General features: G+C 45.1%; 5 protein-coding genes across 16 annotated transcripts; 4 read left to right on the forward strand and 1 right to left on the reverse strand.

Moving 5' to 3' along the window:
• The first annotated feature begins 889 nt into the window (after positions 1-889).
• On the forward strand, positions 890-70,382 carry ACE (angiotensin I converting enzyme). Its single transcript, XM_083709052.1, has 25 exons — positions 890-1,855; positions 19,401-19,568; positions 25,835-25,928; positions 27,107-27,250; positions 28,644-28,835; positions 31,517-31,614; positions 32,473-32,645; positions 34,096-34,319; positions 36,371-36,515; positions 40,627-40,725; positions 42,064-42,186; positions 43,297-43,508; positions 50,301-50,437; positions 52,324-52,482; positions 53,387-53,474; positions 56,771-56,914; positions 57,703-57,894; positions 60,697-60,794; positions 62,456-62,628; positions 63,674-63,897; positions 64,757-64,901; positions 66,150-66,248; positions 67,277-67,399; positions 68,843-69,030; positions 69,345-70,382. Exons 1-25 carry the CDS (start codon positions 1,622-1,624, stop codon positions 69,530-69,532), a joined length of 3,864 nt encoding a protein of 1,287 aa, XP_083565178.1. The 5' UTR covers positions 890-1,621; the 3' UTR covers positions 69,533-70,382.
• Positions 70,383-82,933: 12,551 nt separating this feature from the next.
• On the forward strand, positions 82,934-207,133 carry KCNH6 (potassium voltage-gated channel subfamily H member 6). Of its 5 annotated transcripts, none has more exons than XM_083709064.1 (16): positions 82,934-83,533; positions 103,186-103,416; positions 140,231-140,386; positions 150,265-150,374; positions 159,459-159,777; positions 161,140-161,348; positions 181,568-181,993; positions 186,068-186,467; positions 187,582-187,781; positions 194,406-194,658; positions 195,835-196,028; positions 196,915-197,014; positions 198,280-198,567; positions 201,332-201,512; positions 203,529-203,718; positions 205,188-207,133. In XM_083709064.1, the coding sequence occupies exons 1-16, from the start codon at positions 83,458-83,460 to the stop codon at positions 205,470-205,472; spliced, it is 3,618 nt and encodes a 1,205-aa protein (XP_083565190.1). In that variant the 5' UTR covers positions 82,934-83,457; the 3' UTR covers positions 205,473-207,133. The 5 variants fall into 5 exon arrangements, with proteins under 5 accessions (XP_083565190.1, XP_083565194.1, XP_083565192.1 ...); XM_083709066.1 differs by lacking the exon at positions 82,934-83,533 and adding an exon at positions 102,377-102,439; XM_083709065.1 differs by lacking the exon at positions 82,934-83,533 and adding an exon at positions 102,468-102,571.
• A 2,269-nt stretch (positions 207,134-209,402) lies between these two features.
• On the forward strand, positions 209,403-220,403 carry DCAF7 (DDB1 and CUL4 associated factor 7). Its single transcript, XM_083709792.1, has 7 exons — positions 209,403-209,764; positions 211,885-212,043; positions 213,224-213,335; positions 215,218-215,336; positions 215,791-216,000; positions 216,799-216,916; positions 217,766-220,403. Exons 1-7 carry the CDS (start codon positions 209,627-209,629, stop codon positions 217,936-217,938), a joined length of 1,029 nt encoding a protein of 342 aa, XP_083565918.1. The 5' UTR covers positions 209,403-209,626; the 3' UTR covers positions 217,939-220,403.
• Positions 220,404-221,793: 1,390 nt separating this feature from the next.
• Positions 221,794-260,001, forward strand: MAP3K3 (mitogen-activated protein kinase kinase kinase 3). Its single transcript, XM_083709383.1, has 17 exons — positions 221,794-222,295; positions 234,790-234,911; positions 236,567-236,641; positions 237,930-237,970; positions 241,321-241,420; positions 242,760-242,873; positions 243,263-243,383; positions 246,860-246,993; positions 247,298-247,371; positions 251,060-251,127; positions 251,801-251,893; positions 252,368-252,559; positions 252,901-253,049; positions 253,688-253,819; positions 253,943-254,072; positions 254,243-254,420; positions 255,389-260,001. Exons 1-17 carry the CDS (start codon positions 222,292-222,294, stop codon positions 255,615-255,617), a joined length of 1,956 nt encoding a protein of 651 aa, XP_083565509.1. The 5' UTR covers positions 221,794-222,291; the 3' UTR covers positions 255,618-260,001.
• Positions 260,002-260,572: 571 nt separating this feature from the next.
• LIMD2 (LIM domain containing 2) lies at positions 260,573-282,296 on the reverse strand. Of its 8 annotated transcripts, XM_083709998.1 has the most exons (6): positions 267,963-268,357; positions 267,429-267,502; positions 267,204-267,339; positions 264,891-264,935; positions 262,854-262,993; positions 260,573-261,942 (listed from the first exon to the last, which is right to left on the reverse strand). In XM_083709998.1, the coding sequence occupies exons 3-6, from the start codon at positions 267,243-267,245 to the stop codon at positions 261,783-261,785; spliced, it is 387 nt and encodes a 128-aa protein (XP_083566124.1). In that variant the 5' UTR covers positions 267,246-267,339; positions 267,429-267,502; positions 267,963-268,357; the 3' UTR covers positions 260,573-261,782. The 8 variants fall into 8 exon arrangements, with proteins under 8 accessions (XP_083566124.1, XP_083566123.1, XP_083566120.1 ...); XM_083709997.1 differs by lacking the exons at positions 267,429-267,502; positions 267,963-268,357 and adding an exon at positions 282,273-282,296; XM_083709994.1 differs by lacking the exons at positions 267,429-267,502; positions 267,963-268,357 and adding an exon at positions 281,608-281,715.
• Positions 282,297-288,358: the final 6,062 nt, after the last annotated feature.

Below are 288,358 nucleotides of genomic sequence, written 5' to 3' on the forward strand. Positions count from 1 at the left end.
GTGCCTCCCGGCTCAGCTGGCCACTTCGTGCCACGGTGGCCATGGCAGACGGAGGCTCTGGGTGCGGTGCTGCTTCGGCACAGCATGACAGAGGCAGGCGAGGGTGGTGAGCTGATGCCAGGAGACACCGCGTCCAGCCTCTGCCTGGTGCCCTCCAGAACTTGGCGCCCTGGCACCCCGCGCCACTAGCCTCTATGGGTAAGATGCCCCTGGTTCTTGAATATGGGATGGTGCCTCAGATGAAACCCTGGAGGGAGGAAAGTGCTCTCCCAAGGAGAGAGGTGAAGGGGAAATGATTGTGAGAGACAGGTAACTGAGGCACCGACAACGCTGGTTGAACAACATCTAGGTGCACACATGGTGACCGTACTTCCTTCCAGCAAGGATGGGAAAACCTGTGGCCTTCTGGATGTTAGTGGACCAGAATTCTCTTCAGCCTCAGTCACAGGAGCCCAACTCCTAGGAACTGAGGTCCCTTTCCCCCCTCCATAAAATATTTGACCCCCCCAAGTTAACGGACACTGCCATTCAAATGCTGTCCATGCACCATGTCTAGCGATCAATTGTGTGGGGTGGGACTTACCTCCCTCTTCCAATATCTTATTCAAGTTGGCACCCCTGGCCTCAGCCATCGCTTAAAGTCCTGGAACTCAAGTGCCAGGGGGACCACCACAAAATGGCTGCTGGTACTGGATCCTGTCACAAAAGAAGCCCTGGTCCCAGCCAACATGGCCAGTGCTGGTGATGGCTGTCGTTCTGGGGCAACACCTGGAGGGGCCACACAGGTTCCCCACATCACCTTTTCCCCCTCTGACCCAATCTGTGGACGATTCCATGCGGTGCAGGGGGGGGGGAGGCAAGGGTACCTCAGTTCACTCCTTCCTGTCCCTGGACCCTTGTGGCTTTCTGAGGAGAAAGCGCCTCCCCCCCCCCCCCCGTTGCTCCTTTGGTGCCTGCCTCGCCTCAGGATGTTTTGGTGTGCGTGTGTGTATTTCCCGCCCTCTGGCGTCGCCCCCCAGGAGCGGGGTCTCGCGGTGCCGCGAGGGAAACCCCGAGCTCGGGCGAGAGGCCGGAGCCCAGACCTGGCGGCGACTTGGAGGCCAATTGGCGAGGCGAGGAAGGCAGCGCTCGTTCGCTCGCTCGCTCGCTCCACTGGAATGCTTTCCTCTGAGGAGAGCAGGCTCGCCGCCACTCTACTGCGGCCGGAGAGCAGCGGGCTCTTCGAGGCACCTCTTCCCGCCCTGAAGTCCCTTCTCTTCCTCCGGACTCCCACCCCACCCCGCCGACTTCCCATCTCCCGGCCATTCCTGAGGACAGGCGCCCAAGCTTCTCCTCCAGCTCTCCGCGCCTCGCGCTCTCTCTCGCGCGCCCTCTTCGCCTGGGCGCGCGTTTGTTTTGCCCGTGACGGCGGCGAGGCACCGGAGCGGACTTTGGCAAGGCGAGGGGCCGCCCTTGCGGCGGGCGGGCGGGCGGGCAGCGGCGGCGAGCCCCCGAGGGCAGCCTTGGCGCTTATCTGCTCCGAGGAGCGAGGCAGGCGCGGCCGTGGGCAGGGTCTCCGGGGAGCCGGCGGCAGCTTTATAAGCCGGCGCTCTTCGCGGGGACGGCCTCGTCTGGCGCCAAGATGCCTCCTGTCACCACCTTCCTGCTGCTGCTCTTCCTCGGCGGCGGCGGCGGCGGCGGAGGGGCGCTCGCCCTGGAGGACCCTCTCATGCCCGGAGAATACAACCACACCGAGGAGGGAGCCGTGCAGTTCGCCCAGGACTACAACAGCACCGGCGAGACGGTCTTCTTCGAGAGCGTCGCCGCCAGCTGGAATTACAACACCAACCTGACAGACTTCAACTCCCAGCAGCAGGTAAGCTCCGGCCGCCCAAGCAGACACCTGAGGCGAAGCCCCTGCCCAGCCTCAGCCGCAGCAACCAGACTTTTCTTTTGGGTGCCTCTTTCTCACTTTTCTGCGTCTTCCTTTGGCCCTCCTGTAACTTTGACACTTGAGCCAAGCTGAAAGGTCACAGCACCAGCCTGGGCAAACAGGGGTGCCAACTTGAACAAAATATTGTGGGACCCCCCCCCAGGTAAGCATAGGCAACCACATGACACAGTGCACACTATTTGAATGGCAACGCCCATCAATTTTGTGGGGGTCAGCCAGCCCCCTCAAATGTTTTATTGTGGGGGGAACAGAAGCCCCCACAGCCCTTAGGAGTTGGCTCCTATGGGGCAAAATATCCACCTTCACTTGGGCCTAAAGTTCTTCTTCTGCCCCATAGGAGACAAATCCTAGGGGCCGAGGCCCCTTTGGTCACCCCCCAATAAAATATTTGAGGGGGTCGCCTCTCCAAAGTTGATGGGTGTTGCTGTTCAAATGGTACACATGCGCCATGTCATGTGATCAGTTCTCCGGGCAGAGCTTACCTGTGTGTGTCCCCCAGCCCCAATATTTTATTCAAGTTGACATCCCTGCTCTACCCTGCCACAGTGAACGCAACAGTTTATCTCATCAGTTGCCTCTGATGCCAAGGTGCCAACATATGTGTGTGTAAACTAAATATAATTTACAGTATATTATTATCACGGAATAATATCTGTTGCTTCTAACTTCAGGACCCTGGAGCAAATTCTGGATCTTGAGCAAAGCCTAGACTAGCCTGGGGTTTCCCTGTCTTGATGCTTTTCCCCGTTGCCGCCCGATCTGACCCTGTCTTGTTCATCTTAACATAGAGTCAGATGTTTCCTGCAGTGGGTTTTTCTGGTAGCCTTTTATATCCTGTATACAGTACCTGTCGGGAGTACTGCCATGACATTAAAGATAATCAGCTGTGGTAGTCAACATTTATTTTTGTATGCCCTGCCTTTGTATGCCATTTCTCCTCCTTGTGATGCTGTTGGTGTTCCATTTTGCAGATGGAGAAACTGAGAAAGGTTTCCCTGAGGATGCTTGTTGTTGTTGTTTAGTCGTTTAGTGATGTCTGACTCTTCGTGACCCCATGGACCAGAGCACGCCAGGCACTTCTGTCTTCCACTGCCTCCTGCAGATTGGTCAAACTCATGCTGGTTCGAAAACACTATCCAACCATTTTGTCCTCTGTCGTCCCCTTCTCCTTGGGCCCTCCATCTTTCCCAACATCAGGGTCTTTTCCAGGGAGTCTTCTCTTCTCATGAGGTGGCCAAAGTATTGGAGCCTCAGCTTCACGATGTCCTTCCAGTGAGCACTCAGGGCTGATTTCCTTAATGACCCCCAAACTGAGAAGTCAGAAAACGCAGCGATAGAGAGCTGTGGACACAGTTAAACCTTCAAAGCTCATGGTTTCCCTCAAAGAATTATGGGAGCTGTAGTTTCTCCCTCACAGAGTTACAATTCCCAGCAGTGCTTAACAAACTACAGCGCCCAGAATTATTTGAGGGGGTGGCTGTACTTCAAGCACCGTTTAACGGTATCGTGTGTTCTTGGTGTTCAGCTATTGTTCCCCCCACTCGCTGCCTGAAGTCCCACGCAGAACCTGATTCCTCTTACTGAGGCATTGATCTCTTGTGGCTTCTTCTGTTCCTAGGCTGAGCCAGCATTGGAATGAGGTGGTGAGGGATTGTGGGGAAGAGTGTAAAAACCAGTAAGCCAGGTAATTTGGCTAGAATACCTCTCTATCCAATGGAGAACTAATTACTGATATTCATTACTATAAAATAATGTTGAGAGGGGAGGATGTCCCACAAGTTTAGATAGAAGTTTGGGTGCTGAGGGGAGATGATAAGGGCTGGTGGTTAAATGGACCCTGCATGAACTGGGGTGTGCTCTGGTCCATGGGGTCACGAAGAGTTGGTGCTGTGGGTTAAACCACAGAGCCTAGGACATGCCGATCAGAAGGTTGGCGGTTCAAATCCCCGCGACGGGGTGAGCTCCCGTTGCTTGGTCCCTGCTCCTGCCAACCTAGCAGTTCGAAAGCATGTCAAAGTGCAAGTAGATAAATAGGTACCGCTCCGGCAGGAAGGTAAAAGGCGTTTCCCTGCGCGGCTTAGTCCTGCTGGCCACATGACCTGGAAATCTGTCTGTGGAGAAACGCCGGTTCCCTCAGCCAGTAAAGCGAGATGAGCGCCACAACCCCAGAGTCGGTCACAACTGAACCTAATGACCAGGGGTCCCTTTACCTTTACTTAAACGTCTAAACAACAACAATCCTTGTTCATCCTGCCGCATCTCAAAAAAGGACATTGTAGGGCTGGAAAAGGTGCAGAAAAGAGGAACCAGAATGATTGGTTGCGGTTCACTTCTCCAATGAAGAAAGGTTGCAAGAGTGGTCACTTCCTTCCGATTAGGAAGCAGGCAATTTAAGGATGGGCATATACAGAGGGTTCGATAAGTCTGCATGGTGTGGAGAAAATGGACGGAGATAGGATTTCCTCCCTCTCTCATAATGCCAGAACAGTCCAGTGAAGCTGCATGGTGGGAGATTTAAGAGAAAGAAGAGGAGTCTGCCTAGGTGAACTGCGGAACTCACTGCCACAGGATGTGTTGGCTGTCAGCTTTAGGTGGCTTTAAAAGGGGGTTAGACAAAATCAAGGGTGATAAGGCTATCTATGACTGCCTCCTGCAGGGCCATAATTTGTATCTTGGCACCTGGAGCAAACAATGTGAAATACTTATTTATTACATTTCTATCCAGTGTTTCCTCCAAGGAGCTCAAGATGGTGTACATAATTCTCCTCCCCATTTTCTCCTTACAACAACCCTGTGAGGTAGGTTAGGCTGAGAGTGAGTGAGTGGCCCAAGGTCATTCAATGACCTTCATGGCTTGGGGTGGGTGCATGCAGATTTGAAACCTGGTGTTCCAGGTCCTAGTCTGATGCTTTAACTCAGGCATGTCCAAAGTCCGTCTCAGGGGCCTAATCCAGCTCGCCAGTTGGTTTAATCTGGCCCCTGTGGCAGTTTGTTTTCTGTGGTAAAATCCTAAAAAAAAACCTCAACAACATCAAGCCTAAAAAAAGGTCAACCCACGGCCATTCACTTCATCAAATCTGGCCCTCTTTGGAAAAAGTTTGGACATCACTGCTTTAACTGCTACATTATACCAGCTCTTCTGTCCCTAAGCCAACCGCATATTTTACGACATAAAAAATTAACAGCAGCTGCGACAAAATGATAAACAATTAAATCCATGTAATGTAGATTATTTAATAATATATGACAGTATTGCTAGAATAAATCCAAAAATGGAAAATGGAAGGTATGCTTATTAAATCTCACAGAACACTAAAAAGAATATGGAAAAAAATCACAATATTATACAGATTTATTTAGGATGTAACCCTCCAAGGTTTAGTTGTAGAAAAAAAATGTTTGATCACTTGGTTGAAATTTATTTGTTATGTAATTTCATGTTCAACTGAAAGGATTGTCATATTTGATATAAGGTAAAGGGACCCCTGACCATTAGGTCCAGTCGCGGACGACTCTGGGGTTGCTGCACTCATCTCACTTTATTGGCCGAGGGAGCCGGCATACAGCTTCCGGGTCATGTGGCCAGTATGACTAAGCCGCTTCTGGCGAACCAGAACAGCGCATGGAAACTCTGTTTACCTTCCCGCCGGAGCGGTACCTATTTATCTACTTGCACTTTGTGCTTTCGAATAGCTAGGTTGGCAGGAGCAGGGACCAAGCAACGGGAGCTCACCCTGTTGTGGAGATTCGAACTGCCGACCTTCTGATCGGCAAGCCCTAGGCTCTGCAGCTTAACCCACAGCGCCACTTGCGTCCCTTTGATCCCGGGTAGGTTTTAATTAATTCTCCCTTGCTGAAGCTCCATTCACAGAATGCTACCATAATGTTTACACAGCTGCCACTAACTTGAGTGGTACAGATTATTATTTTCCTTGCAGCGACATCTCACCCCCAACCACAATAATATTTAGTACTGCCCATTACCAATGATTTCGACTAACACATTATTAAAAGAAACAAATTCTGTTTTTGTTAACGTATGTGTGTACGCTGTTGAATTACTTCGCAGAGTTAGCACACCTTTTATTTGTATTATAAAATTTATGTACTGCTTGATTGTAAGGGAAAAAGAAAAAAACTAAAGACCTCAGAGCAGTTTATAAAAAAAGAAAAGCTGGCTGCGTATGAAATAGTTGTTGGCTTAATTCAAAGCAACCACACTCAGACTTTAAGACTGAAAGATAATAAAGTTTATTATAAGTAATACATAATTGGATAATGAAGACTTCCTGTTCTAACTAAGTTGGAGATGCAGAGGAGCCGTGCTTGCCCTTTGACCTCTGCAGGAGAAAGTGTTCCTTCACACAGCACACAGTTCAGCTCAACTCCCACGGGAGACAACGATTGCCACCAACCTGGGCAGCTTTGAAAGAGAACTGGAGAAGAGGAAGAAGAAGAAGAGTTTGGATTTGATATCCCGCTTTATCACTACCCTAAGGAGTCTCAAAGCGGCTAACAATCTCCTTTCCCTTCCTCCCCCACAACAAACACTCTGTGAGCTGAGTGGGGCTGAGAGACTTCAGAGAAGTGTGACTGGCCCAAGGTCACCCAGCAGCTGCATGTGGAGGAGCAGGGAAGCGAACCCGGTTCCCCAGATTACGAGACTACCACTCTTAACCACTACACCACACTGGCTATCAGTTGGTGCTAGCTTTGGCAGCTATGCCGTGCGTCCACAGTCAAAGGTAGTATGCTTCAGAAATGAACGCCAGTTGCTAGAAACCGCACAAAGGGAAAGTGCTCTTGTGCTCTTGGTTTCCCACAGGCATGTGTTTGGCCACTGTGAGAACAGGATGTTGTGGTCTTTGGGCTCATCCAGCAGGCTCGTCTTAGGTTCTTATGAGAGAGGCACAAGAAGATATCTTCTCCTCTTTCTTGACTTCAGAAGTACGAGCGGGGAAGCAAGAAGTTAGGGCAGCAACCCTAAAAACACCAGTCTAGGATCAAAAGAGAGGTCAGCACTGGCAAAGGGCAGTGAGCTCAAAGGTCTAGGGAGCTGGGAGGTACACCGAAAAGAGACGGCAGCCATGAATGCTAGCAGCCCAGGAGAATCTGAGAAACGCTGATTTGTTAATATACTTCTGTAATAAAGACTAATAAATAAACACACAAATGACTGGTGTGTTTGCATGGATCTAAATCACCGGGAAGCAACAGTCCGCTGTGTTTACTCTGCATGTCGTGGCGGAGCGAAGGATCGGCGCAGCTTGAGGGAAACATGCCGGACCCGGAGATCGCTGTAAGCTGGGCTAATTCGGGTCGTAAACCAATTAGCGACGTCACGCCAGTTATCCAACACACCCCTCTATCTCCTTTCTCCCCATGCAAACCCCACCAGCATTAGGTACAAGCTGAGTTGCATCCCAACCGTTTCAACATAGACACCTTACAGTTATCATAGTTATGGTGCCCCCATGAATCAAGGGCCACATTCACCCCATCTTTTTCTTCCAAACCTGCAAAACAGAACGTGATTCTGGGGTGGTGTTACTTCTCGGAATGGACCCTGATTCCAAATACAAGCTTCTGGAAAACAACAGCAGGAAGAAGGTGTTCCTCTTGTGTCCTGTTTGGGGGCTTCCCGTAGGCATCTGCTTGGCCACCTAGTAGAAGGAACAAGTTGGGTGAGATCAAGAAGGGCTCTTGTTATGCACTCTAGTGTGCTGTTTTTGGGCTGCCTAGACAGATCTGTCTGACCACTGTGGAATAAGGTAAAGGTAAAGGGACCCCTGACCAATTAGGTCCGGTCATGGCTGACTCGGGTTGCGGTGCTCATCTCACTTTATTGGCCGAGGGAGCCGGCGTACAGCTTCCAAGTCATGTGGCCAGCATGACTAAGCCGCTTCTGGTGAACCAGAGCAGTGCATAGAAACACCGTTTACCTTCCCGCCGGAGTGGTACCTATTTATCTACTTGCAATTTGACGTGCTTTCGAACTGCTAGGTTGGCAGGAGCAGGGACCGAGCAACGGGAGCTCACCCCGTAGCAGGGATTCGAACCGCCGACCTTCTGATCGGCAAGTCCTAGGCTCTGTGGTTTAACCCACAGCGCCACCCGCGTCCCTTTCACCACTGTATTTCACCACTGTGGAATACAAGATGCTAAATTAGAAGGACTCTTACATTTGGTCTGCAAGGTTTAGCCCTATGTTCTTACTCAAGTGAGCATGCCAACCAGGCAAGCTGGTGCAAGCAAAGGGCATGTAGTGTGAAGTCAAATGGTATGGAATCACTGGGCTGTATTTTCCACCCTGTGCTTCTTCTCCAGGCTGTGGCTGGAAGGTCTGTGTCCAAGGGGAGCAGGTCATGAGTGAAGAGGAAGTTTTGCCACATACTAAAAGCAGATTTCTGTTTTTGATATCTTAGCCTTCTGTTCCAGGTTAAGTAATCCAGAGTGCCCCCACAAGTCAAATTTAGTTCTCATGGTTGGTAATGCAGATTTGAAAGTGCACTCTGTGCAAAAAGCAAAGATGTCCTCAGAAAAGATTAAACATTAAACAGCAGCAGCAGCAGCCTGCTTTGTGGGCCGTTGCAGTTGATTGCCAGCATGGAGGTGGCAGTCTGAGAATTGCTGCAAATGTCTGGCTCCTAGCCTACGTCTTCTGAACTCTTTGCAGCCTCCTCTTTTGATTTCCAAGCACAGGAAGGGAACTTCCTTCAATGTTAGCGCTCACAATGAAGAACGAACTGTTTCCAGCTTACATACAGGATTCTAGGAGCTAACGGAGGAAGAGAGTGTTTAATTGTGTGTTTTAACGGGACAGCAAAGTGACATGGCTTGCCAAAGAACAAATAGAAGTGAGGGCTGGTGGCGTATACATTTTCCAGGCATGCCCTTCCAACAAGTCTAGGTAGTCTAGAGCTGTTTCTTGCACAGTGACTGCACTTCCAGTGCTGGGCTTTTAATTCACGTTCCCACAATGATATTCAAAGTGCATATGTATTCTGTTCTTTGTTGTAAGGTACTACTGTTTGATGCGTAGTTTGTTGTTTCTCAAAGCAGCTTCGTCCTGTCTGCAGTCCATAAGCCATTCCTAATTTGTCTCTTGGATACGGGTGGTGCTGTGGGTTAAATCACAGAGCCTAGGACTTGCCGATCAGACAGTTGGCGGTTCGAATCCCCGTGACGGGATGAGCTCCCATCGCTCGGTCCCTGCTCCTGCCAACCTAGCAGTTTGAAAGCACATCAAAGTGCAAGTAGATAAATAGGCAGGAAGGTAAACGGCGTTTCCGTGCGCTGCTGTGGTTCACCAGAAGCGGCTTAGTCATGCTGGCCACATGACCCGGAAGCTGTACGCCGGCTCCCTCAGCCAATAAAGCAAGATGAGCACTGCAACCCCAGAGTTGGTCATGACTGGACCTAATGGTCAGGGGTCCCTTTACCTTTACCTTTTCTCTAGCCAAGATGTGAACAACTTTGTACAGGGCAAAGACATCCCTGCACATCAACACCCCTCGGTGTGTTCACTGTGCTCTAAAGTTGTAATGTGAACACATGCCTTTTGACTGCTTTGTGCAGTGGGCAGAAGATGAGGTGGACTTTTCCTTCCCTGTATGTCTTTTGGGGATATTTTCTTCTCACACAAAGGGCAAAGGAATTGATGTTGCAGGGGAGCTAGGAGAAGCCAGGTGGCATGCAAAGGGGCTAGCCAAGAAGAGAGAGAGGCTAAGCAAGAATGGAAGGTGTTGGAAACATGGAGGAGGTTTAAATGTCGAATCCTGGTACAGTAGAGTATTGTCAATAGTGTTAGCTGGGAAACTGACATGCCAACCCAAAACTGCCAGAGGAAACACTAGTCCCTTATTATTTTATAATAATTTTGTAAAGAAACAAGAAAGTGACTGTTATGTACTGAAGTTCTCACCCTGAGCCAGCAGCGGGATATTGTAGATAGTTTTCACTCAGGTCCACATATGCAAATAAGGGATTGAAAGTGACATTCAGTGATTGGATAGTTACAGAAAGTGGTGACTGTTGCGTTGTAGTGGAGCTCTATATAAGCAGACTGGCTGAACCCTTCAGTTCAGTTCTGTTCTGGCCTGTGAATAAACAAGAGCTGTTTGAAGAATCGCTGTGTCGTCTGATATGTTCACCCACAACTTAACAGTGACAGAAATCTCCCTCAGCGTATATAAGAATGTGACAAGACCTTTTGGAATTATTTTTTCAAATGTTTATCACAAGATATTGTACATGCTGGTACACTGATCAGAATGTGTGATTTGTTGTTATATGAGTTCCTTAGTTTATTCTTCTTTTATTTGAAAAATAAGGGGGGAAACCCCTAATTTAAAAAGAAGAGAGATGCTAGAAGACTTGAGGATTTGGGATGGGGCCAGGGGTATTAGTAGTGCTATTTTGCTAGAAAAAGAAGTGCCAGAACTCATCACCAGAACGCCTGCCTTGTTCTCTTTTAATGGCAATGGCGCCCACCTGAGAGGTGCTGGAACTGAGTTCCGGCGAGTTCCAGCTGAAAAAAAGCCCTGGGTATTTGTCTATGAAAAGGTTGTCATGGACCCCAGCAGAGGCTGACGGCCAGTGTGGATGTGTGGTGGAGTTCAATGACAAGACTGTGTGTGTGTGTGTGTGTGTGTGTGTGTGTGTGACTGAGCATCAGTTTTTTGTCTTGCTCTTCTTGCGGGATATTGGAGACAGGCACAACAAGAAGTAGTGCAGAAAAGAGACCCCTCAGATTTTTGAGATGACGTTTCATATTTGAGGTCAGGAACTAGTTTCCTCCCCAGACGGGATAAATATTTTGCCACCCCACCCCAACCCTCAGCTTTTATCTGTGGCACTTATGAGCCACACACAGGACACAGCACTCTCAGCTAAAGCTGCACAGATTTCTGTGATAGGAAAATTTCTCATTGAAATCAGTGAAACCTGAAAGTAACTAACAACAGGTGCGTTGTGACAGATGAGGTTAAATAGCATCCTCTTCTCCCTCCCTCTGTCTGGCAGGACACCTGTATTATACACTAAACAATCTGCAGTCAGATGGGGCCAAAATACTTCTGACCATTGTGTGACCTTCCACCATCTTGCTCAACAAAGTACTAAGTGCCCCAATAAACATCTTTATGTGGCTTTTGTGAACTTTAGCTATGGCATGGGATTCAGCTGATAGAAATCACTTATGGTGCAAGTTAGGTAACGCTAATACAGTATAGATAACCGCCTATTGGCAGAAGCCTGGATAGTTATATGTCAAGAGTGGAAAAAGCCAGATTCCTCGCTATCACGAGACTCTTGGAGAGACAAAGATATGGAACGCTGATTTATTTAAATATTTATAAGCCACACCTTCATGAAAGAACAGCAAAAAAAATCAATAAATGCTGGTTGGTTAAAAAAAGGGGGCGGCGAATTCACATTGTGATGGTTAATCTAAGATTACCAGACGTCCCCGTATCCCAGATTTTCAAATCAGTCCCCATACAAAATCTATTGAAGTTGAAAAGTGTCCCCAGATTCATTGAAAAAAATCTGGTACCCTTAAGTTAATCATAGCTCATATGGTTAAACGAACTAATATAATAAGGGTCAGAGAAGGCAGGCAACAGAATAATAATTTTGTTCATTTTATTCTGGAATAACAAAATACAGGATGCATTTAACGCACACACCTTGAAATATAGATTAACTTACTTCAAACTTAGCAAGTTACACACAATTTTTTTTGGGAGGGGTATGTTTGATGTGATTTTAGTAGAATCATTTTGTATAACTAATTTATAACTGTTATGCAAATTTGGGGAAGTAATGAAAATTTCAGTATATCACTTCCAGCCTTTAATGGAACTTAATGGAAAAAATATAGATGGAAGCAAAATAAACGGTTCAGGTTTTGTTTGGGGCAGGAAAATGGGCCGGGATGATTTTTTGCATATTATGAATTTGGAATCTCTACAGAATTTTTTTTTAACACAGTTTCCTCTCTTAGTCCTTCATCAACTCTTATTTATGCAGAAGTTGCACTTTAACTGTGGTCCAAGTCCAGAATGCTATAATTAACTCTTTTTTAAATTCTGAAACTCTTCCAATAGATACCTTTCTAAATGTTATCTTCAGACACAATAAGAGACTTGCTCTATTTCCACAAAGTCTTTGGTCACCCTTAATGTAGATGTTAAACTCAAAGATAAAATTTCTTTTTAAAGAAAGCACGTTGTCTGTTAGAGCAATAATTTCAAGTTCAGAAATTTCCTGGTGACTTTTGATGTATATAAATGACGATATTTGTTTCATATTTGTTTCATCTTTTCCTATTTTTTATAATAATTTTTATTAGTTTTCAATTACAGTGGTACCTTGGTTTTCGAACAGAATGCGTTTTGGGAGCCTGTTCATCTCCTGGAACCGTTTGAAAACCAAAGCATGGCTTCTGATTGGCTGCAGGAGCATCCTGCAGCAAATTGGAAGCCGCGCTGGACGTTCGGCTTCTGGAAATCGTTCGAAAACTGGAACACTCACTTCCAGGTTTTGATCGTTCAGGAGCTGATTTGTTTGAGAACCAAGGCATTCGGCTTCCAAGGTACAACTGTACAGTCCAATAACAGCCTAATTATAACAATACCAATTTATAATACAATTATTAATACCAATTCAGAGCTAAAGAGCAGAGTTTCCCTAGGAAAGGAGCAGAGCAAGGGGAAAACCACTTGGATCTGGGCCTAGAAAGCATGAGTCAAACGCAAACCGCTTGGACTCACGCTTTCTAGGCGTGGGTCAAGCGAAAGTGTAGGTGAGCTCTAGTCTTGACTTCCAATTGCAGGACGTGGCTTGACTCATTTTATGGAGACATCTGAAGCTGTTTGTCTGCAATCTGCTTTCTGCTGGGTTCATGCTCTCTGCTTATGGTGAATTGTGGTGTGGATTGCCAGTAAGCAAATCTGTGGGGTGGATGAGCTGTTCAGATCTGGTGCTGCCCCCCAAGACCTCTCCAGCCCTGCCAGTCAACTCTAGATCACCTATTTATGAATCCAGATTTCTCTCCTCAGTTTAAGTGGCTACAGTTTGTGACTGTGATCATGTTTTATTTATTTTGCTCTCAGGCACCGAACACAGTTTACATTGATTGGGGATTTAGACTGTTTTGAGGAAGTGTAGCCAGTTTTATACTAACTACAGAGCGAGCTGATGGCCTCATGCTGTACCAGTGCTCCCATTGGGGATTAAAATAAGACAAGGTGGCCCTGTCAGAGATTGGTGGAGAAGCTGTAAATAAAGGCTAATGAGGTATAAGATTAGGCATCGCCATTGTGAAGTCTATATTTCTAGCCCATCAACTGGTTTCAGGCAAAGTAACTCTACAGATAACAAAGGCAACTGAGATTGGCTTTATTAAATATATTTCAAGACAAGAGTCTGGATGAATAAAGAATTAATAAACCATTTATTATAAGACGTGAGATACAACACAACCAGAAACGGGGAAGTCCTTTCTGGCAAAAGGATAGGCCAGTCTGGGAAACTGCCGTCCTTGAGAGAATAACAAAGAAGCTATGGTTGACACATAGATCAAGAAAGATCTATGTGTGGGTTAATTTCACAACATATGCCAGTACTTCAGGAAATGAACAATCCACGCATCAGTGTTTTGCTCAACATGGTTGATCTACATTTATATTCAAACATATATATGGTGTTGTTCTACTAATGAACACAGGAAGTGGGTTCAAAGTGAAGATTAATTTATCTTCACCTTGAACCCACTTCCTGTATTCGTTAGTAGAACAACACTTTATATTGCTTCATTGGTAACCTAATAGGAAAAATGACTATTACTCATACTTAACGTAAGCACAACCATAAGGGCTCCTGATGAGGCATTCAGCTACGCGATGTTGAATGTTATCTGTTAACTCTGTTAACTCCTGCTTCCCCTTTGTTTTGTTTTTTGTTTAAACCAAATCACGAACCAAAAACTTCTGTGTTGGCCACTGAAGATGAACCATATGTTGTAGATATTACTGACATTTTATTGTGCTGTTTTTGCAATACGCAGACGACGTGAGAGGACTTGGGACTATTGAGGGGGTATACAGTTGCAGGCACAATCTTGATAAAGGCCGCAACCAGGAGCAAAGGGCTAAAGCCCTCTACCTTACACGCTAGGGTCCTAATCCAGATTATCTTGGACCATTTGTGTCCTAGGACCCAAAAAATAAATATATTTTTAAGGCACAGCTACATGGCCCAGATACAGTGGTACCTCGGATTAAGTACTTAATTCGTGCCGGAGGTCCATACTTAACCTGAAACTGTTCTTAACCTGAAGCATCACTTTAGCTAATGGGGCCTCCTGCCGCTGCCGCCGCGCTGCTGGAGCACGATTTCTGTTCTCATCCTGAAGCAAAGTTCTTAACCTGAAGCACTATTTCTGGGTTAGCAGAGTCTGTAACCTGAAGCGTATGTAACCTGAAGCTTATGTAACCCGAGGTACCACTGTAATGTGTGCTCTATGGACTGTTGGCTGGCTTTGGCTGGGAATAAAAAAATTTCAGGGGTGGAGGTCTGGCTGGGAAAGACGGCAAGTTGACAACAGGATTGTTTAGGTTTATGAAACAAGCTGAAATATGAAATATGAAATATGGCTGTTAATTCCACCCCCAGCTGATTTTGTTTGTTATTGTTTAGTCGTTTAGTCGTGTCCGACTCTTCGTCACCCCATGGACCAGAGCACGCCAGGCACTCCTGTCTTCCACTGCCTCCCGCAGTTTGGTCAATCTCATGTTCGTAGCTTCGAGAACACTGTCCATCCATCCCGTCCCCTTCTCCTTGCGCCCTCAGTCATTCCCAACATCAGGGTCTTTTCCAGGGAGTCTACTCTTCTCATGAGGTGGGCCAAAGTAGATTTTAATATTGTGTTATTTTTATTTTGTGTAACACACCCTGGGACCTTATGGGAAAAGGGCAGGTTAGAAATGCGATGGAACAAATAAATAGATGGAAATGTGGTCATAGGCTCAGTAATTAGTGTGGTTGCAGACTGCAGCTCTGCCACAAATCCCTATTTTCTTGGAATCCTTCAGTTCTGTCACCCTAGCCTTTCAAAGCTCTGGTGGAGGAGGGAACACTCTTATCTTAAGCAAAAAATGATGTACTGGAACTGATGGATTTCAGCATGCAAATAGGCTTGGTACACAGGATTTCCTTTCTATTTATTTTTGGCACAGTTTGCCCATATTTCTGCTCAGGCTTTCTGTTTGTTGTTTCGTAACTCTCAATTACCTGCTACATTGGGAGTTTGTTTTCCCTACGAAGTGGCATGTTATTTTTGGAAATTGCCTCCTAATCTGCAAGGAAGCACATTTCCTGGTTACAAAGTTAGCATCCATCCACCACCTTCTGATTTGGTAGCTATATTTTTCCTGGACTTCAGTTTACTCTAGCATGCAGTTTTTGTATGAGATTGGGAAACTCTTACACTTGTGGACTTCTTGTTACATTTTGAGGACCTATTCTTTCATATCCTTGAGGTATCCAGACCTAGAGGTTACAGCTGATTTGATTCCCTTTCTGTTGTCAGCTAGAAGTGGAATTTAAAACGGTGATCCTTTTATCCTGTTTACTCAGAAGTAGGGATGGGTGAAATTGGCAATTCTGGGTTCTCTCTATTTTTCATTGTTCCAACCTTAAGCTCACATTTCCACATTAGTTTGCCATTCAAACAAACAAAACCTCATGAAAATTCATCCACATTTTAGTGCAAATCTCTCCAAATTTACATATTTTGTATGTAATTTTGTCTAATATACATATTTTTGCAGACCATTTTTTCTTAATATAATGGGTTGTTGTATGTAATTTTCACTAATATATGCCTTTTTGTACACGTTACTTGACCGGAGATTTCAAAGGACGGCTGTGGTTTGTTTTCTCTTCCTGTTTTGGAAAATGCAATTCATCTTTAAAAGCAGATTGAATCAAATTTCTACACCATCCCTAGTCAAAAGCAAATAGCATTCAGCAGCACCCTGCAACTTTGATTAAACACTTCCTCCTTGCAGCTTTTGCCTCCAATTGCTTCCTGTTAAAGTGGCATGGCATTAGTGATGAGCTGTCCTTTAATTAGTAAGATCTCATTCCTTGGGGTGGGGGTGGGGAGCTTCAAACAGTCTTTCCCTCTCATTGTTTTTTCCTTTTTTTATTTTATGGTGAAATACTGTCATTTCACACTTTAATAAAGGAAAAGGAAAACCTCAGTAAATCAAGCCACTCTCTTGCAGGGAACAGGAACTAACCAGTTAATGGTCAACGGCACTAATGCAACGCCGTCCTGAACAGGAAGCAATTAGAGACAGAAGTACCGTATTTTTCGCTCTATAAGACACACCAGACCACAAGATGCACCTAGTTTTTGGAGGAGGAAAACAAGAAAAAAAAGATTCTGAATCTCAGAAGCCAGAACAGCAAGAGGGATCGCTGCGCAGTGAAAGCAGCAATCCCTCTTGGTGTTCTGGCTTCTGGGACAGCTGCGCAGCCTGCATTCGCTCCATAAGACGCACACACATTTCCCCTTACTTTTTAGGAGGGAAAAAGTGAGTCTTGTGGAGCAAAAAATTACGCTATATAAAAACTCCAATACAAGCTGGCGCCGCAGTTGCATTGGCGGGAGGAGGGGGGGAGAGGCAGGTAGGAATCATCACCATAGGCCTGAAAATGATGGGAGGAGAACAGCAGCCACAGCAATTTAAATGCAGCAGGTTGGCCGTAACATTGCCTGGATTCCACATAACAAGCAAGTGGTTGCAGACTAAATCACTAGTGTGGAATAAACTAGGAAGCTACAATGGTAGTACAGTAGTACCTTGGGTTACATACACTTCAGGTTGCATACGCTTCAGGTTACAGACTCCACTAACCCAGAAATAGTGCTTCAGGTTAAGAACTTTGCTTCAGGATGAGAACAGAAATCGTGCAGCAGCGGTGCAGCGGCAGCGGGAGGCCGCATTAGCTAAAGTGGTGCTTCAGGTTAAGAACAGTTTCAGGTTAAGAACGGACCTCGGGAACAAATTAAGCATGTAACCAAAGGTACCACTGTATAGGGGAACTCTTGAGGTGTTTTGTAGCAGGAGGGTCTAGGACAGAGTCCTGGATCAAAGTGATAATCCAAAAGGCTTACAGTGGTACCTGAAGTGTCTGTAACCTGAGGTACCACTACTATAAATAGAGCCCTCATTTATTCATTTCAGGGGGTGGGGAGTGGGAAGCTGTCCACATTTCTGCCTTGGCTCATACATATCTTCAGATGGAGTGAAATGTGCATTTAGAACCGAGTGTACAATAATTTTTTTTAATGTGTTTGCATCTGTACAATTCACCCACACCACCTGTTTTGATCTGATCTACTTCTTTTATGATAAGGGCTTCCTCCAGCTGTAGGTTTTGGGTTATTCTGGGCAGTCCCTGGGGACGTGGGGGCACTTCTGATCTTCCTACTCCCTAACTCCTTGATCTGTGATGAGAACTATATCTGGCAGATTATGCTGCTACTGCTCTCTTTTCGGCTTCTTAAAAATATATATTTAAAAGTATTACAGGGGGAAAGAAGGGAGGATTCTGGTGATAACAGATTCACCCCTTATTATAAAAAAATAAAAATAACAACCGTTTTGCTGTTATATTTCAAAATTTCAGAAAAGATACTGACAGAAGGGTATAGTCTCTGTTAAATGTGAGAAAGCTTTTACTTATTACATTGTAAATTATTGGTTATTGTTGGATGGAAAGGCCTTCTTGCAAAATTTGAAAACGTAATGTTGATAATAAATAAATATTGTGGAAGATCCATGTCTAAAAAGTGTGCTGTTGGTTTAAACCTGAAACTGCAATAATAATGGAGAGAATGAAATTCCCCAGCTTCACTGCCAGCACCCATAGGTGCTTCAAAGCCAGCCAAAACTAAACATTTACTGTATTTTTCGTCCCATAGGATGCACCTAGTTTTTTTGGGGGGAAATAAAGGAAAAAAAATTCCCCTTTATTTCCCCCCCAAAAGCAGGTCGGGGAAACCAAACCAGGTCGAGGAACAGCGGGATGGCGGCGCTGCACCTCCCTGCTGTCCCCCGAGCTTGTGGGGCTGGCCGATGTCTGTCCGGCACGCGGGGCGCTCTGCTTCAGGGTGCCCCGCGCGCCGGGCGGCAGGCTGCTATCTGCAGCGTGGGGGGCCCTGTGGGGAACTCCTGCAGGGCTCCCCATGCTGCGGATGTATGCCCGGCGTGAGGGGCGCTCTGCTTCAAGGCAGGCTGCTATCCACAGCGTGGGGAGCCCTGCGGGGAACTCCCGCAGTGCTGCCTAGGCTGTGGATGTGTTCCCGAAGTGCCGGTCGCTCTGCTTTCAGGGCGCCCGACGCTCTGGGAAGCAGGCTGCGGATGTCTTCCTGAAGCCTGGAGGGCAAGAGGGGTCAGTGCGCACCGACCCCTCTCGCTCTCCAAGCTTCAGCGAAAGCCTGCATTCGCCCCATAGGACGCACCCAGATTTCCCCTTCATTCTTGGAGGGGAAAAAGTGCGTCCTATAGGGCGAAAAATACTGTAGCTCTGTTGGTTACAGTGTGGTGCTGATAACACCAAGGTTGCAGGTTCGAATCCCTGCATGGAACAGCTGCATATTCCTGCATTGCAGGGGGTTGGACTAGATGATCCTCAGGGTCCCTTCCAACTCTACAGTTCTATGATTCTGTCACTGTGCTTTTGCTATCCTCAGGAAAGAGCACAATGGAGCTACCACAATCTCCTTTCCTGATTTTTAAGGGCTGAAAAATGCAGTAATGGCAGGCAGTGGTGTGCTGAACACACACACACACACACACACACACAGTTATTTAATGAGACAATAAATTGCAATTAAAATTTTTCAGAAGGGGGAGAATATTTTAGTGAAATTCTCATGAGCCAGGTGCAGGGTTTTTGTTGCACTTACTTTACTTTTGGGGTGGCAAAGCGGTGCTCTGGAGCACCCTTTCGCCCACCCTACAAATCAGCTTGCCAGTGGTCTGCACCCTGCAGCCCTCCCAGGTGCACATACTGCATGAGATCATTCCTTCCCATGTGGCATTTTCAGATGAGAACGTGTGGGCAGCCAGGGAAGCGGCGGAGGAAAAATGCACCTGCCACGCTTGACCTCCTTGAAATAATAATACGGTACACTCAAAACCCTGCTTCTATCAGAAGTCTGAAGAAATTCTAAAATGTATTGAGGATGAGACCAAAACAACCCCCAAAAAGGAAATGGCTGCTTTGCAAGACCTTTCAGAAACTGCAGGGCAGATTTCAGCACAGCACTAGTGTGAAGGTTTTGGTGGCTGCCAGTCTGTCTGGGACCAACCAAGATGGACTGTTGAAGGTGCCCAGAACTATGTGCTTACCTGTATCTATGTATTCCACCACCACCCCTTTGCAGGTAGCAGCCTCTTTGAAGGAGCAAGAATTCACAGAGATTTGGGGGAAGAAAGCAAAGGAGAGCTTCGGCAACATCTGGCAGAACTTCACTGATCCTCAGCTGAAGGAAATCGTCAGATCCATCCAGACCCTGGGACCCTCCAACCTACCCATGGATAAACGGCAACGGGTAAGGACACAACTCCAGACAAAGGGAGTCTACGCCTGCGCGGTGGGTATGGATGATTCAGGCTTACATACTAAGCAGTATATGTAAGGTAAAGGGGCCCCTGATCATTAGGTCCAGTCGCGGACGACTCTGGGGTTGCGGCGCTCATCTCGCTTTATTGGCCGAGGGAGCCGGCGTACAGCTTCTGGGTCATGTGGCCAGCATGACTAAGCCGCTTCTGGCGAACCAGAGCAGCGCACGGAAACGCCGTTTACCTTTCCTACCTATTTATCTACTTGCACTTTGACGTGCTTTCGAACTGCTAGGTTGGCAGGAGCTGGGACTGAGCAAAGGGAGCTCACGCCATTGCCGGGATTCGAACCGCCGACCTACTGTTTGGCAAGTCCTAGGCTCTGTGGTTTAACCCACAGCACCACCAGCGTCCCTTAAGCAGTATATACTTTGTTAAAATAAATGAACTACAAATACATAAATAAATTCCTAGTGACGTCTCTGAGGAAGCTGATTATCTGCTGGGGTAAGGTAAAGTATGTTCCAGCTCCAGCCTTTTGGGACTCCACAAACTACATTAACAGTGCAATTTTAGATAGGTCTACTCAGAAGTCCCATTAGGCTCAACAGGGCTTAACTCCAAAGTCAGGGGATATAGCATTTGCAGCCTGGTGTTGAAGTCTCCGCCTAAAGAGCCATTTGTGTTATTCTTCATCTCAGTTCATATGCAGCATCTAAAAGTCATGGTAAGGTTGGAGGGAGAGACCGAATAATGTATGTAAGCTACTGCAGGGCTGCCCTTGAGGACTAGCGTCTTGTGTTGGAGAGACTGGCCAGGGAGGCTAAATTCCTGCTAGGTTTCCCAAATATGCCATGGAGATAAGTGAAGCATTTAGCAGCAAATTCTGCCAAGCCAAAGAAGGAGAGAGCGAGAGCTCAAAGGAGTTCTTATCCCCTCCTGCTAGTAATCCATCCTCTTTGCCTCTTCTTAGTGTTCTGCAGCTAATTCTTTCCAACTAGTCTAGTGGAGCATGTAAAGCAATTTCACAGTGATGTTGCTTCAAACTGGAGAGTCCCTCAGTCCTTTTTTTGAGTTCTGTGGATAGAATGATCTGACCATCATCCCTGACCTGTACAGAAATCCCTGTTGTTTTAATCCAAGGTCAAACTAGGTGGTCCCTCATTTCTAAATTTTAGCAATTGTGGCAGCATAGCAGTGGTTAACAGTTCTCCCCAATGGGCAAACAGCAGCTTTGAGTTGTGATTTTCAGTGGGAAAATAGCTGCGGCGTTTATGCATCATTTCCTCAGCCTCAGGGTCCCGATCCAAATGGGATGCTGTTGCCGTAAATTTATCGGTATGTATCAGCAGAATATGGGAACATAAAACGGACTGGATTTCTTTTCCTTAAAAAAATAAATCATTTTTATTAAACGAAAAAAGAAAGCTTTTTTTAAAAAGCATGTTATTATTAACTGTTTGGTTCGTTGCAAAATCCCCAACTGCTAAATAAAAGTTTGAAAGTTTGAAAAATGTAATTTATAACAGGAAAGAAAAGAGAGAAGAAAAAAGGGGCATTATCTTTTGCATGCCAACATGTTAAGCTAAAGGTAAAGGTACCCCTGCCCGTACAGGCCAGTCTTGACAGACTCTAGGGTTGTGCACTCATCTCACTCAAGAGGCCGGGAGCCAGCGCTGTCCGCAGACACTTCTGGGTCACGTGGCCAGCGTGACGAAGCTGCTCCGGCGAACTGGCACCAGAGCAGCACACGGAACGCCGTTTACCTTCCCGCTAGAAAGCGGTACCTATTCATCTACTTGCACTTAATTGTGCTTTCGAACTGCTAGGTGGGCAGGAACTGGGACCGAATGACGGAAGCTCACCCCGCCGTGGGGATTCGAAACGCCGACCATGCGATCGGCAAGTCCTAGGCGCTGAGGTTTTACCCACAGCGCCACCCATGTCCCTTCAATTTATAACAGGAAAGAAAAGAGAGAAGAAAAAAGGGGCATTATCTTTTGCATGCCAACATGTTATAGATGCCTAGAAAGGTAGAGGTAAAGGACCCCTGACAGTTAAGCCCAGTCGCGAACGACTCTGGGGTTGCGGTGCTCATCTCGCTTTATTGGCCGAGGGAGCCGGTGTACAGCTTCCGGGTCATGTGGCCAGCATGACTAAGCCGCTTCTGGTGAACTAGAGCAGTGCGCGGAAACGCCGTTTACCTTCCCGCTGCAGCGGTACCTATTTATCTACTTGCACTTTGACGTGCTTTCGAACTGCTAGGTTGGCAGGAGCAGGGACCGAGCAACAGGAGCTCACCCCGTCACGGGGATTCGAACCGCCAACCTTCTGATCGGCAAGCCTAGGCTCAGTGGTTTAGATCACAGCACTACCCGCGTCCCTACTTTCCCATAAATCCACCAGTCTACATTCCTAAGATACATGTTGTATTATCAAGGTGATCCTACACACAGCCTGAGGGCCACATTCCACCCGCAAGGCCTTTTCCTGGTGGCCCCGGGCAACATTTGATGGCCCCTTCAAGCCCTTGCGCTGCCTTCCCAAGCCGTGAGGCTTTGACAGGTCCTAGAGTCCACCCGTCTCCTTCCCAAAGCCTAGATAGTGCTTTCCAAGCTTTGGGAAGGAGGTGGGAGGCCTCTAGGGCCCTGCAGAGCTTCGTGCCTCCTTCCCAAAGCCCAGGTTCCCACTTCTCCAGCTTTGGGATGGCAGAGCAAGGGCTGGGGGGCATCAGATATCAGCCTTGCTCCCCCCTCTCCCACATTTCTGTATGCATAATAACTACAAAGCAATGCAAGCTTAAATAAGGGAGCAAACAGTGTGTGAAGATAGCACATTCTATCATACGTTAAAGGAAAGCATATTATTATTCCTCTTTTTTATATCTTTACCTAGAAAAACTTTCATTATAAGGTTTTTTTGGGGGGGGAGGATGGAAAAGAATTGTCAGCTATTCTAGTTACGACTAGCATACTTCACGGGGGCTGTTATTATTGATGTTGTTTTTATTTTCAAACAAGATAAAGCTCTGCCATTTATTCGAAAAGGGCTGGATTTGAATATTATCTTCCTGCTGTTCCTATATGGGCACAGCTAAGATGGCTTAGTTGTAGCCAAGAAAGAACAAATTACCCCCCCCCCCAAAAAAAAACCCTACTCCTCATTCTCCTGCTTGATAAGGAAGAATCCGTGAGCTTAATTTACTCCTGCCAGTCTTGTTCCCATGGCAAGAAGCCAGTTTGTGGAATTGATTTTTTTAAAAAAGACAAAAACTAAACTAAAAAAACATGGGAACTGTAGCTGAGACTGTAGTTGCAATGATGACAAATATTTCATTTTGCCTCCCCCCCCCCCAAAGAAACTGTCATAAAGTTGTTCCTTGTACTTTCAGGGTAAACATATCCCAACCCATCCAAAGCTTGTTTTGTGAATGGAAAACCAATCTGAACTTTGTTTATTTTTGAGTTGATATAAGGAAAGATTAAAAATAAAATAAACAGCTGCATAGCAGAGTACATCTGCAAGCTAGGAATTCTACCAAAGTGGCTTTTGTTTGGTGTCTTTTATATAAATAGTCTTTTACTAACTTTAACTCACGGGGACGCAGGTGGCGCTGTGGGTTAAAGCCTCAGCGCCTAGGACTTGCCGATCGAAAGGTCGGCGGTTCGAATCCCTGCGGCGGGGTGCGCTCCCGCTGCTCGGTCCCAGCGCCTGCCAACCTAGCAGTTCGAAAGCACCTCCGGGTGCAAGTAGATAAATAGGGACCGCTTACCAGCGGGAAGGTAAACGGCGTTTCCGTGTGCGGCTCTGGCTCGCCAGATGCAGCTTTGTCACGCTGGCCACGTGACCCGGAAGTGTCTCCGGACAGCGCTGGCCCCCGGCCTCTTGAGTGAGATGGGCGCACCAACCCCAGAGTCTGTCAAGACTGGCCCGTACGGGCAGGGGTACCTTTACCTTTAACTTTAACTCAGTGGTAGAGGAGCATTGGAAGATGCCTTTAAAGTGAGTCGGACCACTGAGCTACACATTGTTGGTGTTGAATGGCAGCAGTCTTCCAGGGGTTCAAGGAGAATTCCTTCCCAGCCGTAATTGGGGATCTCAGGGGTTGAACTTGCAACCTTCTGCATGCAAAGCTTTGCTGCCAAGCTTTTCTGGGGACTAGCTCAGCTTTGTTAGCACACCATCAGCCAGTGGTACCAAATATGCATTCTGGCCATCTGGGATTCTGCACTGAAAAGGCACAAAGAGTGTGGCAGAATGGGAGCTCACAGCCCCAGATCCTGGCGAGTTGGCCCTTCACTACTTATTAATGAAAGACACAGCCAACAAGAAGGCCCACATGTCCCAGATGATTGGCTGCAATGCACCTTATGAACCCTTCTGCTCTAATTGACCTCTTTTCCGAGCACAATGCAAAGTGTTGGTGCTGACCTTTAAAGCCCTAAATGGCCTCGGTCCAGTATACCTGAAGGAGCATCTCCACCCCATCGTTCTGAACGGACACTGAGGTCCAGTGCTGAGGGCCTTCTGGCGGTTCCCTCGCTGTGAGAAGCCAAGTTACAGGGAACCAGGCAGAAGGCCTTCTTGGTAGTGGCACCCGCCCTATGGAACGCCCTCCCACCAAAGAGAAAAACAACTACCAGACTTTTAGAAGACATCTGAAAGCAGCCCTGTTTAGGGAAGCTTTTAATGTTTAATAGGTCATTGTATTTTAGTGTTTTGTTGGAAGCCGCCCAGAGTGGCTGGGAAAGCCTATTATACCTACTGGAGATGGTTAGCTAACATCAAAGCACTTGTTAACTCCTTTTGCTCTCTTTCACATTCACATGTGCCCTGAATGCAGGCACGCTTCACAATCTCTTCTTCCAGCAATCAGCCCTCATCCTAACACAATTCCATTCCCCCTCCACTGTGCCATATTTTTTTTCCAGAGCTCCTTTCTTCTCTTATATAAAGGCAAAGGTACCCCTGACCATTAGGTCCAGTTGCGGATGACTCTGGGGTTGCGTGCTCATCTCGCTCTATAGGCCGAGGGAGCCAGCGTTTGTCCACAAACAGCTTCCGGGTCATGTGGCCAGCAGACTAAGCCGCTTCTGGTGAACCAGAGCAGCACACGGAAATGCCATTTACCTTTCCGCCGGAGTGGTACCTATTTATCTACTTGCACTTTGACGTGCTTTCGAATTGCTAGGTTGGCAGGATCTGGGACCGAACAACAGGAGCTCACCCCATCACGGGGATTTGAACCGCCGAGCTTCCGATTTGCAAGCCCTAGGCTCTGTGGTTTATTCCATAGCGCAACCCACATCCCTTATATACCTTCTCTTATATACCTCTTACATATATACCTCTTCTCTCTCTCTCTCTCTCTCTCTATATATATATATATACCTTACCCTAAACAGAGGCGGACTTTGACCTTTCAGATTTCAGAGACTCCAAAACTGAGCACCCCCTATGCCTCTTGTCTTCCATTCTGCTCAATTCACTATGTCTTAGTTGCAGCGCCCAGTGTGGTGGAAGTGTCGCACTGCCCAAAATCCACCTCTGCCCTAAAGGCCAATGCAATGCTGGCCTCCTCCTTTCCAAATTCCGCCATTATCTGTCCTTGCTCGGCACCCTCCCCTCCCATCGCTTTTTAAACTGTGAAGGGTTGATTCTGTACACTTCTACTGCCCCCTGCCACCCACTTTGCATTTCCCATTTTCTCCCAGCCCACTTTGAATTTCAGGCCTGCCTCCTCTTGTTCCTTTGACCTGCCTTGGCCAGGTGGTAAAAACACCAGAGTCCTGACTTTCGCTCCATGGTGTGTAGCGTGGCCTGATCAGGGTCTTGATGGTGCAGGCAGCATCGCCACATCAAAGTCATGTGAGAACAGCAGGCTTTTATGCTGAAACTAAAGGGACTCGCTCAATAGTTTTGTACTTTCAATAATGCGAGATTACAGGGGAAATGAAGGTGTTTTTGGTCCCCTTCCTGACTTGGCTGGCTACAGACACCTAAGTTTCAAGTTCATCATAAAATAAATAATTTTGAACACTACTCAGGAAGCCTGTGTTTGAGGCAGCCTCCCTGGGTGTCCTTGCTATTACCAGCAGGCAGCCATTCTTTGTTGAAACTGTAATAGATTATAGGGTGCAAAGCAGACCTGAGGTGTGGAACGGGTGACACTGTGGCTGGGCTGAAAAGGAGTAACTAGAACTAGCAGGTATGGAACTATCACACTAACCTGGACTATTTCTCTTTCCTTTCTAAGTATAACACTATTCTGAGTGAGATGGACAATATCTACTCCACTTCCAAAGTATGTCTGCCAAATCAGAATTCCAACTGTTGGGCTTTAGAACCAGGTGTGTATCTTCCTGTTCTCATGAGCGTGACCCTCCCACACCCCAATCTACGTGATTGCTTTCAACACAGGAGCACCTCAAGGGGGAGGTGATTTGTTGAGATCTGAGGGCTGTGTCAGAAATACCACAAATCCCATGGTCACAGGTAACTGTGACATTGTAGTGGCATAAAATCTCACATGATTGCTTTGATGTTTATGTGGTGCTTATCATGCCACAGATTGTCTTGGTTCATATTCTACAGCACTTGTGGAACATGTGGCCATCGAGTTGTTGTTGTTGTTGTTGTATTATTATTCCAACTCCTAGCCACTCTAGGAAGCTAACACAGCCAACAGTGAGGGATAGTGTGAGCTGTGGTCCTAAAACACTCAGAGACCCACAAGTTCTCAACTCCTGTTCAACAGTATGCTTATTTTTCAAGTGTAAGACCATTTTGCCCCCACAACTCTTGACACTGCAAGAGTTGAAGAGCCTGATTGATTTGGAGCCCTTAAAAATGATGTCTTCCTTTAATGTGTTTCAGCCATTTACTTTGCCACCAAATGTATCATTGTACATTGATAAGGGCTAGAATAGAAATTATGTGTAGCAGCTGTGTCCAAAGATTTACATACAGTGGTACCTTGGGTTAAGTACTTAATTCGTTCCGGAGGTCTGTTCTTAACCTGAAACTGTTCTTAACCTGAAGCACCACTTTAGCTAATGGGGCCTCCTGCTGCTGCCACGCCGCCGGAGCACGATTTCTGTTCTCATCCTGAAGCAAAGTTCTTAACCTGAGGTAATATTTCTGGGTTAGAGGAGTCTGTAACCTGAAGCGTATGTAACCTGAAGTGTATGCAACCCGAGGTACCACTGCATTTCAAAAACTAGGGCACTTTTGAGAGAAGTTACAAGCGCTCAGCTGCCAGCAAACCCAGAATTAGTGTTTCCCAATTTGAAAGACAGAAACTAGTGCTGTTGAGATGCTTCTCAATCTACCACTGAATCAAAAATAGCCCCAAACTGGAGGGGAGGGGACTCCTTTGTCCATGAACAATAATACTGAATAAATAGCACTGCCCTTACGATGAGGCACATCACCCACAAAATGGGTTCTTTTCAACCTATGACCATTGTCTGTGTTTGTTTTTTTTGTTTTTTTGTTTCTGGTCTCTTCTCCCGCACTCACTTCTCAGAGATAACGGACATCATGGCCACCTCTCGCAATTACAGGAAACTTCTCTATGCCTGGGAAGGGTGGCACAACGCAGCTGGCAATCCTCAGCGGCCCAAGTATGAGGAATTTGTTGTACTAAGCAACGAGGCCTACAAAATGGATGGTGAGATGCTTTTAATAATAATAATAATAATAATAATAATAATAATAATAATAAATTTTATTTACAGTATATCCCGCCCTCCCCAGCCGAAGCTGGGCTCAGGGCGGCTAACAACAATCAAAATAGTCCAACATTCTAAAAACATTCATTATAAAATTAAATTAAAATCAAATTAATGGCAACCATCAAGCAAAATTCTGTGCAGATTGCCAGAGGAGGGGGTCAGGCTGCGCCCTGACCAAAGCTCTGTCTTGCAGGCCCTGCAGAAAGATGTCAAGTCCCGCAGGGCCCTAGTCTCTTGTGACAGAGTGTTCCACCAGATTGGAGCCACGGCCGAGAAAGCCCTGGCTCTAGTTGAGGCCAGTCTAACCTCTCTGTGGCCTGGGATCTTTAGGATGTTTTTATTTGCAGACCGTAAATTTCTCTGTGGGACATACCAGGAGAGGCGGTCCCGTAGGTACGAGGGTCCTAGGCCGTATAGGGCTTTAAAGGTTAAAACCAGCACCTTAAACCTGATCCTGTACTCCACCGGGAGCCAGTGCAGCTGGTATAGTACCAATATGGATTGGGGGGGGTGGAAATAGGAAATGGGCCACTCATGGGATCGAAAGACCACCTTACGAAGAAAGCTGCAAGCAGCTGGGGCATTTTACCTTAGGCAAAAAAGGTGATTGAAAGCTTCAGAGAAAGCTTGAATATTGTAGCTCTCCCTATTGCCCTCCTTTCAAAAATGTATTCCCCATGTTTCCGAAGAGAAGACCCATTTGGAGAATGGGTCTGCAATGCCAGAATGAAGCCACTGTGATCTGATGATTTATGGTGTGTTACCTCAGCACACACATTCTCAACTGATTTCCATCCCATTTTGAAAATATTTGAGGGAATGGTGAGCATGTGTCAACGTGGTTAGGAGAGGGTCATCACTGCAACGATGAATTTTGACTTACCCCGCCACACAACTGTTATGTACTGAAGTTCTCACCCTGGGCCAGCAGGGGGATACTGTAGATAGTTATGCAAATAAGGGATTGAAAGTGACGTTCAGTGATTGGATAGTTACAGAAAGTGGTTACTGTTGCATTCTAGTGGAGCTCTATATAAGCAGGCTGGCTGAACCCTTCAGTTCAGTTCTGTTCTGGCCTGTGAATAAACAAGAGCTGTCTGAAGAACCGCTGTGTCGTCTGATATGTTCACCCACAACTTAACAGCAACCATGCCAAAAATGATCATGTGAATTGGCTTTCAGTTTGTGGTTGTGTGCTCTGTGCCTTAAGAACAGATAGACATTGAACAACATGGGTATATGATGTGGTGGGGGAATGATTCTCCAACCTTGTGTTGAGATTATGCATATGTGACTTCTTTTGGGTTCTGTGCTCTTGTTGGCGTCCAGGCTTCAAGGATACCGGTGACTATTGGCGTTCCTGGTATGATTCACCAACTTTCGAGGATGACCTGGAGCAACTCTATCATCAGCTGGAGCCCCTTTACCTAAACCTGCATGCTTTTGTCAGGAGGAAACTGTATGAGCGCTACGGCCCTACGTACGTCAACCTGAAAGGCCCCATTCCAGCTCACTTACTGGGTAAGATGGCAATAAAAAGGGGATGAAGTGGAGGTCATGCTAGAGAAAATAACGATGGCTCATTTCTGAAGGCATGAAGTGTCCTGCCACACTCTACACAGGCTGACCAGTTGGGTTGCTTGAAGCTGCCATGCCTAAGAGTGAACAGGGTCCATTTCAATTGAGTCTCATCAGTGCTAGAGATGATGATGATGATCTAGTCACTTTTCTCACAAATGTGACCCAAAGCGATTTACAGTGGTGCCCCGCAAGACGAACGCCTCGCAAGACGGAAAACCCGCTAGTTGAAAGGGTTTTCCGTTTTGGAGGCGCTTCGCAAAACGAATTTCCCTATGGGGTTGCTTCGCAAGACGAAAACATCTTGCAAGTCCCCGCGGGTTTTTTCCCGCTTTTCCCGCCCTTTTCCTAAGCCGCTAGGCCGCTTAACAGCTGATCCGCTGATAAGCCGCTTAACAGCTGATCGCTAGAAGCCGCTAGACCGCTGTAGCGCTAATCCGCTAATCCGTCAATGGGCTTGCTTCGCAAGACAAAAAAACCGCTAGACGAAGAGAATCGCGGAACGGATTCTTTTCGTCTTGCGAGGCACCACTGTACAGTGGACGCTCGGGTTGCGAACGTGATCCATGCGGGAGGCACGTTCGCAACCCGCAGCACTGCGTCTGCACACGCGCGGGTTGCGATTCAGCGCTTCTGCACATGCGCAAGGAACGATTTAGTTTTCCTGCACATGCGTGAGCGCCGAAACCCGGAAGTAACCCGTTCCGGTACTTCTGAGTTTGGCGTGGTGCGTAATCTGAAAACACGCAACATGAAGCGTATGTAACCCGAGGTATCACTGTTCAAACACAACTGAAATAGAAAAAAACCAATTGCAACAAACAATACCAATAAAAACCTTAAAAACCAACATCTATAGCAATAAAAGTGTGGTCTTAAAGATCCTATTCCACTACAAGAAGCCACAAATGCTTTTAAAAAACAACAATACACCATCACATCAAGGGCTAAAAGTCCAGGTAAAAAGGGGGTGGGGAAATGCACCTAAAAACAGGTAAAGATTATGGGATCATAGCTCAGTCAGTAGTCAGCAGAGCCCTCCGTATGGGGAGAACATTCCACAAGGGGAGAGCCAACACTGAAAAGGCCTATTCTCACATTGCCACCCTCCAGACCTGTGCACACAGATGATGATCAAAGGGTTGGACTTGTATGAGGAGATGTGGTCCTTGATGTATTGGGGTCCTGCACAGCTCCCCTGCACTTTGAATGGAGCCTGGAAACTAATTCGTAGCCAGTGCAGTTGTGGAAGAATTGGTGTAAGTTTTGCCTGTCCTGGTCAACAATCTGGACAGCAAATTCTACACCTGCTGCAGTTTCTGAACCATCTTCAAAGGTAGCCCCATTTATAATGTGTTGCAATAACACAACCTAGAGGTTGCCAGAGCCTAGGCCAGAGGCTTCCCACCTTTTTGAGTCCACCGCTCTCTTGACCCAACTACATTATTTCTGTGGCACCCCTATGAGTTTGAGGCAGTGCTTCCAAAATGCATCTTCCAAAGGGTGGGAGAACAATGTTCACAAGAATCATAATCTCTCACTCTCATAAAAGCCTTGGAGTAGGTGCTGCCAGTCTTTCTGGATCTTTGGGCAGCCTGGGTTTCTTAGTTGTTTAGAGCAGTGTTCCCCAACCTTGGGCCTCCAGCTGTTTTTGGACTACAATTCCCATCATCCTTGACCACTGGTCTTGCTAGCGAGGGATGATGGGAGTTGTAGTCCAAAAACAGCTGGAGGCCCAAGGTTGGGGAACACTGGTTTAGAGCATGGTGCTGATAGTGCCAAGGTTGCAGGTTCGATCCCCATAAGGGGCTGCTGCATATTTCTGCATTGCAGGGGGTTGGACTAGATCAGGCTTCCTCAAATATGGCCCTCCAGATGTTTTTGGCCTACAACTCCCATGATCCCTAGTTAGCAGGACCAGTGGTCAGGGATTATGGGAATTGTAGTCTCAAAACATCTGGAGGGCCGAGTTTGAGGAAGCCTGGACTACATGATCCTTGGGGTCCCTTCTAATTCTACAATTCTATGATCTGCAAACCAGGGAAACTATCATGGTTGCCCCATAGTCCTGAAGCTGTTCAGACTACCCACCCTCAGCTACTAATAACATACCGTATTTTTTGCTCTATAAGACGTACCAGACCACAAGACACACCTGGTTTTTGGAGGAGGAAAACAAGAAAAAAATAAATTCTGAATCTCAGAAGCCAGAACAGCAAGAGGGATCACTGCGCAGTGAAAGCAGCAATCCCTCTTGCTGTTCTGGCTTCTGGGATAGCTGCGCAGCCTGCATTCGTTCCATAAGACGCCCACACATTTCCCCTTACTTTTTAGGAGGGGAAAAGTGAGTCTTATAGAGCAAAAAATACGGTAACTAAAAAAGTGCACACTGCTTGCCTCCACATAATTAATGTGATATCGTCAATGGCCCTATGGGGTCTAACAAGACTTGGGAAGAAAACCACAGTTGTTATTTTTTTCCTTCCATGCCCCAAATGTGGAAAATTGACAAATATAACTTCCCGGTGATATTGCATCATAAGCTTCTTCTTCTTGCTATTATTCCTTATGGTAGGAAAAGGCTGTTTGTCTCAAGCTAAGCTGTGCTGCTTTGCCCCCTGCAGGTAACATGTGGGCCCAGCAATGGAACAACATTTACGATATGATGATTCCTTACCCAAATAAGCCCAACCTTGATGTCACCAATACTATGAGGCAGCAAGTAAGGTCACCCGTGTTGTTATTACATACGATTTTCTTCTTACACTTTTGCTGCTTTGACTGCAGCCTTCATATAGACAGTAGGGATTGCGAGTGAAAACAGCTACCATATCTTTTGCTCTATAAGACGCACCAGACCACAAGACGCACCTAGTTTTTGGAGGAGAAAAACAAGAAAAAAAATATTCTGAATCTCAGAAGCCAGAACAGCAAGAGGGATCGCTGCGCAGTGAAAGCAGCAATCCCTCTTGCTGTTCTGGTTTCTGGGATAGCTGCGCAGCCTGCATTCACTCCATAAGACGCACACACATTTCCCTTTACTTTTTAGTAGGGAAAAAGTGAGTCTTATACAGCAAAAAATACGGTACATACCTAAACATCACTGAGGGTGGGGTGGTATTGCTGCCATTCTGCAGTGAGATGCTGCAGAATAAGTGCACACATTAGGGGAACAATGAGTACTCGCAACAAGAGAACGCCTGTATTGTTATCTATTACGGGTTGAATCTCAACTTACCATGCTTAGAATAGTAGATCCATTGAAATCAGTGGGGCTTGAATTAGCAGCAGCTGAAGCCCCTGATGTTGGGAAAGACTGAGGGTGCAAGGGGAAGGGGACGACAGAGGACAAGATGGTTGGATAGTGTTCTCGAAGCTACTAACATGAGTTTGACCAAACTGCGGGAGGCAGTGGAAGACAGGAGTGCCTGGCGTGCTCTGGTCCAGGGGGTCACGAAGAGTTGGACACAACTAAACGACTAAACAAAAACTTAAGCCCTGCTGATTTCATTAAGCATGGCTATGTCTGGATCCAAGAAAATGCATGCTATCTCATTCTGTGGGGTGGGTTCTTTCCTAGAATTGGAACGTAATGCGCATGTTCCAGGAAGCGGACGCATTCTTCACCTCACTTGGCATGATTGAGATGCCACCTGAATTCTGGAAGGATTCTATGCTGGAGAAGCCAACAGATGGCCGAGAGGTGGTGTGCCATGCGTCGGCCTGGGACTTCTACAACCGCAAAGATTTCAGGTGCCTACTGCATGTGAAAGGGCCTTGTCTTGGAAAGGGGGAACCAAATGCCTTCTTGGAAGAGAACCACAGAATGCGTTTATGCAGGTCCTTTTAAAGAAACATAGGTCTTGGGAAAAATATCAATGTCCAGTTTTAGTAACAACATGTGGTTCAATTTAAGCGGTATAGAAATGAAATGAATAATGATAATAGGTACTAGTTTCCTCCTCTCAGAGCTACAGATCTCAGTACCCTTAACAAACTGCAGTTGACAGGAGTCTTAGGAGGAAGTCATGTGTCTTCTATGTGCTTTAAATTTATAGCGTGTATCAGTGATAAATCTACTAAATGTATAAACCAGTTCTGAAAACCTTTTCTGTTTGCTAAATCTTTCCTGGAAACCCTGGGAACTATAGTGTGTGGGAACACTTAATATGTTAAGTCGTTTTTGAATCCCTTGCAAAGCTACCAAGAAGGACTGGTGTTCCAAGGATTACATCTGTGAGAGCTTTAAACAATTTAAATTCTATATTGACAAGAGGGCAAGGGCAGACCTTGGTAATAAGGTGCCCTGAGTGAGGACAAATACTTCTTATTCTCACAATACAGTGGTACCTCTGGATATGAACAGGATCCGTTCTGGAGCCCCATTCGCATCCTGAAGTAAACGCAACCTGCATCTGCGCATGCGTGGGTTGCAATTCGCCGCTTCAGTGCATGCGTGTTACATCATTTTGACCATATGCGTATGCGCAAGCAGTGAAACCCGGAAGTAACGCGTTCTGTTACTTCCGGATCGCTGCGGAGCGCAACCCGAAAGCACTCAACCTGAAGCAACTTCAACCCAAGGTATGACTGTATTTCCTTTTGGTGCAGTTGCTACAGTGGTGCCCTGCAAGACGAACGCCTCGCAAGACAGAAAACCCCCTAGACGAAAGGGTTTTCCGTTTTGGAGGCGCTTCGCAAAACGAATTTCCCTATGGGCTTGCTTCGCAAGACGAAATGTCTTGCGAGTTCCTGCGGGGTTTCCCCCCCCCTTTCCCCCCTTTTCCTAAGCCGATAAGCCGCTTAACAGCTGATCCGCTAAAAGCCGCTAAACCGCTAATAGCGCTAATCCGCTAAGCTGTCAATGGGCTTGCTTCGCAAGACGAAAAAACCGCTATACGAAGAGCCTCACGGAACGGATTAATTTCGTCTTGCGAGGCACCACTGTATTTTTAATGGATATTCTAAATAGGTACCTGTATGAATATAGGGTGATGATGATAGCTTAGCACCCCCTTGGCTCAGTGCCCTGTGCAGGGAAACTGAAGAGGGACTTCCTTTTCAACTCTTCTGAGGACTCCGTGTATAAAAGGGAAGCAGGAACAACCCTTCCAGTCTGTCAAGCAGGTGCCCTATTAGCTCAACTGGTGCGTTTTAACAGAACCAATGTTGCATCCTCACCTTTCTGCTCCATACGTTGCAGGATAAAGCAGTGCACAACCGTCACCATGGAGCAGCTCTTCACAGTACACCATGAGATGGGGCATATTGAATACTACCTGCAGTACAAGGACCAACCCATCTCCTTCCGCAGTGGGGCCAACCCTGGCTTTCATGAAGCCATTGGCGATGTCATGGGCTTGTCCGTCTCCACCCCCACCCACCTCAAGAAAATTGGGCTGCTTGACGAAGCCACTGAGGATATAGGTAACCATTGAGCACTGTGGGTGATGTAGGAGAACTGTGGTGAATAAGTAATTGATAGAGTTGATGGGACATTTCTCAAGGGTCAGGTTTCCAGCTGAGATTAGTTGCTTTTGGGACGTGGAGCCAGACTTGTATCACTCCAGGGCTTCCCAGCTGCTGAAGAAGAAAGAGAAGATCCTAGACCAGGCATGGCCAAACTTGCCCTCCAGATGTTTTTTGGGACTACAACTCCCATCATCCCTAGCTAACAGGACCAGTGATCAGGGATGATGGGAATTGTAGTCCCAGGGAGTGGATTAAGTTAAAGGACACTGATGTGTTAGATCTGGAGGGAGTAGGCACTCAATTTAGATGGCATGCATACCTAATAGATGAAAAGGTGAGAGTCCACAAGGGTTTTATGGACCATATTATAAGGAATTCATTGTATAAAATATGGATGAAATATAAAGGGATCCTAGGACCCAAAACACCTTGGTGGACCTCACCCTTAGAAATCATGACTGTAAAGAGAAAGAATACGAATAACAATTGGGCAACATATAAGGTATAAGGAATATAAGGAAGTTAAAAAATATTTGAACGATTGGCTGCAATATTTTCAAATTAATCAGAGATTGCCAAAAGATAAAAAGGATTTGAAAAAGAAATTTCAAGACTGGATGAGTACTTAATCCAATCTAAAAGTAAACATAGTTCCAAATTATATGTTTTGCTCCTAGAATGGGAGGTAAAGGAGGAGCAAGTGAAGACAGTGGTGGTAAGGTGGGCCCAGGATTTAGGAGAAAATATTATGATGAGCCAATGGGAATGGCTGTGGAAAAGAGATATCAAATTTACAGCATGCTATAATTTAAGAGAGAATGTAATGAAAATGCAATACAGATGGTACCTGACCCCGGTCAGACTGGCAAAAATGTATAAAAACTGTAGTGATGTCTGTTGGAGATGCAACAACAGGACAGGAACCTTTCTACATATGTGGTGGGAGTGCAAAGAGATAGTGGGATTCTGGGAAAATATAACGAACTGAAAAAGATGTTTAGATTTTCATTTGGAAAAAACCCCAGAATCCTTTCTCCTAGGTATCATGTCAGAGGAAATAAAAAGAACGGCCAGACCAATATTTATGTATGCAACTACGGCAGCAAGGTTATTGACTGCCCAAAATTGGAAAAGCAGCAGCGTCCCAACTAAAGCAGACTGGTTATCCAAAATGATGGAATACTTCCATATTGCCGAACTAACAGGGAGGATAAGAGGAGATATGGTACAAAAAGTGAATAAGGAGTGGGCTATCTTTAAGGAATACATCAAAATTTATGTGGAAAAAGTAGAATTTCTGGCAAATTATTGAGTGAATCCAGAAAACGATTAGAGTGAAAGGAGAGTTAAAGTCAAGAGAGAAGAAGAGATTACAGAAATAATTAAATGTGTTTAAGCTAGTTGGAAAAATAAAGTAGCGTGACAAGAACAGCTGGAAGTCAAGTCACTTGGTGGGTGTCCGTGTGGGGTATGTGTGTAGGTATGTTGATATGTACAGTATAGGTAGGTATTATATAGAGTAATGTAGGTATGTTTTATATTATGAAAATAAGGTAGTGTGTTGTGTATATGTATTGTGTAAATGTATATGTATGTGTTTTATATGTTAATAAAATTTAAATAGAAAAAAGGGAATTGTAGTCCCAAAACATCTGGAGGGCCAAGTTCGGCCATGCCAGACCTAGACTGAAACCCAAAATTTGCTCTCCACTCTTTATTGCTGTTAGGGATTGGGGAGCCCTTCATATCCACACCTGTTCCCCTTGGGCAACCCAGAGGGCAGCTTTGTGCATGCTCAAGGTCTGACTGCTGCCATCCGTTGGGTTGGAAAGGAATTTCCTATAAAGTCAGGTAGGTCTTTGTGCCCCAAGGCTTGTGGGTCACTTGCCCAGGTCATCTCAAGCTGCTTACTCTGCTCTTGACTTGTGGCACAAGATCTACAGAGTACTTATTCTGCTCTTATTCCAGCTCTGAGTCTTATTTCCCCTTTCCCTTCTTCTTTGCAGAGAGCGACATCAACTACCTATTAAAAATGGCCCTGGAGAAGATCGCCTTCCTGCCCTTTGGCTACTTGATAGACCAGTGGCGATGGAATGTCTTCAGTGGGCGCACCCCTCCCAACCGCTACAACTATGACTGGTGGTACTTGAGGTAAAGCCCCCCCCCCTTAGCAATGCAACTGTGGCGGGTGGAGAGCTGCCATAATGTCTGAGCAAGGGAAGCCATTGTTTCAAGAAACTGTGTGAGGGGAGCTGATTTCGGGTGATAGGACTGAATTTCAAAATTGGGAAGGAGGAAGTCCATGTTTGCTTGAGGGACCCATATATCTTCTCAACAACTCTGTGTGTGTGTGTGTGTGTGTGTGAGAGAGAGAGAGAGAGACAGACAGACAGACAGACAGACAGACAGACAGAGACAGGAGAGGGAAAGAGAAAGAAATGTATGAGTTTGTGTGAGTATACGCAAAGTTAAGAAGGAAAAATATTCAGGAATTTATTCAGTTAAAGCTAAAGGTAAAGGGATCCCTGACCGTTAGGTCCAGTCGTGACCGACTCTGGGGTTGCGGCGCTCATCTCGCTTTATTGGCCAAGGGAGCCATCAGTTATATTGCTTATACAGTGGTACCTCGGGTTACATACGCTTCAGGTTACAGATTCCGCTAACCCAGAAATAGTGCTTCAGGTTGAGAACTTTGCTTCAGGATGAGAACAGAAATCGTGCTCTGGCGGCGCAGCAGCAGGAGGAGGCCCCATTAGCTAAAGTGGTGCTTCAGGTTAAGAACAGTTTCAGGTTAAGTACGGACCTTCGGAACGAATTAAGTACTTAACCTGAGGTACCACTTTATAACCCCGAGAGGTTTTCAAAGCAGTTTCCCAAAGAATCCTCAAACCTACAGAGGTTGGTAAAGGTAAAGGACCCCTGGACAGTTGAGTCCAGTCATCTTGACTATGGGGTGCGGCGCTCATCTCACTTCAGGCCGAGGGAGCCGGCGTTTGTGTGCAGACAGCTTTCCGGGTCATGTGGCCAGCATGACTAAACCACTTCTGGCACAACAGGACACCGTGATGAGTGCCACAGCGCATGGAAACGCTGTTTGCCTTCCCTCCGCAGTGGTACCTATTTATCCACTTGCGCTGGCGTGCTTTCGAACTGCTAGGTTGGCAGGAGCTGGGACAGAGCAATGGGCGCTCACCCCATCGTGCAGACGCGAACTGCTGACCTTCCGATCGGCAAGCCCAGGAGACTCAGTGGTTTAGACCACAGCGCCACCCGCTCCCTATAAAAGTCATATTCAAGTCAGGAACAGACTACTAGGCAGCAGTCCACTGATGATCTCTTGAGGCAAGGAAGTGGGGCTGAGCAGCTGGATCTTGCTCAGCCCATGATGGAGTGAGGTCCTCTCTCACTAGCAGATAGGAAGATGGTCTGAGAAAAATATAAATTATTGGAGGAGGAGAGAAATGCACGCACCTGTATACATGTTGATCGGACATTGATTGACATGAGTTTCAGTTCATAAACTGCGGTGCTTAGTAAGGAAAATGGGTGGCTTGATGTCATCACATCAGGCACTCCCAAACAGGCAACGATGTGGGGTGGAGGCGGAGTAATCCATGATGCGGTGACAGAGGAAGAAGGGGCAAGGTATTCAAATATACCTTCCAGAAGAAACCAGAGGCCTTTCTCCTGGGCATGGTCGGCCAGTTGGTGCCAAAGAAGGATAGAACATTTTTCAAGGTATTCAAATATACCTTCCAGAAGAAACCAGAGGCCTTTCTCCTGGGCATGGTCGGCCAGTTGGTGCCAAAGAAGGATAGAACATTTTTCATGTATGCAACAACAGCAGCAAGAATACTCATCGTGAAGTATTGGAAGACACAAGATTTACCCACCCAGGAAGAATGGCAGATGAAGTTGATGGACTATATGGAACTGGCGGAAATGACTGGCAGAATCCGAGACCAGGGAGAAGAGTCGGTGGAAGAAGATTGGGAAAAAAATTAAAGATTATTTACAGAAATATTGTAAAATGAATGAGCTTTAGAAAAATGGTGGAATGAAGTTATATGGCTTTGGCAGAAATGTTATAAGGAACTAGGTACAGATAGATTGTTAATGTATTAAAGGGGGAAAAACAAGGTTAGAATATGTTAAGATAATTATAGGATTGAAAACAGAGGGAGATGGAAAGGAATTGCTGAAACAATTAACAGAAGTGGAATACAAAAAGGGAGGTGTGAGGAGGTCGCGGAAATAAGTGAATGAGGGATAGGATGCTGAAATTGTTTGATGTGTTTCGAATTGTTTTTGTTTTGTTTTGTTAGTTTGATGTGTTGGTGTTGTGTGGTGTTTTTGTATTGTATTGTATTGTTCTTTTTTTTTGTAGTGTTTAAATTGTTGGAAAAGTAATAAATATATTTTAGGGGGGGAAAGAAAAGAAGGGGCGCAAGGCAACTGGGTGTAAGGCAAGAGAGCCAAGTGCGGCATAATGGTTAGACAAGAGCTTTCCAAACTTTACAAGTTGGTGACACACTTTTTGCACATACATCATTTTGCGACACAGTTACAGTGGTACCTCTGGTTGCAAACGGGATCCGTTCCAGAGGCCCGTTTGCAACATGAAAAGAGCGCAACCCGCAGTGGCGTCTCTGCGCACACGCAGGTTGCAGTTCGCCACTTCTGCGCATGCGCGTTGCGTCATTTTGCACTTCTGCGCATGCGTGAGCGGCGAAACCCGGAAGTAACCCTTTCTGGTACTTCCAGGTCGCCGCGGGAGGTAACCTGAACGAACGAAACATGAAGTGGACGTAACATGAGATATGATTGTAATTCAGTTTTGCATCATTTTGCGACACGGTAATTCAGTTTGACTAGCAAGCTGGAGGTTAAGCTAACCCTTTCTAGCCTCAGGAGGAGCATGGGGAGCATTCGCGTGACAGAGCTACACACTGTAGCCGACACACTAACATGTCGCAACACACAGTTCAGAAAACTCTGGGTTAGAGTGTTGGACTATGACCAGGGAAGGCAGGGTTCGAATCCCCACTCAGCCATGAGGTCACTCAGGTCAGGTCCCTCACTCAGGTCACTGGGTGACCTTGGGCCAATCGCCATCTCTTTGTTAGGATTTTTATCCATCCGTGCTTCTCCAGCAGTAATACTATGTTTGTTTATATCATGTTAGTGTCTGAGAGAGCGTGAGACAGGAAGTCTCAGTACTGCTGGAAGTTACTTTAACTTCTGATTGTGATGCAGGTGCTCAAAGAGCACAGACATGCTGACGGATTCTCTGTATATAGACTGTAAAATAAAATACTGTATTTTTTGCTCTATAGGACACAATTTTCCCCCTTCAAAAATGAAGGGGAAATGTGTGTGCATCCTATGGAGCGAATGCAGGCTCCTTGGCTTCAGCGATAGCAACACGAAGCTTCCGAAGCACAGAGGGAGTGCCCCCTCCACGCTCCGGAGGCTTCGCGTTGCTTTCGCTGAAGCCTGGAGAGCGAGAGGGGTCGGTGCGCACCAACCCCTCTCACTCTCCAGGCTTCAGGGATAGCCGCCTGAAGCCTTTGGAGTGCAGTGGGAACTTGCACTGTGCTCCGAAGGCTTCGGGTTCCTTTTGCTGAAGCCGGGAGAGCAAGACTCTCCTGGCTTCAGGAGAAAGGGAGAGCTGTGCAGTGCCTCTTTAGCAAAGTGGGAGGAGAAATGGAAGGGGCGCTGTTTCTCCTGCCGCTTCGCTGAAGGGGCGCTGAGCAGAGAGGGGGATCCTTTTCCCCCCTTGTTCTCCCCCTGTAAAACAAGGTGCGTCCTATGGTCAGGTGCGTCCTATAGAGCAAAAAGTACAGTAGTTTAGAACTACAATTGACTCTTCTGCTATCATATGCAAGAAGTAAAGTGTGCTCCTCTCAGGAGGCAGGGGTCGCTTATCCCGGTCTCTCTGGACTGAAGGAGATTTATAGGCAGGGAGGACCACCGGGGAGAGGCCCCAGAGTCTTGGGAAGTTGGCAGCCTTCCCACAAGGTTGTTGTGAGGATGAAATGGGGTGGGGGGGGGAGAACCAAATACACCACCTTGAGCTCCTTGGAAGATAAACGTGGTATATACATGCGACGAATAAATAAATATAAATAATAAACGGCATACCCATGATCAGCATCAAATCTAGATTAAGAACAAACAAGCTGGAATCTTCTTCATTTCTAGAGACTTGTGCTAATGCTGTTCCGTTTCTTCTCTGCCCACATGGCTGACTTTTCTCCAGAACAAAATACCAGGGAATTTGCCCTCCTATTGCAAGAGATGAAACCAACTTCGACCCTGGTGCTAAATATCATATACCTGGCAACACACCTTATATCAGGTACTGGGAGCTGAAAGAGTTGGGGAATGTGGAATGTGTAAATGAAACATGGTGAGCTTCACTGATGTTCTTGAGTGAGGCTGGTGTATATGCCTTCATTAATCATGGAACGTCGAGTATGTTGCAATGTTCTACAGTGTTGAACTACCTGAAGGTTCTGATCTAAGGTGGTAGAGAAGGACGTGTTGAATTTTTCAACTTTCGAATTCCCAAAATGGGTGGGGCTAAAAAGTTGTAATATGACATGGGAATTCAATATATATATTGGTTAAATTAATATAATTTAGTTTTGCCTGGAAAGTAAAACGTGTGTAAAATTGCATGGAGAGCATTAAAATTTTGCAAAGTACTTGCAGTTATATTATTATTAGTAGTAATCATTATCTGACATTTTCAGAAGGTAAAATTGAAACTCTTTGGTTTTCCAAAAGCAGTTGATGTGCTTTTCCATCAAACCTAGACATACCAAGCTAAATGTTGCTCAATCACAAAAAATAAATAGCAGATTTGAATTCCTCACACCCAAAAACATATTTTCAAGACTCCACACTGAAGAAATTTGCAGAAATTAAGTTTCACCCCCTAAAATGACACACCCTAGTGGCAGAGGAAGGCTACATGGAGTTAGGTCCCCCCAAATCAATTCTGAACTCCATACTCTTTAGTATAGGAACGAGGAGCCTTTGACCCTCCAGTTCCTGTTGGGCTTCTGCTTCCCCCAAGACAGAATGACCCGCAGCTGAGGATCATGGGAGTTGGAGTCCAATAACATTTGTAGATCCAAAGACGACTACTCGCTCAGCTGCTTTAGAAATGCAGAACTTGCAGAGAGTTCTTGACTAGCATATTCTTTTTAAGGCTGGGCAAGAAATTGTATGAAGTTGTCCACATTTAAAGGTGGCTATCAAATTCATACTTTCTGAAACAATATCAGAAACTAAGCAAGGTCTTCCTTTGAAATTTACACTTATCTGAATTTTGTGGTGCAAACTTTGTTTGCAGAACTGCTTATATTAGTTGGAATTGCTCGTGGAATTGTGCATATTTAGGAGAAATTTGCCCTAAAACGTTGATAATCCTACAAGAGAACTTTAAAAAAAAATCACCAATTTGCTGCAGAAAATTGAAAAATGAAAAACTAAGAACCAAACTGGCAGATCCTTCCGTGCTTCTTATTTTTTAACGTTATGCCTTCAAAAATTGACTCTTGTTCAGTATGACAGAATTTGCTGTGATATTAGTAGTAGTAGTAGTAGTATTTGGGTGGTGGGGGTGGGTGTCCTACTGAAGAACTGATGGGTACCAGAAGTATATGGATTTTTGTTTTGTCTGGGGCAGGTACTTTGTCAGTTTCATCCTGCAGTTCCAGTTCCACAAGGCGCTCTGCCAAGCTGCCAACCACACTGGCAATCTTCATACCTGTGACATCTATCAATCCAAAGAAGCCGGACAGAAGCTCAGGTGACAGCAGGGAGAGATGGGGAAACAGCAAGGCGTGGTCTCCTACCTAAACGGCGTTAGAAGGGGGTGGGAAGACCTAGGCTAACAATTCTCTGCTTGGGGGCATTTCCCCCTTCCTGGCACCCTGATGTAGCAAGAAGGGGTCCAGCTGTGTTGGAAAAAGCAAGGAGGCTGTGACATGCAGACCTGAGGACTGCGATCACACAGGTGTGACCAAACTCAGGTTGCAGAAGTGATCCCCTGGCGTAATCTTGGCATAGCTTGAATGCCACTGGGCACTTACCCATTAGCGGGAACCAGATGTTCAAATACCCTGGGAAAGGTGACTGTACAAGCATGCAGTGTTGGAGAGAGACCTTAAGAATAGCATCACCAACGCTCTTCAGTGGAAGGGTACCTCCCACACCTATCATGCTTGTGGGGTGGCCACCTAGGCAGCTAGGGAAGCAGATTCCATGAGTTCCAAGGGCTGAACTCACCCCTACCACTCTCACTGACCATATAATGCAAAGCACCTTGCAAGCAAAGAGCAGCAGGAATTGAAGTGCTTGCAGAGCAAGGAGTTGCAAAAGTCTGCAGGACATAAAAGTTCAACTATTCATGGCTGGTCACCATGTGGGGAGGGCCTGGGCAAAGCAGACCCTGGCCAGCTTACCTGGCAGTGGTGATGCTCCAAGCAACACTGGGTGGCTAGGACCTGCCATTTTATTTTCCCAAAATGTCCCAGTCATGCTTCTTCTGGGAGCGTAGTGGGAAATTTAAATGCTAATGGGACCCAGCCATCCAGGGCACCAGGCAAAACAAACACAAAAACTCACACTTTTAAAATACAATAAAAAAGAGGGGGTGTTGGGGCACTGGCAGCTGCCCAAAGATGCTGGCACTGGCTTCAGTTTGCCCTGCCTGGTTGCTGGCTGCTTCAGAAGATGTGGAAAGAAAATAAACCCAAACTGCAAGGTCTCCTCAAATCCCTTGTGTGGTGGAGAAGTCCACAGCAGGCGGAGACTGGAGTCGCCTGGTCTTGTAGGTCTTCCACAGTGGCTATCAACATGTGTACGGTAGCTGCTTCTACATCACTACCCATTCCTCTCTTTGTTTTCTTCGCTGCAGCGAGGCGCTAAGGGTTGGCTCTTCCCAGCCCTGGCAGAATATTCTCCAACAACTCACTGGCACAAATAAGATGGATGCGTCAGCACTGCTGGAGTATTTCAGTCCCGTGACTCAGTGGCTAGAAGAACAGAATAAGCGAACCAATGAAACGCTGGGCTGGCCGGACTTTGAGTGGCGTCCCCCTGTCCCAGAGGGCTACCCAGAAGGGCTTGGTAAAGTTCATGGAACTTTGAAGCGTCAGGCATAGCTCTAATGGCTTTAGCCCAAACGTAGAAGAGTTTTCCTGCACAGCGAAGAAGCTAGTTGAGGTGGAAATGACTAGTCAGCTAGACTCAGAATAACTATTTACAGGTTTTATTAAAAGGAAAAAGAAACCAGCAGAGTCTCTGCATACAAAACAAAGTAAAATAAATCCTTTCTCTCTCTCTCTCTCTCTCTCTCTCTCTCTCTCTCTCTCTCTCTCTCTCTCTCTTAACCAGACACAGCACTCCTACTCCTAACACACCTAACACAAACTGTGCTAGCATTCCTAGATAACAGAGTTGAGTGCTGGTCGTTAACCAATCGGAGTAAGTAGTTTCTAGGTCAAGCAGACCTTGGCTTTCTGCCAAGAGTAAATTATCACTGCCTTGAGTTAATTGTGTGAAGCCAGAATCTGTAAGTTTTCATGAGAATCAATTAACAGAAACTGAAACCCCCTCACAGATTCTGCTGGACAATTAACATCAAATAACACCTATGTAGGAGATTATTTTTCCAGCAAACCTAAACCCTTGCACATTTGCTTGTTTTTTATCTTTGCCAATGGTTTAGTTAATACATCTGCTACATTTTCTTCACTTGATACATAAGTACATGTGATTATATTGTCTTGTACACAGCAACGTACATTTTGGTATTTTACAGAGATATGTTTGGAACATGATTTGAAACCCTCTGTTTTACTTAAGGTTATACAAGCTTGATTATCAATGTAAACTCGTACTGGTTCTCCACAATTTACATTTAAATCTGCTAACAAATGCTTGAAATAAATCACCTCGTTGCACAATTCACTCAATGCGGCGTACTCGGATTCCGTTGATGACACACTTACAACGTCTTGCTGATTAAAGCTCCACTGACCATTATGACTAGTCCTGTGACAGATTTTCTATCTGGCAAATTTCCCCAGTCACTATCACAGAAGCAACTCAACATTTCATCCTCTGAAAAATTTAATTGTAACATATAGCCAATTGTCTGTTTGAGGTATCTCAGAACTTGTTTTACCCCTTTCCAGGCATTTAGTGTGGGTTTTGAGACCAATCTACTCAATATGCCTACTGCGTAGCTAATATCAGGTCTGGACCATTGTGCTAGATACAATAAACTTCCAATTACAGAATGATATATATCAGGATGTTCAAATTCAGGACTCTCATCTATATGAAGTGTTTTTATGAAACCTGGATCCATAGGCACCACTGCCCCTTTGCAATCCTGCATCCTGTATGTAGTCAGTAGTTGTTTAACTTTGTTCTGCTGACTAATTATTAATTGAGAGCCAGTGTGGTGTAGTGGTTAAGAGCGGTAGTCTTGTAATCTGGGGAATCGGGTTCGAGTCTCCGCTCCTCCGCATGCAGCTGCTGGGTGACCTTGGGCCAGTGACACTTCTTTGAAGTCTCTCAGCCCTACTCACCTCACAGAGTGTTTGTTGTGGGGGAGGAAGGGAAAGGAGAATGTTAGCCGCTTTGAGACTCCTGATGGGGAGTGAAAGGCGGGATATCAAATCCAAACTTTTCTTCTTCTTCTTAATTAGGCAGCTGCCATCTTGGGCCCAGCACACTTCCAACCCTAGATATGTCCTAACCGGGCCTAAGTCCTTCATTTTGAACTTACTGGACAATTGCTTGGCAAACCTTTTAGTTTGTTTATCTGTTTTGCAAGCATACAATACATCATCTACACAAATCAGACATAACTCTTGATCACTGCCTGTACCACATACATAAACACAATTGTCAACTGTACGCTGCTTGAAACCAAATGACACTAAGGCCTCATGGAAACATTTGTTCCAAGATCTTGCCGCCTGTTTGAGACCATATAGAGCTTTGTTTAATTTCAACACTCTATTGGAACCTGTCTCATAACCAGGCGGTTCGGCTAGATACAGGTCTTCTGATATTGATGCATGTAAATATGCAGTCTGGATATCAAAATGGTTAAACAGGAGTTTTCTCTTTGCTCCAAGCGTTAGAATCAGCCTTACACTGTCCCCCTTAGCAGTAGGGGAAAAAGTCTCGTCATAATCTTTTCCAGACCTCTGAGAGTATCCTTGAGCCACTAAACGAGCTTTGTATTTGTACTTTCCTGTCACCCGAGGTTTAAGTTTGTACACCCACCTACAGCCTACAGTCTTTGCCCCCTCAGGCGCTGCTACTGGTTTAAAGACCCTGTGCTCATTCAGAGAGGACATCTCTTCTTCCATTGCCTGTTTCCAGAGCTCTGTCTCCTCTTTTGGTAACTTTAACACCTCCTGAAAACTCTTGGGCTCTGCAATTACACTAAACACATTTGCAGTATCTGGAGAAAAACGCACCGGAGGCACTCCTTTGTTTTGTCTTTTAGATCTTCTGGGAGAAAATTTTTCTTCTGACCCACTTTCCTCCTCAGAACTACGACCTCTCTTTTGTTGCTTAGCAACTGGTCTCTGGCTAATTCCACTTTCTTGAGAGCTCTTATCTGAACTTTCCTCCCCCTCAGACTCTGATTCTCTATGTTTACCTTCAGAGTCATGAAGCTCCTGGGAAGGTTCAAACCAAACCTCAGTATTGGCATGTAGTCTCTCCCAGCCACTATGTTCACAAAAATTGGCATTCCTGGAGATCGCAATGGCATTTGTCCCTTCAGCAAAGCGGAAACCTTTTCCCAGCTCCTGGTAACCCACAAACACTAACTGTTTGGTCTTAGGATCTCCCTTCTTTCTCATTTGTTTTGGAATTAATAACCAGGCTTTTGATCCAAACACATGCAAATGGTCAATTTTGGGTTATTTCTGAAACAATTTAAAGTACGGAGTTGTACCTATTGTTTGATGAAAGAGCCTATTTTGGAGATAACAAACGGTGAGCATGCTCTCCCCCCAATAAGACATGGGCAAATCAGCATCATCAAGCATGGCAAACATCATATTTTGTAAAGATCTGTGTTTTCACTCTGCAACGCCATTCTCCTCTTGGGAAAAAGCGTTCGTTTTTCTATGCCCAATGCCACGCTTTTGTAACCAATCTCTAAAAGCATTTGACATAAATTCGCCACCTCTGTCCGTCTGAATCCTTCTGAGTTTAATGGACAGAAATCTTTCCACGGATGCCACCCAGCCTTTAAACTTAGTGAACACGTCACCCTTATTCTTCATGGGGAAAACCCAAGAGTAACGCGTGGCGTCATCCACAATTGTTAATGAAAAACGCGATCCACCCCTGCTTACAGCAAATGGACCAATTACGTCCATGTGAACCAGCTGTAGCGATGACTCACTAACTCTGTCACTTCTGGGGTAAGAGACTCTTTGGGTTTTAACCTTTTTACAAACATTACAATCAAGGTACTTGTTACAACTCTTTAAATTACCCCCATCAGCCAATTCAGACATTTTTAGTACACTTTTCCAGCCAGCATGCCTCATTTTCCTATGCAATAAGTGCACACAGTTGTCATGTATAGCTTTGTTATTCACTGCAGGCTGAGATTTACTGACTACTGCTGCAACTTGAGATCCTGCTTTAAGCCAAAACAAGCCTCCCTCTGACTTAGCAGTGCCTAAAATCTCACCAGCCTTCTTAATAATGCAACTGTCTCCTTCAAAATACACTTTAAACCCAGCTTTTAGCAAACAATCTACAGACATCAGATTGCTCCTTAATGAAGGCACACAAAGTACATTTTGCAGGCATTCACGAAAACAAGGAACAAAAACTGCACCCCCCGAAATCACTTCGGAAGTATTTCCGTCTGCTAGGGCCACCTGGCTGCGCTGTGCTGAGTTCTTGGAAATAAACAATTCATCTGAATTTACAATGTGCCGAGACGCTCCCGAATCGACCACCCAGACAGCTTGTTTCTCATCAGCAATCTTGACCTCGGCGGTCACCAGCTGAGCCGACTGTTTTGGTTTGAAGAATTTCTTTTTACGCTGCTGCTGCTGCTGATCTCGTCTCTGCTCTTGCACCGGCCACTGAGACTTGACCAACTCCGGACATTGTCGCTTTAGATGCGCTGAAGACCCACATCGGAAACAATGCCTAACAGCAAACGCTGACTCCTCACTGGTACGCTGCTTTTGCTTCACCTCTGGCACGGCATGAGAACTCCTTCCAAACCGCCCGCCTGTAGAAGCCTCTGCAGCAAACGACCTTTCTTGCCTCTTCTGCCATTCTTCAATCAAACGCCCAGTAACATAACTGACTGATAAATAATGCTCCTGTATGCCTTCTAGAGACAAAACTAAATTATCCCAGCTTTCCGGGAGAGAACTCAAAATAATAGCCACCTTCTCCTGCTGGTCTAACGCACAGTCTCTTTCCTGTAGCGCAGCAAACTTTAACTGTAAACTGTGTAGGTGTTCCTGCATTGTAACCCCAGGCTGTAACATTGCCTTGTACAATGCCTTGCGAATGAACAGCTTGGAAACCGCTGTCTCACGCACATGAAGTTATTTAAGTGCTTGCCACACACCTCTAGCTGTCTTGATTCCCCTCACATACGGCAACTGGGAATCTTCCAGCCCCAAAACAATTGTGGCCCTTGCTCTTTGGTCTTTATCGAGGTCTTCATCATCAGGCTTCTCAGGAAACTTACTCACCACTTGCCAGAGCCGATCCCTCTGCAGCACTGCCTGCATGCATTCCGACCACAGCAAGTAATTGGAGTCATTCAGACGCTCAAAAGCCATCTGAACTGGTTGTGAGGCCATCTTGAGAGCAATGACCCTGGAACCTGGAACCAGCTACTCACGACCACCGAGAGAGAAAACAGGAACCACAGCACCCAGCACTCACAGGCTGCAGCTGTTGTCCTTGTGTCCACTGCGTCACCAGCTCACAACAGTCAGGAACCAGCCAGTGTCCATCTGCTGCACCAACAGGAACAACAACTTCCAGAACTACTGGAACCAACACCGTTGATGCTGACACCACCACAACTCAGGCTGGCAGCACAATACCCATAACCTCATGGAACTTTGAAGTGTCAGGCATAGCTCTAATGGCTTTAGCCCAAACGTAGAAGAGTTTTCCTGCACAGCGAAGAAGCTAGTTGAGGTGGAAATGACTAGTCAGCTAGACTCAGAATAACTATTTACAGGATTTATTAAAAGGAAAAAGAAACCAGCAGAGTCTCTGCATACAAAACAAAGTAAAATAAATCCTTTCTCTTTCTCTCTCTCTCTCTCTCTCTCTCTCTCTCTCTCTCTCTTAACCATACACAGCACTCCTACTCCTAACACACCTAACACAAACTGTGCTAGCATTCCTAGATAACAGAGTTGAGTGCTGGTCGTTAACCAATCAGAGTAAGTAGTTTCTAGGTCAAGCAGACCTTGGCTTTCTGCCAAGAGTAAATTGACACTGCCTTGAGTTAATTGTGTGAAGCCAGAATCTGTAAGTTTTCATGAGAATCAATTAACAGAAACTGAACAAAAGTTTCCAAGGCACAAAGTCACGGGGGGGGGGGGGAGGCCTGCAGGAGGGTGGTTTCACTATGACCCTGGTGCTTGGGCATAATGGTAGCAGGTGTCCAAAGAAAAAAGGTGGTACTAGATGACCACCTCATTGCTTGGCTTTGCCATTGGACCAAGGCAATTATAATCCACAAGGGGGCACTCAGCTTGTTTTATATTTTGCAGCGGAACATAGGAATGGAAGTGGCAATCTCTTACATAAACAGGGGGACAACACAGGACATCTGACTGGGAAGAAATGGCTGATGCAACTGAAATACGGAGTGGTTTTTGTCTTGTTTGTCTATGGGGGAGGAGGAGGACTGTGAGAGCCCTGGTGAACAACTGACCTCACTGCAGGATGGCTTTTAGGGAGACCAGGAATAGGGAGATAGCAGGCTGTACTTTCCTTCTAGCATTGATAAACCACAAGTATTGATCCTTAAAGCACGTGCTGTTTTGCCTCTGGGCTGGCACTTGGTAAGGCAGGAGCCAGGCAGCAGCCTTTTTGAGGCTGAGATTTGGCTAGCGAACTGCTGACTTGACTTTTGCTGTTAAGGGGTATCGACCCCCTTCGTCAAGACCGGGTGGTACGTCTACTGATAAGGGGGAGTGCAGCCCTTATCAAAGTAGTGGGAGGCCAGCTGTTATTTCTCTCTGCTGATGAGGAGTGCAACTCTTGTCAGCATCGTGAGATGGCTCTCCAACCAATGGAGTTCCATGCTCCTGATGTAACAGATGAATTGGAAGGTGGGATGAGTTGCTACCTGGTGAATTGGCTGAGCAGCGGATTCTAGAATGTGGGCATCTCCATCTGTGTGCTCATTTTAACTTCCCAATGAGCAAAGGTAGATGCTCAGCTAGTACTTACCTACCACTCACCTGCTGGCTTCTCCTAACATTTCTCTTTAAGGGGACGGGAACGCCAGGGAATGAAAATGCCTCAGGTGGGTCTGCAAAGTTACCAGGTCTCAGTCCTGGAGTGTGTTTTAAGTGATAGGGTTTTGTCCTAGAAGTTCGAACTATAATATTGAGAAGGATAGGTCCCCTGAGCATGTTCAGAATGTCTTGTCTTCATCCATTAGTAACCACAGCCAATAATTGCACATCATAGGTAGGGAAAGGAGTTCTGATTCCATCAGAGAATGTAAAATTTCTGCAGGAACCTGGGACTTGTCTCTTTAGAAATGAGGTACTGGGAGTTAACATGCTAGACTAAAAGAAAGACAGGGAGGTGAGTTAATTTCCCTACTTTTTCCAGCTTTTTGTTTCTCCCTCCCCACCCTTTAACCTTTTCCAGATAAAATAACTGATGAAAACGAGGCTAAAACATTCTTGGCGGACTACAACAGCACAGCCGAAGTGGTATGGAATTCTTACACAGAGGCTTCTTGGACATACAACACCAACATCACGGAGCCCAACAGACAGATGATGGTAGGAAAACCAGCAGAGTGTGGTAGGGTCGGTGGTGGTGGTGTTGGGGAACTCAGTTCAATTCACATTTAAAGGGGAAGCTACCCAATGTCCTGTATACCTGAAGGAGCGTCTCCACCCCCATCGTTCAGCCCGGACACTGAGATCCAGCGCCAAGGGCCTTCTGGCGGTTCCCTCATTGCAAGACGTGAGGTTACAGGGAACCAGACAGAGGGCCTTCTTGGTAGTGGCACCCGCCCTGTGGAACGCCCTCCCTTCAAATGTGAAAGAAATAAGAAGCTATCTTCTCTTTAAAAGACATCCCTGTTTAGGGAAGTTTTTAATGTTTGATGCTGTATTGTTTTTAACACTCGATTGGAAGCCGCCCAGAGTGGCTGGGGAAACTCAGCTAGATGGGCGGGGTATAATTAATAAATTATTATTATTATTATTATTATTACTATTATTATGGGACGCGGGTGGCGCTGTGGGTAAAAGCCTCAGCGCCTAGGGCTTGCCGATCGAAAGGTCGGCGGTTCGAATCCCCGCGGCGGGGTGCGCTCCCGTTGCTCGGTCCCAGCGCCTGCCAACCTAGCAGTTCGAAAGCACCCCCGGGTGCAAATAGATAAATAGGGACCGCTTACTAGCGGGAAGGTAAACGGTGTTTCCGTGTGCGGCTCTGGCTCGCCAGAGCAGCGATGTCACGCTGGCCACGTGACCCGGAAGTGTCTCCGGACAGCGCTGGCCCCTGGCCTCTTAAGTGAGATGGGCGCACAACCCCAGAGTCTGTGAAGACTGGCCCGTATGGGCAGGGGTACCTTTACCTTTACCTTACTATTATTATTATTATATATTATTAATTCACGCTTTCTGAAATAATGTGTGAACCGAAACACAGCCACCTTTCGAAATGCAGCCACCTCCGAATTTTGCAAGAGAGTTCTGCAGCTAAGTAATATGCATTATGTGCGAATGAAGATGCATATAAATTAGTGAAATGGCTTTGAAAGACATGTATGTGTTAGGGGAAATTGCATACAATTTATCCTGTTTATAACAGGATAAATTTGAACAAAAATGCTGATGAGTTTTCATGAGGACTTCTTTTCTAATAAAAAATAAAACATCAGAAACGGATGTGGAAATATAGAGAAATAAACAGAAACTGACAGATCTGTGAAACCCTAAATTGTGAGGTTAGTGTTGTTGTTTGCCCTGAGCCCAAGGGAATGCTGCCTTGGGTTCCTTCACGAGGAAGGGTGGGAAATAAATTTTATCATCATCAATAATCCAGAATGCGGCAGCTAGACTGGTGACTGGAGGCAGCCACAGAGACTGTATAACACCGGTCCTGAAAGACCTACATTGGCTCCCAGTACGTTTCTGAGCACAATTCAAAGTGCTGGTGCTGACCTTGAAAGCCCTAAATGGCCTCGGCCCAGTATACCAGAAGGAGCATCTCCACCTCCATTGTTCTACCCCAACACTGAGGTCCAATGCCAAGGGCCTTCTTGTGCTTCTCTCACTGCGAGAAGCAAAGCTAAAGGGAACCAGGCAGAGGACCTTTTCAGTAGCGGCGCCCGCCCTGTGGAACACCCTCCCATCAGATGTTAAAGACATAAACAACCACCTGACATTTAGAAGACATCTGAAGGCAGCCCTGTTCAGGGAAGTTTTTAATGTGTGACATTTTAATGTATTTTTAATCTTTGTTGGAAGCCGCCCAGAGTGACTGGGGAAGCCCAGCCAGATGGGCGGTGTACAAATAATAAATTGTTGTTGTTAATAGAGGCAACTAGACAGTTGTGGGAGTGCTGGAGTTAGAGAATGAGCTTGTCCTTTTCCCCTCTGTGATACAAGTGTGCTGGCTAATGCCCCTCCCTCTCTCTCCCATATGTGCCTTGCAGTTGCAAAAGAACATGGAAATGTCAAACCACACCCTGCAGTATGGCCTTCGGGCTCGGATGTTTGACCCCACTGATTTCCAAGACCCCACTATAAAACGTATCCTGAAGAAACTGAGTGACATAGAGAGGGCAGCCCTACCTGACGCACAGCTGAGGGAGGTGAGAGCAAACCATAGAGTTGTAGAATTGCAGAGTTGGAAGGGGCCCCATGGATCATCTGGTCCAACCCCCCGCAATGCAGGAATCTCAGCTCGACAGATGACCGCTCAACCTCTGCTTTAAAACCTTCATTCCATCCTTGTTCCTGATGTAGATCTTCACTCACCCCTTCTTCCCTGGCGGGGAGATAGGGGTGCCAGCCATCTTGTGGTTCACACCAGGTGCCAAAATGTATTGGGCCCAGGACATAGCAGATCAGTTATGGAGCTTCCTGTCTCCATGGAGACCTACAGAATTGCCCTGTTCTTCGCTTTCAGGGAAGCTGTTGGGGGTTTCCATCTGGTAGAGGTTTAAGGTGGAGGGAGTGATGTTATTATCCTGACTTGGGTGCTGTTCATGTATTTTCTTAATGATGATAAGAAATTTATGGTTGTTGTTTTTTTAATTGCAGGCTGTTTGGGGACTTGTTGAAAACAGAACTTGAAAACCTGGAATAAATAAATAATGTGTAGTTAAGTCCCCAAGGGACAGTTCTGTAATGAGGCCCTAGATCCTTGGAATTGAATGTGCTGAAAATTAAGCTGGAGACATAAATAAAGAGCATTCTGAGAGGCAGGCAAGCACAGGGCACCAGAATATGAGCACACTTGTGTTTCATTGCTTGCACAAATTCAGCATAGCAGGGCTCATCCAGCATGTTGACACAATTATTTGTCTGGCAAATGAAAGCAGGAAGCAGATGCCTGATCAAGCCATAACAATAAAATATTTCTGTTCAATTCAAATGCATATAATAATACAGTTTCCGCCAATAGTCCTTGGATCTCGTTGTCAGGCAAATGATGGCGAGGAGACGAGCCCATATTTTACCTCCTAAGCAAATGAATCCTTTTTCTTCTTTCAGTATAATCAGCTCCTCTCAGACATGGAGACAATTTACAGCGTAGCCAAAGCCTGCACTGGAAACACAAGTTGCAAGTCCCTGGATCCTGGTAAGTCATTTATACATCTCCTGGCTGATAGGAATCATCATCATCGATCTTTATTACGGTCCAGAGACCCAACAAATCATTACAAAACAATACACAATTCATACAGCCTACCTCCAGGTTAAACAAGCATTTTGTTCAGAATATAGGGCTCATTTGATCTTGCAACCACCTATAAAAACTTTGCCACCGCTAATGTTCTAACATTTGTGCAGTCTTCCAGTAGGAACCTGACATAGTGAGCCTCTGATTTTCCCGGGATAGGTACCAGCAAGGGTAATATCAGTTCAGCCCTGGCTTGCTCATATTTTGCACAATGCAACAAAACATGTTTTATGGAATCGATGTCTTGAGCACACGAGCAAAGTCTGTCCTGGTAGGGAACTCCTCTCAACCTGCCATCCAACACTGCAGAAGGAAAGACATTTAGTCTGGCTTTGGTGAAAAGCCTTCGGTAGTTTGGTACTGTCAGGTTTTTAATGTAAGATGTTAACTTAAAGACATGCACATATTGAACTCCTACTGCTAGCGGACTACAGACTGCACGTGATCGTGATTGCAAGTCACTGTGTGCATTATTCCATAATCTTTGCTTTAGCATCTTTTGGGCACCTTCATAACCCAGGTAATACAGTTGGGAGGGAGACAGACCAATAGAGGTGGCTTTTTCAGCCATAGGAACCATTTCCCACCACATTTCCTAGCGGCCATGAAAACATACCGGACAAGATAACTTTGTCAGCCTGAGAAGTAGTGCTGGGCAAATTGCGTGGCAAGTCCCCTCCCCCATGTGAAATGAAGACACTGGACACATTATTTAAGGTTAATGGGCATAAAAAGGCCACAACTTTATTGATTACAGAATTGAAAGGTATTGGCCTTAGGCATTGGCTCCTATCGACTACCCGGCATGGAGACCGAGAAGGGTTATCCACAAGCCATGGGAGTCCTGTTGAAGTACGCCAACTAGGATCCCACGGGTGTCACCGCTCGGGGGCGTGCCGGAGGCCCTTACCTCCCTAGGTTTCGGACAAGGCAACGCCCCCCGGAGTCCTCTACCGGACTACCCTTTTCATTGGGGGAAGGTGATGGCGCTTCCTTCCCCCCATTCATTTGCATAACAATTAACCCCAGCCAATGCCTAACCGCCAATACCGCGGAAGTTGTGACGTTTGCTACGAGGTAGGCGAAAAAACCAAAAGGCTAGAAGTGCGCCAAATTGGAAAAATTCCTACCAGGCCCCTTGCGGCGACCAACCAAAGTCCATAGCAAGGTCATAGCTAGCTAAACCTAAAGGGTGGGTGGGATGGGAAAACCGCTCAGCTGGAAAGGGGAAAGAGGGCGGTCCCCGGGCGTGCCTGGCCTTAAATAGGCTAGGCCCTGCCTCCCCGGCCCGCTGATTGGCGGGCAGGGTCAAAGACACGCCTGGGGATTCCCTGTTCACGCGGGGGCAAAAGGCCAGCCCCCGCGTGTGTGGGAGGGGTTAGCCCGCAACCCCCTCTCCTCCCAGGTCGGAAATGGCTTTGTATCAGGACTTACCGGTAGTTTTTGTGGAAAAATAAGAAGAAGGTGCTTTTGAGTATGCACTGAGTGGCTTTCCCACACCATCGTGTAATCAACAACCAACCTCCACATATCTGGGGGGAAGTATGTTGCAACTTCTGAGTAGTTTTGATAGCCCCATAATGTTTTGACGTAGAAGTCAATCCCTACTAAGAAGTCATAAGGATGCAAGAGGAACCATGCTGGATCAGATTCAGGGTCCGTCTAGCCTAGCATCCTGTTCCCACGGTGGCCAACTAGGTGCCTATGAGAAACCCACAAGGAGGACATGACCACAACAGCACTCCTCACTTCCTGATTCCGGGTAACTAGTATGAAATATACTCAGAGTCGAGTGTGAATTTCATGCTCTTTATTCAGCTCATAGCAGCAATGAATGAAACTTTCCCCAAAACGTCTAGCTATATATACATTATTTACACAATGGGCCTTGCGTGACTGGCTAATTCCGGGCTGCTCCTGTAGGCCAGTCAGGTTGTGGATTCACCTCCTCCAGAAGCCTGATTGACTGCTCCTGCAGGCCAATCTGGTTGCTGATTCACTTAATCCAGGAGCCTGATTGGCTGCTCCTGCAGCCAATCAGGTCACTGAGTCACTTCTACCTGGAGCTGGGTTGGGTGGCTCCTGTTGACCAATCAGACTGCTGCATTCTGGGTCCTATTATTCTAGGATTTAGCTCAGTACATAACATAGTATTCCAAGGCACATTGCCTCTGATACATCACTGGAGCAGACTCTTTTGAAAGGTGATGGACTCCCCTTCACTGGAGGTTTTTCAGCAGAGGTTGGATGGCCATCTGTCATTGATGCTTTAGTTGAGATTCCTGCATTGCACAGTTCTATGATAGAAATCGTGACAAGTAGCCATTGGTAGTTTTATCCTCCATGGTTTTGTCTAATCCCCTTTTAAAACTAACCAGGTTGGTGGTCATCACCACATTTTTAAGGAAGCAAATTCCATTGTTTTATTATATATTGTGTGGTCTGTCTTGAATATCTCAACCGTGAGCTTCATTCAAGTCCTGTGGATTTTAGCAAAGGATGAGAAGTAGTGGGGCGAAACAGCCTTGTTCCTGCTATTAAACTATATGAGGGACATTAAGTTCATGAGAGCAGCCTGCATGTGATGAGTTGAACAGAAATAAAAGAGAGGGGGACATGGCTTGATGAAGAGTAGAACCAGGGCCTTTTTTTCAGCCGGAACTCACTGGAATTCAGTTCCGGCACCTCTCAGGTGGGCGCCATTGCCATCATAAGAGAACAAGTGAGGCATTCATTCATGGTGAACTCCAACACCTCTTTTTCTAGAAAAATAGCACTGAGTAGAACAGGCTATGAAAAACTTTACTGTATGTAGGAAGGAAAATCTCTGTGGCGCAGGTGGACTTTGAGAAAGGATATGAAGGGAGGTAGAGGGATGTGGCTCCACAGTTAAAGAAGTGTACCGTGTTTGTTTGGAGAGAACAATAGGTGAGCCTGCACACAGTGTTGGATTTAGGGCAGTGCAGGCCAAGGGGGCGCAAAACTGAGAAGACCCATAAGTGAGAAAATCCATCAGGGCCACTGAATTTTGGCCTCACTCAGAGCGCCATATTATCAGAGTGTTACCAAAGTCCACCCCTGCTGCACAGTGCAGAGGGAGCAAATTCAGGCCAAAGGAGAGAGATATACACATTACAGCACGTATGGTGCATAGTCTCCTACCTAATTCTTGCTTGTCTTGGCTCTTTGTTTAGAACTCACGGACATCATGGCTCACTCAAGAGACTACAACGAGCTCCTCAATGCCTGGAAAGGCTGGCGGGATGTATCAGGGAAGAAAATCCGAACCATGTACCAGAAATATGTTGAGCTGAGCAATACGGCTGCCATATTGAACGGTAAGCATGTTTTGCAATGCTGACTGCTCCAACAAAGGGAACAGTGGGTTGTAAGGGCAGAGGATGACTCTTACGAATGCGGAACCCAAACTGTTTGAGGTGAGCCTCAAAAGTCAATGCAGACTGGAAGCATTGTGGTCTTTTCTTTGTAAGTTGCTCTGAGTTGCCTATGGCAAAAAAAAGTGACTAATAAGAATAATAGCAGAAAGTGTCCTTCAGTGGAAAGCCTACCTTGCCATCAGTAACTGAAGCTTTCCAGCAAAGTCCACTGGTCTAACCACCAAAGCAAAGGCATGCACCTTTTTGCTTCGTTGTTGTTGTTTAAACTACAGAGCACTCAAGAGCAAGGCAGATAGATGCAGATGTCCACAAAGTTTACGTACTCTGTTCCCATGGCAGAATGTCAGACTTAGGAAGGGGGAGCTGGAGCCTTTTAATACTTTAAATGAGGAACTTAGAAAGGATATTCCCTGCTATGGGCTTGCAACATTGCGGTTTGGGGCACCTGGCCAAACCTACCATCAAGCAGCATGAAACAGCTGCCTTAGACAAGCAGATTTTTTTGTTTCATGGTGGAAGAGTAGCAAGCTATTATGGTTGTATTTTCACTGTCAGGCAGGGGAGAAGGGCTGTTAAGATGTTCTGCCTCAGATGCCCAAATAACTAGGTCTGCCTTGGCTTTTGGGGAGGGTGTCACCTGGTGCTCCACCGCAGGCAGTAACACCAGCCCTGGGGACACAACTGGAGAAGATGAAGAAGGGCTTCTATGTTCTCATGTTCATGTGCAGGTCATTCTGACAACGGTGCTTTCTGGAGATCCCTGTATGAAACACCGGATTTGGAAGATGTTCTGGAGAAAATCTGGGAAGAGCTTCAACCATTGTACCTCAATCTGCATGCTTATGTGCGCAGGGCTCTCTACAAGAAGTATGGTGAGGGTCACATCAACCTCAGGGGCCCTATCCCAGCTCATTTGCTAGGTAAGCCTTTTCACACCAAACTCCTGAGCCAGAAGACAATAATGGGCAACTCCCCATTGTCTCTGTGGTTCTGGAGGCCTACTCCATGGTTGCTTTTTCTTGTATTAGGCCCAGTGGCGTAGCGTGGGTTGTCAGCACCCGGGGCAAGGCAAGTAATTTGCGCCCCCTAACCCGTGGATTAGCGCCCCCAACCCTAACTCCCAGATGTTGCGCCCGGTGCGGCCGGCCCCCCCTGCACCCCCCACGCTACGCCACTGATTAGGCCATGCCTAGGGTCTAGGTTTTTAGGATTAAGGATTTTGTAGGAGGTCTGCAGCATATTTTGCCAAATGCACATTTGTTTGAGCATAGCATATAGTGGCTCTTAGGTCAAGAAAAATATTACGTTCCTTACACATGGAGAAATGTTATCAAGAGAGGCAAAATATAATCAATGATGCTATTAATTGACCTAAACTAATAGTCAGCTTGTCTGACTATTATAAGGTTGCCTTAACATGCTTACAGTGTTAAAATGCTTGTTGTTGTTGTTGTTGTTTAATATTTATACCCCACACATCTGTATGGGGAAAAGGCTGAGTTGCAAATAAATTCAGGGGAATTAGGAGGAAAGAGGAAGAAATAGTGACATTTTCCAAAAGTCAGACACTGTAGGCCAGGTGTTGGGATGAGCAATCTGGAACTAGGTGTATAGGACATAAAGCGGCAATGAAGGATTACTGAAATTGTTAAGAGCTGCTATCTATAGCATCACAGAAGTTCAGGAAGAACTGAGAAACTGTCCAGTATCAAAACTGCAAAGGCTATCAAAAAATTGGGTTCAGGATGAGGCATGACTAAAAGCTGTGGCCTTAGAGAAGACATGGAGACAGGATATGGAAAAAAAATATTCTGAGTGACCAAAATTGGGGTCTTAACAGACATGCTAAGACATAAAAAGAGAGAAGTTGACTAGTTTTGGACCCTCAGCAAGACTCCAGGGGGCATGGGCAAAGGTGAGATCATGAAAGAAGGCTTTATATGAAATCAAAAATAAGAATTGTCCAATCATAATGCCTAAAATTCAGATGTCATAAAGACTTATGTCGTTTTTGAAACTATAAGAGGAATGCCTTAACCTCATGAGGTTGAGGTCCCACTTTCAGAGGTGACAAATGTCTATTCTGCTTTAATATTGTGAACGTTTAAGCTCTGGCAGTGTGTGGGAAGGTTCATTTTTCTTGCTAAAGAATAAACTAAATAATATAATAAACTAAATTATTTCTTGCTAAATAATAAATGCCTTTATATACATTTGTCTGTGTTCTGTATTTACCCTGGTCCAGTTGATGTGCCTGCCATTCCACTCACCTCCAGGTTGCAGGAGTTGCTGGGTGTGCTTTTTTAAGCGCTGTAGCCTCTTTGCAGTTCTTGAATAATCAGTAAACAAAACAGACTGATTCTTTCAGTGGAAGCAGACAGAACTAACACTTCAATGCTATTCACTGGCCTCTAATTCTCTGTAGATGTCACCACCGAGACAGCCAATGATGCATTTAGTAGCTCTTTAGGAAGCAGAAGAAGGCGCCTTGAAGGCTGCTGCGTAATGACTCTTGAAGAAGATATGCAGAAATGGAGTTAGAGCTGTTCTACACAGCTAGACAAAATATGACCTGTTTTCACTACTTTTCCTTTACTTCTGTAAGCTCTGATTAAGTCATAATAGTATGATCTCCAACCCGCATTGTGGATGGAGGGGAAAGTCTTGTTTAGTGTGGACAGAATGATGACCCACTGTTCCCATTTGCCCTCTCCCCCCCCCCAAAAAAAAACACCCCTGGTGGTTTGTGTGCTCGAGCACAGGAATGGGGAACAAGCAGCCTCTAAGGCAGTGTTTCCCAACCTTGTGCCTCCAGATGTTTTTGGCCTACAACTCCCATCATCCCTAGCTAGCAAGACCAGTGGTCAGGGATGATGGGAGTTGTAGGCCAAAAACATCTGGAGGCACAAGGTTGGGAAACACTGCTCTAAGGGTTTTGGTATTTTTATTTTATTTTAAAAAACAAACGAAACAATTGCTGGGGGGAAAGAGTGAGTTGTCTTGCTCCTGCTAACACTTTCATGAATATTCAAGAGATGTCTGTAACATTTCCAGAAGCGCTTTCTATATGGCAATTGCAATAATTACTGGATGCATTTTCTGGGATGTCACCTTATCACATTTCTCCCAGGTGCAAAACATCGCACTCTGAGCAGTTCACAGAATGTGATATTCCTCTAACTGAAGCCCAACTTTGAGAGAAGACATGGGAAGCAAAAAATGCACTTCTTGATCAAGTGGAAAGACCATTATTATACACATTGTACCTCTAATATAGTGGGAGCCTGTGTGGTGTAGTGGTTAAGAGCGATAGACTTGTAATCTGGTGAACCGGGTTTGGGTCTCCGCTCCTCCACATGCAGCTGCTGGGTGACCTCAGGCTAGCTGCACTTCTCAGAAGTCTCTCAGCCCCACTCACCTCACAGAGTGTTTGTTGTGGGGGAGGAAGGGAAAGGAGAATGTTGGCCGCTTTGAGACTCCTTCGGGTAGTGATAAAGCGGAATATCAAATCCAAACTCTTCTTCTTTAGAAAAGGGAAGGAAGATATTGGAGAACAAAGTTATTGATTGTCTAGTGGGGGCTCCATCCATATGAATTCACCTTGAAGCACCCAGCCCTTCTTCCCTCAGAAAGTGGATGTTGGATCTAGTTGTTGTGTTACCCTTGGGTGGGGGGCTCCTTGGCCCCTTACCTATGCATTAACTCTATTTTCTGTTTCCTAGGAAACATGTGGGCACAGTCATGGTCAAACATCTTTGAACTCGTCATGCCCTACCCCAACGCGATCAAAGTGGATGCAACACCCGCCATGAAAAGCCAGGTTGGCTCAGCCAGGTTTTATTCAATTATTATTTGAAACGGTTTCTCTTGGAAACTAGCCTGAACCTTCATCCTGTTTAGAAGCTCCCCAGGGCAAAAATCTGAGGGAATTATTTAGCAACCTTTTAAGGTGGGGCTGAAGGTTGTTGAGTTCTTGAAGCTGCATCCACTTCCCCTTAACTGTACTGAAACTTTTAGCTCTCAAAGAGGGTGCTTCGGAGAGCATGTAGAATTCCTTTTCTTGGTATCTACCTAACCTAGTATCCACAGTTCTAGGCCAGGAAACGAGATTCCAGATGGGCCAGAAAAGAACCACTAGTTTGCTGCCCTTACTTCCTGCTTCTCTCTGTACAATCGTACCTCGGTTTTCGAACAACTTAGTTCTCAAACGTTTTGCTCCCAAACACCGCAAACCCAGAAGTGACTGTTCCAGTTTGCGAATGCTCTTTCAGAAGCTGAATGTCCAATAGGGCTTCTGTGGCTTCCGATTGGCTGCAGGAGCTTCCTGCAGCCAATCAGAAGCTGTGCTTTGGTTTCCGAATGTTTTGCAAGTCGAACAGATTTCCAGAACAGATTCCGTTTGACTTCCAATGTATGACTATATTTTGTTGTGTATCTGACATATAACATTGTGAATTCTTGGTGCATGTAACAGCTCAGCCAGACCTGTAGGAACCCCAAATCTGCTCACCTGCAGCTATCGAGAGGAAGGTCTTTTAGATTTTGCAAAATCTTTATGGAAATGAGATTTGCAGAGGTAGGGCAGGCCACAAGGATGACTTCCTTTGTGCTTTTGTACTGTATTTGACACATGGGTGTTTTTAGATTATGGGAATGTTTAGGAAAAGGACAGAGAACCTTTTCCAGCTCAATAGCTGCATCCCCTTCTGTGCAACCTTCAGGGGACCAAATCACAGCTGTCAACGTTTCCCTTTTTTAAGGGAAATTCCCTTATTCTGAATAGGATTCCTTGCAAGAAAAGGGAAAAGTTGAGAGCAAATGTCATTGGTGAGCAGGCCCAGAGGCAAAAGTGGGTGGAGCAATTTGTACAACAGACTTGTTTCCACACACACACACACACACACACACACACACACACACACACACACCTTCTCTGACCTTCATTCAGGCAAGCAAGAGGCATTATCAGAGTTCAATGACACATTTGAGCCATTGGGGAGAAACACCCAAGGATGCTACAAAGCAGGTGCATGTTAGGAATGTGGCTAAGGAAAGGGCGTGGCCTAGCAAGAATATTGGGGGCCAGATGGAGAAGTGTGGAGGGCTGTATTCCGCCCTTGATTTAGGGTTCGGCTCTACACCCCACCAGTCTGATACCTCATCTGTCAACATATCACATTCCCGATTTCCCATGCCAAATATTTTGCAGATCTTTTTCCTGTTTTCAGCTAGCATGTAACATTACGCTGCAGCAGAAGCAGGAAGAATGGAGTCAGAACGGGCAAGCCTTCCACAATTACCTTGCAGGTTCCATGCGACTGTTAATTTCAGGGTCATGCGTTTGAGCCCCACATTCAGCAAAAGATCCCTGCATTGCAAGGGGTTGGATTGGATGACCCTCGTGGTCCCTTCCAACTCTCCGATTCTATGTCCTCTTCGTTCATCTCTCTGCTGGTTTTTCACTCGCTCTCCTTTCTGCAGGGCTGGACACCAAAGAAGATGTTTGAACAATCTGACAGCTTTTTCCAATCCCTGGGTCTCATCCCTATGCCACCTGAGTTTTGGGAAAAGTCCATGCTGGAGAAGCCAACAGATGGCAGGGACGTGGTGTGCCATGCCTCAGCCTGGGACTTCTTCAACCGCAAGGACTTCAGGTGCTTCCATGATGACTGGGTGGAGAAGGGCTGTAGGCAGTAGAGTCTTCTTTGTCCCTCCACTGCCATGGGCCTGTGGTCATGCGGTTCACCACCATCTTGACCCTTGGGTAGATACTTAAAGGGGAGGCTTTCCTCTTACCCTCCTGTGCTTTGGCTGCCAGTGTGGTGTAGGGGTTAAGAGCGGTGGACTCGTAATCTGGTGAACCGGGTTCGCTTCCCCGCTCCTCCACATGCAGCTGCTGGCTGACCTTGGGCTGGTCACACTTCTCTGAAGTCTCTCAGCCCCACTCAGCTCACAGAGTGTTTGTTGTGGGGGAGGAAGGGAAAGGAGAATGTTAGCTGCTTTGAGACTCCTTTGGGTAGTGATAAAGCAGGATATCAAATCCAAACTCCTCTTCTTCTTCTTCTGGCAGAGGGAGAGAGTTTAACCCCACTGCCACGTAACAATCTCCTCCCCCCCCCCCCGAAAATATTCTGCCTTTTCTTTTCCTGAAGTTGGTTGTTCACTTCTCCAGGTCACCACATGGGTGGACCATGGGACTTGCTATGCACCACTCTGCATAGGCCTCCCCCCAAAATCAGGGTGTACATGTCCCCCCCCCCCCGCATTTCCACCTGCACCAATGCCACATCTTTTCTGGGTTTAGATACGGCTCTGTTTCCCACTCTTTTCTGCTGGGCTGTTTGCTGTAGTGCTCCAGAAAGATCCAGGGTTCAGGTGGGTTATTCAGCTTTGGGTCAGGTGAGAGAGAGAGAGAGAGAGAGAGAGAGAGAGAGAGAGAGGCGCAGACGTCTTCATTGCAATTTGTGGCTCAGTTCACTTGCATAAATCATCTGGCTGCATAAATCATCTGGAGCCATTGCTCTATTTAAAAAATCTCTCAGCAATCTGCCTGCTCTCATGCCTGACTCTCGGTTGGCTGGTGAGTGAACTAAATTGGCTGTTCCTCTTTTCCAGCTCTAAATTTCCCTTCCATTTCACTTTCCCTTCTATTATTTTACATGGACGTGACACCTTTCCCCCATCTTTCTCTTGCTTCAGGATTAAGCAATGCACCTCTGTGAATATGGATGACTTAATAACAGTTCATCACGAGATGGGCCATGTCCAGTACTTCCTGCAGTACAAGGACCAACCCATCTCACTACGTGATGGGGCCAACCCAGGATTTCATGAAGCCATCGGAGATGTTATGGCCTTGTCGGTGTCTACCCCAAAGCACCTGTACAGCATCAAGCTGTTAAATCAGGTGGAAGACAACCCAGGTAAGCAGGAACGGACCACATGGGGACACTTAGTTGCAAAGTGCTCTCAGCAGCAATTCTTTAGAATTTTTCAGCAATGTAAAACACCAGTGTTCATGATATCTTATAATTTGTCAAAGCGGTGGTTGAAATGGACACATGCTTCCCAGAACCAATTCTCAGCACACTTTGCCCCAGATCCCACAGACTCAAAAGCAGATCTTAACCATTGTTGTGTTGCCTTTCAACCCAGATTGGCTTTTCAAATTGGCTTGGAATAAACTGAATTATAGAGGGATGCGGGTGGCGCTGTGGGTTAAACCACAGAGCCTAGGGCTTGCCAATCAGAAGGTCGGTGGTTCGAATCCCTGCAACGGGGTGAGCTTCCGTTGCTCGGTCCCTGCTCCTGCCAACCTAGCAGTTCAAAAGCACGTCAAAGTGCAAGTAGATAAATAGGTACCGCTCCGGCGGGAAGGTAAACGGCGTTTCTGTGCGCTGCTCTGGTTCGCCAGAAGTGGCTTAGTCATGCTGGCCACATGACCCAGAAGCTGTACGCCGGCTCCCTCGGCCAATAAAGTGAGATGAGCACTGCAACCCCAGAGTCTGCCACGACTGGACGTAATGGTCAGAGGTCCCTTTACCTTTACCTTAAACTGGATTAGACATCATAAATGTTGACTGACTAGCCCTTGTTTAAGCATGTGATGTAGGCATAAGATTGGTTGTGGGAGCTTGTGGAATTTAGGAATTTGATAAATAAGGTGTTGGGAGGTAAAGGGTGTGGATACATGAAATGTAGTAAGACCACCAGGAGAGATGGGGCAGAAGGTTAAGAACTGAGGTCTAAGACTCTTCTTGTTACTTTCTTTCTCCTGGCCAGAGAGTAACATCAACTACCTGATGAGCATTGCACTAGATAAGATAGCCTTCCTACCCTTTGGCTACTTGATGGACCAGTGGAGATGGAAAGTCTTTGATGGGCGCATTCCATATGAGGAGTACAATCAACAATGGTGGAATCTTAGGTGGGTATTGGGTAGCTGCCTGGAGAAGGAAAGTATCTGACAATTTGGTTGTGCTTCATCATGGATGAGTTCTGCACATATGTTTATGCTGGGAGCAAGCTTGACTCAGAACTGAGTGGAGGGTGAAGAGCAAACATGGCCTGGTTTCTGAAAATGTGGGTAGAACATTGCTGACTTTCCCTAGGTGGTGTCCAAGGTCAAATTGGAGCCTACCTTACTTGGGGTTGCCCAGGGTGCTACTTTGGAAGTTATTCCCCTTCCAGACATGCCCATGGTGTGTATATTTTGGCCACAGATAATCTAGGGTAGGAATGGAGAATCTGTGGGCTTCCAGATGTTGGATTCCATTTCCCTTCTGCTCCAGCCAATGTTGGAGGAGATGGAAGTTGTAATCCAGTCACCCCAAAGGTGCCACATGCCTGCTCTATGGGATGAAGAAAGTATTGAAAGTAGGGCTCTTTCTGGGCCAAATAAAAGCATACCAGTAATTGTGGAAATAGGTTGTTGACGATTCCCAGGGGGATCTGAAGAAAAGCAAGCCCCTCCAGCTACACAACAGCACTGTCCTGCTCCAAAGCAAGACATCTGCTCCTCTGGAGCAAGGGTAGAGGAACCTTTTTTACCTTGTGGTTCACAGGCCAGGGGTGAGCAGGGCCAGAGGCAAATGTGGGTGGAGCAATGAATTTGACTTTTACCTTTGTACAGTAGACTACTTTATGGGCACGCAAAAACCAGATGTTCCTACAGAGAGACACAAACAAGCAAGCAATTAAGCATGATTCAATGGAATATTTCAGCAACGCAAAAGCACTCAAGAGAGGGAAAGAGCCCAAGAAGCTATAGAGAAGGGCCTGGAGGGGTTGTGTTTGGTCCCTAGACTTCAGGTTCTCCCATCCTTGTTCTAGGTTGGATACCCCATGAGATCAGCACTCAGTGTTGGTTTTTGGCTGGTGATTTCTCTCTCCGGAGAGCCAGTGTGGTGTGGCAGTTAAGAGCGGTGGACTCGTAATCTGGTGAACCGGGTTCGCGTCTCTGCTCCTCCACATGCAGCTGCTGGGTGACCTTGGGCTAGTCACACTTCTTTGAAGTCTCTCAGCCCCACTCACCTCACAGGGTGTTTGTTGTGGGGGAGGAAGGGAAAGGAGAATGTGAGCCGCTTTGAGACTCCTTCGGGTAGTGATAAAGCGGGATATCAAATCCAAACTCTTCTTCTTCTCTTTCTCTCCTCCTTTTATCCCTACTGCATAGGTTGAAGTACCAAGGTTTATGTCCTCCTGTGCCAAGATCAGAAGAAGATTTCGACCCAGGGGCAAAATTCCACATTCCTGCAAATGTCCCATATGTCAGGTAAGGAGGTAATTCCCTGCCTGGCCTGAGTTATTTAGAAAAGGTTAGGCTAGAGGGTCCCATCTTAAGGGCTGTTTCATTTGAATACGCTCCAAGAGATGATGAAGAGTACAGATAAAATAAAAATGGATAAATATAAAGCATTAAGTAGGAAATTCCTATTGAAATGGTATAGAACCCCAGTGCAACTAGCATACATAGTTAAAGGATTGAGTCCTAAGTGCTGGCACTGCGGTCAAGAGTTAGGGGTATATGCACATATGTGGTGGGAGTGTATTTGTGTGAAGGAATATTGGCAAAAGATTATAGCGGTTATTTCTGATGTATTTCAGGGAAAGATAGAAGTCGATAGAGAAATGCTTATCTCAGGAATAGTGGGGAATAGTAAAATAGAAAGAAAAGGGCAAGATTGGTATAAAATTATGATCTTAGCTGGTATGCTCGTTATTGCATCAGGATTGAAAGAAAAGGATAAATGGAAAAATGGAATGACTATGTTTTTGAATATATACAGTCTGATATATTTGAACAGGTAATGACGGAAGATACATGGGAAAACAAATGTCAAAAGATTTCGAATAAATGGACAAGTTATAGGAATTGGATAGCACGGGGGGAAGCCAACCCAAGCATCCAAATTAGAATGCATAATATGTGCACATGGTTAAAGATTTGAAGAGAGAACAATTTGAGGGGGGGAGGGGTTAAAGAAGAGGGAGGAAGGGAAAAAAATTAATTTAAATGAGTAGGGACAAAAGAATATACTGTTATGCATAAGTAATAGGAGGATGATTTTGATGTATGTTATAGTTAGATTTTCAACCAAAGGATTTTTCTGTAAGTTATTTGACGTCCCTGGAAGTAAGTATGATTACAAAGAAGAAGAAGAAGAAGAAGAAGAAGAAGAAGAAGAAGAAGAAGAAGAAGAAGAAAGAGTGTCCCGTCTTCAGCTCTGGCCCTTGAGGAGGGGGTGCCGGGAGCACAGTGTGACCTTGGACCTCCATTCACCTGTTCCATCTCTCTTCCAGATACTTTGTCAGTTTCATTATCCAGTTCCAGTTCCACCAGGCCTTGTGCAATGCTGCTGGCCACACAGGACCCCTGCACAAATGTGACATCTACCAGTCTAAGAAAGCTGGGACAATCCTAGCGTGAGTAGTAAGCCGGGTGGGGCTACACTGTAAGACTCTACCGTAGAGCTTTCCAAACTGTGTCGCGACACGTTAAGAGTGTCAGCTGCTGCAGTGTGGAGGTGTGTCACACAAATGCTACCTGCGCACCTCCCGGGGCTGGGAAGGGGTTAGTTTAACACCTCTGGTTTGCTAGTAAAAAGTGAATTACTGTGTCCCGAAATGATGTGTGTCTGAAATGTGTGCCACCGACATGAAAAGTCTGGAAAGCTCTGCTCTGACCCTTTGGTTAGAAGCTTCAGGTATCAGTCCCCTGGGGCCTTCTCAGTCCTTTGGGTGTTCCTATTTTGACTCACAACGCCCCTTTAAAAAAAGAAAGAAAGAAAACCGATGTGGAAATATGGAGAACTGAAAAATAAGAAACGGAGCAAAACTGAAATTGGCATATCCACAGCCCATCCTTTCTTGGGTGTAGTAGGACCTGTTACAATTCTAGGTCTTGCAATTCTGCATAAGACCCGCAACTTGGCAGCACTGCAAAATTGAATTCTGCTGGGGTGCTGTCAGAATGCTGTCAGCGGCTCCCAGCTGGTTGCCCAGGGAAGTATAAAGACAAGGAAAAGCTTCTTACAGTCCTTTTTTATTTCAAACTGTACAGAGAGAGGCTATAGAACCCAGCCTCTTGGATAATGGCGTTGTCCTGAGTGAACCCACCCCCCACCCCCCATCTCTCCCACTTCCTCATTGTCGTCGTCATCACCTCCTCTATGGGTGCAGCTAAGTGCCCTCTGTCTTTGAGCTCTTTGCTCTCCTACTTTTAATTCTCGCCAGGTTCTGGGAGATGGTGGGTCTGAAATGCTTTCTAATGACAACGTGTCAGCCGGGTTTTGTTCTGGCTTTCCCATTATTTCCCAGCTTTCCCCCTCATCTGCTTCTGAGCTGCAACCTCCCTCAAACCCCTGTTGTAAATCTGTACTGTCTTCCTCTTTCTCCTCCCTGGAAGGGTCAGGATGGAGAGGTGGTCTCCCTCATTCCTCCTCCTTTGCTCCAGTCCCTAACATCTGCTTAAGGAGCTGAAATATACTGGGAGTCGAGTGTGGATTTCATGCTCTTTATTCAGCACATAGTAGTGAGGAATGAAAGTTCCCCCAAAATATCTGCTTTATATACATTATTTACACAATGGGCCGCACGTGATTGGCTAATTCCGGGATTCACCTGTAGGCCAATCAGGTTGCAGCTCAGTACATAACAGGAGCCCAGGGCTGTCCTATCAGATGCTGGGAACAAAACAATACGAGGTAACTGCTTGTTAGACTCTCAGAGGGATCGATCTCACTGCAGTGAAAGACAGGGAGGCAGTTCTTAGGTTGTTGCAGCATTCCACCCACCCACTTCATGTCCTGTGTCTGAATGTGCACACCCGCCCCACACACCTTTGTGTCACTGTTTTGCTTTCCGCAGGAACGCCATGAAGCTGGGCTACAGCAAACCCTGGCCCGACGCCATGGAACTTATCACAGGGCAACGCAACATGTCAGCTGCGGCCTTGCTGACCTACTTCCAACCGCTGACAGAGTGGCTCGCTAACGAGAACAAGCGAAACGGAGAGACTTTGGGCTGGCCAGAATATACCTGGATGCCCTCTGCGGGTACTGAAAGGCTCTGAAAGGAGTCTTCTTCTCAAAAATCCCTATAACATGGAAATGGTGGGGGGAGGGGAGGGGAGGGGAGCAGGAGGCTCCCTCTCTTAATTTTATTACTTCAAGGAACTGGCCCGTGGTGGCCGTTCCTATACTCACAGAATCACTAGACTGGACCACAGGTTTTGAAATAATTTAACCGCATTGCAACTTTACCCCCTTCTGGCTGAGGGCAAAGAGCTGTTGAGTCCTTTGCCATCCAAGCCATACTCCATTTGAGCTGCCCCCTTCCTTTTTTTCTGTTTTTCTTGGTTCTCACCCAGGCCAGATGCAAGGGGATAACAGAGTCAATTTCCTCGGGATGTCATTGAGCAGCAGTGACGCCGCAGCAGGCCAGTGGACCTTGCTCATCATCGGGCTCTTCCTCTTCGTTACGACAATAGTTTTGGTGGCCAAATGCGTCATGAGCAGGCGAGGGGGCAAAGACGGCTTCGAAATGGAGCTGAAATGAGTTTGGGTGCTTCCAAACTGCTGTGCCTCCATGTGTGAGTGTGCACGAAAAGACCGTGGGCGGCTGGAGTGCGCTGGTCCTAATGAGAGTGTGAATGTGAGTGTGTGTGTTCAATGGACATGAACAGAAATGCAGATGAGCTGTGTGTTTGTGAAAGGTGCAGAGGCTGTCTTTGTTTTACCCACAGGTCTGGAGAGAGTGTGAATGCATGTTTGTGTGCATATATACACAATGCATGCCTGCATACAAGGGTTCCATGACTAATGTGTGTATGCACATGTGTGTAGATGGGTTGTGAGTACATGTATCTGGTGTGTGTGTGTGGCCTAAGGCCTACTTCAGGTGTGGACAATTTACTCTGCACATGTACTGACAGATCTGGCTTGTGTGAGCTGCTGGGAGGGGCAGCCTCCCTGGAGCAGGTAGTTGTGTCAACAGAGGCATGAGAGGACTCTTCCTTCTTCTAATTACTTCATCAAACCTTTTGATTATGCAAGAGCCAAAGCATTAAACAGAATCCCCACACAATTTTTTATTGTAAATATTTGGATTCTTGAAAGAAGAAAAAGGAATGAAGAATCGGGCAAGGTGATCCAATTTGCTCATGGGACTGACTGGACTTCATAAATCAACATGGACTCAATGGGTTTCCTCAAGATTGGAATATATGCATTTGGGGAGCAGTTGAATTATATGTGGACTGTGGCCATTCTAGCAGGTTAAATGTTATGCAGCATTAAGCTGTGTTGGGCTTCTCCGAAAGCTGGAAGGACATTGTGTACGTTTAGCATCAGGCAAAAATCTGTTTGGTTCCTGGGTGACAATTAAAATGAATCACAGTCTCCACAAATTTAGTGGCTCTGCCGTTTTATGATAAAGGGGAAGGGAACAGCACGAAATAGACTGCAAGCCAGGCATTGGCTCCTCAGAGAAGGTCTATGTATGAGGAAAGAAAACGAAAATGCCACTCCCTGGTTAAGTACACACACACACACACACACACACACACCACTGGCAGCTTTCGGGAAGTCTAGAACCCAAATACATTTTACAAAGGGTGTCTAGTTATGTTTTGCCTTGTTGCATCAGAAGCAGACACACCAAAAAGAGCCAGATTATTAGTTTAAAATCAGAAATGTCTACAATCTCAAAGGGTAATTTTTATCTCAATCCGCTTGTGTTTTTGTGGTAGGGGTTGTTTTTTTTTAAGTGTGAAGTCTGCTGTTCCTGAGTGTGAGTGCGATGCATTCATTGTTTGCTGTTCCACAGACATTACTGATGGGAAACATTGCTTTAGGCGCTGTGTTTTGAGTGTGTCCCTTGCAAGAAAGTGAATTTGCTCTTAATCCTGACAGCCTGGACTTGAGAGTCAGGAAGAGGATTAAGCAAGTGATCCCCCCCCCCCCGGAGTCTGTTGATTAAAAGCACCGTTGGGGCAGAGCCGCAGAGTTGCCACCATAAGGCTGCTTACACACAAGGAGGACCGGGGCGGGGGCGGTTGATGCTTCCAAGGGCGACATCTGTGCTCATCTCTTCCTCCAGGGAACGCTGTACCAGCCCAAACACAAGGAAGGCGCACCTGTAGAGTGACTTGTGGCACAATACCAATGAATTTAAAATGGGTTGAATAATTGCATCAAAGAGCTGGAAGGGAATCAAAGGCAACCAAGCCAGTTCAGCGTACGTAGTCGAGACCACTGGTACCCCCAGAAAGCTGCCTGCAGATTAAATAACTCACCCAATCAAAAGAGCCACGCAGCACGTAACTCATTTGGCACATATGCCCAGTCAAACGACCCTCTGCTCTGATGCAGACAAGTACTGTATATCTCTACTAGAGAAAAGAAGACTGTAATTAATTCTTCAGCTGTGATTCCTGGACCAGGTGACCTTTGGGGTCCTTTTTAACTTCACATTTCTATGATTCTGTGATCATTTGTTAAATCCTTCAAAGACAGACTTCTTGTGGCTGGGACGATATGGGATTGGGGGGGCAACTCCCATCTCTCCGTTAAGGGTTTGGGTGTAATCTTCAACACCTCCCTCTCCATGGAGGCGCAGATTGCAGCTATAACAAAGGCGGCATTTTTTCATCTCCGCCAAGCTAAGCAGTTGGATCCTTACCTCTCTCGCCCTGACCTAGCCACTGTGATCCACGCGACGGTCACCTCCATACTGGATTATTGTAACTCGCTCTACGTGGGGCTGCCCTTGAGACTGACCCAGAAACTCCAGCGGGTGCAGAATGCCGCAGTGAGACTCCTTATGGGGTCCTCGCTGCGAGATCACATTCACATGGTGCTATACCAGCTGTACTGGCTTCCAGTGGGGTACAGGATCAGGTTTAAGGTGCTGGTTTTAACCTTTAAAGCCCTATACGGCCTAGGACCCTTGTACCTATGGGACCACCTCTCCTGGTATGTCCCACAGAAGAACTTGCGGTCTTCAAACAAAAGGTCCCAGGCCACAGAGAGGTTAGGCTGGCCTCAACTAGAGCCAGGGGCTTTTTCGGCTGTGGCTCCAATCTGATGGAACGCTCTGTCACAAGAGACTAGGGCCCTGCGGGACTTGACATCTTTCCGCAGGGCCTGCAAGACGGAGCTGTTCTGCCAGGCTTTTGGTCAGGGCACAGCCTGACTCCTTTGGCAATCTTCACAGAACTTTAGCCTAATGGTTGCCATCACTTTGAGTTGAATTAATTTTAATGAAATTATTTTAGAATGTTGTATTATTTTATTGTTGTTAGCTGCCCTGAGCCCGGCTTCGGCTGGGGAAGGCGGGATATAAATAAAAGTTATTATTATTTATTATTATTTGGCAGTGATAAACCGCTATCATCAAAGCAGGTCCCTGCTTGTTATTCTTTCTATGGCCATGAGATGTCCCCATCTGATCCTCCCCCTCTGCTGTACCACATTTGCTGCTAAAGGGAAGCAGGACAGCTGTGAACTGAAACTGATAGAAGGGGAAGCTAGTTAGATGTTGGAGTGGGGGAAATAACACCATCATTATTCCTCAAGGCACAGACTACAGGCAGTAAAAGAGAATTGCCTTTGTCCTCTGCTCCCTACACCTGCCCGGTGTTCCACAAGACGTGTGTCTATCCTAGAAGTTTGAGACCTGGCTTCTGAAGGAGAACTCATTCCAGAAAGGTTCATAACTGTTCCCAAAGCGAGCTGCCCTTCAGCTTTCAACGGCAGTGCAAGATAATGCCAATGCACCGAGAGAAATAATGAGCTTTGAAAACAGATTGCAGGGCTGAGTCAGAACTGTAAATTATACAGGGGGAATCCTCAAGTGGAAGCTGGCAGGAGTTTTGTATTTCCGAGCTCATTTGGTAGAGCCTGAGACTCTTAATCTTGGGGTTGTGAGTTCAAGTCCTGCATTGCAGGGGTTGGACTAGATGGCCCTCCTGGTCCCTCCCAACTCTGCAAGTCTATGATTCTATTAAATCCACCAGGGGTGTGCTGGATATTTCCCTGCCCTACCACCCAAAAATATAGCAAACATTTAAGCCGGCTGATTCATCGGAGAAAACTGCTTTATCTTTAAAACTGGGAAGTTGGAACCAAATTCCTTCTGGAGGAAAATAAAGTAAAATTTGGATAGTCATGATCCTGATTGAATATTTTCTGGACTGCAGATGTTGGAAGAGGCAGGCAAGATGGAGATGGACATGATGAAAGAATCTGTTTTTCCAATGGTCTGACTACTCAGATTGAAATGAGGAATAACACCAGTGTGCTTTTTAGACTACATAAACACTGACTTGGGTTCGATGGTGGAAGAAAAGTGGAATCTAAATGTAAGATATCTGCAAAAGCAGATTCTGGTTTCTGTTTCAAGCAGGAAGTCACGGGGCATAAAACGAACCAGCAATATTTCTTAAGCAGCCTGCCCTTCTTTTCACAAACCTTGATTTTGCAGACTTACAGGAGAATGAACTGAAACCACAGCTCCTGATAAATGACTTCAGTCCACAGAAAGTACTGCAAATACATTCACAACCCTGAGTACAACTGGCAGATACTAGACCTTTTTTTTGCATCTAATTGGACTGCTAAATAAACATATTATCTGAACATACTGGGGAGGCTGCTCCTCTAAATGCTTCTCAGTCTGGTAAGACGGTTTGGATTCGTTTACTACAGAGTTTACAACCTTGAACTTCTAGCCTTTCATTTATATTTTATAAGATGCTTCCATCCTATCACCAAGTAACGGAAGAGAGAGAAAATTGCTCTAGACTGAAAAGCAATTCAGTGTTTAGTGCTTGATGATGAGACACAAACGGCTGCTCCCTTTAAAGGCTCCCTCTTGGCACTCCCCCACCCCTGCAAAGTGCAACGCTATTTCCAAGTCAATATTAATTTAAGGGATCAGATGAGATATTCTGACCCTGGCCTCAGGTGGTGGTGGTGGGAGGAAACCCTCTCTGTTAAAATGAACTTCTAAAAACTGCAACAAAAACTGTGCGGCATTATGGATGATAAGATTCTCTAGTTGCTGCAATTATCTTGCTGTTCATTCAAAAAGACCCCTTTGCAGTATCCCTGTTTAATATCTGCTGTGTCATCCATAATATGGCTCAACATCATACTGAAACAATAGATTCCTTCCATTCTTCCAGTGCATAAAGGGGCAGGACTGATAGGCTGTTAATGATAATGCTTGAGTTATTTTATCTAGAATGAAAGCCACCAGTGCTGGATTTAGGGCAGTGTTCACACACACACACACACACACACACACACACACACACACAGTGCACCGAGTCAAAGGGGTGCAAAATTAAAAAAAAAAAGCAACTACAACTGTACCAAAACGACTTATTGTGAAAATAAGAAATATCGGGTGGACGGCTGCCAAATTTTGGCCTCACACAGGGCACCATGTTACCAAAGCCTGGCCCCGGAGTCACACCCAAGGATCCTGTGGAAATTTAAAGACAAATGAAGGTTGACATAACCTTAGCATAAAGGTAAAGGGACCCCTGACCATTAGGTCCAGTCGTGGCCTACTCTGGGGTTGCGGCGCTCATCTTGCTTTACTGACCGAGGGAGCCGGCGTACATCTTCCGGGTCATGTGGCCAGCATGACTAAGCCACTTCTTGCGAACCAGAGCAGTGCACGGAAATGCCATTTACCTTCCCGCTGGAGCGGTACCTATTTATCTACTTGTACCTTGATGTGCTTTCGAACTGCTAGGTTGGCAGGAGCAGGGACCGAGCAACGACAGCTCACCCCTTTGTGGGGATTCGAACTGCCAACCTGATCAGCAAGCCATTATTTCTCTTTCAAAAATCTATCATGTTTATTTAAGATCATACACTTTTCTACTCCCCCCCCCCCATTTCTTTTCTGGTGCCATCACTGCACATTAATAACTGAAAAAGTAAGCATTGTTTTGAAAGTTGTCTGAGAGAGAGGACAACAGGTTGTGTCGGGGTGTTTTGGCATTTTCAGCTGCCATTTCTAGATTGAATTTTGCTTGTACCAAGATGCTTTTCAGTCCTACTGCTTCTACTGTGCTGAGCAATTTTCCCCAGGAATTACAATTTGGCTTGTAAGCTCCTTTTAGAAATGCAAAGATTTGCCCAAACCACTCCACTTACGGAAGGAGTGGCTTTGATTTCAGCTTGCTGATTTACTTTGCTGACAGTAATGGGGTCTGTTGGGTTCACTGTGTAAACAGGATGCTTTCTCAAACATCCTGCCTTTTTCAACAGAAAAAAGGAAGGGGGAGGCTTTCAAGAGAAAGGGGGTAGTGAATGAAAAGAAGCAAAGAGGGAAATCAAAGGATTTGGTGTGAGCGATGTATTGATCATGAATTTTCTCCAGATTCTGCACACATCAGTTGTCTCTGCAGGCCCAGAAAACATGTAATGTAACCGCAGCAATAGAAAATCCGAAGAGACACAGAGAGTCAGTCATTTTGCCCATGGTTGCAATCCCTTCTGTTACCAATTTGTATGTATCCGAAGAAGATGTTGCGGGGGAGAACCAGTTTTTGAATTCCTGATGAGATGGTTCCAGGAAGGCAAGCAATTGAAAATGAAACTTCACATTTTATTGGAAATCTGTGACCTGTAAAATCCATGCCCTTTGTGAATACAAATAGTTGTTTGGCTCAGTTATACAGTGGTACCTCGGGTTACATATGCTTCAGGTTACATACGCTTCAGGTTACAGACTCTGCTAACCCAGAAATAGTGCTTCAGGTTAAAAACTTTGCTTCAGGTTGAGAACAGAAATCATGCTCTGGCGGCGCGGCAGTAGCGGGAGGCCCCATTAGCTAAAGTGGTGCTTCAGGTTAAGAACAGTTTCAGGTTAAGTATAGACCTCCGGAACGAATTAAGTATTTAACTGGAGGTACCATTGTAATATGTTTCATCTTTGATATCAGGCATCTGTTTGGCTAATTAGAAATATACTTAGAGGTTAGTTCCACCTCCCTGATGATTTGGAGCTTACATTAGAAATGTGCTAGTTGGTTTGGACCAAAATTTAGACTTGGGTAGGGGAGAATTAACCTGAGGCTGTATATTCAGAAGCAAAACACTGGATAGTTGTCTGTTCAGGATTTGCTGCAGGGGTGAAAAATCCCAGACACGCTAGGTGGCAGTATTGAGCTACTGGGGTTCATCACTGCCATAGTCAAGAATTCCAGCAACAATAGGAAAGCGAGGCAAATAATTCTGATATTTGTATTATTTTGCAAAAGGCAGCATGCCTAAAACTGTACTTGGGCTACCCCCAAATGCATACTTGCCCACCCCCCACACCACCTCAAGCAATGCAGCAGAGGAATAAAAAGTTCCATGAGATAAAAAGCCAAAGCTACACTGACTGAAATGTGGCCTCTGCTTCTGCGTTGAAGGCTAACATCAGAAGGAATTTGCCCCTCTTTTGTGTTTGTGAAGTGCCCTGGAATATTAATTGAAAGGATCCCTGGAAAACTGTAATGCAGAGATGGTAATGGACTGTAATTCGCTTAGACCAATTTCATGCCTGAAAAATTATGTAGTACAACAACCGAGAAAAGAAAGCATACACTTAGAATGGCCATTCTTCTTCTGGCCTTTGGGCAAGGCAGAGAGGGGAGGAGTACTGTACTCTGTAGAGTTTTCTCTCTTTCTATCGAAGGTCATTCTGAAGGAGAACAGCAGGAAGAACATTTTGCCATGGAGGAGACCACAGTGGCAGCAGCCTATTGGATCTGGTGTTGCAGGAGCTCCAAAAGGGGCAGGGAATGGAAGGGGTGAGTTAAAATACGGAGAAGTCATAAAACCTGGATCTGATGCCAAGGGAAGATGATTCTAATTGACCAGTGGGGACCTGCAACAAAGCATTGCAAAATATCTCCAGCCCCTAACAGGAGTGCTTCTCAGGAAGTTGGGAACTGGCACCTTACAGCACTATTAGAAATTCACAGAAGACATTTTCCTTTCCTTTCCCACCCTCCTAGAAACTTACCCAACAGTGTTATAAAATCCTAAAGGGCTCAAGAGTCGTGCTTGAGGGGAAGGCAGTAGGCTGGTGGTCCACTTACACACCACCCACAAAGAGGATCTGCACCACTTTTCAAAGGGTGGTGGTACAAATTTGCATACAGTTTGCATAAGCTAGTTCAAATGCATGGAGGCAAATTTATAAACCATTTCAAGTAGGTAATTTTTTTCAGAAGGCAAGACAATTTCCCAGCCAAATCACACCGAAAAATAAAAAAAAAACTTTAATTAATTTGCACCCCAGCCCATCAGTTCCTCTACAGTTAATTTTCTCCCAATTAATTCCCCTACCCAGATCCTGCTCCAAAATCATTTCCCTTCCAATTAACTGCCCCAGCTCATCAGTAACAGCTACCCACTTCCAATTAAGTAAATAAACATGGTGCCTGGGTGTGCAAATCCATGGCAGGAGGTCTTACTGTGAGATGAGCTGGCTGGTAGGTGGTGGCCTTCCTTCGACTAAAAACTGAAATAATTCAAAGGCAAGCCAGCTGCTCCCACGCCATTCTGCAAATTGAGTCTTCAAATGCCTTTGGAAAAAGGATGGGGCTTCCATTTCCAGGTGCATTGGATGGGAAAGAAATGGCTGCTCCTATGGGCTCAGAAGGGTAAACTTTTCTTCTTCTTCTTCTATATAATGTCTCTGGAAATGGAAATTATATTGTTTCCCCAGGGACTTCTGATGATTTTATTCATAGTGCAGCAGCTGAGCTGCCAGCATCCTGATTAATTAGCTTAAGACAAACAAACAGAAAACACCAGCCACCTCATCTTGCTCAGAGCATCCCAGCTCGCCAGATTTTTTTACCAGACATGAAGGGAAAGAAGGCATCAACCTTGACTGTGCAGGAAATGGCCATAGCTCAGTGGCAGACCATATGCCTTGCATGTAGGTTCAACCTTGCCTGAAACTCTGGAGAGCTGCTGGCAGCCAGTGTACAATTTGGAGCTACAGATGGACCACTGTGACTTAGTCTAAGGTAGCTTCCTATGAATGCGGGACTTCTTTGCATCTATGGTCCCGCACCAGCACCTCTGGATTCTGACATCTGATCTTTCAAATCATCTCAGTTATCACCGGTGAGCAACTAAACCCTGACCCAAAGCTGGCCCTGTTAACTTTAGAAAATCCCTCAAATCCTTTGATGACCCATAAAGATCTGGTCACCCTATTGCTAGCTGTGGCATGGATGGAAGTTGCTCAGCACTGCAAGGACCCCAAAGGTCCATCCAAAATGGGATGGATGGGAAAGGATTGGGATATAGAGCTCTCTGAGCATTTAATACAACATAGACATGTGGTGCAAGGGCAGGTTAGGCATGACTCATTTGGTACCATTTGGTTCCCCTTTATCAGTTACAAAACTTAATCAGATAATAAGATCTGGGAGTAGCTGCCAGGACCATATAATACCAGACCTAATGGATCTACGCTGGGTCCTGGTGTAGATTGTGTGCTCAGGAATTGTGTTCCTGAGCACAATTCAAAGTGTTGGTGCTGAGCTTTAAAGCCCTAAATGGCCTCAGCTCAGTATAATAATAATAATAATAATAATAATAATAATAATAATAATAATTTATACCCTGCCCATCTGGCTGGGTTTTCCCAGCCACTCTGGGCGGCTTCCAACAGAATATTAAAATACAATAGTCTATTAAACATTAAAAGCTTCCCTAAACAGGGCTGCCTTCAGATGTCTTCTAAAAGTCTGGTGGTAGTTTTTCTCTTTGACATCTGATGGGAGGGCGTTCCACAGGGCGGGTGCCACTACCGAGAAGGCCCTCTGCCTGGTTCCCTGTAACTTGGCTTCTCGCAGTGAGGGAACCGCCAGAAGGCCCTCGGCATTGGACCCCTGTATACCTGAAGGAGTGTCTCCACCCCCATTGTTGAGTCCGGACACTGAGGTCCAGCTACGAGGGCCTTCTGGTGGTTCCCTTATTGTAAGAAGTGAAGTTACAGGGAACCAGGCAGAGGGCCTTCTCGGTAGTCATGCCAGCACTGTGGAACACCTTCCCTTCAGATATCAAGGTGATGAGTAACTATACAACATTCACAAGACATCTGAAGGCAGCCCTGTATCGGGAAGTTTTTAATGTTTGAAGTTTTATTATGGTTTTATATGTGTTGGAAGCCATTAAAAGTGGCTGGGGCAACCCAGCCAGAAGGGCAGGGTATAAATAATTAAATAATTGTTGTTGTTTATTGTTTGCTTGTAGTAGCAGCAGCAGCAGCAGTTGCTGTTATCAGACCCCTCCCCCCCCCAGTTGCCCAGCTGCTTAGTCCTTGTTTTCATGGCTAGAGTCATCATAGCTATCCATAGTTAAAAGTAGAAGCTGGCTAATGTGTCCTCTTTTTTTGCTCTCCAAAATATGGCAACCCTAACTATGGAGGGATAATGCACTGAGTAAAAGAGATTAAAACTAATGTCTATTTCTCTTCTCTACACAGAACTTTTTGTTTCTATCTCCTGCCCCTCCACCGTTGTACTGCTTTGTTGCCTTATGAAACACCAATGAAATTATCTTGCAGAATATTAAAACAGTCTACAGGTAGCAGTTACTCAAGAAGAATCAGTAAAGGGAAGAACAGGCTGCTGGTCTGCCTATCGCCTTCCCACTGGCTCAGGTAATTTATTGCAAGCACTGTTGCTTGACTCACAACAGTGCATGTATTCGTGTTTGCTCCAGCTCCAGCATGTTCCCACCACTGAGTACGCATAACATTAGCCACAACCCATTGGTAGCCTGTACCTTCTTGAGAAATACGCCTGTGCTTTGCCTAAAACCGTGTTTCATCTGATTAGAAAACAGAAGCTGCAGTTAAGCTGAAGGGTGTCTGTTTCAGGCAGCCATATGTGAATTGGACAGCCTCACCCCACCCAACCCCATCTCTGATGTGTACAGCAATGTAAGAAAGGGATTTGAAATGCCGTGAGGGGCAGGGGGGGCGGGAATCGACCTTGTCGTGTTTCAAGCTACACAAAGCCTGAGTCAGGAAGGGGGCTATATCAGCAAATGCATTCCTTTTTCTCTCTCAAAGAAAAATAGTAAACACAGTCCAGCTCACCCACATCTGGAGCCCATGACTGCAGTGCTACAGAAATTGGGTAATAAGTTTTACTGGTCAAAGCCTGTTGCTGTTGAACGGGGTCTGTTGTACAATGTCAGATGCAATGAAAAACATTTCTGGCTTCAATGAAGTAAAGGCTCTTTGACAAGCTGTTTTTCTCTCCATCCCCTACCCAACCCCCCCGCACTTGTTTACTAGCTTATCTCAGTCAGCGATGATGAAACTAAGTGGAATCTAGTTAGTAGGTTGCATATTTTGCCCCAGCTCCCACAATATGTACACCCAGCAGTGAAAGAATAAAATCCTTCCCTCCATAATTTAGCACTGCCATTCTGGACCTGTCTGCTCCTGCCCTCTTTCAACACTGTTGGCAAGACACTGTGCAGAAAACAACATAAATCTTGGACTGAAAGAAAAGAGAAGTGAAGATAATATTAGAAAGGAAGGCTGAAGGAGAATTCTTTTGCGAGAATCCGCAAATGGATTTGAACTTGAACCAACAATGCTCCAATTCCAGTGGTGATTGGTATACCAAGGCCCTAAGTAAATGTTCCAGCCAAAACTTGCCAGGGTTTATTTGAAGAGAAACTGAGTCATAGACACAGGAAGGGAGAAAAGCAAGAGAGCAAAATGAAGTGAAATGAAGGATGGAGAGAAAAAGCTTTTTCTGGATGTTGTCTGTCTCTTTGTTTTCTTTTTCTTTAACATACAAACTATTGTTTCTATGTATGTAGAAGTCTCCTAAGTATGGAGACAAACTCCTTGATTTTTCCTGTAAGTGACCTGCACACCTACTATTGGGTGTATACAGAATTGGAAGCACACCACAAAATTTTGCAGCATATCCCCAGACACTAACAGACCCTCCAAGTGTCCCTATTTTCCTGGGACAGTCCCGGATTTACAGAACCCATCCCAGTTTCTGATTTGATCCTGGAATGTGATGCTTTTCTTTAGGACGTCCCTGTTTTCATTGGAGAAATCATGGAGGGTATGGAATTATGCAACCTCCGAGCCAAGGAGATAAGTAACTTGAGAACCTTTAGAAGACATCTGAAGGCAGCCCTGTATAGGGAAGTTTTGTAATGTTTAATGTTTTATTAAATCTGACGGAGGATGTTTTCATATTTAGGGGAAAGGAAAAGTTGTTCCTTTTCCTTTTCTTCCACCCCTTACAGTGCAGAGAAGAGTTTATAAGCTTCATGACACACAGGTGGTGTAGTGACAATAAAGGTAGTTGTTTATTATTATTATTATTATTATTATTATTATTATTATTATTATACTGACTCTGATCTGCCTCACCCAGGATACTAAAAATGACTAGGGACTCATGTTAGCCAATGCCTGCCCCTGCCCACAACTCACCCTCAGTATTCTATAGGGCTTGAAGTTACTGAGGTCAGATGTTTGTCTGGATGTTTGGGAAATGAGGGTAACTTGTTTTCTTTATGATTTACAAACTAATACCATTCTTTGTATCTGGGGAGTCCCCAAGATATGCAGAGACTGCTATACCCTGTTACATTTAAGATGTGCGGATCCAGAATGGGCTTCCACAGTCACCTACCGACACATTGTTAAGACCATGTTCATGGAGCACAATCTTACTTGGCTATGAGTGATCGCCAAAGATGAAGATGATGTGGAAGACAATTAAGAAGGATATTGACAAGCTGGAAGGTGTGCAGAGGAGAGCAACCAACATGATGAAGTGTCTGGAAACCAAGCCTGATGAGGAACAGTTGAGGGAGTTGGGTATGTTTAGCCTGGATAAGAGGAGACAGAGAGGAGATATGATAGCCACCTTCAAATATCTAAAAGGCTGTCACATAGAAGACGGAACAGGCTTGCTTTCTCCTGCTCCAGAGGGTAGGACCCAAACCAATGCACCCAGACCAATGGCAGAGCACAAGACCCTTCATCTCAGGATGAATATTGGGTGAAAGATTCACCCATATTGGGTGAAAGTTTCCTGCGTTGCAGGGGATTGGACTAGATGACCCTCGGGGTCCCTTCCAACTAGACAATTCTGTGGTTTTTGGACTTTTCTGTTTCACTGTGGAAGTGATAGTCATAGGACCACCAAAGTTGAGGTTTGGATGGGTGGAAGAATATGATGTCCTTCTATTAATATAAGGTTATGAAGGTTGAGAGCAAACATGTTTTATCATCTTTTTAAACAAATACAGCTCCTTTTCAAATCCCATAAGCTCCACTGCACAAAAACTTAGTTCTCATTGCAGTTTCCCTGCACTGCACAAAATGCTTTTAGCAGCATGTTTAGAACAAACCCTGAATCTTGTTACAGCTTTATTACTATAGCTATCTACGATGGATGCCAGGTGCTAGACGGCGGTGTCTGCTGAGGAGCGGGGGTGAGATCTCAATCTCTTCTTGAGTGATGGGGGCAAGAATCCTTTGTTTCCTCCACGTCTCCTTCCCTGACCCCCCCCCCCAAGCAAAAGACTTGAGAGCGCAGTGCCAAAGAAGCATGCTGAACAAAGCGGTCTAAGCAAAATGCCATCTCCCAAGTTTCTTCTGCTGGAAGTCAGCCGCTGCTTCCCTGCCCCCTTTTTTCCCCGCTGCCCCCGCCACACCCCACCGGCTCTTCTTCCGCCCCCGGATTACCAGCAGGCAACCCGGGCGGCATCCTCCCTTGGACGGACGCTTCAGCACCACAGCTTGCGGACAGCTCCCGCTCTCATCTGGGTCGGGAAGCATTGCCTTGGCTCTGGCTCTGTGAAGGAGGTGAGACGGGTGGGAGGGAGAGGAGAAGAGGAGACCCCTCCCACGCTCCCGCACCCTCCTCTCAGGCAGCCCCAAGCCTCCCCTCCAGCACCCACGGTGCTGAGCTGTTAGAGCAGAGAGGCAGCGAGTTCTTTATGGTCCTTGCCTATTTAGCACCCCAAAGAAGAGGGATGGGAGGTGGCTGCTGGCTATTGTCAGATTAACAGCTGTTGCTGCTGACAACTCTCTTCGGGAGACATATATGGAATGGGACACTGATGACTAAGCATCATCATCGTTTTCTTTTTAAGAGGGGGGGGGACCCAATCAAACGTGGTGCCTCCTACCCCATCGCTTTCCCTTTGGCGCTCATCTCTCCCCCTTGATTCACAACGACCCACCCCCGCCTTTGATGGAATTGCATTGGCCACAAACTAAGGGAACCTAGAGGAGGGGGCGGGAGGGCTTCCCCCTTCTGCAGGACAGATCCGCGTCTTCTTCTCCCACCCAGGAGAGAGAGAGAGAGAAATTGCGTGGACATAGCAAGCCAGCTCATCTTCTTGTGCAGAGCGGAACTTTCTTTTTAGCCATTGGATGTGAACGACAATTCGAAAATGCCTGTCAGGAGGGGGCACGTTGCCCCCCAGAACACCTACTTGGATACAATCATCAGGAAATTTGAAGGACAAAGTGAGTAGCGCGTCTCTGTTTCCATTTCCTTCTCTGTGTTTGCTTTGCTTGAAGGTCAGAACTAGCAAGTGCGAGGAAGCTCCATCTTTTGACTGCCGATATTGATGTGGAATGTGGGGCAGGCAGTAACAAGGGGGGGGGGGCGGCTTGATGCCTGGGTATATTTCAGAGCATTCCTCATTCTAGTTTGGGTACTGCTGCTTAAAACTTCCAGGATATTAAGGTAGCCTGCTTCCCTGGGCATTGCCCAACTCGCACCTGTGTTGTGACAGATTGTTGCAAAGGGACTGTCTCGGTTTTTTTTATTGTAAACCTGGAATCAATCCCACTGGTTTTAAAAGCACAGACTTTGGGTAATGTATCCAATTAAACAAAAATAACAAAAATGTCTGTTTCGTTAAGAATCTATCTCTGGGCAATGAGGCTTCCCTCCTGGCCTTTTGGGTGGTGGTGGAATGTTATTCAATAAATTTACTGGATCTTAGTTTTTGTGGGGGGCTGGGGGGGTGGGAAAGGTTGGCCATGTAGCTCATGTTATCAGTATGTTCAGTATTTTCCTTTGATAATATTGCTGCTTGCTAGAAATGATCCCATAAATCAGAACTTTCCATTAAAACAACGGCACCGCTAAAGTTTTGCAGCTTGACACTACAGCAGAAAGCCCTGCCCCTTAGCCCAAACACCAGAACTGTCTAATTTCACTGAACACCACCACCATAAAGCCACTTGCCACTTGCGTGCATGCCTGCTTATGCCACATTTTTGCACATACACAACTCCAAACTTTTTTTTACTTTTTTTCCCTTCCTTTTTTTTTTTTTTTTGGTGTTGTGAACAATATCTGAATTTCCTGTATTCTGGCTAGATAGGTGCGGCAGAAGGCTACCTATAAGTTGCCAGATCTGCAGTGCATGGGCGTACAGACTAAGCCTTGGGTTTTCCTACATACCTTAGTGGACTGTAGGATGTGGCAGCATGCTTCTGTGGAGACTGGCTGAGGAAATCTGTGTCTTCTATGTTAATTTCATTTGCTGTATTGGGCCTACCACGTAAAACCCAAATCTCCTAAAGAGCCTATCCTGATGTCACAATGTGTTCCAAGAGCTCAAATCCCAGCATGGTTGCCAAAAGTCTCAGGTTCCCATCTCAAAAAAAAATCAGATTTGTAATAACCTAATTCACAGGGATATTGAGAGGCTAATAAAGATGCAAGCTACCAATACTGTATTAATGTTAAATGTATTCCTATTATTTTTCTGAACCACAGGGGTGTCTGCTGGCATCAGAAAAAGGCCTAGCATCCAGCTATGTTCAGTAGACCTGTTGAAATTAATGTACTTAAGTGAGTCACATCCATTAATTTCAATGGGCTTGCTCTGAGCAGGACTAACATTGGATAGAGCCCAAAATATTTGTACACATCCTCAAGTGAAATAACTAGTGAAGTTGCCAGCTAGCGAAAGGGAGCTCTCTCTTTTTTTAACCTGAACACAGTTAAACATGTGGAACACATGGCTACTGGAAGCCATGAAATGCCAGGGGCAAAGGAAAGGAAAAAGAATTAGATAAGCAATGGAAGCTGAATTTGTTGTTGGCTGCTTTTATGATACCCAGAAGTGTAATTTTCAGGCACTTGTTGCCAATAACTAAGGGTAGATATCATCCTTTCCAACTTGTGACTTACATGCTGCTTCCACACCAGACGTATAAAGCACATTTAAAGTGTATTCCTGCACACCCCAAGCCCTAAAGAGAAAAGATTCCCAGGAGCTGTTGTTTACTCCTCACAGAGTTACAGTTCCCATGATTCTTTGGGAGGGCTTATATGTGGTTTAAATGTCATGTGTGTGCACACCTGTGTTCTCTGTGTGTGTGTCAGACACATTTCAAGTCAATGGGAGTTTTCATTTGTCCACTGAAGTGAATCACAGTCTTACTCTACATTCATTTTTATATAAGTTTTTAAGTTGATCAATACACATCAGTTTCCCTTAGGTGCTTTGCCTAGGTGAATCTTGATGGCTTAAGAAAAAGTAGCTGTCCCTGTAAACATGTGAGAGAATGTGAATGTTCTCTTTATGTATTGCTTATAACTCTGAGCCACTGAAGAAGACGCTTTGGGTTGAAGTGACTGGAAGTTGTTGAATAATATTATAAAGAGCTTACTGACTTGTTTGTGTGTCAAACATTGGTGCATGCGAAGCTGTACCCATCTGCTCTTGATATTGAGCTTAGAGCCATTAAATAAACTGTAAACAAAGAAAATGTATCTCATTTTGGAAGTTTATACACCTTTATTTGTTTTATTGGAGCTAGTCTTTATGAGTGGGCTTTTATTTTATGTGCTGGTCACATTTATGACCATTAGAGGTGGAACAAGATGTTTTTGTTGCAGGGTATGTAATGCCAAGGTAGTGTAGATGGAATAACTTTCTGGATAAGACAAAGGTCAGGCAGACTCTGAAATCTAATTCAGAAAAAAAGACCTCATGATTTATTTTGGTCTTTTGATATTGCCCTGTAGCTCAGAAATCCATCTAGGCTGCCCCCTGAGAATCATCTGTTCTATGTTTCTCTTGAGGGCTCCGAGCAAATGATAGGCTTACCTTAAAGAATCTCCAGTCCAGTCAAGCCATTTGCCATGAAGCAGAATCTCATAATATCCATGGAACCAAAATATATTGCTTAGTCTCTCATTAGTACCCCAGCAACCGCCACTCATATCTTCAGGGCTTTACAACCTGGTGTCTATGTGTGAAGCTGTCTTGGAGATCTTTTAATGCAGAACAAAGTAGTTCCCCGGATGTGGAGGATGGGCTTCAAAAAGGAAAAGGCACCAATCCTGCAAAGTCTGTTTTGGCTTCTCTAGTCATCCATTCATGACTCAAGGGCCACATTCACAAGGGCCAAATACCAGCAGTTGATATGTCTACAAGAGTGTAGATGCTACATCAGAGTAAGGTGTGTCTTTCAGAGGTTGTTGTACTAAAGTTCCCACCACAGAGAAGAGAGTGCTTCTATTCAGCCTTAAGATCACTGTTGTTCCATTTAATATTTAATTTGTACAAGCAACCCCCAATTTGCACACAACAGAGCCTACCCTACCCCATTAAGCCCTGTTACGCCCCCTTTCCCTGCCACTTCCAGGTTTCTGGCTAATGCACGCACGCATGGTTGCAAATGCTTTGAATGCGTGCAAAATGGCCGTTGCCTGTACACTGTCTTTCCACGTTACCATACTGAAGCCACCTTTCTGGATCCCACTATGTTGGATAATTTCTAGCAAGTCTACAGCATTCGCTTTCTGAAGAGGATACCAGAACATGTGATGGCAGCTCAGTTTCAGAGTTTCTTGGACCGAACGGATTCTCTAGGCTCATTCCAGTCTAGGCCTGGCTTTAGACCCAAGACCACTTTTGCTATCCTGTTGGATGATCTTCTTCTTCTTTGGCGATCGTAGCCGAGTAAGATTGTCTTCCATGAACATGGTTTAAAAAGTGAGTCCGTAAGTGACTGTGAAGGCCAATTCTGGATCCACATGTCCTTCCACAGTGGGGACATAGGTTTCCAGGTGAGAGTTGAGGGTTTGCCAAGTGTGCCTTCCTCTTAGCACGTTTCTCCCTTTCATCCTGAGTTCAAGCATCTTCAAAACCCCTGACACCTTTGGCAAAGGCTGTTCTCCAATTGGAGCACTCGCAGGCCAGTGTTTCCCAGTTGTCGGTGTTTATACTACATTTTTAAAAGATTTGCCTTGAGAGAGTCTTTAAACCTCTTTTGTTGACCACCAGCATCATGCTTTCCAGTTTTAAGTTTGGAATAGAGTACTATACTAGTGTTGGTTCTGCTGCACCTCTCTGCAGCACCCAGTACCATTAGCCATGATATCTTTCTGCATGACCTGGACAGGATAGGAGGCACTGTTTTATGTTTCTCTTAGTCTTTCCTGAATGGGAATTTCCATTAGTGAGTGTTGTGGGACTCCTGCTCATTTTTTTGCTTTGACCTATGATGACCTGGGAATTCCATCCTCCCTTCTATTTAACGTGTGCATGGAATTGCTGAGAGAGGTTTCCAGGGATTTAGCATGTGTTGTTATCAATATGCAGGTGACACACAGCTCAACCTCTCATTCCCATTGGATTCCAAGGATGCTGCTGATGTTTTGAATCAGTGCCTGGAGGTGGTAATGGAATAGACAAGAGCTAAGAAATGGAAGCTTGCTCCAGACACCACAGAGTTGCTCCTGGACGGGAAAGGGGCAGGACAGGTGTCGCAGTCTGCTTTGTGTAGAGCAGCACCTCCGGGGGGGGGGGGTCATATTTGTAATCTAGGAAGAGCACTCCTGGGCCTGGGTTTGCTCCTGAATATTCAGCTGGTAGCTGTGGCGAGGGATGCTTTTGCCCAGCTAGTGTGCCCAGCTAGGCACACTGTTGTTGTTTAGTCATGTCCGACTCTTTGTGACCCCGTGGACCAGAGCATGCCAGGCACTTCTGTCTTCCACTGCCTCCCGCAGTTTGGTCAGACTCATGCTGGTAGCTTCAAGAACAGTGTCCAACCATCTCATCCTCTGTCGCCTCCTTCTCCTTGTGCCCTCCATCTTTCTCAACATCAGGGTCTTTTCCAGGGAGTCTTCTCTTCTCATGAGGTGGCCAAAGTATTGGAGCCTCAGCTTCAGGATCTGTCTTTCCAGTGAGCACTCAGGGCTGATTTCCTTAAGAATGGAGAGGTTTGATCTTCTTGCAGTCCATGGGACTCTCAAGAGTCTCCTCCAGCACCAGAATTCACTAACTACATAAATTCCTGATGTCTGACCTGACCATCCAGATCAATATAATGCTTTGAAAAGCCTCTGGAAATCTCAGTTGGTGCAGTGAGGGTCTTGATGAATTCTTGCCTGCCAGATCATATCGCACCCATTGGGACTGGTTGCATGTTTGTGGCTGTGCCAGTATTATGAAACTCCTGGCCATTTGGCCCCACTTTTTACCTTACTTTCTCCGATCTACCTAAAAAAAAGTCTAGCATGCACTTGACCTGCCAGGTTGATACGTGGTTTTTAATGGCTGTTTTTACCGGTAATGCCTGTCTCTCTCTGTTTCCGTTCCTAATTGTGCTGTTAATTTTTGTTTCATTTTATTGTTATAAATGTTTTGCGAGGTGCTGTGAATACGAAGGAAGGACATGATATAATGCGCCCCACCCCAATAAATAAAGAAGCATTTAGGAGCATGCCTTGCAGACGCTTTGCATTGCCTGTGGTTTCCAGTCCAGGACTTTTAATTCAATTTCTCTGTAAACAGAATTGTGCTGCCAACCTCAAAATCAACATCCCTCCCCCCCCCCTAAACACACACACACACACACACACACACACAGCTGCCCACTCTCTTACCCACTCTGCTTTAAGCTCTAATTCGCTGAAATATTGGTAGGCACCCTAATCCGCTCCTGGTGCCTTTGCCAAGATACGTGGAGCAGAGCCCAGCTGGCTTCTTAGCAGCAATGCATTTGGGTGGGCAGAGGGATCACATTCTGCAATTGCCCTTTGAGAAAGGGGACTGGCTGCAAAATGAGTGTGCTCAAGCAAGCACAGCTGTGGCCATGCCCCAAAGGGAAGAGGGGCAGGAATACCCTCCTCTCAGCCTCTGGCAGGTTGAAGTTCTGGATGCCATGCTAAGCAAACGTGGCCATAACATTTGGCTGTGCTCTGCTTCAGCACAGAGCTTTTCACCTGGACTCTCTCTAAGGTCCAATTTATCTGTAAAAGTTGCTTATTGAACCAACTGCATGTGGAAACAGGTTTCCACAGGTTGTACAAGCAGTGTAAAAACCTTCTCTGGCACAGGGGGCAGAACACATCCCGCAATGTGCAAGTTGCACACATAATCCCAAAGGAATCCCCATACTTTATTTCATTTTTCATTTAATTTGACATGCTCATACCTTGCCTTTTCCACAAAGTTCAAGGTGGCTTACCTAAGAGCACATCATAGCATCAAATTCAACCATCAGTTACTGAGGTAAACATCACTAAGGGCTAGTCCACACTTATCCCATGTCTAGAAAGCGTGGGTCCAAGCAGTTTTCACTTTGTCTCATGCATTATAGGCATGAGTCCAAGTGGCTTTGCCTTTGCCCCAATGCCTTCCCCTGGAAAACCTGCTCTTTGTCACTTAATCGGAACAAACAGCAATCTGCAGATAACCCGAGTGCCATTTGTTCTGATTCATTGCTAAATATTGGATTTCCACAGGGGGAAGTGGTGGGGCAAAAAGGTGTAGATAAGCCCTAAAACAGCAAGGAACAACTATATCTAAAACAGTAAAGCTTGGGGGCCACTAATGAAAAGACTCTGCGCCTAGTAGTTGACCACCATGAAGCAAAATATGAAGAACATCCTCCTCAGCATGAGGGGGAAGAAAGTAAGGGAAAAGGCAGCCTTTAAGGTCCTGTAGATCACCATCTTATGCACTGGGTGCTGTTCTCCATACTCTATAGGACATGGTAACAGAAGGGGGATATAGAGAAATTATATTATGCTGCAATACTATGTCCCGATATATAAAATCTTGTAAACAGATGTATAAACGTATATTCACTGAGTAATGATTCCCTCCAGTAAGTGATAACCTCTAAAACAGTGGAGGGGGACATTTGGTCCTCCAGATTTTGCTGGATTCCATAATCACTAATGTCACAAAGCAAGCCGGTCAGTAAATAACACAGTTCCAAGCTGGAGCTAACTCTTCATTAGCAAAACACGATCTGGACTAGGTTTCACCTGCCCTGTAGGTCTTGCTCCATGAAATCAGTTGCCGAGACCAAAAGTCCCTGCCTTCCCACAACCGACTATGTATTCTCCTCTCCAGGGTTTCTTGCAAGCAATCAGAGACTGCGCCTGCATGAAGCCTGCCACTGCTCCACCTGTTTCAGCTCTCTTCTGGTTCTGGGAGAGCAGGGGATCTTGTTGCAGCAGGAGGGGGAGACACCCATGACTTTGCACCAGCCTGACTCATCTCTGCCTCTTGTCCTCTCTCTGCCTGCTCACCTGCTTCAACTTCTGCCTCTGATTCTTGGCTTCTCTCTGCCCCAGATTCTCCCTGTTACCCCTTCAGCCTCTGACACCTCCTCTTCTCAGTCTGCTCCCTCTTCTTCCACTGACCACTCATCCTTGTCCTACCACAAATCCCCAGGCTCTGAGCCTTCTTCCCTTGGGGGTTCCCCAGTTGGTTCCTCCCATCACTCCTCTGTCCATCCAGCCCATGACAGCTGACCATTGCCCATGCTGGAGAGCTACAGCTCCCCACCCTCTCCTCTAAATGCTGCAACCCTAAGCATACATAGATAAAGGTAAAGGGACCCCTGACCATTAGGTCCAGTCGTGACCAACTCTGGGGTTGCAGTGCTCATCTCACTTTATTGGCCAAGGGAGCCAGCGTACAGCTTCCGGGTCATGTGGCCAGCATGACTAAGCTGCTGCTGGTGAACCAGAGCAGCGCACGGAAATGCCGTTTACCTTCCCGCTGGAGCGGTACCTATTTATCTACTTGCACTTTGATGTGCTTTTGAACTGCTAGGTTGGCAGGAGCAGGGACTGAGCAACGGGAGCTCACCCCGTCGCAGGGATTCGAACCACCGACCTAGGCAAGTCCTAGGCTGACAGCCATTAAATCCTATTGAACTCTGAAGACTTGCTTCTCTGAGTCAACCTTGTTGGGGGGTTGGGACTAATAATAAGTGTATGCCCAGTCTAAGTTTGAAATGCTATTGGTGGGAAGCCATGAGTTCACCTCAAGCCACCATCTGTCTTGCATGCATGAGTTTAGAAAGGTCTTTGTCTTTGGCAATGGCTCTGGAGTCACAGGCATCAGCTGGTAGGTTGTTGTGCTCAATCTGGGATCTGGGAACATCTGCTCTGAATTTGAGTTCACAATCACCAGGGCTCGCTCCCAGAAACTCTCTGCAGTGCCAGCACTCAACTCTTGAATGTGTGAAGTGTTCAGAAAGAGGAGAGTACCTCTCAGCAGTGGCAAGACTGCCTTTCCTGCAAGACCCAGTAGTCACAGTCAGCCTTCACCCATCTGGGTGGAAAGGCTTTGAGGGTGTGACCTCCAAGAAGCATGAACACAGCACCCCTTAAATGCTGGTAGTTTTACATGACTCTCTGGGTTGCAAGCCAGAAATGCTTGCTTACTTTTGAGTTAAGGTGACCATTTAATGCAAAAGGGAAATACAGGGTCAAAACCCAACATAGGAGAAGACACATGTCTGCATATGCAAATTTAGAAATACGTGTTATAACAGCTTTCCCCAGTGGTGAAACCTTCCAAAAAAAAAAAATTGGGACTACAACTCCCATCATCCCTAACTACTAGTCATACTGGCTGGGGCTGATAGGGAGGGGTTGCAGGCTCGAAACCTCTGGAGGGGCACCAGGTTGTGGAAGGCTGCAACAAGTCTCATTGGACAGCTCAGACGGCAGAGTATGAGACTCTTAAGTTCAAGGTTGTGGGTTGAAGCCCCACGTTGGGCAAAAGATTCCTGCATTGCAGGGGGTTGGACTAGATGACCCTTGTGGTCCCTTCCAACTCTACATTTCTTGGTTCTTTATCTTTTAAACCGGACTTGGGCTGGGCAGGACAGCCCCTTCAAACAAAGGCATGTCCTTTGTAAAGTAGGGCACGCAGCCGCTCCATCCTGAGTTGTCCCATTAGCAGCCTCTGTATCGGAGTTTTGAGAAAGACAAATAACTCGGCTCCAAATGCTACGCAGAAGCAGAGTGCATAGAAGCTGGAAAGAATTGCACTGCGGATGGATAAATTCAGTACGTGTAATCAGAAATTAATTAAGGATTGTGCTAAGAGCCATCCTCCAAATGGCCTCTCGGTACTGAATAATTTTCTACGGCTCCAGCCAAAGCAGATGCTAACATATAAGAGGCACTCAGGCTTGGAGAGGGAAGATGGCTGTTGTTAATGGTAAGCCATTAGCTTCCTATTTGTTACATTTATGGTGTCACACCCTTCCTCCAAGGAGCTCTGGGCATGGTTCATGGTTTTTCCCCCCTTCTGATTTTAAGCTTACAACAACCCTGTGATGTGGGTTAAGGCTGAGAGCTAGCGTAACTGGCCCAATACGCTTCATGGTCCAATACACTGCACCCAGTACATCTCCTGGTCCAATACGCTGTTGAACTACACCATGCTGCTGGGCACACAACATTCATTTTGATTTTATGGCTGACATAATCAGTGGGGAGGAGGAAAAATTTGCTTTGGTCCAGATGAGTATCCCAGGCTGAGAATTCAAGTCATATCCCACCCCCGGTGCCTGTACAGAGTTTTCCCACATCCTTTCCCCATCTTGATTTTATGTTCATTTATTATTGCAGCCGTATCCCACCTTTACTCCAAAGAGTCCAAGGTGGTACATTTAGACATTTCCATTATACTTTTATTACATCAGAAATCATGTTCAAAAACATCCAGCTTCTTTTAAGTAGAGAATAGGCCTTTGAATACCTATGGTGTTGGCCTGGTATAGGTGATTTGTTGCCATAGCAGCTAATGGTCAGAAATGTTGTTTGGAAGCAGTGCTGCCAGGATAACATACACAACATTGTTATGTAGTGTAATGATTTGAAAATCCCTCTTGCATGGAGTCAAAAACCACTCATTAATTTGCTGCAAAAACTGGTGGAACCTATGAAATAGACCATAAAGAAGAAATGGACCATAAAGAAATGAACCATAAACAAGGCTGATCACCGAAGAATTATGGTGCTGGAGGAGACTATTGAGAGTCCCATGGACTGCAAGAAAATGAAACCTATCCATTTTTAAGAAAATCAGCCCTGAGTGCTCACTGGAAGGACAGATCCTGAAGCTGAGACTCCAATACTTTGGCCACCTCATGAGAAGAGAAGACTCCCTGGAAAAGATCCTGATGTTGGGAAAGATGGAGGGCACAAGGAGAAGGGGACGACAGAGGATGAGATGGTTGGATAGTGTTCTCGAAGCTACCAGCATGAGTTTGACTAAACTGCGGGAGGCAGTGGAAGACAGAAGTGCCTGGCGTGCTCTGGTCCATGGGGTCACAAAGAGTCGGACACCACTAAACGAGAAAACAACAACAACAACAACAACATGAAATAGAAGGGGGGATCATTCCGCTGTAGACTTCAGAATGCCAGGATACCCACATTTGTGCATAAATGAGTCTCTTTAGCATCCCTTTCCATAGGTCTCTTCTTAAGTTAGGTAAGACTTTAGCTAGCTGTTTGCTGCTTCAGCAGAGTCCTCCCATTGTACAAAGTACCCTTTCACCACCATTTCCATCACTCAAGTTCTCAGTTGTGTGCTATAGTTTTATAACCTGGGGGAAAGTGAAATGATGTGGTCACATGCTGTCTGGCGTCTTAATATTGTTATACATGGGGAGGGGAAGAATTTTGATTAATTGGGATATGGATGAAACTACAAGCGGCAGAACTGTGTCAGACAAGGAATCCCTGTGCCAGACTGTTGTAGTGTTAAGAAATATAGTCTATTCACCTGTTTACACTTCCAGTCTGCTTGGAGGGAGTCCAGATCTTACAGCATGGTCTTTTCAAGAGGGGCTTGTACCCCACAGCAGCGTAGCCAGCCTTCAGCCAGCCTGCCCAAGATGGATGCCAGTCTTTCTTCTTCCTTCTTCTTCCCAGAACATTCTGCTTAAAAACTCTCTTTTCCTATTGCCTCACACCCAGCTACCCTAGCAACCTTTCAAACCCCATCCTCGGTTCACACCTCAGGGCAAGTGGGTTGGGGGGGGGGGAGAGAACAGTTATTTTGAATTGTCAGTGGATCTTGATGTATTGTTTCTTAATGGCCCTAGACTGGCCAGGTCCTTTTGCATAGGCTAGCTTTTCCCAGTAGTGATGTATGGAAGTGAGAGCTGGACCATAAAAAAGGCTGATCGCCGAAAAATTGATGCTTTTGAATTACGGTGCTGGAGGAGACTCTTTTTTTATAATTTTTTTAATTAAATTTTTCCATAATATCTCCAATCATACAATTTTGCACATCACATATTTTGGCTTATTGAACCTCCCCCAACTCCTTGGACAATCATCCGTAGTTAAATTTCTATCTTCACATTCCTTAATTATAGTATCGCCTTTTAGTAAAATTTTTCTGTCCTCGTTTACATTCTTGCAATATTCCTTATTTTTTTCACAAAGCTTCTTTAAAACACACTAGCGTTGTATGTTCCTCACATACAGTTTTCAAATATTCTCTGAATTTTCCCCAGTCCTCTAGGAACTTATAGTCTCTTTGAAGTCTAATTTTTCCAGTTAATTTTTCCAGTTCTGCATAGTCTGTTAGTTTTATTCTCCATTCTTCCAATGTCGGTAGTTCTTCTTGTTTCCATTTTTGGTCCATCAATATTCTCGCTGCTGTTATTGCGTACTGAAAGAGTTTACAGTCCCTCTTATTTATTTCATTTTTAGTTACTCCCAGTAGGAAGGTTTCTGGTTTCTTTACAAAGCTATATTTCAGCATTTTCTTTAACTCATTGTATATCATTTCCCAGAACCCCTTCACTTTCTTACACTCCCACCACATATGAATAAATGTACCCTCTTTCTCTTTACATTTCCAACATTTGTTACAAGTTTTGTACATTTTTGCCAATTTAACTGGTGTCATATACCATCTGTATACCATTTTCATAACATTTTCTTTTAACGTGGTACATGCTGTAAACTTCAGATTTTCATTCCATATTTTTTGCCAATCTTCCATATCTATACTGTACCCTCTGTACTCTTGAGAGTCCCATGGACTGCAAGAAGATAAAACCTCTCCATTCTGAAGGAAATCAGCCCTGAGTGCTCACTGGAAGGCAGATCCTGAAGCTGAGGCTCCAATACTTTGGCCACCTCATGAGAAGAGAAGACTCCCTGGAAAAGACCTTGATGTTGGGAGAAGGGGACGACAGAGGACGAGATGGTTGGACAGTGTTCTCGAAGCTACCAGCATGAGTTTGACCAAACTGCGGGAGGCAGTGGAAGACAGGAGTGCCTGGCGTGCTCTGGTCCATGGGGTCACGAAGAGTTGGACACAACTAAACGACTAAACAACAGCAAAGCTCAGGAATTCCTCTTCAGCTTGTATTTCCCCCATCACACCCCCAAATCCTACTATTTATTCATTTACAGGGGAAAGGGGAGCTCCCCCCTCCATCTATAACAATATGCTTTGTATGCATAAGTACTTTTGCCTGTTTGTCCCGAATCTACTGCCATCCTGCTCCCTTGAGGTTCATGGAGAGAGCTCAAGTTCCTCGACTATCGGAGAAGGAGGGAAAGTTCTTACTTTCCACTCCCCTCACACAATACAGTGGTACCTTCGGTTAAGTACTTAATGTGTTCCGGAGGTTTGTTCTTAACCTGAAACTGTTCTTTGTTCTTAACCTGAAACTGTTCTTAACCTGAAGCACCACTTTAGCTAATGGGGCCTCCTGCTGCCGCACGATTTCTGTTCTCATCCTGAAGCAAAGTTCTTAACCCGAGGTACTATTTCTGGGTTAGCAGAGTCTGTAACCTGAAGTTTCTGTAACCTGAAGTGTCTGTAACCTGAGGTACCACTGTACAGAAATTTATAAGTCAGAGTTTTGTAACCTTTTTGAGTCCACGGCTCCCTTGACCAACAACATTCTTTCTGTGGCACCCCTGTGAGGCTCAGGAGTCCAGTTATGTCACCCCTTGCCTGCAGAGCTGGCAACCCCTCACCCTTTTTTAAACACCCTTCCTTGTGGAGTGTTCCCTCAGCCTCCTCTCCTCTCCCCTCTCCTTGGGAGTCCTCCTGGCAGCCTCTGCTGCAACAAACAACTGTGCAAGTCTTTGGGAGGCAGAGACGCTAGAGGCCATCAGAGGAGGGAACAAAGGCAAGAGGGACAGAGGCCAGTATTACCCACAGCACCCCAACCATCATTCAAGGCACCCCAGGGTGCCACGGCACACGGATTGAGAACCACTGGCATAAGGTTCTCCATGTCCCCACCCCTTCTACCCACACAATAGTTATCTTATTTTTTATTTTTATTTTTTAAAAACCCAAATGGTTACACCTTCCTTCACAGGGAAGATGCTCCAGCTGCACCACTTCGATTGTCTAGTTGCTCTTATCTGTGCCTTTCCCAATTTTCTCATGATTGAGACAAGGAGAGCAAAACTGAACATAATCTGCGTCGATATTCTCCATCTTGGTGGTTGGGTGAATGGTACCATCCACAATATTGGTGTTATGTACTGAGTTGAATAGGATCCAAAATGCAGCAGTCTGATTGGTCCTAGAACAATGGGATCCAAAATGCAGCAGTCTGATTGGTCCTAGAACAATAGGATCCAAAATGCAGCAGTCTGATTGGTCCTAGAACAATGCAGCTGTATGATTGCTCTGCAGGAGCCACCCAATCCAGCTCCAGGTGGAAGTGAATCCACAACCTGATTGGCCTACAGGAGAATTCCGGAATTAGCCAATCACGTGCAGCCCATTGTGTAAATAATGTATATAAAGCAGATACTTGGGGAAACTTTCATACCTCCTCACCACTATGAGCAGAATAAACAGCATGAAATCCACTCTCGACTCTGAGTATATTTCAATCGGCTTCCTTGCTGGTCTTGGCAGATGATTTATGAATAGCATTGATTGAAATGGCACTAGTTTCAGTACAGATCCCTGGGGACCCCGCTGCTTATTTGCCTCCGTTGCATTCTTACATTTATCCTATTTCTTGTTCTTTAACCAGTTCCTGATCCATAAGTGGACCTGTCTTCTTATTCCATGGCTGTTACTCAGGAGGACTTTGCCAAACGATTTTTGGAAGTTCGGGTTTACTGTTGTTTAATGTATCACCCTTACCCACACACTTATTGACATTCTCAAGGAACGGCACAAGCTTGGTGAAGCTTCCCTCTGGTGAACTCATTGATTCCTCCTTTGGCGAAGCTGTTCTTCTAAAATGCTAAATATTTTCCACCTCTTTACCCCCAAACAGACATTGAGCTAGCTGACTGCCTTTTTTTAAAAAAGACTGGCGTTGTGTTGGCTTTCTTCCAACGCTCTAGAAAGGAAGGACAGTCTTCGTGACATGCTTCATATTTTTCTTAGGAGAGGAGCAATTTCACATTTTAGTTCTCTGAGAACTGCTGCGTGTATATGCCATCGGGAGCTGGTGATTTGTTTGTTTTAATTTGGCAGTTAGCCCTAGAACTTTATCTCCCATCGCCTCTTTTTGGTTCAGTTCTCTGAACACCCTTCTGGAAAAAGTGATTTAGAAATGGGAATCTGTCCAATATTTTTCACAGTAAAGATGGATGTGCAATCGCTGTATCCTCCTTTCTTTCAGAGCACCGGCCTGATGCTCTGACACATTCTCTGGCTTCTTATGTATTGAAATAGCTACTTATTCTTCATCATAATTTTTTTACCAATCGAACATATTGCTAAAGGCCAACAATTATTTCAATATATCAGAAACAGGCTTCTTTCCACTTGCCTCATCACCTCATATATGTTTTGCAAACTTCTTTTTGTCCTTCTTGCCCATTTAAGGGTATCTCCCTTTCAACTTCACTTTAATCCGGAGCTTTCCAAACGCGGCACATTAGTGTGTCGGTTGCCGTGTGTTGGTGTGTTGCACAAATGCTCTCCGCACTCTTAAAGGAGGTTAGTTTAACTTCGGGTTTGCTAGTAAAACTAAATTACTGTGTCACAAAATGATGCATATCTAAAAAGTGTGTCACCAGCATGAAAAGTTTGGGAAGCCCTGCTTTTAACCACTGCTGCTCCTGCAAGAAGGGAGAAAATTCAGAGGCTGAAACAGGAAGCAAGGGAAGACTTGCAAGATCCACCCAGGGGCAGATCTACTATGAAATGAATAAAGCCCCTAATCCCAGAGGAGACCTAGAAGTGACTTCATTCCACATTGCTTAAAATATTTGGGTCTAGGAGACCCAATTTGAGTCACATGAGGCAAAATTTATTAATTTTTTGTTGGATATATTTCAACAATCCCAAAGTTTGAGAGTCAGCAGCGCAGATGAAGAAGAAGATGAAGAGTTTGGATTTGATATCCCGCTTTATCACTACCCGAAGGAGTCTCAAAGTGGCTAACATTCTCCTTTCCCTTCCTCCCCCACAACAAACACGCTGTGAGGTGAGTGGGGCTGAGACACTTCAGAGAAGTGTGACTGGCCCAAGGTCACCCAGCAGCTGCAGGTGGAGGAGCGGGGAATCGAACCCAGTTCATCAGATTACGAGTCCACCACTCTTAACCGCTACACCACACTGGCTCTCATGCTGTAAAGGTTGAGTGTTGCGGCAGTGGCAGAGCTACATGTTCCAGCACCCAGAGCGGCGAACATGCGGGGGTGTGGCTGGTGCATGTCCTAGAGGCATGCCGCCCACAGGGGGCGTGGCACATGTCGCAGGGGGTGGAGCGGGCAGCTCGTGTCCCGAGGGGGCAGCCGCAATGTAACCCCTCTGGATGGCACCCAGGGCGGACTGCTCTTTCCGTCCCCACCTTCATCCGCCAGTGTGTTGGCTGCTCTGCTGTGGCTAAGGTCATCCCCCCCCCCTTTATCAGAGGTCAGGACCCTAGAGGAATAACAGTGAGTTCACTGTTTTCACCAAAAACTCAAACTAGCGTAAAATTTGTAGTGATCTGTTATGAAAAAACCCCATTGATAACAGTGGTTATCCAGACTTCATTGCTGGCTGTGAAGGGGCCCCCAAAACAGTTCAAGCTTCTCGGCCCCCCAAATCAGAGCTTGAAAGGATCTGCAGGAGGCTGCTTCAAGCAGCAGGACTGGGAGCAAGAAGAAGTTTTCATCAAATGCAAACTGCTTCCTCCTCCTTTCGCAAGATGCAGCTGATGGGCATTTGCGAGTGCACCTGGTTCCAGTAAAAGAGCAACTGGGAGCACCTGTTAAACTCCTGGAAATTCCTTTGAAGCCACATCCTTACCTGTTCCACATCTGACATCATGTATGACGTCAGGTGGGTGGGAAGGGCCTCACCAAAACAGCCTGGGGGAACACATGTACCTCTGCATAAGCTGATCCCTTCATTCTTTAGAAGCCAGGGTTCTTATTTTTGTGACCTAGAAATCTGATGTGACCTAAGTAACAATCTATTGGTGTATGTGCTGCATTTCATAGCACCGTGGTCACTGTTCTGATTTGGTTTGGCAACATTGACGTGTCCCACCAGGTTTAGGGCATCGTTTAGGATTAAGTCTAGGGTTGCCTCTCCTCTGGCAAGTTCCATGACCTAATAATCTAAAGCAAAGTCATTGATTGTACTGAAAATAAAACGTTGCCTCTTTGTTGAGACCTGGCTGTACCTTAAAAGCAAAGCGAGCAGGAAACAGAAAAGCAGCTTTTCCTGTAAAGATCAAAATGATGAGGTTATTCGAGGTATGTAACACGGAGATGAGGAAAAGCACATGGTCACGGTGGAGAGCTAAATTTCACTTCAGCAATACAAATGTTAAAAACTATTTCTTTTCCCAGTTCCCAAGGCAAGGCTGTGTGTTAAAACAATATTAAGAGATCTAGCCTTTTGGGTGTTCTTCCATTTATTTGAAGTCTTTTGTCAGCTGCTGCAGCAGAGCTACCCTTGTTTAGCCTGAAAGAATTGTCTAGGGTTTCAATGTTTAGGGAAGTTTTTAATGTGTGGTGTTTTATCGTGTTTTAATATTCTGTTGGGAGCTGCCCAGAGTGGCTGGGGAAACCCAGCCAGATGGGCGGGAAATACATACATACATACATACATACATACATACATACATACCTTGGTCCACTGCAGATTGGTGGTACCACACAGTCACATGTTTACTTCACTTGACATCTCCTTAGGTAAAAGTAAAGGGACCCCTGACCATTAGGTCCAGTCGTGGCCCACTCTGGGGTTGCACGCTCATCTTGCTTTATTGGCCGAGGGAGCCGGCGTACAGCTTCCAGGTCATGTGGCCAGCATGACTAAGCCGCTTCTGGCGAACCAGAGCAGCGCACGGAAACACCGTTTACCTTCCTGCCGGAGCGGTAGCTATTTATCTACTTGCACTTTGACGTGCTTTCGAACTGCTAGGTTGGCAGGAGCAGGGACCGAGCAACGGGAGCTCACCCCGTCGCAGGGATTCGAACCGCAGACCTTCTGACCGGCAAGTCCTAGGCTCTGTGGTTTAACCCACAGTGCCACCTGCGTCCCTGACATCTCCTTAGCTGATCCTTATGAATAATTGTCCACGAGGATAACAGAGCCCATTGCTACAACACTTTGGCTGCACACACATCCCAGGCATTTAAAGCAAATAGGCACCCCTAGAACCCTGGGAACTGTAGCTCTGATGGGGTGAACTACAATTCCCATGATTCTTTGGCTTGGGGGATGTGCCTCTCCTTTGTCACCGTTCCTGGTTTCTTTCTACAGCTCAAGATCACCTTCAGAGTGTTTGCTCAGGGGCGCTAAAAACATTCTTGTTATGACAGATGCGATAGTTTTAATCTGCTTTAGCATTTTAACTTTTTGTATGATTTGTTTTACTGTTGTAAATTGTGCTTGGCTTTCTTGTTTTAGATTATCATAAAGCGCTTTGATCTGGGTGTGCCTGTCAAGTGGGGTATAAATCTGTGAAGTAAATAAATATGCCCATGTCTCCAGTATTAAATTGCTTATTGGGCAATTATCACCCACGGTAAATCTGTGAAGTTTACATTATGTTATGCTATACCTAAGTTACCTGTGTGTGGGTGTGTCAGCTACTCATGAGAAAGAGAGTCTATGTATCCCTGTTGCCTGCACAAAGAGATATTCTGCTCATGTGTTCTTGGCTTCTCTCCGTATGGCGTTGGTCACTGCAAGCTTCTTCTCAGCTGGGATAGCTCAGTTGGTAGAGCAGCCTCATAAAAATGAGAGTCACCGTGAGTTAAAAGCTAGATGCAGGCGCTGATTTGATGCTGAGCTGATTTGTTGCATGGTATGCCATTGCCTCACTAAAAGGATTGCCATCTTTTACGGGTCATGGGTGGCGCTGTGGTCTAAAGCACAGAGCCTAGGGCTTGCCGATCAGAAGGTTGGCGGTTCGAATCCCTGTGACGGGGTGAGCTCCTGTTGCTTGGTCCCAGCTCCTGCTAACCTAGCAGTTCAAAAGCACGTCAAAATGGCAAGTAGATAAATAGGTACCGCTCTGGCAGGAAGGTAAATGGTGTTTCCGTGCACTGCTGTGGTTCGCCAGAAGTACTGGTAGCTTAGTCATGCTGGCCACATGACCCGGAAAAACTGTCTGCGGACAAACGCCGGCTCCCTCGGCCTATAGAGCAAGATGAGCACGCAAGCCCAGAGTCATCTGTGACTGGACTTAACGGTCAGGCGTACCTTTACCTTTACCTTATGCCATTGCCTCACTAAAAGGATTGACAACTTCTTTAGAAATACATCTTATTTAGAAAGAAAGCCATATACCACATGCCATAAGTTTTTGAATTTATTTTTTTTGAGTACTCCCTACCACTGCAACAAAAACAACACTAAACAAAAACAAAAACTTTTAACATGTGAGGAACACTTTTCCCCCAGTCACATGCTTCTAGCACCGGAGCAGGTAATTCTGAGTAATACAATGAGAAGATGTGCACAGGAGTTGAGAAAATCATGAGGAAACCTGTCTGTCTAACAACATGGGTCAAGCTCTACAGAATCGGCTTCCTGTATGCTACTTGCCTCTTGTTGTCTGACACAGAATCATAGAGTTGGAAGGGAATCACCACCTGAGGCCCTTCTTTGCATGCCTCTGTGTGTGTCTCCTCCATGAGAGGTCCAGAGGGTGACAACATGAGAACAGGCCTTTTCTGAGGTGACTTCCCATTTGTGGACTGCTCTCCAGAGGGAGACTCACCTGAACCACCAATATATATCTTTAGGCACCAGACAAAAAGCTGTCCTCTATAACCAGGCCTTGGACACTTGATTAACTCTGGCCTTTTTGGTGCGATGTTTTTAATGTATTTCTTTCCCCCTTCATTTTATTTTATACATGTGGGGTTTGGGGTTTTTGTTTGTTTGCATGTGTCGCTTTGTGTTGTCCTGGGCAAGAGAAAGTGACCGATAAATGTAATAAATACTTAAGAAAATAAAAGAGAAACTTCCATGCTCTGATTTGGCACCCACAGCCTCTAGATCCATCTTTTGCATTGCCCAGTCGATGGCTTCATGGTAACTGAAATATACTCGGAGTCCTGCAGTGATTTCATGCTCTTTATTGCAGCTTGTAAAACAGTGATTGAATTGCTCCCCCAAAAACCTCATAATGTAATATAATAATGTAAATATACATTATTTACACAATGAGTCCCGTCTGATTGGCTGATTCTGCTTCCCTCCTGGAGCCTGATTGGTCTTTTCCTGCAGGCCAATCAGTTGTTGCATTCTATGATCCTACCAGCCTAATAGGCCGATTAACTTCCTCCTGGAGCCTGATTGGTCTTTTCCTGCAAGCCAATCAGTTGTTGCATTCTAGGATCCTACTTGCCTATTGTTCTGGGACCCAAGCTTAGTACATAACAGTAACCCTTGGCATGTCTTTCTTATTTCCACCCCAAGACCGCAAGTTCCTTATTGCCAACGCTCAGATGGAGAACTGTGCCATCATTTACTGCAACGATGGTTTCTGCGAGATGTTTGGCTACTCCCGGGTGGAGGTGATGCAGCGCCCCTGCACCTGTGACTTCCTCACCGGGCCGGACACAACGCACAACTCCATTGCGCAGCTGGGGCAGGCATTGCTGGGAACCGATGAGTGTAAGCTGGAGATCCTCTACTACAGGAAAGACAGTAAGCAACTATTTTATTTATGCATTTATTTGCCAGCCAAGCGGCTGGACCTACTTCTGCCTTGTGACCCCAAGTCATCTGATTATGCTAAAGTCAGATTTAAAGGTTGCTTCTCCCAACATACCTGTGTGTTCTTCACCTGGCATGTGTAACAGAGACTTGGTTGGATGAAGCAGATGGGTCTCCACCCCCATCCTTCTGCCTGGACACTGAGATCCAGCTCCGAGGGCCTTCTGGCGGTTCCCTCCCTGCAAGAAGTGAGGTTACAGGGAACCAGGCAGAGGGCCTTCTTGGTAGTGGCACCTGCCCTGTTCAACGCCCTCCCATCAGATGTCAAGGAAATAAACAACTATCTGACTTTTAGAAAACAACTGAAGGCAACACTGTTTAAGGAAGTTTTTAATGTTTGATGCTTTATCGTGTTTTTAAGATCCTATTGGGAGCTGCCCAGGGTGGTTGGGGAAACCCAGCCAGATGGGCGGGATATAAATGATAAATTATTTTTATTATATTATTCTTATCTGCTTTCTACTGTGGCAAGCAATATGGATTCCTTCTGGCACGATTTCCTGCCATCATCCAGGACGGTGATACCTCCGCGTGCCTGTCCAATGACCCCAGGCAGATGATGGATTGTTGAATTTCCTCAAATATAGAAGTTCTGCTGTACAAAGGACAATGGGATAAACTAATGTGTGGAGAGGCAAAAAGTGAGGAGGAAGTCAGGATTTCAGGTTCCTAATGCAGGCACCTTGCTGGTATAGTGGGTCCTACTCTATGCCAAAAGGGGCGCAGTTGGCGCTGTGGGTTAAACCACAGAGCTTAGGACTTGCTGATCAAAAGGTCGGCGGTTCGAATCCCCGTGACGGGGTTAGCTCCCGTTGCTCGGTCCCTGCTCCTGCCAACCTAGCAGTTCGAAAGCACGTCAAATAAATAGATAAATAGGTACCACTCCGGTGGGAAGGTAAACGGCGTTTCCGTGTGCTGCTCTGGTTCTCCAGAAGTGGCTTAGTCATGTTGGCCATGACCCGGAAGCTGTACACCGGCTCCCTCGGCCAATAAAGCGAGATGAGCGTCGCAACCCCAGAGTCGGCCACAACTGGACCTAATGGTCAGGGGTCCCTTTACCTTTATTCTATGCCAAAGGGCAGTGTGTTACAGTCAGATACTATGAATTAACTGTGCACCGTTCCTTAGGTGCAGTCTGGTCTCCAGACTCCCATCTCTTTCTCCCTTTATCAACTAGGAGAAATCCTGTGCAGGCTTATGCTAGGAACCCTGTGAGGGAACTGTATGTAAACCCTTGTAAATAAGGGCTGGTAGAACATCCATCTTGAACAGGAGTGCTGGCATAAGTATGGAGCCCAAAGAAGCCCGTTTCTCTGTCTTCATCCCATATCATAGAATTTTAGAGCTGGAAGGGATCACGAGGGTCCAAACTCCTGCAATGCAGGAATCTGTTTAGGGAAGTTTTTAATATTTAATGCTGTATTGTTTTTAACACTCGATTGGGAGCCACCCAGAGTGGCTGGGGAAACTCAGCCAGATGGACGGGGTATTAATAATAATAATAATAATAATAATAATAATAATAATAATAATTTGTTGTTGTTATCATTATTATTATCTTTTGCCAATGAGAGTGGAAAGTTTCTCATGACAAGAAGGCAGAAACTGTGCAACTGAAAGTAGGACGATCCCTTTGAGATGTTTGATCCAACCCATCTGCAGGATCTACAACGATGCAACTACAACTTTATTTTTTTAAAAAGAGAAAGATTTTGGGGTGCCCTTAGCAAAAGGGAAATCTCGTTTTTAAATGTTACTTGGTATGGATTTGACTTAAAAAAAAAAAAAGACAGGAAAAAGAGGGTGGAACTCTTTTGCTCTCTGTCAGGCAGAATTCTGCAAACGTACCTCCGGAATGATTGATCTGTGCACCCAATTGTCTCAAAAAAAATTTTTTTTAATTGGCTCCAAGAAAATGGGGGAAAGTGGGGGCTTTTGTGGTAATAGCAACAGGAGGAAGGTATGGAGCCGGTTTTGACCTATAAAGTCTTAAACAGTTCAGGACCGCCATACCTCAAAGACTGCCTCTTCCCGTATGAACCTACCCGGACCCTGAGATCATCTTTGGAGGCCCTCCTTCGTGTGCCTCCTCCTCGAGAGGTCTAGAGGGTGGCAACACGAGAACGGGGCCTTCTCTGCAGTGGCTCCCCATCTGTGGAATGGTCTCCCCAGGAAAGTTTGCCTGGTGCCTTCATTGTATATCTTTAGGTGCCAGGCAAAAAAGTTCCTTTTTAGCCAGGGCCTTTGGTTGATCTTATTGACATCCAACACCTTTTTAGAACCTGGTTCTTTTTTTTTGGGGGGGGGGGGTTATTGGGTTATTGTTTTTGGTTTGATTTTATATGATGTGGTCTTGTTTGTCAACCGCCCTGAGACCTCCGGGTATAGGGCTGTGTATAAATTGAATTAATAATAATAATAATAATAATAATAATAATTGTTATGTACTGAATTTCTCACCCTGGGCCAGCGGGGGGATACTGTAGATAGTTTTCACTCAGGTCCACATATGCAAATAAGGAATTGAAAGTGACGTTCAGTGATTGGATAGTTACAGAAAGTTGTTACTGTTGCGTTGTAATGGAGCTCTATATAAGCAGGCTGGCTGAACCCTTCAGTTCAGTTCTGTTCTGGCCTGTGAATAAACAAGAGCTGTTTGGAGAATCGCTGTGTCGTCTGATATGTTCACCCACAACTTAATAAGAATAAGAATAATAAGAATAATGGAGCTAGTGGAGGATGAGCCTCAGCAGAGAACACCAAAAGAAAAGCCTGGGCAGCCTGATCCGCCTCCTTTCTTGTATGTGTGTGTGGCTGCTCGTCTTCCTTCCTGGCTTGGAACGATGAAAGGCAGACCCATATCCTTGCCTCTTGCCCACCTAAGCATCTGAGATCTGCACATGGTCAAAAGTGCACTTGTGACGTAGGAACTAACCAATGGGGATTATGCTCACTTGGACACCTGCCCCACAAAGGCACCAGGACCCCCATCAAAAGGAGAATAAGCAATGTGGAAGGACTTGGATTTAACTGAATGCCATCATGGCCTTAGGCATTGCCAGCAGTGACACAATACTCCTGTTTTCTTTATGTATGTTGCATTTGGGTACAGTGAATTAATGGTGAACTTTCCCCTTGAGTATGACCCAAGTATTCAGACTCTGCACTCCTGCTTCTGAGCAGCCCTGAGTTACGAACCTTGCAAATAAGGCAGTTCAGTTACCAACACATTCTGCGGAGCCTGAATTAAACCATCAGGGCTCAGAAGACAACCCAGGAAGCGCTGTTCATATTCCGTTCAAATGTGGAGCAGGTGGCCGTCAGACGCCTTCCATCTGCTTTCTTAAGGCTGTCTATCCTGCACACTTTCATGCTCCAAATCATCACTAGGCTAGCCTGCCACGTTTGCGTGTGTAAATGGGACTGCAGCAGTGGAAGAGAGCACAGAGAAAGTAGCACAGAGAAAAAGAAAGGAGGAGGAGGTATGCTAGGTCAAACAGTGTCAAATCCAGTCAGACCCAGCCAAAGAATCCAGGGATCAGAGGATGTAGCTGCATATATATGCATATATATGCAGGTTTTGGTGTCCTCGGGTGTCTTCCCGTGTAAAAGTTGGGGTGTCTAGGCGACGTTTCGACGAGGTCTCACTCGTCATCTTCAGGCTGGTGCTTTCGGCTTCTTGTTACTGGAACAGAGCGGGATCTCAATGTTTGAGTTCCTATAAATACTGTAGAGGGGGTGTGGTGTCTAGCCTCCAATGTTCTGGGCAGAGAGGAAGTTCCCAGGCTAGTGTGCCTTTTCTTCTTTTGTTCCTTAATTACTTGAGAGATACCTTGAGTGATTTCTTGAGTGATATCCTGAGTACCACTTAGGTGGGTCATTAGGTGTGGATTAGTTGCTAAAGTCTTTGTGTCTTGACCTCTTGAACTTTGTGAAGAGTTTTCCTGAGAAGATGGCTGTATTGCACTTAGTTGTGCTTTGGCTTGGCTTCGTGTATAGGGGCGAGCTGTGGTTTTGTGGCTTGTGTCAGCCAGATCTGTGTAGGGATTGCAGGGGGGTGCAGCATCCGGAGGTGCCACCATGGATTGGCTACTGGATGGTGTCAGTAATTCATCTGTGGAGAGGGTCTGGGTTTGGGTCTGGTGTGGTTGATTGGTGTTGGCGTTCTGTGTGCCTCTGGATCTGGTGTCAGTTTTTGTGGGGAGGGCTAATTTCCAGATGTCTGGCAAGCGGGATGTGTCGTCACGGCTTGTTCATGTTGTGAGGGTGTTTCTCTATCTCGATGGCTTCCATGATTATTCTCTTGTGGTGATGTTCCGTGTTAAAGAGCAATTTGGAATCTGCAAAATTAATTTCGTGTCCTGTTTCTTTCATGTGTTGGAAAAGAGAGGAAGTTTTTTCTTCTTTTTTGACGGCATTCTTGTGTTCTGCGATACGTGCATTTATTCGTCTGTTTGTTTGTCCAATGTACGTGGCTGGGCAGACTTTGCAGGGTATTTCATAGATCCCTTGGTTTTCCAACTGGATTTTATCCTTGGGGTTTCTGAGGATATTGGCTATTTTTTGGTTGGTGCAAAAGGCTGTTTTGATATTGTGTTTATGGAGGATTTTGCTAATTTTATCTGTAGTGCCCTTGATATAAGGAAGGAGGGCCATGCCATTGTTTTCTTCTGTGTCTTGGTTTTTGGGGGGTGTTTCCTTTTGGATTAGCTTCGTAATCCTGTTTTGCTGGTATCCATTGGCAATTAACACATTTGAGAGATTCTGTAACTCAGTTGTCAAGTGGTCTTTGTCAGCCAGGCGTTTGGTTCTGGAGATGAGAGTCTTGGCTACGGAGTTTATTTGTGCAGGGTGGTGGTGTGATTGTGCATGTAAGTAGCGGTTGGTGTGTGTGTTTTTCTGGTAAATAGTGTGTCCTAGGGAGCCATCAGGTTTTTTGTAGATTAGGACGTCAAGGAAGGGAAGTTGGTTGTTGGCTTCTATTTCCATAGTGAATTGTATTTTGGGGTGTAAGTTGTTGAGATGTGTGACAAGTCAGAACACAAACCCAAACTTTGGCTCAGATATGTTGACGACACCTTTGTAATTTGGCCACACGGGAAGGAAAAACTGGATAGCTTCCTCACACATCTCAACAACTTACACCCCAAAATACAATTCACTATGGAAATAGAAGCCAACAACCAACTTCCCTTCCTTGACGTCCTAATCTACAAAAAACCTGATGGCTCCCTAGGACACACTATTTACCAGAAAAAAACACACACCAACCGCTACTTACATGCACAATCACACCACCACCCTGCACAAATAAACTCCGTAGCCAAGACTCTCATCTCCAGAACCAAACGCCTGGCTGACAAAGACCACTTGACAACTGAGTTACAGAATCTCTCAAATGTGTTAATTGCCAATGGATACCAGCAAAACAGGATTACGAAGCTAATCCAAAAGGAAACACCCCCCAAAAACCAAGACACAGAAGAAAACAATGGCATGGCCCTCCTTCCTTATATCAAGGGCACTACAGATAAAATTAGCAAAATCCTCCATAAACACAATATCAAAACAGCCTTTTGCACCAACCAAAAAATAGCCAATATCCTCAGAAACCCCAAGGATAAAATCCAGTTGGAAAACCAAGGGATCTATGAAATACCCTGCAAAGTCTGCCCAGCCACGTACATTGGACAAACAAACAGACGAATAAATGCACGTATCGCAGAACACAAGAATGCCGTCAAAAAAGAAGAAAAAACTTCCTCTCTTTTCCAACACATGAAAGAAACAGGACACGAAATTAATTTTGCAGATTCCAAATTGCTCTTTAACACGGAACATCACCACAAGAGAATAATCATGGAAGCCATCGAGATAGAGAAACACCCTCACAACATGAACAAGCGTGACGACACATCCCGCTTGCCAGACATCTGGAAATTAGCCCTCCCCACAAAAACTGACACCAGATCCAGAGGCACACAGAACGCCAACACCAATCAACCACACCAGACCCAAACCCAGACCCTCTCCACAGATGAATTACTGACACCATCCAGTAGCCAATCCATGGTGGCACCTCCGGATGCTGCACCCCCCTGCAATCCCTACACAGATCTGGCTGACACAAGCCACAAAACCACAGCTCGCCCCTATACACGAAGCCAAGCCAAAGCACAACTAAGTGCAATACAGCCATCTTCTCAGGAAAACTCTTCACAAAGTTCAAGAGGTCAAGACACAAAGACTTTAGCAACTAATCCACACCTAATGACCCACCTAAGTGGTACTCAGGATATCACTCAAGAAATCACTCAAGGTATCTCTCAAGTAATTAAGGAACAAAAGAAGAAAAGGCACACTAGCCTGGGAACTTCCTCTCTGCCCAGAACATTGGAGGCTAGACACCACACCCCCTCTACAGTATTTATAGGAACTCAAACATTGAGATCCCGCTCTGTTCCAGTAACAAGAAGCCGAAAGCACCAGCCTGAAGATGACGAGTGAGACCTCGTCGAAACGTCGCCTAGACACCCCAACTTTTACACGGGAAGACACCCGAGGACACCAAAACCTGCATTCCTGTACCCGTGAAAATCTACGAAAGCAAATATATATATATATATATATATATATATATATATATATATATATATATATATGCTTCCTATCAGGGGAGTCACTGACAGTTAAGGCATGTGTGCCTCTTCTTTTATGGATTTGCTGAAGACAAGCAGGTGAGATTCTCCCCTCCCAGGTTCAGTGCGGCAAGCTCTTCCCAGATCCAATGCTGGCCTGCTTTTCTTTGAGATGCTTCTGGCTGCGAAAGAGGAGCAACAGGTTCATCATTCAAATCGTGAAGCTCTCTCTCCTTCCTCTTTTTCTTTGCCAGACCAGAGGAGGCCTTCATGTCTATTTTTAAAACCCTTGCTCTGCTAGCATGCGGAATATAATTGTCTCCGCTCGACCCTCTGCCTGTGATTGCCCGCTCCACTGTTATAAAGTAGTGTTATTGGCAGGGGAAAGACCCTGTGTTGTTGGCAGCTAAGGTTTAATTAGACAGCCGGACCTTCAGTCCGTCTGGTCCGTGTTTCATAACGCTACCAGTCCCCGTTCGGAAGTTTATTGCTCTGCGGCTTGCAAGGTTGTTTCCTTGCTTTTGCAGCCCACTGGAGACAAAACAGCGAGGGGCGACGGCTGTTCAAAGGCAGCAGCTCGTTCCGGTGGCAAAGGAAAAACAATGGGCAGGTTGCCAAACATATCCAGAAGAGACAGGGACATGGATAATGAGGGGTTTGGAGCAGCAGGAGGAAGCAGAGCAAGAGAGGCAAATGTAGATCTACCTTCCTATGTGTGAGCGCATATATGGTATCTTGGGCTGTGGGTGGGAAGGAAGGAAGGAAGGAGGTTAGGATGGGGGATGCAGGGCCAAATGAATGTAAGGAATGGAAAGTAGGCAGTGAAGACTAGTTGTGCTGGTCCTGGGGGGGTTACCATATAGTGTGGTCTAAGTCTGGTCCTAGGTCGAGGGTAAGGAGGCTGTCTGTCAGGGGTGAAGCGAGGTCCAAAGCAAAGAGTCGGGCGTGGTCAGGAACTCAGGAGAGCAGGTCAGGGTGAAGGCAGGAACAGGATACCAACGATGTTGCTCCTGCAACCTGGGACTGGGCTGACTGGCCTTTATCTCCTCTGAGGCCAGGGGTGGTCCTGGCCCACAGGTGACTCGCCTCTCCTGGCCTTAAGGCGAGCACTCCTCCTGAGAGAACTTAGTTCCCTCCACCTCTCTGCCCTGAGCCTCTGCAGCTCAGGAGAGGCTGGAGGGTTACTGGACCCAGAGGTAACCTCACCTTCCCCTGACAGGGCTGGGAGAGGAGCACCCACAGTCAATGGGTCGTCAATCACCTCTGGAGCCAGAGCGGATTCAGCTGGTGTCTGCTCCTGAGGATCCGGCACAGGTGAGGGCCCTTCCAATTCAAGCCCCTGCCCCGGTTCAGCCGGCCCTGGAGGCGGGGACTCCTGTGCAGGCTGGGATTCCTCAGGTTAAGCCTCTGAATCAGATTCCCAGGCCATCACACTAGTCCTCAGTGGGGATGGTAGGGCAAAAAGGTAGGGAGAGCAAAAAAACAAACAAACAAAAAAACCTTATGAGAAGCCAATGGGAGGCAGAGACACAAATTCTGCTTTTGCCCTCCCACTCTTCCTCTTGAGTTTTACAAGGGCAACATTAAGACTGAGGAGGCTGAGAGCAGGGGCAGATTTAGGGCTGTGCGAGTGGTATTCACACACTGGGCGCTGAGTTGAGAAGGGGGCGCCATCTCAAAGCCCAGAAAGCAAGGTGCCTGGCTTTTCGAAGGAGGCATGTGGGTTCTGATAGGGTCCTGGACTCCTCCTGCCTCCTTCCCAAGGCCTAGTTAGCGCTTCCCCAGTTCTGGGGAAAAGGAGGAGGGAGGGCTCTAGGACCTTCTAGAGCCTGACTGCTCCTTCCTAAAGTTGGGTGCCTCCTTACCCACCTTTGGGAAGGTAGCTCAAGGGCTGGAGAGTGGGCAAATTGTTGCCTTGCACAGGGCGCCATGTTGTTGTTGTTGTTTTGAGTGATATACTGCCCTTTATCCAAAGATCCCAGGGTGGTGTACAACATTAAGAACACATTTTACAGAGCCTGATAATAAACGCATAATACAAAGCATAATATCAGACAGCATAATAATAAAAAAACGTAGCAAAGGCAGCAAGGTCCTTGGGCCATTGTATAACAGACAGTGGGTGTTTATATTTCTGCTTGCTAGATCTGCTGAGCTGTTTAGGTTCATCGAACTAACAGAACATCTTCTTAGCATTGTGATGCTAAAACAGGGGCAATAGTTTGTTAGTACAGAGAGAAGCCTGCAGCCTCCCTTGGCTACAAGTTGCCCAGACTGAGGGGATGGCTGTGGATCTGTGAACTTTATAGAGTACCCAAGTCCGCCACTGCTGAGAGATCCAGTTCTACCCCTTAGACTGGTTAGAAGCGAGGAAGTGGGCAAGCGGAAGCTGGCAGAGGGCAGGTCAAGCGTGGTGGCGCAGTGCCCTACTTGCTGTAATGGACTAGCTGCCACTGGGAATAGGTTTCGCAGAGGCAGGTGTTGATCACTTCAGCCCCAAGCAGGGAACAGTGTGCTCCAATCTGAATTCCAGGCAGCTAGTCCTCAATGTGCTAACACCCACTGCCACTGGATGTGGGTGTCCACGGCAGCTCTTTTAGACTTGGCCACCCAGCATATGCCTTCCTAAATCTGAGAGCACAGAAGAAAACCAGTGGTTCCTGCGTGCGGCTGAGACAGAAGTGCTAATCCAGACTTCACGGGGATCAGTCAAAAGTTAATTTCCTTACAAGAGGCTTGACAGCTGGGCTTGACAATGACAGAGCATAGCAGCTCTGAGGTTAATTACAAGCTAAGTCACTTCAGCCAGAGAGCATGGAAGAGCAATGCGGCTGAGAGGAACGGCTGCTTCTGCTCCCCCAGAAAACACTAGAATAGTCGTCCCTAAACTCTTGTAGGTCTTATTTTATCATCTGACCCCCAAATACCACCACCACCCTCCCAGTTGTCAAGAGACACAAGAATGCAACTCCCTCCTCCCCTCTGCTGCTAATGCGAGCTCGTCCCAAGCTGTTTCTGCAGTCCTTCAGTGGGCCTGAAAAAAGCTAAGGTGGAAGCAACAAGCACTCTTCATTTTTATTGTTTCGTAAGTGCCACTTCCCTGAGCAGCAGGAAGCTTCAGAGCCAGACGGCAACAGACTCTCTTCACTGTGAGATGAGAGTCACGGAAATGGGCGACATTTCTGCTATAACTGTTTTCGTTTTGTTTACAGACGTTTCTGTTGGGCATGGAATGGGTAGATGGTGACATTGCTGGTCTGTGAAATGGCACCCGTTCCTTCCAGCGTAAGCCAGACTTTTGTATCATTTGCTAGCTACGCTACGAGTTGCATATCCCAGCCAACTGACATAACCGGGTGAACACGATGATGTCATGGCACCACATAGCCAATTAGATTTGGCCCCGTGGGGATGTCACTGGTGGCAACTGAAGCCTTTACATTTCCTTCACATAATTAATTGTGTAATTGATTACGTAAGGTTTTACCGTAGCAGACAACAAGACAAATAATGTATATTTTGTTGGGAAACAAACTGCAGTGGAATGGAAACAGCGCTGCATGCAATGAAGCTGGAAACCAATGCCTTCTTACATCCCTTACTGTAGTGCAGCAAAAATTCCCCCCAGATATGCATGACTAATTGTGGCAGAATAGGGACCTAAGGAGGACGCAAGATTTATCGGGGTGTTAATGCTGTGAACCCCTCCAGCCTATGCTCAGGTTCTATCTATGTGTAAATAAGTATAACCTAAAAGCACCACAAAAAAATGAAGATCATGGCCACTGGTCCCATCACCTCCTGGCAAATAGAAGGGGAGGAAATGGAGGCAGTGAGAGATTTTACTTTCTTGGGCTCCATGATCACTGCAGATGGTGACAGCAGCCACGAAATTAAAAGACGCCTGCTTCTTGGGAGAAAAGCAATGACAAACCTAGACAGCATCGTAAAAAGTAGAGACATCACCTTGCCAACAAAGGTCCGTATAGTAAAAGCTATGGTTTTCCCAGTAGTGATGTATGGAAGTGAAAGCTGGACCATAAAGAAGGCTGATCGCCGAATAATTGATGCTTTTGAATTATGGTGCTGGAGGAGACTCTTGAGAGTCCCATGGTCTGCAAGAAGATCAAACCTCTCCATCTTAAGGAAATCAGCCCTGAGTGCTCACTGGAAGGACAGATCCGGAAGCTGAGGCTCCAATCCTTTGGCCACCTCATGAGAGGAGAAGACTCCCTGGAAAAGACCCTGATGTTGGGAAAGATGGAGGGCACAAGGAGAAGGGGACGACAGAGGACGAGATGGTGTTGGACAGTGTTCTCAAAGCTACCAGCATGAGTTTGACCAAACTGCGGGAGGCAGTGGAAGACAGAAGTGCCTGGCGTGCTCTGGTCCATGGGGTCACGAAGAGTCGGACACAACTAAACAACTAAACAACAACAACAAAAAACACCGCAGTCTCCGTTGCCCTTCATTCCAAGGAAACTAACCCCCGGGTGCATGGTCTGGAGTCTCTTGCCCCTCAGAGATAGGAGTGTGCACAACATAACATTTTGGGCAGTTGACATTCTGCAGGAAAGCCCTTTCTTTCATGCATTGTCACTGGGATCTGGGGCTCATAGCTCTCAGCAAGTTAACTCCAATAGTACTGTAATGCTCTTCCGGTGAGAACTGGAATCTGTTTAATAAAAGGTTCCCTTTGCTACTTATCTTTTTTTTCTTTCGTCTGACAGCCTAATCATTAAGCAAAAGAGGCAGCTCTGACATTTTAAAGGCAGACCCATGGGAACAATTTCTGAACTGATCTATCTATCCATTAACACGAAACACTGTTTGCATTCTGGGCTTTCAGTCCTTCTCCACTTGGGGATTCTGTCACAGAAAACACACTCCAGACCCTGGTGAAGATTCCTCCAGCACAGCAAACTGTTCTTTTGCACACATCCATACACACAGAGAGAGAGAAGCTAGCAAAAATCAGCTGATGGATGTCTGGAGTAAAGCTGATCATAGTCTATATAAATCAGAAAGGCAAGTGGCTATGTAATGAAAATCCCCAACATTTCGAGACCAGTGAAAACCAATTTCTGCAAATGCACTATGAACAAAACAGATCACACAGATTATGCAAAATGTTGCATGAGTATAAATACTGATTTCATTTGGCACCAGCAGTTAATAGTTTGAAACAGTGCCACCTATTCTAGGTCAGATGGTCTAAAATAATTGCAAAATAATGGAGAGGAGAGAGGAATGGAACACTGTTAAACAGTTAAGTGGGTACAGTAGGATTCACAAGGAGGGGGAGTTGCAAAATGAGGAACCTAAGACAGTTGAGCCATGGGAACTCTCAGGCTCACTGGTCTGAGTTGTTGTTGTTGTTCGTGTTGCTTTCAGAACATTCAGCTTGTATTTGTGATCAAACACACTAGAATGCTTTAAGTATAAAAACTGGGGTTCTGGAAATAAGGGGAATATTGGCAGAAACCAAAATCCAAGTGCAATTGCAATCATTTGTTAAAGACCCGAAAAAGGGAGTACAGTACTGTATTAGCCTTGAAAGTTTTACTCCTATGGATATTCCTGGATATTCCAACAGATGGAGTGCCCCACGCAAGAAGCAGGCTAGGTAAACGTAAAGGGACCCCTGACCATTAGGTCCAGTCGTGACCGACTCTGGGGTTGCGGCGCTCATCTCGCTTTATTGGCCGATGGAGCCGGCGTACAGCTTCCGGGTCATGTGGCCAGTCATGTGGTGAACCAGAGCAGTGCACGGAAATGCCGTTTACCTTCCCACTGGATTTTTCTACTTGCACTTTGACGTGCTTTCGAACTGCTAGGTTGGCAGGAGCAGGGACCGAGCAACGGGAGCTCACCCTGTTGCGGGGATTTGAACCGCCGACCTTCTGATCGGCAAGTCCTAGGCTCTGTGGTTTAACCCACAGCACCACCCAGAAAGAGAATCAGTGCTTATAAAGATGTTCCACTAAAGATGTTTAGGGCTCCTTTCAAAATCTACAGCCAATCATGGCTTCCTGACAAGTGTGCTTGCAAGAAAGGAGTTGGTTTTGTTTCCATTTTTATGTGTGCATTTAAAGCATCATAGCTCATCTTCGTCATGTGAAGTTATGGAATGTAGAGAGGGAACTTGTGAGGATGGTGTAAGGAATGATCATGTTCAAAATATGTATCACCGATAACACAGCTGTTTTGCCAGTGACCCGAGTTTGCAGAGAAGCTGCCACATTCCTGCTCCACACATTTTGAATGATATATTTGGCTGCTTCCAGATAGGCGGCTCTCAACACTACCCAATCTTCTGCTGTTCGCCACAAGCGGAATTCCCACACTGCAGGGCGGACTGTGCTAATCTGCTTGTTCTGTTAACTTGTTGCTCCATGGGTTAGGAAACAGAAAAAGTACAATTCACCTGAGCAACCAACATTAGCAACCGCTTTTAAAAAAATCACCCCTCCTCCATGTCTTCTCCTTTTTCGGAAGCAATTATTTAGTTAGCATGTTAGCATGTGTTTATTGAAGGGTAGTTGCTGGTTACAAAGCTTTTGAAATAAATAAATTTATTTAGTTGCACTCCAAAATATTTTTAAAAGGGGGGGGGGTATTCCTTCTTTCTCCCTATCTGTTGGCAGCAGTTCTTTTCTGCCTCTCTCCAGCAAATATGAGGAAGGGAAGAGCATGGATTCTCAGAATCTCATTTAATTCAGTGGTCTTTACTGCAGCAGGCTAGAGAGGTACACAATTCTCTCTCTCTCTCTCTCTCTCTCTCTCTCTCTCTCTCTGTGTGTGTGTGTGTGTGTGTGTAAGCCCCTCTGGGTGAGTGAAAACTGTACTGGGAAGCAAGTGACCTTGAGCTTGAGTTTAATTCAGCCTATCCCTCTATCACTTCCAAGTCAAATGAATAAGCAGAGGCAGTATCACTGAAGATGACAAGCTGTGTGTCAATTCTGCCCCCACCGCACCTCTCCTCTCTCTCACCCCCTCTCCTGGGATTAAAATCAGTTTTAACAAGCTGCTTCCTACTTCCCCATTTCTCCCAAAGAATCCACTGATTAGTTCCGTAAGTTGTTGCAAGAAGTTGCTCTCTCACCCTTTCCCTTCATTTCCTTTCCTCTGTGTTTTTAATTTTAATTTGTTGCAATCTCACTTTTGTGTAACAGCACCCATTTAATTTTTTTTTAAGGAGAAGGGGGGAAAACTAGGATGCTAAAAATGGCATTTGCCAGAACCACAGCCTTGACACAGCAGGCAGGCGCAGACCAGGCAGCAGGATAGAAATGGAGTCACCAGCTGAAAGCAGCCAAAGGGAAGGGCTTAAACCAACAATTATGTTCCTGAAAGATTGCACCGCTGCCTGGTGAAAATTATTCCTTTTTCTCTTTCTCCCTCTCTCACCTAAATAGGAGGAGGAGGGAGAAAGAAAGGTGCATATTGACTAATTTGTTAAAAAGTCTCTAGGGTTAAATGGCGTTGAGGAAACTGGCTCAATGTCCCCAGACACTGCTGCACACGTAAAACGGCCTCTTTGAAAAAAGACTGAAGGGTAGCATTGGGGCTAACAGCCCCTGTGAGTAAGTTACTGTTTGGTTCTTGTAAACACAAGGGCAATGATTCGGTGGTGAGATTGTATGTAAAGGTAAAGGTAAAGGTACCCCTGCCCGTACGGGCCAGTCTTGACAGACTCTGGGGTTGTGCGCCCATCTCACTTAAGAGGCCGGGGGCCAGCGCTGTCCGGAGACACTTCCGGGTCACGTGGCCAGCGTGACATCGCTGCTCTGGCGAGCCAGAGCCGCACACAGAAACGCCATTTACCTTCCTGCTGGTAAGCGGTCCCTATTTATCTACTTGCACCCGAGAGTGCTTTCGAACTGCTAGGTTGGCAGGCGCTGGGACTGAGCAGCGGGAGCGCACCCCGCCGCAGGGATTCAAACCGCTGACCTTTCGATCGGCAAGTCCTAGGCGCTGAGGCTTTAACCCACAGCGCCACTTGCGTATGGCTGCCCCATAAAAAGTGAGCGAACCACCCCCAAGGTTGGTGCAAGACCTGTAGCTCATTGAGTATTGTGGACTGTTAAGGAAAAAATCTAGGTGCGAGGCTGCTCAGTCACCCAGCTCGCCGGGCAGAGCCCGCGGGTCCCTGCAGAATAAAGGAAGGAGTCCAGCCAACTGGAGCAAATAGCTGCAGACCAAAGTTTATTCTGCAATAAGTTCAAAGAGCAAATTTGAACCCTGGAGCCTGAGGCGAGTCAGGTGATGAGATTTGGCTTCCTTTGGCTAACAATGAGCCCAGCAATTGTCACCTCTGGGAACTTCCTGGAGTCCTTTTTCAAGGGGAAAATAGCTTTGGACTGGAGGAAACTGGGAAAGGAGATGATTTTATATTATTTTTAAAGCTAGGTAACTTCCCTGAGCTGTCAAGTTGAAAGGATACATTCAGGAATAATATTTGTAATATTTAACTTTAAAGATGTGCCCACCCCTCACCCACCCCCGGTAATTTCTGTAACATGGACCCAAGTCTGTGGCGCTCCCTCCCAGCTGAGATCAGTCAGGCTGCCTCCCTGTTAAACCAGGTGCTTGGTGATGGCTTTGCAGGGACCTTAAATAAGCTTTCCTGATTTTATGGTCAATTTTAACTGATTGTATCTCTATCACATCTCTTATGTAGACAACACTTAGAAACAGTGCTATTTGTCTAGAAAAAGAGGTGCCGGAACTCACCATGAATGCCTCCCTTGTTCTCTCATACTGTGGTACCTCGGGTTACATACGCTTAGGTTACATACACTTTAGGTTACAGACTCCGCTAACCCATAAATAGTACCTCGGGTTAAGAACTTTGCTTCAGGATGAGAACAGAAATCGTGCTCCGGCGGCACGGCAGCAGCGGGAGGCCCCATTAGTTAAAGTGGTGCTTCAGGTTAAGAACAGTTTCAGGTTAAGAACGGATCTCCGGAACAAATTAAGTACTTAACCCGAGGTACCACTGTAATGGCAATGGCACCCATCTGAGAGGTGCCGGAACTGAATTGCAGCTGGGGAAAAAAGCTTAGAAACGATGGTTTTAAGTGGCATATAAATTGTTGAAATAAATAAATAAGAAGCTGCCACCCTGACTCTTCTTCCCCCTCTCTCATGGCCATCTCTTCCCCCTCCTTCTGCTGTCTCCCCCTCCTCCAAAATAATAATAATTATTTTCCATGACACCATCAGTGCTAGCAGTGGCTTGCTCTACTTCTTCCTCTCCACATGGCCTCACTGTGAGAGAGGACCAAGCGGAAAAGTCCTTTCTTAGAGTGACGCAGTGTGTGGCCAGTACCACCCAATCTTTAGGTTTTCTTTAAAGTTGGGTACAAATGTAAAGTTTAAACAGAGCTTCTAGCTACTATGGCAAAGTGGTAGCAATACAGGCACTAACTTGGCCACGTAACTTATTTTTATGAAGCTGTTTGTTCCCAGAGTTGGTGAGGCTCATTTGATAACAAGAAAGAGAGACTGTCACCGGCCTAGTAGTCTTGTGGAATAGAGATTTGGCAAGTGCCTTCTTGTTTCAGCTTTTAAACTGTGGGATAACTGTTATGTACTGAAGTTCTCACCCTGGGCCAGCAGGGGGATACTGTAGATAGTTTTCACTCTGGTCCACATATGCAAATAAGGGATTGAAAGTGACATTCAGTGATTGGATAGTTACAGAAAATGGTTACTGTTGCGTTGTAGTGGAGCTCTATATAAGCAGGCTGGCTGAACCCTTCAGTTCAGTTCTGTTCTGGCCTGTGAATAAACAAGAGCTGTTTGAAGAATCGCTGTGTCGTCTGATACAGTGGTGCCCCGCAAGACGAACGCCTTGCAAGACGAAAAACCCGCTAGACAAAAGGGTTTTCCGTTTTGGAGGCGCTTCGCAAAACGAATTCCCCTATGAGGTTGCTTCGCAAGACAAAAAAAATCTTGCATCCCCCCGCGGGTTTTTTTCGCTTTTTTCGCCCTTTTCTTAAGCCGCTTATCAGCTGATCGCTGGAAGCCGCTTGACAGCTGTAGCGCTAATCCGCTAAGCTGTCAATGAGCTTGCTTCGCAAGACGAAAAAACCGCTAGACGAAGAGAATCGTGGAATGAATTCTTTTCGTCTAGCGAGGCACCACTGTATGTTCACCCACAACTTAACAATAACCAGCCTCATATAGGCAATATGCTTAAGTCACATGAACACATGAAGGGGTTAATACCATAGAGGAAGCTGTCCAGCTAGGCTTAGCTATGTCACTTCCCTTCACTTCCTTGGGAGGAAATAGATAATCATGCCTACCTGAGAAGCTCAGCATGTGAAGAGGTCCAAGCTGGTTGCTCCAGCTCAGCTGCACGGCCTTCGCAAGCTACTCTTGAGTTCCTATACCAATAATCTAGAAACTTTCACCACTTTGTAACTACGCTAAGTTTTACTGCCTGTGCAACATTTCTGAAGCACGCGAACCTGACCTTTGGGGAGTTTGTAAGTAAACCATTTTTAAGATTCCCAAATGTGTGGTCTTTTCCTAGGCTAGGAGGAAAGGGAAATGTTGGAACTCACTTAGAAGGCCACATTTTAAAGGTCTCACAGCTTATATTGCCACAGTTTATTTTGCTGCGTATTTTGTGACTTTAAATCTCTTCTGGGGTCCTCAGCAGGCATTTATGTTGGTGATATAAACAGGCATAGGCCTAGTGCATGGGTAGGCAAACTAAGGCCCGGGGGCCGGATACGGCCCAATCGCCTTCTCAGTCCGGCCCGCGGATGGTCCGGGAATCAGCGTGTTTTTACATGAGTAGAATGTGTCCTTTTATTTAAAATGCATCTCTGGGTTATTTGTGGGGTCTGCCTGGTGTTTCTACATGAGTAGAATGTGTGCTTTTATTTAAAATGCATCTCTGGGTTATTTGTGGGGCATAGGAATTGGTTCAGTATTTTTTTTCATAATATAGTCTGGCCCCCCACAAGGTCTGAGGGACAGTGGACTGGCCCCCTGCTAAAAAAGTTTGCTGACCCCTGGCCTAGTGGCATGAAAAGTTTTCAGCAGGCATTTATGTTGGTCACACACACACACACACACACACACACACACACATATCACCAACATAAATGCCTGCTGAAAACTTTTCCATGCCTCTAGGCCCATGCAAGGCAGTTAAGAATACATCTTTTCGCAATGGTTAAATTGATGTCTGCTTTTAATCTTTTTTATATATTGTTCTCAACGGTATGATTTTAAGTACATTTGTTGTAAACTGCTTTGATATCTTTTATGAAGTGGTGGCATATAATTTATATATATATATATAAATGATATATTTTTATTTCCTGCCTTTCACCACCAGGTCCTAGGGTGGATTACAGTTTAATATTCAGTATTAAAAACTTTCAAAACAATTTATGGTCACAGGATATGCTGAGAAACCAAAGTAGCTGATTGACTGAGCCCTCTGATAATGAGGTAGGAAACGCATGGTGCACATTAAAATGAACAGATGTCTAGGTGCAAAAAAAGTATGATTGTACACCTGCCACATTTCCTATGGAGGAGATGGGTCATTAGCTAATCTGTGACAACACAAATTTCCACCCTCCTCATCTGCCTTGGTCACCAAGACTCCTTGCAGTATTTATATACCCAGCAGCCCTTTGAGATAAAGTGAGTTTTATTATACAAGCAAATATTTCTGCAGGGGGGAAATACTAGGCATTGAAAACGTTCATAAGGGAATGAGCGCGTTTAATACATTCTAAATATGCAATTTGGTTTGTTTTTCTGGGACTACCCCCGCTGCTAATGGCATTGTTGTAAACCACTATTGCCTCTTGAGTTTTGTTTAAGATTTACAGCCCAATCAATCACTTGTGAATGAGAGAACCAACGGCTCTGCCAACACAACCTTACAAAATGTGACAATATTTTCTAATGTCATTATCACCATAGGTGTTCAGTAGGAATGTGCCAAGCCAAATCCTGAACCCAAGTGAGCTGCTTAAGGCATATTTAGAACATCTCCAAGCTGAAGCAAGATCTCTGAAGCAATTAATGGCGCTTTGGAGATTTGGACACTGAAAGAACATGAGTGTCTGCAAAAACTGAAACATTTCTCCCCAAACTTGGCCGATACGGAATACACCAGAGGGAGAAGAGAGAGCTATTTTGTAATTTACAGGTCTGGCTTCTAATCAGAGGGCAATGTTTTACCAGGGATTTCCCATCAGAGTGTTTGGGGGAAGGAATGTTGAAGAAAAGCAAACAGTTCTGTGTTCGTTGCTAGTTTAGGTAGTGATGATAGTTGGAAAGTACTGGATGTTAAAATCCGTCTTTCTGTGCTGCATAGTAGTTTCTGCTACTTTTGGTGCCAAAAACTTGAAGCTGGTTGCTGTTTTTCTTACATTACACTCCTAGCCCCTATATCTACCTCTTTGCAATTTTACAGGTTACCAGCCTAAGAGCATCTCTACAATGTATGCCATTTTCATACTAAAATAATTGCCCATGAAACAAGAGAGAGCGAAATGAATCCAGACCTCACCCCTCAATCAAATTAAATTAAATCAAATTAAAATGCACCTAGCCCAAAAAATGTCCATCAATGCTTCTGAAATTTAGCAAATTTCTTACCTATGGGCACCTGTATGATCTCTGCCATTTTCATATAAATTGCTCACAAAACAATAGGGCTGATTAAATTAATCTTTTTTAATCATCCCAACACTGTATAGGTTGCTCTTGCAGGAAAACCACTACAGCTTTCCATCTGAAATGTGGTAGCTATGATCCCTTTGGAAGGATCTACCTTGCAGGCAAAGTCCATGAATTTCTGCCAAAAAGTTAAAAGCAGTTCCTTTTAAAAAGAAAAAAAGAAGAAAATCTGTCCAGCGCACACAGAAAAATCTGGATCTATTGTCATTTCATAGTATCCTTGCTTAGGTGCACCTGTATGTTGTGTGCTATTTTCATATAAACTGATCACAAAATAAAAGGGGAGATTAAGTGAATCCTTTTTTAACCACACCAAAACTAAAGAATGCTCTGTTTGCCTATAATTTGACAAGCTTTGTCCATGGGGAATTAAAAAGTAAAGACCAATGCCTTTGCTTTTGTATGCCTAGCTAGCAACATTCATCTCTGTGACAAAATAGAGAAAACAGGCAGAACTAGGACCCCCCCACACACACTTTACTTTCCAGCAAGCAATTCCTTCCACACCAGTAGAAAGGAAAATGACACATCACAACGTATTTATCACCGCGGGTGGCGCTGTGGGTTTAAAAGCACATCAAAGTGCAAGTAGATAAATAGGTACCACTCCAGCGGGAAGGTAAACGGTGTTTCCGTGTGCTGCTCTGGTTGGCCAGAAGCGGCTTAGTCATGCTGGCCACATGACCCGGAAGCTCCCTCGGCCAATAAAGCGAGATGAGCGCCGCAACCCCAGAGTCGGCCACGACTGGACCTAATGGCCAGGGGTCCCTTTACCTTTACCTTTAACCAGCAGCTAGGCAGCACCAGGGGCTAAGCTTCATGAAATAGCAATTCACAATAATGTTGCATTGGTCAGTTGTTCCTCTGAAACCTAGAAACATGCAAAGCAGGCAAGAACTTTCACCTGTTTTGAGTGGCGTGCCTTGAAAAGTGGGTATGTCCATAAAAATCCATTTTAGGACTGAAGGGACAGAACACCCAAATCCTGTCTGTGAAATCACCCCAAGCTTCAATAATCAATCAGGCCTCAAAACTGTCCAAAACTCCTTTTGTCTTCTAAAAATCCAAAACAGCTTTTCTCTGCTTTTCTCACAAGATGCTGTGGGCAAAAGGTAAAATGTTACTTTTAAAGGCTAATGAATAGGCTCTGTCACTGCCAAGAATACTCAGGCCTGAGAAACGAATCTTATCTCATTCTAGTTGCAACACATCTGAACAAGCTGAACGCAAGGCTTCTCACCCCTCCCCTTTCCTGGGAAGAGTCCAATAGTCCCAAAAACAGCTTTCTGTTCATGCTCAGAGGAACTCATGGGGCAGGACTCTGGAAGAAAGAGGAGAAAAGGGGAGGGAACTGGAAAGGGGTATATATGCTTGTGCACAGGACTGTGAACTTCGTGCATGCTTTTTGTGACTTATCACACTTGCTCCTTCTACCAGTTCATGGATGGTAGAAATAAAAGCCTTTTCTCCCAAACTATTCCTTGAGTGTCTGTTGACTCCCACTTCTCTTTCCCAGGCGCAATATTTTTCCCACCCGAGGGCAAAGCCTCATAAGGCTACAGGACTGTACCCAGCTGGTTTTTGATGAGCCACTGGGTATGCTTAATCGCATCTGGGCAATGCTATCCTTCCCTCTAACTACCAGGCCTCTACAGGAATCCTTCTCTGCTGCTTCCATTATGTAACGCTGGTATAGATTTAGCTTTAGTCCTGCTATGAAGCCTTTGAGATTAAATCCTCGAGCAGGCCAATAGACGTTTGGAATGAATGAATGGAGGGGAAGATTTCAAAATAGCTCACAGGGAAAGATTAATAGCTCCCTTTTTAATTTGCATATTCTCATGTCCAGCCTCTGGAAACTCCCCTGTTTCCCTGATTAGTTTAATACTGATGATACGGATAAATACATTGGAAGAATCCTGATCCTACTGAGCAAGGGGGGGGAGGAAGGGGGCACACAAAAGCTCTACTGTGATGATATTTTATGTTATTAAATGCTAAGTGCTTGTCCTTTTATCAAGGTCAAGTCGTAAAGGAGGGTTGGATGGAAACAGAATCCACCTATTTATCGCCAGTGGAGTAAACAGGACGCAAACCCAGCTGACACAGTGGATGTGGAATAGATGGTAGAATACCTTGTTCCGAGGCCACCGGTTTAAATAGACTTCATAATTCACCAAAGAATGAATTGAAGTTGTTGAGTGGATCGTTATTCAAAGCCCTGATTTTTGATTGATTGGTGTCATCGTTTGGCCAAACCCTTTTTGGGCAAGGCACCCTGTGTTCATTTACATCTGCATGAGCTGAGGCAGTGTCGTTATGGCAGATAAACATACCCTCCAACATTTCTCCGATGAAAATAGGGACATCCTATTCCATCATGATTTTTTTACTATTTATATCCTGCCCATCTGACTGGTTTGCCCCAGCCACTCTGAGCGGCTTCCAACATATATTAAAACATAATAAAACATTAAACATTATCTGAAGGAGTGTCTCCACCCCCATTGTTCTACCCGGACACTTAGGTCCAGTGCTGAGGGCCTTCTGGCGGTTCCCTCACTGCGAGAAGCCAAGTTACAGGGAACGAGGCAGAGGGCCTTCTTGGTAGTGGCACCTGCCCTGTGGAATGCCCTCCTACCAGATGTCAAAGAGAACAACAACTACCAAACTTTTAGAAGACATCTGAAGGCAGCCCTGTTCAGGGAAGCTTTTAATGTTTGATGTATTACTGTATTTAAATATTTGGTTGGAAGCCGCCCAGAGTGGCTGGGAAAGCCCAGCCAGATGGGCGGGGTATAAATAAATTATTATTATTATTATTATTATTATTATTATTATTATTATTATTATTAACATTAAAAGCCTTCCCTATACAGGGCTGCCTTCAGATGGCTTGGAGGTTGGACGACTCCAAACCTTCCAACTTTTCTCTGATGAAAATAGGGACATCCTACAATACCCTCTTATGAAAATAGAGATGTCCAAAGGAAAAATGGGATATTCCAGGATCAAATCAGAAACCGGGACAGCTTCTGTAAATCCGGGACTGTCCCTGGAAAATAGGGACACTTGGAGGGGTCTGAGATAAGATCATGGACACAATTTAGAAGACGTTTTAAGGGAGGAAGACTGAACGAAAGTGCTTTAAAATGGAAATGTGTTGTGAATGAGCAAAAGACCCAGCAATAACCCTATTATGGTTGAGCTGTAGATCTTATTATCCTAAGCAAGGCCGGCCCTGCTGTTAGGCAAAGTGAGGCAGCTGGCTCAGTAGGTGAATGCCAGGGGGTGGCAGCAGTCCCACTACTTTCGCCCTAAGCTAGCCCTGTACATATCCTAAACTAGCCCTCTGCCCTCAAGTATGGTGGATGATGTTATCCCATTAAGAGTCAGCTCCCTATCTGATTCGATTCTGTATATGGAATGGCAGAGTGCCATCTTGCCCTTTGCTTCAGGCAGCAAAATGTCTTGGGCTAACACCAACCCTAAACAGCAGCTGATTGTAGCTAGCTTGCTTTTAGTGTCAAAAAGATGAATATAATGGATTTGTGTGGGAATTCCTGTTGGTGGCTGATAACTTGTCCTCATGGAACAGGTTTCCCCCCCAAAAAAGAAAAACCTCCCATTAAGACATCAGAGGTGCAGTGATATCCTAAAGGGCCGTTTTGGGGAGTTTGACGTCTCACAAGATAATAATAATAATAATAATAATAATAATAATAATAATAATAATAATAATATTTAGCTCAGAGTGGCTAACAACAATAAAAGTAACACAGCATTCTAAAATCAATTCATTTTAAAATCAATTCAAAATCAAATTAATGGCAACCATTGGGCTTGAGTTCTGTGAGGATTACCAAAGGAGGGGGTCAGACTGTGCCTTGGCCAAAGGCCTGGTGGAACAGCTCTGTCTTGCAGGCCCTGCGGAAAGATGTCAAGTCCCGCAGGGCCCTAGTCTCTTGTGACAGAGTGTTCCACCAGATTGGGGCCATGGCCAAAAAAGCCCTGGCTCTGGTTGAGGCCAGCCTAACCTCCCTGTGGCCCGGGACCTCCAAGATGTTTTTGTTTGAAGACCGTAAAGTCCTCCGTAGGACATACCAGGAGAGGCGGTCCCATAGGTAATGCACACAGAAAAGGGAACATACTAGCAAATACTCCCTTGGGTTTGAGGTCAAGGTATCCGATGGGCATGCTATTGCCAGCTTGGAATTAATCAGCAAGCATAAATATGGACTAACACACTTTATCCATTTTACCCTACAAAGCTGTAGAATGTTGATCCAAACTCATAAAATAGATGCTGAATGAGGAAAGTGTAATTAATAAACATGTGTATCCATCACTAAGAATAATTTATAATGTAGAATTATATCCCCTTATGGAATTGCTGTATGTATGTCATCACTGTTGCTTATTCTTCCATACTAGCTGGTTTTTCCCCGAAGCTGAACTTAATTCGTTCTGGAGGTCCGTTCTTAACCTGAAAATGTTCTTAACCTGAGGTACCGCTTTAGCTAATGGGGCCTCCCACTGCTGCCACACAATTTCTGTTCTCATCCTCAGGTAAAGTTCTTAACCCGAGGTACTACTTCTGGGTTAGTGGAGTCTGTAAACTGAAGCGTCTGTAAACTGAAGCGTCTGTAACTCGAGGTACCACTGTATTCTATGTGGCAGAAGGGGTGGTCAGTGAGACATCTGCCAGTGTGTTTGCTGACGATTTCTATACCATTGCACATCTATACCATTGCCATTTCGTGCTTTCTATACCACTGCACATCGCTGCAGCCATTTCCTTCATTGCTTGTAAACAGCCAGAGTTTATGCTCCCTTTTTTTCCTTTTCTGTATCCCCTTCTCACAAGTGACGCAATTAACAATATCTTTTTCTGCTACTAAAAAACGAAAGCATGTTCCTAGGTTTAAAAAAAAATACGGCAAATTAATCTTGCCCTGTGACACCACCCTCTTCTGTGATTTTGAACCGTTTCTCTGACAGAGGAGCAGTTTAAAAATCTGGCTGGCTGGGGTTGCATTGCTGCTGGAGCTGATCTGCAGTGTGGGTGGAAGTAAAGCACAGAGCTTGCCAGTGAAAAACTACCATAGCTGCCTTGGATCTGCTTGTTTTAAAGGAGGGGAGATTTTCCCCTCTTTCTCCCCTGTCCCCACCCACCCACCAACACAATTGATAAATCACACACATCACACACACACACGCACACACACACACACACACACACTAAAATAACCAAACCCATTTAAATAATAATAATCAAAATTATTGTTTTATTTTCCCGACCCTTGTATAGTCCCACTGATCAACCTCTCGCATGGGAAAGAGAGATTTCACAAAAATGTTAACCACGGAAGCAGATCAAGGAGAGTTTTCAATATTTTTTACCAAAGGAGGCATGAACGCCTGTAAGATTTCAATTTACTCTGGGGGTTTTCAGATTGCGGGCATGGCAAGTTTGTTGATGGGCCAATCAGGAGGGCTGTTAAAGAACACAGGAGCAATAACTTACATTTTCCCTAGATGCACTGTTGTGGTGTATATATTTTTTAAAGTGGGAAACAACTGGACATCTCCCTCCCATGACAGCTATGTTTTACAATGAAGAATACCTGTATTAATGCAGAATCTGTGGATCTGGGAACCACGAGGACAGAGAAATTGTATAATAGCATTAAATGCTCAAAAATGTGGGTAATGAAGACCTCTTCTCTTCCAATACAGTATTTCCAAGTAAGGCATTTCCTGATTAATATTCAGTACAGTACACAATACATAGGAGACTTGCCTCTATATGCAAAACCCATGAGTAAAATAAAAAAGAGAAATATGTTTGCTATCCAGGTTCTAAGATATATTAATTTAGCTTGAGGGGAAAGTGGAAAAGGAAAGTGGAAATGGGTGGAAGATATTTTTTTCCTTGAAGAGGTGCACTTATTTCCCCCCTTAATGAGGTTAAATACACTGTTGATACAAATTAAAAGCGGAAACATTTCAGGGTCATTAGACACGACTCTGCTTTTTGCATTATGTCACCTTTAAGTTCTCCCTGAGGTTATGCAGCAGATTAGTGTACAGTAAACAAAAGGAGGTGATTAATAATTTAATTATAACTGCATGAATTGGGATTGCAAAACATATATGTGGAAGAACAATTTAGGAATGGATGTAGAAGATGGGTTTCAGTGTTCATGGAAAACACTCTACCTGATTAAATTGACACATTTAGGTCAGTCCATAATAAAATATCTACCATCCATTTAATCACGGATGAAGAGCCCAACCTGATTTGCATTATTGAAAACTGGGTAAATGAGCTTGGAAGAGCTGGCGCCTCTCAGCTGTGTCCACCTGGGCTTTCAGCCCAGTACCAAGACAGGCTTGAGGGTTGGGGAGAGGGAATAGCTGTGGTCCAACTCTCTCTCCCTCTCCAGGATTCCTGTCCAGCAAAAATCTGGTTTTTAGTGTTCACACCTGGTGTTGGGCACAGGGGACATATGGTTTTGCAATGCATAGGAGAGGAATGGAGAGAACTGGTGGGACAACGGTTATCCCTGAATATAAACTCTATAGGAAAGATAGAGTTTACTACTTATCCCTTTCTTCTCTTGAAGATATCCCCACCAGAGTGGAGTCCTTAAGATGGATAGCACCTCATGTCCCTCCTTCCATCAACTCCTACAACCAAGCTGTTGTCAAATCTTTTGCTCCACTTTCCTTTGGACACATCAGTGAGGCTTAGATAGTTAGTCTTGTCGTCTGGGCAGCCCAGAACTTCCAGCCACACTGCTGCCAGGCTTCAGCGAATCTGACCCCACTCCCTCATAGCAGGCTGCCAGTATAGTGGTACCTCGGGTTAAGTACTTAATTCGTTCCGGAGGTCCGTACTTAACCCGAAACTGTTCTTAACCTGAAGCACCACTTTAGCTAATGGGGCCTCCTGCTGCCGCCGCGCCGCCAAAGCACGATTTCTGTTCTCATCCTGAAGCAAAGTTCTTAACCTGAAGCACTATTTCTGGGTTAGCGGAGTCTGTAACCTGAAGCGTATGTAACCTGAAGCGTATGTAACCTGAGGTACCACTGTAATGGAAAGACAAGAAGCTCTTAAAGGTAAAGGTAAAGGGAACCCTGACCATTAGGTCCAGTCGTGACCGACTCTGGAGTTGCGGCACTCATCTCGCTTTATTGGCTGAGGAAGCCGGCGTACAGCTTCCGGGTCATGTGGCCAGCATGACTAAGCCGCTTCTGGCGAACCAGAGCAGCGCACGGAAACGCCGTTTACCTTCCCGCCGGAGAGGTACCTATTTATCTATTTGCACTTTGACATGCTTTCGAACTGCTAGGTTGGCAGGAGCAGAGACTGAGCAACAGGAGCTCACCCTGTCACGGGGATTCGAACCGCTGACCTTCTGATCGGCAGGTCCTAGGCTCTGTGGTTTAACCCACAGTGCCACCCACGTCCCACACAAGAAGCTCTTGCCAATGTCTTTATTCAATATTCACAGAGAGAGGAGTAGAAATGCAGCCTCTTTGGTAATGGCGTAGCTTCGTGTAATCTCCTCCCCTTATCCCTTCGCAGTCATCAATAGCTCCACCCCTCTTACGGTGGCTGCCTAGGGCCAATTGTCTCTTAGCTCTCTGCTCTCCTACTTTCATTGCTCACTGGGTTTGGGGAGAAGGGGGAGGGTCTGGAATGCTCTCTAGTGATAATGTGCCAGCCAGCTGTTTCTGCTCTGCTTCTCCCATTATTTCCCAGCTTTGCCCCTCTTCTATCCCTGAGCTGTGACCCTCTGCAAACCAGGCTTGTGGCCCGGGAAGATCACTTCGGTGCTTCAAACGTAGCAGTTTGACTTCACTCCTGGATACACACTCCATTGTCTCTTGATGCAGACAAGAAAGGACAGGGAAGGAGGTGGTGTCACTCTGTATGTCAAATCCAGCAAGCTAAAAATCCCCAAAGGGGCAGATTCTTCCACAGTATCACTCTGGGTGGTGATACTGGGCCCCAAAGGTAATTTACTATTGGGGATATTCTATTGTTCCCCTGAACAAAATGCTCAGGGAGATCTTGTGATAAAAGCAAGAAAGCAACCAAAAGAGAAAATGTAGTAATGGATGACTTTAACTAACCTCACATAGACTGGCTATATACATGGTAAAATTTCTAGATACCCTAAATGATCGTGCCCCAGAACAGTTGTGTTTTTGTCTTTTTATATTGTGAGTTTATGTTGTGAACTGCCCTGAGACCTGCAGGTATAGGGCGGTATACAGATTTTAACAACAACTCATTAGCTGTGCACAATATTTTGACATTCCTACATTAGCTGAACATAAGTGAATTCTGTCTTGAAGAATTATAAAGGCAAAGGTAAAGGTACCCCTGCCCGTACGGGCCAGTCTTGACAGACTCTAGAGTTGTGCGCTCATCTCACTCTAGAGGCCGTGAGCCAGCGCTGTCCGCAGTCACTTCCGGGTCACGTGGCCAGCGTGACGAAGCTGCTCTGGCGAACCGGCACCAGAGCAGCACACGGAAACGCCGTTTACCTTCCCGCTATAAAGTGGTACCTATTTATCTACTTGCACTTAAGGGTGCTTTCGAACTGCTAGGTGGGCAGGAGCTGGGACCGAACGACGGGAGCTCACCCCGCCACGGGGATTCGAACCGCCGACCATGCGATCGACAAGTCCTAGGTGCTGAGGTTTTACCCACAGCGCCATCCGCGTCCCCTTATAGACCACACTAAAAAGTAAAAGTAAAACCTGAAGCAAATGTCTTGTGTGTGTCTATGTTTTCATGCAGACAACAGAAGTCCGCCCATTACAGACACAGGGGGACAATGTAGTATTGTAATAGGCAATATACTGCTATAATTAAGTGCTTATGGAACTACCGTTTTAATTCTGCTTCAAGCTGACTGTGGAATAGCAATGACTCCACAGCATAAAGAATCCTGGTGTGGAAAGAATCTGTGTCTACCGATTAATTGCAATTTATCTGGCATTCATGAAAACAGTTCATTCAACCTCAAAAACATGGGATTGGACACCATAGTCTCTCTTCTGTTTCATGAGGTTCAGAACATCCAAAACCAAATTTTATGATTCCTCCTGAATCTCCAGTCTGTTGTGGGAATTGCGTGTGCATGTTCTGCTTGTTCTATGAGGACGGCCAACTTGCCAGAGACGATCCAGCCACTGGAGTCCCTACACGAAACAGTTTGCATTTGTCTTTTGGCTGTAAGTCAAAAATGATAAAAACAGGAATAACATTTTTAATTGCAGTGAAGGAGAGATCTAGCACCTTTGCCCCCAGGTGGTGTGATATGCCAGACACCAGGGAGGCTTGATTGTGTGGGCAGAAAACTGTGATGTTGGGAACATCAAAAACAATGCAAATACCGTCCAAAAAGAGAAGATGGAAATGAGCTTTCAGCAAGTGTTTGTAGATGTGTTTGTACTGAAACAAACCTGCGGATTGTGTACTCTAATGTGCCCCTGGATAACCCTTTATAAGCTGTGGCTGGTACACAAGACGGTGTGTCATTTCAGCTCCTACGATGTGAGGCTTTATGGAAACAAGAATGTTACATCAGAACTCCAGCATCCGGCTTGCATTTCATCTGAATATGTTTTGAACTGACTAGTTTTGGAGCCTACATACTTGCCCAAAGGAACGCCTCTTTTCCTTTGCCCTATCCAGACTTCCATTTGAGTCCCGATTTCTAGGCACAGATTTCTAGTTCTGTGTCTGAGAGGTTTATGTGCTTTTTTCCATCCCGCTGCTTTCCCCAGGAATACCTCCTGTTTATCACTGAATTGGAACAAATGTCAATCGGGTTGACGGTAGTTCCAATTCAGCAGTAAACAGTGAGTTTTCCTGGGGAAAGCGGTGGGACAAATCACATGCACTCTGTAAATCACGGACCTGTGCTTAGAAATCGCTGTGCAAACAGATGTCTGAATGAGTCCTGAGATTCCTGCTGGGATTTCCTCCTGGTCTGAAGGTGGCAAGAGCAAAAAACAATCTTGCTTTGGTTGTCATTTGGAGGATGTTTTTTAAGAACTTAAGAAAGTCCTGCTAGATCTTACTATCTTTCCAAAATCCTCTCCTCCAACATTCAGCTTCATTGGACGTCTGTGAGTTCTAGAGTTATGGGGGGGGGGGGAGAGAGAAACTTTTCTTTATCTCCTTTCTCCATGCCAAAAGTGTGGAGTGGTCTGGGGGGCCTTAGGAGGTACAGCCAGGAGGCTGCCGCAGGTACCTCCTAGCATCTGCTGCCTGAAGCTGTTGTCTCAATTTGCCTAACAGTAGGTGAACTGATCCTTCATGGACCACTGCCTTGCTGTGGCGAAGGGGCTTGAATAACTCAGAGAAGCTATGAGCTATGCCGTGCAGGGCCACCCAAGATGGACGGGTCATAGTGGAGAGTTTTGACCAAACGTGATCCACCTGTAGCAGGAACCGGCAAGCCACTCCAGTATCCCTGCCAAGAAAACTCCATGGACAAAGCCAGCCCTGAGTGCTCACTGGAAGGACAGATTGTGAAGCTGAGGCTCCAGTACTTTGGCCACCTCTTAAGAAGAGAAGACTCCCTGGAAAAGACCCTGATGTTGGGAAAGATGGAGGGCAAAGGAGAAGGGGACGACAGAGGACAAGATGGTTGGACAGTGTTCTCGAAGCTACCAGCATGAGTTTGACCAAACTTCGGGAGGCAGTGGAAGACAGGAGTGCCTGGCATGCTCTGGTCCATGGGGTCACGAAGAGTCGGACACGACTAAACGACTAAACAACAACAACAACAACAACAACAACAACAACAACAACAACAAAAGGTGAACTGAATCAAATTTCTTCTCCAGCTGCTTCCTTATTGTCACTTCCTGCCCTTTAGCAGATTTATGTAGGCTGACTTCAGATTACTGTGCATCAATGAAATTATTATCCCCAGTTCCATTCAAGTGTTCCCCTGTCCTGTGTTAATATTTTCTCCCTCTCCTGATCAGTTTCGTGAGACTCTTAGCAAATACATTCTTGCCAGCCACTGTGAGGAGCAGCCCATCTCTTGCTAGAAGTCCTTCCTCCAGGAAGTGGAGACCATGGTCCAAGAAGCCAAACCTTTCCTGACGACATCAGTTAGTTTTGCTCCATCTATTTTCTGCTCTAATTGCTGTTTTGGTTATCCTCTTCTTTCCATCCCTTTCTCTAGTCTTGATAAGCTTCCTGTAAACAGCCTGCTGTTCACACTCTTTCTATTTAAGTTTTCCCAGCATTTCTCATTGTGCCACCCTATGGGGATTGCTTCACTAACATCACAGGAACTGAGCCAGAAAATGGCTTATCAATCTACAGTGGTACCTCGGGTTACAGACGCTTCAGGTTACAGACTCTGCTAACCCAGAAATAGTACCTCGGGTTAAGAACTTTGCTTCAGGATGAGAACAGAAATTGCAGTGCAGTGACAGCAGGAGGCCCCAATAGCTAAAGTGGTACCTCAGGTTAAGAACAGTTTTGGGTTAAGAATGGACCTCCAGAACAAATTAAGTTTTTAACCTGAGGTACCACTGAACTGGGCTGCTGTCTCTGTGTGAATCAGAATAAAACACCTTGATATTCTTCCTTTGCATCCTATCTGTCGCTCATCCGGGTTTTTCTAGTGCAACAAAATATGGATCCATGGCTGCCCCTTACACTTTTTAAAAATATCCTGATGGGAAAAGGCATTTTGTTGTGTGTAGGGGCTTCACTTTCTCCCTGGAGCCCTTGTTCATTCGGGATGGAACCTAATAGTGGGAGTAATCAAAGTTGATTACATGCCTGTGACGTTTAAGCAAGGAAGCCTTACAATTAGTTTTGGCTACTCGGCTATAGTTTTCCCAGTAGTGATGTATGGAAGTGAGAGCTGGACCATAAAGAAGGCTGATCGCCCAAGAATGGATGCTTTTGAATTATGGTGCTGGAGGAGACTCTTGAGAGTCCCATGGACTGCAAGAAGATCAAACCTCTCCATTCTGGAGGAAATCAGCCCTGAGTGCTCACTGGAAGGACAGATCCTGAAGCTGAGGCTCCAATACTTTGGCCACCTCATGAGAAGAGAAGACTCCCTGGAAAAGACCCTGATGTTGGGAAAGGATGAGGGCACAAGGAGAAGGGGACGACAGAGGACAAGATGGTTGGACAGTGTTCTCGTAGCTACCAGCATGAGTTTGACAAAACTGCGGGAGGTAGTGGAAGACAGAAGTGCCTGGCGTGCTCTGGTCCATGGGGTCACGAAGAGTCGGACACGACTAAACAACTAAACAACAACAACTCGGCTACATAGCAAGGCTTTCTCAGAAGACACAGTTGCAGCTGGAAGAAGTACTGGTGTCCGAAGGAGCCTTTGCAATGCTGGAAACTGAGGATGGCGAAAAAGCTGTCTAGTGGGCTGTACTTGGACCCTGCACCAATTTCTGCATGCTCTTGCCTGCTGCGCTCCTTTCCAGTCCATCATTACAATCTTTTGCTCTCTTGTCCTAAGGAAAATAGCCCCCCAAGGGCTACATTTTAAGTTTCTCAGGGGTGGAGTAGATGGGGAAGCAGAACACAAGAGAGATGACTTAGCCTTCTTGCCCCTTTCTCTAACTTTCTGTCAACCCTGAGACCTCTGGTTGTGTGGTTTTGTCTTGAGATCTAGTTCCATTTCCTAAATTTAAGTGCCAGATTTCTATTAATCCCTACCATCCCATATCAGGCACCACTCAGAATCAGAACAGGGGCTCCGTAAATCTAGGGTTGCCATATTTCAAAAAATGAAAGTCCAGACACAAAAGTTGTTGAGCTTTTCTGGCAAAATTGCTTTTAAACAATGACGTTTTTGAGCTATTTTTCAGAGAAATTGGCAAAAACGGCACTGCTGACATGGGTGGCCATACATCCAGATTTCCGCCTGAACACTGCTTTCGACTGCAGTATTCCAGGTATGACCTGGAAATTTTGAACGTATGGCTACCATACGTAAATCAGACCCTGCCTGAGCCAGTGGGTGGTCAGAGAATGAAACCAGAAAAAGTTCTAGCTGAGACACCTGTGCCACCCAAAGCCATTTTGCCTTAACCCCTAGTTTGCCTTATTTGGTCTGGAATAGTTCAGTTTCTGCACATGTATGTGTCCCTCAGATCAGGAAACAATTGTTAGTGTAATAATGCTGCAGCCAGTGTTAGTCCTACTCAAGAGTAGACCCAGTGAGATGACACAATTAATATAGATTCATTCATTTCCGTGGGTGTTCGCTGAGTATACCTTAGTTCATGGGTCGGCAAATTAAGGCTCGCGGGCCGGATCAGGCCCAATTGCCTTCTGGATCCGGCCCATGGACGGTCCGGGAATCACTGCGTGGATCGCCAGCGTGCACGTTCTCTCCCTCACTTGGCGGCGCCTCCTCCCTCCCTCCTCCTGGCTTCACCCTGCCCTGCCTAGAGGAGGAAGGGGCTGGGCTTTGTTGGTGCCAGCAGCAGCAGCAGCCGCAATTTTAAGCAGCCCATCTCTGGAACCCTTTCGCGCGTCGCTCATCTTCCCTCTGCCACCACCAGGCCCTGCTGCTCGCAAGACACAGGTAAACAGCCACCGAGGCTCGTGGTGCCCTTGCATAATTCCCCCCCCCCAAAAAAAAATATAGTCCGGCTCCCCACAAGGTCTGAGGGACAGTGTAGTGGCCCTTCTGAAAAAGTTTGCTGACCCCTGCCTCATTTGAATTCACAACCCATAATGAACATGTCGGGAAGATGGAGGCATTGATATGCTATTTCTAGGGTAGAGGGTATACCAAGTTACGGTGCCCAAGAGGGGAAGTGGCTCCAGAACTATACCTCCAGCAAATACAGTATCACCCAGGGCCAATTATCCCATTTGCCCAACATGCAGCTAAGATCTCTCTTGCTAATGCTGTCTACCTGAGCATTACTGGAGTCACTCCTTTCATTTCACTTCTCCCTCAATTTGGAGGTACTTTAAACAGAGCACTACTGCAGACTTGTGCACCCTGGTACTCAGCAATGCTGCAGATATTAACAACTACTGATAAAACCTTTCCTATGACTAATTCCACCACTTTTTCCCCTGGAGACAGTGCCCTCTGCTGGCAGCATATGTTTTTCCCCCCTAATAAATCCTGTAAAAAGTACAGTAACTAGAACTTCAATATTTTGAGCCTTTTGTGGACTGCTAATTTTTTCCCATTACAATCTTCAGCTAAAACAATAAATCAAAACAAGAATGCCACTGTGATTGAGGCTACTATGTGTTCCTCGCTTATGATGTGCTAAAGCCCGTTCCCTAAATACTGGTAATTTCATCGTTGAACCCCCCCCCTCCCCTGGCTTCTAAACCACCTGGTTCTTAAATAGATTTTAAAATCACAGAGCCTGGATTTAAATGGATACAACCCCCCCCCCTTCCTCTCTCCCTCCCCTTCCAGCAGCAACTTGCATTGTGTGTAGCTGACGTCACTGTAGATTTTGAAGTTCTGAGACGCTGGCCATCTGCTCCTGGCTATGGGAACCTGAGCTCTTTAAAACTGCATGGGCAAAAGCAATCTCATCCGCTCTTCTCCCGCTGCAGCGGCGACAGATGAAGTGGGAGCGCTGCCAGGAAAAGCATAGAATCAGCGCTACGTAGCGCCGGGTGCTATGTTAAGCCTTGTCCCCTGTGCAATTGCTTGAGCTGTTGAGATAAGAAATATGTGCCTTACACAACCCGTGGACTAACTGTGTCACTGGAAGATGCATTGAGGGGGGAAAGACTGGGCGGAGAAGGGCAGAAGGAATATCCTGTCTAGTCTTGATTTCTTCATTTGCTCCCATTTGCTCCCCACTTGGTCCAGTAAGCATAACAGCTCTTTCTTGCCAGGCCAAAGGGCAAGTTGTCCTCTGCCAGTGCAGCTAGTCAGATCATTGACCCATGTAGCTCCTGCAGCCAATCTGAAGCCGCATCTTGGTTTTCAAACAGTTCTAGGACTCAAACGGACTCCCTGAACAGCACAGGTTAAGATTGACTTCTGTACTCCTCCCCCCCCCCGCCGCCGCCCAAGCACTCGCGTGTTGTGTGGAGGGGCGCATGATGTCACACGACGCTGGGCCCCCTCAATGTGGGAGGCATGTTGGTGTCTCTGGGTTGCAGTGAGGTCTTCGATCCATTGAATAAATGGGGCCGTACATTTAACTTTCCAAGGCAGCAATATCAGTCTTTTGTCCATAGTAAGGGCACAGAAAGTCCATTTACATTGTCCACTTGTCCAATTCCATATAGTAGGTATGTAGTTCGAAATAATATTTGCCTCTGAAAATTTTGGCATTTTTCGTGCAGTCATGCAATATAATACAATCTGCATTTAAAAAAAAAAAAGAACAACACACACACTAGGTACAAAGACACATCTAAGCATCACATGTTGTTTGGCCCTGAGACAGCATTTTGTTCAATTGTGTGTAGTAGTGTAGCATCTGTTACTACCATCACTGCAGCCGTAGTGGCACAAATGAACAGGCAAATCATTGTCGCGTGGGAAAGACAACATGCCAAAGAAAGGACTATTTCACATGTTACTTTTTTCATCAGAGAGAGACTATAATCAGTGAGCTAAATCCAGACTGTTTTGTGCTGTGTTGTGGTTCAAGCTGCTTAGAAGATACCATATTTTAGCATTGTTTTGGTTGTAAGCCAAAATACTGCTGCTATGACTACTCTTACTTCTACTTTTCTTGGTTACTAGAGAGCCGTAACAAGAAGCTGCTTTCTTTGGTTTTGAAATCTAAACCCTGCATTAGAAGTAGCTCTCATTGCCTCCTTGTTATTTTTTTTAAAATAATCAGACATAACTTTCATTAATTCCAGTGAGTAATTGGCTGGCTATGTTCTCATGGCAAAGCTCATTGGTCCTGGGGTTCAGAGAACTTTGTGAAGCTACCACAACAGACCCCTTAATAGAGCAGGGATAGGGAACCTGCGGCCATCCAGATGTGGTTGGTCTACAGCAGGCATAGGCAAACTCCGGCCCTCCAGATGTTTGGGACTACAATTCCCATCCTCCCTAGCTAACAGGACCAGTGGTCAGGGATGATGGGAATTGTAGTCCCAAACATCTGGAGGGCCGGAGTTTGCCTGTGCCTGGTCTACAGCTTCTGTCATCCCTGGTCTTCCATCCAGGATGGATAGGAGTTGGAGTCTAGTAGCATCCAGAGTGCCAGAGGTTCCCAATCCCTGTGCTGCATATGGCTGACTTTTAAACGAGGTGGTGCTTTTCAGAATGTAAGGCTCTGCTGAATTCACCACTTGATAATACATTTTTGGGTGGGGACTTTGCAAGAGAATGCTAGGGGAGAGTCATCCTTCTGTTGTCCTTCTCCTGTCTACACATGATCATACATGATCATAAAGGTAAAGGGACCCCTGACCAGTAGGTCCAGTCGTGGCCGACTCTGGGGTTGCGGCGCTCATCTCTCTTTATTGGCCGAGGGAGCCGGTGTACAGCTTCTGGGTCATGTGGCCAGCATGACTAAGCTGCTTCTGGCGAACCAGAGCAGCGCACGGAAATGCCATTCACCTTCCCGCTGGAGCGGTACCTATTTATCTACTTGCACTTTGACGTGCTTTCAAATTGCTAGGTTGGCAGGAGCAGGGACCGAGCAATGGGAGCTCACCCCTTCGTGGGGATTCGAACTGCCGACCTTCTGATTGGCAAGTCCTAGGCTCTGTGGTTTAACCCACAGCGCCATCCGCGTCCTGTACATGATCATACACAAAGATTAATTTACCAAAAGGTCTTGGTTGCAATACCCATCCTCTCAGACAGCATCATTGCCACAGCACCATCCATAGGGACATATAACTTGTAACTCTGATGCAAAACAGCACCAGTTCCTCCCTTTAGCTAAATTACTGGGTTTGTAACATCAGTGCAGCTTGTTTTCTATAGGCTGCAAGTTTGTGCTCTTTCCAAACTATTGGTACTGGGATATTTCACCAGAACACAGCAACGCTGTCTCATATACAGCTTCTTGAACATTGAGGGCATCCAGGGACAGTGTGGAATTGAATTACATATTTAAATAAAATGTGCATGGATTATTATTATTATTGATATTATTGTTTCTAATTGTTTCTAATATGCTTTTCTTAAATAAAAAAAAACCATTGATCACATGAGATGTTGTGAGCCACTTTGGGCACAATTTTGCGGGAAAGTGGCATACAAATAAACAGATGGTGATGATACAATGACATCATTAAAAAACAGTTTTGAGCTGGCGATGGCTGGGTGATGCATTCCTTGCTGGCTGAGCTGCTTCTCCATCTCGTCTTCACTTGTTGTGTCATGTTTTTTTCATGGCAGCATCCTGTATCCGGTGTTTGGTGGATGTGGTCCCGGTCAAGAATGAAGAAGGAGTCGTCATCATGTTCATCTTGAACTTTGAAGACCTGGCAGCTCTCATTGCCAAAAGTGCCCGGCAGAGCCTACACCAGCGCTTGTCTCAAGGATGGCGAACAGGTGAGAAGCCCAAAGTGGCTCAGAATCCTTTACCTTGGGCAAAGGCACATTGTAGTTTGAGGTGGGTGGGCGGAGTTTACAAGGGGGTGGAATTTCAGCAAGTGGGTGGTAAATGGAATCTCTGAATTTTCTCTGGAACTTGGCATGAACATGGCTGATAGTGTGGCATGCAGATACCTCTTTGTATGTGGCCGCGTTGAGTGAGTTGTGACCACACTGGCAACTGTGGAAGAATGTTTTGTCAGAGGAAGATCTTCAAAACTCTACGGCCGTAGGAAGTGAATTCTCTAAGATGGTGTATTGGGAAGGAAGGGTATCCTTAGGTGTGGAGGCAACAAATCAAATCAAATCAAAACTTTATTGTGGTCCACAGATCCACAAAACAATTTCAAAACTAGATACAGTTAAAACGGCCAGAAAGACAGATGGAAGAAACCAAAGAAACCAAAGCAGTCATTTTGTTTCACCTAGGGCATAATGATCTTTGTTTCTTATATCCTCCGAAAGAAACTTTGCCACGGCCAGTGTAATATCATTTGATCTGTCTTCCAAAAGGTATTTAATATGGGAGGCTTCAGATTTTCCCGGCAAATTTCCCAGTAAGGGTTTGATCAGTTGATCCCTTGCTTGCTCATATTGCATACTGCATTGTGGGCAAGCTCATTGCTTGCCCACAATGCAGTAGGATATGCTTCATACAATCGACGTCCTGAGAACATAAACAAAGCCTATTCTGATAGGGGATGCCTCTCAGTCTGCCATTTAGAGCTTCCAAAGGAAATACATTTAGTCTGGCTTTGGTAAATAAACGCTGATAGGTAGGTACAGACAAATTCATAAGGTATGAGGATATCTGAAAGGATATTGGATTCCAGCTGCGACTGGGCTACAAATTACATAAGATCGGGATCGCGGGTCGCTATGTGAGCTGTCCCAAAGCCTTTGGAGGAGGCAACAAGAAAACCAATCCCTAACAGAAAGGAAGAAAGAGAGAACAAGAGGATAGAGTATCAAATCACGGACAAGGTTCTTAACATGAATATCAGAATTCTTTGAGCTGGCCATACAAATTTCGTCAAGCATGGTTTGCCAAGGTTCCTGTAGTCAGGAGGGCTATATTAGCAACTCCCTGCAGCCGTAACTAGACATGTCATCAAGCTCATCCTTCTCAACCTAGAAGTGTGAGTTCCAGAGAGCTCACGATATTGTCTCATCTACTCAGTGCGTGTAAATCTAGGTTTTTCCACATATGCTAGGAATGACTGGTAAAATGGGGAGAAGTAGCAGGTGGCAGTCTACAGCGATCCAGTAAGAATCAGAATTACTTTCAACCAGGCCAAGACTGCTGTTGATTCCAGATGTTGTATGCAACTTGGAGAACTGAGCAACTCAACAGCATTTGTAGAAGGGGGGTGGGTGGGTTTGGATCTTTATGAAAGAACTAGGAATTATTTGACAGAATTCCCCACACCTTCTCAAAACAATTTCCAGGGTTCCTCATAGAGGAAGATGACAGCCAGTATAAAACCAGTTCAGGTTTCCAGTGCAGATGTACCCTTAGATTCAGGGACAAAGTAATAAATTGCCTTAAAAGTAAAGGTAAAGGGACCCCTGACCAGTAGGTGCAGTCGTGACCGACTCTGGGGTTGCGGCGCTCATCTCGCTTTACTGGCCGAGGGAGCCAGTGTACAGCTTCCGGGTCATGTGGCCAGCCTGACTAAGCTGCTTCTGGCGAACCAGAGCAGTGCATGGAAACGCCGTTTACCTTTCCGCCGGAGCGGTACCTATTTATCTACTTGCACTTTGACCTGCTTTCGAACTGCTAGGTTGGCAGGAGCAGGGACTGAGCAATGGGAGCTCACCCTGTCGTGGCGATTCGAACCGCCGACCTTCTGATTGGCAAGTCCTAGGCTCTGTGGTTTAACCCACAGCGCCACCTGCGTCCAGCATTAATTCAGCAGGCAGCAGCTTTAAATTCTACTAGGAGGTGTTATGTGTAAAATTACTTCAGCCCCTGGGGTTTTCAAAAGAACTCAGTAAATTAAGGAAATGAATGGAACATAGTGATCCCGTAATGCTGTGCAGGCTGGCCTTGGAAGTTCTTGTTCTAAGGTTAGGAAGTGTATGATCTGATGCATTTGAGATAAGGCTGCAGTATAAATTAGCAGTAGACTTAATGAGTGTTGGTACCTGTGGAAGAAGCATTTCCCACCTCTGTACATTTCCAAACATGTTCAACAAATATGTAGCAGATGTTAAGATTAGGAAAAGCTAGTGCTTTTTTCCTGGAGGGTTGCAGGGGTACGTATACCCCTAAGCATTTTGTGAATCTTTGTACTTTTGTCCACTTACTGTATTTATTTCCCCCGATTTGAACTATAAAATGGTTATTTTCTTTAGTTAAATGAGGGTACCCCTGAACATTTTGGGGGGGGGAAGCACTGGGAAAAGCTAGCTTGATTCAGTCAAAAACTAGAAATTGTACTATAAGCCTTTTATGAAAAAGAACTTAAATTACTAAGGTTGTAATCCCAGGCAAACTTCCCTGGGAGTAAGCCCCACTGAACTCAATGGGACTTACTTCGGAATAGACATGTATATCTTGTGTTTAGCACAGTTACAGAGATCTTTGCAGGCTCCCTTCCACTTTGCCTGTCAAGTTGTAGAAATGTTTTAGGCATCTGTATCTATACATATACGCTAAACGAATTGAAGAATTTTAGGGGTTTGGAGTTTTTAAATCTGGGTTTCTCACAAACTATTTTTTTTTGTTTGTGCTTTCTTAAAAGCGAAAGTACAAACTATTACATCACGAATCAAGATAATACTATAACACCTACACTCTAAAATATACAACAACAAAAAAGTTATGATAAGGAGGAGATGAGCATATAGCATAGGCATTGATATAACCTGAAAACAACTTGTCTGTTTTGGGTTAGATTCTCAAAGGAAGCTGGTAAACAATTCAAAAGAATCACACTTAAAACATAATATGGAATCCTTTTGGTTTTAATTTTGTAGTCTGTTGCAAAAGGTTACGGGTAAACACATAACTGCAGCAAGCACCCCAACTTTGCTTAATGTATACATCAATCAGAATACAGTCATACCTCGGGTTGAAGTAGCTTCGGGATAAGTATTTTCGGATTGTGCGCTGTGGCGACCCAGAAGTAACAGAGCGCGTTACTTCCGGGTTTCGCTGCTCGCGCATGTGCAGAGAGTCAAAATGACATCACGCGCATGCGCGGAAGTGGCGAATTGCGACCCGCGGACGCGGGTTGCGTTCGCTTCTGGATGCAAACGGGGCTCTGGAACGGATCCCGTTCGCATCCAGAGGTACCACTGTAAAGAGAAATAGATTAATGAATTGATTCCACAGTTCTCTAATGGCCAGAGCTCAGTGGTGGAGCAACAGCTGTGGATGCAGATGTTTCAAGGTTCAACCCCCAACATCTCCAGGGAGGGTTAGGGTTAGGGTTGGGGATGTCTCCTGTCTGAAGTCTGGAATGATGCTGCCATTCAGTGTAGACAACACTGAACTAGATGAGCCACTGGTCTGACTCGACATAAGGCAGGTTCCAATGCCTCTATTTCAGAACATGCATTTGTACAGAAGTGCTGCTCATATACTTGCAGCCCAGAAGCCTTGCTGCGTCCGTGGCCACAAATTTTGAGGCCAGTGGGAACTAACTGCTGCACTAGGTCAACCTTATAAAGCAGAACGGCATAATGTCAGTGTTGCAAGAAAATTGCGTTGGTGCAATGAATGCAAGCGGTGCTTTGCAACTAGGACCCACAATGCTGAAGCATTCCAAAAGAAGCAAGATCATAGAATGATAGAATTGTAGAGCTGGAATGAACCTCAAGAGTCATCTAGTCCAAACCCTTGTCTTACGCTGGCTACTAAAGGTAAAGGTAAAGGGATCCCTGACCGTTAGGTCCAGTCGGGGACGACTCTGGGGTTGCGGCACTCATCTCACTTTATTGGCCGAGGGAGCCGGTGTACAGCTTCCGGGTCATGTGGCCAGCATGACTAAGCCGCTTCTGGTGAACCAGAGCAGCGCACGGAAATGCCATTTACCTTCCCACTGGAGCAGTACCTATTTATCTACTTGCACTTTGACGTGCTTTCGAACTGCTAGGTTGGCAGGAGCAGGGACCGAGCAATGGGAGCTCACCCCTTCGTGGGGATTCGAACTGCCGACCTTCTGATTGGCAAGTCCTAGGCTCTGTGGTTTAACCCACAGCGCCATCCGCGTCCTGTACATGATCATACACAAAGATTATCTACTTGCACTTTGACGTGCTTTCGAACTGCTAGGTTGGCAGGAGCAGGGACTGAGCAATGGGAGCTCATCCCATTGTGGGGATTCGAACTGCCAACCTTCTGATCGGCAAGCCCTAGGCTCTGTCGTTTAGACCACAGCGCCACCCGCGTCCCTATGCTGACTACTAGGCAGCATCAATTAACCCTGTTCCATGTAGTGCAGAGCAATGGTGCATGAACAGTGTCACTCCCATGGGGGTAATGGGAGGAGAGAGCTTTCTCCTCAACGGTATGTGAATCACAGACCCTGCCCCCTACTTCTAGGTTACACTACTTAACAACAGATCACAAGGTGGTAAAGCAGGTATACATTACCTATAATATTTCTGTGATCCACCCAAATAGGTGCAACTCAGCATCCATCATAGTTTCAGTGAAGAGAGCTATTTGAATATATTGTTTAACATACACTATAAGAATAAATCAAAGCTAAGCATAAAAGGAACGGGGATGTTACTGTGTTAAGATGAGAGCTCTATGCCCCTCCACCAAATATTTGGCCAGCTACTTACGCATATAATTTGGCAACCAAAATATTAATTTATATTTGGTGTGTGGTGCCTCGAGGACCTCCCCTACGGCTTAAAATCATATTTTAGAGCACCTTTGTCACTCCTAGCAAGTGTAATATTTGCAGATGAGGGTGAAGTCCCCAAATAAGTGCCTAAAAACCCTCGGCCACAGGTAAGAGAACCTGTGGTCTTCCCAGTGTTTTGGACTCCCATTAGATTCCCCAGCTGGCCTGGCCAGGGTTCAAGGATGATGGGAACTGTATGTCAACAGCATCTGCTGCTACCAGCTCCCCATCCATGGTCTGTACCATGGTGTTGCCAGGGATGCAGAAGGAAAAGCACATTGGCCACATGTGGTTGGGACTGCAAGGTTGCCAGGTGAGTTTACGCTGAGCTATCCAGAATTACAATACAAATGATGACTGCACGCCACAGGCTGTTACTTTTATCAACAACAACGATCTTTATTACGGTCCAGAGACCCAAGAAATCGTTACAAAGCAATACACAATTCATACAGCCTACCTCCAGGTTAAACAAGCATTTTGTTCAGAATATAGGGATCGTTGGGTCTTGCAACCACCGATAAAAACTTTGCCGCTGCTAATGTTCTAGCATTTGTCCGGTCTTCCAATAGGAACCTGACACAGTGAACCTCTGATTTTCCCAGGAAAGGTACCAGCAAGGGTAGTATCAGTTCAGCCCTGGCTTGCTCATATTTTGCACAGTGCAACAAAATATGTTTTATGGAATCGATGTCTTGAGCACACGAGCAAAGTCTGTCCTTGTAGGGAACTCCTCTCAACCTGCCATCCAACATTGCAGAAGGAAAGACGTTTAGTCTGGCTTTAGTGAAAAGCCTTCGATAGTTTGGCACTGTCAGGTTTTTAATGTAAGATGTTAACTTAAAGACATGCACATATTGTACTCCTACTGCCAGCGGACTACAGACTGCGTGTGATTGAGATCGCAAGTCACTGTGTGCATTATCCCATAATCTTTGCTTGAACATTTTTTGGGCGCCTTCATATAGGCTATTACTTTTATCAATTTTTGATAGGGTTCAAAAGGACCTTTCATGTAAGGAACTGGGTTATTTTTCTTGATAATAGCCACCAGGTTTGAAATAGCCCAGCAATGGAAAACTCCAGGCATAGGAACCAACTCTTAGGGGCCAATGTCCCTTCGCCGCCACCCCCAATAAAATATTTGAGGGAGTTGATGGGCATTACCATTCAAATGGTGTTTGTGTGTGTGCTACATTATGTGATCAGTTATCGGGGGCAGAGCTTACCTGCCTCTTCCCCCCCCCCCAAAAAAAATTACTCGATTTTTTTATTCCACTGGCTCTAGGAAATGATTCCGAAGAAATTTGGTAGCAGAGAGTTTGGCATCTCAGTTGGGAAGAAAAATTAAACCGTAGAAGCATCTCTCTAAAGGCCTAGTCAAACCGCAAAGCAGACTCAGTATACTACCTGAAATAGCATTATGTTTTGTATGCCAATAGCAGAAACCCGTGCATAAAACGGCCCTCTTCATTTAGATCACTTGGGAAGGGTCTTTTTGGGATAATATATGTGACTTTTTGTTGTTGTCTTGGATACCTTACATGTTTTGATCCTTGCTTGTGCTAACACAACTTTCTGTAATGACCTCTTCTTCTTTGTTGTTGTTTATTTGTATTGTTTGTACTTAACTATTTTAAAAAAAGAAACCCGAGGTATAATACAGCAATTGTTCCAATTAAAAAGTATAACTTTACCTACTCTAGTATTTTGTGGGTGAATGCAGAGGAAGGGTGAGGATCCTGTTACGCCAATAAGTACAAAATCACCAGATTTGGTCATCCCAGTGGCCACACTCTGGCCGGGGATCCTGTCTACTGACAGCAGCAAGACTGATATCCCAAGACCCTACAACAGAAGGAAGGCATAATCTAATAATAATAATAATAATAATAATAATAATAATAATAATAATAATTTATTATTTATACCCCGCCCATCTGGCTGAGTTTCCTGGGCGGCTTCCAATCGAGTGTTAAAAACAATACAGCATTAAATATTAAAAACTTCCCTAAACAGGGCTGCCTTCAGATGTGTTTTAAAGATAAGATAGCTACTTATTGCCTTCACATCTGAAGGGAGGGCGTTCCACAGGGCGGGCGCCACCACCAAGAAGGCCCTCTGCCTGGTTCCCTGTAACCTCACTTCTCGCAGTGAGGGAACCACTAGAAGGCCCTCGGCGCTGGATCTCAGTGTGCGGGCTGGACGGTGGGGGTGGAGACGCTCCTTCAGGTATACAGGACCGAGGCCATTTATATGTTCACATCCTTGGTCTCTCTACGCCCTCCTCACCTTGTAGTCAGAAGCAGGTTTTTTTATGATGTTCTGATGCTTTATTAAAATTGCTGTTAGGGAGAATGAGGCCTAGTGCAACCAAACCGGTTATGCTCCCCTAAATCTGTCTCTGCTTGGAGGCAGCAGTGGTTGTGCCTAGCTGCCACTGCGACTGTGAACAGAATGAGGAGGAGGAGCCATCTTGTCCTTTCCCCCTAGGCACACAAATGTAGTGCTGGCCCTGGGTTAACCCTTTCTCCTCATGTAAGGTAAAGGTAAAGGTACCCCTGCCCGTACGGGCCAGTCTTGACAGACTCTGGGGTTGTGCGCCCATCTCACTTAAGAGGCCAGGGGCCAGCGCTGTCCGGAGACACTTCCGGGTCACGTGGCCAGCGTGACAAAGCTGCATCTGGCGAGCCAGAGCTGCACACGGAAACGCCGTTTACCTTCCCGCTGGTAAGCGGTCCCTATTTATCTACTTGCACCCGGAGGTGCTTTGGAACTGCTAGGTTGGCAGGCGCTGGGACCGAGCAGCGGGAGCGCACCCCGCCGCAGGGATACCCCCCCCAAAAAAAGTCCTCCTCTCCCCCATTTATCTTTCACCAGAAAATGCTATTTGCTGCACTTAGCATCTGGGGAGGATTTTTGGTAGGAAAACAGCACAGGGTGGAGCAGGATTAACCTTGCTTTCCCCCACACTGTGGTCCCAATTCATTTTATACCTGGAATTTACAATCTGTAAACCACTGAGGAAAAGCAGGGAAGACCAGCTGTTCCTTAAAAGGCAGCTCAAGCCATGAGATTCCACAACACAGATGGGAAATCCTGCAACCTATGAGGTGCATGTCAGTCCCACGTTCTCTCAGCTTTTAGTTTTTCAGTCTTAAATTCAATTCTCCACATTTCCAAATCAGTTTGCATTTTGTTTTGTTTTCCTTTTTTAAAAAAAGTTATTGTGAAAATTCACAAGCATTGTTGTGCAGAACACATTTTTTATAATGTTGCCAAGCAACTTTCCCTACTATAAGGCATTTTGGTGCATTATTTTCACCAAAATATATGCCCTTCTATGCATACTTTACACTAGTATGTGTATTACTTGGCTGAAGAACTGCACTGCCAGTTTTGAAGGATGGCTGTGTTTCATTTCTCACGTGGTTTCAGAAAAATATGAATTAGGTAAGTTCAGCGAGAACTGAATTGATCTCCCATCCTGAGCTGCGTGTGACCTTCTGCTGCTCTAGGTGTGGGCCTATAAGCCCCAAAGAGCCCTGCCCACTTTCCCCCACAGCCAAGATTTCAGCCATCAGCCGAATGGTGGGGAAACAATTATTGCTGTCATGCCATTAAGCAGCACAGGAAGGGCAATTTGAACTTTGTGTGGAGTGCTAGGGGAGACTTTGAGCTCCCCCACTATCACTTCCAATGCAGCCAAGATCGCTGTCCTCAAAGCTGCTGCTATTTAGTAGTAGCTGTAGTCCTGGGCAGACCAGGACCTCCATATACGCTGCCCAGGCTTGCACCCTGCAGAGGTCACTATGGTGCCTCTAACACAGCAAGAACAATGCAGGAGGCAGCAGTTACACATCTCTGCAGCCACAGCAGGCACTGTGATTCTCCAGTGTTTTGACTTTACCCCCTGAGACACACTCGGTTGTCTCTCAAGGCAAGAGTTAGGAAATCATGCCGCGTTTTCATAAATGCATAACCAAGCAACCGCATGGTAAAAGGCAAATTCCCAATGGGTAACTTGTTTGCTTGTATTCACCCAATATCCAGAAGAGGTAATTGTGTTGTTATACGTATATTAAGTTGTTAAGGTATTGTTGCTGGGTTTGCAGGACTGTTCCTGTCCACCCATTTCCCTCCTCCTCCTCCTCCTCCTCCTCCTTCTGTCAATCCTGTTAATTTGTTTGGACTAGCCGCTGCCTTGTAAAGGAACTGGCACAGTTGATGTCTAGATAGCAACTGCCTGGCAAGCCAGCAAGCTCATCACCCAGAAAAATGCAGTGATCACCGGAGAAAGCCATTGTCTGAAAGCTGTGATGGAAGGACGGGAATTTCCTCCCACAACAGTTTTGTCAAGAAATGGTACCATAACTTGGATCTAAAGATCCCCTTCCATACATGAAGCCACTATTCTCCTTGTACGAGCAAGGCACCAGATAAAATTAAGCCACAGCTAGAGATTCTGTCCTGCATATTCTATCATTAGGTGTGTAGCATGGGAAAGGGCTTGCTCCTCTGTCTTCCAGAGCTACACAGGAAGTATTTTTAGCTGCCAATTCTGGATGCCACTTTAGTTTGGCATGTCTATGAATTCAGTTGCCTTGAGAATCCAGCAAAGGAATACAAAGTCTTTGTGGTGGCTTGGAAGGAAAAGTCTCTAAGTGGACAACATTGCTTCCTCTCTAGAATTTGTGTTGTTGTCCAGAGTCTTGGGACCGCCGTGGCTTCTTCCGAGATTTTCCTAAGCTTTTTGCCAGATGCGGCAAAACTAGCTGGTAGAACACAATGCAACTGTGCCAGTTGCGCATGTCTGTAGGTGTGCTTTTCAGTCATTGAACCTGACTGTCCTTTCCCCAGCCCCCCATGCCTTGCCTGTTGCATGTTGCAGATAGGTTACATTCGGGGGTTTTTGTGTCTTTTTGTTTCGTGTGTGTGTGTGTGTGTTTTTCTTTTTCTTTTCTTAACAAGGTCAAAATACGAGCTTGAAGTTTAGTCTCCCGCCCCTACAACGTCTCACACTGCGACGGAAATCTCTGAATGCCACTGAGTTTGATGGAGTAGCCATTGACTATGGAAAGGTAATCATTCACCGTAGACTTTGTATGATAATGATAAGCCCACCTATTTGGTTAGCCCCCCCACCCCCCACCCCCCACCCTGTTCCTCGGCTCTCCTGATACACCTTCCGTCTGCAAATTAGGAAAAAGAGCCAAGGTCTCCTTGCGGCTAGGCCAGGACAATGCGACAGGAGCAGTCAATATCCCGGGAGGATAGGGCTTGAAAACATTCGACCCTGTCCGGCACATCCCACAAGGGCATGACACCATCTAGACGTGTGGCTTCTAGTTCTACCCATTCATTGCTCTCCTCTGGCAAACTTTAAGCAAAATTGCAATTGACTGTCCTCCCTATGAGACTATTGTGCTTTTTCATTGTTGACACATGTTCCATCCACACCACTGGGCATGGCATAGGCCCATTTGAAACTCAGCAAGCGTCCACCAGAATTTAAATCTGCAAATAAAAATTAGTAATTGAGCGCTGATTTTTAAAATGTTTCGAAAAAAAAATAAAATGGTGCTATCGAATGGCACCCGTCGCGAAGGTTATAGTGAATGTGTGAAGAGCAGGTTCACTTTCCTGATAAGGTCCCTGCCCAAGTCAAAAGGACATAAGAGTAGCACTAAAGTAATTTTTAAACATCATAGTGCCAGATTTCCCCAGTGGGTTTCTTGCGGAGATTGCACTGCTCTTTCATTCTTCTGGGGGGAAAGCTGGCGTTTTGGGCATCTGAGAAAAGCTGGAAGAAGCACGGGGAAGACAATGATTGGCTGATGGCAATTCCGCACTAAGTACTGTATTTTTCGCTCTATAAGACACACCAGACCACAAGACGCACCTAGTTTTTGGAGGAGGAAAACAAGAAAAAAAAGTATTCTGAATCCCAGAAGCCAGAACAGCAAGAGGGATCGCTGCGCAGCGAAAGCAATGATCCCTCTTTCTGTTCTGGCTTCTGGGATAGCTGCGCAGCCTGCATTCGCTCCATAAGACGCGCACACATTTCCCCTTACTTTTTAGGAGGGAAAAAGTGAGTCTTATAGAGGAAAAAATACGGTATCTAGTGTAGAAGCACTCTCAGGACTCATCCACACTACTGTTTGTCTCATACCTAGAAATTACGGATCTGAGCAGTTTCCCCCTTGCTCTGCTCCTTTCCCAGGGAAAACCCGCTCTTTGGCGATAAATCAATACAAAAGGCAGTCCGCAGAGAACTTGAATTGCCGTTTGCTCTGACCGAGCTCTGGGGAGCGGTTTCCCCCTGGAGAAAGCAGTGGAACCAGGGGGACACATGGATGAGCCCTCAGTCTCTAGCCTGTGGAAGCTGAGGCATGTTGTGATCCCTGAAGCTCCCAGTCTTTTGGGCTTGCTCTTGCTGTTCCTGTGCAAAGGGAATCTGTAGGAACTTCTCCCCTAAGACTCCTTGCCCTGTGCCAGAGCAGTTTTCATTGTGGCTGCAGCTGAGAAGGGAAAACACGCCTCCCTCCCAACATTTCTCCGATGAAAATAGGAATGTCCTATTATTATTATTATTATTATTATTATTATTATTATTATTATTATACCCTGCCCATCTGACTGGGATGCCCCAGCTGGGTGCGGTGGCTTCCAACAGATATAAAAACATTAAAAAATATATATACATAAAAAAATCCCCATACAGGGCTGCCTTCAGATGTCTTCTAAAGGAGATACCATATTTTTCACTCTATAAGACGCACCAGACCACAAGACGCACCTAGTTTTTGGAGGAGGAAAACAAGAAAAAAAATATTCTGAACCTCAGAAGCCAGAACAGCAAGAGGAATCGCTGTGCAGTAAAAGCAGCAATCCCTCTTGCTGTTTTGGCTTCTGGGATAGCTGCGCAGCCTGCATTCACTCCATAAGAGGCACACACATTTCCCCTTACTTTTTAGGAGGGAAAAAGTGAGTCTCATAGAGCAAAAAATACAGTAGTTACCTATCTCCTCAAGGGTCACATAACTCCATACCCCCCAACATTTCTCTAATGAAAACAGGGACGTCCTAAGGAAAAGCGGGACATTCCGGGATCAAGTTAGAAAGCAGGAAAGCTTCTGTAAATCTGGGACTATCCCTGGAAAATAGGGACAGTTGGAAGCTGTAGGGAAGAGTTAGACCTCCCCTTCTCAAGAGTGACAATCTAGATGAAAATCAGCCCGTTCCCTTGCCCACTGGTACCTAGTATTTAATGCTTTCCAACAACCAGATGTGTTTGGAATTCATAATGCTAAAGATGTCTGGTTTGAGCCTAAGCAAGCACAGGCATTGAGGTTGATATGCTTTTAAGCCATTCTAAATCAGGCCATTAGAGGGCAGAGCATGACACACAAGGCTACTGCCAAGAATGTCGCCAGAGCCGTTGTAGATGGGAAATCGGGGGGGGGGGGTGTATGCAAAAAGGCATGGGGCAGGATGGACTCTTGAACCTTTAATTTCTCTGCAGAGGAAGGAATTGTCCATCTGCACTTGCCAAAATACCCTAGTCTGCACAACTATTAAAGAACCAGGAGCCCAGTCCCCTTTTCATAGAATCATAGAAATGTAGAGCTGGAAGGGACACCGTGGGGTCATCTAGTCCAACCCCTGCAATGCAGGAATCAATTTTGTATCTGGCCACCCTAGGTCTGTGATTGGGTTCTCCTGCATTTTTAATATATATATAAAATAGTGGGTGGGAATTTGGAACATGGAACTGTGGGAAGAGGCTTTCTCGTCCTCTCTGTGCCGTTTTCACAGTACACACACACACACACACACACAAACACACACACACATACCTGCTGCTGCTGCTGCTGCTGCTGCTGCTGCTGCTGCTGCTGCTGCTGCTTGCTTGCTTGCTTGCTTGCTCCATGGGGTAAAATAACAGCTTTGGCGTGTGGGTGATTTTAATTGAGAAAATGGTCTGTGAGGGAAGAGGATTTAGAGGGGGGAGGGGGGAGAACCTCCCTTAGCGCTGTGATCTTGATCTAATTCAGACTCCCTGCTGGCTGCTGTTATCTCTGTTTAGGAAAAAGAAAAAACAAGGGCAATCTGAATCATAGATTTCCTGAGGATATAACACAAAGCGCAGCAGTCACAGAATCTTAAAAGACAAAGAGAATTGTGTAAACGGAGTGGGGGACAAATTTGTGCCGGTTGATTAGAAAGGAGTTGTGATGATGAAACTGCATCCCTTTTACCCAGGTAACTTATTATAATCACATTTAGGCACGCACAAAAAAGAACTAGAATCCAAACGCTGGCGAACCTATGGCAAACGTCTGCATGGCAGTGACGAGGCTCATGCGGCGTCTTGTTACTCTTCTCTGCACTCTGAGTAAAAATATTAATTAATTAAATATTAATGGTGCATTCGAAGTGAAAACAATTGTGCCCAGAATAGTTGCTAGAGAAAGAAGCAAGCCTCTTTTTAACTCGTCATCAGTTGCTTGTTGAGAGAATGCTGTTCTTCTGATCCTCCCGGCTGAAAACGTTCCAGGTAACACCAGACGGGAGGTTTCAGCTGCACTGCCAAGGGTTTTAGGTTCTGTTTTTTAACCAGGATAAAGAAACACAGAGGATCGCTGCATTTTCTAGAGAGCAACTGGGCAGCTCTGGCGTTGCTTGAGGTGTTAGCTTTGGCTATTTGGAATACTATGCTTTCAAGGTATATAGGATGTAGATTTCCCATAGGTCCCTATCTAGATATATAGGTCCCTATAGAAGTCCCTATCTCTGCATCTCAAGGGTTCTAGACATGGGTAGAAGGCTATTCCCTGCCATTAAATGCTCAAGGCATGTTGAAAACAAAAGCACATGGTATTAGGAACAACACACCAAGGGAGAGGCTGGCAGATTGCATGACATTATACTGAGCTGCGAATATCCCATGTCAGGGGTGGGGAGCCTGTGGCCTTGCAAATCCTGCTGGACTGCAGCTCCCATCATTCCTGACCATTGGCCATGTTGGCTAAGGAGTTGGAGTCCAACAGCACCTAGAGGGCCACATATTCTCTACCCCTGCCCAGTGCTAATAGTACATGTCTTCTTCTTCCTCCTCCTCTTTTTCTTTTTCTTCTTCTTCTTCCTTCTTCCTTCTTCTTTCCTTTTGGCTTGCTACGGTATGGGGGTCAAACAAATTTTGCAGGCTTTCTTATAGATTCAGGTCATTCTAAGTCACCACCATTCTAAGGGACGCAGGTGGCGCTGTGGGTTAAAGCCTCAGCGCCTAGGACTTGCCGATTGAAAGGTCGGTGGTTCGAATCCCTGCGGCGGGGTGCGCTCCCGCTGCTCGGTCCCAGCGCCTGCCAACCTAGCAGTTTGATAGCACCTCCGCGTGCAAGTAGATAAATAGGGACCGCTTACCAGCGGGAAGGTAAACGGCGTTTCCGTGTGCAGCTCTGGCTCGCCAGATGCAGCTTTGTCACGCTGGCCACGTGACCCGGAAGTGTCTCCGGACAGCGCTGGCCCCTGGCCTCTTAAGTGAGATGGGCGCACAACCCCAGAGTCTGTCAAGACTGGCCCGTACGGGCAGGGGTACCTTTACCTTTACCTTTAAGTCACCACCAAAACTAGTCCCCAGTACTGTTACCAGCATTGCTGTGATAGATTTGTGTAGGTTTGATGTGACTGCTGCAGGAATGTATTGGCTGGTGTCAATTCCCCCAACTACCTGTTTTTAAATTATTTTTAGTGCATAATATCTTTTCTTGTCTTTTTTAAAGGTTCCTTAGGCTTGAAACTAACAAATCCAGAAACCTCCCATCCAGTATACTTAATTCAACCAAGGAGAATTCCATGGGAAGTAGGGAGCTAGCAGGCTTTTCACCTTACCTGGGGTAGTAGAGAACGGTATTGGAGAAACAGGGAGGTTAGGCTGTTGTTGCTGGGTTTGTTTGTTTTTTATTGAAAATATCAATAAAGGTGCTTAGTATCAGTATTTTCATAAACTCAGCAAAGTGTCCATTTGTGCAAACAGACTTATTTCATTTTATCCAGCCCACCCTCCAATGGGATGAGGGTGGCATACATGGTTCTTTGCCACCCCCCATTTTATATTTACAACAACCCTGTGAGGTCGATTAGGCCCAATGTCTCCCAGGGAGCATCATGGCTGAGTGAGGATCTGAACCCAGGTTGCCCTGGTCTGACACTGTGATAACCACTCCACCTCATTGGCTTGCTTATGCGATGATGTAATTTGGATAGCTATATTATTTGGTTAAAGAGATCAGGTAATCATTTAACTTCAGCAGCAGCAGTGCAGTTAGGTAACTTTAGATTTTAATGGTCTTGCATCAGGAACCCCTCTTTAGGTGGTAATGTCCAGCGTGCCCTGCTCTGTTTGGGGGAACCATTCTGATCCTTCTGCAGAGTGTGACCCTAAATCTCTGGCCCCAAGTCTTGCCCTGACAGCCCCACTGAACTTAAAAACAAATATATGAAATTTGTGTATGGAAGGAACAGTGGCAGTACTTGTCTGGAGAACAGAAATTCTAATGTGGAGGAATGGTCTGAGTTTATACATCGTTTCAGGACCAGGAAAAGGGACATGGAAGCCCAGTGACGGTAGGAAGAGGATATACCGTGTTTTTCGCTCTATAAGACGCACCAGACCACAAGACGCACCTAGTTTTTGGAGGAGGAAAACAAGGAAAAATATATTCTGAATCTCAGAAGCCAGAACAGCAAGAGGGATCACTGCGCAGTGAAAGCAGCAATCCCTCTTGCTGTTTTGGCTTCTGTGATAGCTGCGCAGCCTGCATTCGCTCCATGAGACGCACACAGATTCCCCCTTACTTTTTCGGAGGGAAAAGTGAGTCTTGTAGAGCAAAAAATACGGTATCAGTTGCAGTTTATCCCTCCAAGTGCTTGTGTGTGGGTTGAATACAGTTTAACAATCTCACCTTTGGCAGCAAAAATTAAAAGCATGGGAATTGGGCTGTTTTGAGCAACTCCAGCTATGAAGTGAACTGGATTCTCTTTCCTACCCTGCTTTGCAAAGAATCAGGCAACAACTTGTAAAATTTAAAAATAAGAAGCATTGGTTCACAGCAACAGCAGCAGTAAAAACGATGCAGGCAAAATACTTGCCGTATTTTTCGCTCTATAGGACACACTTTTCCCCCTCCAAAAATTAAGGGGAAATGTGTGTCCAAACCTATGGAGTGAATGCAGGATCCCTGGCTTCAGCGATAGCAAGGCGAAGCCTCCGAAGCTTGCGCTCCGGAGGCTTCGCGTTGCTTTCGCTGAAGTCAAGAGAGTCTGGTCTTTGAGGCTGGCGGTGGGGGAAAGCAGCTCTTCCCCCCACTGCCAGCCCCACAGGCTCGGGGGGCAGCGGGAAGGCGCGTGATGCCTTCACACTACTCCCCCCCCCTCCTGCAAAAGCACACAAAAGCTGAGCGCTCTTTAAAGGCTGCACGGCTTCTGCGGGCTTTTCTACGAGGTGGGGGAATTCCCCCACCTCCTAGAAAAGCCTGCAGGAGCCGCGCAGCCTTTAAAGAGTGCACCGCTCTTGGGGGCTTTTCACCAAGGAGGGAGAAGGGACTGACTGGCCGAGTCAGTCCCTTCTCCCTCCTGTGGGCTTTTGCGGGAGATGGGGGAATTCCCCCACCTTCCGCAATAGCAGGGAGAAGGTCTGGGAGCAGTGCACAGGCTGCGTGCAGCCTGTCCACTGCTCCCAGAGCTGGGGGGGGGGATCATATTTTTTCCCTTGATTTCTCCCTCTGAAAACTATGTGCGTCCTATGGTCAGGTGCGCCCTATAGAGCGAAAAATACGATGTATTTACTGTATTACTAGTTTGCCAAAAGCTGGAGCAAGCAGAGGTATGTCTGCCCCCAACACTGGCCAAATGAAAAGGAGGGAGGAAGGAAGAAGCAGGTAATCACTACATGCTCCTTCCTCTCCTGGAGCAGAGGGGAAATGACATCACACAGAGCCCTCTCTACCAATTGTATTTCTATGGTCTCAGTATCTGCATATCGGCAGCGCAGCTCTTTGGACGTAGCCCCTTCTCATGCCAACTAGTAAGAAGATGCATTTGTTAGGTTTGACTAACAATATCCTCCTGTGATATTCCAAGGGGGAGTGTGTATGAGTGGAAGCAGATTATCGTTTTCTGCATGGTCACTGCGTTAAAATTGTCCACGGTGCATCTCTTCAAGTCCGGAAACCTGATTGTGGACCCGAGTTATGAGCAGATTGCTACCAACCATGACTGCCCCCATATATTGCCGTGTTCCTGCTGCAAACGACTGCATCTCCAGATAAATGGGCTCCCTTTGGAAAGGCTCCATTCTGCTGCCAGGACCACATGATAGGGAAAGTTACAACATGTCTTGCTGATGCATAACTGTTTTGGCACAGGTGGTGCTTCCGTTGTCTGGAGATCTCGGTGCATTCTGTCTGTCCACCACATGCACACATACCCCAGAGATCTTGGGATGGGGTGGGGGTTCTCTTGCATAGATATTGCAGCCTGGGGGTGGGGGTGGGAACCCAGATGTCTTCATTTATTTAAAGCAAAACCCTTGGCTCATGTCAAAGCATAAGCCCCAGAACTGAACCTTCTGTAAGCCAGGTCTTTCTCCCACCTGACTTATCTACTTTACTGACTCAGATTTAGTAGGGGAGGCTGTTGGCTTTTACTTCCTAAAGAATCTGTGCTAGCTGCAAACACATTCATTAGGAGCAAGCATACGTTTTCTTTCCCCTCCCCTCCCTATAATGATAATGAATTGATGCCCTCTGTAGCATTCCTTGCAACAAGCCAGTATTAATCACACCACCTGTACATTAGCAACAACTGCTAGAGAGCTGCTTTCTTTACGGTAATGAAGGCACTATAAGCAGTGTAAAGATGCCAGGCCCTGATAGTAGTGAATCTCATAAATGAACAGTATTTTAGTAGGAGGGAGACACCTTTTTTCACCCTTATTCCAGTCCCCCCCCCTTTTTTAACTCTCTCGGAGAGACTGCATATGGCTAGTGTTTACGGACAAATGTGGCCACATGCAGGCAGACACCATGGACATAAAAAAAGCCATCTTCTTGAAATACTTGCAGGTTGCCAGGATAAAACTGAAATTTAGCCATAGAAAATGCTGTGCTAGTTTCAATGATTGCATTCCCTGTGGTCATATGATTTCACCTATGGGAATATGTCTTAAAGAACAGGTAACTGTAGGAAAATTGCAGGGAATATTGACATTTTCTCAGTGGGGTGGGGGGACCTGGTTATATAAATTCACCATTAGTGAAAAAAGTGAATAAGAACTAGAGATGTATTGTTCCTTTAAAGTAATGGTGGCATGCAATTATCAGAGTATTGTGTAGCGATTAATTCTCCCTGGGTCCGATACCTTTTCTTGTTGTTCCGTGGCTGTGCCTTGAGGACAGATGATCTTACCCACTGACTCAGATCTTATCAAATGTACAGAAAAATCCAAAGACAGATTTTATTTAATCAAGCTTCAATTCATCAGGTAATATCAGATTTTCCCAGGCGACAGTGAGGGAACAACAACAAAAAAGACATTGGATTAGGAGGAATTACTCAGTACATGATATGGTCAAAATGTGGGTCAAGCAAAAGTGTGGATGAGCCTTGAGCTAAAAAACCAAGATGATCCTGGTTCAAATCACCTCTGACACTAAATCATTAGGTAGGCTTTAGGTAAGGCACTGGTCTCACAGTCTTATTGTCCCTATCTGTAATATGGGAGTGATAGTACTGACCTACCTAGAGAGCAGTTCGGAGGAGATTACTGAGATAATGCATGTGAAATGCTTTGAGTATGTGTAAATGTGAAGCACCAGTATCACATGGAAAGATGCATATTTATGCATATATTGCCTTGCATTCCTATCCTGCCTTTCTTCCATGGCCATGCTTGAGGCTCCCAGGCAGTCAGTCACCCATCCAAATATTTGCAACCAGGCAGTGGAATGACTTGCGCTGAGAAGATACTCCAATGTGGAGATCAGCCCATTGCCCAGGACCTCCCATTCCTTTCTCCTTCCTTTGTTCCTCCCCTCTTCTGTTGCTTTTAAACATTCAAGAGCTCCTCTTAATGAAACACTTTCTCCCTGGCTGTCTTAAAGCCTGGAGGGGACTCCTTAAAGCTGAGGGAGTTGAAGACTGTGTCCATGGAGAACTGTGTCCAATCTGAGACCGAAGCACTGCTGGGGAAGGAGAGGAGATCGAGCCTGGAGACGGCATCTGACACTGAAGTGCGACACTCCGCCCCAGCGCAAGAGCTGCCTTCTCTAGGGCTTCGTGGGTTGCGCCCTGCCAGGGGTTTGGGCCGGTTCCATCTTGGGGGCAGCTTCCATAGCCTCCGCCAGGTCTCCTCCTTGGAGAATTTGGAGGCTGCAAGGTCTGAGTTCCAGAGAAAATTCAGGGAAAGGAGGGCAAACTCAGGTAGGGGGAAAGCATGCATGCCCAAGTACTCATTCTAACTACTATGTGCCATTGGGCTGTTGTTGATTGTGTTCACTTTTTGGGCCTTATAATCCTTGCAGAAGGTGGCTAGGCATGGGGCTCCCCAATTTAGTAAGCTGACGACAGCGTTGATATCTGCACCCATGACAATGTCTAAACATTTCTTCCTTGGCTTTTAGAAAGCCCTTTTTTTATAGGGAAACAAACCCACTAAAAGAAGTTCTTACGTATCAAGGGTCCAGTTCATTGTATGGTAGATCTCACAATTGAATGTTGGGATTTCTGAAGCAAACTGGAGTTCAGTTCCCTATGCCCTACATACAGAAGGAGACGAGAAATGGAGAGGGGAAAGGCACGTTCATTCCTGTGAGAGGGCAGGAACAAATGGGAAACAGCTTCTGGCTCTCTTCCGATTTTGCTCCATGCTCCCAAACATATACTTGGTTGGAGAGCCTAAACAATAGCCAGGAAATGTTAAATAGATGCCATAGCACAACTCACGATTTCAAGACGCTGCAAATTAGCCAGGCCAGACCTACATCTTGGATAGGCCCTTATTTTTAATCTGGTACCTCACAGGTCTCTCTTTTTAATATTCATAAAAATACTCAATGAGCAGCCACCCCGCTACTGCCAAAAGCGATGGGCCAAGTAACCTCTGTGATTATAGCTGGCACCATAATATTCTCCAGCTTGTGGGGAAGCCAGAATTATTTAATTTAGAAAGGGAAGTGACCAGCCCCTTGACATTAACAGTACAGCAGATAGCATTAAACTGGGAGGGAGCGGAAAGGGACAGAAGTTTGAAGAATATCTGCTCCTGGGTTGATTCCACAAAATTATGTATTTTATGACCCTTATCACTTGTGTAACATATTTTCAACTCTTCTAGTATCTGTGAGGGATTTGAGCAAGATGCTCACTACCATCTATTTATACTAAATGAGATAGGGATGGGGCCAATGTGACCCTCTGGATGTTTGACTAGACATTCCACCATCCTTGACCAGAGTTGAATTTTGCTATATTGTCACTCGTTTCACAGTGCTGTTTCCCTAATTCAAAGTATCCCCACCTCACAGAATAGAATATAGGTCCCTTATCTCAAAACTTTATATTTCTGGTAAATACCACCAAAGCAAAACCGCAGTGTCCCATATGTTGGGGGGCAAGAATGATCTCATGACCCTGTTCTCCTATCTCCTTGGCAGTAGGAAGTGAGTTGTTCTGACTTCCTGCATACAGTATGTGGAGTTCTAGGCACTGATGCCATCAGTTGTGAATTTTATTGACAAACTGGTGATGAAATTTTAATTCCCTTCCTCCCTGTTTCCCCTTCAGAGGCGTCCCATGTCAAGCCCAACCAGAATTCCACCTCAGACTCCGACCTTATGAGATACAGGACAATCAGTCAGATCCCCCAGTTCACCCTCAACTTTGTGGAGTTCAACCTAGAGAAACATCGCTCAGGTTCTACCACGGAGATTGAAATCATCGCACCCCACAAGGTGACAGAGCGCACGCAGAACGTCACCGAAAAGGTCACTCAGGTATGTGGATCTCTCAACGTTCCAACCACCAGGTTTAGAGTGCGGGAGCCAAAGGTGAATTGTTGCCAGGACAAGAAGTAGGCCAAAATGATACAAAATAAAATGAAACAAGGAAGAATGGAGAAGACGTATCCTTAACCACTTCAGCTTTTAACCTAGTCTTTAAATATCTGGATTATTACCTACTTGGATGTACAGGAACATAGGAGGGAAATGTGAGAGCACACGAGGACCATAAGCTTAGATGGTGTTGGCTGCATTTATTATTACTATTATTATTACGGATTAGACAGCAGTAGAAAGATCCATAACTTTGTTTAATCCAGGGGTGGGTGACCCTCCAGGCTTTGTTGGATTACAACTCCCATCAGCTCCACCATGCATGGTCAGGGTTGGTGGCAGTTGTACTCCAACAACATCTGGAGGAATGAAGACAGAGAAACCAGTAGGAGAACACTTCAATCTCCCAGGGCATTCTATACAAGATCTCAAAGTAGCTGTCTTATTACAAAAGAATTTCAGAAATAGACTGGAAAGAGAAGTTGCTGAATTGCAACTTACTACTAAACTTAAAACCATGGAGAGACCTGATCTGAATAGAGACATTGGATTCTTATCTCATTATATTAAGCTATTTTTAGCCACCTCACCCCTTCCTTTTTCCTGTAAGACCAATTGCAGTCGTTAACAGTCGTCAACAGGTTTATCACACCTATCAGCCAATCACCCATTCCCACCACCCTTCTGAGTAATACCCCTCCCCACCCTCTCGCTATATATAAGGGTCTGGTGACTTCTGTTTCAGTGTATCTGAAGAAGTGTGCATGCACACGAAAACTCATACCAATAACAAACTTAGTTGGTCTCCAAGGTACTACTGGAAGCAACTTTTCTATTTTGTTTCGACTATGGCAGACCAACGGGACGCGGGTGGCGCTGTGGGTTAAAGCCTCAGCGCCTAGGGCTTGCCGATCGAAAGGTCGGTGGTTCGAATCCTCGCAGCGGGGTGCACTCCCGTTGCTCGGTCCCAGCGCCTGCCAACCTAGCAGTTCGAAAGCACCCCCAGGTGCAAGTAGATAAATAGGGACCGCTTACTAGCGGGAAGGTAAACGGCGTTTCCGTGTGCTGCGCTGGCTCACCAGATGCAGCTTTGTCACGCTGGCCACGTGACCCGGAAGTGTCTCCGGACAGCGCTGGCCCCTGGCCTCTTAAGTGAGATGGGCGCACAACCCCAGAGTCTGTCAAGACTGGCCCGTACGGGCAGGGGTACCTTTACCTTTACCTATGGCAGACCAACACAGCTACCTACCTGTAACTAGAACATCTGGAGGGTCAAAGGTTTCCTCACCCACCCCGGATTAAACAAAGTCATGGATCTTTCTACTACTGTAGTTGCTCAAGAGAAACTCCCATGTTCAGGGGCAGAGTACTAGATGCTACGTACAAAAACATGTGCAGGGCCAACTTCATACTAACCTGCTTAGGGGCTTCCTGGAGGCAGCCGGCCAGCTACTGTAGGAAAGAGGACTAAACTGAATTTGGGTTTGGTCCAGGAGAGCATATCTTACACTTTTAATAGCAATGGCAGCCTAGTGCACCTCTCACCCATTTGACCTCATGAGGTTGGTCTTAAGCTTTTCTGGGCACATAGCTCCCCCTAAACTCTTTAAAGCAACCTCTAGGGCATGGTGCTTTCTCAGTGCATTGACTTAGACTTTGTATGGGTTGGTGCCAGGGAGCAGGGAGGACAGGAGCAGTTGCAGCACAGGAGCTGCTGCTAGGCAACAGGATTGATGCCTGATCAGTAGCGACACCAACTTGTCAATACTGGGTCATTAGCTGGCTGGAGGTGACAGGATTAGAGCTGACAGGACATTGCTGAAGGCTGGACAGAAAGGGCAGAGTCTATGAACGCTCCGCTGTCGTGGATCTACCACAGTCATCATCATGCCAGTAAACATCAGCCATTAGTTCTGCAGGCGAAAAAGGTTCGAGGAAGATGCCCCAAGATCCTTAGGTTAAGGCACGGGATCCTGATAGCATGTGGGTCACATAAACTAATATTCAGTTCATATGGAGAGTTCTTAGAGATCGCTCCCATCCCCAGCATTTGTGGGCTAATAAGCATACAGGCAGTTTCGCTAGACAGCTTTTCTCAAAGCTGTGGGGCTTGCTATGATATCACAGTGCATAGCTCGCCAGTCTGCTGATTAAGGTAAAGGTAAAGGGACCCTTGACCATTAGGTCCAGTCATGACCGACTCTGGGGTTGCGGCGCTCATCTCGCTTTACTGGCTGAGGGAGCCGGCGTACAGCTTCCGTGTCATGTGGCCAGCCTGACTAAGCGGCTTCTGGCGAACCAGAGCAGCACACGGAAACGCCGTTTACCTTCCTGCTGGAGCGGTACCTATTTATCTACTTGCACTCTGACGTGCTTTCAAACTGCTAGGTTGGCAGGAGCAGGGACTGAGCAACGGGAGCTCACCCCGTCACGAGGATTCGAACCGCCGACCTTCTGATCGGCAAGTCCTAGGCTCTGTGGTTTAACCCACAGTGCCACCCACCACCCGCGTCTGCTGATTAGCAAGGAGCATAAAGAGCTGTTTGATAGTGGAATGGACTCCCTCGGAACGTGGTGGAATATCCATTGGCGTTTTTTAAGAGGTTGGATGGCCACCTGTCATGGACGAATTAGTTGAGATTCCAGCATTGCAGTGGTTTGGACTAGATGGCCCTCAGGGATACCTTCCAACAATATAGTTATGTGATTCTATGAAAGAAACAGGGATGCGGGTGGCACTGTGGTCTAAACCACTGAGCCTAGGGCTTGCCAATCAGAAGGTCGGCGGTTCGAATCCCCTCTACAGGGTGAGCTCCCGTTGTTCGGTCCCAGCTCCTGCCCACCTAGCAGTTCGAAAGCACATCAAAGTGCAAGTAGATAAATAGGTACTGCTCCGGCGGTGTTTCTGTGTGCTGCTCTGGTTCGCTAGAAGTGGCTTAGTCATGCTGGCCACATGACCCAGAAGCTGTCTGAGACAAATGCCAGCTCCCTCGGCCTGTAGAGCGAGATGAGCGCCACAACCCCAGAGTCGTCTGCGACTGGACCTAACGGTCAGGGGTACCTTTACCTTTTGATGAAAGAAACAGGAAAGAATAGAAACCCTGTAGGGTCCTCACCATTTCACCAGTGTCTTAGTCTTTATTTTTTAAAGTGCCTGGGAGTAAGGAGGCTGTTCACACAATCATAGGATGTTGCTGCTCAACCCATGATGAGTCAGCTGGGTGCATCAGACACCATGTTATAGAATTATGCTTCTGATACACTTTCCTGCTGGCATGCCAAAGGCCAAATTCTGCTCATGCTGGTGGATGCATAAAACTGGCAAAACTCTAGACTTCTCACATGCGGAGGTAGGTTTGAGAAGGTCTGCAATTGTAACTGACAGAAAATACGAAGGTTTGGGGTTCCTCTTGAAATGGAGATGAAGAGTGTAGATGGGAGTAGTATTGGTAGCGGTTTCCTCAAACGTGGCCCTGACTTGTTCCCCATTTGAAGAGGCTTTTCGCTGTGCCCTCCTAAAACACGTGAGCAAAACACATTTAACGTTGTGATGGTTCTGCAAGGAGGTGTTGGCAGCTGGTAGATCAAACTGTGGGTTTTCCCTGCAAAATGTGTGTGGCATTTGTTCTGTGTGTTTTGTATTTCATTCCATCTTGGCCACATTTCACCAGATGCATTCTTCTTAAGAGGAAAAAGATCACACAGGATCCAGCCTTGCACTGAAAGTTGGGATCCTAGGGTAAATGTATGTCTGGGAGTGGCCACTGAGACCATTTAACACCAGTCTTGAAAGACCTTCATTGGTTCCCAGTGTGTTTCCGAGCACAATTCAGAGTATTGGTGCTGATCTTTAAAGCCCTAAATGGCCTCAGCCCAGTGTACCTGAAGGAGCGTCTCCACCTCCATCGTTCAGCCCGGACACTGAGGTCCCACTCTGAGGGCTTTCTGGTGGTTTCCTCCCTGCAAGAAGTGAGGTTACAGGGAACCAGGCAGAGGACCTTTTCGGTAGTGGCGCCCGCCCTGTGGAATGCCCTCCCATCAGATGTCAAGGAAATAAACAACTATCTGACTTTTAGAAGACATCTGAAGGCAGCCCTGTTTAGGGAAGTTTTTTTATGTTTGATGCTTTATCATGTTTTTAATAATCTGTTGGGAGCTGCCCAGAATGGCTGGGGAGGCCTGCCCAGATGGGCGGGGTACAAGTATTATTATGATTATGATTATGATTATTATTATTATTATTATTATATGTGATGGTAAACAGGAGAGAGGGTCGTGGTACTTGAAGAGTTTCCAAAAGTACTACTAACTAACCCCTGCTTACCACATGCATGCAAGTCAGGAAGCGTGTGTGCCTGTGTAGTGTATTTCTGAGTGTGATCACAGCTCTTTCCCACCATTCTGGGGAGTGATGTAAGCAACCCAGTGTCTAGGCTAGGGAGCACAGCACCACTCCCCTCTCCCCTCCCTGAGTCTCGCTCCCCGGCTCACACAGGCAGCACTTACTTCCAACACACAGAGAGAAATGAGTCTGAAACTCAAGCTGAAGCCGGTGAGTGATGAGAGAAAACGGTTTGGAGGGGTTGGGTGCGTATGTGTCGGGGCTTAAGCGTCGTTCTTTACACGGGAAGGACAAAAAAACTTATAATGGAAGCTGGTCATAAGTCAGATTTTCAGGGGGGCAAGCATCCTTCATTTTCCATGCAAACCTCACTGCTGTTCTGGGCCCCCTTCTGCACAGGTAGGATAATGAGTTGTCGCTATGCCAAGGCTCAGGTAGGCATCAGAATATCATCAAGAATTCATTGGTGATGATGCCTTCCTGCAGGGTGAGACTCAGTGCAAAAGGACAAGGGACTAAAGTCCTACCCCACCATTTGCTAAAACCCACAGTTATTAGATTTGCGGGGCTCCTCTCAAACCCCTGCTACTTATTTCTCTGCGGCACGGCTCTCGGATTTTTCTAAACCTTTGAGCGCTTGAATGAAGACACTTGGTGGGCAAAATAGCACTGGGTGCACACTTCCTGTGGCATTTGCTGCAAACTCCTCTAACTGTTTCACTCATTTTTATAGCGCTGTGTGGATAATGATATGGGTGAGGGAGAACTTTGAGGCTGTTCACATTTAAAGGCAAATTTGTTCATGAAACAATACGAGAGCCGAAACAGCCATCCTTCAAAATTTGCACTTCTCTGAATTTTGCTGCGCAAACTGCCAGCAAAGTAATGTGTACAAACATGCATATAAATTGGGTAAAGTGTGCATGTGCATGAACATGTACCGGTGAAAGATAAGATGCGGAGATGATTTGTTTTGGGGGAAATTGCTTTGCAACGTTGCGTATATCAGGCAAAATTGCATGCAGAAATTTGCACTAGCATGCTGGTGAATTTTCATGAGGGCTGATTTGGAAATGTGGGGACCTGAACTTAAGGGTGGGAAAATGAGAAGCTGAGAGAGACACATTCACTCATCCCTATATTGCAACACACATTTCCCCCGATTACATAGGAAATTGCTTGTTGCGGGGTCAACACTGTGAACATTATTCAGGTGTAAAGAGAGTTTATCCATGGTAAACTGAGAAAAAGAAGAAGAATCCTTTTTTAGAAACTACACATACTGATCAGGAAGTTCTGCTTATTTCTGGAGGTGATTGAGGAAGAGGGTTTGGGAGAGGAAATAATCATCTTATTCATAGTATCCATCTAGGTAATGCCGTACAAACCTCAGGAATGCCTTCCTTTTTCATGTGCTTCTAGAAGGATAATATTAGGTAGTAAAGGGGCATAGAGAAGTTGCACAAGTTCTTTATGTTTCTGAAAGATTTAACTTGTTAAGAATGTTAGGACTAGTACTCCATAAATGAAAAAAGAGCATTTGATAAGAGGGCAAGGCAGGCTGAGCACTTTGGTGAAACTGTGCGCATTTGCAAAGGAGTGGGGCAAGGGCGAGAAGGAAGTCAAAAAGCAAAGACAAACCACTGATGAAAGAATGCAATATGAAAACATTAAGAGAATGGAATTATGCCGCCCGGGTGTTTACTTACTGCTGGAGATGTTGAACATGCTGGTTACAGGCATCTGACCGATATATACCTGTACTAAAGAAAAGAAAAATGTCAGTAAAGAATAGAGTTTGTTTTAAAGGAAAATGCAAAACCATCCATTATTTTATTTTATTTTTTTAAGTCAGTGTGGGGAAAAGGAAGCCATAGAGTTGGCAGGCAGTTTAATGGGCAGCGGGGACCTTTGTGATGGCAGTACATTTCACAAGTTGTGCCATGGTTCTTCTATGGGATTTTTTTATAGCTGCAGTTTGAAGTGGAAGACTAGCCCATCTCTCTTGCACCATTCTTGTTCTGAATCCCAAAGTTACTTTTACCCCCCACCGGGTAAAGGGTTTATATACATACGCTTCAGGTTACAGACGCTTCAGGTTACAGACTCTGCTATCCCAGAAATATTACCTTGGGTTAAGAACTATGCTTCAGGATGAGAACAGAAATCGTGCTCTGGCGGCACGGCAGCAGCAGAAGGCCCCATTAGCTAAAGTGGTGCTTCAGGTTAAGAACAGTTTCAGGTTAAGAACAAACCTCCGGAATAAATTAAGTACTTAACCTGAGGTGCCACTGTAAGTCTCTTTTCCTGCCGCATTAGTCTTGCACATCAAATACAGAATTGTAATTAAAAAATAGAGAGAGAATCTTCCAAAACATCATGGTATCATAGTGCGTTAAATGTGCAGGGTGAATGTGGCCTAAATCTGGCAGGCTGCCTCATTGGTGCATGTGTGCTTTTGCAGTCCTTCTGCAGCAGTTAAACTGATGCAATGGTTCTATACCATAGAACTTCACCCTTGCAGTCCTGTATCAAGATCAGGGACTCTCATGTGTGCGTGTATTCCAATTCCAGGGAGCATGGGTGAAACAGTCAGGGTCTGTCTCTGTTACAGTGTGTCATGATGTAATTTCTCGGGCACCGCAAATATACATGGCACGAGGCAAACCTCTCTGAAATCAATATGAGCTTTTCAGCCTGCTTCAGTGAGGTTTTTGTGTTCAGCATTTGGCTAACTCGTTATGAACATCTTGGATCTGTTGCCCGGCTTCCCAGACCTCCATGACTCCCATCTCCAGGGTTTGTCACAGCACTTGCGCACTCAACCTTCCCACTGCCTCTTGGAACAATTGGATTTTGGTCACTTTTTCCTATTCCCTGGCCCCTCCCTCAAGAGCCACGTAGCTGGCCTCTTGTCTCTTGATTGGTGCTTTCCTCTCAATCCAGAGACCAGTGATTGATTGGTTTTGATTAATCTCTACCAGGCTACCAAATGCCCTTTGCAGTCCGATGTCTCCTGCATATGCGTGTATGCTTGTATGAGAGACTGAGAGAGGAGCCATCTCATTGCCATGGATGGGATCTGAACTTGACTGCAGACCCAACAGGGATAAGTTATTTTATTCTTGCCGTATACCAGAGGAATAGTCTACCTGCAAAATGCAGTGCAATGCTGTTGCTTCAGCCATTGCAGTGACACAACCTGCTTCTTAACAAGCTTTGTCACTCAGTATTTTTGTGTTTTCTTAAATTAACACTTAGGCTTCTCATCAGAGCTTGTTGCCACTGCAAGGAGGGCTCATGTTCATGTGGAGAAGGATAGGATTTTTCCTGGTGCTCTGTGCCACCCTGGTTTGTTGCATATGTTGAGCAAAATGGGTCTCATCAGGTACAGGGGTCCAGTGGCATAGTGTGGGTTGCCGACACCCGCAGTGGGTTAGCTGCTGATGCTGCTGGAGGACCTCCACCAGAGCAAAGTGGGGCTATGGTGCACTGCCTGCCCGCACAGAGGGGAGCTCGGCCAGCCGATGTGGCCCTTGGCAGGCAAATCCCCCTGATGCCTGCAAAGAGGAGTTCTGGGCCAAGCCACACTGCCTACTTCCATCTGTACCCATTCGCTGTGGGCCTGAGCTGCTCTACCACCTTCGCCAGGGTGGGGCTCCCCTTTGAAGCTGGGGCCTGCATGGGGGCGCCTGGTTGTACCCCCTCAGAATTTTGCACCCAGGGCCACGGCCCCCTGCCCGCTCCCCACTATGCTACGCCACTGCAGGGGTCACTCAACCATGAGTTGTAGTGTTGCACCAGTGTATCAAAATACCCAACATGTGCAACAAATCAAGATGGCCTTCCACAAGTAAGATGTGTGCAAAAATAGGTCAGGATTGGGGGTAGAGGTAGTCATAAAGGATATTCTAGGTTGTTGGTAATCCTGAGTAACTAATCGTAAACAGACCACCCCTCTTGTACTCATGCATGAATGTAAGTTCTTTCATTCTGAAATAAGAGGAAGGCAGTATTAAAAAGTAAAGGTTAGCTATGTTGGCCCATAAGAAAAATCTGTATGAAGCCAAGGTGCCTCTGTTTCATTTAAGGATGCAAGCAAACCTGGGTAGCAACTGGTATTCCCCCAGTGGTGGGGAATCAGACATAGCTATGTTTCTTCTTCCCAGTAAGCCTTTGTCCAATTCAATAACTGCACAGCACTAAAGGAGCCTCTCCTGATTGTCTGCTACCTCCTCTTGACTTCTGCCTTAAGACTCTTACAAGAGGGAGACTCTTGGCATTATGATACCAGTCAGGCCCCCTCTTGAAATGACCATGCTGTGAGATGCTGGACTCCCTCCAGGCAAACTGAAGGTGTAAATAGGCGAATAAACCATATTTGTTACCTTTCCCGCCCCGACCTGGCCACAGTGATCCATGCGACGGTCACCTTCAGGCTTGACTACTGTAATTCGCTCTACGCGGGGCTGCCCTTGAAGCTGTCCCAGAAACTCCAGCGGGTGCAGAATGCTGCAGCAAGGCTCCTCACGGGGTCTCTGCCACGGGAGCATATTCACCCAGTGCTTTTCCACTGGCTGCACTGGCTCCCGGTGGAGTACAGGGTCAGATTTAAGGTGCTGGTTTTGACCTTTAAAGCCCTTCATGGCCTAGGACCCTCATGCCTACGGGTATGCCCCACGGAGGACCTTAAGGTCCATAAATAGCAACACCCTAGAGATCCCTGGCCCTAAGGAAGTTAGATTAGCCTCAACCAGAGCCAGGGCCTTCTCAACACACTGGCGGAATGCTCTGCCTCATGAGACCAGGGCCCTGCGGGATCTGATCTCTTTCCGCAGGGCCTGTAAGACAGAGTTGTTCCACCTGGCCTTTGGCTTAGAATCAGTTTGATTCCCTCCCCCTCTTTCTTTTTCCTTTCTCCTCCTGTGAAGAGGCTGCATCCTAATGTTTTAATGTTGTATTTTAATCTTGTTTTTTAAATTGTATTTTTTAAATTGTATTTTATTATTGGTTGTTAGTAGCCCTGAGCCCAGTCTTGGCTGGGGAGGGCAGGGTATAAATATAAATATAAATATAAATATAAATATAAATATAAATATAAATATAAATATAAATATAAATATAAATATAAATAATATAAATATAAATAAATTTCTGAAGCTATGACAGTCTCTGCTGTGTCTCAATCCTCCCAAGGAACCCAGACCCTGGGTGAGTGCCTGGGCTCTTGCCACCGTCCGGCATAAAGAGGGGAAGCACCCAACTTTTGTAACGGTATTCATGGTCAGAACAGCCTGGGGTTTTAACAGTTGGAGATGGAGAACGCTCTTGTGTGTTCCTTGTGAACTTCCTGTGTTGTTCCTGAGCAGGTTGCTTTTCTTAGAATCAGACTCCAAGCCCTTCAAGTAAATCCAATCAGGAATAACTTTATTTAGGTCCACACTGCCTTCCTCCTCTCACTCACCTCTACGGAAACTTCCTTCCCCAAGTACTTCCCTGGACCCAGGAACTATGTGTACACGTCTATAGGATACAGACAGTGATGGGCAAACCTGTGGGATATTTCAGAAAGATTTGCCATATGTGCTCGAATAGCAGCAATAGCTAGGTTAAATGATGTTTGCTATACACCAGTTTCTTGGGGCTTGGCGTTTACTCTCTCCCCCATCTCCTGAGCAATAAGAGGCCACAAATTAAGCCTTAAAAATAAATGGAAAACATGACTTTTTAAATAGTATTATAATTTGGTATTGCACTTATGTGGCTTTTATTGGATTGTTATAAATGAAAATTAATTTTAAAAATGATCAAACAAAAATAAATGGAAAACAAATGTTATTTCACAAATCCACCTTAGACCACTGCATGACTCACTGCCCCAGCTGTTAGCACTTTAAAAAATAGTGCAATTGCCATGAAAAATGAATCTACAATTAGGTCTGCTTTTAAAGGTTAACTGGAGTTTTGCAAAGGGTCTGTGAAACTCACTTTTGAGCTGTTGTGAATTTGGAGCCTTGAGACAATTGGCAGGGCTTATAAACGTGCTCGCTGTTGCAGGAAGGTAGGTGCAATCTCTTAAACTAAGGAGAATGTTTACATTTTAGGAACCTGGTGACAGAGAGCCCATCCAAGCGGTTTCCCTCTCATCTCATGCTTTGTGGGTCCAAGTAGTTTTGTCTTTGCCCCACTGCTCTCCCCTGGAAAACACATGGATTATTTCTAAATTGGAACAAATGGCCATCCGCGGAAAAACGGATTGCTGTTTGTTCCAATTCAGCGCTGAACCCCAGGTTTTCCCCGGGGGGATGCAGCAGAGCAAAAACAAGGGTGGATGAGACCTTAGATGAAAGGTTTGTTTTCACATGGGAGACTTAAGTCCGGTTTGCTGGGATTCTAATGGGAATGATAAATCTATACTGACAGAGACATGTTGTGGTGTTAAAAGAAGACCCACCCTTTACTAAGTCCTTCCTGGGCTTATGTGCTGAACTGGACTGTTGGAGCAACGGGTGGCCACGCCTCCACCCAAAACTTAAGTACCTTCTTCCAATAGCACAAGTGCACTGTCAGGCTTCTGGGAATCGGATCCCTCCCCCGGTGGCAGTAAATAAGCAGATCAAATGAAAGGAGTGTTCTTACCAGTTTGTCTCTCACTGTGATTATTAAAGAAACTAAGGAATGCATTTCTCTCTAAAAATGGCGTTGCTCCCAGTAAAGGTTTACCCCCTCCATCCCCATTAATCTACGTCATTCCTACGTCGGGTAATCTGAGCTTGTTGCCGCTGCGCTCTCTGTTCTATCACTCTCAAAGCCCGTCTGGTCTTAGGTGAAGGGGGTTGGGAATGCTTTCCAAGGACACTGAATCTGCCAGCTCTCTCTTTCCTGGCGTTTCCTCTCCTAGCTGCTCGTCACTCAGTATTTCCCAGCTTTTCCCCTCTGGACTATGCCCCTCTGCAAACCACTGTTCTAAATCAATACTGTCCTCCTGCCCTTGGGAAGGTTCAGGACAAGGGGGGGTGGCTCCCACCAGCCCTCCTCAGTCCAGTCCCTGACACGCACACAAGCTGCTATTCCTTCAACACAGAAGTTGTGCTGTTCCTGCCTCTTCAAGTCCCTCTTGTTCCTGGGGGACAATGGGGGTGGGGATGAAGGGGATTCTGCTGCCCCCTCCTCCAGGCGCCATCTCTTCCTCCTAGTGCACCTTGTTCTCCCTCCCCTCTCTCCAACGGCTCAGACCCCTCCCCATCCTCCAGATCCGGTTCCTGCCTCACAGGAGGCACAAAAACCCCATAAATTGCTACCTCTTCCACCCACTCGGCCGAGCCCTGCCAGTCCCTGGCACTTTTGTATGAGAGTCAAGCTCTGTGCATTCCCTGCCTTGCTTACACGAAGCACCGGCCCTCCCATTAGGCAGAGGGGGGCCATTGCCTCAGGCAGCAGGTGCTGGGAAACATGGAGCAGCAGCGAGATTTGGAAGGTTAGCAGTGTGCATGCCTTGCATCTCCTTAGCTAGCCTGTTGCTCCTAGATGCAGTAAAAGGTGCCACTTCTTAAAATTCAGCTGCTAGTCCCGTTGTTGGTTTTTGTACAAGGAATTGGAGCGGTACCGTCTTGTCCATCTTCGGCATCAAAATGTCTTTGAGCTGGCCCTGCGTGCAAGTAGGCATTGGCTCACAAGGAAGCCTTGTTCCAGAACTGTTTGGTCCTCCAAAAGGGAGGAGGAGGAGGAGGAGGAGGAGGAGGAGGAGGAAGGAGTGGTACTGTGACATCAGATGCATTATGATGCTCCGGGTTGGATGCAGAGCTCGCATGAGAAAACATCCTGTCTTATGTTTGGGTTCTTAAATACCCATAGAATTATAGAGTTGGAAGGGACCCTGGGGGTCATCTCGTCCAAAACCCTGCAATGCAGGAATCTCAGTGCAAGTCCCCCATCCAATTCAAATCAAATCAAGTATCTTTATTGCGGTCCATAGACCCACAAAACAGTTTCAAAACAAGATACAGTTAAAACAACCAAGCAACAGGCGAAAGAGACCGAGGTAGTCATTTTGTTATGTCTAGAGCGGGGGTTGGCAAAGTTTTTGTGGCTTGGGCTGGTTCACGGTCCCGCAGATGCCGCGGTGGGCTGGAATGTGTGCACACACACACGCTATTTCCGGCGCTTCTTCTGGCGCGGAGGAGGTGTGTGCAGCTTCCCATTGGCTGAAGGAGCTTCCTGCAGCCAATGGGAAGCTGGCCAGTGTCGCAGAAGGCGGTCCCCACTCTGTGCCAGTTTAGCGCGGCGGACGGGAGCTGACTGAGCGGGCGGCGGGGGTCCCCAAGCGGGCACCGGGGGTCCATGGGCCGGCTAAACGACCTCCATGGGCCGCTTGTGACCCATGGGCCTTAGGTTGCCGACCTCTGGTCTAGATAGAGCATGATGGTCTTTGTTTCTTGCGACCTCCGAAAGAAACTTTGCCACGGTCAGTGTAATATCATTTAACCTATCCTCCAGAAGGTATTTAATATGGGAGTCTTCAGATTTTCCCAGCAAATTTGCTAGTAAGGGTTTGATCAGTTGATCCCTTGCTTGCTCATGCTGCCCACAATGCAGTAGGACATGGTTCATGCTGAGCTATCCACAGGGAAAGAGTCTGGTATGGTTTCAAATTGGATCGATTGCATGAACCCATGCAATCGATGTCTTTCCCTGTGGATAGATCAGTTGGTAGAGCTTGAGACTGTAATCTGAGGAACGTGGGTCCAAAGGATTCCTGCATCACAGGGGTTGGGCTAGATGACCCTCATGGTCCCTTCCAACTCTACAATTCTATTATTCAGCTATCAGGAGGTCTGCTGCTGAAACCTCCTTATTTCACACACTTTGTTATCATGACCATAGGCTGTCAGCAGAGTGTCCTGTAAAACCCATGATCTTCCAGACTAAGAGCACACTTTGCAGGGACCAGGCTGGACATCCTTGGCCAACTTCATTTTGAAAGGTTGGAATACAGCACTTTGGGATTAAGCTAACATTGCTTGTTGCTTCCTAGCAGCATGTTCTGTTCTGAGCTGCGCATTAACTCCCCGCTCATGCCATTTGCCATTGATTCATATTACACATAGCACATTATTTGAGGACAGTTCAGTAGAAATCTAACAGCGGCTGAAGAAGTGTGCATGCACACGAAAGCTCATACCAAGAACTAACTTAGTTGGTCTTTAAGGTGCTACTGGAAGGAATTTTTTTTTTGTAGCGGCTTATAAAATATTGTTGCATGCTGCCTCAGTCTTCAAACGGTGTGAGAGTCCTGGGTTCCAGGCACTTACCCAGGGTTCATGTTTCCTTTTGGAAATGAGGCACAGCAGAGACTGTGGTGTCTTTATGATATATGGTTTATTTACACACACCGGCTCCCTCGGCCAATAAAGCGAGATGAGCGCCGCAACCCCAGAGTCGGCCACAACTGGACCTAATGGTCAGGGGTCCCTTTACCTTTACCTTTACACACACGCAACCTGAGCCTATGATGGAGGGGTTTGCAGCATCAACCCCTCAAAATGGTCTTGTTTCTCCCATAGCCACAGCCTTGGATTCAAGCAGAGGTCAGCCATGGCTTGCTCTCTGCCTTTCCAGCTTGCTGCTTTCCCCCCTCCAGTTTCTAGCTCTCATAACTGCAAACTCTGCTCTAAACCCCAGCTTTTGCCCTGCCCACTAACTGAGCACAGAGCCCTCTTTCCTTTTGTTCTCTGAATGGCCCATCACCCAGGCAATTGCCTCAACAGGAAGCTAGCCTGGCTTATATATTAACATTTGCTGAATCCAGGGGTTCGGGAAGCTAGCCTGGCTTGGTTAGCTTCAAACACTTACTAGATCCAGGGATCTGAGGGGTTTGGCACCTACAAATTTATAACACTATATAGGGTGTTGATGCAGGCATTATAGGCCTACGGTAAAGTAAGAACCTGCATAATTACTTACATGGGTAAGTACACCATACACTTACATGGGTACATACACCATAAAAGCACATTTAAGTTATTAAAATGAGTAAGACCCTTTTTTCTTGATTGGAGTGTTCTGTCTTGACACCCCCACTTGTCAGAGCAGAGATGGACTTGCAAGGCATGGTACCCGATAGGTAGTAGCAGCTGTATAGGATGTGGAGGCAGTGGCATAGCTTGGAGAGGGGCAAAAGGGTGGTTTCCCTGGATGCAAAATTGTTAGAGGTGCAGAATTTCAGCACCCAGTGCTGCCTTAATACAGCTCCTCCATGTGAACCAGGAATTAACCTATCCAAACAATGGAACAACTCTTATTTTCATCTCTGTGGCTGTTGATCTCCTGGGTGACGCAGACGCCATTAGGCATACTCCAACTGTTTTCCTCCCTCCCACCCACCCCACTTCACACAGCCCCGGGCATTGGCAATCCATGCTATGTCATTGTGCGGATATGTGTACAAAATCCTCTGCCTACCTCAGCCAAGGGATTCCTCACCAGAAGAGGGCCAGGAGAAGCATGTCTTACATCAAGCCTGGGTCAGGCTACACATTGGGACAAGGGTCCTGCAACAACACTGCAACAAGGAGGGGCAGTTCACACCCAAGTTGAATTCTGCCTCTGACTTTGAGGCTGAATGGGTGCCCAGCCCGAGGGACAGGTCCTGTGTTAGATGGAGACCAGGCTCATCTGGAGATGTACCCAATTACAGGCAAGGACCCATCCAGATTAATGGTTTCCTCAGGAGTAAGTGTCGGAACTCCGCTCGGCCAAGCCAATAAGGCCTCATCTTCCGCCGAGCCGAGCCTTTGAAAACGCCTCTGACGTGTTTAATGACCTGAGCCTTTGATAAGGCCTCAAGCTCATTCTATCCAGCAGGGTTCCCAGCACAGGGAAGTGATGAGAGGTTTGGCTACATTGTAAAGAGTTTTATTTCTAAACTACGCAGAACAGAAAAGACATCCTCTCTCTATGAAAGTAGAGAGCAACCGAAACAAAGGGAACCAAGAAACCACTAACGTCACATCCCGTCTCCTTTTCCCGTAAGACAGGAAGGTCTCTGGAATGTAAACAGAGTCTTGTGACTCCACACAGCTGCTCAGTGATAAGAACAGAAACTAACAGTAAGGCCCTTCTCTCAAGGAGACATTTGGAAGGAAGGGAGCTGATAGTAGTCAGCTGAAGATGGGAATATGGCTGCAGCAGCTCCAGTTCAGAAACTCCAGGGCTGGACAAGCTGTGGAAGAGATGGCTGTGTATTAGCTCTCTCTGTGCCTGGCCTGACTTTGGACTGCTCGGTGATGCAGGTTGAGTGTGCTGGGGCTGTGTGTCCCCATCATGGGTTCACCGGCTCCCACCATGTGGCACCTGCGTATGAGTGCCCTCAATGGTGCAACCCCAGAATGACTGACACAGCAGCAGATGTGACAAGAGCCAGCTGTGTGGGAGTCATCCTCCACCCAAGCAAGCACTTTGAACTTCCTGGATAAGAAAATGGAAAGTTTTCACAAAGTTAGTTTGCTCCTTGACCTCACTCTTGTGTGTCTTCAAGCATTCATCAGTTTATTTCACTTGAAAGGGATGCAGGAGAAATATGGGGAAGTGAGGAGGAAGGGAGAACCAATGGCTGTTCTGCAAAAAGGGCATTATCCTTTCAGTTACGTTATTGATTTTTCAACATTTATAAACTGCCTTCTGTACCGATTCCAAGGCAGCTTGCCACCTTAAAAGACCATCAATAAACACAACACAGAACCAATAAAAACAAATTACAAGAAGGGCAGATTAAAATGCAGCCATGAAGTCAGTAAGCAGAACAGTTCTCAAGGCCCAGGTATCAATAACTCTCAGTGGCCTAGGTGAATAAATATGCTTTCAAGAGTTGGCAAACAAAAGTTCGTGCCCTCTTTATTCCCAGGCTTGGCAAACCCCCAGATTGCACCAAATACCTGGAGAAGTTCTGTGTTCTGCAACTTTTGAATGTGCTTTTTTGACAGAAAACGTCCTTGCTAGTATAAATACAGTGAGTGTGAAACTATTAGACATGAAGTTAAATGCATGATTGTATTTGAAGAAGTCTAGATTTTTGCAGTGCAAGAGAAGATGATCAGGATCAGGACCACAGTACATGATGAGAGGATTGAATACTTTTTCTTCCTGTCGTGGTCCCCATGAAAATCTACCCCACCCCAGTGACTTATTAGTCCTGGAAAGCAACTTTCCATTGGCACTTGTGGGGAAACCCATTGCCTCCCCTAGCCCCCATCTGGGCATCGGTCAGGATCCACTAATCCTGGATCCTTTCAACAGGATACCCTTAACCATGGAGGGGCAGGCAGAGGCTACAACCTCCCCTCCAACCAAGACTAGGCTTACCCAGTGCCTATCCGCCTTACAAAGTTGTGACGATTGCTTTGAGGTAGGCGAAAACCAAAATGGCAGTGCCAATTTGCCAGATGGGGAAAATTCCTGCCTGGCCCCTAAAACAAACGTTAAATAAGGTGGAGTTCTTGTTATTAAATATACCAAGGAAAAAGCACACCATTGAATACATGGAAACAGGGCCCTGTCCTGGTTTCTAATCCATAATTGATTTCTGACTTCTGCTCAATGATTGAAACTAAAACCTCCACGTCGAATCTGACTATGGACTAACATGAACTTATCTCTACTCATAAACTCGTATCTCTAATTCTGTAATGAATTATTGTGTTATACATATCTTTATGAGTTTGTGATCTCTGTTAGAGTTTGTCATCTCTATTTGAGTTTGTAATCCTTGTCAGGCCACATACTTTTGAATGGATTAGTTTTTGTTACTATTGACTATTGATTTGCGAGTATGGACCACTCCCACTATTGAAACTTGAGTTCTTGGTGTGCTTTTTTCTTGGTGTGCTTTTTTCTTGGCCCCTAAAACAGGCGACTGACTTTGCCCCTAGCAAGGTCGTACCATCCGCCAAAAAAACCCTAATCTGCAAGAGGGTGGGTGGAAGAACTGGCATGGCAAGAGAGAAGATGAAAGGCCCCACAGGACAGGGATTTATCCCATTATTGGTCAGTTGTTCCTGTGCCCAGGCCAGCGCCCCCAAATTCATGCCACCATTGATTGATTTGGCGGCAGGACGATGATCTTGTCTGCAATAGACCAGTTCACAGTGAAGGCCCAAGGCCCACCTGCAAAGCCACCTACCTAAGGAGTGGCAAACGGACTTGCAATCAATCAAACGCCTGCCAAGGAGATGTGGTAAAATGGAAGCCATTTTGAGGCATGCCTGAGTCAATCACCTGGCTGTTGGTCCAGGCTACAGACCTACAAAGCCTCAGGTGTGTTTGCATGTTTCCCCCCCCCCCCCAATTTTGTCTCATGAGAGACCATGGCTACCTTTTCTGTGCTGCGTCTTTGTTGTTCCACATTGCTAAGCTGCAGTTCTGTGCATGTGGTTGGATGGTACAGAAGAGTTCATATTCCCATCTTCCAGGAGTCAGATTTTAAACCAGATTGGGTTATTCTTCCCTAGTGAACTACCAATGTGATCACTGGAGCCAACATCTAGGGGCCAAGGTCTCTTCGGCACCATAAAATATTTGAGGGGGCCACCCCAAAGGTTTATGGGAATTGCCATTCAAATGTTGTGTGTCTTGTGATTGATTATGTGGGGCAGGGTTTACCTGGGCCCCACCAATGTTTTATTCAAGTTTTAGTCAGCAAACCTTTTCAGCAGGGGGCCAGTCCACTGTCCCTCAGACCTTGTGGGGGGCCGGAGTATATTTTCTTTGGGGTGGGGAATGAACAAATTCCTATGCCCCACAAATAACCCAGAGATGCATTTTAAATAAAAGGGCACGTTCTACTCAGGTAAAAAAATGCTGATTCCTGGACTGTCTGTGGGCTGGATTTAGAAGGCAATTGGGCTGGATCCGGCCCCCGGGCCTTAGTTTACCTACCCATGACTATCCTTTCCTGCTTTGTTCACCAGGACTCCCATCTCTTTTCCTTGCAAATGGTTTATTCCCTTCACACAGATACTTGGGTGTGTTCTTGTGCAGGTGGTGGGAAAAAGGAAGAGACTAACTAAATCCCACTTCCTGAAACAAGATGGAACCAAAATGCACCTGTCTTTCAATATTTACCCTTTTCCAAATTTTGGTACCCAGTTCTCCAACCACGTACAAAAAACGTGCATATTTTGTTCATAAAATATGGACATACAAAAGTGCATGTTGTTAGGGGAAATGGTTTGCAGACATGTGCATATGTGGAAAATTTGTGTACAAAACTGTGTATATTAGGGAAAACTCACTTGCTGGTGGATTTTCATGTGGAGTTCTTGTTGTTTTTAATTGCAAACTGATGTAGAAAAGTAGCAAACTGAACCGGAGATTGGGAAAAAGAGAAACTAACAGAGCCATCCATCGAGAGGGTGCAAACTGGCTTCCCTAGTTCCATTCAGGTGAATTTCCTGAGCAGTGATATTTGGGGTCATAGCCAGCAAAGGTCCTGAGGACTGGTATATGGCAGAAAGTTGCTGGGGAAGCTGCAGGGGTGACTGTTGGTGTCTCTGTGTTAGTTTTTGTGACTAATGACGTCTTTGTGCCTTTGAGTTTGCTACTGGAAGAAAATAGGTCAGATCACAACCGCCATGTGGTTATGGTAGCAGCTGTGGTACTGGGACCAAAAGATGGATCTACTAATCTGGCTTGGGGTGGATGGCTGCAGGAACATACCCAGGGGTTGGCTAGGTTGATCCCCACCAAAGGCGCAGGCCAAGGGGGCAAAAATATATTTCTGGGTGGCTGTTCTTCTAATAGGTAAAAAGAAAAAGGTAAAGGACCCCTGGATGGTTAAGTCCCGTCAAAGGCGACTATGGGGTTGCTTTCAGGCTTTCAGGCCGAGGGAGACGGTGTTTGTCCATAGAAAGCTTTCTAGGTCATGTGGCCAGCATGACTAAACCGCTTCTAGTGCAACAGGACACCGTGACAAAAACCAGAGCGCATTCCTGCTGCAGTGGTACCTATTTATTTACTCTCACTGGCATTCTTTTGTACTGCTAGGTTGGCAGGAGCTGGGACAGAGCAAGGGAGCTCACCCCACCGTGGGGATTCTGCTGGGTGCCCTTGGGCCAGTCACACTTCTTTGAAGTCTCTCAGCCCCACTCGCCCCACAGAGTGTTTGTTGTGGGGGAGGAAGGGAAAGGAGAATGTTAGCTGCTTTGAGACTCCTTCGGGTAGTGATAAAGCGGGATATTAAATCCAAACTCTTCTTCTCTTCTTCTAAATGTTAGAATGGAAAATAAGATTTTTTTTATTTTAAAAAAATGGTGAAGAAGCAGTCCATTCTTAGGGCCCTCACAGACATTCTTATGGCCCTTTTCTACACACAGACACATACTTCGTTGCTGTTTCCCAGTATTTGCTCTTGATCTACAAATGTATGTCAGATTCCAAAGACTGGAACACACTCACACACCCAGTGCAGGACACAGAAACTGTTGTTGTTGTTTAGTCGTTTAGTCGTGTCCGACCCTTCGTGACCCCATGGACCAGAGCACGCCAGGACAGAAACTGTACTACGGTGCAAATGTGCCTGTTTTATATGGATCCTCACAGCTGCCCTCTATAGTTCACATCACTCACTGATGAGCATTCAACCGTGGAACAGTCTCCCTCAGGAGGTTGTGGACTCTCCTTCCTTAAGCAGAAGTTGGATGGCCAGCTGTCCTAGATGCCTTAGCTGAGATTCCTGCATTGCAGGAGGTTGGAATCTATGACCCTCGGGGTCCCTCCCAATCCTACAATTCTATGATTCTGTGATGTCTGTTTTTCCTGGCAGGTCCTGTCCCTGGGAGCCGATGTCCTCCCTGAGTACAAGCTGCAGGCACCCCGCATCCACCGATGGACCATTCTGCACTACAGCCCCTTCAAGGCCGTGTGGGACTGGCTCATCCTCCTGCTGGTCATCTACACGGCCGTTTTCACACCCTACTCTGCCGCCTTCCTGCTGAACGAAGAGCAGGAGGAGAATCGCTCAGACTGCGGCTACTCATGCGATCCACTCTACATCATTGACCTCATTGTAGACATCATGTTTATCGTTGACATCATCATCAACTTCCGCACCACTTATGTCAATATCAACGATGAGGTAGTAAGCCACCCAGCAAAGATCGCCATCCACTACTTCAAAGGCTGGTTTCTCATCGACATGGTGGCTGCCATCCCCTTCGACTTGCTCATCTTCCGCTCTGGATCAGATGAGGTAAGGCGGACAGCGGTTTTATTCATCCACACTATTTTGCCTTCACATTTTGGAGAAAAGTTGGGTGCACACACTGGAACTGTGAAGGACTGTTGTTCTTAGAGAGATGTCCCTATACTTAGGGGGTGGGACAGAGCTGGCTGTACACATATACCCCGTGGATCTTTAGGGGGATCACAGAAATCTTGTGTGGAAAGGAGCTCTTGTTTGTCAAGAGTTCTCTAGGCTTCAACATGAAGGGCACCTAACACACTTACAGCTCAGGTTACATACGCTTCAGGCTACATACGCTTCAGGTTACACACTCCGCTAATCCAGAAATAGTGCTTCAGGTTAAGAACTTTGCTTCAGGATGAGAACAGAAATTGTGCTCCGGTGGCGCAGTGGCAGCAGGAGGCCCCATTAGCTAAAGTGGTACAGTTTCAGTTTCAGGTTAAGAATGGACCTCTGGAACAAATTAACCCAAGGTACCACTGTACTTTACTTTTTAAAATAAATTTTGTAAAAATTATAATTATTTACAAAGATTATTATCAAATATCTTTTTTGTCCAGACTAAAACAATAATGTAGATAAAACAGAGATCCAGGGGAAAAGAAAGAAAAAAAGAAGGGGGGGAGAGAAAGAGATAGAGATAGAAGAAGGATTTAAAGAGAGAGAGAAAGAAATAAACTATAGATTCTTTCTCTGTCAGCTGTATATAAACATTAGTCAACGCATGCCATTATTACTTTTCCTTTTTCACGCAAAAAGTCTATGAGAGGTTTCCAATCTTTAGTAAATGTTGACAATGACTTTTCTTCGATTAAACATGCCATTCTTGCCATCTCAGCTAAGCCTAATAATTTCAGTAACCATTCCTCCATGGTTGGTAACGATGAGTCTTTCTATCTTTGTGCATATAAAACTCTCACCACCGTAATCACATATTGTAAAGGTAAAGGTACACCTGACCGTTAGGTCCAGTTGTGGCCGACTCTGGGGTTGCGGCGCTCATCTCGCTTTATTGGCCAAGGAAGCCGGCCTACAGCTTCCGGGTCATGTGGCCAGCATAACTAAGCCGCTTCTGGCGAACCAGAGCAGCAATTTACCTTCCTGCCGGAGTGGTACCTATTTATCTACTTGCACTTTGACGTGCTTTCAAACTTCTAGGTTGGCAGGAGCAGGGACCAAGCAACGGGAGCTCACCCCGTCACGGGGATTTGAACCGCTGACCTTCTGATCGGCAAGCCTTGGCTCTGTGGTTTAGACCACAGCGCCACCCATGTCCTTAAATACATACTGTACAGCAATCCAAATTCCCAGATCCATTGGCTGGAGGGGAATAGGATGTGGCAGGAGTGCCTCTCTTCCAATGGAGAAGAGCTTCACAAGTGAGGAGACGTGGAAGTTCCTGATATCCTCATACAAATAACATTGTGCAGCCTCCACATATTGTGTCTTTATCAGCAAGAGCTGGCATTAGACGCTGGAACATGGCACTCTGGGGGTGGGGCAGAGGCAGGACCAAGCTGCCTCTAATCATCTAATAGGCCCCAGTTGGTCTCATCACCAGCAATTCCAGCTTGGAGATGGTAGAGTTAATCCCTCATCCCCCAGTGGTTTCAAGGGGGAAATTTTACAAAGCAGAGATCCATTGGGACAGGTCCCCATTTCCTGCCCTGGCCAACATGGAAAAATAGGGCTTTGGAAGTGATGGTCAATGCACAACTTCACTCGCCGCTGCCACCATGCTGAGGAATGCTCTGCTGCCAACTAGCTATATTTATATAAGGCCATCCAATGACATTTTTTTTCTCTAAGGGGCTCAAAAACATAAAATGACATGATAAAATTAAAACGCAGGTCCAATAGCTGAATATCAACACCATAACTTGCAGCCTAAATATTTGCAATAGAGAGGAGAGCAAAACCAGATGAGAAAATAATTACAAAATGGCAAAAACAGGTACAGTGGTACCTCGGGTTACATACACTTCAGGTTACATACGCTTCAGGTTACAGACTCCACTAACCTAGAACGTTAGCTGACTGCCGCAGGAACGTATTGGCTGGTGTCAATTCCCCCAACTACCTGTTTTAAATTTATTTTTATTGCATATTTAAGAATCTTTTCTTGTCTTTTTTAAAGGTCCCTTAGGCTTGAAACTAACAAAACCAGAAACTTCCCATCCAGTATACAGTGGTACCTCGGGTTACATACGCTTCAGGTTACAGACTCTGCTAACCCAGAAATAGTACCTCGGGTTAAGAACTTTGCTTCAGGGTGAGAACAGAAATCGTGCTCCAGTGGCGTGGCAGCAGTGGGAGGCCCCATTAGCTAAAGTGGTCTTCAGGTTAAGAACAGTTTCAGGTTAAGAACAGATGAATTAAGTACTTAACCCGAGGTACCACTGTATGTCTGTTTTTAAAGGCCCTGAGAGAATGACAGAAGTTTCCCCCTGGTGCCAGAATGGCCAGAGAGGCATTCCACAAGTGGGGAGGGGGGGACCTTCTTTCTCTATTGAGAAAGAAGGCACTTATCCTGTTAGCCACCTACTTCACTTCACTTTGGTGGGGGGGGGGATCCGACACAGACCCCCTGAAAAGAGTTTGGGAGCAAGGTTTGGGCAGCCCTATATGCAGGAGAATGCATATTTTCAGGTATCCTGTTCCCAAAGTCAGCAGCGTAGCGTTGGCCGCACCAGGCGCAACATCTGGGGGTTAGGGTTAGGGGGCGCAAATCCACGGGTTAGGGGGCGCAAATTACTTGCCTTGCCCCGGGTGCTGACAACCCATGCTACGCCACTGCCCAAAATCACATGCCAGTTATATCAGTAGAAGAAAGCGGCTTTCAATCATCCACACTGCTGTGCTTACCTGGAGGACGAGGGGAAGGGGCTAAAATGCGGGGAGGTCAGCATGGTGTGGGCACATCAGCAGGAGTACTGGATTGGTGGTCCGTCCGTCCGTCCCCCCCCCCCCGCTTTGCCCTTCCCCATCTCCCTCCAGCTAAACATGGCAATGTGTCCGGCAGGAGGTCAGGAGTGTGGTCCTATGGTCTGTGGACAGGACTAGCAAAGCCTTTGGGGACCTCTGGAACCTGTAAATGGTTTCAGGCAGAAAGACCAGAATTCCGTGAAAATCTGGCACCGTTTTTTTAAAAATGTAAGTTTATCCATGGTTGTTGTGTGTGGTTTTTCCCGTGTTGGAAAGAGCCCCAAAACTCCCAAAAGTGTAGATTTGGGGTTCAAGAAGTGGGTTGCAGGAGTTTCATAATAAAATCTGCACACAGGTGCATTAAGAAATGGAGGGGAAATAAATGAAGTGGGGCTTATAATACACTTCACTTTAGGAGAAAGAAAACACCACAGTGACCGTAGAGTTTCTGGGGGGTTTTCAATTTTTTTTAATTAATTTTCCACATTTATAACAAGTATAACATATGAAAAACATAAAACAAAACATCTTACAATACTAAAAGAAAAAGAAAAAAGAATATAAACAGTGATTACCGGTACTTCCAAAATCCAAGTTAACTTTCATTGTAGTCTGACTTCGCGATTCCCCCCTAACTGAATTTCATTGACCTCCTTTGTAACAGTTCCCTAAAATCCTCTTTCTAATACAATTAACTCCTTTAACTAACTACCTTCATCTCTTTTCTTTTTTAACTTAAATCCATATTACTATACAACGTTCTTGTTTCAGTCCTAGGCCTATCAGATACTTTCAAGTATCTTCTAATTATCTTATATTACAATATTTAACTAAATAGTCTTTAAATTTCTTCCAATCTTCTTGGTACTCCTCTTCTTTCTGATTGCGGATTCTTCCGGTCAGGTCAGCCAGCTCCAAAAACTCCAACATCTTCATCTGCCATTCTTCTGAAGTAATGGTTTCTGTTTTGGTGTAGTCATGGCGCTTCTTGCATTACAGTTTTCAGATTCAACACCTTCCTGTCACTCTCACACTTTTTGTTTTTTTAATTGCAAATAGTGTTCAAATGTCTTGTTACTCTTCTTTCTTTCTTTCTTTCTTTCTTTCTTTCTTTCTTTCTTTCTTTCTTTCTTTCTTCATTCATCCCTTCTCCAGACAACCACCTTGATAGGGTTGCTGAAGACAGCGCGACTCTTGCGCCTGGTGAGAGTTGCCCGCAAGCTGGACCGCTATTCCGAGTACGGGGCCGCTGTGCTCTTCCTGCTCATGTGCACTTTTGCCCTCATCGCCCACTGGCTGGCCTGCATCTGGTACGCAATTGGCAACGTGGAGCGGCCCTACATGGAGCATAAGATTGGGTGGCTGGACAACCTTGGCGACCAGATCGGCAAGCGCTACAACGACAGCGACCTCTCTTCTGGCCCCTCCATCAAGGACAAATATGTGACAGCCCTATACTTCACCTTCAGTAGCCTCACCAGCGTGGGCTTTGGCAATGTCTCTCCCAACACCAACTCCGAGAAGATCTTCTCCATCTGTGTCATGCTGATTGGGTGTAAGTGCTTCTGAGCCCTTCCCTTGACCCAAGGGTGACGGAGGATTTTCCTGCCTGGGTCACATTCCTTTCTGAATATAAATTTTACCTGCTCCCAGTAGACTTTCCATCTGAGAAATCAAGAGTCACTGTAAGAAGTTAAGGACTTATCCCAGCCAGGCAAAAAAGATTTCTGAATTAGCATATGCATATATCTACACATGGGACACGGGTGGCGCTGTGGGTTAAACCACAGAGCCTAGGGCTTGCTGATCAGAAGGTGGTGGTTCGAATCCTCGTGACGGGGTGAGCTCCCGTTGCTCGGTCCCTGCTCCTGCCAACCTAGCAGTTCGAAAGCACGTCAAAGTGCAAGTAGATAAATAGGTACCGCTCCGGTGGGAAGGTAAACGCCGTTTCTGTGCGCTGCTCTGGTTCACCAGAAGCGGCTTGGTCATGCTGGCCACATGACCCAGAAGCTGTATGCCGGCTCCCTCGGCCAATAAAGCGAGATGAGCGCCGCAACCCCAGAGTCGGTCACGACTGGACCTAATGGTCAGGGGTCCCTTTACCTTTATATCTACACATAGCAATTGTTATGCAAATCTGTGCCTTTTCCCCCCTCCCCGTTACCTTTTGGTGATGAACAAGGGACCAATAACTCTCTCCAAACATCTCTGATGAAGCTTTGGTGCAGAAGTAGCCAGTACTCTCCAGATGTTATAGGGCTACAGGGTCCATCATCCCTGAGCATTGGTTATGCTGGATGGGGCTTCAACAACATCTGGAGGGGAACAGGTTTTCCAGCTCTGCCTTACGTTAATAGTAGACATTTGAGATGGTGGAAGTTGGTTACCCTTGGTTTAGGCTTCCAGATCAGGCAACATGGCACCCAAACAAACATGAACACTGAGTACTTCAATCTTTAAAAAAATGATCCACCATCTCTCTTAGTGTTCACAAGTGATCTGATGAATCTGTGAGTGCTCAGGGCAGTGTCATCAGTAAAATATTGTAGGCCATATGTGTGCCTACAATGCATGTTGAGGTGGGGCTTAAACACTTCACACTCGGGTACCGCCATCCCAAAGAATGGTCCCTTCGCCCCTTAATGCTTACCCATGTCCTCTTGTTTCAGCTCTCATGTACGCCAGCATTTTTGGCAATGTCTCTGCCATCATACAGCGCCTGTACTCGGGCACGGCTCGCTACCATACCCAGATGCTGAGGGTGAAGGAATTCATCCGCTTCCACCAAATCCCGAACCCGCTGCGCCAGCGGCTTGAGGAGTATTTCCAGCATGCTTGGTCCTACACCAATGGAATCGACATGAATGCGGTGAGTCAGAGATGATGTAGGTCGTGTAGCAAAGACCTGGCCTTGGAGATGAGAGATGGTTAGCTATGTAACTGGACAGCTCAATAGACAGCCTAAGATAGCTAGGTAGATAGGTTTCTGCAAATTTCAGAATACACCTGGATTTTACCCGGGTTCCTTTCTTCACAAGATTGGCCAGAACTCCTTGGCTGTCCAGTCTGCCTCCCAAAGATCTCATAAAGTATATTCTCATAAAGTGTAATACTTGACAGCCAGGGCAGAAAATCCTCACAAGATGGACAGCAAAAAAATAAAGCAATATTTATTCATCAGTCAAAAACAGAAGACTGTGTGTGGTGGGGTGTCTTCTGTGGTTTGGTGTTGAGAAGAGGAATTTTTTACATTTCCACCCTGCTTTTTCACTTCAGAGAAAGCACCCCAAGGCAGCTAAGGGGCAAATGTTTGGTCTCAGAGATTGCCACTTCAAGGACTGTGTTGTAAATTGTTGTACATTTATGCATGCAAATCAGATACGCTTGTTGACCCTTAAAAGATGAAGAAGTCTGGCAATAGCATCCAAAGTACAATCCTACGTGTGTCTACTAAAAAGTAAGCCACGTTGTGTTTGCTTATTTGCTTTAAGCATTTTTATGCTGCTCTTCAATCAAAAAAAGACCCCCAGGGCAGCTTACAGACCAATGAACCAAAAAGAAAGAAAATGAAAGAAAGACAGTCCCTACCCTGAGGCCTACAATAAAAAGGCATGGGGCAAAATTTAAAAAGAGAGGAGGAAAGACGAGGAAAAACACAAACTCCATAACACTAGTTCTGAAAGCTCCAAAGTTGTTACAATGGCCAGCTGGGATGAAAACTGATCCAATGGCCTACTCAGTTAGAATTCTTTCCAGCTTTTGTAGGACAGAAGATTTAAAATACTGTATACATTATTTTTTGTTCCGCATATTTTTTTTCTTGTTTTCCTCCTCTAAAAATATTATTATACATTATTTAATACAAAAATTTATAAAAAGTGCATACGACAAGCACCATCTTAGAAAGCGTTCACCCTTCCCTTCTACAGGTATGCGTCTTACAACATAAATCTTGTGTGCAAAATTGGCAGATCAGTTAATCAACTAAAACTCGTGTACTCAATCCGTTAAAAATCATTTCATCGAATTGCAGTTCTCCCATTTTTTAATAAATAAAATAAAAATAAGTTACAAAGGAATTCTTATTAAACTGTTTTTCTATCGGATGTAAATTGGAAGTTTAGAAACAATGGAATCTGCACGTGTCCTAAAACCTTTAAAAGGTTGCGTTTGTACTCATTGTAGGGAACTATGTTGTAGTTCATATGTGTTTTGTATGGATCGAGGCTGAATTTGGAGGCCGTTTGCCTACAAAACTGCCTTGATACCTGGTCAGCCTTTATTGTGTAAGCATTGTGTTTGGCAGCCACATACTAATGTCTGAAATGGTGTGTGAAGTAAGATGCAAGATGGTTTCAGTATGTGTGGAACTCAGCCCAGATCATAGCTGTCAACCGTCCCTTATTTGGCGGGAAACTCCCTTATCCCTTATCCGTGTCCTGCTGCTGTCCCTTACTGATGATGTCCCTTAAATTTCCCGGGTTTCATGCTCTCCCAGCTCGGGAGGGAAGCAGCAGCTCGGGGTCCTCCACCGTGCGAGAGAGCGCGCACACGAGCTGTCGCGTCTCTGTCTCTCCCTTTTCCCCCTCAGGGGTGCGTCGTGAAGAGACGGGTGGCGGGCAGGCAGCCCCTCTCTTGTGAGACTTCCGCCACGCTGCCAGGGGAAGCCGGAGGCGGAGGCGGCTGAGGAGGCGGCCTGAGGGAGGAGGAAGAGGAGGGGATGGAGAGGGACGCAGAAGGGCAGCGCTTCAGCGGCCGTGGCAGCGCTGCAAACGCTTCATGCTGGGCTTGCGGGCGGCATGGGCAAGAGTCTCTCTCCCTCCCTCTCTCTCGGGCGGGGAAGAGCCAATGGAACTCCTCACGCCAGGACAGCAGCAGCCCCAACGTGCTGCTTAGCATCCCCTCCAACCAGTGCAGCATCTTAATTTATTGATTTCCCCCTCTGCATCCCTTTCATAACTCTATTTTTATTAATCATTTGTCCATCCATAGTTCAAATTTTTACTACAAGTTTTCTGTCAATCCTACCAATGTATGTAACTCTTGACAATAGCTTTTCAAATAAATTATAAACTTTCCCCATTCTTTATTAAAGAGGTCCTCTTCCTGGTTTCTAATTCTGCCTGTAAGCTTTGCCATCTCGATGTCGTTCATTAGTTTTGTCTGCCACTCTTCTTCGGTTGGAGTTGTAGACCCTTAGGATCATGTAGCCCAACCCCCTGCAAAACACAGTCAGTCGCAGCCAAAGCAGCATGGCTCCATCAGTGGTGGATTGATGTATAAGCTAAGCAAAATCCCTTATTTTGGCTGCTGATCCCTTATTTTCGAGGCTGCTGGTCCCTTATTTTCAAATCTGTAAGTTGACAGCTATGGCCCAGATCTATTCAGTCTATATGCTAACTACGTACACATTGATTGTCTCAATTGGCATGAAACGTAACAAGATGGATATTGGCAACAAACAAAATAAATAGTGCTGGAAGCAAACCGGGGCTGAGGACTAAGTAGGCATCTTCATCCTCCCATTGTGGCTGCAAATCCTAGCCAGAGAAACATAATTTGAGGGGACCCTAAAGTGATGGTAAGAGTCCCCCGGTCAAGCAGACATGCCTTGTTGAGCCAGTTCGCAAGGAATGACATTGAGGTGGAAACCTAAAGGCTATAATTCTAAGCTGGGTCTGTTTTTTCCTGGGTGTGAGGAAGAGGCTCCAAAGCCCTATTGATCCAGCTTTTCCTCCACATGGCTGGTTGCTAAGCAAAAACTGAATAGGATGGTGCCTAAATAAACTTCAATCCATTTTAATTAGTCTGTTGGGAAAGGGAGTGAAGGGGATCAATAGCAAAGCGCAAAGTAGCGTTTGAAGAGGAAGCCTTCACTATACATCCCTTGAAGGAAGGCAGAGCAGTTCTCACTTGGTGGTGGTGGGGACTTTCCACGTTACAACCTAAGGCAGCCTTCCCCAACTTGGTGCCCCCACTTCAAATGTTTAGGGCTACAAATCCCAGCAGTTCCAGATACTACAATCTTGCTAGTTGGGGTGGCTGTCTAGAACTGTAGTCCAGAACATCTGGAAAGAACAAGGAGTGCATTCATCGCCAATATGGAGCAAAGGAGATCCCCTGTAATAATGCCAACTGCATTTTTTTTTAAAAAAAATATTTTTATTAGCAATTTCAACATAACAAATTATCAAACCAAATAATCGCATACATTATCTCCCCTCCTTCCCCCCACCCTCGCTCCTCCCCCCACCAGAGACTTCCCTCAGCTACACTTTGATTTCTCAGCACATATTATTCTCTGCATGTTATAAAATTGTACATATCCTTACATTATCTATCTAACATAGATAATAAATTTGTGTGTGTTTATTCAAAACCTGCCAAGGAATCCAGTTCAATTTGTTGTCTTTTTAGGTAATTTGTAAAAAGCTCCCATTCTTCCTTAAAGTCACAGTTGTCCTTGTTCTGCAATTTATAGGTCAATTTAGCCAACTCTGCATAGCTCATCAATTTTTCTTGCTGCTGTTCTTTCGTTGGGATTTCCTCATTCTTCCATCCTTGTGCTATCAAGACTCTTGCCTCAGTTGTAGCATACATAAATAAGTTCTTTTTTTTCCTTGGCAGGTCTTGTCCTAAAATCCCTAACAAAAATTCTTCTGTTTTTTTTACAATTGTCATTTTAAACATTTTTTTTCCAATTCATTATATATCATTTCACTTTTTTTAAAAAAACTTCTCTACATTCCCACCACATTCCCATAAAGCTGTGGGATAAACCTTGAGTTATGACTTCCAAATGTATGATTTAAGTGGGGGAAAGCAGCGATGTTTAAATTTGCCAGAATCACTCTGCACTTTATTTTGCAGCATTTTTTGAATGAACTAATCTGGATTGTTGTGTGTGTGTTTGTTGCAGTTGTTTTCAGGTGTGTGTGTGTGTGTGTGTGTGTGTGTACACACCTAGAAGGCACCAGGTTGGGGAGGACCGCTTTAAAACAAACTCTTGGAAAACTGACTAAACCGAAAACCTTAATTCCAGTTTGCTACTCAATTATGCCCCTCCCCCTGCAATCCACGGATTGTCAAGATGAACCATATGCATCCATCTTTGTCAATATTGCTCAGAGATCTCTATCAGAATTAAATAAGTTGTAAAACTGTAGCTGCCGGGCCCTTTCCATATACTGCAGAAACTGGTTTGCTGAAATAGCGAGGGATAGCACAGATTTGGAGGGTGCTTGGAATTTGTTTGCGACAATTAAAATTGAAACCACAAAAATAATTTCATGCAGTGCATTCTTGGTCTGAGGGAACTCATTGCAATAAGACATAGCAATGAGCAAGAAATATAACTTGGCTCAGAAGAGGTCAAGACAAAAATAATTATTAACAGAAAACTAGGGCAGACAGCCCTTTCTCCTTTGTTTCAGTGATCCTTAATAATAATTTTTTTTTTTAAACCACACCGGAATGGCTACCTATTGATATAGACTCCTTTCCTCAATTATATTTTCCTGCCCTTGGGTTCCAGGCTCAAGGAAGTTTTGAAGGCAGCCCTGTATCGGGAAGTTTTAAACGTTTGATGTTTTATTATGTTTTTATATTCTGCTGGAAGCCACCCAGAGTGTCTGAGGAAACCGAGCCAGATTGGTGGGGTATAAATAAGAACATCATCATCATCATCATCATTATTATTATTATTTCCAGCTCTTAGGCAAGACATGTGCCATTTCTAACATCCACAATGGATATTTGAGCCTTGGCAGTCTGTGCTAGTTAGAATCATATATCTGTAGAGTTGGAAAAGACCATGCAATGCAAGTATCCTTTGCCCGATGTGGGGCTCAAACCGACAGCCCTGATATTAAGAGTCTGATGCTCTTCCTGCCGAACAAATCCTATAATCCCCAATGGACAAGCCAGAAAGATATGCAACAGACAGGGGAAATATGCATGCCCATATATAATACACAACAACCAATAAAAAACAGCCCACTTTTAAAAGCCCATAAAAATTGATGTTCCCATATAATATGCATCTATCCATGCCAGCAAGATCCGTACAAATACTCCAGGGCAGCTGTTATGAGAATTATAAGGTCTAAGATATAAAATAAACGTTCATAAATGTACCAGGGAAACACATACATAAATATATAAACCACATGTCTGAAACGTTACAGGAACAGTCTTAAAGCCATTTTGACTCTTTCAGTGACCTCAAACATTCCTCTGCAGTTTGGATGGAAATGGGAAAAGCCTCTCCATTGTCTCTGTGCTCACAAATCCTGCCTTAAGGGCACATTTGGGTATGAATAGGGTGAGCCTGTGACCTGGACTCAGGAATTAAATATTTATCATCACAATAGAATGGCCAGGCTGACCAGGTAAACCCATTAACAGGTTTGCTGCCAGACAGGATTCTGCTGTAGACTGCCCCTTCTATGATGTATGTATGATGTATTGGGGGTGGTCTTGAGCTACAGGGTGGCAATTTCAAGTCTATATAAGGGCTTGTGCACTGTTGTTCTGGGTTCCTCCTCTCTCTTGCAAGGGGAGATGAGCACCCTGTTGCAACAGTTTAATAAAGACCATGCTTACTAGCTGTTTTGCTTCTCAATATTCTCTGGTTGGCGTCTGTTATTTTCTCCTACCGATAATCTACATAAGGACTCTATATGGGCTCTTCACTACCCCATAAGGGAAAAGGAGCAGTTTTTTCTTATAACAGTAGTTAAGTCAAATTCCTTCATAATGGCTACCTTTGCTTCATTTATTTATTCTCTGAAGAAACATTTTGATCAAAAGCTGGAAATCTAGGGGTGTAGGAAGAGAATATAAAAAGACAGATGATTGGCAAGCAAACATTTGGCATGTGCCTCAGCAGAACAGTTTGGGAACGTCTCTGTGCTCTCATGAAAAGCCTTTGCCTTAGTTAATTAAAGGTAAAAGGAACCCTGACCAGTAGGTGCAGTCGTGACCGACTCTGGGGTTGCGGCGCTCATCTCACTTTATTGGCCGAGGGAGCCGGCATACAGCTTCCGGGTCATGTGGCCAGCATGACTAAGCCGCTTCCGGCGAACCAGAGCAGTGCATGGATACGCTGTTTACCTTCCCTCCGGAGCTGAACCTATTTATCTACCTGCACTTTGACGTGCTTTCGAACAGCTAGGTTGGCAGGAGCAGGGACCGAGCAACGGGAGCTCATCCCATTGTGGGGATTCGAACCGCTGACCTTCTAATCAGCAAGTCCTAGGCTCTGTGGTTTAACCCACAGCGCCACTCGCATACCTTCTGCCTTAGTTCATTACAGATCAGCATTTCAAAAACAGGCTTCCACCTTAATTTTATCCGTTTATATACTGCAAGTTGAATCAATTCCTGCACAGGGCATGGTTGTGGGATAAGATGGAGTGGTGAGAAGAGAGAGACAGCATCCCCTTTCATAGATCCCACCCACTCACATAGGCCTGCTTTCATTCCCGCTCAGGTGCTGAAAGGCTTCCCCGACTGCCTGCAAGCTGATATCTGCCTCCATCTCAACCGCACCCTGCTCCAAAACTGCAAGGCCTTCCGAGGAGCTAGCAAAGGCTGCCTGCGGGCCTTGGCCATGAAATTCAAGACAACCCATGCACCACCTGGGGATACACTGGTACATTATGGAGATGTCCTCACCACTCTCTATTTCATCTCGCGAGGCTCCATCGAGATCCTCAAGGAGGACATTGTGGTGGCCATCCTAGGTAAAAGAATTCTCTCTGGGAAGGGTGGGCTGGAAGGTCTGTTCATTTGTAGGAAGCAGTGGTTGCTTCCGGAGGGCCTGTAAGACAGAGTTGTTCCACCTTTGGCTTGGAATCAATTTGATTCCCTGCCCCTCTTTCTTTCCTCTTTCCTTTCTCCTTCTGTGTTGGAACTCCTATTTGGGGACTTCCCTGGCTTTTTTCTGGCCCATGTAGGACCAGTCTGGATAGTTAGCCTTGGTGAAGACTTGACGTTTTCATCCCCCCAAAAGTTTTTGATTTGAGTTTCCACTGAAATGAGGCTGCATTTTAATGTTTTAATGTTGTATTTTAATCTTGTTTTTTAAGCTGTATTTCAACCCATTGTTTTTATACCTGGTGTTATCCGCCCTGAGCCCAGTCTTGGCTGGGGAGGGCGGGGTATAAATGAAATTATTATTATTATTATTATTATTATTATTATTATTATTATTATCATAGAACTATAGATTTGTTTCGTAGTCTTTATTATACATCAATTTACATAAAACTTAAACAATACACTTCAATATACCATACATACAGTACATACACTACCTACATACATACCCAACGTAGACACACCATAAAAATTAGACTTTTTCCCATTGTGCTGTATTACAGTTTGTTAATCTGTACACATTTCATTTTTGTTATTCTACTCCCCCCCCCCTTCTTTTTATGCAGACAAAATTTGCTATACATTTTCTTTGTTTTCAAGGTTCTATATCTGTCAGGAGATTTACATTCTCCATGTGATTTTTAAGATATTCTTAAGAAAAAAATACTTTAAAACTTAGAACTGTAAAATTGGAAGGGGTCATGAGGGCGATCTAATCCAACCTCCTGCAGTGCAGGATCTCTGTGTGTTTCCCAGCAGGGACTTAATATTGGACATTGAAACCAGAAGAGGCAGCTGGTATATTCCCCATTTCCACCCAGAGGAAAGAACAGCTCTGCTGTGGAGTTTATCCTCCCCCTGTAAAATCTAGAGGTGCAGCTAGGGCTGGACCTCAGACCCAAAATCTATGGGCCCCGCAGCCCATTTTTGTAACACTTCCATCATCTCTAACACACTTGCAAGTTGAGTGGACTGTTGGTCTCTCTCCCAGAATAGCAGGGAAGTTGTTGCATTCTAACAGGATTTCCTACGTTGTGCAGGGAAGAACGACATATTTGGGGAACCTATCAGCCTCTACGCCAGGCCTGGGAAATCCAATGCAGATGTCCGAGCCCTCACCTACTGCGACTTGCATAAAATCCAGCGCGAGGACCTCCTGGAAGTCTTGGATATGTATCCAGCCTTCTCAGATAACTTCTGGAGCAATCTGGAGATAACTTTCAACCTGAGAGATGTGAGTACCTGGTGGGCATGGTGGTAGAAGATGGAGGGTTGGCAAGGAAGAGAGAGAGAGAGGTCTGGGGAAGGCAGAAGGGAAAGGAAAGCTAACTGAGGCTAGGACACAGCTAAAAGTCTCTGCACCTCAAATTGCTTAGGAGAAGCAGAATATTTAGGCAGGAAGAATGAAGTGAGTGGTATGAATAGGGTCCCTATTTTCCAGGGACAGTCCTGGATTTACAGAAGCCATCCCAGTTTCTGACTGATCCCGGCATGTCCCGCTTTTCCTTAGGTTGTCCCTATTTTTTATCTGAGAAATGTTGGAGGGTATGGAGTTATGTGACCCAAGGAGATAAGTAATTATGCAACCTTTAGAAGACACCTGAAAGGGATGTGGGTTAAACCACAGAGCCTAGGACTTGCCAATGAGAAGGTTGGCGGTTCAAATCCCTGCGATGGGGTGAGCTCCCGTTGCTCAGTCCCTGCTCCTGCCAACCTAGCAGTTCAAAAGCACATCAAAGTGCAAGTACATAAATAGGTACCGCTCGGGCGGGAAGGTAAACGGTGTTTCCGTACGCTGCTCTGGTTCGCCAGAAGCGGCTTAGTCATGCTGGCCACGTGACCCGGAAGCTGTACGCCGGCTCCCTCGGCCAGTAAAGCAAGATGAGCACCGCAACCCCAGAGTCGGTCACAACTGGACCTAATGGTCAGGGGTCCCTTTACCTTTTAGAAGACACCTGGAGGCAGCCTTGTATAGTTTTACCATGTTGGACGCCACCTAGAGTGGCTAGGGCAACTCCATCAAATGGGCAGGGTATGATGATGATGATGATGGAATAGGACATCCCTATTTTCATCGGAGAAATGCTGGAGGGTTTGTGACTATTACTTTTCTCTCTCAGGCAGACAGTGTTCCTCGGTCCCCCCTCAGTGAGGAATATGCATGCAACTATCGTCGAGCCCGGCGCCGTAAGCATTCCCTCTGCAAAGCGAACAAAATAGGTGAGTCAATCTCTCAGGAAACATTACAGGATTGCTCCGTTCAGAGTGGAGCAAGGGAGCGAAGAAGATAGAAGGCCCATTGCTGCCACCTCTTGACCGTTCCCATTACTAAAACTTAAGCGATGTTGTCCTGAGCCAGTTCAAAGGTTTGTCTAGTGCTGTCGCCTCTGATAGTGGCAGGACAGTTGCTCTGGGAAAGTTAACAGTGCAGGCCAAGATGGAGTTGGGTTGCACCTCTGCTGTTCCTTCCTCTAGAGATCAAAAGTATGTGCCTCTTAACATGGAGAGCCACGCAGCTTTCTTGGCTGCTGATAAACCCATATGAGCTTATCTGACTCACTTTAAAGGTTTCTTATATCTGTGCCCATCACAGCAATCCTCTCCACAGGCCTTGTAAGGTTGGTTTTGTGTTTTTTTTTGGAAATGTGATGGTTAGAGAAGGAGAAAGTCAGGGAGGGGGAGAAATACACCTTTAGGAGCCAGGCAAAAATGTTCCTTTTTAACCAGGCCTTTTGTTGATCTGATTGACATCCTATGCCCTTTTAGAATGTGGGTCTTTCTTGGAGGGGAGGGATGTTACTGGGTTGATGTTTTTATTTTGATTATATATATTATGGGTTTTATGTTGATCTTTTCTGTGAACCGCCCTGAAGCTTCTGGGTTTAGGGCAGTATATAAATTCAATAAATAATCATAATAACTCAGTTCAGCACACAGGTAAAGCCAAACCTATCAAATTTGCACCCGCTGAAACAACGTGCAAAGAGAAACACAGCTACCTTTCAAAATTCACATCTACCCTTGTCACCCAAACAGTATTTACCAAAAAAAATGCATACATTAGGTTGAAGTGTGCATGAAAATGAAAAAGTGTGCATCTGAAGAAGTGTGCATACCACGAACTAACTTAGTTGGTCTTTAAGGTGCTACTGGAAGGAAAAAAATTTTGTCATGAAAATGAAGATATTGGCGAAAATAACATACGCAGGTGCATTATATTAGGGGAAACCGCTTACAGAAATGTGCACTTTAGTCAAAGCTGTCCCGTTAGGAGAAATTAGCACTGAAGCGCTAATGGATCTCCGTGAGGTGTTTTTCATTATTATTTTTTGCTGTAAAATGTGGAGAACTGTATTTAATACAGGGGAAATGAGGACGTGGACTTGACATGAGCATTTTGTTGCTGTGTAGATTCTGCAAGCAGCTAGGTCACAGCCATTGGCTCCTCACATTAAGCTTATCTGCATTCTTTGCTGCCTCTGCAGACTCGGATAACTTGGACGCAGGCATCTCGGATCCTGAGCAGTACCACGCGTACTCGGAGCTCACACAGTTGCAGCGTCCGCACAGCAAAGACCATTGGGATGATATGTGCAGCACTACGACACCCTGCTCCCAGACCAGTGAAGAGGAGGCCAAGATGCCTAGCCCCACGAAGAACGAATCTTTCACAAACGGTGAAAAGGCCAACTACGCCCCAGCTGTGGTAAACCTGGTCCCTGATGCCATTGACGTGGACAAACTGGTGACTGATGACAGCCTGTCCTATGCAGGTACGGGTAACTGGGGGCTCCGGTTGGGTAAATTATAGTAAGGTAATCTGCTTGGCCTGAATTACATGATTATCTGATAGTCTGCCTCAAAAGTCCTGCCCTGCTGCGGGAATGGATATGGGATTGTGCCAGCAGGGCATGATGCCACAGAGGATTACTGTTGTACCGCTGAGTGTTAATTAGACATTCCTGCTGCTTTCCATCTGTGAGACGCTGATGAAATATAATTTTAGGCTCAAAAACATTAAGCTTAAGAGAAGGGTTAAGGAGCTTACAGATTCACTGATAGGCCCGAAATCCTGGAAATTGTAATTTAAGGTGCCCTCTGACAATGCTGCTCGATGGTCATTGCCCGACAGCAGTGGTTCTCAAAGGGAGAGAGCAGCTAATGCGGCAGGAAGATTCAAGGGCAATCAAAGAAACATTTAAACATTTCAGTGTAGTAAAGGTAAAGGATCCCTGGACGGTTAAGTCCAGTCAGAGGCAACTATGGGGTGTGGTGCTCATCTCACTGCAGCCGGCGTTTGTCCGCAGTCAGCTTTCCGGGTCATGTGGCCAGCATGACTCAACCGCTTCTGCTGCAACAGGACACTGTGATGGAAACCAGAGCGTACAGAAATATCATTTACCTTCCCACTGCAGCGGTACCTAATTATCTACTTGCACTGGTGTGCTTTTGAACTGCTAGGTTGGCAGGAGATGGGACAGAGCAACAGGAGCTCACCCTGCCACACGGATTCAAACCGACGACCTTCTGATCAGCAAGCCCAAGAGGCTCAGAGGTTTAGACCACAGGGCCACCTGCTCCCTAGTGAAGTTAGGATATACAACCATAAACAGTATCGGTGGCTCTTTTCATTGGCTATTCTACAGTTCTCCATGACATATTGTTGTGAACGGGGATTTTCAACTCGTGACAAATATGAAAGATTAGAAAACAGAAAGGCTTCTTTGAGTTGATGAGGTGATGAGAGTTTGTTTGTTTCAAATTAGACCTAATATAAATGAGATTACCAGGCAAAAGCAAGCTCACACCTCCCTTTGGGTTTGTATACGTACCTAAGTTACATACCGTATTTTTCACCCCATAGGACGCACCGCCCCATAAGACGCATCTAGTTTTTTGGGGGGGGGAATAAAGAAAAAAAATTAATTTCCCCCCAGGCACGGGGCTGGCGCGGGGGAAGCCCGAGCTTCCCCCGACCCCAGCCCCAAGAACAGACTGCTGCCTGCAAGCCTTGCGCGCCCGGCGGGACCTCCCGCCGGGCGCGGGAGGGTTGCAGACACCTTCCCAAAGCACGGGGCGTCCTCCGGAGGGCCCCCCGTGCTGCAGGATGCTGCCCGCAAGCCTTGCGAGCCCGCGGCAACTCCCGTCGGACCTATGCATGTGGACTTCTCATTTAAGTCCCTCTGAGTTTAATGGGATTTATGACCCCGTGACCAGGTGAACTCCCGTTGCTCGGTCCCTGCTCCTGCCAACCTAGCAGTTCAAAAGCACGAAGTGCAAGTAAATAAATAGGTACCACTCCGGTGGGAAGGTAAATGGCGTTTCCGTGTGCTGCTCTGGTTCACCAGAAGCGGCTTAGTCATGCTGGCCACATGACCCAGAAAAACTGTCTGTGGACAAATGGCAGCTCCCTCAGCCTGTAAAGCGAGATGAGCACCACAACCCCAGAGTCATCCATGACTGGACCTAACAGTCAGGGGTACCTTTACCTTTACCTAAATACACATAAGTCTTAAACTACTCTCTGAAAAGGAAATTAATTCAATTACACGATTCCTCTTTTGGAGGCAGTGGGGCAGGTAAGTAATTTTAGACACTGGGCTTAATGGTCTCAGGCAGGAGTCAGCAAACTTTTTCAGCAGGGAGCCAGTCCACTGTCCCTCAGACCTTGTAGGGGACCGGACTATATTTTAAGGGGGGGAAATGAACCAATTCTTATGCCCCACAAATAATCCAGAGATACATTTTAAATAAAAGCACACATTCTACTCATGTAAAAACATGCTGATTCCCGGACCATCCGCAGGCCTGATTTAGAAGGTGATTGGGCCGGATCCGGCCCCAAGGCCTTAGTTTCCCTACCCATGTTCTCAGGGAATCACCCCTTTTAGATGGCCATGTATATTGCCTCAGCTGGAAAGCGCACAATTCACATTTCTCTTCTTCCTCACTCGCTGCTCTTTCATGCTTTCTAACTGTTTCTGTTGCTTCCTCAAACCTGATTTTTAAAAAAAGAAATATGTGCAATTCTGCATTTTACTTGCTTCAATCATAGCACCGTCACGACTGCAGGAATAAAATGGTGTTTGCTTCTGAGGCCAAACACACTAAGTAGGGAATAAGTTCCACTGGTCTATTTCTAAAGTAAAGATATTTAAAGTAAAAATATTTGTTTAGTGTGATTGTGCCACCTCAGATGCTGGTGTGAGGCCTGCTTCCCACTGTTTCCATCATCAGCTGCAGTCATTCCCACTTTGACCCACTATATAATTTCTCATTGCCATGTTCATACCAATAGGACACTGTCTTGATTTTACAATAACGTTTTATAATGTGCAATGCATGGTCTTACTGCTTCTGTCTGTTTTACAGTATCTTTGTATTTTAACTTGTAAGTTGCTTTAAAAAAAATCTAAACAAATAAATTTAATAAACAGTAATAATAATTATTATCAGGTGTTATAATGGTAGTTGGCTGAAAACCCCAGCTGACTAAGACAGGCGCTTATTTCATCCATCTCTTTTTCTGTCCCTCAGCAACGCCATTGGATGTCTCCAACCTGTTCACATTCTGGGAAGACAAGAGGCCTAATTCCCTTACGGAGCCTCTCCAGCACATGTCATTGGTTCACAGCCCTTTGGACATGCCTCCCAACTCTGATGACAGACCGCGGCAGATTGAATCCAAGCTGGAGTGCCTGCAGGCACAGCTCGGCAGGTAAACGCCATTGCTTGGAGGTTCCAATAGGGAATGAAGAACCCCAAGTTGCAGGAACTTAAATAAAACTGCAAGGTAGATGGTGTGTTCCAACCTCCTATCTAAAGCCAATTACAGTCATACCTCGGGTTTAAGATGCTTCAGGCTGCGCGTTTTACCGGAACAGGTTACTTCCGGGTTTAGGCGCTCGCGCAGACGCAGCACTCCAGGTTGCGAACGTGTCTCCCACACGGATCACGTTCGCAACCTGAGTGTCCACTGTACCACAGTGTTCATGAGACCAGGGCCCTGCAGGATCTGATTTCTTTCCGCAGGGCCTGTAAGACAGAGTTGTTCCGCCTGGCCTTTGGCTTGGAGCCAATTTGATTCCCTCCCCCTCTTTCTTTTTTCTTTTCCTTTCTCCTCCTGCGATGAGACTACATTTTAACATTTAATGTTTCAATATTTTAATGTTGTATTTTAATTTTGTTTTTAAGTTGTATTCATTCAACTTATTTTTATTATTGCTTGTTAGCTGCCCTGAGCCTAGTCTTGGCTGGGGAGGGCGGGGTATAAATAAAAATTATTATTATTATTATTATTATTATTATTATTATTATTATTATTATTATTTTATTTTTATTATTATTACCTGTTCCTAAAGCATCCGTGATTCACTCACCTGTACTCAGAGATCTACACTGATTGCCAATCTGCTACCGGGCCCCGTTCAAAGTGTTAGTACATAAAGCCCTTGACAACTTGGGACCAGGTGCAACAGAATACTCATTCTACATTTTTAAGAACTTGACCATTTAGTGTGGCAGTGCCTCCTACACTTTGGAACTCCCTGCTTATTGAGATCAAGCAGGCGCTTGCATTGCAGTTTGTTCAGCACCTTGTAAAAATATTTTAGTCTTTTAACTTTTGTATGTTTTAAAGTAAGGTTGTGGATTTTTCTAGATTTTACCGTTTTACCTTTGAGTTTTGTTTTTATTTTATTTTTTACAATCAAGCAGTACAGTGGTACCTCTACTTACATTCACCTCTGGATATGTATCCTTCGGGATATGTTCGTGGCAAACCCAGAAGTCTTTTTCCAGGTTTTGCCGTGCGCCATGCGCAGAAGCCGCACCTCCGGATACACACATCTTGGGATCCAACCGGAGCTCCGGAATGGATCCTGTGCACAACCGGAGGTGCCACTGTATATAAATTATATCAAATGAATAAAATTAACTTTTTCTTGCAAACTTCAAAGGCAGGGACGTTTCCTTAGATATCTTACTCTGTTTCTGAATCACTTATTCTGAATCGCAGTCATGGCTTCCCCCAGAAGATCCTGGGAAGTATAGTTTGTTTGCTATATATAGCACATGAGTTTGTGAACTGCAGCTGCGAGGGGTTTTCGAATCAGGAAAGTGCACTTTGCTGCTTCAGAATAATGATAATAATAATAATTTATTATTTATACCCCGCCCATCTGCCTGAGTTTCCCCAGCCACTCTGGGCGGCTTCCAACCAAGTGTTAAAAACTATACAGCATTAAATATTAAAAACTTCCCTAAACAGGGCTGCCTTCAGATGCCTTTTAAAAAGAAGATAGCTGAATATTTCCTTCACATCTGAAGGGAGGGCATTCCACAGGGTGGGTGCCACTACCGAGAAGGCCCTCTGTCTGGTTCCCTGTAACCTCACTTCTCGCAATGAGGGAACTGCCAGAATGCCCTCGGTGCTGGATCTCAGAAAGGCTACAAGTTTCTGGCACCCATGTTATATGCTACTCATCCAAGCTGACTCTACTTATATGAACAGTATGTGGCCCAAGTTACTGGACGAACCAGCTTCTGGTAATCTGAAATAAAACCCTTTTTTAAAAAAATAGCCCTCGGTGTCGCACAGATTCACCCCGCTGGTTATGTCAGCGACTAACACCTTGCTCAAACTAGACTTAGGCAGTCTTTGGGATAGTCTCACACACACCTTCCTCGCTCGCTCAGTGTGCTTCAGGCTAAAATGTCATGATCTCTCTTGTAGGCTGGAGTCTAGGATGTCTTCTGACCTGAACCTCATCCTGCAGCTGCTGCAGCGACAGCTGTCTCAAGTGCCACCTGCATATAGCACTATCTCGCCATCCTCCCACAACCTGGCTTTGTATAGCATGAGCATGAGGAGCACAGAACCTGAAACTCCGCTAGGGGAAGAGGAACTGACTCCCACAAAGGAGGTGAGTTGCAGGAATCAAAGTCCTTCATTTGCAGTGAGGCTGGTGAGAGAAAGCGCCTAGCTTCAAAGCCAGGCCGCAAAAGTACAGTGGTACCTCAGGTTACAGGCGCTTCAGGTTACAGACGCTTCAGGTTACACTCTAACCCAGAAAGAGTACCTCAGGTTAAGAACTTTGCTTCAGGATGAGAACAGAAATCGCGCAGCAGTGGGAGGCCCCATTAGCTAAAGTGGTACCTCAGGTTAAGAACGGTTTTAGGTTAAGAACGGACCTCCGGAACGAATTAAGTTCTTAACCCGAGGTACCACTGTATTTGGGGGTACATCACGGGGGATGGAAAGACCAAGCTAGTACAGCAATGTGCATGGAACTAAGGGACTATATCAGGGGTCGGCAAACTATGGCTCAGGGTCCGGATGCGGCCCACCAGGCTCGTAAATCCGGCCTGTGGACCCTGCCGCCCCCTTGGTCAGTCCCCAAGCTAAACCAGTACAGCACAGAGGCCTCGGCATGTGGGGACTGACTTCTGCGGTGCTAGCACAGCTTTGGATTAGCTGGAGGAAGCCACAAGGTCTGAGGAACAGTGGACCAGCCCCCCCCCCCCCGAAAAAGTCTGTGGACCCCTGGACTACATATACTGCAGCAAAGAACTTTAAATTCTGTAGGGGGGTGGGACTTGTGGAAAAGTAGGCATGTGTGTTCAGTTATCTACAGAAAACAGAGACAGATGTTGTACCCTGCTCTTCAAAATATACCCCTTGCTGTGTAAACAAGGAGATCTGATAGAATAGTGAAGTTTTGTATTGAACTTGCCTCCTTGTTACTAAGCAGTTAGTGTTTCTTGTGTATCATGGTTCTATGCATATTTCTGCAGTCAAGAGTAGGGGTGGAAAGATCTGTCAGTTTCGGTTCTCAGAGTTTCGCATTTTTCCAATCTTAAATTCAGATTACCACATTTCTGCGGCAATTTGCGAAACCCCCACGCCAAATAATTCTCATGGAAATTCTTAAGCATTTCAGTGCAAATGTCTCTCATTTTTGTATGCAGTTTTTTAAGTAATGTACACATTTTGCAAGCAGTATCTCCTAATACATTTTGTACATAATTCTCACAAATATATGCATTTTAAGGCACATTTTCCTCTAATATATGCATTTCTGTTGAAACCAGATGGGAAAACTGCATTGGAATAAGTTAGATGAGTGTGAACTTTTAAGGGTGGCGATATATTTTGGTTCTCATATTGTTTTGGAAAGTCAGTGTTTGATAAATTTGTCTCTAAATGTGAACTGAATCCACTTTCTCCCCCCTTCCGAAGCCACTCATGAGGCATGTAAACCCCCCCCCTTTTTTTCCCCAACTGCAATTTGAAATTCTCATATTCCTACAGGGGGACTTTGAGCAAACCCAAACACATGCCACTAGATGGCGAAGGAGTTTTAACTTTGTTCCCTTTCCCCTCCCTCACCAGACTCCGAGCGACTCAGAAATCGAAAAGCTGCAGCTGAAATCCAGGGACTCGTTGTCAAGTGGTGTACACCTGACTGTGGCTTCTGACGAGACCATGACAATCAGCTCTGAGCAAGAGCATTGCTCACAGACCCTGCCCAACCTAGAGCCTCACCGGAGGGCACCGGGCAACCAGGGACTTTTCCAAGGATCCCGTTTCCCTTCCCTTCCTGAGCACCTCGAGGCACCATCTGAGCACTTGGACATTCAGAGACACCTCTCTGACCCTTTGCTTCCTGGGAGTTAGGAATCCAGTTGAGCCCAAAGCCAAGTCAAGAGGACCCTGGACTGAGAAGTTGCTTTAGCTGTTTTTAATTGTTGCACTTGGAGGGCAATACTCATGGCTCAAGGTGATGAGACTTGTTGCCATTCCCTGTCCTCTCTGAAACGGGGGCAGTTTAATAGTGGGTTGGCTTCCAAGGTGATTGATTTCAGAAATGGTACTCCATAGAGTAGACTTCAGGTGCATATTTCTCCCACCCCATCCGACTCCAAGAAGAATGGCTGGTTGACTTTTTCCTCCACATCCCCAATCTTGCATCTGTTAACTGTTGGGGTCTGCCTCTGTCAGTGTTTGAATGGTAACTAGTACGGCGGGACATTGGAGCACTTCCATAATGTAATAAAGTAATAATAGGAAATTTTGTCTGGAGGAAGACGAGGAGACAGCTAAGAACTTAACCTTTTCTTGGGTTGTAGGAGACCAAGAATGATTGTGTCTTTCTTTGATACTTACAACTCATGTCTGAAGATTCTAGTCATTGTGCAGGAGGACCCTGTGAAGTAAGGAAGAGTAAAACGATGATGCAACTTTGTACATGGGAATATAACGAACCATTTAATGATCTGCCCTAGTGCATATTGAGGGCAACTTCATATATTACATTTTTCTTGCATGGACATAAATCTCTGTTGAGAAAAAAAAGAGAGTGTACACCTTGACAGATGAAGTGCAGGATAAAAGGGGGAAAATGTGTAGCACAATTTCATACGGGGCTGCCAACAAGATTTTGGGCTTGCTGTTTGTACTCAGGCTCGCTTCTGAAGGACGCAGTCCCTGGCCTTCTGACAGCCCCTCTGAGCCCTGCCCCAAATTCTACAGCCAACCCCAACATATTAATATGTTGTCTGTAGCCCTGATTCTATTTGTTTACTCAGAGCTATGTTTTGCAGAGTCTGGTGGGGCTTACCCCCAGAAAAGCATGCATACAACTGCATCTTCATTGTATGAAATGAGTTGGTAAAGTCAGGTGTAGAATCCCTAGCGCAACGCAACAAACACATTTGGGTCTGAGTTAAGGGGGGGAATTGTCTCATGTGTTGCCTACCAATTTGTAAATGAGAGCTGAGTGACAAACTGGGGTGGAGGGAACCTGTTCTGAAAATATATTTCCCCGACTTTTGCAACATTCCAGATTTACCTGGCTTTGGAAAACATTCCAGGAACAGCCAGTTTTGTGGTTAGCTCATCAACTTAGCGTAAAAGGTTATTCTGGACAATACCTTGACGTTCTTTGCGCGGGCCACTATGCAAAATGCAGGTATGTGCAAGTGAGCTGTATTTTATTTTATTTTTTTGTACAGATCTGCAAGGCTGGTTTAAGCACAATTTCAGAAAACCCTGGAAAGAAGGAAACAAACCAAACAGATCACTTTTTGTATGTGTCTATTCACCTTTCCCAATTGAATCCCCATACCATAGCATTGCATAGAATCATTGTAACCCTCAAACCCACCTCATTTTCACCCCTCAGTTAGATGCTGCAATGGCCCTAGGCCATCTATCCAAAATAACATATTAATCTCCCAGTGAGAGTAGCAGGAAAAAAAAATAACTGTGAGCATTTTCTTTTTTTTTTCTCAGGAGTGTTAGTGTACACTTTGTTAATAAAAATTATTTTGACACCTACTCTGGCCTGATGGCTCCCTACGTCTGGGCTCTGTGGGTGGGGGCAAAGACTGAGAAGAGTTGTTTTTTCTTAAGAGAAGGGGAAGACCAAAGCAGAATCATGTCCTGTAGTTTCCTGCTGAAATCCTGTAGTTTTTCACACCACAAACATCCCAGGGTGGTGGTTTTGTCTTATTTTTGTTGTGCTCCAGTATAAATCCACCACTGATGCGCTGTTATTGCGTCAGTGACATGCCATAGAACACAACCATTAAAAACCCTAGTTAATGGAACATGATGCTTCTGCAAGTGTTGGGCTTTGGTTCAGACAATTTAAATACAGTGGTACCTTGGTTTTCGAACGTAATCTGTTCCGGAAGACCGTTCCAAGTTCTGAAATGTTCGAAAATCAAAAACTGAATACGGAAGACTCAGTACAGAAGCTGTGTGGCATGTTCAACTTCCGAGGCATGTTCGAAAACCGAAGCATTTACGGCGTTCGAAAACCAAAATGTTCATCAATGGAGACATTCAAAAACCGAGTTACCACTGTAGTTTTACTTTTATTGTGAAATATATATACCTATATAATCCCAGACCAAGCCAACTAAAACACAAAGTGTTTATAACAGAAAGCTTTTTAACTTTTTCTGCAGGATTTTAAAGCACTGTTAACGATTAAGGCTCAAACCACAGGTGTGTGGTGATGATGATAATGCTGATGATAATATTAATAATGATTTATATTTTATACCCTCCCCAATCTGCCTGGGCTTCCCCAGCCACTCTAGGCAGCTCCCAATAGAATATTAAAGGTAAAGGGACCCCTGACCGTTACGTCCAGTCGCAGACGACTGTGGGGTTGCGACTGTGGGGTCATCTCACTTTATTGGCCAAGGGAGCCGCCGTACAGCTTCCAGGTCATGTGGCCAGCATGACTAAGCCGCTTCTGGCGAACCAGAGCAGCGCACGGAAACGCCGTTTACCTTCCCGCCAGAGCAGTACCTATTTATCTACTTGCACTTTGACGTGCTTTCGAACTGCTAGGTTGGCAGGAGCAGGGACCAAACAATGGGAGCTCACCCCGTCATGGGGATTCGAACTGCCAACCTTTTGATCAGCAAGCCCTAGGCTCTGTGGTTTAGACCACAGCGCCACCGGCGTCCCAAATAGAATATTAAAAACACAATGAAACATCAACATGATAAAACATGTTTGGAGGTGGGGTACAGTATCTGAGCGGGGGGAAGGTCTATAAGTTTGATAGCAGTAGTGCTGGGAAAGGGGGTGATTAACATTTTCCAGATGGACCATTTTTATGGATTTACAGCTATTTCTTTCAGAAGTGGAAAGCAGAGATCCCATAGCAGATGGAGAGGTAAAGGCTGCAATCAGCTATTCAATACTCTTCCTAAACTAAGGTTTTCAGATGTCCCCGTTTCCTGGGGACAGTCCCTGGATTTACAAATCAGTCCCCATAGAAAATCAATTGAAATTGAAAAGTGGCCCTGGATTAATTGAAAAAAATCTGGTAAACTATCCTAAACATCATTTCACATTTAAAAAAAAAAATCAATCAAGAGACTAAATAATACTACTGAACTATACTTCTCAGCCCCAGACCCTACTTCTAACTTGCAAAATTAAAAGTGGATCGCATTTTAGTGCTGTCATAAATCACTCCTAGCCTCAGTTTGCAATGTGGGGACAAGGACTGTTGCAACATTGCAGAGCTATTGTTAAGACGCTTTTCTCAGTCATAGCCGCCTAAACTGCAGTATGCGGACAATGAGCTGCATTGGTATTTACATATGCAAAACACTTTTTTTTAAAAGATATTTAAAAACCAAGAGAATTATCAAATAAAAACTCAGTTTTCCACAAGAAACGAGGCAGTACTTAGAGACAGCACTGAACTTCCACCTTTGATGCTACTTTTTGTTTTTGCCGGATAGGCTCCTGCTCAATCACAGGTTTACAAAACCCCTAGATTCGACATTTCCTCCGTTTCTTCATATGGGCAGCTGGGGAAACAAAAACGACGCCTAAAGAACCCGCAAGCTCCCATTCCAGACACCCGAGATGCGACTCTACATTTTCCATGTCTACTGCTTTCCTCCCGCTCTGGCTGCTGCTAAACCGTCCCCTCGCACAGGCTGAAATTTTTGCCGGAGAGGCGGGCTTAGGAAATGAGCGACACCTCTCCTCGCTAATGGGCATCTTTCATCGTAGCCAGTACGGGGCGGGGAAAGAAATCTCATTGGGCCGCGGGGCTTGGAAGGGAGGAGGGTGTTTGAGCGAGCAGACGCTTACGGGAAGCCAATGAGGAGCGGGCAGCCGGCGGAGTGGCGTGGCGGGCAGCCAACGAGAGCCCGGAGTTTGAATCGACCCCCGATGGAGGAGCGGGGTGGGGGCGGCTTCGCCGTAGTCGTTTGTGTGAGGTGAAGAACGACGGTCGGCGGGGGGAGGTCGCTGGTTGCCGTGAGGGGCTGACGGAGCGAGCCTCGCCCGCCATGTCGCTGCACGGGAAGCGCAAGGAGATCTACAAGTACGAGGCGCCATGGACCGTCTACGCCATGAACTGGAGCGTCAGGCCCGACAAGCGCTTCAGGCTGGCGCTCGGCAGCTTCGTGGAGGAATACAACAACAAGGTGGGCGGCTGAGCGGGGTCCGGCGGGCGAGGAGGCCTCGTCAGCCCGGGGGTAGGATCGGGGATTCGGGGCCGCCTCGGGCCTTCGCGCCTCAGTCGGACCCCGGCGGCCTTTCCCTGCTCCGCCGCAGGCTTGCGAAGAAGCCAAGGGCCGCCTGGGGCAGTTGCCCGCGCCCCCTTGAGGGGCGCCCGGCCTCCTTTCGCAGGAATGACCAGTTGCCAGGCGCCGGCTGAGGTAACTCATGAGGGGGTTTGGTTGTCCCCCGAAGGTGTTGCGGGACGGAGCAGCACCTGCGCGCCTTCTGCTTCACCTGCAGACTTTTCGAGGAAGGTATAGGGCGGCCTTGGGGTCCCCGAAGTTATTGGGGTTGGGGGGGAGTTGGGCCTCAGGGTCCCTTCTGACTCTGTTCTTTCTAGGGCAGGTATAAGCAAACTGGGTCCTCCAGATGTTTTGAGACTACAACTCCCATCATCCCTAGCTAACAGGACCAGTGGTCAGGGATGATGGGAATTGTAGTCTCAAAACTAGCTGAAGAGCACAGAACCCTAGAATAGGCATAGGCAAACTCGGCGCTCCAGATGTTTCAGAACTACAGCTCCCGTCATCCCTAGCTAACAGGACCAGTGGTCAGGGATGATGGGAATTGTAATCTCAGAACTAGCTCAAGAGCACAGAACCCTAGAACAGGCATAGGCAAACTCGGCGCTCCAGGTGTTTTGGGACTACTACTCCCATCATCCCTAGCTAACAGGACCAGTGGTCAGGGATGATGGGAATTGTAGTCTGAAAACAGCTGGAGGGCCGAGTTTGCCTATGCCTGTTCTAGGGGTCTGTATTCTTGAGCTACAGTCCCACCCCCACCCCATCCCTGACTACTGGCCATGCTGGCTAAAGAGGGTGAAAGTTGCAGCCCAGCAGCATCGAGGGACTCCAAGGTTCATAGATATAATTCATAGGAGAGTTGGAAAGTGACCCTGTGGTGGTCATCTAGTCCCACCCCTGCATTGCAGCAATTTGCAGCTGCCCCATGGGGGGATCAAAACTGCGGCCTCGGTGCACACACTAATCAGCTGTGAAAGGCTTTGAGACCTTGGTGTCATCATCGGCACCGCACTCTAGCACACTGTGAAAGGCTTGGGACTCTGACCATTTGGGGAGGTGGGTGGATTTGGGGGCGGAGAATAGGCTAGGCCACCTGCATCTCAATACAGTCATACCTCGGCTTGAAGTACTTTCAGGTTGAGCGTTTTTGGGTTGCGCTTCACGGCGACCCGGAAGTAACGGAACAAGTTACTTCCGGGTTTTGCTGCTCATGCATGCGCAGATGCTCAAAATGATGTCACGTGCATGCGTGGAAGCGGCGAATCGCAACACACATAGGCGTGGGTTGCGTTCGCTTCAGGGTGTGAACAATGCTCTGGAACAGATCCTGTTCGCATCCAAAGGTACCACTGTAGTTGGCTATTTTACTTTTGCCCTCTGGGAGAAAAAACCCACGGCAGGCATGGACACTCCCAAATTATTGCTGTTTATTGAAATGGGGGCAGGCTTTATTTTGCCCAAGGCAACTCAAAGCAACTTACACCCCCCCCCCAATAAAAACCAGACCAAAAAAACAGCAACAACCCTTTCCACAGAGATACATTAAAACCAAGGGGGGAATTAATATGTTTAAAACATCCCACCCCCTTCTTACAGTTAAAGGCGAAAGGTCTGCTTATAGAGGAAAGCTTTTGTCTGACACCTAAAGATAGGTAATGAATATGCCAGGTGAGTGTCCCCACGAGCATTCCACAAGCGAGGAGCCACTGCAGAAAAAGCCCTTTCTCATGTTTCCATCCTTTTGGCCTCTCAAAGAAGGGCCTCAGATGATGACCGTAGGTTCCCTGTAGGTTCATACAGGGCGAGGTGGTTCTTGAGGTATTGTAGCAGAGTATGAAGGGTTGGGCATCTGTGGCCCTCCAGATATTGCTGAACTGCAACTCTGCATCATCCTTGACCATGCAGGCTGGAGCTGATGAGACTTGTAGTCTAATAACTTCTAGAGGCCATCAGTTCTCTACCCTGAGCTTAATGTTATAGTTTGGTTGATAACTTGCTTGAAATATTTTTGCTTATAGGTCCAACTTGTTGGGTTGGATGAGGAAAGCTCTGAGTTCATTTGCCGGAATACCTTTGATCACCCATATCCTACTACCAAGCTCATGTGGATCCCAGATACCAAAGGGGTATATCCAGACCTTTTGGCAACAAGTGGTGACTACTTGCGTGTCTGGAGAGTAAGTTGGCTTGTTTTTAGAATGGTGTTTTCCTGGGGCTAGGATAACCAGTGGGCCCTGAGAATGTTGTGTGAGTAGTCTGACCAGCTGCTAGAAGTAGTAGACAAACATAGTACTTGGTCTGCTTTTCTATTTGTAAAGGTTTATTAACAACTTCTAAATTCAGTGTTCTACAACTGGAGCTGCAGTCTACTCTAATGTGTTATGTCGATGGGCAGAAAATAAATTGGGATCTAGTGGTAAATTGCTGGGTGATTTGCTGTAGATTGGCAAAAGTGTCTGACTCAGTTGTTTTAAAAATAGCAAAACCCATGAGGCTTTCTCTCTTCACTTTGCCCTATCCTACCCCAGACCTAAATTAGACTGCTGGAATTAAGAAAACTGAGAAGGGAAACCTTATTGTAGTATTTTATGTGAAAAGACTGAGCTCATTTCTGGTACTACAAACAAATTCATGGGAATATGCTTGAAGACAGACTATTGCTTAATTCTAAATTTATATCTGCTCCCTGGCTACAATTTTTCACCTACCTGTCATTGGTGAACTTTGCTGTTACTAAAACAACAACACCCAGAGTAGATTCCACAAGCTTAAAGTCTTCCCACTCCTTGTGTATGGAAAATGAAAATGAAAATAAAGCTCCATATCACACAGTTACAGAGTTGGAAGGAACCTCTATTCCTGCTGACTTAATTATAATCTGACAATCATGATAACACATCTCTTGGTTTCCTTGACCTTGAAAACATGACGTTTGACATTGTTCTTGTTCTGTTTGCCATGTTTTATGAGATATAGAACTTTAAAACAATGCCATATGATCTTGCGTTGCCAATGTGTTGCATGAGTTATAAATTGTCCCAACAATGAAAATTTCCGCATATAGCCATGGTATTTATCACACTGAGAAGGAATGGGAGCTGACTGTAGTTCAGAACAAAACAGTAACTAGGCTTCCCTTTTAGCTTTAATGTTCTGTAGCCAAGAAGTAGGTCTTAGTCAAACCTAATTTGATTTACACGTATCTTAACAAAAATAATAGAATCCATGATTTGAACATAATGCATAACCTATTTAAATCACAATGAATAGCTGCACTGTCTCTTCTCTTGCACTTTTGCTGCAGTGAAATACTACAAAGATTTGGAATGATGACCAATATTTGTAATTTTTGTGCAGGTGGGTGAAACAGAGACCAGGCTAGAGTGTTTGCTGAACAACAACAAGAATTCTGATTTCTGTGCTCCATTGACATCCTTTGACTGGAATGAAGTGGATCCTTATCTGCTGGGTAAGGCTGAAATGCTTAATTTGGCAGAGCTTTGGTAGTAAAATAGATAGCATTGCCAGACAGAATTTAGTTTGGGTAATGGCTGTTGGTGGATCTCCTTTTCAGGAAGCTCATTTTTATATGGGCCTCAAAGGTAAATAAAGGTTTCCACAGAAGCATTCCTTCCTGATATAAGTGTTTTTAATCTAACAAAGATTAGGATTACGGTATATGCCAAAGTTTTTGAAAGGCTGTTGTTGAGTTAATGTCTACATCAGATAAGTTTTAATATTAGTTGAATTGGCCAGGAATTGTCTTTGCTATTGTGCAGATGATCTAAGCTGTCAATCTAACACTTTTAATAAAGGTAAAGGTACCCCTGCCCGTACAGGCCAGTCTTGACAGACTCTAGGGTTGTGCACTCTAGAGGCCGGGAGCCAGTGCTGTCCGCAGACACTTCCGGGCCACGTGGCCAGCGTGACGAAGCTGCTCCGGCGAACCGGCACCAGAGCAGCACACGGAAACGCCGTTTACCTTCCCGCTAGTAAGCGGTCCCTATTTATCTACTTGCGCCCAGGGGTGCTTTCGAACTGCTAGGTTGGCAGGCGCCAGGACCGAGCAGCGGGAGCGCACCCCACCGCGGGGATTCGAACCGCTGACCATGCGATCGGCAAGTCCTAGGCGCTGAGGTTTTACCCACAGCGCCACCCGCGTCCCACTTACACTTTTAATGGAACATTTATAAACCAAAAGACTAGAAGCATTCATGTGTTAGGTTTTCTAGATGATGATGATGATGATAATAATAATAATAATTTATTATTTATACCCCGCCCATCTGGCTGAGTTTCCCCAGCCACTCTGGGCGGCTCCCAATCAAGTGTTAAAAACAGTACAGCGTCATAGATGAACTATGTTGTCCAAGAGACAAGCTTCTGTGTTGGCCTACCTTGTATTTAATGGCTATCCCATACTTCCCTAAAGAGCCTTTTCAGTGGTTTTGCTCCAGTTGTCGAATGCCCTGTCCAGAGAGCCTCGCTTAGTACCTGTTCAGTGGTCTCTTCACCACCAGGCGAAGACCCTTAAAAAATTATTCTCCCAGAATTTTTAGAAAGTGTTCTAGCATTCTTTGGATCTTTTACACAGCTGTTATCCCTTGGTGATTTTATTCATATTGTACTGTTTTATGGGCTTAACCTTTATAGTAAGCCACACAGGGAATTTCAGTTATTGGGCAGTATAATTAGTAACTTTAATACATGCACTTCCCAGTTACATAAAGAGTTGGGCAGAGCAATCAAAACCCTCAATTCACTGTACTGGAAGGGATTTGGGGCAAGTGGTTCTGTGTCTCCCCCATCCCACTGGCCCAACCCTTTCCAGCACCCGCAGCCTCTTATTAGCAAAGGAACACCATTGCAAAGGACTGCTCCAATATGCCATTGTCAAAATGGCTGGTGGAAGCTATCATTGGCAGTATTTCCACTACAGGGAACTCCCTGGGTGGGGTCTACGCACAGGTAACATTGGATCTCAAGCTGGCCCTGCTGCTGGCACGTAACAGCAGTGAGCCCAATCCAGGCCACTTTACTGTACCAGTCAGAGAGCTGGCACAATGATGGGGCATTTTTCCCCCTCTTTCCCCCCATTGAAATATTCGTTGAAACCAAGAAAACTAATTAACACTTGAAAAATAACTGAAGATAACCTGTATCTTAAAAGGGAATATATTAACTATATCAAGCACATCCAGTTCGTTTGCTTTATGTATAAAAGGAGAATGAAGAAGGCGAGTCATCTTTTAGGTCAAGCATTATGAATAGCATAAGGTGTTGTGTATTTTTGTTTATTCATTGCACCAAAGGAGAGTTATTAACATTGGTGTTTTTCCTCCCCACCCCAGGTACCTCTAGTATTGACACAACTTGCACTATCTGGGGTTTGGAGACTGGCCAGGTCTTGGGAAGAGTGAATTTGGTGTCAGGCCATGTCAAGACCCAGTTGATTGCCCATGATAAAGAGGTGATGGTGCACTTTTTCCCTTTGTTTCTCCATTGTGGGATTTCAGACTTGTGCAATTAGTAAAAATTTGTTCCAGTCTATAAAATAGGAATAATGGCTTACCTGACAAGTGAGTGTATTTGTGTCTGTGTGTATGCTGTTAGTTCTCCAGAACCAAATTAATATTTTCCCCTCAAAGTAATTCAGCGGTTCAGGGGGATGTATACAACAGAATTAAGTATTTTGCAAAAGAAGTGGACAAAGCTCACTTTCACAGGAAGAGAGGTGGCAGTGACCTAGCTTCTGATTGTGTGCTCAACCCCTTTTTTATCTACTTTTAGGGATTTCTATGACATGGCTGCTGTACATCTGGGTTTGCATGATAAAACTTTGTTCGGTGTGAAGCAAAAATCTTGGTATTGGAGGCAATATCATTGTATTTTGTCATTTTTCTCTACCTTTGGTCTATGAGCAGGTCTATGATATTGCGTTCAGCCGTGCAGGTGGTGGGAGAGACATGTTTGCTTCTGTTGGTGCTGATGGCTCAGTGAGAATGTTTGATCTGCGGCACCTGGAACATAGTACAATTATATATGAGGATCCTCAACACCATCCTTTGCTTCGCCTTTGCTGGAATAAACAGGACCCTAATTATCTTGCAACAATGGCAATGGATGGCATGGAGGTGAGCCAGTGTTCTGTGAGGGTCGCCAGTACACTTCTTGGAATTGCACCTGGATGGTATTGACACTCAACACTACTTAGACTCTTGGTCTTGATTGGCACTTTTTCTGGATACCTGTATAAAGCCATGGGGCATTTTTGTTTCTGGGATTCCTTGCAGCCTTGGCAGACAGTAGCATGGAAGAAAGCAGTCAGGCATGTGTCTTTATGTTAAAAAGGAGATAGAAGCCATACTGAGGTGCTGGTAGCTACCATGAACAACTTGAGTCTAGAAGAAGTAATAATCCCCATGTTGACATGTCAATATGAGATATCCTGTTCTTGGCCACACAATTCTTTTGTGGGGTGGACAGGCTGACTTAGCTAAATTAATGGGGCATAGTGTCCTGATTAGGTACTTCAGAAACAGGAGTCTGTATTGGAAATAGCTTTTGTGTTAGTTTCTCAGTTTTTTTAAAATTTATAATATGTGAACTGGACATAACAATACATAAAATGCTGATTGATCTCAGTTCCCTTTTGTAACATGTGGCTCATCAGGCACTACAGACAGATAGATAGATAGATAGATAGATAGATAGATAGATAGATAGATGTTTCACTATTAGAGGAGTATAAAAACACTGTATTCGTTTGCAATGAAAATGGTATACTTGACAAGATAGGGGTACAGCATATATGTATTGTGCTCTGAAGATAGTATAGTAGGTAATGAAATACCATTTATAAAAAGTCTTTGTGGCTTCATCAGAGGTAGTATAAAACTTCACTATTCTTTGTATTTGTTTTCTCCACTAAGGTGGTGATTTTAGATGTCAGAGTTCCTTGTACACCTGTTGCCAGACTGAACAACCACAGAGCATGTGTCAATGGCATTGCTTGGGCACCACACTCTTCTTGTCATATCTGCACAGCTGGTAAGGATGAATGGTTCTTGTCACTCCTTTTCATATGGGTGTTTCAAGTTCCCTTCAAAGTATGTGTATGAACTTAAAATAGTAATCTGCTTTGTTTGCTATAGCAGGTTTAACTATTATTATTTCTCTGTTCACCCATAATGGTTGGCGTTTGTGCTCTTCTCTAATTCAGAGTATCTTGTTAGTATACTTTATCTTGACCATTACAGCTACTTTTTTATGAATAATTTTCATGAAAAGTAAAGTCCATTATACTCAGGCTTACCTCAAGTTATGGGAGCTTTAAAACAACCCTAAAATGTAAGTGGTAGAAACAAAATATTATGAAGCAAGTTAATTCACTTGCTTTCATTTAATTTAAAAAAAAAACCATATTGGGTACCAGCCATACGTTGCAAATGTTTACAAATATGGAAGGAGTGGCATATATGACTCTTCTTGCTCTGAATTTAATCTACTAATGAATATAAATCCTTATGCAGCAAAAAGCTTAGTAAATTTCTAGGTTTTGAAACATTTCCATAAGGAAAGGTGTAAGAATTTTTTGATATTTTTTTTTAAAAACTCTTTTTGATTACGTTCCCTTAGCAGTTCAGTCTTACTGTCCATTACAAGAATTAAGTAACAAAAATGTTTAGATAACAGATGGCCCACATTTGAGAAACTAAGATATATGTAAAACTTGTCAGGAGTCAAAACCCAATAATAGATAAAAGTCAAATTATACTCTTTAAACTTTTGTTTATGTGGTTTTGTGTCCATTTCATTCCTGAGTACATGGATCACTGAATATTTGTGTGAATATTTGTGGTTTCTTTTACCTCTGATTCTACATTTCATCTTTGTCAGCGGATGACCATCAAGCACTTATCTGGGATATCCAGCAAATGCCTCGGGCCATTGAGGATCCAATCTTGGCCTACACAGCAGAAGGCGAAATCAACAATGTACAGTGGGCATCAACTCAGCCGGACTGGATAGCAATCTGTTACAACAACTGCCTGGAAATCTTGAGAGTGTAAAAACAGTTGGGCACTGAGGGGAAAAATGGAACTGGATGGTGGTCTTTGCTCTCCTATAAAATTTTAAGAACAAAACTCCATCTAGAAAGTGCCACTGGCTATTCTAGGAAGACTCAGAACTGGCATTGATGGGTAAATGTTGCTGTCGTCTCCCTCTTCCCCCACCCTGTGACTTAAATGCAGGGATATGCTGAGCCTTTCAGACCCTCTGGGAAATTATTATTACTTTCAATTAAAAGTTATGTATATATGTCAGCCATTTGTGTTGAGTATTTGTATTGAATGAGTAATGACACCAACTGGCAGAATGACACCCTAGCAGAAATAATATGTTGCTGCTGCAGATGCCTAAAAACTGTTCAGAGTTACAGTAATGGGATGTGAAGTTAACTTTCTGTTAAGTAATTTTTCACACATATCTTCTCTGCCCCTTCCCCTGCCCATGGCAAGTCAAATTTCTCTTGATACCAGTGCTGAATCTTGTAAGGTCTCTGCAACTAAAAGTCTATTACCATTTAAAATGTTCTTCAACTATAAGGGAGCAGGAGCAGTCACAAAGTCTAGCTGGCTCTTGCAGAAACTTCCTGAAGCGAAGCTTTAACTTTGTGAACCACTGGTTATTAGATTTGTTTCTCTCTCTCTCCTCTGTATGACAAAGGCCTCTAAAATAAAACCGTCAACAGTGTTGATGCCAACATAGCATCTAGTTGGATAAGTACAGTTCCTAGCTTTGCACTGTGTGTGTTGCCTGCCCCTCACAAAAATGTAAGGACTTCAGCCACAGGTGATCTTACTCGACTCCAAGAGGCAACAAGCATTTTCCCAAGAGTACGGTTGCTTCCCACCTTCTAAGAGCAGCTTTTATCCCAGCACTATCCAGAAAAATGCAAAAATCCTTCTTAAGGTAGTGTGGAAAACGTGATGTTTCAGGAGCAGTGACAGGATACAGCTGGCTCTTGCAGAAACTTTCTGGAGTGAAGCTTTAACTTGTATATGATGTTAAAATGGGATGGCATTGTTTTTCTTGGAACATTACTATGACCAGACATGTGTAATTCATTATGAAATACACAAGCTCTTAACATAGCTATGGTGGGTTGTTGCCTCTATTCCCATATCAAGGCACACTGAGGCTTATGGTAGGTCTTTTCTGACACATTAAAAAAGAATGTATTTGTGATTGTTTCCACCCCCTTCTCAGAAGCTCTTGTAGGCTGGCCAATCTGGCTCTTGCAGAATTCAGAGGGGAGCCCCAAAATGGTGTATCAAACCATTTTTCCACAGTTACATGAGGCACTGGAGAAGGGAAAGTGTGTTGAGAAGACTTTCAGATGTTAACCACCAGTGATGTACATAATGAAATGTGACAAACCTATTGGTTATTTGTTTTATAGTACTTGAGTACATTAGTGGGGAAATGTGGTAACTGGTGTATACATGTCTTTGTTTCAACAGTACTGGTTGCTCTTGCCCGAAGACGAACATGAAGTATGAGAGAGAATTAAATGCCTGACTTTCTCATCTTTTCTCCTCTTCCCTCCCTCAGCCAACTTAACTAGCTAGTACATAGAAAGTAGATTCTTGTGGTGGTAGTTTTTTTTAGTCCCGCGTAAATCAAGGGACTAGATTAAATCCAAATGTTAATTTTAATCTGTTAATAGGAGTTGGACAGTACTGGTTAAAGGCACTTGACCATGGGCTTCATAGCACTGGTCCTAAGGCACTTCAAACATGGGCACATGGGAGACTTAAGGATGTGCTCAGTAAAGAAACAGGTCTGTAATTCACTAGCAGAGTGGTGCTGGGAGGGGCTGGGTTATTGGTTATGTGATGGAGTATGAACTCGTGGTATCTGTTTTTTGAAAGGAACAAAGATGTTTTTAGTGTACAGAATATGAATATGAGCTGAATTTTTTTACTAATCAATACTAAACGGTAAGATGTTAGCTTATGTACTGTACGCCCCAGTGTGATTTCCGAAAGATGTCAACTTTGTAGCATGACTGTATAAAGTTCCAGACTCATTTTTGCTTTCTTTTGTTCTTTTCAAATAAGCAATAGCACTGACTCTACTTGTGTTAATCTTTTTCTTTTTCCCATCCCACTCTTAGAGTGTTACATATATATATATTCTTACCCAGTGTTATTGGGGAAAGTTGTTACTGAACTAGACTTAATCTTACCTTATGTGGCGGACAATAGTTAACTTGTTGCAATATTCCCAGTTGATTTTTATGGAGAAATTATAATGAGATGGACTTATCTTGATCTTTGAACACCTGCTTTCTGGAATTATATTAAACACTGTAAAAATTTAAGACAGTTTTTTAAAAGGTTTGAAGTAGAATGCTGGAATTTTAAAGATACTGATCTTCCTTTCTCTGTATACTTTTGTTTGTTCCATTCCTAGTTTTTGTGTGTATTCTGCCTTTCTTACGTTTTAATAAAATGGAACATTTCTAAAATGCATGGTGATGTAAGGGGGAAGGCATGAATAAGACCCAGACAGTTCTTTTTATCTTGTTAAACATTCACTTAACAAGAGAACAGTCTTAAAAATGTATTTTTCCATGGTTCCAGAAATATGAAAGAGTGTCACTTATAAAATAATCCATCATACAAGTCTATAAATGAAAGTGGCCAGAAGCTTTTATTTTGGGGGAAGAAAATCTAGCCTTACAAATGAATGCTAATGTGCAGGAATTGCATTTTCTGTTCCTGTCTTGCAACGACACATTGCTAAACAAGAAAGAGGCTTATAAAGGTTGTTTATGGTGTGACCCCCAGTAGAAGCCATTCTGAACTTTCCGTCAACTTGAAATGCTGATGTAGAAAGGAGCAGGATCTTTTGCATTGTTAAAAACTTTTAAAAACACACCGGAAAGGTACTAGTAAGTTTATTATCATTCAGGTAGTATACAGTATTACATCTCTTGCACACCCAAAAGAAGTCCTACAGCAATTTACAGTACCTTAAAAGGCAAAGACACAATATGCAATGGGAAGTTCATTAAAACAATACAAAAACAGAGTAAAAAAATGGTAATAATAATAATAAAGACACACATGAAATATCCACCAGCTTCCAGCATGAGGATGAGCAAATGATCTGGAGAATAAAGGCTTTGCTGTCCCTGAAAAGATGGCAAAGTTGGTAACATGAAAAAATTCCATAAATCAGTTAACTGATGCATCTTAAAATAACAACCTGTTCTACAAGAGTCTTATAAAAGCTAAATGCTTTTGAAGAAATGTATAATAGGAGTTTACCTATTTAGGAATAAGACTTACTGAATTCAATAGGGCTGACGCTGAATTGGTGTGGTTAGGATTGCAAGGTAACTAGTTCTACCAAATAGATTAATTATTATTATTATTAGTCGTCGCTGGGTCTTGCCCAAGGCAACCCAAAAAACTCACAAACCAAACAGCAAACTGATTACATTTGTATAGGGTGTGGAGGCCTCACTATGAATTTTATTGGTGGTGAAGGGAGCTGCTCCTTCAAATATATACTGATCTTCACTGGCTTAGCGAGCCCCCCTAGATCAAGTAAAACAATAGAAATTGACCAGTCACATCGGTTCTGCCCTCCCCCCAACAAAAGCCCTGTCCCCTCCAACCAAGTCCTGCCCTCCCCACCCCCAACAAAAATCCTGGCTAGGCTGATCTTGTAGTTGTTCACGAGGATAAATGTCCCTTTCGAGACTTGGGACCAGACTGCCCACGTGCGTTTGGGAGGGTGAAAGAGGAGGTGGGTGGGGCGCAAAGGGAATAGCCTGATTGGCCGAGATCTTCCTCCTATTGCCCGCTTCTCTCGTTACAATTGACAAGTTGCGGCAGAGGCTCCGCCTTACTCCGCCAAAGCGCACGCGCGCTTCCTGCCTTCTCTGAGGGACAGGGAGTTAAAAAAAAAACCGTTTCGCGGGTGGGCGGTTTTGTGAGTGCGCGCGCGTGTGTTTCAAGCCAAGGCAGCGCGCATGCGCGAGCGGTTACGAGGCTTTGCCTCAGAACCTCCGCGCCGAGAGGGGAGTCTTTGCGTCGCCGAAGGAAGGAGTCGAACAGACCGACGGAAGGCGGGCGCGGGAGGAGGAGGAGGAGCCGCTGCCTTGCCTGCCCGTCCGCCCGCGGCCTTCGGAAGGACTTGGCCGAAGTGGGCACCTGAGGCCCAAGCCTTGGAATGAGGCGGCGGAGGCGGAGGCGGAGGCGGCTGTTGTGAGGGAGGAAAAGGAAGGAAGCGGCGCGGAGGGGAAAGACGGAGCGAAAGAAGAGCGGGCGGCGGGGGGCGACCGGCTGACGGCGCCCACATCCCCAGAGGCGCTTCCCCCGCCCCCTCCCCAACCGGCCGCCAAGATGGGTGAGGGAACTCGGCCGGTGGCCGTCGTGAGGGGAGCTGCGGGCGTCAGGCCGACGACGTATTGACGTCGGGGCGGCGTTGGGGGGGAGTCGTCAAGGAAGCCCTGAGGGAGGGGGGGCTGCCTTTAATAGGGATGGGGGGTTAAATATGTTTAATAGGGATGTGAGGGGTTAAATAGGCTTCGCTGAGGCTGCGCGCGCTTTCCTATTGAGGGCAGCTCGGAGGGAGGTAATACCGTGGGAGGAAGTCGGTCAAACTCGAGTAATAATAATAATAATAATAATAATAATAATATTTATACCCCGCCCATCTGGCTGGGTTTCCCCAGCCACTCTGGGCGGCTTCCAACAAAACACTAAAATACAATAACCCATTAAACATTAAAAGCTTCCCTAAACAGGGCTGCCTTCAGATGTCTTCTAAAAGTTTGGTAATTATTTTTCTCTTTGACACCTGGTGGGAGGGCGTTCCACAGGGCGGGTGCCACTACCGAGAAGGCCCCCTGCCTGGTTCCCTGTAACTTGGCTTCTCTCAGCGAGGGAACCGCCAGAAGGCCCTCGGCGCTGGACCTCAGTGTCCAGGCAGAACGATGGAGGTGGAGATGCTACTTCAGGTATACTGGACCGAGGCTGTTTAGGGCTTTAAAGGTCAGCACCAGCACTTTGAATTGTGCTCGGAAATGTACTGGGAGCCAGTGTAGGTCTTTCAAGACCGGTGTTATATGGTCTCGGCGGCCACTTCCAGTCACCAGTCTAGCTGCCGCATTCTGGATTAGTTGTAGTTTCCGGGTCACCTTCAAAGGTAGCCCCACATAGAGTGCATTGCAGTAGTCCATGCGAGAGATAACCAGAGCATGCACCACTCTGGTGAGGCAGTCTGCAGGCAGGTAGGGTCTCAGCCTGTGTACCAGATTGAGCTGGTAGACAGCCGCCCTGGACACAGAATTGACCTGTGCCTCCATGGACAGCTGTGAGTCCAAAATGACTCCCAGGCTGTGCACCTGGTCCTTCAGGGGCACAGTTACCCCATTCAGGACCAGGGAGTCCTCCACCCGCCCGTCTCCTGTCCCCCAAAAACAGTACTTCTGTCTTGTCAGGATTCAACCTCAATCTTTTAGCCGCCATCCATCATCTCCAGATGAGTAGCATCATCTCCAGAGTAGCAAGGAGGACAGGCAGTTTGTTTGGTTTTCCCTGGTGGGAGGGGGGAATCGTAGAGTGGGAAGTGATCCCCGAGGGTCATCTAGTCCAACCCCCTTGCAAAGCAGGCATCCTGCCCGCAGCCATCCCTGAGTGGGCTCAAACCATCAACCTTACAGCCAGAGGCATTGACCTTATGTTTAGCGCTGCTATTTGGCGGGGTCTGGTTGTGTTAATGGCCCCATGATAAACTGCTGGAGGGCAACAGGTGATCTCCATCCTTGAACTAGCTAAACTTTTGGTTTGCAAGCACCCGTTGTTGAAATGCTTTGAGGAGACAATCACAGGCAAAGTATAATAGTGTTCTCTTTTCTCTGTTTGTCCTGGCAAGGATCGGGTAGCTTAGTATGTCTTGTTACGTTTTTGCTGTTTTATTTATTTATTCATTATTTCACTTTATTTGTTTCGTAAAATCTACACACCACTTGATTGTAAGGAGAAGGAACTTCAAGGAGATGAAACAATAAAGTTGAGAAAAATCTAGACAGTACTTTTAAAATGTTGGTAGCTCAGCAGGTCTTGAGTTCTGAAGAGGTTGCGGATGTGCTATTCATTTTGTTAAAGGAGTTGCCTAAGGCATATAACACTTTCAGTCAGATTGGGGTGGCTTGCAGGATGGATGAAACTTGAATTTTGGTCTTGCAAAAATCATGTATGTATTAACCTCCCTATGCTACAGTTTGATACACACTAAATGTGTTTGTGTGAATGAGAGAGAGGAGATTGTATTTGAAAAGTACTCCAAAGGCTCTAGTCCACTTTGTTCACATTTTAAGTGAAGTTGTATATGATTAAAGGAGGTAATAGCATAAAAGTTATTTTTACTCCTTTGTAGATGAATAGGCTGGAAGTGTTATACTTTTAAGTGAGATACTCCTCCGAGGTTGGCATAATGTAATTTGTTGTGGTTCGTGTGAATTAGCTGAATTCTGAGCTTTGGCTGTTTTGCATACTACCTGTCCTGAAAATATTAAAATATGCAAACTGAATCTGTTGGCTAATGCTACAGTGACCCAAAAGTGGGATGCACTCTGAACTCAAAGAGGAATGAACTGGTGGGAGTTATGTTCTATGGGAGAGTGACACATGCTCTCTGCTTTAAAATCTAGGGAACCTTCAGAAAATCAGTTCTTTGTGATATGAGGAAGCATGCATTTTCCAACAAAGTTGGCATTGCCCTAAAATTACTTCATCAGGTATAATACAAGGTGTTTGTTCAGATTCAGCCACAGGTTATAGATGACACCATTACTTGAAAAATACATTGAAGGTAATAAATCTTGTAGTGTTGGTCCTGTGCCTATTAGCTGGGCATAGAAATGGATCCACTCACTGATAAGAAGTGTGTAGAAAAGTGGACGCTCACCTAAAATACAGTATGAAGAGGACTGACCATGCTTTTTAGTGTGTGAGTAAACCTGTAAGCAAGTACAGTGGTGCCCCGCAAGACGAACGCCTCGCAAGACGAAAAACCCGCTAGACGAAAGGGTTTTCCGTTTTGGAGGCGCTTCGCAAAACGAATTTCCCTATGGCGTTGCTTCGCAAGACGAAAAAAATCTTGCATCCCCCCGCGGGTTTTTTCCGCTTTTTTTGCCCTTTTCTTAAGCCGCTTATCAGCTGTTCCGCTGATAAGCCGCTTAACAGCTGATCGCTGGAAGCCGCTTGACAGCTGTAGCGCTAATCCGCTAAGCTGTCAATGGGCTTGCTTCTCAAGACGAAAAAACCGCTAGACGAAGAGAATCGCGGAACGGATTATTTTCGTCTTGCGAGGCACCGCTGTACTTTTGTCATCTGAAGGGATTTTAAAATCTACAGTGCATATGCCTCCAATATGGAAAACCTGAATTAAAATCATTCAGTGCTCCTGTGATGACACCTGGTTATATTGGTGCCTTGATCATTTGGGGCTTGCATGTTGGGCTTTCCTCTCGCAAACATTCAACTAATGCAAATTTTTGTGTCTGGATGGTTGGAGACAAAAACCTGATCTAGGTTATGGATGTGGTTACATTTTCATAGCTGTTAGGTGGTTTTGCAATATTTTAATTTAAGAGGCAACTGTGTGGTCTTGTAGGTGCTACTTAGTCTTTCTGTTAATCATCTTAAATAAAACAATAAATAATTAAGGATGCAAGGGAGGCCTTGCTAAATTGAGACCAAAGGTTCAATCTACCTCCCATAGAGTGCAACAGAACTTAAGTTAGTTGGTAAATTTATATCCTGCACTTCAAAAAAATGTGCAGGGCAACTTACAAAACCCCAAACTAATGTTAACAGCATACAAAATTATAGCAGGGGGGGGAAACAGTAGAGAAGAAGTAGAAAACCAGATCAAATTGCAAGCTGAAGTGTGTATGTGTGTTAAAAAACAACAAATGGGAAGATAAAGGGCTTCAGTTGGTTCACCTGTTGTGCGTGTTCCTGGACAGGGATAGCCTAGCCCAGGGGTCAGCAAACTTTTCCAGCAGGGGGCCAGTCCACTGTCCCTCAGACCTTGTGGGGGGCCGGACTATATTTTTTTTTGGGGGGGATGAACCAATTCCTATGCCCCACAAATAACCCAGAGATGCATTTTAAATAAAAGCACACATTCTATTCATGTAAAAACACCAGGCAGGCCCCACGAACAAACAAGCCAGAGATGCATTTTAAATAAAAGGGCACATTCTACTCATGTTAAAACACACTGATTCCTGGACCAGTCTGCGGGCCGGATTTAGAAAGTGATTGGGCCGGATCTGGGCCCCGGGCCTTAGTTTGCCTACCCATGGCCTAGCCACAGTGATCTGGTAACTTCATGCTTGATGTATATTACAAGTTGAATCTATGTATATTTACTTAGAAATGAGCACCATTGAGTTTATTCTCAAGTATTGGAATCAAAATATGGAGTTGGAAACTGTTAGAAGTTAGGCTGTGTTCTATAATTGGAATACTGCAGTTTTCTCCCATTCATGCTCCCCCTTTGAACAGAGAGAGACATTTATTCAGGTTTTTTTTATTAAAAAAAACAACCCCAACATAAAACCTTCTGGGTTTATGGAAGGGGTAATCAACTCTGACAGGCCATATGCATTTTTTATGTTGACAGATTTTGGATTCTTGCGCTGTGGGCTGTATACAACAAAGCTGCTCAGTTAGTACAAAGATTCCCACCTTTGCAACAGGACTTTTCTACCCATGCACTGGGGGGGGGGGGGTTTCCCTTCTAGAGCAGATTTGGAGGGGATGCAAGGAGAGTAAGTCCTTGCACTAATGAGATAACTTCATTGGATACAACCATATCTATTAATAAGAAAGTGGCATCTGTATATTATAATTTAATGTTGTATTGGATCATTTCTCATGCATGCTGTTGAATGAGGAAACAAATACTGTAATCATTCTGAGTTTCATTATGAATTCCAGTTAAAAGTATATAAAACCCAGTTTAGCTTTTCTCAGACCCAAATGATTGATATGATTGAGAGTTCAGTGACCCGATTTAGGGGGGGGAATGGCTTGGAAGAAGATGTGGAAAGTGACTTTTTAGGCCAGTCTCCTCTCCAACCGCCCTATTAGCCCCGTATAAAGAAAATCTTTAATAAAAACAATTTAACAAAACTTTTCCTGAGGACTGTGGTATCCTCCTGAATTTGGTGGGCTGTTGCATAGGGTTGAAGAAGGAAAGGGGATCACCTCAAATTGGTGGGAGGCACCTTCCATGAACAGAATGCTATTTGGTCATTGACAATGCTATAGACATAGCAAAAGTAAAGTAATAAAAAAGCTTAAATAATACAACACATGGTTGGAGTACTCATTCATGCAAGTAAAACACATCAGTGTTCCAATAATAAAGTTGCTGAAATAGAAAGATATTTCCATGGCAACCATTTTGCTTACCTTCGCTGAAAAAAGCAGGAGGTCCAAACTAATTTTCCCCAAAGGTGACTAATGTTCAAAAGACTACAACCTAATTCCAATATATAATTTTTTTATTTAACTATTTGTGAAGAAAATCATGATAAAATAGATGGAAACCTCTCAGCCAAAGTATTCAACATTGGCCTGGAGAGAAATGTAGAAAATACGCTCAGTGTGCAGAACTTATTTCTACAGCCTTAAGTAGACAAACTGCATTGCCAGTGCTGAAATTTAGAAATAACTTTTAGATCTTGAAAAAAATACCTACAAACATAGTTAAATTACAGGAAGTAAAGTGAGTCGAGCACTAAATTGCATTTTCTTGCCTGTTAACAACCCTAAAGACAAAGTTACTTGTCTAGCTATGACAGGCGTCAGTTTTTTATTTCAACAGTTGAGTTTCCTCTTTCAACATTTCAGCCATTTTCAGGGATTTCCATGATATCATTTCTTTATAAACTACTTGCAGCCTCATACTTGGTGTTGCTTTGAAATTATAAGAAAACAAAACATCAGTGGAATTTAAAAACAGTGCAGTTTGAAAGTTTCAGTCCACCATTTTGATTCAGAATGGTGCCAAACATAGATGAAAACCTGCTTCTTGATCTCAGAAACCATCTTAAGGATATCTTACAAGATCCAAAAGCATAGTAGATAAACCACTTTCCAAAATATATAGTAGATCTGGCTATCTTCCATTTTAGACTGAGTTGTTGAATCCATTAACAATAAGATAAATGATATTAAGCTATATTCACAAAAGTTAGCAAACAGGATTTTTAATTACCTTTATTAGCTTTACAGTTAACCCTGTAATTGATTTAGATTTATAATTATAATTACAGCGGTGCCTCGCAAGACGAAAATAATCCGTTCCGTGATTCTCTTCGTCTAGCGGTTTTTTCGTCTTGAGAAGCAAGCCCATTGACAGCTTAGCGGATTAGCGCTACAGCTGTCAAGCGGCTTCCAGCGATCAGCTGTCAAGCGGCTTATCAGCGGAACAGCTGATAAGCGGCTTAGCGGCTTAAGAAAAGGGCGAAAAAAGCGAAAAAAACCCACGGGGGGATGCAAGATTTTTTTCGTCTTGCGAAGCAACGCCATAGGGAAATTCGTTTTGCGAAGCGCCTCCAAAACGGAAAACCCTTTCGTCTAGCGGGTTTTTCGTCTTGCGAGGCGTTCATCTTGCGGGGCACCACTGTATTCCAAGATCCAAAGGTAGATTCCAGTATTTCTCAGTTTTCCTCTAATGTCTCACCCTCCTTCAGTATTACATTTTTAACAGTCTATTTCTGCCAGTAAATTGGAATTTAGTGCACTTTCTGTAATGGCTTAAATGTTTAAAAACATAGTATACATTGCAAGGTCAGAAGCATTTATTTCCATGGATAAAGCCAAGTTTGGAAACATGGGTTTGAGAATGTCATTCTTTATTACATAAAAGGGGTCAGCAGCACCTCAAATGCATTCCTTTTTCTGCAAGAAAGAAATTTAACTTTCCACTACAGTGTTGAGATTCAGGTCACAATCATAAGCACACTGACTGCAAAATAAGTTCCTTGAGATTTACCTCTGAGTAGATACACTAAGTATTGTGCAGTTACTCATCTACTTTTCCAATCTGTCTTTTAAACTTACAGTCTACAGTAATAGCTCTGGTTACGAACCATCCTCCTTGCGAACGCTTCGGGTAACGAGCTCCGCTAATCCATAAGTAGGTGCTCCTGGAAGCAAACTTTGCCCCAGGATGTGAGTGGAAGTTGCACACCAGAGGCCCAGGCCTCATGTTAAGATGGTTTCAGGATAAGAACGGACCTCCAGAATGAATTAAGTTCGTAACCGGAAGTACCACTCTATAAAGATTAGTCTATTATAGAGCAACAGCTTGTTTACAAATAGCACAGTATGATTTTAAAGAAATAATGCTTGTTGTCATGAATGTGATTCACTTTCGCATGAAGATGTGACAGTTGTTTGACATAGTTGAGTAGTGCTAGCTCTGTTTGGTTTATGTCATTCAGCTTCTCACTTAAACAGGATTTGTGGTGATGATGATGAAGATGATTTATTAAATTTATATACTGCCCTTCATCTGAAGATTTCAAAGTGGTTCACAAGATAATTAGGGCAGTTCACAAGATAAAGATCCCATCCCATAAGCATTTGCACTTCAAATAACATCATAAAAGCTTGTCCCTACTTTGCTATATCATGGAATAAGCCCAATTGAACACCGGGAACTTGCATCTGTATAAGCATGAATTGAAGCATAGAGTTAATGTATCTGTGGATTTTATTCATTTGAAACTACAGCTGTCTATTTTGTAGGAGGTTCCCAGGTGCCTTGAAGCTTGACTTTTCTGTGTCAGAATTCTTGTAAGACAAATAAATGAATATTGCTCAGTTTTCCTTTCTTGCACAAGCATAGTGGTCTGCAGGCTTCCGGTATTTACAAAAGTTCTGGAAGTGTTTCTACTCTTGTTAGTTTATAGTTTTGTTAGTTTGCATCCTTGTTGAAGAAGAAATGTTGAGTTCTAAATGTTAACCAAAATAAACATTTGACACAACACAGTAGCTTTCCTTGTATGTACCAGTTCCTTTTTATCAATGATATAAAGTGGAGTGTGGATTTTAAAACATGAAAAGCATTTCCTGAACAACATCATTCCAGCACAAAGCTGAACTGTTTCTCCCAGACCTACTGGAGACCTTGCAAAATTCTGCCTCTCTACACTGTTCAACAACTGCCAAACCTTCATTTATAGTCATTTCTGGATTATCTGTTCATTGTCTCAAACATGAAAATGAATCCATGACATTTGTCAGGTTACATGTATTATTTCCCTGATGACCTACTAGAGAAAGCAAACAAAACTTCCTTGGAAGGTATACTTTGACTTCTATGCAGGCCTTAATTGTAGCTGTACATGAAACAGGGGAGTGGACAAGTATAGCTTTTCATGGGTCAGAAAGTTAATATTGTAGACCAGCAGTTATAAGGAAAGCACGAAGAAGCATTTGTGTCCATCACTGTCTTAACAAGATGCTGTTTTAAATGTTCCTTCCCCCACCCCAGAAAGTCAGTTCAGCCATATTACCTTATGTTCTAGGTTTCTTGCAATACTTTGCTTTTTTGTAAATAATGATTTTTTGCATTGGAGTGCAAAGTTTATGTTGGCCATGTAGGAGGCGGGTGGTAGAGGAGCATAAGATTAATATACAGTATAGAGCAGTGGTCGGCAACCTAAGGCCCATGGGCCGGAAGCAGCCCATGATGGTCGCTTAACCAGCCCATGAGCTGCCCCTGAACCAAGCCGCCCACTCGGCGAATCCCCATGCGTCTGTGCATGTCCACGGCGCCGGAAATCACTTTTTCGCATGCCCAGATGCCTAAAATAGCAAAGAAATTCACTTTAAAAATACAAAATCCTGTAGTTTGGTCATGTCAGTTTCTAATAGTATATTGATGGGAACATTCAGGTCCTTTGTATAGTAGAAAATTGCTTTACTGACAAAACCATGTATGATGAAATGCATTTTACTACATAGATAATGGATTTTTTTGCAGTATAGAAGCTCAGAAATCTAATTTGTTCTCTGTCTGTGATCTAAAGCTAATCTGGCTGAAAGTACATTACAGGTTCCAATTCATTGAGGTCATCTGAGCAAGAGTAGACATGGAGAACAACTTCAAATGCAGATGCTTTAGTTTGCCTTGAAGACACAAACACAACGGTAAACACCCCAAAACCCTGTGGTAAATAATCTTCCCAGGAGACTGGGAGTCCATCTCCCATGCTTTCTGGTGTGCTCTACCGACACATCATCTCCTGAAGGTCTAGAGAGACCTGGAAGGCATGAAGGTAGCTGGTTAGCATCTTCATCTTCCACCTGAGAGATAAATCAAGGGAGCCATTAGAGGTAATAAGGATTCCTTCAGAAAATATCAGTCTTGTTCTAATGAGAACAAGAAGGAACACAAACTTAGCTAAAAGAAATACAAGCTGACAGCAAGGAATGAAGAAGAAATTGAAGAGCACATTCCTAAAAACATTAAGCTCTCTGGCCTGTTGGACAGCTCCCCAGTCTAGTTGGTAACAGAAAAATCAAAGCTACACATGAGTGGTGGCAGGAATGGGATAACATGACATTTGATACTAGATCTGTAACTAATTGCAGATTAAGCAATTCGCTTTTTAACTGGAATTCAGTTTGAGCCCTCCCTTTATAACAAGTGGGTCTAGAATTGCAGCCATTGAGCAATTGACAACCCTATAGGAGTATAAAAAGAGCTGGTCCTTTTTCAACACGTGCTGGGGCAGGCTAATTTGTTTTCTGTGGAGGAGGATGGTCCTGAATACATTTTTGAGTTAATACTCATGGTTTGTGACCACAGATCTGCATCTCTGCAGCAGTGAAAACCTTGGGCCTACTTGATATAATTGAGATTGCATTAAGTGTTGCCACTCCTTTGGCATGTCTCTAATATATTACTTCACTTCCCCACTTCTGATTTATGCAGCACCTGGCATAGTGCATCTTCGGTGGTACATCATCACATATTCTGATGATATACTTTTGCAAAACCTCTTACAATAACTCTGCCTTTTGCCGTGAACTGCAGGAACCACTTTGATGTAGTATTTAGAATGTTGGACTAGGGCTAGGCATACTAAAGTACTAGGGCTAGGCATACTAGGTCCCTAAAGTTCACTGTGTGATCTTATTGGCCTAATGTACCCTTTATTTATTTACATAGTTATAAGGCCTATAAGCAGCTTCCAAATGTAAAAACCAATTGCGCAACATGGTTAAAATGCACCATAAAAATGCAAAATTGTTAAAATACACAGTGAAACAGTTCCATTAAAATATGCAGTAAAACAATCACATGAAAACAGCATAGCAATTTAAATAGGACTGGTTGAGAGATCAAGGGAATGCCTGGGTAAAAAGTGTTTTTTCAATACAATGGGACCTCTCATTTTTAATCTGGGCATATATTTCACAACGTCAGTGCCAGCATTGAAAAAGCCCACCACAAACCAATAACTAACCAGGTTACTCTTCTTGATCTTAGTGTCTTACTGGACAGTGAAGAGGAATCCAATCCGAACATGAAAATGGGATCTGGGAACCTGCCTTGTTTTTGCAGCATTATTTATGTAATTGCCAGCACAGCTTCACTGTAACCATACTGTAACACATCACCCAATAAACTTTCTAACTTCCCAATTACTTTTTGGAAAAACCAAACCAAAACCCCTTAATTTATATTCCATACTGCAGTTGTGAGATGTTTACTTGAACAGCTGGATTTGCAAAACAATTATTTTGACACTGGGCTGCTAATATGATTGCTTATATAACCGTTATTCTAGTACCTGCTGGCAGACAGACAAGCAGTCTAACACACAATCCTATATGTGATTATTCAGATATAAGTTGCATTGGGTTTGGTGGGACTTGTATCATCACTATTGTTAATAGGGATCAGTGAATGCATAAGAGACACAGACTATGTAATCAACTATATGACTGTAGTGCCTCTGTATATTCTTTGATAATGGATGAGCAGGCCATTGAATAAGTATTTTGAAGGGTTTCCTGTAATTAGTGAAACAAGATATTGACACAGTGGCTGTAGATCTCTAGTGGAATAAACATAGAATACAGTTGTACCTTGGTTCTGGAATGCCTTGCAACTTGAATGTTTTGGCTCCCAAACGCTGCAAACCCAGAAGTGAGTATTCTGGTTTGCAAATGTTTTTTGGAAGCTGAATGTCTGACGCAGCTTTCACTGCTTCCAGTTGAGTGCAGGAAGCTTCTGCAGCCAATCGGAAGCTGCGTCTTGGTTTTTGTACATTTTCGGAAGTCAAGCAGACTTCCGAAACAGATTCTGTTAGAGGACCAAAGTATGACTACAATAAAAATGATGGATATGGCAAATAAAAAGACATGTAAAAGTAGAAAAATAAAATACAGAGACAGACGCAGGGTAAAAAGCCCAATAAGCTACAGAAAATAGCCAATTCAATCCCAGTAAACTACAGAAAATACAGTGCCACATTCAGTTGTTGCATATGAGAAGAAAAAGGTGGGCCAATTTAGTTCTCAGTAAAACCTCTCCACATACTTGTCTGTAGAGCAGGGAGTTTAGTGGGCTGTTCAGTTGAGTTCGCATAGGAGAGAAATCTATACCACATCGAGTAAAAAGGATCCATTTTCACTGAACCATTAAGGACTCTCCATTTATATGTCAGGTGTTCTGACAATGCAAAGCAAAGACGGTCTAGCTTAAAAGCAAAATGCAGCCATGTGCTCTTATTGAGAAGAGAAGATGCTCAGACTAGTATTTAATATACATGACCAACTGTTTACTGCAGATTGCATGGAACTAAGATGTGACCTTGTTACCATTCTTTAGCATTTAATGCCTCTAAAAAGTCAGTGGAAGGCAGTGTTTGATAAAATGTTCTGACAGCGAGTCATAGTATCACATCAAAAGGTTTTGGAAAGTAGGTAATATGATGGTATTGGAAAGGCTTTACAAAGAAAAGACCTTAGCTTGATGTGTAGAGAAGTGGGAGAACTGTTCCAGGCTTTGGAAGTAGACTTGCCAGAAGATGCAAAAGCCACAAATAGATTAACTGAGTGGAGGGGTAGAAGTACAATAAGGGAAGATAGGGGCAAGGATGGAGAGGTGAAAAGCTTTAAGACCTCAGTGTTGTTGTGCAAAGCAAGAGGAAACCTGAGTTGAAAGTTAAAGAGGTTAGTTTCGGGTGTACCAGCACAACAAAGTGGTTCTCTCCCCACCCCAGTAGATAGTTAGGAAAAGGCAAATTTTGACAGTACTGAAGAGGAGGAAGCAGAGACAGGCTAGGATAGATGCATAAGCGTAAGAAATGGAAAGTGACCCTAACTAGCGTTGGGTAATATTGAATCAGTCTAGTTATTTTTGAGATCCAAATGTTTAAAGGCAAGTGTAGTTTAGTGTTCAGTTATACCTCGGGTTAAATATGCTTCAGGTTGAGTGTTTTCAGGTTACGCTCCACGGCGACCTGGAAGTAACTGAGCGCGTTACTCCTGGGTTTCGCTGCATGCGCAGATGCTCAAAATGACGTCATGCGTGGAAGCGGCGAAACGCGACCTGCGCACAGTCGCGTGTTACGTTTAACTCGGGATGCAAACAGGGCTCTGGAATGGATCCCGTTCGCATCCAGAGGTACCACTGTATTTGCAAGGAATGTAAAACATCTTTGTGTGATGTGTATTGGACTGAGAGAAGAAAGAAAGAAAGAAAGAAAGAAAGAAAGAAAGAAAGAAAGAAAGAAAGATCCCTCTCCATCCAAATGTTGTCTGCTCAAAAGAATTCCTCATTTATTGTTACAGATGAACAGGAGGCCTTGAAATCTATCATGAAGGATTTGGTTGCACTCAAGATGAGCCGGCGCCCCAGATTGTCTGGTTTTGAAAGCATGAAAACCAAAGACTCTCCACATTCAAACAGACAGGTAGGTAGTATGTTCCTGAAAGCTCCTGTTTTGCCTGCCTTGTAATTGGCTGTTATTAACATAATGCCTACTGAGCCAAATGGATTTCACAATTTTATCCTAATAAAAACCAAGGCAGGTCAGAAGGTGGTGCCTTATGTTTGCCGTTTGTTGGGTGGTCTTGTTATTTAGAAATTAGAATGTTTGCTTTGGATTTTCTTCTCCTTTTCCCTGCCTCTGATTTTAGCCTTCCAACTGCTTTTCTTATTATTGCACAGGTAATTTTAATTTTTCCTTCATCAGCAAGCAGGAGACCAGGGCAGCAAAGAATTATCTCCTACTCCCACAGATGGCAGTGCCAGCTACTGCTCCTGTGCTTTTATTAAGTTTTTTTTTTCTTATTTAAATTGTATACCACCCTGGGAGTCTTACACTAAAAGTGTATCTTATAAATAAGCAGTCTAACACAGAGAGAGAGAAAGTGCTTTCTGCTCTTGCCTTCAGAGAAACATTCCTGATTATTGCAATAATAAATGCTCCAAGCCTTCATGGTTAAACTCCTCTTTCATTGCTAAGCCCTTTGCTCAAAATCTAATCAGTGGCAGGAAAACTCATCTGCCAACTCTTTTGAGATTTTTTGACCGTAGTGAAAGTTCAACATAGCTATTCAAACTTAATTCCTTTTTTAAAAATTTTTTAAATGAATTTTTATTAATTTACATCAAAAGAAAAAAAAACATATTAGTTTCACATCAAAATTTCACAACTTATTCCTTTTCAGGACTTCCTCCAGCTTATCCGTAAATCATCTGTAGTTATAATTTAAGTTACGCATTTCTTAATTTTATATTGACATTATTTATATCTTTCTTTCTATTCCCTTTAGACAATATTTCTTAGTTTTTCACAGTGCTTCTTTAAATCCCATTAGCGTTATCTGTCCCTCACTTATATTCAAACTTAATACCTTGGCCACTGCAGATGCCTTCTTTCATGGAGAGTCCTTCAGCTAATACTGTAAACCAGGGCTGACTAATGTGTGCCTCCAGATGTTGCTGAACCACAACTCCCATCAGCCCCAGCCAACATGACTAATGGCAAGGAGTGGTAGGAATTTAAGTTCAGCAGCATCTGGAGGCACACAGGTGAGCCACCTGTGCTACAGCAACTATAATTCCTCTTATCCTAACGTGAGCGCTAAGCCTTATTTTGGACATTCTTTTGCTGCCTGCTTTTCTTGCTTCCAGACAGAGAATGTGAAATTCTCTGGTCAGCAGGTTGGAGAGCAGGCAGCCTCACTCACACTGGGAAGACAGGTGATAGGAGAGAGTTGTGCTTGTGTGAGTGCAGTCCCAACCTCACCTAGGCACCAATTTGGATGCCTTTCTGTCCAAAGAGTTGTCTTTTTCATGTTTCGCTCCTGTTTGTCATGGTTGGTTATGTAGCTTTCCAGATGGCTTGGATTATTAGTAACATTGATTCTGCTGAAATTGAGATGAGTCTCTTCCTTGCAAATGAGGTCAAGTTTTTTTCTGCAGCTCCATCTTTTGGACAGGGTGCAGTTATTGCTTGCTGCCTACTCTCCTGCTTGCTGACCAGAGGGGAACATAATTATAAGTCCAGCTTTCCCTGTTTCATTTACAAATGTAACATTGTATTTTTTCTTCCCATTTAAGAAAAAGCACAGTACCAGCAACTCAGCTGTCCTGAGCAACCAGTGTGTGTGTGCAGCAGAGGACAAAAAGGCTCAGGTAAGCAAACTTTTTCCCCGTCCTGTACTGTTAGAAATTGAGGAGACATTTATATTTTTAGGTGTGTGTAAAATATGTTAAGGGACGTGGGTGGCGCTGTGGGTTAAACCACAGAGCCTAGGACTTGCCGATCAGGTCGGCGGTTCGAATCCCTGCTACTGGGTGAGCTCCCGTTGCTCGGTCCCTGCTCCTGCCAACCTAGCAGTTTGAAAGCACGTCAAAGTGCAAGTAGATAAATAGGTACCGCTCTGGCGGGAAGGTAAACGGCGTTTCCGTGCGCTGCTCTGGTTCGCTAGAAGCGGCTTAGTCATTCTGGCCACATGACCCGGAAGCTGTATGCCTGCTCTCTTGGCCAACAAAGCCAGATGAGTGCTGCAACCCTAGAGTCGGCCACGACTGGACCTAATGATCAGGGGTCCCTTTACCTTTACCTTTAAATTATGTTAACAAAACAAGCAAACAAGAACATTCCGTGCTCAAACCTCCTACCATACCCAACATGAGGAGGCATGCATGAGATATACATTGAAAGGAACCTTGGGACACTTCGTTCAGTGGGGCTATAGGTTATGAGGAAGCTGTGGGGTTCATAATCCTTACTCACATGTGACCTCTGGCCAAGACAGTGCCAAGACTAGTTGCATGGCTGAGATGCATGCCTCCCCTGTTGTGCTGCATTTCAGCTCCAATTTTTCAGAGATGTAGCAATCTTTCCATGATACCATGCGGGGGAGGCTAAATGAATTTCCTCCACATTTATTCCAGTCCACACTCTCCAAAAGCCCCAAAGGTTTTAACATTCTGGGGTCTAGCCAGCAGCCACCTTGAGAACCCCCTTCTCCTTCCTTACGGGACAACACAGAAGAAGGTCTGGTGCTCCTCCTTCAAAAACATTGGCCTCTGATTTCACCCCAATAAAACCATCCATATTCTGAAGATGTGGATGATATTTTTATTTTTTAAAAATAACACTTAGCATCAGATTTAGTTTGACCCACAATCTGGAGCGACATGCCTTTTTTCCCTTCAAAATTCCAAAGTGCCCCGAGACTTAACCTCAGTTTTGCCATATAGTCTTAAGGCCTGTGTTGGAAATTACATTATAGCTTACCAAACAGGGTTCATGAAAGGGAAGAAATTAAAATTAACTGCAGAGTAGTTACAGCAGATCCAAACAAATTCACAACTTCTGCTATGTAGTTAACTCACTAATATATTTTATTGTTTTGTGGAAGGAAGGAAATGCCCAAACATATAGCAGGTGAACTAACAATCTCTTCTTTTGCAGAATGACATCCGGATAAAGTTTGAATATAATGGGGAAAAGCGGTAAGTTTTTGTCTTCTTTTCACATACTTAACTATATTTTGGGTACATTTTGTGTGCTTAGTATAATTTGAATCTGGTTTTAATGAAGGGATTAGTTGTTTGCTAAAGAATCTTGATAACCGGTGATAAATTAGAGGAATCAACATCCTGACTAATACAAGAAATATCCTGTTGCATTCTTTATAAGGTAGTTGAATTTGGAATCCAGTAGAAATTGCAAATGTTTACGATACCCATTAGATAACCTGACTCAATTTGTTAGGAGAGCAATGAAAAATAATACAGAATGTACTGTTTGTTTGTGTGTATTTGATTTGTATTTTTTATCAGCTTAAGTAACCATTTTTATTAACAATCATTAAAAATACATAAGTAGGGTACGTTAGCAGGGGTAGTGCTGAACAGTAGCCTTTCTATGGACTTCCAACTCCTAGAATTTCTCTCCTGCGTTACAATATGTTACCGAGTTTGGCTCCTACACGCAGTGACCCTAATGTATCCTTATTAGCCTGAGCTGTTTTAATTATTATTATTTATTGAATTTATATACCACCCTAATTAAATAAACAGGTGTCACTTACCCTCCCCTAAAATGTCACCTTAACTCACCTTGTCATTATGACACCAGATGTGGCTCCCTGTACCTCCCTGTCATACATAGTTAAAATTAAGTGATATTCGGAGAAGACACCTTGAAATCAGTGGCTGTCCATTGATTTCAGTAGGCCTTCTCTAAGGAAGAAACATTGGGAGGTATCCAGTCTTAAAGTTCTAACTAAGTAAGAAAAGGGTCGGAAAAGATCTGCCCATGTTTTACATAAGAACATCAGGGTAGCTCATGCATTAATCCACAATCTTGAATATATGGCCCAAATGTGGATCCCTGTTCTTCTGTGGGGTTATGCGAGGGAAGTACAGAGTAACTGGTATGGAGACTGTTTACCTCCTGATCTGTGAACACCAGCATTATAGTTTTAAGATGTTGGTTGTGCAGAGCCAACTTCAGTTCCTAGGCACAAACATTTTATGTGTGAGTCCTGTGCAGACGTACCTGGGATGCAGGTGGCGCTGTGGGTTAAAGCCTCAGCGCCTAGGACTTGCCGATCGAAAGGTCGGCGGTTCGAATCCCTGCGGCGGGGTGCGCTCCCGCTGCTCGGTCCCAGCGCCTGCCAACCTAGCAGTTCGAAAGCACCTCCGGGTGCAAGTAGATAAATAGGGACCGCTTACCAGCGGGAAGGTAAACGGCGTTTCCGTGTGTGGCTCTGGCTCGCCAGAGCAGCGATGTCACACTGGCCACGTGACCCGGAAGTGTCTCCGGACAGCGCTGGCCCCTGGCCTCTTGAGTGAGATGGGCGCACAACCCCAGAGTCTGTCAAGACTGGCCCGTACGGGCAGGGGTACCTTTACCTTTACCTTTACCTTTACCTGTGCAGAAATATTCCAGATTTCTGGGAGCATTTGATATTCTTGTCATAGGATGCGAGTAGACATTTCTGTTTAGAAGTCCCTGTGAGTTCAATACATGTTTATTTGTCTTAACCTCTGAGCTCAATACAACTTATTCCCAAATATGGTGACCTCCAGGGGTTAGTCCAATTCTCATCAGCCCCAGTCCACATGGCTAGTGGTCACAGATAATGGGAGATGTCGTCCAACTATATCTGGAGGGCACCATGTTGGTTTACATTCACATGTTTTGTAGGGATTATACGTTTGGGGGCAGATGCTTTCTGTTTCAACCTTTAAACATCTGGTGAGGACTTTTCTATGCTGCCAGGCTTATGCAGACAATTAATAAAGTACATTTATATAATAGTCGATGGACTCTGATTTTAAATGTTAACATGTTTTCATTAAATATAAATAAACTGTAAACTGCTTGTGTTTTTTAAAAAGATATGGTGGTACATAAATATTTTTAGGAATCAGAATAAAAGGCCAAGTGCTTGGGCGTGAATAGCTTAGGTAAATTAATTTCAATGGATCTTGAAGTAAAACCTGGCTGAATGCAACCTTCACTTTGAAATTCAAAATGACAAATATGTACAAGCAGCCACACCCAGGAGATGCTACATTTCCAGTAACATGGGGGCACTGGAAGTTCATCCTTGTCAACAACAGGAGCAGCCTGATCCACGCTGCAACACAGCACAGTGCTGCAACTAACTTGGAAGTGAAACCCCAGCCCCCTTAGCGATCATCTTGTATGTTTTCCTGGCCAAGCAGGTGTCTTTGAAATGGGGGACTCGGCAGGGTATGGCTGTCTTACATACCCACTGAAAAGAAAAGCTCAATTGTATGCAAGCAGTAATTATGCAGCTATGTAAGACTTGCTCTCAAAATGCATTTCTATGTGTTTGATTTCAGCAAAGCTGCCAGATCTGACCACAAATATTTAAGTCGGGAATGGTCTGCCTAAAATTACCCCAATCCATCATGACTTTGCTGCTCTAAAAAAACCCAGTGGCGGGGTGGGGAAGCTCAAATGCTTATGCGTGTTTAATGAGCTATTTGCCTTTCATAAGGAGTTTCAGTGCAGATGTGAGCCAAGCTATGTGCACAGTGTCCAAGTATTATAATTTCAGTTTATTATTGGATTGGTTTCTCATTACTGTATAAAAAATGTTGTAGACTACTGAGTTGTGTGTGGGGTTTTTTTTTTAATAATGAAGACAGCATTTTTAGATGGTTGCACATAGTAGGTTTTTAAGTTAACTTTGCTTTCCAACATGCATGTTATGGAGAGCTCAAGCAATATTCTTTGAATGCTTGGAAGATCAAGTACAAAGCGTAGATCTCAAAATAATAGTTAACTTACCAAAATCTGCAGCGCCAAAAATGGAGAGCTGGAGGTCCCACAAAAATAGTAAACTGGTTTGGAAAAATCTGGACAATTATAAATATGATCAAATAAACATACTATCAAAGAACCCAAAATGAACATTAAAACAGATTTTTTGAACTATGGTCACTATTTATTAGGCTTTGGAAAGTCAAATTTCACAATTAGTATACAACCATATAATATTTTTGCATTACTGCAAGGGTATCACACACATGCTGTATAGAGTAGCATATGTTTATTTTTCTTAATTCTGTTTGCTTGCTTTTTCGTGTTTGTTGTATATTAATGTATATACTGTTTATATGCCAGAATATCTTCTAAATTGATATTTTGTCAGTTCTCATGCACAATTATTGTGTGTGAAGCTGATGAGCACCTAAGAATCTCAGCACATGGTTGGTTAACAGTTTAGGGAAAACACTGCTGCTTATGTAATTGCTTTTGTTGCATGGATTGTTTAGAGCTCATTCTTCTTGTATTATCAGTATCTTTCTATCTCATTCAGAATTATCGCTTTTGCCCGGCCTGTCCACTATGAAGATGTGCAGCAGAAAGTGAAAACGGTTTTTGGGCAGCCGCTAGATCTCCATTACATGAATAACGAGGTACCAAAATACGCCCACATTTTGTTCTCAAACAGTGCTATTCAGATCCAAGGAGAAGTACCACCACTCTGAAAAATCCAAACACCTTGGCAAGGGTGGGGGCATGAAAAGAGGCAAAAGTAGCTTTTCACATGGACAACTAACACACTTGCCCAGATCAAGGTAGTCCCACGAGGGGACAATATTACCAAAGAGTATTGGCAGCTTGCAAGTGTATTTGTGGGCTGAAGATATGAGCCCTTTATTGGCTCCCTTTTCAGGTGGCAGAGCAGATGGAAACCTTGCCCGTTCATTTGAACTACCGCAGTCTGCAATGTGGCAAATAGTTGTACTGTGTTGTATCCAAACTTAGTCATGCTTACAGAATTGAGTTCATTGAGCCAACTCCAAGCATGACTAAGTCTGGATACAACCCACTGACTTACCCTTAACAGGAATGTTTTTTAAAGATTAGAACGAGATAGTACATAGCATTTGAAACACTTGAAATCACTAAACAGATGTTAAGTACAGTCATACCTCGGGTTGAAGTAGCTTCGGAGCACATTACTTCCGGGTTCCGCCGCTCGCGCAGACGGTAAAAATGAGGTCATGCGCAAAAGCGGCAAATCACGACGCGTGGGCGCGGGTTGCATTTGCTTCTGGATGCGAACGAGGCTTCAGAACGGATCCCATTCACGTCCAGAGGTACCACTATATTGTATCTGCCTCAGGAGAGCAAGGAAAATTATTAGGGACGACTCACACCCCGGCCAGCACCTCTTTAATCTCCTGCCTTCGGACAGGAGATACAGAAGTATAGTCAGCCACACCAACAGGTTAACACCCGTGGGCTGTTGGGCTGCTGAATGAAAAAAAAAATAGTGGTTCAGTTGACTTCCAACAAGCACACAGAGTGCTAACAAGACTGAGTGTATGGGGGGGGGGGGCTCGTTTAAATGCACTGCACACAGGTGGAGTAGTGACAATAAAGGTCTGTTCTATTCTCTCCTCTCTCTGATCCCCACTCCACCCCTTCTGAGACGGTTTTGAGTTTTTTGCAGTCTGTATCAAGAAGATTGTGTGGGTGGAATATTACCTGCCCGCAAAAATAACACAACCAGAAATATATCCGGATATTCAGGGGTACTATAACTTGTTTACAGCCTTGAGCCTTTGTAAGTTTAATTCAGAGTAAGTCTGTTAGTTCACTGAGCTTACTCTCAAGCAGGTATACATAATTCAACCTAAGAGCATTTAAATTTCTATCTTGCTGTCTCACTTTTTCATCCCTTTGTTGCCTGGAGGATTTAAAATGTAATTTTTTTACTAACTGAGTGCCTGGTTTCTTGCATTGTAGTTATCTATTCCTTTGAAAAGTCAAGATGACCTCGATAAGGCAATAGATCTGTTAGACCGAAGTGCAAATGTGAAACGCCTTAGAATATTACTGCTGTCTCAGGACAGAAACCACGTAAGTAAAAATAACATAATGTGCTGCTGTCTCATTTTTGCTGTAAGCCCTTACCAGTTATTAAGCAAAACAGCGATGCCTAGTCCACAAGGTGGGTTTGGTCTCCTGTTCCACTCAGAGCCTTGTTGCAATAAATCGAAAACCCAACAATGGAAAGCAGGCTTTATCATCCCAGCTGGAAAGCAAAGGAAACATCTGTAGAGCCCACTGTTTTGTATAGACCACCAAACTACATGACCTGACCCCCGAGAGCAAATGGGAATATATTTCAGACTGCATTTCTAGTTGCAACGATCCTTTTTTCCTCCCTGGGCTGCTTGTCCTTGGAATTAAAATATTAAGTCCCTCCAAACTCAAATTGCTTATTTTTTTTTCTCCCTCCCCAACAGACCAGTTCATCATCCCATTCTGGAATGCCAAAGCAAGTCAGAATCAAAACTTCTCAGTCCATGGGAGATGTGAACACTGCCTTCCAGCCACCCGAAACCAGAAGCAGGCACTTGTCCATCAGTGAGTACTAGTGCCCTGGAAGCCAAAATTTTGACATTAATTTCAGTCTATACTAGCAACAATTCTGTTCTTCCAAACACTTTAGGCTGTGACTTACAGCCTCTAAAGTTTCCCTTTTTTATCAGATATTTGAACCGTCATTTTCAGTTGAGCACACATACATATACATGTGGAGAGAAACATTAAGAAATCATAAGAGGACAATTCAGTCTTCTAGGACAGTCTCTTGCTGCTGACTTGAAAGTCAACATTATGAAACAAAAAACCTGAGGTTTTAGGTGTCAGGCCCCCATCCCCAAACCCAATGACAGCAACTCTTATTTGAAAGTAAGGAAGAGGTCTTTATTCAGTCTAATAGCAGTACATGTCCACAAGCAAACATATGGTCCAGGAGTCAAGGTTCTAAGTTACATGAGCAGGGCAAGTGGTTCATATCCTTAAAGGAAACTGTGATGTTGTACCAGCGGTTGATATGCCCTTCCTGCCAAACTTTTAAAGATGAGAGTGGTGCAAGCTCACTCGCAAGACTCTCTCTGCCTGTGGTTTTGCTATGCACACATATGCATGGTCTGTCAGGGTGGGTACATCTGATTCGCCTTCATAAGTGGCACCTGACTCTCCGTGACAATACTGTGTTGTCCAGCTCTGCCAGCACTTCTTCCTGTTCAGCCTCTCCCTCTGGCTGGCCGAAGTCCGTCCTTCTCCCGGATAAGGTTCTGCAGCAGCAGCATGGGAGAGAACCAGCAGATCTTCTTCCTTCTCTCTTGAAACCAGAAGGGGAGGACCTTCCAGCCCCCCATCTGCTGCTTCTCCTTCCTCTTGAGCTTGGAGCTGTGTGTGCCGGATCCTGACCGAGCCAAGGGGGCCATGACATTGGGCTCTGATTCCAGTTTATGTTCCAAATCAGTTTTATTCATCCATATTGGATTACTGCACTGTTCTCTGTGTTGGACTGCCTTCAAATATGGCCCAGAGTCTACACTTGTTCCCAAATGTGGCTACTAGAATATTCTGGAAGCCAAAAATGGTACCATATGACACATCTGATATTAACTACATTGGTTACCTGTTTGTTTCTGGGCTCAATTTAAAGCACGTGTGCTTATTTTTGAAATCTTTAATAGATTATTGATTTTATTGATTATTTTATTTCTATAGAACTTAATATATTCAAAATATCTAAGCGGTGTACAAAATGCTGAAGCAACAGCAGTCAAACAAAGTATTACAAAAAAATAGTTACATATAAAAATGTTACATTAAAACATAGTTGCTAATATATGTATATAAATCAATATCAATTCATTTTCCTTCTGATGCACCCACCCCTGTCAGCCTCCGGGTTCTCACTCAGGATCCAAAAAACTCTCAGCTCACTCACAAAAGTCCTGGAAACAGCCGGTGTCACCTTAGTCTCTCACTCCAGACTTGCTTTTTATGGGCAGGCCCAAGGTGGCTGATCCTTCCGTTCAGCTGTACTCTGTGCACTGAGTTCCAGATACAGCAGGTTTACTGAGTTTCCCACAGGTCACATCTCTTCTCTCCTCTCCCTCCTCCTCCAGTTGCTTTAATAGCATTGAACCTGGTAATTTCAAGCGCACCTTTGTTGATATGACTCTGCCTGTCTACCCCTTGAGTCCACCCCCCAAAGGCACACTCCTCCATTGTCTTCTGAGACAGATGGATGCCAGGAACCTAAGACTGGCCTTGGAGAACCTGCTCTCCAACCCCTTACCATTGGAAGTATGTTAGGCAGGCCTTTTCAGTGGTGGCACCAAGACTCTGGAATAGCCGCCTTCTGGGAGATGCAGGAGGCTTCCTTTCTTTTTGCATTTAGGTAGATTTAGAAGACTTGCTCACTCAGGCTAATACTGCTCTGCTATTTTTAAAGTTTTCTTGGTTTCATGCTGCTGCTTAGTTGTTAATGTAAGGAATATTTGTGTGTGTTTGTTTTAACATTTTATTTGCTTCTAGTGTAGGCTGTTGTAGAAAAACAAGAAAGAAGTAATAATGGATTTACAAGCACAGTTTTAAAGGGCATGGGGAACTAACCCTTAAGCAGATAACGTGTCTGCCTTCAAACAATTCGTTAAAAAAAAATACTTATAAACCATATTTCATGGTTTGAAAAGGAGCTTACCCTTGATTCACAACACAGTATCATAGCGTCCTGCTTCCTCCATTAGCCAGAAGATGGTGCTAGTGTATTGCAAGTTTTCATTGTAAGGAACAAAAAGAATTCTCTTTGAATACAAGTGGTACCTCGGTTTACAAACTTAATCCGTTCCGGAAGTCCGTTCTTAAACCAAAGCCATTCTTAAACTGAGGTGCGCTTTCCCTAATGAGGCCTCCCGCCACCAGCACCCTTCCACCATTCCTTTCGTGAACCAAGGTAAAGTTTGCTAACCAGAACACTACTTCTGGTTTTGCGGAGTTTTTTTACCGAATAGTTCGTAAACAGGGCTGTTCTTAAACCAAGGTACCACTGTACATGCTAAATATATATTATCCTTTAAAATTTGGTAACCTGGAACTCTTTCAACCCAAAATTTTAAGAGAAATCTGCAGGCTTATTTTAAAATTTGAAACAGTCATACAGAGGCAGCTCTGCTTGAGGTTGGGTATTTCAGCATACTGACAATATAAAGTGCAAAGATTCTCAGAACCATAGGTGATTTCTCACACAAAGTATGAGGTTGTCTCGGGTAGGGTGGAGAAGGTAGTGATGGCTCTAATCTCTTTAATTTTGAGTTACATTGTGCCCCCATGGCAGCCATTTTGTGACAGGCACCCCCAGCACACTCTTAAAATTCAAAATGTGCCTGCTGGTCCGAGAAGGTTGGCAATTTGTTACTTAAATTAATAGTTTCATCCAACTGCTTCCGTGTGAATCAAGCAGAACTAAAGAAAAGAAGCCAGAAGGGTTAAATTTGATCAGAGTCAATAGTCAAATGTGAGAATGGGGGTGGGGGGTGGAGACTACTTTTAAACTGCAGAGCAGCATCCAAAACACACCCTGTAACAGAGAAAATACTTCTAAGGGATTTAGACAGCACAACTTCTAGCATTCCTATGTTGACAACAGCCCACATTTGAATTTCCATAAAATAATTGAACTAAGCGTCAAATGCAGCAGGTATAAAATGATGGCCTTTTGTTTAGATGAAATGCACACTAAAGAATAGCCTTTTCTCTCTTCCAGGGGTGGGAAAGTGAATCCGGCCAATGGACTGGACGCAGAACTGCCCCACCCTCCACAAACAAGCCACTTTTGACAGGTGGATGGGGCTGCCAACATGTCAATTATCTAATATCATAGGATACACTCCGAGGCTCTCGGTTGTCTCTTTGCAGTTACTCTGAATAACATTGTCCCTGAGTCTTTCAAAAATGCAGGAGAGAACAATTCTGTCCCTCCTCCGCTCAGGTGCTCTTGACCTTGTGCATCCTTTTAATAAGCATTTCAAAATCTTCAGGTTCTCAGACCACAGGTCGAAGTTCACCACCTCCAGGGTATGTTCCAGAGAGGCAGCAACGAATCGCTCGTCAGGGGTCCTACACCAGCATCAACAGCGAAGGAGAATTCATTCCAGAGACCAATGAACAATGTGTGAGTTCAGTAAAGTGTCCCTCAGCTTTGAGAACCTGCCTTTATACCATGTCATGCCTCTGGTCCACCTAGCTCAGTATTTTCTACCCTGTCAGCAGTTTCTTGTGGTCTCAAACAAGAGTCTCTTCCAGCTTTATCAGGAAATGCCATGGATTGAACCTGAGACCATCTGCATGTGTAGCACATGCTCTGTCTGAGCCTCAGCCCTTCCCCAACTTTCTTGGTAGAGTTCTCCATTCTGCCTTTTTTGTATTGTATTGTGTCTTAGATTATATTCAGTTTGACTTTCTGTGATCTCTCATAGATGCTGGATCCTTTAAGCAGTGCTGAAAACTCTATATCTGGCAGTTGTCAGTCGTTGGGCCAGTCAGGAGACAGGTATGGACCTTAATGGGTTTGGAATCGATTTTGCTGTCGTCCAATTTCTCCTCTGCATGTTTTGAGTTGCTAATGAATTTTCCTTCATGTGAGATTGACAGGGAACCTTGGGGTGTTTCTCTCTCCAGCATTATTTGTCTTGTCTCATTTGTGTTAGCTCTTTTCTTCATAGAATCATAGAGTTGGAAGGGGCCACAAGGGTCATCTAGTCCAACCCCCTGCAATGCAGGAATCATTTGCCCAACGTGGGGCTCAAACTCACGATCCTAAGATTAAGAGTCACATGCTCTACCGACTGAGCTATCCAGATGAATTGAGTTACATCTATTTCTTTACTTCTGGCATTTGTGGGTGAATTGTAGATACTCAAGGACCCTTAGGAGGTACAGTGGTACCTCAGGTTACATACACTTCAGGTTACATATGCTTCAGGTTACAGACTCCACTAACCCAGAAATAGCACCTCGGGTTAAGTACTTTGCTTCAGGATGAGAACAGAAATCATGCTCCGGTGGCGTGGCAGCAGCAGGAGGCCCCATTAGCTAAAGTGGTGCTTCAGGTTAAGAACAGTTTCAGGTTAAAAACGGACCTCCGGAACGAATTAAGTACTTTTTTTTTTTAATAATATTTATTAAATGTTTCCAATTACAACCAAATAAAAAACAAAACATCCAAATTTAAAATCTTGTTTTCCATAACATCTTTCCAGGACTTCCCCTCCCCTCCCCCTCTTGTATTCCAATTCTTACTTATAAATTCAGCAATTTCTTATCCCAAATTTTGGACTTATTGTCATTGACCCAATTTAAAAATATTTTCCCATCTCCTAAAATCGACCTGTTCCCTTCCGTGCGTTCCCCCCTTTAACATACATTACAAATTAAAATATAATGAAATAAAATGTAGTTTAACACCCTTTGGATTCCAAATTTCCCTCCCCCTTTTCCCGGTTGCGTTCCCAAAATTTATCAACATCTGATGTCTTCCTGGAGCTCCCACAATTTATTTAAGCCATAGTCCTTTACCAGTCATCTTTAATTTCGAATGTCCAATCTTGGAAGGAGTCTGTCTCAAAAAGGCCCATTTTTTCCATCCAGATTTTTATACATTAGGAGTAAAAACTCCAATTTTATTTCTTTAAACCTTTCAGGTCTGGATGTCCCAAATGTTCCTTCTTTCAACTTTATCCAATTCTTGTTATTCTTGTTATTCTTGTTGTTCTTGTTGATCTCTCTCCTTTTCTTTTTTTTTCTTCCTGTTTTCCTGCACAAATGTTCTAATTCCAAAAGCTTCAAATTCAGCTGCAGAGGCTCTGTTATTCAGGAACGAAACATAATGCCAAGTCCCTTCCATTTTTCCAATAGATAAGTCTATTGTCTTTTGTAGTATGTCAGCCTCTGTAGTCAAAATAGTGTTCCATTTCTGCAGTTTCCCAGGAGATAGAAAGTTCTATTCAAATTCCATGTCAACAACTTGTAATATCCCTCGGCTCCTCTAGGTGGGTTGCAATAACTCAGTTCCCTTCCAGATCACCCCAATCAGTCCAAATAGCTTGTTATTCCTTGTTTTAAACAATTTGTATCCAATTTATAGCAAATGTAACCGGCAAAGTCCTTGTAACAAAGTTCTCATTTTGTTCTTCTGCTTTGACAGCTCTTTGACAGCTGTCAAAACCTCTCTTTGTCTTCTCCCGGCGCTCTCACAAAACGCTCCCAGGGTTCCGGGGGGGGGGGGTACTTTTAAATCAATTCCACTTTTCTCCTCCAGCTCAGTCTTATAGTTTTCCGTCGCGAAATTAATATCTTTGTAAAAATAGGGTTGCACTCGATCTTAGATGTCAAATCCTTTGCTTTAACTCCTCTACAACGGGGGGGGGGGGGGCTGACTTCCTTTTTGCGCCTCCCCCGCTCGCTCCGAATTTTTTAAAAATTTGTCCCCCTTTTTAGTCCAGATTCCAATTACTCATGGGTTATTCTTTTAGGTCCAGATTTTCAATAGAAGAAGCCAGCGCTCTCCGTCGAATGGCATGCGGCTTCGCTCGGCAGGGGAAGCGGAGGACTCAAAGCACCCCCCCCCCCCCGTCACCCGTTCCGTAGCCTTTAAAAAGGCTCCTTCGCGGGCCGGGGGGGAGCTCAAAAGGTGCCAGCCGAGTCACCATGTCCATGGGTTTCAGTGCCCATGGTTTTTGAGGGTCCCCGCGTCACCGGCGCGGTAGGACCCAACCCCTGCCGAGCAGGCTCCCTCCGGAGCTCGGAGGGAATCCGCCATTCGGCGATGGCGCCAACCCAGAAGTCTGGAACGAATTAAGTACTTAACCCAAGGTACCACTGTACAGAGATTGTTAGTCTGTTCCTGGCATAGACCCTGTAGTAAAGTCAAAACAGATTTAGTTTACCACTAAATTCATTTTATTGGCCTCCATACAGTCCCTTACTGTTGTAAGCATGGGTTCAGCACCTCTACCGCTTCACTTGAATATGATGAGAGAAATACTAGTCATTGGTATACTGATGACACCTTACTTCAGAGCCCTAGATGACCTGGCCGGCAGTTTCATGTAGATGTTAAAAAGTATGGGAGATGAGATGGAACCCTGCAGGACCCTATAAGCACAGGTGCCATGAAGACAAGCAGTATTCTTCCAGCACCACCTTCTGGAATTGACAGTGCCCCCAAACCCGTCATGCCTCAGAATCCAAATCTGATTCCAGAGGAGATAGCTTTCCCCTCTCTTTGGTGCTGGATAACTCTTCCCCATAACTACTAGCAGTCTAAGAAGGGAGCCAGTCTTCCACTTTTCCATTTTTTAGGGGACACAGGAAACATTCCACCCTTCTGCAGCACATGCCTATGTCATAGAATACAGCCTCTTTAAAGCACGATCAGGTTTTCTTCTAGGAAACAGGGCTTCACCACTCTCTGCCATACTATATAAAAGACCAGTGCTGAAGCAACACTTGCTGATCTTTGTTTCCAGTATCCAGCTTAGGTGAATCTGATATCCAGCCACATCCCAAAGCTTGCTCCATATGAGCTCTCCGTGTTCCTGACTCTTGGCTACCTGCCCTGTACCTTGCCACACCTGAACAGAATGCCTCCGTTCTATGGTATCTGATATTGAAAGCTGCCAAGAGGTCCAGGATAGCTAGTAGGGTTTCAGTCCCCTTGTCATAGGTTATCACATTGCATTAGGGTAACCAAATCAGGTTCTTTGATGACAAAAACCAAATGGAAATAGATCCAGATTGTTTAGCTGGATAACTTGCATTACTATAATGAGGAAAGCTGTATTTTGCCCAACGAGGGAGGAAACTGGATCATATATTTTTAAAAATGTAAAAGATACATTAAAATTTAAAATATATGCTAAAAAATTGATTGCATCTTTGGGGTGGGAATTTTTCAGTTAGCTATGTGCCCTGGCTGATTTTTTCTGCAAGTGATACCCAGTTTGTAGATGGGGGAACCCAACAGATTGTGTAAATTCTCTGTTCAGTTATGCGTATGTTTATATGCAGAAATCCCACAATACTGCATTGGATGTGAATAAATTATTGTAATTTATTCAGGTTTAGGCTATCTAGCTTCTTCCTAAGTCGTGAGAGGGGGCATCACATTAAGTTGTAACACAGGCCATTCTTAGCCCAGTTTATAGGTACAAATCTTAATTCTTTCTCCCTCCAAACAGTCTTTCCTACAGAAAATCCTGCATGTCCAGGGCCCAGAGTTTCCCAGACAACAGGCAGGATTTTTCAGGTATGTCTGTAAAGTTTTTAAAATAATTATTTGAGCTGATGGTTGTTGACAGATAACAGGAGAAAGAAACTCCTACCTTGTTGTTTCTCTGTTGTGTGTTTGCTGCTCCTAGTCAAGATTCTATATTCTCTTTTCTGATTGCAGAAAGACATTTGAAATGTGCAGACAACTGCTCTGTCACTTGCCAGAAGTTACCTGGCTTCCAGTCTAATCAGGGTGGAAGATACTGCTGTGGAGCCACATCTCGTTTGCCTCTCCTATTCCTTTGCCACTGATTGGTTGAATGTTGCTGGGTCAGGGAGAGAATTAACAGGATACGTGCTTATGCATTGGTTTCTCTTCCCTCCTGAAACCACCTGTAAGGAGGAGGTTGACTGAAACTAAGAAACTTTAACTACCAGAAGGGCAAATATGAAAATAAGCTAATAAGTTATTCTGTGGGCTGCATTTTTCAGACAAAGTGCTGTGTGCTAACTGCCCTGCCATCTCAGTGGAAAAGGAGTTGGATTTCAGTGATCTGCATAGTTCAATGGGTTCTAGAATTTAAGCTTTAAACATATTTAGCGAACCTTTTCTTCCAGTCATGAGACTCGTGGATTTCCCTCCCCTTTGGGTCATTCATCTGTGCATGTTCCATAAGTTAACTTGTTTTGCTTTGTCTCCCTCTATCCAGATCGCGAGAATCAAATCTATGACAAAGCAGAGAAAGGAGGGACCTACCCTCGGCGTTACCATGTCTCCATGCAGCACAAAGATTATAATGACGGTGGGTGTGCTTGCACAGGAAGAAAGCACCCTGCTTTTTATCTTAATGATAGGGTTGCCGTTAGACATCTCTCCCAAGGGGAACTATCTCCTTTTCCCTAGTGGCTAGGCCTCTCTCTGCTTCTCTGACTCACTTTTCTTGAAATTGCTTGGGAGAACTCAATGGAAGCAGGAGGAGTGACAGATACAAGTGAGAATATGACTTTCCTTCCTTCTCTTTTCCTGTAGTTGAATAGCTCAAGAAGAACAGAGAGAAACTCTGTTTCTTGCATGCAAACCACTGGTGAAGCAAGTTGTTGGCCTGTGCACTACAAGATTAATCCAGAGCAGAGTTGTCCAGAGCTTAGGTTTTTGCAAACTCAGAAGTCATGCCTGCAAAGGCTTCTTCCTCTGTCCCCAGCCCTGATTCCCCACCCCCACCCTGTATCCAGACAGTTTTATTTGCAAACTTTTCTTTCACAACGTTTTCTAACAGGACGGAGGACCTTCCCGCGTATTCGACGTCACCAGGGTAACCTCTTCACACTAGTGCCATCAAGCCGCTCCTTGAGCACCAATGGGGAGAACCTTGGCCTAGCAGTGCAGTATCTGGACCCACGGGGGCGCCTGCGGAGTGCGGACAGTGAGAATGCTCTCACCGTGCAAGAGAGGAACATTCCAACCAAATGTAAGCAGTCTGTTCCAGATTTGCGAAATGCAGCACTATTGTGCTTTCCAGTGCATTCAAGATGGACAAAAGGAAGCACTTGTTCAAATTGATACAGGGTTTTGTGGTGGCCACTAACACAGGTGGCTTTTTAACAGATAAAATTGACTGTCAGTGTAGGGACGCAGGTGGCGCTGTGGATTCACACCTTGAATCTTTGATAGGTGGCATCTCTAGCTTGGAGACTGGAATTATCTCCCCTGCATTTAGTAATGCAGGTATAAATAGCGTCTGTTGACGGGTGTAGAAGACTATTCTTGAGGATGACATTATAAACTGAGAATTCCTTCTGTATTTGGCAGCTCCAAGTGCCCCAGTTAATTGGCGGCGAGGGAAGCTCCTGGGGCAAGGTGCATTTGGCCGTGTGTACTTGTGCTACGATGTGGATACAGCCAGAGAACTTGCAGCGAAACAGGTCCAGTTTGACCCAGACAGTCCTGAAACAAGCAAGGTACTTGAACGATACCACTGGGAACACTGTCTAAAGTAAATGTTCGTATTTGGAAATACCATGCTAAGTAACAGACATTCGAACGAAGCATGATTTGTATAGAGATATCATGGTTGGTTCTTTCCCTTAGAATCCCCAAATACAATCCCACTGCACTCAAGGATGCCAAATTATTTACAAAACTTCACCACGTCACCTTTCCCCTTACCATTGGCTGGCACAAGTAACCAACACCTTTCCCAAGTAGGCTGGAGAAGCTAAGCACCTGCCTCTTTGCTGGTCTTTGACCCTTAGTAATCAGCTAATAGTAACCATTTTGTTAATCTGGTTGCCACCCTAATAGAAATAATTCAGAGTGGAAATTGTTAATAACATCAAAGTAGTGGGAAAACTAATTTCTAGGCAAGTTCTTGCTGAGAACTTGTCACTGCTGCCAAGTTCAAATGTGGTTCAGTAGTCGGCTGTCTGGACTTGAGTGAGGATCCTGGTATGAAAAAGTGCTTTATCCCACAATTTTCCCCAGTTTGGACATAATGGGAAACTGATTTAACATACCACAACATCTTCCTCAATGGGGGAGCATGCAGGCACACACATTCTTAGCGCAATGAACTAACTGGCTCTCTCCATGCCTGCAGGAGGTGAGTGCTTTGGAGTGTGAAATTCAGCTGTTGAAGAACCTTCAGCATGAGCGCATTGTCCAGTATTATGGGTGCTTGAGGGACCGAGCAGAGAAGACCCTGAGCATATTCATGGAGTACATGCCAGGGGTAAGAATTGAGCTAGTCCTCTAGAAAGTGATTGCCGTCTGCTTCTGACCTGCAGTGGATTTGCAAGATTATTTCCTTGTTGTTGAAGCCCTCTTCAATACCTTTCCTGCTTTTCCTGTGAAGGGTTCTGTCAAAGACCAGCTGAAGGCCTATGGTGCACTGACGGAAAATGTGACCCGGAAGTACACTCGGCAGATTCTTGAAGGAGTCTGTTACCTTCACAGCAACATGATTGTACATAGGGATATAAAGGGTAAGAGATGCCCACGTGACTAGAGCCAGTTCCCTCAACCTGGTCTCTTCCTCTTCTTCACTCCCCTCTTCATGTATTGACTGCTAATACCCTGCAAGGTAGAGTCAGTGACAGACTTTGAATCACTGTTGCTTCCCTCTCCCTCCCCCTCCTTCCTTCCCCCTTCTCAGGAGCCAATATTCTTCGGGACTCTGCTGGCAATGTGAAGCTTGGGGACTTTGGGGCCAGCAAACGGCTGCAGACAATCTGCATGTCTGGGACCGGCATCCGTTCTGTCACTGGCACGCCCTACTGGATGAGTCCAGAGGTGATCAGCGGCGAGGGTTATGGAAGAAAAGCTGACGTCTGGTGAGAAGTTGCTTTGTTCTGTTTGTTTGGTGCTTAGTTCTAGCCAGGATTTCTGTGTACCTGAAGTCCATAAGCTTTTAACCTTCTTACTAGGAGTACAAGGAACATTTCTGGAAAAGGAAAGTGACATTTTTGTCCAGAATACCCCTGACTCAAATGACATACTTCGTTAGTCTTGCAGCTGCTTGTATCTGCTCTGTGTTTGGCCAGGGACTGAGTTCACTTCCTAGCAAGGATTAATTTTATGTTGTAAAAGGTGGCTGACCCTCTCACCACTAACTCTAGGTGTGTAAGGGTAGCTTTTCAGTGATAAGGGGCTGAACTTTTAGAACCAAGAGCAGTTTTTCCATCATTATCATTATGTATAAGCCATCCTTTCTTCAATTAATTCTGCCTTGAGAAGTGTTCTTCATGCTCAATTCTTGTCTCTCCTCCTAAGAAGCCAAACACTTGAGTGTCTACAAATATGTCCTTGACACATTGCATATCTGCAAGGCTGGCATTTGGGCTGCTTCTTACATTTTTTTAATAAAAAAAATTTAAGCTCCTGCCGAGGCCACATCTGGAAGAGCTTCAAGCCATTCTTCTGTGGCCTTTTCTTTGAATTTCCAGGGCTGAACTCTGATAGAATTGACTTCTGTACATGTGTACTGTAGGAATAAAATGAGTTGTGTGAGTTCAGTGGCTCTCCAGACAAAGCTATTTTTCCAGTTGAGTTATGTTGTAAGAACATTTGTCATTTTCTCTAGCTTCGTTCAGAGTTGAAAGATGGATCTGGTGTAGTTTGACTTGGCCAAAGAGATGGAGAATTTTAAAATAATCTGGCTTCTGAGTCACTTGCTTTTTCTCCTTAATTTATCTCGATTGTGCCCGTTGTGTGGGTGTCACGGGAACTGCCACAAGAAACTCCAGCACTGCCTTTCGTTTTCTAATACAGATAATTGAATTCTATGTTCTCCCATTCCCAGGAGCCTTGCCTGTACTGTTGTGGAGATGCTAACAGAGAAGCCACCCTGGGCAGAGTATGAAGCCATGGCAGCCATTTTCAAGATTGCCACACAGCCAACTAACCCCCAGCTGCCTTCCCACATTTCAGAAACTTGCCGGGACTTTATAAAGCGGATCTTTGTCGAAGCCCGGCAGAGACCCTCAGCTGAAGAGCTGCTCCAGCATCCCTTTGCACAGCTCCCATACTGAATTGCCCTCCCCAGAAACAGTACTTCTTCCTTGGCTTTTAGCATTTTCTCCTTGGGAGGATGCTGTGCTGTGGCCCTTATCTGAGCAGCAGCTCCAAATAAATGCTGGCACAGCTGTCTTATTTGCCTAGAGAGGCGGTCGGTGTTTGAGGAGCAAGGCAGGGACGTCAGTTGCTTTTATTTGGATAGATTCTTCTTTGGATTGATGCTTCTAGTAGCTGTGCAACCTACATCTGCATCTCTGTCCTTACCTATGCTCCCGCCATGGAATGTTTGGTGGCACGCTTCCCAAAAGCACATGAGCTGGGAGCGGCTTAGGAACCACCTCACTTGAATGTAGCTGTGTATCAGAAGCTGGTCCAAAGTGGAAGGGGGCTTGTGGTGTCAGAACTTGTGATAGCTTCTAAAAGCCACAAAAATGTGTGTTGGCTAGCATTCTGTGTTTCACAGTTCCCCAGGACTATTGTCAAGTGCCACAGAGAACATGGACTCAGTTATTATATATAATAATTATTATATATTTTATTAAGTATTCAGCATCTGAAAGTGTTCAGAAAATATTGATTTAGAATATGTGAATAGTGTTTTTTTTTATATAATGACAAACCCAAGGAGCTGGAGGCAGAGTTGTACTTTCTTTCTGTTTGCCTTTTAACTCTCTCCTATCCACATTTCTGGATGATGAGATGGGGGTTACAGTGGAACACAAGCACAACGAGGCCTACACAACAGTGGCCCCTGAATGAAACGAGGGAATCGAGCTTCATTTTGACAGGGCTGTCTGAAGGTGCAATTCAGGACTGTTTCTATGCAATAACTGTGCTAACGCAGGATTTATTATCTGGCACAAAAATCCGCATCCTAAGATTCAGTATTTCTAACTTTTATTTATTTTAATTTAATTCTTTTCAAAACAAGTTTCTGGTCTTCATGGCTGCAGAGAAACTCTAATAAACGTGGAGGGTTTGAGAGGTGCCTAGTGACTTCTTAGAAGTCATAGGGGGCTGAGCAGGATACAGCAGTTGTGGCATGTGCTTAGTGCCCTTGCACAAAGAGCAAAGGCCAAATAAATCATCAAAAACAGGAATATATACAGATTTTTACTTTATTTGCATAATTTATTGAGATCACGGAATGTGACATTTTTATGGATTGTTTTAGCACAGAGTATCACATGCTGGATATAGACAGGGGTTGCTATAGGATAGCTATTGCTTGCAGCTGATGAGATAGAGCCCCGCATTGGGAGTTTCATACAGCTGGCCTATCATGCAGCAGTTAATAGCTTTCCTATGAAAATGCTGTTCCTTTGAAACTTCAGGCTCTTCTATATCTGTTAGATGTCTTCTTCCACCCAGGTATTTTCTGCAGAACAGCCGCCGGTGCCATACTCAGTTTTTTGCCAGTCCTTCAAACCAAAGACATTTCCACTGCTGCCAAGGTCTTATTTCAGGGAAAGGTGAAAGACTGCTGCTAAGCCTAATACAGACATTTGTTTTGAGGTTTTCATGTGATCTTGGATAAAAATAGATTTATAAATGGAAGACACATGCCTGAGCAGCAGTGGCGAGGGAGATATTTATGTAAAAGCTGTACTTGTGATTGTGTTTTCATAGAGTCATCTAATCTAGCAGTTGTGTGAAACAAAGGGAGAAGGCCTGATTTCAAATGCTGCATTATCTTTTGGCTAGGAATCCTGGGGATTTTTAAAGGGGAAGTCATGACAAGTCATATCAGGCAATCAGAGCAGCATCCTCTTTCAACTAACTGTTTAGTGGCCAAGGGAAATTTGCTTGTTTTGCCGTATAAAACCTCGGACTGGGAACCAGATGCAGTCAGACAGGGCCCGTGAAATGTTTGCTTCAAAAAATGCACTTCCTAGGATAGCTGAACAATTTGACCAATGTGTTGTGCTGCAAAAAGAATGTGTACTTCTGTTGTGTCATGCTTCCAATCACCTGTTCTTAGCCTTTAAAAGAGGTAAAATTTATCCCTCCTCTTTCCAGCCAAGAGTCATTTGCGACAGGCACATTGGCACCGTCTTAGGGTAGCCAGCTGTTTTCGTCTCTGCAGAGTTGAGGATTGCTACCATCCCTCAGCTTTTTACAGGCCTACAGATGTTGACTTAAATCACAAGCTTGCAGCCTACCAGCTTGACCTCTTGGTTAACAGCCAGTACTAGGCAATGCTTCCAGTGGACCTGCAGCCGTATATTTGAAGCAGAATGCAGTCATCATGTGAGAATAAAATGTAGCAAAGGTAAGAGTTCTTTCCTTGTAGCAGTGATAAGGTGAAAATGCTCTGCTTAAGGTAGACATGACCCTGACCACTGGTCCTGTTACCTAGGGATGGTGGGAGTTGTTGTCCCAAAACAGCTGGAGGGCCAAGTTTGGCCATGCCTGGTTTAAGGCTTCCACAATGCTACTTTTAAGACTGGATGCTGTTTTCTGATGGGGGAATCCAGGATTTAAGGAAGTACGTAGTGTGAGTTGTTCCTTTCAGGTAACAGAGGCTCAAAAAACCTGCAGTGATTCTCTCCCCCACCCCCTTTATCTCACCTGCCAACATGTTTGAAGGACTTGAAGAGAGGCCTGAAATGTTTGTTGTCCTGAAACATGCCCACCCTCAGCCCAAACTGTGGTCTGTTGTTGCCCGGCAGCAGGCTTTCCCTCCACCTGTCTCCAATAATGTGATTATGTTGGCTGGGCTCCCCCTTTGTATGATACCCAGACCCAGAGCCTCTGATTAAGCCTAAGAAATAAGCCAAAGCATTACTTGTATGGTCAGCAATGCACTTTTACAAATGTGTGTATATCATTCCCTATTTGTTTTGCTTTTTACATCATGTAAACAAATGATGGTGCCTCTTTATCTTTTTTATTTATGCTGTATTTGTTGATTTTTATAGATATGTATAGCAACTGTTATGGGATGGGAAAGAAATTGACACCTTCATGAATTTTAAAAGTGGGGAGAGAAGCAGCTGGTTTTGCAGAAAATTTGAATATAGTTTTATAACAAAATGTGTTAAGCCAAAATACCTCTTTGTTTCCTCATGCACCCATTGGGGCAGTGGGAATGTTGAATTTGTTTTATAGAAATAGCATAGATCCCAATAATAAAATATCTGGAATGGGTTGTTTTAAGAGCAATCTATCCATAGGCTTTGTCCAGGAGTCCTGGTTAGGTTTATTACAAATCTGATTAAATTGTTGCAGCGCACAGTATCACCAGTGTAAATCTTACTTAAGTTACTGGATGGGCACATCCATTTGCATAACCTTTATTGGATGTCTTCAACCTGGATTTGACATTGACTTGTTGCATATGGATTGATTTACTACTCAAAACAATTTAGAAGGATTGATTTGTCCCTAAAATTGCAGCTAAATCAATTACCAAAAAATGGCCAGTAACTTACCCCCCCCCTTCAACCATTTCCAGTAAGAAAGTAAATTCCTTCTGTAGTATAAAGCACCATTAATCTGTTCATACTCATTTTCAAGCACTTTGTGGCCCCCTGATACTTTCATTTGCACTTTTGCTTTCAGTAAGTTTCTTGTCCCCATGGGTGCAGATGAGAAAACAGATTGCTGAAGGATAAATTGCAAATTTTCCCAGATGGAACTGTAACCATATGTGAGGAAAGAAAATAACGGTGTTTTGGGCTTGGCGTGACGATTCTGTATCCTCCAGGTTCACCCTCTTAATGTTCTGCTAAACAGGATTATTCTGTCTTGGTTACTGTGGGTGTGAATGATTCAAACACATCTTAAAATAGCTTTTTGCATTGGAGAAAGCTACCCTTGCCAGACAGCCTTTATTTCTTCTCTTATTGGCCTTTAGAAGAACAGCTGCATTCCTGGATGTGTGAGATGGGGGCTGTTCTAATATCTGATTTCAGGGTAAAGTTTTAGAGAAGAATATACCTTGATTACATTATAGTCCAAAGCAGTTGAAAGGAAGTCCCACTGACTATTGCAGTTTGCTTCTACCAAGATTGCTGCCTCTACAGCACAGCAGCATGATTATGAAATTGCTATGTGGAAACTAGAAGATTGCACATTTTGCTTCTCAATCTGCTGATCTGTAATCCAGAGTATTACCTATAGATTTAAATTTGTCTGTATTGGAATAAGTGGTTTGATTTCTTGAAACCTAAATGGGGGGGGGGACTTAAGTATTTTTAACAAGTGGACCATGTGTGCCTCATAAGCCAGCAGTAGCATTGTGAAGTTTATCAACTGAACCTGGAGTGTACAGAAGACCTTGAACCACCTGTGTCTTTCTGTTTTTATAAATATCTATACTGACCGGGGCTTGCAGTGCAAAGCCGGGCCAAAGTATAACTTTTATTTACAATAAAATAACATTTTTGGCTAGTACTGTTTTGTAAGTACCTCTGTTGTTTGGATGCTTGGGTTATTTAGAGGCAGCTAAAAGGTCTCTGCTCTTGTCAATATGGCAAGGAGTTCCCTCCACCATCAACCTTCCTCACACCTCCGAACTTTATCATGGTATATGCTATTCCCTTTCTGCAAAGTGGAGTGGACTGCAATTTATGAGTGTCTCAACACCAGAAGTCTCTGTAATATCTGATGCCTTATAGACTAACTGGATTGTGGTGGGAGCTCTTGTGAGCGTCTACCTTTCTGCTGTGGAATGCAGACAGAGTTAAGTTACTTCATCTACCTTATATCTTCCTCTCTCTGCTCCACTGCCACAGCAAAATTTATCAATGCTGGGTCACCTCCATTTTGCAGTCTGTGTTGCATCATAGCTTTCCTTACAACAGGAAACAACAGAGTTGTTTTTTATATATATATATAACAAAATGGCTGCTTTGTTCTCCTGTGCATAATTCATGCCAGTATTTGAGTAGGGAAACTTGCATGTAATGGGATAAGTTGTAAATTTCACCACCTCAAACTGTTTCACAGAACAACATGAAGCAAGAAAGGTTCAGAAAACTTATATTACAAAAATAAGACAGCAGACAGCGCAACTCTGGACACAACACCACGAGTTTGTGCTTCAGCTTAACCACGTACCACTGAAAAAGGCAAATATAAAAGATAGACATTGAATGCTTCCCCAGGATTTAAGGCTAAATGTTTGGGCAGAACCGAGCTGATGAAAATGAAGGTGCAAGGTTTGGAATCCCATCCAATTCCTGTTTCGTGTTCAAAACTGGATCGGTATGCACATTTCAGTCATTGTTGCATTATCTCCACACTCGCCCTCTGTTTCTCCAGGATTGCTTCTCCCGCCCTTTCGTCACAATAGAAAACTAGTTGCTCTGGAAAGCAGCATGTTCTCTTTCCATGCTTTCTTAGCAGGACTATCTATGAGTGTAATCTCTGCAGCAGAAGCACACAGTCTCCCAGCAGGAAAAGAAGTACAGGCTAATCTGGGAATGTTTTAAATAAAGGGAGAGGTAGAAATGAATTCTGGCCAAATTAATATTCAGCATTTACTGTGTGCCCTGCCCCATCGTAAAATTTCCTTTAAAAGCGGGATTTGTGTTTATCCAGACAACCAGATATTTTAATAGAGCCATTCTCCTTTGCCACTCCATAACTGGATGGGATGGGATTGGATTGTAAACATAAGGTGTAGTCGGCATTAACTAAAGCCTGCTGGAAAGGTTTCTCTGGCCCAAGGTTCTATGACAAAGGAAATTGTAACCTGGCAATTTCCCCAATCTAGGCTGTTTCATGGGATCTGTAGTTGAGTTTGCAAGATGTGTGACAAGTGAGGGGAGAGTTTGCATTCCACATGGTAGTGCACAGGAGAAGGTGTGGCAAACATGGATCTCTCCTGCTCAGGAGCTTATATCACAGATGCAATCACATTAAAGAAGTCTGGAAATACAAGCCCCAGTATCTGTTGCTTCATTCATGCAACCCCTGTCCCCCACCAGCATGCTGGTGTGCCTGCTCTTACATGATTTGTACAAGATCCTCCACTCTCACCCCTCCATGGGCACAGTGTGTGGGGTTCCCAGATACGCAGGTAGCATTGCTCCCACAACACTGGAACCATCCTCTTGTTTCTGCCTGGCTTTCCCTGCTCCCAGCAACCCTTGCAAGCTCCACGGCTTTCCATCAGCTCAGTTCATCCCCATACCAGGGCTCTCAAAGTGGGGAAATTGGGGCCTGCTTCGTCATGCTGTATCGGTCCCGTTCTCCACCTCTTTCTGCAGCCAGAGTTGCTTGTGTTGCTTGCGCCCAAAGCCCTCGTCATAGTTGCCTTTGCTCTTGAATAGCTGCTGGAAGTGTGGCTTGCAGTAGAATTCCCCGTGTAAAGCTGCATAACTACCCAAACTGGAAGGAACAACAGAAGAGACATAAGAGAATGAGGCACGAAGGCTAGTTTGTCCCTGCCACTGCCCCTTTTTTAAAAGGCTGAGCTTACACCAGCCTTTTCCTTTTACATGGAAATCTCATCAGAATGAGAGCTCCCCTTAACTCTTAAGGTTACCAGCTCTTAAAAATGTGAGCAAAATGAATTGGTCCAAGCAAGTCACATTTGCAAGAACAGGCAACCTCAGAAGAATTTATAGAAATTGATTGCACTGAGGCAAGGTTTTCATAATTTAAAAAGATTCCTTCCAACTAATCTCAAAGTGATTACTTCTGTTCTCCTAACTGTAAGACATAAAGGGTGTCTAGTTGCATAAACCTGGCATTTAGTCTACAATCCTATATCTACATACCTGAGAGTAAACCCGACTGGACTGAATGGTACTTTTCAACAGACAGGTATGTTTAATCCCTTAATTTGCCCTAATTGCCTTGGCAGAGCAGGAAAAAAAGGAGTAGTGCTCTCTCATCCTACTCTTTAAATCAATGTCAATATTCACAACTGCATAAAGCTGAAACAAAAAAGTGTGGTCTTATGTACGTTCCTTTCAGACCAAACCTCTCGCCCTCTTCTGATCAAGGTTCAAACTTCAGAGCAGTTGTCACTGCCGAAAGAAAAATTGTCCTCCGGATAGAATCTGGAGAACATGAAATTTCATAAAGGAACTAAATGGGTTTCTTATTCAACATTTCTGGTTCATCTTGTGCTTGTCCCCAGTTCCTCATTGGTTTTCTGGGGTGGGAGTAGGCCTACCATAAAGATAAGATTGGTAGGGGAGAGTGTGACATGAACCCAACCACCTAGCCTCCCATCCCCCAAATCCTCTTCACCTTCCCCAATAGCAAAGTTTTGCTTCCCCTGCCCTTCTCACCTGAGCTTGGTGTGGCAGTGCTTGCAACAGAAACAGCTGTTGTGGAAGACAAATTTATCGGCCACGAGGCGCTCCATGGGATAGACAGTTTTCTGGCAGGCACTGCATGTCTCCTTCACCTGGGCCTTCAAGCTGAAAGACTGAGTGACAGCAGCAAAAGCACAATGTAATCTCACAGTATATCCAAATATATAAAGAGAAAACAACTACGCATTTAAAAACATCTACAAACAACAACTGCTAAATATGTAAAATCAGTTTTAAATCCAATACAAATACCAGCCAGGATAACAAACTCCACTTAGAAGACTTGTTGAGAGAGGAAAGTCTTCAATCCTAACCTAAATGACAATAGAGATGATCCGCGAGTGATATATAATGGGAGGGAGTTCTGCCAAACTGAAGGCTTGCTTCCAAAGTAATGTGAAGCGGACCTCCTAAGAAGATGTATCCTTTTACGTATCCTGGTTCCATGCTGTAAAGGGTTCTGTATACCAGTACTTGCACCATCAATTTAGCTCAGTAGCTAATAGGCAGCTGGTGTAATTCTTTCAGCACTGGTGGAATATGGTAATTTCTGCCCCATCCAACAGCAGAGTCATCACATTTTGCACTAGCTTCTGAGTCAGCCTCAAGGACAGCCCCAATGTGGAGGGGACCAGCACAAAGACATTGGTGGCCAGGCTATCCCAGTCCAGGAATGGCTGCAGCATCTCTCACTAACCAAAGCTGGTAAGCTCTCCTAGTCAATGAGATCACCAAAGGCTCTAGCAACAGAGATGGATCCAGAGCACCCCCCAGACTACTAATCTGCTCCTTCAGAGGAATATGACCGCATCCAAAGCAGGCATTTGGCCAATTATCAGCAGATAAAAAATAATGAAAAGGAGAAAACGTCACAAAAACATAATATATGAATGCACACTAAAAAGCAAGTTCAGCTGGTTCTTTCCACCTTGTTAATTGTTTATCTATTGCTGCCACATTTCAGCTCACACTGCATTAGAAGCTGCCTTATGCAGGGTGAGGCCATTGGTCCATCACATCAAGGCAACAGCTCTCTAAGGCGTCAGGCAGGAGTCCCACGCAGCCCTGCCTGGAGATAGTGGGGATTGAACCTGGCGCCATCTGCATACCTAGAACAACAGCCCTTCCCTCTCTGTTATAACTGAAGTTCTGTGTTTCTATTGAGGGGGAGGAGCTTCAAACCCAAAGCAGCCTGTGCCAGCAGAAGCTTCCTCCTGGGATCAACTTTGGAAAGAGGCATGAGCTTTAATTGGGAGTGCAGCACGCAAGGGAATGGTTAGACCTCTCCTCCCACTCCTATATGGCATGGTTTTGATGCCAATCTCCACCAGTGGTAGCTGTATGTCAAATGCATTTACACGTTTCACATATCCTCTCTAGTTTGTCCCTGAGGGGGTGCAATTACAATCTGAGCAAGGACCAGAGGGGAAAGGCAAAAGCAGCCTCTTTCTCCATGCACCCCCCTCCCTCCCTTGAGCTGTGTTACATTCTCAGCAGACTACATAATGTGTAATTTGAGCCTGGAGCTGAATTATTTTGCTTTTGGTACTGTCGCACGCATATGGTGTGCATCATTTGAAGATCCATAAACAAAGTTACCCCAACAACAGGGCGCAGGAACATGAGCTACAGCGATGGAGCCGTTTGCCTTTAAAGAGAACTATGAGGTGATGGGAAAGCTTTAAAGATCCAACTGAGTCAGCAGCTGAGATAAGAACTATAAAGCAATCTATATACTAATAAGTGCCTTAGAAGCCACTAAAAAGGATAATCAATAACAGGGTTTTTTTTGCTTCTTTAAAGCAAGTTCAAAAAAAATTGCATATTCACTTAATAAGTTCCAAGGATGCTGAGGCCAGTGAAATTGTCATTTTCTACAGCGATGGTACAAGCCTGCTTCTGAAGCAAAGAGGAGTTGCAGGGGTTGTTGTGCTGTGTTTTTATTTGACTGTCCCCACACCTTCTGGGGAAACATTCATGCCCAAAGGTAAAAACTGGGGTGGTAATTACCTTGGATCTCTGCACGGTGGATGCCCCTGAGTTGCTCTTTGCCTCCTAAAGAAAGAGGAGAGGGAAAATGCAATTGATAATTATACAGAGTAGAGAGCATCATGTTATGATCTGCATTAAGAAACAATGGGGAATAGAAAGAGATCGCACAGAATCACAATTGTAAGCTTTGATACTGCAACTTTTTAAACAGTTTTAGAATTTCATATTTATGTCCCATTTCACACTTTCTTCCTAGACCATTATGTAATGCACTGTTTGGGCAGACAACTACCATAAGCAAGTTCTCAATAACTCCCTTAAAGGGAGATTATTTCTTAGAGTTGGAACGTAACCATGCGAGTCCTGTTTAACTCACATTGATTTTCCAAAAAATACAAGAATTTAAGAACAGATAATTGCTTCCACAAACTACAATCCACAGGATTCACTGGAAGGATAAGTGAACATAAATTTTGAAAACAATAGTGTCTTCTGGCACCTTAAAGGCTGACAGTGCAAAATTCTACATGTCTACTCAGAAGTATGTCCCACTGAGTTTGAATTCAATGGGCTGACTCCCCAGTAAAAGATACAGGATTTCAGCCTGATGAATTTATTATGACATCAACTTTTGTGTAAAAACAACCACAGATCTTGGATAGTATCACTAACTGGCAAAGGAAGAAAAGTAGAGTGGGGAGGACTCCAGGGAACAGAAATGCAATTTATTTTAAGGCCAGTGCATTTCAGAAAATTCCTTCTTCAAGGGCACTGCAAGTATATGAACAGGATAAATAGGATAGTTTTAAGACATTAATAGCCATATTAAGGTAGTTTTTCTGTTTCTAGGATGAATTGTTATTATTTGTATCTTTTTTCAAATTATTTAGAAATAGAATAAATAAATACAAGAAAATATATCAAATTCACATTAAGTAAAACTTATTTCTTTTTGTAAAGTTTTCTGTAATATTTTAACATCAATAAAAATGTCAAACATGCCAAATGAAAAACAGACTCCTTAGAAAGAGAGGAACCCCACAAAAATATTGATGTAACAAAAATCAGTTATCCTGATTAGTAAAAGATAAAAAACATACCCAAATATGGTGGACATGAGAAAGTGAACTAATAATTTTTAACGATTCTCACATCCAAGGTATACTATTCCTATTGCAAGAAGCATCCAAAATGGAACATTACATCAACTTGAGCCAAGTGTCTATGCAGTCAAGTGCTACAAATAAAGCAGAATTTTAAAATGAAAAACTTTCACCAGGTGCAATGCTTAAGGTTAATCAACTGGAATGAAAAGAGGAAATGACCATAAAATGTAAAAAGAACAGTCTGAGGCTTAAATGAATTCAAAATATGCATAATGACCATTCACAACAGCAGTTATCCTAGTACTGCTAACATGCCCAAATAGCTAAAAACTGCAATTTGACACTTCTGCGCATGCGCAAAGAGCGATTTAGCACGGTGCGTAACCCGAAATCACATAACATGAAGTTCTGTAACCCGAGGTACCACTGTAGTGAGTTCCTGTCCCAAGCAAGTGTTCATTAAGCAAGCAAGCAATGCATAGCTTGTGCTATTATCAATTAACGCTGCTGCTGCTGCAAATGGTCACTGTGATTGTTTTGCATACGTTTAAGTTTTAATTACATTGTCCCAGACATATAGCCCTTGCTTTGGAGTCTACAACTGCTATCTGTGAGAAACTTTCCATTTGTTCTGATGAAGTGAGAAACAGGATGCAAAGCAAGCAATCTCATTATCGTAACTTGAAGTGTTTGGAGAAATTGTTACGCAACAGTGGCTTTGTCTGCTTATATTTGTATATGGCTTTATCTGCTTATATTTGTATATGTTCACTTTGCATGTTGCTTTGTTTTGTCAATTTGTAAATCACTTTTATATCTTTTTACAGTTCTTCTGATTTTGTTTGTTTTTACTTATATCCTTGGGGCCCTTCTCCTTTGTTCTGGTTAAATATTATTTCCAACAGAAGATTACTTTCCATGCATCTGATGAAGTAAGATTCTAGTCTGTGAATGCTTATGCCATAATAATTTGCTAGACTTTAAAGTGCCATCTTTTGGGTGCTTTTGCTGCAACAGACTGGCGTGTCAGTTTTATATTTGAGTAACTAAAGGTGCAGTCCCTTACACACTTACCTGGGAGTAAATCTCATGGAACTCAGGGGTACCTACTTCGAAGCAGACATGCATAGGATTGGACTGTGAGGCACATGTTATCTCCCTTCAACCCATTCCCTAGGAAGTAGCAGCAACCTCTTCAATCTGAAATCTTGATTACAATACATACATTAGCGGAGGCTGTACTGGCTGGTCCCTTGGCTTGGAACATAACTCTACGTTTCCCCACACAGGTCTGCCGCTTCACTCCCTTGAGTTGGCCAATTCTATCCTGCTGTATGGCTTAAGTTGGCGCCTCACGATACCTAGGAGGGGGAAAAAACAGCTAATGCAGCCTCTTGCATTGGAACAATACTTCTGATCCTGAGCTGCAAAACCCAGGAATCTGGTTCACCTTGACATTCCTACGAAAGCTCTGCAGTTCACACACTGCCATTTATTTATTTTCCAAGTTTTAAAGCATTTTGTCTGAAATAGAGCAATAGAATACATAAAGCAGAATCATCAGTATCTATGCAAACATATGAGCATTCAAATACATATCTATCAATATTTAAGTAATCTAATTTTAGTTCATTCATTAATTATTCCTACAAAAACATATCATAAAATAGTAACCATCCAAACATGAGCAGTAAAATTTCCTAAACTGAATTATCACGCCTATTAATAAGCAAAGTTGGATGGTATCCTGTACTTCATTATTCAAAAACAGCATTTCCCAAAATCCCATTTCTATGCCTTCGACCATATAAATGGAACAGAGCTCCTCTCTGTCTCCTCATTTTGTTAAGCCTCTTCCCTTTCCAGTAAAGCTGTTGCTGAAGCATCCTACCTAGTTTCACTTTGCCTGCATCTTACTTGCCATTTGACTCTCTACTACTGACTGGTCCATCACAGGTACATGTAAGGAGGTATACTGTCATACCCGATGACACTCCAGTCTTCACAAGCAGATTATCAAGGCCTCCTTTCTTTGCCACCTGGGTCCTCACAATATAGCACTGTTCTGCAAGACTTTCAGGCTGCTTGAGAAATCTGATTCATTTCCGCTCCCTTCTGTGGTTGGCTTGTTGTTTCCTGCTCTCTCTGCTGAGCCGCATGGCTCAAACGTCACACAATAAGTCATGACAAGATCAAAGGTCTCAGGGTTAGACACCACATGGGCAAAAGAGAGGCCAAACCAAAGTCCCCTGCATTTTGCCAGTCAAGTAAGGTCCAGAACAAAAGAGGCTCATAACAAGGCCAGTGACTACTGCCACCACAATTAAAGCTTTCTTAAGGATTAGCGACAGACCACCATGTACAGCTGTACCTCTACTTACGTATCCCTCTGGATTTGGAATCTTCGAGTTGCAGCCATGCACCGCGCGCAGAAGCGCTCAACCGTGCCGCATGCATGCGCAGAAGTGTTCAAGCGCACTGTGCATGTGCGCAGAAGCGCGCCTCTATTTACGTAATTTTTGGGGTGCGAACAGACCCCCCAGAATGAATTAAGTTTGTATCCAAACTTAGAGGGTCCACTGTACTAATTTAGAAAGGATAGAGGCAGTACTAAGACTGTGTCAGAGGACCAATCCATATTCAAAATGAAGGATGCAAACTTTCAAGCTACACCAACCCTCTCTGTTAAGAACTTCCATTTTTTCTCAAACAGACATATCCGAAACCTTCCTCTCCGCACAGCTGTTCCATTCTCACACATGTGCCGCATTAGCTTATCTTTCACACATCCTAGCATCTCCACATATGGCAGCATATCCTCTTAAATATTGTAGAGATGCAAAAAAGCAAGAAAACATTGGAAGAGGAGGTGGAGCAATTGGTGAAATGTTTCAGACAAGCATTTATTTAGATCCTATATTTAAATTGTTAAATTGTGTTAAGAAAAACATTTCTGCTGACAAGCAAGAACCAGTATTATATATTCTAACTGTCTTCGCTAAATCTTGGGAAAAGACGACTGAAAAGAACACATTTATGGCCATACATAACAGAGTTTTTATTTTTATGTTGCTTTTCCACAGCTCAAACCATGCTCAAGGCAGCTTACACCATGAAAAAACACACTTTGCAACATAACAAAAGTAGTCATAAACAATAAATAAAATGTTAAAACACACACAACCAAACTGAAGTATTTCCACATAAATCACAAGATCTAAAATATACAAAACAACAGCTACACCTCCCCCCCCAAAATAACTATCTATAAATATTCTTATTGTACAGCTCTCAAACTGTCCTCTGACTGTCCCTGCAATGCACAAATGCTTCTCTTCCACACAATTAAATACCCCTGACACTTCTAGGATTTCCTCTTATTGCATAGTCAGAATAACCTGGGGGGGGGGGAGAGCAGGGAATCCAAGAGTATCAGCAGGGAGGATGCAGAGATGCTGGCAAAGAAGCCCAAGGGCAGGAGAAAGAGGCAGTCCACCTGGGCAGAGGAGGTGGTGGAGGCAGGCAGGCGAACTGAGCCTGAGTTCCGGGCGAGCGCCTTCTCAGGTTGTGTCTGCCTGCGCCTTTGCCATCTGCAAGCAATTTGAGCTGGCAATACATCGCGGCTGGCTCCCCAGCTGCCCCCAGCACAGCACAGCGCAGGTAGGCAGTTGGATGGGAGTGAGGTGTACTGTGCTGTCAGCAGCTGGGGAGCCAGCCGCGATGTATTGCCAGCTCAAAAAGTCTGAAACCTGTATGACAATCTGATCATCATACTGGTTTCAGACAATTTATCAAAATATCGCCCAGCTATAGACACGGCATACAATCTATTGTATTCTTACAGAGATTCTGACAGCTTCAACAATATAATTCCCTATTTGGTTTCCTATATGATATATACAGTATCAACAACAACAAAAATCTACTGAAGATGTACTTAAGGCCTGCAAGAATTTGGAAAAATCATTGCTCCACAATGGAAACAAAGATATTAATGCTGAAGATCTGTGCTGTGAACTTACAGCAATAGCTCAAAGATTTCCACAAGAAGTATTTCTTTTCATATTACAACAAAAACTCCTGGATAATGTGTCTAATGTTTCTGTTGTTCTAAAGATCCTTCTCACACTTCCAGTGTCGGTGGCAAGTGTTGTACAGTGGTACCTCGGTTTACGTACTTAATCCGTTCCTTAAGTCCGTTCTTAAACCAAATCTGTTCTTAAACTGAGGCACGATTTCCCTAATGAGGCCTCCCGCCGCCAGTGCCCTTCCACCGTTCACTTTCCATTTGTAGACCAAGGTAAAGTTTGAAAACCGGAACACTACTTCTGGTTTTGTGGAGTTTGTAAATCGAATCGTTCATAAACAGGACTGTTCTTAAACCGAGGTACCACTGTACACTGTTTCTCAAAGCTCAAACTTGTATCAGTTGAACATGCCCAGGCATCAGTACTTGACCTGAAGGAACTGATGACAAAATCCTCAAAGGAGATTCTGATGCGCTTGAAACTGAAACTTTAAAGAGACTTAACTTTTAATGTCACAATTCACAAAGCTATTCACATTGATTTGTGTGCTAAAACATTTTCTTTTGTATTTGAGGAAGATAATCAAAGGTTGTTGTTATTACTAATTCTTGCAATTTAAAATAAATGTAGCAGTTTCAAGTTTTGTGCTTTTTATTTTTTCTACAATACATCTGTTTTTGAAAATTGAAGTTAGCATGAGGGGCGGGGGAGGTGCAAGTAGTAAGCCTTGCCTGGGGCGCAAAATAACATTGGCGCAACCACTGCTCATAGCCCATTAACTGTTAGCTTAAAAGAAAGAACGCTCCGGTTCATGCAAGGGTGATAGCAATCAAAGGCAACCACATGCTGTTCAACATTCTTGATTCTTATGAAACAAAAGACATACCTGCTATTCAGGTCAAGTTTTCCATAACTAATTTTCTGTTGCACTTCACTTTCATAGGGCCTGCTTATCCTTTTTAACACAAGGGGTTTATTACAAGTATAGATTTCTTATATAAATATTTAACCATTAATAGGCACTAAAGTTCAAATCCTGCATGACAGTAACAGTACTGTGTTTAAAGGAGTATATGGGGCAAAGGAATACGCCTGGTTTACCTCTCTACAGCCTGTTCCCTAACAGTACAAGAGTCTAGCTGAAAAAGGTGACTAGGACAGAGGTTCTGCAGAGTTAAGTAGCAGTTAGAGGATTGCACCTCACTCTTCACTCCTTTTGGCTCCTTTTGTTCTTCAAAACAAACTCTCCACTTTATACATGATTGGTGCAGACCTTAAGAACTAACTGGAAATAAGGTTTGGGTTTAAGGCAAGGGTGAGGAACCTGCGGTCTTCCAGGTGTTGTTGGGACTCGCACTACCCCTGAATATTAGCCATGCTGGGTGGGTCTAGGAAAATAGGAACCTGTCTTATACTGATGCAAACTATTGACCCATCTAGCTCACAATTTTCTTCTCTGACTGGTAATGGCTCTCCAAGGTTTCGGACAAGGGTGTCTCCCAGCCATGCCTGGAGATACTGAGAACTAAACTGGAACCTTCTGTATGTAAAGCATATGCACTTCCACTAAGACACATCTCTTCCATTCTTAAACAGAATTAGATTCCAACAAGACCTAGGGAACCACAAGTTAACCATCCCTAGTTTAAAGACTGAATTGCAGTTTAGGTCCTAAAGACACATAGGCATTTAGTCTTGGTAACCATGTTATAAAGCAACTGGATACAAGCATATAATACTGATTTAGATAAGATGCACTCAAGTTTCTTGAGAAATATCCTGGGGCTCCAAGTTCAATCAAGTATGAGACGATGTGTGCATAACTAAGTATACACACGAAGGAATACTGGGTATGGGCTAGCAATATATTTATCATAATATTCAAATCAGATTAAGGAACATTGAAAAACAATACATTGAGACAGTTGTAAATAAATTTTGCTCCCCCAAGTTTTATGGTTTAAATGCAACAGATAACAGGGTCACTTATATTTCAAAATTAATAATTCCAGTCCACTGCAGGGCCTTTATGTTAGCCCGACTGAACCTTTTCCCCTCAGCTTTTGTCATGGGCAGGTATTTAAACATCCCCAGAAACGATAGACATTGCAGATGTTTTTGAATGTGCCGGACACAGTAAAACATATTATTTTCTACTGTCCATTGTACAACCAGCTACGCAAACGTGTACTATCCCCGTTTTTTGGGTAGTCTAACATCACGGCACAATGAAAGTATCAGATTCTATCTGTCTAACATTAACCCGGAAGTAATTGCAAGGGTGGCTAAGTTTTTATCAATAAATAGTATCTCTCAGAGTGGTGAATGGCACTATCTAACAGGAGATACTCCAATGAAAATTCTCCTTATTACATATTTTTATATGGATGTTTATTTGTATATATTTTAACATTTTATATATGGATGTTTTATGATGTCCTATATTTGTATATTACGGGACACAGGTGGTGCTGTGGGTTAAAGCCTCAGCGCCTAGGACTTGCCGATCGAAAGGTCGGCGGTTCGAATCCCTGCGGCGGGGTGCGCTCCCGCTGCTCGGTCCCAGCGCCTGCCAACCTAGCAGTTCGAAAGCACCTCCGGGTGCAAGTAGATAAATAGGGACCGCTTACCGACGGGAAGGTAAACGGTGTTTCCGTGTGCGGCTCTGGCTCGCCAGAGCAGTGATGTCACGCTGGCCACGTGACCCGGAAGTGTCTCCGGACAGCGCTGGCCCCTGGCCTCTTAAGTGAGATGGGCGCACAACCCCAGAGTCTGTCAAGACTGGCCCGTACGGGCAGGGTACCTTTACCTTTTACCTATATTTGTAATGCCTAATAAAGGTTTGGTGAAGAAAGTAAGTTATAAAACAACAAAGAGTCCCATGGAAGCTTAAAGACTTGACACATTTATTAAGGCATTATCAGTGTTAGAAACTGAAATATGAAAGCTAGGAGCTAATTGACACCTTAAACCTAGGTTATGGGCGCAACAACAGAATGCCTAGGAGCACTTTTTTTATAACAAGAACACAAAGCTGAAAATGAAAGAATTGCAGCTAAAATATTATGTTCATTTTTCACATGGTTTAGTCCTTCCTCTGCCCACACCCCATATATTCTTCAGAAAGTGGCCGGAAGTGGGGAGGCAGAAAAAGGTCCTCCTTTCCTTCCACTCCGCAGTTTTAATCTGAAATCTTAGGTGCAGTACTGTACCCAGAGCTCAGAAACTGCTTGTGCTATTTTGTAGTCTTTAAATGGTTAATAAATATTATTTTTTAAAAAAAAAAAACAGAAACTGCTTGTGCTAATAAAATTCCCTGTCGCAAAATGCGCCTAGAACAATGGGAATTTTGAACACCGGGCATTATCTTTTGTGAACTACAGTCCATTTCATCAAATGCATGACATGTTATTCGGAGTGTGTGTCTGTGAATAGGGTGGAGGGAGATGTTTTCAGTGAGGTCAGAAGGAAATGTAGAAAATTACAGAGGGTGATAACTGCATTCTTAGCAGTGCCATTAACAAAAAAAACCCTGTTGTGTTGATAACACAGATACCCTGCCATTGGTAAGCCAATTAACCCACACATAATCCTAGAATCGTAGACTTGTGAGGTCACCCAATAATAATAATAATAATAATAATAATAAATTTTATTTATATCCCGCCCTCCCCAGCCGAAGCCGGGCTCAGGGTGGCTAACAACACTAAAACAGTACAACATTATAAAACATTATAAAAATGAATTAAAATCAAAATTAATGGCAACCATAAACTAAAGTCTTGTAAAGATTGCCAAAGGAGGGAGTCAGGCTGCGCCCTGACCAAAGGCCAGGTGGAACAGCTCTGTCTTGCAGGCCCTGCGGAAAGATGTCAAGTCCTGCAGGGCCCTTGTCTCTTGTGACAGAGCGTTCCACCAGGTTGGAGCCGCAGCCGAAAAAGCCCTGGCTCTAGTTGAGGCCAGCCTAACCTCTCTGTGGCTTGGGACCTTCAAGGTGTTTTTATTTGAAGACCGTAAGTTCCTCTGTGGGGCATACCAGGAGAGGCGGTCCCGTAGGTACGAGGGCCCTAGGCCATATAGGGCTTTGAAGGTTAAAACCAGCACCTTAAACCTGATCCTGTACTCCACCGGGAGCCAGTGCAGCTGGTATAGCACCGGGTGAATGTAATCTCTAAGCGAAGACCCCGTAAGGAGTCTCGCTGCGGCATTCTGCACCCGCTGGAGTTTCTGGGTCAGTCTCAAGGGCAGCCCCACGTAGAGCGAGTTACAATAATCCAGTCTGGAGGTGACCGTCGCGTGGATCACAGTGGCTAGGTCAGGGCGAGAGAGGTAAGGAGCCAACTGCTTAGCTTGGCGGAGATGAAAAAATGCCGCCTTTGTTATAGCTGCAATCTGCGCCTCCATGGAGAGGGAGGTATCGAAGATTACACCCAAACTCTTAACAGACGGTGCTGGCACTAATTGCACCCCCGCAAGAGATGGGAGTTGCCCCCTCAGTCCCATGTCGTTCCGTCCCAGCCAGAGGACCTCTGTCTTCGAAGGATTTAACTTCAACCGGCTCCCACAAAACCATCCAGCCACAGCCTCCAAGCATCTGATCAGTGTGTCTGGGGCCGAGTCTGGGTGGCCGTCCATCAACAGATAGAGTTGGGTGTCATCAGCATACTGATGGCAGCCCAGCCCAAAACTCCGGACAAGCTGGGCGAGGGGGCGCATAAAGATGTTAAAAAGCATCGGGGAGAGTATTGCACCCTGGGGCACACCACACACCAAGGAGTGGCGGGATGACAATTCCCCCCAAGCGCCACCCTCTGTCCCCGACCAGAGAGAAACGAGCACAGCCATTGAAGGACTGTGCCCTGGATCCCCACGTCGGCAAGGCGGTGGTCCAGGAGTTCGTGATCGACCATGTCGAAGGCTGCTGACAGGTCTAGAAGAATCAGCAGCCCCGACCCGCCTCGATCCAGCTGCCTGCGGAGATCATCTGTTAGGGCGACCAGAGCCGTCTCGGTCCCATGACCAGCGCGGAAGCCGGACTGGAATGGATCCAGAGCTGATGTTTCATCCAGAAACCTACCAAGCTGTTCAGCAACCGCTCTCTCAATCACCTTACCCAGGAATGGAAGATTCGAAACTGGGCGGTAATTGGATAGATCTAAAGGATCTAATGATGTTTTCTTTAAGAGCGGGCGCACCACTGCCTCCTTCAGTTCCCCTGGGAATGTCCCGGTGCCAAGGGACAGATTGATGATATCCCCCAGGGGGGCCTGCACCTCGTCTGGACACGCTCTAATCAGCCAGGACGGGCACGGGTCGAGAGGACAGGTGGTGGGCTTTCCAGCTCGGAGGAGTCTGTCCACATCGGCTGGGGATATCCAGTCAAAGTGGTCTAATACTGAACCCGAGGACAGTCGAGGGGCCTCCAGTTCCTTTATTGTATCCAAATTGGCAGGGAGGTCATGGCGGAGCAACAAGACCTTCTCCGCAAAAAAGCTCGCGAATGCCTCACAGCTGTGTGTCAAATTGTTATTTAAATTTGGCTGTCCTTCAAGGGACGTTAAAGACCGAATTATACTAAATAATTGCGCCGGGCGAGAGCTAGCGGATGCAATGGAGGCCGAGAAGTAGGACTTCTTAGCGGCCTTCACTGCCATCTCGTAGGTTTTCATAAAAACCCTATAAGATGTTCTTGAAGCTCCGTCACGGGCACCCCGCCATACTCGCTCTAGCCGTCTGAGGTCCCGCTTCATTTTCCGGAGCTCCTCGGTAAACCAGGGAGCCCGGTTTCTGCGGGGTCGCAGAGGGCGCTTAGGTGCGATCTCATTGATGGCTGCTAGGAGCTGGGTATTCCAGGCCTCAACAAGCTCAGTCAATGAGTCGCCAGGGGGAGAAAGGTCCCGCAAGACTTGACGGAATCTATCAGGGTACATCAGCCTCTGCGGGCGAGCCCAAATTGGCTCGCCACCCAAGCAGGGTGGGGGTGGAACGTCAATCCTGGCTTTCAGAGCATAGTGATCAGACCATGGCACCTTCATCGAAGGAAACATGATCACATCTATACCGATGCCAAAGATCAAATCCAACGTGTGGCCTGCTTGATGTGTGGGGCCCGAAACAAACTGGGAGAGCCCTAGTGTCGCCATGTAAGACACCAGGTCCAGAGCCTGTGAGGAGGGAGTGGCATCAGCATGGATGTTGAATTCCCCCAATACCAATAGGTTAGGGAACTCCAAGGCCCAGCCGGCCACCGCCTCCAGCAGGCCTGACAGGGTGGCTGCTGGTGCGCTAGGTGGCCGGTACACCAGCCAGACAGCCAAGCTCACCTCGGAGCCCCACACTAGGCCAACACATTCAATGCCGGGGATCGATGGCGATGGTAGAGCCCTGAAAGAACAATCTTCCCGGATTAATAACGCCACCCCTCCCCCCCGGCCCACAGTCCGCGACTGGTGAAGGACGGAGAAACCCGGGGGCGCCATCTCTCGTAAGGTAACAGTATCCCCGTCGCGCACCCAGGTCTAAGTCACACATGCCAGGTCAACCCCCTGCGAGGTGAAGAAATCTCGCAGGGTGGCGGTTTTGTTGCCTATAGACCTGGCATTGCACAACACCAGTGACGGAGGTGAGTAATCCTTGCTCACCCTACCCTCGTCTCTCGGGATGGGGCGCAGATTGGAAGGGGTACGAGCATATCCGTATCTCGATCCCCTTCGCCTATGACATCTGCCCCCACCGCCATACCTCCCTCGCCCCTCCACAGTAGGAATCCCAAGCCTAATATTCGCCTCCATTTACAGAATATAAAAGCAAACAAATAAAAAACAATTACATGAAAACAAAACCAATCCCCACCCCACTCCACAACCACCCAACCCCAACCCAAAATAAACCAAACCAAAATAAAAATACATGGATAAAAACCACCGCTTATGGTGGTACAACAAAGCAAAAATAAAAACAGTTTAAAACATATAAAAACACTTCAAACAACCGTTGCAGCAGCACTAGTGTCCCCAAAGCTGCGGCAGTGGTGAGCGTGGGCCCCGCCCCCTGGCCTGATGGAGAGTGGGCCTGCAGGGGGAAGAGCCCTCCCCACAAACACACGGCAAAGCGGCAGCAGCAGTGTTCCAAGGCCTCCTTGGAGCCTTATATGCTGAGGTGGAGTCTGGGGCCCGCCCCCAGGCCCAAGGTGGAGAATGGGCTTGCAGGGGGAGTGGTCCTCCCCAAGACTCACCGGCAAAGCGGCAGCAGCAGTGTTCCGGGCCTCCTTGGAGTCTTTTATGCTGGGGTGGAGTATGGGGCCCGTCCCCAAGCCCAAGATGGAGAATGGGCTAGCAGGGGGAAGAGCCCTCCCCACAAACACACGGCAAAGCGGCAGCAGCAGTGTTCCAAGGCCTCCTTGGAGCCTTATATGCTGAGGTGGAGTCTGGGGCCCGCCCCCAGGCCCAAGGTGGAGAATGGGCTTGCAGGGGGAGCGGTCCTCCCCAAGACTCACCGGCAAAGCGGCAGCAGCAGTGTTCCGGGCCTCCTTGGAGTCTTTTATGCTAGGGTGGAGTATGGGGCCCGTCCCCAAGCCCAAGATGGAGAATGGGCTAGCAGGGGGAAGAGCCCTCCCCACAAACACACGGCAAAGCGGCAGCAAGAGTCATCTAGTCCAGCCCCAGTACTGTATAATAAAAATCTGTTGCATCAGTTTAGTCCATGTGAAAGCATTTAACCTCTTGATGAACTATAATTCAGCAGCTTCCCTTTGATGTTCCATTATGGCCACCTGGAGGTCCATTGCAGTGTCCTGTCAAGTTGAAATGTTTCCTCCCTGACTCAACTTAAGAAAGTGAACTGTAATTGCTTCAGGTCCAAACGGCACCTAGAAGCCCAAAGGCAAAGTTGCTCTCGGAAAGACATGCCACTTAATAAGTCTCAAAGTGTAGCCATTTATAAGTAAGACACAACTATTGTGTCTGAGAGCTACTGGGAAAGCCACAACGTTTGATGAAGTGACACAGCTAGACTGGGATTTGCTCAATAATTAGTATACTAACTCACCAACTACTGAGCTACAGTAGCAAGACCCAAACACATTCAACTAAATGGATTTCGTTCCAAGCAAGGTGTACAAAATGAATGGTTTGGGGGCAAAGGAAGATGGGACTATTTGCCACATAAAGAGAACAGAAGAAAGCATTTCATTATGTACTTAAAAGGAAACAAGATGTTGCTACACATCCTTTCTGGCAGAGGAAAGGGTGTGCTGAAGAGAGAAGAAACCATGCATGCAAAGAGGATCAGAAACCAAGAAGATTCTTCTTAAGAACTGCCCTGCTATCGGTAAACTAGTTTAGCATTTTGTTCCCAAAGTAGCCAGCCAGTTGCCTACGGAATCCCACAAACAGGGCATGAAGGTGATGGAGATACCTGCTGTTTGTCCCCAGCATCTAGTATGCTGAAATGTACTATGCTCTATGAGGGATGAGGCACATGTGACCTTCCAGATGCTCTTTGACTCTAGTTCCCAGCCAACGTGGTCCAGAATGAGTGGAAGTGTAGTTCAACAAACAACTGGAGAGCCACGGGTTTCCCATTCCTGCAGTAGGCTATCACAACTAATAAATCCATCCATTCTGCAAACAGAGTGATAGCTATTGATAGACCAAACCTCCTTCACCACAGCTTTATCAAAACAGTTTCACAAGCCAGCATGGTGACAAGATAGCCACCGATAGATTCAGCAAACGTTGCAGAGAAATGCTGATCAATTTCCAAAACTCTTTAAGAAACCATTCTTGATGTCTGCAATGCAAGTGTTCCACGTTGCACATTATCTAGGATGTTGCTAGACAAAGATGATAGTTTCGTTAAGTATGGGCAGAGTGCCCTTTGAGTCATTGCTCACAGTCTGCCTATATTTTTTGAGAGCTTTTTAAGAGATCTGTGCCTTTTAGAACATACAGTCATACCTCTGTTCCACTTCCAAAACATTGGGAAACCAAGGCGCGGCTTCCGATTGGCTGCAGGAAGGTCCTGCAGCCAACTGCAAGCCGCATAAGCTGTGTCGGACGTTCAGGTTCCAAAGAACGTTCGCAAACCGGAACATTCACTTCTGGGTTTGTGGTGTTCAGGAGCCAAAACATTCGACTTGCAAGGTGTTCAGGATCCAAGGTATGACTGTGTAAGGATAGCTCCCTGTTGGTGCATAAAGGTAAAGGGACCCCTGACCATTGGGTCCAGTCACGACCGACTCTGGGGTTGCGGCGCTCATCTCGCTTTATTGGCCGAGGGAGCCGGCGCACAGCTTCCAGGTCATGTGGCCAGCATGACTACGCCGCTTCTGGCAAACCAGAGCAGTGCATGGAAACGCTTTTACCTTCCCGCCGGAGCGGTACCTATTTATCTACTTGCACTTTGACGTGCTTTCGAACTGCTAGGTTGGCAGGAGCAGGGACCGAGCAAGGAGAGCTCACCACGTCGAGGGGATTCAAACCGCCAACCTTCTGATCAGCAAGTCCTAGGCTCTGTGGTTTAACCCACAGTGCCACTCAAAATAAAGAGTTGGATACCAAGATACCTGCAGCCCAACGCTGCGACATCAAAATAGTATTACTGACAGGCGCCTGTCCAACCTTGTGTTAAACCCTCCAAGGAAGAAGATCTTGCTACCTCGTCTATGCAGTTTCTTACACTACATTTTTTTCTATTACTGAACCAAGATCAAAGCCACTTCTTGCCTATAGTTAGTCTAGAAACTTTTTATTTGAAAACTGTTAGCATACTGTTTTTGTCAGTTTTTCTGTATATTCTACTCTTTCAGCCTCTCATCATATCTGCCCTTTAAAATCAAATTGTGTTACAGCTTTTTCTGACCAGCAATATCCAGAACTGAACACTCCAAATAAGGTCTTGCCAGGACTCATTCCTCAACTCTTAGAACGGTTTACCATGTTGATAGAAGCTTCAAAACATGTCCAAGTGTATTTGCAAATTGCATTCCACTTTCCAGCTGGAATCCCCAAAGCTGCCCACAACATTCATAAAATCTAAGTCAGGCTTCCTCAACCTCAGCCCTCCAGATGTTTTTGGCCTGTAACTCCCATGATCCCTAGCTAGCAGGACCAGTGGTCAGGGATGATGGGAATTGTAGTCTCAAAACATCTGGTGGGCCGAGGTTGAGGAAGCCTGATCTAAGTCAATTGTGAAATTAGGATACCATCCCTGAGTTACTCCCCCTCCGATCAGTTTGTTTTCTATCTCTGTTTTGCGGAAGCAAAAAAGCAACTCTTAGAGGAGTTTGTGCACTAAAATTCATCCAACCTGGTGCTAGTGGTCTTCACCACCCAGGTTCCATCATACACTTGCAAATAAGTTGCAGCTTTGCATATTTGTGCCTTTAAAAAATGGGTGTGAGACAGTCCTAATTAATTCAACTTTTGAACCAGCTTCCACCGCTGGAGCATGTGATGATAAAGAACCATGCTCCTCTTTGCATATACAAATGTGTCTTCCTCCTCTTGCTCAAAATTCACCAGACAGAGGCTCGAGGAGCTACTTCCTCAAGCAATATGGAAAACAGAAACAGAAGGAGCATTGCTGATGCTGCGTCTGCAGCGAGCATCAAAGACCGAAGGTCAAAGGGTAAACCCACCCAAAGGAGACCAGTGGTTTCTCTCCGAATCAGTTGCCCTGCTCCCTTTTTCTATGACACCTCCATACTCTCCTTGCACTGGGCAGTTCCCCGGGACAAGGGGTGTGCAAATCCCCGGGATCCCAGGTGCAGCTCCCAGCACCTTCCTGCGCACTCAGCGCACAGAGAGGCGCAGCAGGGATGCCCCCCAAAATGCCATCTCTTTGCGTTCAGGCGCAGAGGAGCCACCTCCCCATCTTTTGCAAGGGGGAGGCAAAACACCCCACCCTCCCTGAATACACACCCCATCTCAGGTGTGCCAACTTGGGGGGGGGGACCAGGTAAGCCCCACCCCGCATCATCAATCCCATGACATTTGGATGGGAATTCCCCCTCAACTTTTCTTTTTTTTGGGGGACCCCCTCAAATATTTTATTGAGGTGGACCTCATTCCCTAGGAGCTGGCTCCTCTCTGCCCCATCCTCACCCCAGAAATAACAGTTATATTATGGGCAGGCGGTCCTCTCCCATGAAAAGCCCCCTCCAGCCGAGGCTGGGCAGGGCCGGCCCTGCTGTGAGGCAGGAGTGAGGCGGCGGCCAACGTCCCTTCATCTCGTTGAAACCGTTGAGATTTTTCCACAGAATGGGAGAAGCGCCTGTGGTGGGGAGGGGTGCTTTGTTTCCCTCCCCCCTTCCCTTTCAGGTGCCGAAATGGGCGCTGGCTTCGGGGAGAGAAGAGAAGGGCGCCCTTTGGCCGCTCCGCCTCAGGCGGCCAAAGCTCTCGGTCGGCCCGCCGACCCCGGAGGAGCGGCCTCCGCCCGCCGTGAGGGGGAAAGACGAGGGACTCACGGACTCACCCACCCAGGGGCTCCCCGAGGAGGAGCTTCTCCCTCTCACGGCCGCCGAGGAGGAGGAGGAAGGTAGGCGCAGCGCGGCCCAAGCCGGGTACGGGTGTCCGTGTGAATGCGCGCGCGCGTGTCTGCCTGTGGCGGCTTCCCCTCCAGAGGTCTCCGGCGCACAAAGCGCGGCGCTCCTCCTCCTCCTCTCGGCGTCTCCTTTGTGCTCCGCGTGCGCGCGCAGCAGCGAACCCCCCCTCCTCACTTTCTCCGCCCCCGACGCCCACCCCCCTTTCATTTCCCTTCTTGCCACCGCCTCCATCAACGCGAGGGGGGGGTTGGGGTGGTGGGAGGGGGGGGCTGCTGCTCTTGCTCTGTGGGGTAGGACTAGCCATGGGGAGGGGGAGCAAAGTCTCCCCCCCCCTCTATGGGGACAAAAGGTGGCCCCCAAAGCAGTGGCGTAGCGTGGGTTGTCAGCACCCGGGGCAAGGCAAGTAATTTGCACCCCCTAACCCTAACCCCCAGATGTTGCGCCCGGTGCGCCGGCCCCCCTGCACCCCCCACTACGCCACTGCCCCAAAGGATGCCCCCGCCCCCCAGCACGAAGAGAAGGTCTGTCTCCCTCCCACCCACACTGCATCCATGGGGTGGGTGGGTGCCTGCAAGCAAACCTTTCTATTTGAGGGTTGCAATATCTATAGGGTGACAGGCGGGGTGATTTGCAAACCGCCTCCCGCGCCGTAAAGGTGCGCGAGGCGGCGCGCGCAAATTGAAACGCCGAGCGAAAGAATAGCAAGCCCTAATGAGATTACCCTCCGTCTAGACGCGCGGATGCTCTGGCTCCTCTCTCCAGCCCACAGATGCCCCTTTGCAACCGATTTCTCTCCACCGCTGGGTGCGGAGTGTGGCCATCGCGACACCCAGCGGCGATTCCGTTGTTCCATTTGCGAATAAGCCTCTTTTCTCCTCTGTCCTAAGCATGCATTTAGCCAACTTTCTGGGTGAGACTGAATTCTCCATGTTTTTCGAAAAGGCAGGAAATGTTGGCTTTTTGCATATTCGCCTCACTTTTAAAGTGAACGGATATGGATTTTTATTATACTGGATTATACTGGACTAGATGAATCTCAGGATCCCTTGCAACTCTGCAACGCAATAGTAACAAAACAACAACAACAACAACAACAATTATATATATTCCACCCATCTGGCTGGGTTTTCCTAGCCACTCTGGCTGGCTTACAGCATATATAAAAATCCAACAAAACATCAAACATTAAAAAACAGGATATCCCATACAGGCAACAAACCAACCAATAAATCAATAGAAACCAAAAATAATGATGAGTATGATAATAATAATAATAACAACAAACAGCTTACACTTATACCCAAATTAAAATAACCTCCAAACCCAACCAAACATTTAAACAACCCCACCCAACAAAAACAAAATAGAGGAACCAAAATTAGAACCGTTTAGAACATTGTAAAACTTTTTAGCCAGTTGCCCCAACCCAAGAGTTGTTCCATCAATGTCCCTCCGGCCTCCCAGGAGCCTCTTTTATCACCATCCCGTTAAAAGTACACCTTTTAAAAGTCACTATTGTTGTGCAGTGAACGCAGGTGGTGCTGTGGGTTAAAGCCTCAGCGCCTAGGACTTGCCGATCGAAAGGTCGGCGGTTCGAATCCCTGCGGCGGGGTGCGCTCCCGCTGCTCGGTCCCAGCGCCTGCCAACCTAGCAGTTCGAAAGCACCTCCGGGTGCAAGTAGATAAATAGGGACCGCTTACCAGCGGGAAGGTAAACGGCGTTTCCGTGTGCGGCTCTGGCTCGCCAGAGCAGCGATGTCACGCTGGCCACGTGACCCGGAAGTGTCTCCGGACAGCGCTGGCCCCTGGCCTCTTGAGTGAGATGGGCGCACAACCCCAGAGTCTGTCAAGACTGGCCCGTACGGGCAGGGGTACCTTTACCTTTACCTTTTATTGTTGTGCAGTGAAATGGAATTTTTGCATTTTGTCGCCTTCAACGATTGGAGAGCATTGGAGAGCATCGGAGGAGAAATCTGCAAGACTTCCAAATATCTCTGAAATGCAAGAGAATAATAGAGAAGGCAGGCTCATTAAATACCATCATCATTACTGTATTTATTTAGTGACATCACTGATCATGGCACTTTGCAGAGTACAAAAGGGCAGGTCCTTGCCCTGAGGAGCTTACAATCATTATAAGTCATGGAAGGAAAAGGGTGTGTGTGTCAGAGTTAATAGGAAAGTATTTGTGGATGTTTCCGTTTAAATTGTGTAGCCTTAGATATTGGCTGAAGTTACAATAAGGCATGGAAACAATATCACATGGAACAAGGCTGCAGCCCAGTTGTGATGTTATTGAGCTGTTCTACTGTACTTTTTTCTGGGGTGACGCAGGGGTACGCATACCCCTAAACATTTTGTGAATCTAAGTTTGGCCTCATTGAGGGGCAGTATTTCAATATGAGTCGGAAAATGAGAGTACCCCTAAACATTTTTTTAGAAAAAAAGTACTGGCTGATGGGATATAATATCCACTAACATGCAAGATATTTAGAGCAATTTCGCAAACAGGACACCGTGAGTTTTCTCTTGCAGGAACCCAACACCCCTTGCTTTCCTCCCCTTGGGTTAGTAACAAACGGATATAGTTACTACTGCTGCATACTTTCGTTGGCGTAATCAGTTGCAACTTTTAATTTATTTATGAACAGAAGCAAAGGTGAATAAGGGAACTGAGTTAGCTGTGGCACACAGATTTAGGCTATTATTGTGTTCTAGTATACTGTATTACTTATGAATTATGGTGCTGGAGGAGACTCTTGAGAGTCCCATGGACTTCAAGAAGATCAAACCTATCCATTCTGAAGGAAATCAGCCCTGAGTGCTCACTGGAAGGACAGATCCTGAAGCTGAGGCTCCAATACTTTGGCCACCTCATGAGAAGAGAAGACTCCCTGGAAAAGACCCTGATGTTGGGAGTTGGGAAAGATGGAGGGCACAAGGAGAAGGGGACGACAGAGGACGAGATGGTTGGACAGTGTTCACGAAGCTACCAGCATTAGTTTGACCAAACTGCGGGAGGCAGTGGAAGACAGGAGTGCCTGGCGTGCTCTGGTCCATGGGGTCAGGAAGAGTCGGACACGACTAAACGACTAAACAACAACAACAATACTGTATTACCATAACAGGGGTGTTGTTATTTTAAAGATGGCCTTCTAACGCTGCATGTAAATCTTTGTTTAATGGATTTATGTTATCTAAAGCTTCCATCAGTATCACAAAAAGCTATGTTGAGGTTTTGGTATTGTGCAGATTTATTTAAATTCAGTTCAGTTCACGAATTTCCTTCCACTTTACCATGCAGTTCTGTCAGGGAGTTAACCTGCATCAAAACAGGATTACGACAGCAGGGCAAACCTATTCGCCAACGCGCTCCATTTCCTTGCAATGTTATGGAGAGAGCCTGGTGGTGCAAAGTGCCCTTTCTCCATAGTTCTGCTTGGAGAATCCATTGTGTGTGTTGCATGCACAACCTAAGACCATCCATGAAAATATAGCCCAATGCTGTAGTACATCCTATCACCAAAGTTGAAGATTTCCTGTGTGGAAGTTTATACCCTGGTGATGTGCTGTGATTAGGTTCTAATTTATACTATATCCTATTCTCTGTCATGGTGATGTAGATAGGGCAGTCATTGGAAGACAGCAATGCTTCTTAAAATTTGCTTTTCCTCTCGTTGAACTCAATGGTGCCAGCACTGAGGTCAGTGCAGTGGTACCTCTGGTTGCGCACAGGATCCTTTCCAGAGCTCTGGTCAGATCCCGAGGAATTCACAACCGGAGGTGCCTATTCTGCGCATGCGCACGGCACGGTAGAGCGCTTCTGCGCATGTGTGTGTGGCGAAACCTGGAAAAATACTTCTGGATTTGCCGCATTCGCACCCTGAAGGATATGCAACCAGAGGTGTGCGTATCCAGGGGTACCACTGTATAGCATTGCAGTATCAATGGGGGGCATGATTGTAGCCTGAATGAATACAAGATAGGTGTGTTCTTTCCCTTTCTAGCTGTTCCACCAGCAGAGCTTCACTGGTGCAGCACAGTGGAGTATTTGACAGGCCCATATGGGGAGTTGCACCTGCACATCCTTTGTGGCAGCAGTGTAACTGATACTGATGCGCTAGGAGGACAGCAGATCTCTTCCACATCCTAATGGCAGCTGATGCAGTAAGGACTGCACCCTAAATCTTCCATGCATGTCAGCAAGGGGAGTTAGGATATTGTAGTGACTTAGTAGGATATAACAGCAACATCATAACAGTCAAGATGTTAAGGCTGTGTAACAACTACAGTGCCAACACAAGGGCTTTGGAAAGAGGCAGATTTGTGGCTGTGGTGGGAAGGGTTGGAGAGCCTATTCAGAATCTTATCCTCCCCTGCCACTGAAATGTTATTACAGGGATGAGAGAGATGTTGTAACTAGCTACATCCCATAGGAGTCAATACAAGCCCAAGTTGACGTCCCAGTATCACCACCCAGCCACATACGGACTAGACTATCAACTCAGGAGCCAATCATGGCACAGCAAAGACACATTGCTCGTTTTTCAATCTGCTTTCATTTTTTATTTTATTTTAAAGACCAATAACAATCATTGAAAAAAAGTGAAAGTAATCACTTGTTTGCTGATCAGTGAAAGTAATCACTTGAAAGTAATCACTTGTTTGCTGATCAGAAGGTCAGTGGTTTGAATCCCCGCGACGGGGTGAGCTCCCGTTGCTCGGTCCCTGCTCCTGCCAACCTAGCAGTTCGAAAGCGCGTCAAAGTGCAAGTAGATAAATAGGTACTGCTCTGGCGGGAAGGTAAACGGTGTTCTGTGCGCTGCTCTGGTTCACCAGAAGTGGCTTAGTCATGCTGGCCATATGACCCGGAAACTGTACGCCGGCTTCCTCAGCCAATAAAGAAAGATGAGCGCTGCAACTCCAGAGTCGCCTGCGACTGGACCTAACGGTCAGGCGTCCCTTTACCTTTACCTTGGGTTAAGAACTTAATTCGTTCTGGAGGTCCGTTCTTAACCTGAAACTGTTTTTAACCTGAGGTACCACTTTAGCTAATGGGGCCTCCTGCTGCTGCCGTGCCGCCGCCGCACAATTTCTGTTCTCATCCTGAAGTAAAGTTTTTAACCCAAGGTACTATTTCTGGGTTAGTGGAGTCTGTAACCTGAAGCGTCTGTAACCCGAGGTACCACTGTAATCCAAACTGTGTCCCGAGCATCTCAACTAGGTCTATGCGGGTAGTTAGAAATAAAATTAAGGCACATGTCAATTTTAATAACACCATAAATACAGGAAGTAGCTGAGAAGGAAAACATCAGGAGTACCAGATGGTTTACAGCAAACCGTTTTCTATATTAATAAGTTCCTTGGTCTGTAAATAGCAGACACTTTTGACACTTTAATAGGAACATGCTGCACTATTTAAACTGTGAAAGCAGGGGTCTGATTCATACAGCTGTCTTCTACATTTTGCTGCATGGAATAAGCCTCCCCCGACAGGCAGAGGAGTATTCCATTCCGTGACAAGCCTATGAGTTCCTGAATTCAGACTGATACGGAAGGGGGGGCATGTCTTCTTCACCTTCTTCTTCGCTACAATATATCCATTTGTTTCCAATTGTCAATGTCAGAAGGGCCTAAAATCTATAAAATTCATGGAAAATCAACGTGCCAATTTGCTCAATTTCTCTAGGACTCCATGACACCTTCCCTGTCCTCCATAATCCCTCCAGCAAGGTGTCAAGACCCTAATCCTGTCAAATCACTCTGCCAAGCCTTTCCTCCAGGCAATACCAGTACATGGACCATTGTCTTCTCATCACTGGTACTCAGGATATGCTTATCTGCGCATATCTCCAGCTCTGCATACAGTATTCCCCCCTCCCTCCTCCATATGTTAATCCTGTGTAACCCAACCTCTTCTTAATGTATTCATGATGTAATCTGTGTAACCCAACCTCTTCTTAATGTATTCATGATGTAGCTGGGATGTGTTGTGCACTGTATTCTGGGGCATGGAGGGAAGTTTCAAAAGTTCATGTCACCCCTTTCTCGCTGTTCAATCTCGCCTTGAACCTGTTGCGCAATAAACTTGGATCTTCTGCAGCTTGCTCCTGTCTCTGGCTGAGCTCATTTTCCTCCGCAGGGACCCGCGGACTTAGTCCGACGAGCTGGGTGGCAGAGCAGCCTCGCACCCAGATTTTACCGTAACAAGACCTTCATGAATTCTGCCCTCAAATATTCCACCCCTTGCACTTACATCCGCTTTCCTATTCCGCACAGCCATTGGTTCCCATTTGTGAAATATATTGGCATTGTTTTCAGCCCTCCTACTCCACAGTTAAGCAGAGATTGGACGGCCATCTCTCATGGATGCCTTGGTTGAGCTCCCTGAATTGCAGGCGTTTGGCAAAGATGACCCTGCAGGTCCCTTCCAAGTCTTAAAGGAGAGAGCAGGCACTATACAAATCTTCTTGAGGGCTTGTAAGTGTTCCACAAAAGGCTAGTCACATATAGAGTTCGATATGGGGATATTGTCATGGAAACAGTTTATCTGAGCTAGTGAGGTGGGGAGAGGAGTGTTAAAAAGTGCAAATTTCAAATGTTTCCTTTCATCTTTATCTGTTCTCTCTCTTCTTTGTAGGATATATTTGCTCTTTCTTGGCAGTTAGTGTTGCTGCTAGGTAATGTTAAGACTCTGGGACTTAACGTTCAAATGCCCCCGCCCCGCCACTTTTAGATGATAAAATTCCTTCACTTACTTAATTCAAAATGTGGTCAGTCAGTGCTGCCATGCTTTGGAGACGCATAT

Source organism: Podarcis gaigeae (assembly GCF_964106915.1).
Source record: "Podarcis gaigeae genome assembly, chromosome: 13".
Classification (NCBI taxonomy): Eukaryota; Metazoa; Chordata; class Lepidosauria; order Squamata; family Lacertidae; genus Podarcis; species Podarcis gaigeae.

Bases quoted from the DNA above. Each gene is read 5' to 3' on its own strand.
- MAP3K3 (XM_083709383.1), top strand. The intron at 252,560-252,900 runs GTAAGCAGTCTG...TGTATTTGGCAG, and splicing joins GAGGAACATTCCAACCAAAT to CTCCAAGTGCCCCAGTTAAT. The intron at 253,820-253,942 runs GTAAGAATTGAG...TTTCCTGTGAAG, and splicing joins TCATGGAGTACATGCCAGGG to GGTTCTGTCAAAGACCAGCT.
- KCNH6 (XM_083709064.1), top strand. From the start codon at position 83,458: ATGCCTGTCAGGAGGGGGCACGTTGCCCCCCAGAACACCTACTTGGAT. The intron at 159,778-161,139 runs GTAGGGGGAAAG...TTTCCCCTTCAG, and splicing joins GGAAAGGAGGGCAAACTCAG to AGGCGTCCCATGTCAAGCCC. The intron at 181,994-186,067 runs GTAAGGCGGACA...TCCCTTCTCCAG, and splicing joins TCCGCTCTGGATCAGATGAG to ACAACCACCTTGATAGGGTT.
- DCAF7 (XM_083709792.1), top strand. From the start codon at position 209,627: ATGTCGCTGCACGGGAAGCGCAAGGAGATCTACAAGTACGAGGCGCCA. The intron at 215,337-215,790 runs GTGATGGTGCAC...GTCTATGAGCAG, and splicing joins TGATTGCCCATGATAAAGAG to GTCTATGATATTGCGTTCAG. The intron at 216,917-217,765 runs GTAAGGATGAAT...CATCTTTGTCAG, and splicing joins TTGTCATATCTGCACAGCTG to CGGATGACCATCAAGCACTT.
- LIMD2 (XM_083709997.1), bottom strand. From the start codon at position 267,245: ATGTTCCAAGCCAAGGGACCAGCCAGTACAGCCTCCGCTAAT. The intron at 264,936-267,203 runs GTATGTATTGTA...CTCTTTCTTTAG, and splicing joins CCAGTACAGCCTCCGCTAAT to GAGGCAAAGAGCAACTCAGG. The intron at 261,943-262,853 runs GTGAGAAGGGCA...TGTTCCTTCCAG, and splicing joins CACTGCCACACCAAGCTCAG to TTTGGGTAGTTATGCAGCTT.
- ACE (XM_083709052.1), top strand. From the start codon at position 1,622: ATGCCTCCTGTCACCACCTTCCTGCTGCTGCTCTTCCTCGGCGGCGGC. The intron at 28,836-31,516 runs GTAAGATGGCAA...TGCCCCCTGCAG, and splicing joins CATTCCAGCTCACTTACTGG to GTAACATGTGGGCCCAGCAA. The intron at 69,031-69,344 runs GTACTGAAAGGC...GTTCTCACCCAG, and splicing joins TACCTGGATGCCCTCTGCGG to GCCAGATGCAAGGGGATAAC.